Below are 288,358 nucleotides of genomic sequence, written 5' to 3'. Positions count from 1 at the left end.
TGTATTTTTGAAGCTGCTTCAATTGCCTGGGGGTCCTCCTCATAAAATACTCGCCCAGCCCGATTTCTTCAAGGGTTTTCCCTGCACTCTCCTCTAGTATTTTTATAGTTTCATGTCTTAAGTTTAAATCTTTGATCCAGTGAGAGTCTATCTTAGTTAATAGTGAAAGGTGTGGGTCCACTTTCAGTCTTCTACAGGTTGCCAGCCAGTTCACCCAGCACCATTTGTTAAATAGGGAATCTTTTCCCCACTGAATGTTTTTAATTGGCTTGTCAAAGATAAATAATGGTAAGTAGCTCGATTCATCTCTTGGTTCTCTATTCTGTTCCAGACATCTACTTCTCTGTTTTTGTGCCAGTACCATGCTGTTTTGATCACTATTGATTTATAGTATAGTCTCAGGTCTGGTAGCGTAATTCCTCCTGCTTTGTTTTTATTTCTGAGTAATGTCTTGGCTATTCAAAGTTTTTTCTGATTCCATATAAAACGAAGTATTGTTTTTTCAAGATCTTTAAAGTATGACAGTGGAGCTTTAATAGGGATTGCATTGAAATTATATATTGCTTTGGGTAGTATAGACATTTTAACAATGTTGATTCTTCCCAGCCATGAGCATGGTATGTTTTTCCATTTGTTAATATTTTCAGCTATTTCTTTTCTTAGAGTTTCATAGTTCTCTTTATAGAGATCTTTCACGTCCTTTGTTAGATAAATTCCCAAATATTTCATCTTCTTTGGCACTACTGTGAATGGGTTAGAGTCCTTAACTGTTTTTTCAACTTGACTATTGTTGGTATATATAACGGCTACCGATTTATGAATGTTGATTTTGTAACCTGAGACGCTGCTGTATTCCTTGATCACTTCTAAAAGTTTTGTAGTAGAGTCCCTAGTGTTTTCCAGATATACTATCATATCATCTGTGAAGAGCGAAAGTTTGATCTCTTCTGACCCTATATGGATACCCTTGATTGCCTTTTCTTCCCTAATTGCAGTGGCTAAAACTTCCATTACAATGTTAAAAAGCAATGGAGACAGTGGGCAGCCTTGTCTGGTTCCTGATCTGAGTGGAAATGATTCCAATTTAACTCCATTCAATATGATATTGGCTGTGGGTTTGCTGTAGATGGCCTCTATCAGTTTAAAAAATGTCCCTTCTATACCGATTTTCTTAAGTGTTCTGATCATGAAGGGATGCTGGATATTATCAAAAGCTTTTTCTCATCGATTGAGAGAATCATATGGTCTTTGTTTTTTAATTTGTTTATGTGCTGGATTACATTTATAGATTTACATATATTGAACAAGCCTTGAGATCCTGGGATAAAACCGACTTGGTCATAATGTATAATTTGTTTGATGTGTTGCTGGATTTTGTTTGTTAGGATGTTGTTGAATATTTTTGCATCTATATTCATTAGTGATACCAGTCTATAATTTTCTTTTCTTGTTGGGTCTTTTCCTGGTTTGGGGATCAGGGTGATGTTTGCTTCATAGAACGTGTTGGGTAGTCTTCCTTCTTTTTCTACCTTTTGGAACAGGTTGAGTAATATAGGTACTAATTCCTCTTTAAAGGTTTGGTAGAATTCAGACGTGAAACCATCTGGTCCCGGGCTTTTCTTTTTAGGGAGGTTTTGTATGGTTGATGGTATTTCTGAACTTGATATGGGCCTGTTCAACATTTCCATTTGATTCTGGCTAAGTCTTGGAAGGTGACGTGCTTCCAAGTATTGGTCAATTTCCTTCAGATTTTCATATTTCTGAGAATAAAGTTTCTTGTAATATTCATTAAGGATTTTTTGGATTTCTGAGGAGTCTGTTGTTGTATTATCTTTGTTGTTTCTGATTAATGAGATTAGAGATTTTACTCTTTTTTTCCTGATTACGTTGGCCAAAGGTTTATCTATTTTATTGAGCTTTTTGAAAAACCAGCTTTTTGATTTATTGATCTGTTGTATTATTCTTTTGTTTTCAATTTCATTTAATTCTGCTCTAATTTTGGTTATTTCTTTTCTTCTACTAGGTTTGGGGTTGGAATGTTCTTCCTTTTCCAGTTGCTTGAGATGTCCCATTAAGTTGTTAACTTCCTCTCTTTCTGTTCTCTTGAGGAAGGCTTGCAGTGCTATAAATTTCCCTCTTAGAACTGCCTTTGCGGTGTCCCAGAGGTTCTGATAGTTCGTGTCTTCATTGTTGTTTTGTTCAAAAAATTGGCGATTTCTTTCTTAATCTCATCTCTGACCCAGCTATCATTCAGCATAAGGTTATTTAACTTCCATGTTTTTGTATGAGTATGCAGATTCCTGTTGTTACTCAGCTCAAGTTTTATTCCATGGTGGTCCGAGAAGATGCATGGAATAACTTCTATTCCTTTAAATTTACTGAGGTTAGACTTGTGACCTAAGATGTGATCGATTTTGGAGTAAGTTCCATGGGCTGATGAGAAGTATGTGTATTCAGTTTTGTTGGGATGAAATGTTCTGTAGATGTCTGCTAAATCCAAATGTTGGATGGTTAGGTTTAAATCTAAGATTTCTTTGCTCAGCTTCTTGTTGGAGGATCGATCCAACACTGCCAAAGGAGTGTTGAAATCTCCGATGATTATGGAGCTGGAGGAAATCAAGTTGCTCATGTCTGTTAGAGTTTCTCTTATAAATTGAGGAGCATTCTCGTTGGGTGTGTAGATATTAATAATTGAGATCTCATCATATTGAGTATTACCCTTAACAAATATGAAGTGACCATTCTTATCCTTCCTTACTTTTGTTGGTTTAAAGCCTATTGTATCTGCAAATAAAATTGCAACACCTGCTTTTTCCTGATTACTATTTGCCTGAAATATGGACAACCATCCTTTCACCCTGAGTCTGTATTTGTCTTTTAAGTTAAGATGTGACTCTTGTATGCAACAAATATCTGGCCTGAGTTTTTGTATCCAATCAGCTAACCTTGCCTCTTTAGAGGACAGTTTAAGCCATTCACATTAATGGAGAATATTGATAAGTCTGGTGAAGTTTTGGGTATCGAATTTTTCAAAAGTCCAGTGGGCATTTTTAATCCTTTCGCCAGTGTGGAAATTGGAGTTTGATCCGAAGTTTCTGAGTGAGTTTACTTTTGTGGTATAGGATTGGGTTGGTCGTTATGGAGGATAGGTCTGAGAATATCCTGAAGACCTGATTTTGTTATGGCAAATTTCTTCAACATATGAATGTCATTAAAGTATTTAATTTCTCCATCATAAATGAAACTCAGTTTAGCTGGATACAAGATCTGGGTTTGAAAGTTATTTTGCTTTAGGAGATTAAAAGTTGGTGACCACCCTCTTCTGGCTTGAAAAGTTTCAGCAGAGAGATCTGCAGTCATTCTAATAGTCTTGCCTTTGAAGGTAATGGTTTTCTTTCTCCTGGCAGCTTTGAGGATTTTCTCCTTCATATTAACTTTAGTGAAGTTAACTATGATATGCCTGGGGGATATCTTATTGGGGTTGAGTCGTGCTGGGGTTCTGAAGCTGTCCGCTATCTGAATTTCAGAATCTCTAGGCATGTCTGGAAAATTCTCTTTCATAATTTCATGCAGAAGGGCCTCTGTGCCCAGTGAGGCCACTTCATCTGTTTCTGGAACCCCTATTATTCGGATATTTGCCTTCTTCGAATTATCCCAGAGCTCTTGGAGAGAATGATCCATTTTTGCTCTCCATTTCTCTTCCTCTTTTAGAGTTTGGGAGCGTTCAAAGGCTTTATCTTCGATGTCAGAAATCCTTTCTTCTACTTGCTCCATTCTGTTGCTGAGGGATTCTACTGTATTTTTCATATCTTTGAGGGCTGCAAATTCTTGCTTCAGTGTGTCTAAGTCTTTGGTGGTTTTGTCTTTAAATTCGTTAAATTCTTGAGACAGCTTTTGAATTTCTCCTCGAATTCCTAATTCCACTTTGTTAATCTTGTCTGCAATCCAAATTCTGAATTCGATTTCTGACATCTTAGCCAGTTGTTTATGAATGGGATCGTCAATTCCCATCTGCCATATGCATCTGCCATATCTTTCCTTGGGGGGGTTGATCTATTCTGGTTATTCATGTTACCAGAGTTTTTCCACTGATTCCGCCCCATGGTTGTTTTACTCCCTCTGATTTTTATCCCCTGGGGCTTTGTCAAGGGCCTGTACAGTGTTGTGGCCTGAGAAACTGGGGCCCTGTCTGGTGTGGTGGGGCTAAGTGGTTCTGTCTTGTTTTCAGCTGGTTTCTGTTCCACCCTAGTGAAACAGATACTTTGGATTGAAGTCTTAGCTGTGGAGAAATATCAGCAATTAAATCACCCCGCCCCCCACCGGCAAACAATTGGAAAAGAAAAATCAAACCTTCCTACCACCATGCACTCAGGGCACCACCTGATTTGTCCTCAGGCGATTGGTTCAGTTCAAAAAGGTCCAAATCAATTGTCTCAGTCTGCACCCGTCTCAGGTGAGAGAGTTTAAGAGGTCTCTGGGAATCACAGGGGTCTGGTGACTACCCTGGTGTGGCTTGCTCCAGTGCTGCGTGGAGTCAGGAGAAGCCACCCAGCCAATAAATCAGTCTGGGAAGGTTGCTGCCTCCTTCCCCACCTTGCACCACTTCACATCCAGTCACTGATAGCCCTGCAGTTGGCTGACCCAGTTGCCTGTAGTGAATCGTTACTCCAAGAGTTTGTACCTGCCTGAATCACAAGGAAGTCTGCCAGGCTGCTGGGCTCTGCCTCTCTCCAGCAGGAGGAGGTGAGGCCTGACAACCTCGGGTACTAGATGAAGGTTGAGGGGTTTTCACTCAGGTCCAGTCTCGCCCCTGATTAATGTTACTGACAGAACAGAACAGAACAACTCTGCAGTTCCCCTGCAGAAGAGAAGCTGAATTGAGCTCCAAATCAGCTTGTCTTTGCTCTTGTATTGTCTATAGGCTGACAATCCCCTGAGGGCCAGGTGCGTCTTAGGTTTAGTAAAGCGGACCTCTGGGTCAGCCCCACCCTGGGAGTTTCCCTGGTTTGCAAGTTGGAATTGCCTCAGGCAAACTCAGAGTCTTTGGTTGCCCAGGGAGACAGGGGTGTGACTTCAGAATATTCGGTAGTGAGCTGTATTGCTAGCAAAAGAGGGCCACCGCCTCATGGCTAAGGCAACGGCCGCTCCGGTGTAGCTCCCCTCCTCCGCTCCCGTACCCCAGAGTCTGCACCGACAGGCTGCAGCCCAGCACTGTCCACACCCCTCGAGCCATCACTCAAGAGTCTGGACCCCTGGGGGACAGGCCTCCAGACCCTGGAGCGACAGCAGAAGGGAGTGTGGGGAGTGCTGAGAGCCTGGGGTTGCGGGCAGAGAACACACAGAGCTCTACACAGTTTTATGCCTGGCCGTATTGTCACCAAAAGACATCTGTCGCACTGTTCCTCAGGGAACTGCCACTCCGGTGCAGTCCCCTCTCTGCCCACTGACTGGGACTGGCCTCCAGACCCCAGTGTGAGCGAAGGGGAGCGCTGGGAGCTCAGAATTCCAGGTAGAGACTATATACAGTTTATACAGTTTTATGCCTGGCAGGAGGACGCCGTGGCACCCTAGTAGGGGAGGTAGGTCCAGTTTTTAGAGGGTCTCTCCCGTGGAGTGTAGTGGGAGGACCTTTGAACTCTGACCGGTTGTTTGTGGGGCACTCTGAGCCATTCTCAAGGGGGAGGGGACTCTTGTCCGCTTGGCGATGGATTTTGTACCTTTTGTTTGTATCCTTGTGGTCGCAGCTCGCCTCAGTGGGGTTTACGTGCGTTCTACAACCTTCTCTCTTAGTGCAGCTCAAATCCACCAGGTTACTTGCTGAATTTTTGTCCTTTCACTCTCCTTCTGGATGGGAGCCTCTGTGGAAAGCTGGCTTCGGTCAGCCGTCTTGTCTCTTCCCCCCTCCACAAATATCACTGTTATCGTAACAGTCTATGATTGTAAGAAAAGGAAAGAGAAAATGAAAGTTTATCTCTCCCATCTTTTCCCATTCTCCTGTCCTCTTGCCCTGCAGATTGTAGCCTTGCTTGACATCTTCCAGTTCCTCAAATGAGTCATATTCTCTTGCTCCACTTTCCCTTCCCAAGTGCCCTTTCTCTTGGACTAGTTGATTCCCTTCTTTTTTTTTTATTTCAAATTAATAAGAGGGTACAAATGTTTAGATTACATTGTTTTTGTTTCTGAGGCAAAATTCAAGCTGCAGTTAATCCCTAACTTTTGAATAGCTGATGGAATTTTAAGAAATAAAAGCAAATCTGGAGGCATCCTGCTACCAGACTTCAGGTTATACTACAAGTCTCCAGTGATCAAAACAGCATGGTACTAGCACAAAAACAAAGATACTGATCTATGGAATAGAATAGAGAACGTAGAGATGCACCCAGCCATGTATCGCCAACTGATCTTTTATAAACCAAACAAAAGCACACACTGGGGAAAAGAATCCTTATTTAATAAATGGTGCTGGGAGAACTGATTAGCCACATGTAGAGGTTGTAATTGGACCTGCATCTCTCACCACTGACAAAAATCAACCCTTGCTAGATAAAAGATTTAAATTTAAGACATGAAGCAATAAAAACTTCTAGAGGAAAGTGTGGGGAAATCTCTTGACAAAATTGGCCCAGGAAAAGATTTTATGAAGAAGACTCCCTTGGCAATTGCAGCAACACCAAAAATAAATAAATGGTACATGAGCAAGCTAAAAAGCTTCTGCACAGTTAAGGGTACAACTAAAGCAAACAGACAGCCTTCAGAATGGGAGAAGATATTTGCATGCTATGGATCTGACAAAGGCCTGATTGATTTCTCTGAATCCTGTGGGTGTCAGGTCATGTGGCACTCTCTCCCAGAAACTTCCCTTGACCACTTGGCTTCAGCTGGTGTCCGTGCTAGGTACTCTGGTAACCTCATGCACTTCTGTCAAAGTGCACTTCTCACCTGACACATCTGTTCATGTGATTGTCCACATCCCCCATTCACACTGCACCCAACTGTAAGCTCAGAGAGAGCAGGCTCATATGGTAGGGACTAAAAAATCGACACTTGGGTTGATTAATTGATTAATGAACAAATGTGACATACAAACCAATGAAGAAACAGTGCATGACTGATGATCATTTACTTCTGGTCCTAATTGAACTCAGATATTCACTCTTTTTCCCACTGTGGGACAGATGTTCATATCCAGCCCATGAATCGTCAGTGAAAAAGGTTATTAACTACACCATGGGGAAATGATGCTGACTGCAGTTCTAACCTCCTTTGACTTTCCAAGAATTGCTCTAAGTACATTCTGTTTTCGAAGATCAGCCCCTCTTCTGCTTCCAAAATCCTGTCCCAGACTGTTCAGCTCATCCCTGGCCCTGGTTGCAAGGGGGATATTGAGTCCTGCAGTTTCTGAGCCAGTTCTAGCAGAAAAGCTGAGATTAGAGAGGTTGAAGGAAGCAGCATTTGATATTCTTGGCCTCTGAATGCTCCCTGATTATTATTTTTTAATATCCTGAGAACAGATTAGGATGAAGCAGATTAGGAAAACGTCATGAGATATATAACCCATAACTGAGCTTCTCTCTGTGGTAGGCATTCCCATGGGGAAGGAAGCTGAACACATCCTTCAATAAATCAGGGTAGGACTCGGGCCGGTTGGGTGTGCAAGCAACCAAATCAGATGCAACCCATGAATCAGCTCTTCCTGCTTGTCTTTCTGCCCCACTTATTAATTACAACTGGGCTGGATGACACATGTCAGGAAAATCTAATCACTGAAAGTAATGGTGGAGATTACAGGTGACCTTGCCATCTCCCCGCCAAGGCACATGTTAGTTCTTCTTAAGTGTATATTGCAAGGATGCACACAGAGGTTAAGGAGCTGGGCACTGCCCTGATGCAGAGACACAGGGTGGGTTCTCAGGGAAGGCCCATCCATGCAGTTATTTACGCAGCTGATCAGGGACAGGGCTGACCAGGGACAGTCCCAGTTTATACCTGTTACCCAGTGTAATTGTTAATAGTGTCCATTTTCCTCTATTTTGTGACAAATTCTATGATCTTATTTTGATGATAAATTCTATGGTCACCCTAGTTAAGACTCAGAATCCAACGGAGTCCACTTTTGAATTGTTCACCACATGGTCCTTCTAAAATAATGGCATCTATCACAAACATACTTCCCTGAGGCCACTCAGTTGCTCTTCATCTTTCTGTCTTCCTTCGCTCCCCCTTTTCTTAAGCTAAGGCAGTATTACACATTTTCCCCTCATTTGTATTGGGAGGAAGACCTTTGAGATCAGAAAGATGTGATTCAGAAACTATCCCATACTGGGTCTATTATCATGGTTCGGATAACTTTGATGTTGCTTCACGTTTCTTTCTAAGGAAGTCTATTCAGATCCTTTAAAACAAAGCCCAGAACATTCCAGAGTGCTCTGGGTAACCAAACAAATGTGTGGCCCAAGCAGGAAAGGCGTGACAAAGGGCAGGTCTGTGGAGAGTCCAACATGGCGTATTATACAGCCTGATCCAGGCACGAATGGTTAACTAGCAACTGCTAAAGAGAGAAATCTCCAAATCAGGGAAACCTATGCCAGTCCAATGGTCAGGAAAACCTGGAAAATGTCCCCCGTGCAGTCATGCATCATATAACGTCATTTTGATCAAACAACTGACAGCATTTATGACCATGGTTCCACAAGATTAGAACAGAGCTCAAAAGTTCCTATTGCATAATGACATCATAGACCTTGTAATGTCCTAGCACAATCATTACTCATGTTTCCAGGGATGCTGGGGTAAATGAACTTACTGCACTGCCAGTCATATGAAAGTACCTGGGTGGCGCCTGTGGCTCAAAGGAGTAGGGCGCTGGCCCCATATGCCAGAGGTGGCAGGTTCAAACCCAGCGCTGGCCAAAAAAGAAAGAAAGAAAGTATATTACCTTCAATTACATGATACCTGATAATGATAATAAACACTTATGTTACTGGTTTCTGTATTCTTTACACATTACCTTTTGTCATTATTTTAGAGTATATACTTCTTATTAAGAAAAAATTGTCAAATAACCTCAGGCAGGTACCTCAGGAAGATTCCAAAAGGCTTTGCTACCATAGGCGATGACAGCTCCATGCATGTTACAGCTCCTGGCAACCTTTCAGTGGGACAAGATGTACAAGTGGAAGACAGTGATGTCTATGATCCTGGCCCTGTGTAAGCCTGGGCTTATGGGTGTGTTTGTATCATAGTGTTTTGGGTTTTGGCTTTATTTTGGGGGGACACAATCTCACTCTGTCACCCTGGGTAGCGGTCTATGGTGTCATAGCTCACAGCAACCTTAAACTCCTGGGTTCAAGCAATCTTTCAGGCTCAGCCTCCCTAGTAGCTGAAACTACAGGTGCCACCACAACACCCAGCTAGTTTTTTTCTATTTTTAGTGGAGACGGGGTCTTGCTCTTACTCAGGCTGGTCTCAACTCCTGACTCAAGCAATCCACCCACTTCAGGCTACCAAAGTGCTAGAATTACAAGCATGAGCCACCACACCCAGCCCATCTCATAACAAAAAAGTTTAAAAAGTTAAAAAAAAATCTTTTAAATATAAAAAAGTATTTTAAATATAGAAAAAAGCTTATAGAATAAGGATATAAAGAAAAATGATTTTTTATTCTGTTCCATGTGTTTGTGTTTTAAGCTAAGTGTTATTACAAAGAGTCATAAACTTAAAAAACATTAAAAGTTTATAAAATAAAAATGTTATAGTAAGCTAATGCTAATTTATTATTGAAGAAAGAAAAATATTTTTGTAGAGTAGCTAAGAGCACAGTGGTTATACAGCCTGCAGTAGTGTCCCTAGGCCTTTACACTCACTCACCACTTGCTCACTGACTCACCCAGAGCAACTTCCAGCCTTGGGAACTCTACTCACAGTATACAGGTTTACCATTATTGATCTTTTACATGGTATTTTTATCATACCCTTTCTATATTTAGACAGATATGTTTAGGTACACAAACACCAGTTGTTACAGTTGCCTGCAGTATTCAGCATAGTAACAGGCTGTGCACAGTTGTAGCCCAACAAGCAACAGGCCACACCTCCTAGTTCAGGTGTGGAACAGGCTGTACCATCTAGGTTTGTGTAAGTGCACTCTGCGATGTTCATACGATGACAACGTTGCCTAATGACACGTTTCTCAGGACTACACCTCTGTTGTTAAGTGATGCATGTATCTGCTAGTTGATTCCAGTCTGCTCAAGAGGAACTTTGGTAGCAGACTTGTTTTTACTATGTGAATAAAGCCATTGGATTTAATGAGGAAGTGGGGGGTATAACCACTATCAAGCCATTCTAGTGTATATAGCTAGATAAACAAAATGGTGATATTTTAACCTTCGATATTAGTTGTCCACACTATGCTTAATACAGAAACTCTGATACCCCATGCTGCGTGTGTATGAGCTTTCATCAGAGTGTGGCATCTCTTCATCGTCTTCGATTTTAGTTTAGTTGCAAGTGCATCCTAATCTGGCTTATTGACTGTCACTTTTAGTTTCTTTTTCAAGTGGGTCTGCATAAAATTGGGTCAGTAAACTTTGAGCACTTGGCCCTGGACCATCTACAGATCAGAGCATGGCAGGTGGAATTCAGAGTGTCCTACATGGCTTGAGTTCCTCTACCTCTGACACTTCCAGGAGGTGGGGCCAATCTGCCGGCCTGTCATCCAACTAGCAAAAGATATCAGAGCCAACTGCCAGCTGAGATTAAAAATATTAATAATAATAAGGATAAGAACCCTAAAGGAGTAGCTTCAAAGAGCAGCTACCATGATGTGATATGTTTTCTAAGCGAATGTGGGAGGAAAAGAGGAACAGGAATGGATCAGAAACTATGGCTGACGTCTGATTTGGCACTGCTAGCCCATTCCAGGTCTTGGGAAACAAGAGGGTGCATTCAGACTAGTTTCTGGGAAAGAAAGTGGATCTGTGTGTGGTTATAGGTACAGTAGGAAGCTTCTGCCTGCCAGGGAAGTGGAGAGAACCATGTTGCTGTGGGATCAATTGGTTTAAATATGCAGTTGTGCTCACCCCAAGTAGGGAGCTAATACTGTAGAAAAACATGCATTATAAATCAGGTGACTTCACCTGGAAACTATAACTTTCTGTGAAAGGACAAGAACTCTTGGAGATGAGATGCACAGCTGAAAAAAGCAGGCAAAAGGGAATTGAGGCTCCTTCCAAAGATGTGCAGGTTGAACCTTTCCTGTGTGCAAGTGGCTTCAGAATTGCATACATAGCCAGGAAATGACTAAATGGAAAGAAAAAAGAAAACATTTTAATGTGCACAATACAAAAATCCAATACCTGTGGTCTCACAGGGAATATCAGGAAACCGTCCAGCAAAGATTTTCTGTATTATGCACTCAGCTAATTCAAGGATTCAACATGCAGATGGGTTAACTGACCCTATAAAAGTTATCTTTTCCCACTAAACAGGAATGAAATTACCCTCTCTTTGTCAGGTGACTATTGTCAACATTCAATTTTACCAATACGAAAGGTAGTTTCTGTAACTTTGATAAGCCATTGTTAGATTTTCTAATTTCCACGAGTTAGAAGTTCTGATATGTGATCTACTCACTCAACTAATGAAAAAAAATAAATGAAATGAGAATATATTATCATACAGTGACTTATAATTCAGGGAAATGCAGTTTAAAATTATGATATATCACTTTAGGCCATGCTTTGCCACTAAAATATATGAATTAGAATAAGTCAGTTAATGTCTCTGGAGCTCAATTTCTCCATTTACAAGGATAATAAAACTCTATCTACCTACCTTACATGGCTATTTTGAGAATCAAATATAAATAATATAAAATTATTTAAAAATTATACAATATGCTTGCAAATTCAGACTAGATTTATAATTCAAGGATAGCAAAGACTGGCTCACTATTGATTTAATCATTATTAAAAGATTCACTTTTCAGAAATTTTAAAAGTAGTAAAAGAAACTGTAATTTTTTCTTTACTACAAAAAAACAAAAAAATAATGCTTCCAAGGCATTTCCTTTAACTCACATTCCACTTTTCGGATTACAAAAAGAAGTTAAATTTCAGTTGTGGGATGAACATTTTGTCTTCATCTGGAAGGGTGAATGTTTCCATTAAGCGATCCCAATTTTGAGGGCTTCATCTGAGCCACAAGTCATCATCATTCTGTACTTGGAAGGCAAAGGAATACACAGGATGGAAACTCAAGAGGTTGGCAAATGATAGAGATTCTTTATTTTCAAAAACTATGGCAAGTATGATACTGGCAAACAGCAATTGCATGTGCATGTGTACTTGTGTGTTTTTCTATTTTAGGATAAAAAGTAAATAATAATGATACAAAGCAGTAATTATTTTTTAAAATTTTCCAACATAGTTTGAGAAAAGCACAGCTGACTTTAGAGAAGGGGACACCAAAAAAAAATTGAAAGGATAAGAAAGAAGGATGCACAAACACACACACACGCGTGCGCGCGCACACACACACACACTTTGGCGTAATTACTGGCATCGATGATGGTAGATTTTTTTGGCCTCCTTTTCAGCATTTCACTCCTTTCTTCCTTTCTAAAAGAGCCTGTGGTGGTTGAAGAATGATTCCCTTTTCCACAAAGCCATATGTTTCGCATCACAAGCATGGTGATCCTATCGACTTGCCAGAAATGAGTTTTGAGTGGGCATGTGCCCCCAATTCTGGTTAGACACTGATAAATGAAGGGAAGTCTTCTGGCAGGTCAGTGAACAAGATCTTTTCTTTTATTTCATGACGCAGCTTCTTGTTCAGCTGGAAAGTACTATGGCTGAAATAAGGAAGCCTATTTGGGACCCTGAGAGGACCTCAGCAGAGGATAGCAGATCAGAAAAGTAAAAAACCCTTTATAATAAAGTTAAAGAGGTCCTCATGATATTCTTTAGTGACTAAAGGGCTGACCTGGAGTGGCCTCCCTCTGGATTTCTTTTTGTATGACCTATAAACATCCCTATAACTTAAATCACTTTGAGTTGAGGGTTTCTGTAGTTGGCAGCCAATGTTATTCTGACTGAATCATTATCCATCTATGCTTAAAACTTGGTGCTGACACTGCCACAGCATTGAATTGAGTGAAATGGGCTGAGGGAAATGGGCTGAGGTGGTGCCACATAAAGAAACATCAACAAATCACAGCTGAATGAATTCCCAAACACATTAAATACATTCTTCGTCTTAGGCATCATGCTAGGTTCTTGAGTTAAAGACCCAATTTAATTTCTGTCCTGAGGGAGCACAAGACCTAGTATTGTCATAATTTTAAATATATGACATTGTATGCTCATAAGGAATGAAGCTGACACATACTGCTCTGAGTCATAACATTTTTCCAGAAAAGAACCTAAACTCAGTTGTGTCTCAAATTGCTTGTTTGCAATGATGTACTTGCTTGCACATACATTTTTCTCAATCTGTTTTAAGTAAACATGAATGTTTTAGAGTATTATGTCTAGGCTCAAGTAGGACTTGCTGAATGGATTATTGTTTTCCATAAAGCACCTGTTATGTACTAGGCGGGATGCCAGTGGCATGAGGGGATATAGTACAAAAATTTAAAAAGACAATCCTTGTCTTCAAAAGGCCTACAATTTAAAGAGAAAAGATACACAAACAGACAGTTTCCTTGAAATTCAATTTGTACTATTTCAAGGGCATAAATGTGAAACTCTATGGAGCAGAGGAGGAACTAATCACTTCTGGTTAGAGTTATCAGGCGAGACTCCATGAAAGACATGGAATTTGAGCTGCACTTTTAAAAACATATAGGCTTTCAACTAGCAGCCGGAGTTCAATGCAGGAGTGCTGGAGATGGAGAGAGCAGCATTACCTCAGGACGGCAGAAGAAACACACAGGGCATATTCATAGATGGGTCTGGTCGAAAGTTGAAATGACCCAGAACTGAGAGGGGATGGCTGAGATATTTATATGACAGAAACCAGACTCCAAAATATCTTGACAGGCTGGAACAAGGCTTAATCTAACATGATGAAGTTGAATCAGGCAAATTGTGCCATGTTGCATTTTATTATTAAAGGGAAAGAAGTCCCCAAATCACAGCTGCTTATGTAAAAAGAAAAAAAAAAAAGACTTTGTATTTTTGTTGAATGCAAGCTCTGTGTGAATCAACAGAATCATTGCCAACAAAGCTGAGACATGCCCAGGTTATATTTCTGTACAAAAATATAGGATGTTTTACCTTCCTGTTCAAAGTGATCATAATGTACGTAATGTTTTAGTTTTCTGTTGCTGCCATAACAAAGTACCACAAACTTGGGGGTTTAAAACAACACGCAATTATTTTCTTACAGTTTTCTGAAGGCCAAAAGGCCAGTACAGAGCTCACTGCTCTGAAATTCAGGTGTTGGGCCTGCGTTGATTTCTGGACAGTCTGTAGGAAAATCCATGTCCTGTTAGTTCTTCTTGTTGGTGGGATTGCATTCCTTAAGTTTAAAAAACCAAAGCCCCCATTTTCTTGCTGGCTACAAGCTGAGGGTCATTCTCATCTTCTCTAGGCTACCACATTCCTTGGCTCAGGGTTTTCTTCCTTCAATTTCAAAGCCACATCCTATCTCTCTGACCCATCTTCCATCATCACATCTCTATCTTTGCCACTAGGAAAAATGTTCCACTTTTGAGGACTTGTGATCAGATTGTACCTGCCTAGATAATATGGGAAAATCACCTCCTCTTGAGGACTGAAACCTTCATCCCTTCTGCAATGGTCTTTTGCCATATAAGGCAACATGTTTACAGATTCTAGAGATTAGGGCATGGACAACTTTGGGGGACCATTATTCTGCCTGCTATATACTGTCCTCTCATCTGAACTGTTATGCTTAGTACAAGAAGCTGTATGGATTAGGGACACTGCCAATAGCCCCAGAATGGTTTGCTCTCCATTGATTGTGGGCTGTCTTCTTTTATGCTGTCTTAACTGTAGCTTAGACCCCTGCTACTTAACATATACAGAGTAGACTAGTAGCTCCTTATCACTTGAGAGCTTGTTGAAAATGCAAAAGTTCAGGCACCACCAGATCTACTAAATCATAATCTACAGGTGATCCCTATGCACCTTAACATTCGCGAAACACATGCTTAGACCATGCTTCTCCAAGTCTTTTTCCTGCATTTTGTGGTGGGATGCAGAACATGTTTCAAACTGGGATTCTAGACAAACTCTCTTTCCATTACATTCCACTGCTAATCTATATATCATCTTGATTCAAGTGATGGCTCTGTTTTTACATTGATCACCAACTCATCTTCTTTGTAAGCAGCAGGGACAGCTGTGGGTCTACAGTGCAGCTCTGTACTAGGCATGTGGGCTTAGATGCATTACTTTTAAGCTCTCCAAGCTTCATTTTTAGAACTGAAAAAAGCAACAGTAACTTGAAAAATGAGGTACTTAATTAAATTTTGCCAGTCTTCCACCCTCAAGACAAAACTCCAATAAGGGGCTGTCATTATTTCATAATTTATAGTACAGTTTGGGTGAGGACTCAATTACCAGCACATCTTAATCCTTCTAATAAGGGTTACTATGGACACCAGCCCCTTGGTACCCTTTAGCTGTTTACCTTCATATTCCAAGTGTCTCAGTAGGTGAATTTCCACAGCATCAACGATGTCCTCAGCAACTGTTGACCCCTAAAATTCACCAAATAAAGATTTAAAAATACCTAGTGGGTGCCACCATAAAGGCTGGACTTCATTTCCCTCTTTTTAATTATTTTCTGCTTTGGCTCTGCCTTGCTCATCACAAGGACATTAGCATAAAGTGCTGCCTCCTTTTACATAACTAGAGATTCTGAACCTTCAAAGCTTGATCCAGGAACCCATTTTTCTCTTCCAGTGACCACTAACACTGGGTGGAAGGAGGAGTGAGGACGAACATAAATGGTGGACTTCTCTGAGATCACTACTCTGAGCATCTCTGAACAAGAGGGAGGAAGGATAACATCCAGTCCTGCTGCCCAAGGGTTGAACTTCAGTTTCATCCTCTGTTCTGCATCCTTTGCCTTTATTAAGTTTTTAATTCACTAAGTGTACAAGACTTTACGTTTATACTTAATCACCTCACCCATCTAACTCTCTGACAGAAGCTGAACATGGCCATAATCCTGATTTAGTGAAAGCCAAACATGTTACAACTAAAGAGAAAAAAAGAAATGTTCTTTTGTAGAGCAAATTTAAGACAGGCAGATGAGAAATACACATGTGTACAGTTACCTGTGCTCAGTCACATGCAGACCACACACATCTATCTGCTAACAGGCAGCTTTCACTCTTATTAGGGGGTATTTACTTCCACTGCCATGGCTCTCTTTTCTCTGCCTTTATAGCCTACTTCCTCCCTCCGTCCACTAACCTCCTTATAAGAAATACTTTAGAAACTCCTGAGGAGTAGAAATAATACCAGAGATAATGAAATTCCTGGAATAATTCATTGAAGTTCAGGCCTCCTAAGATAATTTATTTGGATTCCTCCAGTAAAGGAAAGTATCCCGAAAAACTAAGCTTAGATGACTCTTGAAAAAAAAAAAAAAAGATATCATTTTGAGCTGTTATTCTGTACTAATGGTTTTACATGTCACATTTCCTTTGATCACAACAACCTTAAGCTGTAGATACTCTAATCCTTATTTTATGAGTAAATCTGGGCTCAGAGTTTCACATAATGCAGAATACATTCAAATCAAGGGTTTTGATAATGAATAGCCTCAGGCTGTCTTCTGTGTATAGACACTGTCTTTAAAGCATGTCCAAACATGGCAGACTCTGATCCCCAAGGCACACGCTCAGACTAGTCTTTAGGGACACCTGATAGAGAACTTTGGAAAGTTGTTTCTTGTTTCTTTAAGAAGACCAGAGCTATGAAGGCTGGGTATCTATACTTTTCAACTCATTTTGTGTTTCGAGCATGACCTTGGAGGGATATAATTTTTTCATTCATAATGGAACACAAAGGAGCTAAGGGTAGATCGCCCAACTTGAAAATGTGTTCTTTTCTTTGGAAGTCAAAAGATGTAGCTTCTGTGTGTCATTTGATGAAGAATCCAGGGCCAGGACATAGGTCTCTGCTATGGATGCTGAAATATTTCCATTTGTCCAATATTCTAGCTTTATAGTGACAAATAAAGAGGGTGGCTTCTAATAAAACAATGGAGATATTAACACAAGTTTTATCACTGAAGTAAAGATAGTAAAAAAAAATTGTAACCCATCATCCTTTGACTTACTGGCAATGGACAAGAAGAATTTCTGAAATGGAAACAGCAGAAAAGGCACTGTAAGGGGAGTACCAGGAGAAAGAAAGGGTGGAAAAAACCAAAAACCTGTGATGTATGAGAACAGGAACATGATTAAGAGTGAAAAGACCTGGATATGAGTCCTATAGGCCATGATGCAGCTGAGTGGTCTTGAACAAGTTATTTTTCCTGTTAAAGCCTCCATTGAAAATGAAGTAGAGAAGAGTGGACAGTTCCTGATGGCTAAGACACTTTTTGTTCTAAAATTTTGTTTTCCATAGCCATGGAGAAAGAAGCAATAAAACACTGGACAGACTCTTTCCCCAGAAGAGCCTTTGGGTATTTTTCTCATTAAAGAGATAGCTGTCCACTTACAGGGATGTCTCTCCTGTGAGATAGGGATGGTCTTAGTTTCGATTCACTTTCTGAAGTGCATATCCAATTCCCCAGCAAGTTAAGCCAAGCACGTCTTCTCATGTGTTTTAGGAATCAAGGCATTTGACTGAGACAGAGAGCAAATGCCTCGTATTAATGTGTGACAAATCCATATGGAGAAAAACACTGTTTCTTCTTTCCCATGTGGCACAGCTGAGTAAGGCTGGCTTTTCTAGCCTTGAAATGGTTCCACCGACCAGGTGGGTGGTTGATTTCACAAGCTGGTGACAATCCAGTGTGTCTCTCCTGCAGAGATGGGAAAGGGTGAGAATTCTTCTGTTCTAGCCCAGGGCTGTCAGCAAGGCTGTGACATGGGCCATTGGTCCTTCTGCCAGGAAGAAGGGAAAAGAACCTCTGTGATGGAGAAGGATTGGGAAATCTCAAAGCAACTTGGTTCATGAACCTAAACTTTTGTGGAACCCCAAGAAGTTTCTCCTAAGAAGGGATCAGCCTTTTCCCCTGGAAAACCTGCAAGTCACTCCCTACCCTAATTTCCATGTAGTAAGTGCAGGGAGGCCTCTGGGGGACATGGAGGAAAGGGAGACAGTTCTCCATCTGTTTGCCTTGGTTTTAGCCCTTTGAAAGATATAGTGGATTAGCCATTTCCCCTCCAAGGCTTATGGTACAGATGAAGAGATGGGTACACTGACTAAATATGAGAAACTAGCCAAAACAATAGCACCTCCAAAATCATTCTATCTCTTTAAAAGAGTAATAAAGTATTATGGAATGAAACATAAGTTATCTCTTCTGTCCTCCACTTTAAGTTGATATAAATTAGAGAGAGACTGGCCAGGCACAGTGGCTCGCACCTGTAATCCTAGCACTCTGGGAGGCTGAGGTGGGTAGATTTCCTGAGCTCACAAGTTCAAGACCAGCCTGAGCAAGAGCGAGACCCCATCTCTACAAAAATAGCTAGGTGTCGTGGCAGATGCCTGTAGTCCCAGCTACTCCAGCTACTCAAGAGATTGAGTAAGAGAATCACTTGAGGCCAAGAGTTTGAGGTCACTGTGAGCTATGACACCATAGCACTCTACCATGGATGACAAGGTGAAACTCTGTCTCTAAATAAATAAATAAATAAATAAATAAAAGAATTAAAGAGAAACAGTGACTTTTATTGTCTCTGCAACTTTGGATAAAAAAACTAAGCTCTTATTTTTCATTAATAATCTTCTCAGGGCGGCGCCTGTGGCTCAGTGAGCAGGGCATTGGCCCCATATACCCATGGTGGTGGGTTCAAACCCAGCCCCAGCCAAACTGCAACAACAACAAAATAATCTTCTCAAATTAAATTTTTAACTCTTCTATTTTTTGCTGTGCTAGGAAAAGGTAATTGCTTTAATAAACATGTATTAACATATCTTATCTCATATAACCAGAATTAAGCAAATATGCATACTTTCTGTCAATGTGTAATTTGCCATCACACATAATTAAGCATAAATGTAAAAGGTTTGCTGTAAATGAAAAACAGTTACATGATATATAAAACACATTTGGAAGAAAATGCTGAAGATCTTATTATAATTTAGAAAGTTAGAGCCAGGTAAATTAGGAAAATGGGTTTGCATACATACACATATATGTATACTTTTTGCAGGAGGCAGAGAGAGTCTTGCTCTGTTGCCCTGGCTAGAGTGCACCAGCATGGCACTACAACTTCAAACTCCTGGGGTCAAGCAGTCCTCCTAAATCATCCTTCCACGTAGCTGTAACTACAGGTGTGACCCACCATGCCCTGCTAATTTTTCCATTTTTGACAGAGACAGGGGTTTCACTCTTGCTCAGGCTGATCTCAAACTCCTGAACTAGAGCAATTCTCCTGCCTCAGCCTCCCAGAGTGCTAGGATTTTACAGCTATGCACACATTTTAATTGCCTAGAAATGGTGATGGCAGGTATGAACTTGTAATGTGTTGGCAAGTCCTCCCATATTAAACATTAGGGAGGACTTCTTAACTATGGAAATTATTTAGTTGACTATCAATGGAAGCTACGTTCTTCCTGGAATATATATGTAGGCTCTATAAATTCCAAAAATCTATAATTTTTATAAAAAATCATTTAGTCCATTGGATTAACTCTCCTGTAAAATTTATCAAAAATTAGTACATTGCTCCTTGACTGTTTTGGGAGATGGAAAGCTTATTCCCAGACAGGCTCCAGTGTCACACAATTGCAATAATTATATCAAACTAACATCTATAATACCCTCATTTGTATCCCTCTGGAGCCACATGGGCTACTTGATTTGTTCACATGGCGAATCTTCAAATTTTTGAGATCAGTTGTTATATCCCTCACAATTGCCTTGCTCTCAGATTAAGCATACCAAATTCTTTGAAACTATGTCTTGGAAGAAATGGTTGAATGAATAAGTGTAATAGTGATTGAACAAATTGGAAAGTATCACCACATTGGTGAGGGGATTTTAATCAAAATTTGTTAGTCACACACTATGTATCCACAGTAAAATAACTTCTGAAGGTCTCTCTGTCAAACACCAACACCCAGATCTCCATATTCCACAGGATTCTTCTTAGCTCAGAGTAGAACTAGTCTACCATCACATATTTCTTTGCAGGAGGAGGGTGGTATAATTGAGGGAAAGAAGGCAGAACATATGAGTTTACTTCACAAGAGCCTTCTCAAACCTGTGACTACCAGCAACTCCAAGTCTATGAATGATTTCAAGACTCTTAGTGTGAAGGCCACAAGAGGGCACTAGACTACTACATGGACCTAGCTCTACTTAACACCCAAAGCACAAAGTGAGGGTGAGTATTGACATTAGAATGACTCTGATGATAGTAGTTGGTCACATTGGTTGTATGCCCTCAATATGTGTCTGACACACGGTATGTAATCATAGATGAGGTACAAAGTTATTGGTTGTGAAACACATGTTCAGATGCTAAACTTGGATTGTAGGAAATACAGTAGAATCCTCATGCAACTTGAAAAAAATGAAAAGGTATAATGCCTACCCTCGAAATTCTAAGAAAGAGTAAGGTAATTCTTTACGCTGTTAATTCTGAAAATTAAATGAACAACATGGGGATAGTCAGAGAAACAACAGGAGTTAGACAGATGGGAGCCTGCCACATCTCCTTCTGGAAACCCTGACATCTAATGAGGCTCAGGTTGACCACAAGATTCTCTCCAGACTAGGAGATTTACACAGGGCATTGGGGCATGGGGGCATTACCCAAGGCATTCATTCTCTCTGCCCTTAAAGTACAGTACTCTGTACTTCACCTGGCTTCAGGAAGACGAGTCTCAAGCTAATAAACACACACTTAAAAGCCTTTCAAAAATATATATTGAGTCTACATGATCACCACACTATTTGAAAAAGATAAAAATTCAGTCAGTTAAAGTATAGATTTGTCTGAGAAAAATCAACAAACTGATTATTTGGGTCAACAAAACCAATCAAGTTAATTCAGACAAATGTGGGAATCAACATAGGGAATAATAACCCAGTCAGGAAGGTTTCTTGGGATCATGAAAGTTAAATTATAAACTGAAGGCCTGGGCTTTCACTTTTCATAATTCTCTATACAATATGTTTAATATTATATAGGAAGTAATTCTTTTGGTATCATAACTATGCATAGGATATACTTTTCCCTATAGATAGAGTTCTGACCACCAATTTCTCCATATTCTCTAGTTCTTGACCCTTTTGTTAGCTTAATAGTATACTTTAACTTCTACATGATTCCCCCAGTTTCTATCTTTAATGACTAAACCCTGCCCAAACTGGGTCATCCTCTTTGCAAGTCTCAAGCTCCCCTCTTCTATGCACAGCACAGACCATATCTTCTGGGACAGTCCCTCGCACTACTGAAGAGGTGAGTTCCAGAGAAAGAGAAAAATGCAGTGTCTTCTCTGAATTTTTTTCCCCCTATGGCAGGACTTTGAAGCTGCCTCTCTGGCCTGTCTTTCCTTGGTTACCAAACACACACTTTTTAAAATTAGGAAATGAAAATGATAGTTCTACTCCTAGCCAGGACTGAGGCCAGTACGCTCCAGGAAAAGGATGATTAATGGTGCTACTGCTTTATGCCTAAGCCAGGAGATGGCAATTTGTGGGGAATAAATGAGCCACACCAGCCTGCCACAGCCTCAGATCAGGTGAACTGCACATGGCCTTGGGCCCACCAGAGGCCTTAACATTAACCAATGGTTCTAGTGGAAAGGATGCACCCAGTAAGTGCCTGGTGGGCACACATGGCCCAAAGAAATATAACAGTTTTCCAATTCTTTGGTTTATATGGCTAACCCACCTACACAACCTAGGCCTACACAGGACTCGTCAGCAGCAGGAATATTCAGACTGGTTGTCCAGACCACCTAAGTGATATGGATCATGGCAAATGTTTCTCTTCACTGAAATGTTGTGTGGACTTGTTCCAAAGTCCTTTTTGGTTTTGAGACCTGGTAATAGTCCTTCACTAGCTAGATGGGGGAAAACAGAAGAGAGAAAAATGCAGGGAATATGAGTACTATTTCGCCAAAGCCTCAAAACTGAGAATAGGAAAATACTGTATGATCTTGTCATACGAAGTGGTTTTCTCTCCATGCTGAAATTAACCTGATTGAATGAAATATTCAAAAAGCTCATTCATGTAAGTTTTGTTTCCTCTGAGGTTTGAAGTGCCAAAGACTTACAGCACAAAGCCTCAGACCACTCTGGCTTAATGCCAGGTGGTAACGAGGGTTTTGTGGATGTGGCCGTCATGACCACCATCCTGAACCGGCATCTGCCGGCCACACTCTATGCCCCACACCCAGCCACATGCGGCTGCTTCCATGACGTCTTCCCAGAGTCCCTCCTACTCCACAGTGGTTCTCTAGCCCTCAATGGGGCTTCTTTTGCTCAATTTGACAAATCTTACCAATTAAGCTTATTTTTATTTTTCTTTATTAAAAAAATTTGTAGTGACCAACCTCTGCAAAAACAAATAAGTAAAATAGAAAGGAATTTTGTAAAAATAAAATCTACCCTTTCCTCTCTCCTCTCAGGAGAGAGAACTGCAGTTTTCAGTCATCCTGAGGAAAGTGGGAACACAAAAAGCATGACCCTAAGGTGTGAATAACACCCCCAAAATGAAACCAGTGTATTTAACATACATGATCTCATGGGATGCCTGGATGAGTTTCTTTCCTCCTTGGTAAAATGGAGATTCTAATGATTTTACTTAAGGAGGTAAAAGTCACTCAGCCTATGAACGGGGAGATTGGAATTAAAGAGCTGAATTTCCGTGTTGCCTCCCAGCACACCCTGAGGGACAAAGGGCTGAAGAAGCACAAAGGGACGTCTATTTTCGTCTTTTGGTCCTGACAAGATGAGGATCGCAGGCAGGCAGACACACCAGGGAATAATGGTTGCTCTCTCTTCACTGGGTCCCCACCCCCAGTGCCTTCATTCCCACTTTAGGGTGATCTCAGCAGAACAAGCTCGCTCTGTAATGACCACTTCATCAGCGGGCTCTGTGTATTTACTAGCAGGAAATATAAGCTTTTGTGGTCAGTGTGACGTCATCCCACCCACTAAACAGGCCTTTATAATTTGACCACAAAAAGGCCTGAAAGGCGTAGACACACACACACAGGGAAGAGGCCGTAGGACTGTCAACAGTGGTCTGCGCAGTGAAAGGCGCATTGTATCTTCCAAAGGTTTCCCAACGGCCTGATGTTTGGTCTGCTGTAGACAAAACATCTGGATGATACATGGCGCTTTCTTTTTGTAGCCGAACAGACTCATCCTCTCTCCTGCCCCCTTCTTTCTTCTTCCCTCTTGCCTTTTCTCCTTTCCTCGCTTCTTTTATCCTCAGGCTTTCTTTTTTTAAAAAAAAAAAGTCTTCCTTTTTTTTAAAAAAAAAAAGTCTTCCTTTTTTTTAAAAAAAAAAAAGTCTTCCTTTTTTTTTCATTCTGCCTTCATCTAAAATATCCAGATATATATATTTGTAAATCTTTTGCTGGGTTTCTAACATTTGAACACAGGATGCCCATGTGAGCACCCCCAGCCTAGCACAGACATGGGCACACATCACTTTTACTGTTCTTCTTCTGGATATTTCACTGTTCGAGACAGAAGAAAAAGAGAGGTGGCAGATATAAAGAGAGACAGTGAGCATGTGAGCACAGAGATGACATTCACAAAGACGTAGCTGACATATTAATGTGACACTAAAATTTGCTTTCCATGAATGTCTTGACTTTTTAGTCAATTCTGTAGAGGAACAGAGCTAAATGACCCAGGGCCTTTCAATGTCATGTTACGCAAATCCAAGGTAATATTCCACTTGTCGACATCACTTTACCTTTTGTTTTCATTTTTATTTTAGGTGAAGAAAGGCACATGTTAGACACTGATAACAACACTCCCATTAAGTAGAAAGAGAGAAAGTGGGGTAATGACTTACATTGTCAGGCACGGTGAGCACTGTCCTGGTGATAGGCACACTGAAAGCCTGCACTTAAGCATTACATAGTGTATCCAGGTGACAAAAACATGTATACTCCCTTAATATTTTGAAGTAAAAAAATTAAATGTTAGAAAATTTTGCAGAAATGAAGGGGAGATTGATATGGAACAATCAAAATTGCAGATAACCTTAAAAAGGAGAGTATGGAGAAACCAAAATAAATTCTCCATAAGCTACAACTATATAAACTTTTTACTAGTTTTTCAGATCTTTGAAGTGAAGGAGACTGTCAGAGAGACAGAGATGGGAACCTGGGAGCTGATGTGACCGACCTTTGAATTAGACTGATGGAAAGTATGTTTTCTCCTAATTCATGCTTCTACAAACCCCCCTTCCAGGTTTCTGAGGTTTCCTCTGAGGCCGAGGCAGCAGGAAACACCTGCTTTGCTTCTCCCCTGATTTCTCCCCCTCCTTAGGGCATCTGGGCTCCCCTTCCTCCCTTGCTGCAGTGCACAAATGGACAAGCAGATTTCCACATGTCCCAATCTTTCTAGAGAGAGGAAGTCTGGAATCACCTATTAGCAACTAGTACAATTTGATGGCTTCCTTCCCCCCACATTCTATTATTTTTTATTTTCCTTCCAATTGACCTTTATTATTGCTTCTTCAAACCAGCTCCCTGCCTAATCGTTGTACTACTAATATTTTTCTCCCAGAATAAAGGAGGCATAACAAGTCTATCCAAAAATATTGGGGGGCAAGTGTACGTTCTTTTCATTTGGATCCCTGATATGAGTTTTGCCATCTCCCTCTCTGTAACAAACAGGAAAGCTAATGCAATTCTAGTTGAATGGGCATGGAAAACATGCACTAGATCAAGATAGTAGTCCCCAAATAGCCTCCCAGTGGATGGCTATTGAGCCATTAGCAACTTCTTATAGGAGCCCTCAGCTACTGCAGAAAAGAACAGCCAAGAAACCATGCACACGACCATGTAATAAATGTTAACATTATTTTAGAAAATAAAAAAATAGTGGCATTTAAGAAATTTTCATCAGGTTTTCAAAGACCACTTGAACCTATAGTTAAGCTTCGCAGCACACTTAAATTATCTCAATCAAAAAGAAAGGTGGAACAGCCTCCACTAATGCTAAAACTTTGTTCATAATGTACACAATATAATGTCACAGTTTGTTAACTCATTCATGGGGTGATGGACACTTGGGTTGCTTCCACATCTTGGCAAATGTGAATTGAGCTGCAATAAACATTCTGGTGCAAATGTCAAAAAAAAAAAAAAAAAAAGAACATACTTAACTGTGCTGTGAACTTCTTTTGAAAATAACTTAATTAATAATCTTTAAAACACTTTGGCAGCACACCTAAGATCCTTGTACAGCTCACAAGTGTGCTGTGGCACCCCAGTTGAAAATCACTGATCAGTAGCAGTGTTTATAAAGCTGTCTCCTCCCAGGTGCTCCTTTCTTCTGTTCTCTACTGGAGAGAAAGGGACAAATCACAAAAAAAGACCAAACTAAAGTGCTAATTTTTGTTATTTTTCTCAAGGAAGTCTTATATGATATCAATTCCTGGTTAACTAGAAGTATATTTTGCTTTATGAGAAGAGCAGCATGGTGAACTGGATATGTAAATGATCAATAAATCTTAATGAGGAATACACTACCTGTCCATGACACCTTGATGAGTCAACTCCTTTCTCTAGCAGACAGCCCAATAACCTGTGCAAAGGGGAGGTTGAACAAGAGGATCTTTGAGGTCACTTCTATTTGTTTTGCAGCAGACATGATAGAGCAGAACTAGCTACCTTATTTAAGTTGTTTTTAGAAACCAAAGGAAAATAGGAGATGTTCAAAGAAAATAATCAAAGAAATAAAAAGAGGCAATTCATGAAAGACACATTAGATTAGGTTGGTGAATTTGTAAACAGATGTTCATCCTTGCTAATGATCAAAGAAGTGTAAATTAAAATGTAGGTTTTCACAACCTGGACAAAGTGGAAAAGATGAATATTTACAATTTTTTATAAGAGAATTGTTTATAATAGCAACGAATTGGAAATAACATATATACCTCATTATGGTATATCCATTTATTGGAATAATATCGTTCCTTAAACATTCCTGTATTACTATATGCCTTAACAGTGGAAATAGGGCTATAGGACAGTGAGAAAAATAGAGAAGTTTACAAAACATATACACTCTTACTCCATGTAAGGAAACTATGTGTATATGCCCAGAAAAACATCTGAATGTTCACCCACCACAGTATTAACAGTGATTATTATCTTAATGTATAGAAATCATTAGACAGCAGTCCTCTTTATGATGCTTCATATTGTTGGAATGTTTCACAGTGAACATGGGCTACTTTTATAATCAGTATATTTCATCTGTGTTTGAAAATAACACATAATTAAACCAAGGGCTATAAGCTTGCAGCACAGAGAAGCACATCGCATTGAAAAGAGAAACCAGCAGTACTTGGACAACAGATGGGAAGGGGACCTAGTAGCCTCATCTGCTCACTCAGAGCCTTGAAATCTTAGATACAACCAAGAGTTGGCTCTTTGTAGTTCAGACAGGTCTCTTTTAAAAGTTGCTTATATTTTCTCAGCCTCAGTTTCTTTTCTTTGTCTATAAAATAATGACAATAATTTTCACCTTGCAAGGTGGTTGCAAAAATTCAATGATATAATACCCACAAATTGCTTAGAATAAGCCCCAAAATATTAGTTATTGTTATATAGAATAAACATATTTACAATATTTGAAACAGATATTATTAAATTTCTTAATTGATAGAAGCCATGTTGGACAATATGCCTTTATGTCATTTGTAGTTGTTTTGTGTTAACAACTAAAGTTAGTGGTTAATAATCTTAACAGGATAGTGGTGAAGTCTTCCTTATGAGTGACTTTACTTCCTTCAAAGGATGGTCCCCTGAATTCTGGGAAGTGCAGTTTCTCTGCCCTTCCCAGGCAGCTGGTCAGGTACCATCATGTATGGAGGTCCTAACGTTAGCATAACTTTGACCTAGACACAATAGGGGAATATAAAAGAAGGAAAAAAAGAAGAATGCAAATCCTACCTTTAAGGTGGGAAAAATAAAGCAAGGCTTCCCAAACTGCAATGTAGTGAAACGTTATATGTGTAATGAAAACTATAACCTAAAAATGAGAGAGTTTATCTGATCCACTCTGTAGGAGGAGGTTTCAGGAAAGCTATGATGCCAGATGAATTTTTAAACAGGAATTTTCCTTGAGGAAGATAGGAAAAGGACATTTCATGGCAGAGGAGGAAATGCACAAAGGCATTGGGTATCATACCCAGGCAACCCTAGTGTCTTCACAAGGAGTTTGGGAACAAAAAGCATGTGCTTGGAACTGGGCACAGATGAGATTATGGTTAAAGGGTTCTCTGCTAGATCTACCTTTGAGTGGCCATTAGAGCATGGGCAAAATTCCCTTAGTCTCCTTGAGTCTCTGATGCCTTGGCTGCAGAAGGGAGGTGGGTGCAAGGTATGGACTCAATCAACCTACAAACTCATTTGGTAACAGAAGTGGAATCTCACAGTCTGGTGAATTTCAATGAGAGCCGGTATGTAAGCAGGGGGGCAAGAGAGAGTGTCAGGAAGGATGATGGAGGGACTGAATTGAGTCTCTTCTGTAGGGCAGGGGTAGACACTCTCAGGAAGAGAACCTTCCTTCTCCAGAGAGACACACAGGCAAGCTTCCATCAGAGACCTCAGTGAACTCACTTTCCATGACCTGAGAAAGGGTCATTGAGTACTGGGAAGGTCAGTAAGATGAGTTTAAGAACAAGCTGAGAAAATATGATACCCCAGGAGAGTGCTGGGAAAGAGCAGTCACCAGCAGAAAATTCTGGCACCTGGTTCCCACCAGCCAACGGCCAACTTGGAAGCAGGTGGTGGCCTTCTGTGCCGAGCTCAAAGCAAGCAAGCCAGCTGTGACAAAGAGGTGCTGGGGCATTGGGGAGAGGGAAGGAGAATGCCCACAGCAGCTCTCCTACTGCAGGGTCATCCCACATGCCTTCCCTGACCTGCCCTCCAGCCTGCAACCCCACCTGCCCTTCTGTCCCTTCCTGACAAGGGGGGGAATCTGGGCAGAGGTTCTGCTGTGTCTGCTTTGTGGTTGGGGCTCTTGGAGATTTATCTGCACAGTGGAGATAACCCATGCCCTACCTAGGGTTTTGGAAAAGAAGAAACCACAAAGTAATGTAAAGATGCCATCTACTCAAAATGTTCGAAGTGTGAAGTCATCACGGCAGATCCTAATGAGTCTTGCCTTTCAGGTTCTCTCCCAGGCCAAGGTACATTGGAACTTAAAATCAAAACAGTCAGGGGATCTGGTTTTACTGGGCTTCCTCACTTCCAGACATCTTTTTTTTTTTTTCTTTGTAGAGACAGAGTCTCACTTTATGGCCCTCGGTAGAGTGCCGTGGCCTCACACAGCTCACAGCAACCTCCAACTCCTGGGCTTACGGCTCCCGAGTAGCTGGGACTACAGGTGCCCGCCACAACGCCCGGCTATTTTTTGGTTGCAGTTTGGCCGGGGCCGGGTTTGAACCCGCCACCCTCAGTATATGGGGCCAGCACCTTACCGACTGAGACATAGGTGCCGCCCCACTTCCAGACATCTTAACCACTACTATTTGATAAGGTACTATAAACATATTAGAAAAAAGTTACAAAAATCTATACAATGAAAGATCCAACTGGCCCAGAGTAAGAAAGTAGCCCTCACCTGAAATTAGCTGCAATCCCAACAAACCGTGGCTTTTGTTGTCTGCAATCTCTCCACAAACAAATGTGATTGTGCACAGAGTTCTGTGCTGTGAAACGGCAGCCAAGCACTCTGATACCAGCCTTGTGGCTCTGTGCCCCTCTGAACTCTGCTTTCCATGGAGAAGGGTTGGTCTCACCTCCTCCATACCACCAGACTGGGAGCATGCTACACCTCCAATTTCTCGAGCACTTACTGTATTCCTCAAGCTGCATAGGCCTCAGAGGAGTGAGGGGAGCAGTGGTTATGGAAAGTGCAAACATTCCGTAAGAATTTTAGTGTAGTTGAGTGAATAAGCTGTAAGTGTGTAGATACACAGACAAAATTAGCAGTCATTTTTCTCCTGTCTTGTTCTCAAATGCATTTGTAAGTTATTGCACACATAGTTCCAAAAGTAACCCATGAAGTAGGAAGGCAGTAGGGGTCCAGCAGGGTTTGCATGTACATTGTGTAGAGGGAGACACTGAGGACCCCTAGGGTGAGAGGTGTGCTGAGCTGGAATAAAGAAACCAGCTGTCTCGGCTCCTGGTTTTACAGACATTAGAATTTTCCTTCCAGTCCAGGGGACTTTGGGTGAGAGGCTATCTAATATTCCTATTTCTCAGCTCAGTCAGTGGACTCAGCTGGGTTTTGATGAAGATTTTGAAAAGACGTGGTGGGTGTGAAGTGCTTGCAGGCTTCCTGATAGATGGAGAAATGGAGCTAACAGATGCCCCACTGCAGGACATGGGGCTCAAGCCTGCTGGAAAGCAGAAGCTCTGGCATGTTCTGGCATGTTCTGCCCTGCTCTCCTTTCAGTCAGATGTGTGTCTTGGGTCTCCCATCCCAGAGTCCAGAGTGTGGCACTGGTGCCTTCAGCAAGCCAGGGCCTGGAAAGCACTCACCCTGAGATGGCAGCAGTGCAGCTGCGTGGCTGCTGGGGATGGCAAGGGAAGAGCAAGGGCCGGGCCTGGAGAACACACCCCCTCCTTGAGGCCTGAAACTGCCTTGACTCCATTGTTCTGCACTCATCAGCTCCTCTGTGCAGAGGAAAGGGGGAGGAGAGGGCTGGGCAGGTCTTTATCCCCTTCCCCATTGTTCTCATCATTCCTGCAAGGCCGAGCTGCATCAGAGCACATGTGAATCAAGCTGCATCCTCTGTACTGTTCCATCAACCGACCAGTAGTAATTAAGTGGCTACTAAAATGCACATACTATGCTGAATCTCCAGGGAGTTTACCACCTATGTGAGGGAGAAAAAAAATCAACATACTCTTGGTTCTATTATTTACTATATGATTTGAGACAAGCTACTTAACCTCTATAGGCTTTCGTTGTTTTAATCTGCAAAAAGGAGGTTAGGATTTCTACCCTGTAACATTAATGTGGGGGATAAAATAGAAACATATATATCTGGAATGTAATAGTTAGACAAACAGTTGTAGCTGGAGTTATTAATGTTATTATGTGATACAATTAAGACTAACTACAGGCTAAACCGTGGGGTAACTTCTGGTCTAGGAGTTGTAAAGAGGGAGAAGATGTTGGTACAGTGTGTATTCATTGGTAGGCAGACTCTCCTTAGATGACGTGTGATTTGGGTTGAGCCTTGACAGTTAGGGTGGATTTGGATTGGCAGAAGGGAGGGAAGGGGCATTCTGGAAGAACAGCAGAACAGAGTGAGGGAGGTAAGGATAAACAGAGCTCATGATAAAGGCAAGACTAGGACTGGATGCAGGCAGAGTATGTTGCATGAGAGAGAGGGACAAGATCCAGGAGGGTCATGAGCACAGCAGGAAGTCTTGACTGAAGTTACAAGCAACAGGGATGAGGAATGATGATGAAAACCATCTGAGAACTGCACGCAGGTTGGAGTGCCGCAGGACACATGGTGTATGGAGAACAACCAAGAGTCTGATATAGTAAACTGACAAATGATAATAAAGTCCCCGGTGGCATTGTCTAGGTGACAGCTGTGAGACACAGAGACCTGGCTGCCAGACCAGGTGTGCGTGGCTCCTCCTTCTTTCTCTTGGGCTTCTAGTGACTGCAAATGTTGGGCAATGGTGGCAGGAAGGGACCATCAACCCAGTAAGTCAGATATGAGTCTATCAAAGCTTTGAGGTAAGGATGGGCCACACTTCTGCTAAAAGAATTACCCATTACTTCTTTCAAAAATTATATATGCAATGCCTAGAATATATTAGGCTTGTTCAATGCACTTAAATATTGCAGTGAATAAAGGATCTTCCCTTACAGAGTTCCTTTCAAGTTGAGGGGATACCAGAGACCAGGTGGTTAAGAGATGTTAGATGATGGTGGAAAGTAATGTAAGAGGTAAAGCATGCCAGAATGCCTAGGTCTTCTTGTTTCATATGGGTTGTTGAATGTCCTCACTGATAAGGAAACTTCTCAGTTGATTTCCGAGAGCCCCGGGGAAACTGGCTATTGAGAGATCTGGGGAAAGTGTTACAGCAGAGGCAGAAGGACCTGAGGCAAGGAGGTCAAGGTGGCTGGCATGCAGGGACCCCAAGGGGATGTGCTGGGAGGTGTCATCAGAAGAGTGAGATAGGATGAAGGACCTTGGTGATTACTAAGATGGAGAGTCACTGGGGAGGTCTGAGCCAAGGGCTCAAGATTCTGATAAGATCTGAATCGCATCTTAAAAGATTGTTTTAATGAGAATGGACAGAGGGGAGCATGTGAAATAATATACCATCTATTTGAAAATCAATTAAATACTGGCATAATAATAACCATTTTTTTTAACATTTACAATGTGCCAGGTTTCATGTGAAGCACTTTGCAAGAAGACCTCAGTTAAAACATATACCAGATCTTTGAAGAAGAATCATGATCCCAGGTTATGTTTGAGAAAACAAGCTTAGTAGGTATAAAAATTAACTTATGGTAGTGCAGCTAGTAAGTGATAAAAGGAAGGTCTGATACCACAGCCTATCCCCTGACCAGTAGCCTGTCTGACCTCTGCTTTTGCTTGGCCCTCCAAACTTGAAATCATCCCAAAATGCGAATGGACCCTATAGTGGCCTCTGATAGAGGGTGTCCAATCATCAGCTAGGCCTTTTCTCAATATGCTTTGAGAGTTTTGTTAGTAATTAGGCAAAGAAAAGCACTTACCCATGTAAATTGTTTTGCCAAATTATTCAGGAGGCTGACGATTGGGTATGGCCCAGAAGCCAGATCTGTGTTTGCTCCAGGCATTAAGTCTCAGAAAAGGATTAGGATGTGTGTACATGAACACTGGCTGGTGTTGCTCATCAGGCAAAAGGATCAGTATTGTCCAGTACAAATCAGAAAACCGGTCAGCATTGACATATTTTGTTATGTAGCCCTTTGAATATACTTGGTGAATAAGAGATTCTTTATGTTTTTTGTTTGTTTGTTTTTTATTTCAGATTAATATGAAGGTACAAACAATTAGGTTACATTGTCTGTGTTTGAAAGTCTGAATTGTAGTTGAATCCTTCAACTCTGCATTATACCCATTAGGTAGGAATTTACCAACCCCCCTCCCCTTGTTCCCCATTCTCTTCCTTCACCTCTCCCCACTTCTTGAATTTAATTGTGTTTTCCTCCCACATGGTCCTGGAGTTATGAATCTACTAGTTTCAACTTAGTATTGAGTATATGGGATGCTTGTTTTTCCATCCTTGAGATACTTAAGAAGAATATTCTCCAAATCCATCCAGTTAAATACAAAAGATGCAGAGTCTTCATCTTTTTGAGATTCTTTATCTGGACATTGGCTGTTTGGCAATCAGTCCAGGTAGAAAAATTGCTATTAGAGTAGAATTACATCTTGCACAGGGTTTAAGAAGTTTAGTTTAAAATGTTTGCTGTTTTAAAGCAAACCAAAAAAACTCAAAGTAAAATGAGCATAGAAAATTCTCTGAAAAATTTTAGTGTGTCTTCTCTCAACAAATCCAACACAGTTACTTTTCCACTCAGCATTGAGATTAAATGTGCATATAGTGTAATTTAACTATGTAAATACCTACAAGTTTATGAACTTGGCCAGTTCCCAAAAGAACACAGATCCTGGGGCATGTATTGACCAGAGAGATGACGCCTGTCAGTAGCAAGTGGCATACGGTTCAGTTGCTCCCATCACTCCTTCTCAATCCCCCTTGCATTTTTTTCTTATTCCCAGTTTTTGCAAGTTGCTTCCAGCCACTGTAATCATTTCTCCCTTTTATTCCTTGAAAGGCAATGTTTTAGCTTTCCTCCTAGGATCCCAAAACTTCTTCACTACCCTTCCTGCCCTGTTTTGTTTTTAATGCCTTCCTACTACTCTAGGACTGTTCTTGTGACCCTCCGTTTATTCTGCCTCTCCGTGACTCGGTTTCTTCACCCACCAGGTGATTTTCAAGATGCTTTGAAGTTATGATTCTGAATTAAATCTCTTTAAATTCATCTTCTTAGGTTATTATTAAAATGTGTCAAGAGAAAAATCAAAGGTGCCCATGTAATACAAATTTTGTGAGGGGAAAAAAACACGACTGTGGTTCCTTTCCAGTGAAAATGTTTATGCCTTTAAACATGGTGTTCATGTAGATAACTGAAGTGTGAGCCACATGCCATTTTCTGTATAAAAAAAAGTAACACTTTCTTCTCTGAGAAATTTCTTCACTATTCTCGCTTTTCTTTTTTTTTTTTGGAAGAGTTAAGTGAAAAGAAAAAGACATCTTCAAAATCTTGTAGACCTCCTCCTCGGGACAGGAATGGGATTTAAAATAAATATCACTGAGCCAGAATGTAGAAACTCAGTCATCAATTCGTCCATTCTTTTCCCTCTGGGTAGCACCACATTTATATTCTGCCAGACAGATGTGTCTGACGGCCTCCAGAGAAGGGCATGTCACCCCACTCACAGAGCACTTGGTCAATGGTTCCAGTGTCCGGGGGAACTTGTCAGTTGTGCAATTCATTGTGTGCCCTGAATCTCCTTTGCCACATTATTAACCAATGTTCCCTTACTCATTTCTCAGCAGACTTGGAGAACAGATAGCTATTATCTTTTGCAGAGAGGAGCATTCGGAAGCCTACAGATCTTTAAGTGAAGCTAGTCAGTTACTTCCTTCAATCCATCATCACTCTTCTTAATGACCACTCCACCCTCATCCCATAGCCACACCACATAAATTCTCATTAAAATACTAGATAAAACACATTATGAGAAGAAAACACAGAGCCTGCTACAACTCTTTAAGGCCTTCTGCTGCCTAACATTTTTCTTGAGGCAAATGGGCCTTGGTGATCATCATTTCTGATAATAAGTCTGATTGTCCTCTGAGACAATAGGTGACATGCAGTAGAGACCAGCAGAGTGACACAGAGAAGGCAAAAGCAACTGTGTGTAGGAAATCATAGAGTTTACATGAGGACTAGAAATGATCTCATAGCCTATGGTAGCCCCAAAGCCATCCAGGATAGTCATCTAGATAAGTGTTTTTCAACCTTTTGTTATCTCATGGCACACTTGAACCTATAGTTAAACTTCCATGGCACATTTAAATTATGTTGACCAAAAAAGGAGCTAAAAATAGAATATACTTAATAGCTGGGCATTGTGGCGGATGCCTGTAGGACCAGCTACTTGGGAGGCTGAGGCAAGAGCATCGCTTAAGCCCAACCCAAGAGTTTGAGGTTGCTGTGAGCTGTGATGTCATGGCACTCTACCGAGGGCAACATAAAGAGACTCTGTCTCAAAAAAAAAAAAAAAGAATATACTTACTGTGCTTTTAACTTCTTTTGAAAATAATTTCATGTTTACATGGATGGAGCTGGAACATATTCTTCTTAGTAAAGTATCTCAAGAATGGAAGAAAAAGTATCCAATGTACTTAGCCCTACTATGAAACTAATTTTTGGCTTTCATATGAAAGCTATAACCCAGTTATAACCTAAGAATATGGGGAAGGGGGAGAGGGAGGGGAGGGCTCTTTCTAGGATCTGCTAGAAAAATGGAAGAGGTCAGACCCTTGAAGTTAAAAGTAGGATAGATATTTCTTAGAAATAGAAATTCACTAGGAAAAGTTCAGGGAGGAGAAAGGACTGGCAATATAGTTGGAAAACCTAGCAGAGAAGATAAATGAAAACAGAAGAAGAAGGACTAGGAGAAGAAAGAGGAGGGAGGTTATGCAGGGTTGTAGGAGTATGATGTTGCTAGTTCTAGTTGAGGTTTTCAAAGCAGAGACTGAGCATGGGGAACCAGATCCCTCAGAGAACACTTTCCCATCCAGCTCATTTATTCTTGGAACCTAAATTAGAATGTAAGAACCTTGAGGTAAATTAGTGTTAGAAGCCTATTTTATAGTCTCTGGATAAATGTTTTCATTACCAACATGGTAGTGCTGCCATGAAGATGGCCTAGTCAACTCAAACACTCTCATTTTTAGAAGCTCATTAGCTTTCAACCTACTACTTCATGTAAAGATGGACCTAGAATTTGAAAGAATTTCCTTCTTCCAAATTTGAGTTATTCTGGATTTGGACTTTCTTTACATGGCTGCCCTCAATTTCAGAAATGATAACCTGGTAAGAAAATATCCCTTAGTTTTCTTAGTGCTCAGGCAGCCAAAGTCACAGCTACCCACTTCCTGCTCCATTCTGATGAAGTCAGCATGCTGACAACATAAGGAAGGCTCTCTAAGGGTCTTCCTCATTGACTAAAGCAGGAGTCCTCAAACTTTTTAAACAGGGGGCCAGTTCACTATCCCTCCGATCATTAGAGGGCCAGACTATAGTTTTTTAAAAAAACTATGAACAAATTCTTATGCACACTGCACGTGTCTTATTTTGAAGTAAAAAACAAAACGGGAACAAATGCAATCACACTGCCTTATGTGGCCCGCGGGCTGCAGTTTGAGGACCCCTGCAAGTCCTTAGTAACTATAATTGCTATTTCTTTTTTTACCATTGAATGATATCTTTGCTTAATATAGAATTCAAAGTTTATGGCTATTTTCCTTTGGCATTTTAAAATAAACTATTTCATCTGCTTTTAAGTATTCCCCAATGCCTATGGTGCAAGAAAATGAATAAGATACATGTGGACTTTCAGCAAATTCTTAAAATTCATCTATTTCTAAAATGAAGATAATTAAAGATAATGCTTTCCAAAGGAAATAGTTTCTGAAAGTAATAGGACAACTCTTTTCATGCTTGAAAGAGAGTGTGATTGCTTGCAAAACCTTGCATTCCTATCTCACCTTGGTACCTGGACTCTCAAAGCACTCCTTCCCCTTTGGCTGTGATTCACACCTGCTTCACAACACTAAAATACCCTCTGTATTTCTCCACAGGCAAGCTGAGGGTTGTGAGCATCTCAGCTCTTTCACAGTTGGCATGAGGGCTGGGCAGAGACGCTTCTCTGTGATCTGGAAGAGTAAGGGCATCACTCCAGGGCTATCTCAGAGCCTGGGAAAGGATAAAAGCAATGCCTGGTGAGCAAAATGCAGTGGGAGGTGGAAGCCAATAGGGGTAGAAAGAGATGAATTTCAGCATACACAATTCAGAATGCTTGAGCAGAGCTTCACCACCCCTTGTACTAAGCTCAACCTAGACAGATGACTACAACTCTAGATCCCAAAACCATCCAAAGAAAGGCTTCCAACATTCCATAGCACTTATTACTGTTTTTTTTTTTAAACCACAAGATCATTTTGATTATCTAATTAAATTATATCATGGTTATCTCTTTTAGCCAGCAGTAAGTTGGAGAAATAGCTAAGAAGGTTGATTTTGGCCATAACATTATTCTATACATTCAGAACAGTATTGTATATATAGGAGAATGTTTACCACTCTCCCATACCACGCCCCACATGCATATACCTCAAGTTACCTCTGACAGTCAATTCTTTCTATTACCACATAATGAAACTTGGGGAAGAAGAGTTGAATACTAAGCTGCCTGCATAAATCCATGAGTAAAAAGTCTCAGTTCTACTGCACAAAAGTAAGAGCCTTTCTTCAATAAGTCTTCAGGGTTGAAATCAGGCATGAGGTCAAAGGGGAGAGGACAGAGGGCTAACACCAAATCAGGACCCATATACCCACAAAGACTACAAAAAACAGGTCATTGCACTTCCCCCATCTTCCTAGGCCTCCAGACAAACCCAGGATAACTTGAGTCTCAGAAAGACACATTGATATAAAGGATTGGAAATCACCCTCAGGAATGAATTATAACATCAAAGGTAAGGATTAGATTATGGAACATTCAATAATGTAACAAGCAATTATATAAGTTATTTTTTAAATCCCCATAATGTTGCACAACTAGGATGGTAAATTAATTGGACAGATGTCTCCAGTTTTTACTACAATCCTTTTGGGTAAGATGTTCTGACTGATCTTTTCTCTCTGAGCTCAGCTGTGTAACTTGCTTTGGCCAACTAGAGTTAGTAAACTAGGCACAGAGTCTTACAAAACTTGTGAATTACTATTTATTTTCTTGCCACTCTTGTACCTCTGCCATAAACAGGGAATATCCCTGGACTAACCTGCTGTAGAAACATGAGAGATACATAGAGAAAGGCCAAGTTTCCCCAGGCAAGGCTATTATAGGCTAGTTAACCTAACTCTGTTTTCTAGCTGATAACAAATCCATGAGCTTAGCTGAGGCTGTAGCAGATAAACAGAAATGCCCTCACAACCTGTAGACGTATAATGAACAGTACATATTTTTGTTGTTGCTGTTGTTGTTTTAAGCCACTGGGTTTAGGGGTGGTTTGTTACACAGCAATAGCTAACTGATACAACTTATTTTGGTGAGGTGATAATGAAAATAAATATTGGGAGAGTAAGCACATAATCTAACAAGAGACTGTCACTGGGTCTCTAGGATATGCTATGGTACTAGAGAAAACATCTTCTCCCTTTACTTCCCTCCTATTTCTCCTACCACACTATATGGCATATTGGCTGAAATCAATCTCAATATCTGTATTTTTCATTTACAGTATTAGAGATGACCATTGGCAGAGCTGTGCTGAGCATTCAGGTATGTGCACTTCCACATATGCTGTAGACTCTAACTGAAAAAATCTAAAATTGGATGTTATAATTTAACTAGAACTAATAGTTCTCTTTGATCTTATTTTTGGGCTTATGAGCCTTACACCCCATTTCAGATAAATCAGTAGGTATTTGGCACTTTTCCTAATCGTTCACAGGGATGAAAGCCAGGCCAGTCAGTGGCAGGCTTTTGTAAAACACATCAAATGGATTAGGAAGTAGGGTGGTCAGAGGAAAGAGGAAAAGAACAGGGTAAAGATAACAAAGAAAAGTTTATATTTTTGCTATCTGGAGAATCAAATATTTTTCTAGCAGTCTCTAAACAGAATGTATTTGTTGATTTGCCAAGAAAGCTCTTCACAGATTAAAGCATTAGCTGGATGGTGACACAGGAGTTGTCTCATCCATCCTTCTGATGTAGAACTTGCCTTTGTTAGCTTCCTGGACATACTGATGAGAAACAACCCTTTCTCAGCCTCATTTCCTTCTACTGCATCCAAACCCCAGAGCTAATGTGGTGTGGGACAAAAGTGTTCATAATTCTTTGTAGCTGATCCCATCAAATGATGGAGTCTCTTTTCCACCCCTCTTTAATCAGAATTGTCTGAGTGACACACTTTAACAAATAGGTCATTAGCAAATGTGATACAAGTGGAGGCTTGGAAATAACTTCCATGTTGGAACTTATCCTCTTGCTCTTCCTAGAATCTGGAGCCATGATATGAACAAGCAAGCCTGAGTTATTCTGCTAGAATGTGAGAGAGCTGGAAGGTCTCCTTCATTTTTTCAATCATTCATCCAAAATCCTTAGCTTACCAATAGCTGGCTGAAAACCACGAGTGACCCCAGCTTGGATCAACAGAATACTTTTCTGAAATCAACCTAAAGTGCTGAACCACAGTTGAGTTAAATAAGTAGTCATCATTTTCACAGAACAAAGTTGGAGGTGAAAATCTTACTAATGCAGCCAGCTTACAGCAAGCAGAGTTTTCCTTAGTCTAGAGATTCTCACATACACACATGTGTGCACACAACACAATAAAAATTAAAATAAGACAAAATTTAATTTTGAATTGTAGGATGATGCTTATTAAACTCTCAGTCTGGTTTTCATTAGCATCCTTCAGATGACATTTATAGAAAGATAAGAACTAGTGAATATTTATAAATACCTTTTGGGAAGCTTTCACTTTCTGGAATTATTTATATCCCACCTAAGACATACCTGATGTATATATGATCAGGCTGTCCATTAAATAATAGCTATTGGTCAATAGGCTGCATAGACAATGTGGAATTTTTGTGGCTCCTTATGTTAACCATCACAGAATGACTGCTATATTCTAGACACATCATATAAGTTAAATGTAATCATTATTGTCACCATTTTACATAAAAGAAAGTTGAAAATAAAGGGGTTAAGTGACAGTTTGGAATGTTAAATTCAAGATCAGAGGACTTTCTGCCATACCACATGGCTTGCCATGTTCTGAACCAAAGAAAATATATTAAAAAAAAATTCAGGAGAATTCAGTATGGCAAACTGAGGTATAATTGTATGGATAAAACAACAGTATTCAAGGATTTCATCAAGGATATCATACACAATGAACCATCTGGAATCCTCCATTCAGTAGTACAGCAAAAATAAATAAATGAGATAAATAATGAACAAACAATAGCAAATTGTTTTTGAATATTAATTAAATTGGTGAGAATCTGGCAAAACTGATTAAGAAAAAAAGAGAAAATACAAATTAATAATGTTAGGAATGAAAGAAAAGACATCCTACAGATGGTTCGGGTCTTAAAAGGACAATAAAAATACTATAAACAAATTCATGCCAATCATTCTGCAACTACATACAACTACAACTATATATATACAGGAAGAGAGGAGTGACTTGTTGTGCACAAATGATCCTCAACATATTAACAACTGGTTTCTAATCATAAAGACCAGAAAGCAATAAGATGACATATTAGGATGACATATTCAGGCGGCGCCTGTGGCTTAGTCGGTAAGGCGCCGGCCCCATATACCGAGGGTGGTGGGTTCAAACCTGGCCCTGGCTGAATTGCAACCAAAAAAAAAAAAAAATAGCCGGGCATTGTGGCAGGCGCCTGTAGTCCCAGCTACTCGGGAGATTGAGGCAAGAGAATCACTTAAGCCCAGGAGTTGGAGGTTGCTGTGAGCTGTGTGATGCCAGGGCATTCTACCCAGGGTCATAAAGTGAGACTCTGTCTCTACAAAAAAAAAAAAAAAAAAAGAAAGAGTCACAGACAGGATGACATATTCAAAGTAGTGAAAGTTAAAAAAAAAAAAAAGAAAACAACACTTTTAACCAAGAATTCTATATCCAAAAAGGCTATCTTTCAAAAATGAAAGAAATATTAATGAGAGATCCAAAATAAACAAAACTGAGAAAACTCACTGCCAGATTTGCTTTATGATATATATCAAAATGAATCCTTCAGGCTGAAAATAAAGATTATTAGAGAGTAACTTTAATCTACATGAAGAAATGAAGAGCACATGCAAGGGTAACTACATAGGTAAATACAAAAGGCAGTAAAAATATATTTTTGCATGTGTAAATCTTTTGTCCTATCTAATTTAAACTGCTATAAACCTGGCATACAATGAATAAAGATGTAATTTTTATATACTAATAATAGCACAAAGGAAGGTGGAGAGAATAGGCTATATAGAAGTGAAGTTTTTGTATACCATTAAAATTAAGACAGTATTGACTTGAACTGTATTGTTACTAATTAATAAAATTAATTAATAAATTTTTATTGTAATCCTCAAAGCAACTGTAGAAAAAACCCTCCAAAATATGTAAGAAAAGTAATGACAAGGAGAAAATTAAGTTGTTACACTATAAAATATATGTTTAACACACACAAACACACACACATGCACACAAACCAGTAGTGGAGGAAAGAGGGGAGATAGAAAACAAGTGGCAAAATGCAGGCATAAATTCTACTTTTCAGTAATTACATTAAATGTAAATGGGTTAAATGCTTCAAGTAAAAGGCAAAAATCAGCCAAAACATTTTTTTTGAAAAGATTAAACTATATGATTTTTACAAGAGAGAGACTTTAGATTTAAATATGCAAATTTATGAGAGAAAGGAAAAAGATATAATTTGCAGATAGTGCCTAACAGAGAACTTGAGTGGTTCAAAATAGATATGAAAATAAAATTGTTGCCAGAGACAAAGAAGAACATTTTATAATGATAAAATAATCATCCATCAAGAAGATATAACAATTATAAACATGGGTGAACCTAAAAACAGAGTCCTAAAATACAGGAAGCAAAAACTTTTAAAATTTAAGGGAGGAATAAGTACTTCAACAATTATAATTGGAGATTTCAATACCCAGCTTTCATTAATGAATAGACAAATAGAAGAACAAATGAAAATTGAAGACTTAAACAAAATTATAAACCAATGAGAACTAAGAAAGCTATAGATATTTCACCAAATAACAACAGAATGCACATTCTTCCCAAGTATATATGAAGCATATTTCAAGATATACCATATGTTAGGCCATAACAAATTTTCACTTTAAATATTAAATTTAAGAGGATCAAGATCATTCAAAATATGTTCTACAACTACAATGGAGTGAAATTAGAAGTCAATAACAGAAATTTTGAAAATGTAGCCAGGCATTGTAGCAGGCACTTATAGTCCCAGCTACTTGGGAGGCTGAGGCAAGAGAATTGCCTAAGCAACGGCAGTCTACTGAGGGTGACAAAGTGATACTCTGTCTCTTAAAAAAAAAAAAAAAGAAAGAAAAGAAATTTCAAAAATGTATAAATATGTGGAAATTAAACAATATAACCCACATAATAAAATGAGTAAAACAAGAGATTATAAGAAAAATTAAACAATATTTTGAGGTGAATGAAATTGCAACATAATATATCAAAACTTAAGAAATGTAAGAAAAATAGTGTTTGAGGAAAATTTATAGCTACATATGTTTACATTTTTAAAAGATCTTAAATCAATAATCTAATCTTTCACTTTATAAAACTAGAAAAATAAGAACAGAAGAATAAGAAGAAAAATAAAACAGAAGGAAGAAAATAATGAATGTCTACATGGAAATAAATGAAATAGAGAATGGAAAATTGCATAGTAACACAATAAAACTAAAAGTTGTTTAAAAAAAAATTAACAAAATTGACAAACCCAAAGATGGACTAACAAAAAATAAGTTAAAAAAGAGAGGAGATTCAAATTGCTGAAATCAAGAGTGAAAAGAGGTCATGTTACTACAGACCTTGCAGAAATAAAAACAACCATCAGGGAATACTTTTATGCTAACAAATTAGATAACTTAGGTGAAATGAACATATTGAAAACAGACAAACTACCAAACTAACTCAGGAAAAAATATAAAACCTGAATAGTGTTACAACAAATAAAGAGATCTACCCGAAGGCGGAGCAAGATGGCGAACGAGTAACAGCTTCCTTGCATCTGGGCACCGTGAGTCCAGGGAGACAGGACTCCAGGCATCTCTGGCTGGTGGGATCTGCCTATCATCACCCCTGTGAGGATACAGGGAGTCAGCGAGAGACTTCTGGACCCCAAGAGGAGGACTAAAACAGTGGAAAAACGTCCACAGGCATGAGAACTTAAAGAGCAAGAGGAAGTGAAAGGAAAATTAGGGCAAGGAAACAGATAAAAGAAATCATTCATGAGGAAGAATCAGCAGAAAACTCCAGGCAACATGAAGAACCAGTACAGAACAACCCCGCCAAGGGACCATGAGGTAGCTACTGCAGATGATTCCACCTATAAAAAAATGTTAGGAATGACAGAAAGGGAATTTAGAATACACATGTTGAAAACAATGAAAGAAATGATGGAAACAATGAAGGAACTGCTAATAAAGTGGAAAATAACCAAAAGGAAATAGAAAAACAGAATCAAATAAGAGATGAATGATATGAAGAATATAAAAAGGATATAGCAGAGCTGAAGGAACTGAAACAGTCAATTAGGGAACTTAAAGATGCAATAGAAAGTATCAGCAACAGGTTAGACCATGCAGAAGAAAGAATTTCAGAGGTAGAAGACAAAGTTCTTGAGATAACAGAGATAGTAAAAGAGGCAGAAAAGAAGAGAGAGAAAGCAGAAAGTTCACTGTCAGAATTATGGGACTTTATAAAGCGTTCCAACATACGAGTTATAGGAATCCCAGAAGGGGAAGAAGAATGCTCCAGAGGAATGGAAGCCATCCCAGAGAATATTATAAAAGAAAATTTCCCAAATATCACCAAAGATTCTGACACACTGCTTTCAGAGGGCTATCGGGCCCCAGGTCACCTCAACTCTAACCAAGCGTCTCCAAGACACATTGTGATGAACCTGTCCAAAGTCACGACAAAAGAAAAGATTCTGCAAGCTGCCAGCAGTAAGTGCCAGTTGACCTACAGGGGCAAATCCATCAGAGTGACCACAGACTTCTCTAATGAAACTTTCCAAGCAAGAAGACAATGGTCATCTACCTGTAATCTACTTAAACAGAACAATTTCCAGCCCAGAATTCTGTACCCTGCTAAGCTAAACTTAAAAATTGACAGAGAAATCAAATCATTTACAGATATACAAACATTGAGGAAATTCGTCACAACAAGACCAGCTCTACAGGAAATACTTCAACCTGTTCTGCACACTGACCACCACAATGGATCAGCAGCAAAGTAAGAACTCAGAAATTAAAGGACAGAACCTAACCTCCACACTGATGCAAAAGATAAAATTAAGCAATGGACTCTCACAAAATAAGACGAATAGAATATTAACACACTTATCAATTATCTCGATAAATGTTAATGGCTTGAATTCCCCACTGAAGAGACATAGATTGGCTGACTGGATTAAAAAACACAAGCCATCCATTTGCTGTCTGCAAGAAACACAAATGGCTTCAAAAGACAAATTAAAGCTCCGAGTCAAGGGTTGGAAGACAATTTTTCAGGCAAATGGAATTCAGAAGGAAAGAGGAGTTGCAATCTAATTTTCAGATACATGTGGATTTAAAGCAACTAACGTCAAAAAAGACAAAGATGGTCACTTTATATTGGTCAAGGGAAAAATACAACAAGAAGACATTTCAATTCTAAATATTTATGCACCCAATTTAAATGCTCCCAGATTCTTGAAACAGACCTTACTCAGTCTGAGCAATATGATATCTGATAATACCATAATAACAGGGGACTTTAACACTCCTCTTACAGAGCTGGACAGATCCTCTAAACAGAAATTAAACAAAGATATAAGAGATTTAAATGAGACCCTAGAACAACTGTGCTTGATAGACGCATATAGAACACTCCACCCCAAAGATAAAGAATATACATTCTTCTCATCACCCCATGGAACATTCTCCAAAATTGATCATATCCTGGGACACAAAACAAATATCAACAGAATCAAAAGGATTGAAATTTTACCTTGTATCTTCTCAGACCACAAGGCACTAAAGGTGGAACTCTAACAAAAATGCTCGACCCCACCCAAAGGCATGGAAATTAAACAATCTTCTGTTGAATAACAGATGGGTGCAGGAAGAAATAAAACAGGAAATCACTAACTTCCTTGAGCATAACAACAATGAAGACACAAGCTACCAAAACCTGTGGGATGCTGCAAAAGCAGTGTTGGGAGGAAAATTCATCACTTTAGATGCCTACATTCGAAAAACAGAAAGAGAGCACATCAACAATCTCACAAGAGATCTTATGGAACTGGAAAAAGAAGAACAATTTAAGCCTAAACTCAGTAGAAGAAAAGAAATATCCAAAATCAAATCAGAGATCAATGAAGTTGAAAACAAAAGAATCATTCAGAAAATTAATGAAACAAGGAGTTGGTTTTTTGAAAAAATAAATAAAATAGATAAACCATTGGCCAGACTAACGAGGAATAGAAAAGTAAAATCTCTAGTAACCTCAATCAGAAATGATAAAGGGGAAATAACAACTGATCCCACAGAGATACAAGAGATCATCTCTGAATACTACCAGAAACTCTATGCCCAGAAATTTGACAATGTGAAGGAAATGGATCAATATTTGGAATCACACCCTCTCCCTAGACTCAGCCAGGAAGAAATAGAGCTCCTGAACAGACCAATTTCAAGCACTGAGATCAAAGAAACAATAAAAAAGCTTCCAACCAAAAAATGCCCTGGTCCAGATGGCTTCACCCCAGAATTCTATCAAACCTTCAAGGAAGAGCTTATTCCTGTACTGCAGAAATTATTCCAAAAAATTGAGGAAGAAGGAATCTTCCCCAACACATTCTATGAAGCAAACATCAACCTGATACCAAAACCAGGAAAAGACCCAAACAAAAAGGAGAATTTCAGACCAATGTCACTCATGAATATAGATGCAAAAATTCTCAACAAAATCCTAACCAATAGATTACAGCTTATCATCAAAAAAGTCATTCATCATGATCAAGTAGGCTTCATCCCAGGGATGCAAGGCTGGTTTAACATACACAAGCCCATAAACATTATCCACCATATTAACAGAGGCAAAAATAAAGATCACATGATCCTCTCAATCGATGCAAAAAAGCATTTGATAAAATCCAGCATCCTTTTCTAACTAGAACGCTGAAGAGTATAGGCATAGGTGGCACATTTCTAAAACTGATTGAAGCTATCTATGACAAACCCACAGCCAATATTTTACTGAATGGAGTAAAACTGAAAGCTTTTCCTCTTAGAACTGGAACCAGACAAAGTTGTCCTCTGTCACCTTTACTATTCAACATAGTGCTGGAAGTTCTAGCCAATACAATTCGGCAAGATAAGGAAATAAAGGGAATTCAAATGGGAGCAGAGGAGGTCAAACTCTCCCTCTTTGCTGACGACATGATCTTATACTTATAGAACCCCAAAGACTCAACCACAAGTCATCAAAAAATACAGTAAAGTTTCAGGATATAAAATCAATGTCCACAAGTCAGTAGCCTTTGTATACACCAATAACAGTCAAGATGAGAAGCTAATTAAGGACACAACTCCCTTCACCATAGTTTCAAAGAAAATGAAATACCTAGAAATATACATAATGAAGGAGGTGAAGGACCTCTATAAAGAAAACTATGAAATCCTCAGAAAGGAAATAGCAGAGGATATTAGCAAATGGAAGAACATACCATGCTCATGGATGGGAAGAATCAACATTGTTAAAATGTCTATACTTCCCAAAGCAATCTACCTATTCAATGCCATTCCTATCAAAATACCAACATCGTACTTTCAAGATTTGGAAAAAATGATTCTGCTTTTGGTATGGAACCGGAAAAACCCCATATAGCTAAGGCAGTTCTTAGTAATAAAAATAAAGCTGGGGGCATCAGCATACCAGATTTTAGTCTGTACTACAAAGCCATAGTGGTCAAGACAGCATGGTACTGGCACAAAAACAGAGACATAGACACTTGGAATCGAATTGAAAACCAAGATATGAAACTAGCATCTTACAACCACCTAATCTTCGATAAACCAAACAAGAACATACCTTGGGGGAAAGACTCCCTATTCAATAAATGGTGTTGGGAGAACTGGATGTCTACATGTAAAAGACTGAAACTGGACCCACACCTTTCCCCACTCACAAAAATTGATTCAAGATGGATAAAGGACTTAAACTTAAGGTATGAAACAATAAAAATCCTCTAAGAAAGCATAGGAAAAGCACTGGAAGATATTGGCCTGGGGAAAGAGTTCATGAAGAAGACTGCCATGGCAATTGCAACAACAACAAAAATAAACAAATGAGACTTCATTAAACTGAAAAGCTTCTGTACAGCTAAGGAGACAATAACCAAAGCAAAGAGACAACCTACACAATGGGAAAGGATATTTGCATATTTTCAATCAGACAAAAGCTTGATAACTAGGATCTATAGAGAACTCAAATTAATCCACATGAAAAAAGCCAACAATCCCATATATCAATGGGCAAGAGACAGGAATAGAACTTTCTCTAAAGATGACAGACGAATGGCTAACAAACACATGAAAAAATGCTCATCATCCCTAATTATTAGAGAAATGCAAATCAAAACAACCCTGAGATATCATCTAACCCCAGTGAGAATGGTCCACATCACAAAATCTCAAAACTGCAGATGCTGGCGTGGATGTGGAGAGAAGGGAACACTTTTACACTGCTGGTGGGACTGCAAACTAGTACAACCTTTCTGGAAGGAAGTATGGAGAAACCTCAAAGCACTCAAGCTAGACCTCCCATTTGATCCTGCAATCCCATTACTGGGCATCTACCCAGAAGGAAAGAAATCCTTTTATCATAAGGACACTTGTACTAGACTGTTTATTGCAGCTCAATTTACAATCGCCAAAATGTGGAAACAGCCTAAATGCCCACCAACCCAGGAATGGATTAACAAGCTGTGGTATATGTATACCATGGAATACTATTCAGCCATTTAAAGAAATGGAGATTTTACATCCTTCGTATTAACCTGGATGGGCGTGGCAGACATTATTCTTAGTAAAGCATCACAAGAATGGAGAAGCATGAATCCTATGTACTCAATTTTGATGTGAGGACAATTAATGACAGTTAAGGTTATGGGGGGGGGAAGCAGAAAGAGGGACGGAGGGAGCGGGGTGGGGCCTTGGTGTGTGTCACACTTTATGGGGGCAAGACATGACTGCAAGAGGGACTTTACCTAACAATTGCAATCAGTGTAACCTGGCTTATTGTACCCTCAATGAATCCCCAACAATAAAAAAAGAAAAAGAGATCTACCCTAAGCACTCAAGCTTGACTGTACATATGAAAATTAATCAGTGTAAATATAGTAGTAATAGAATTAAAACCAAAGCCACACATCTTAATAGATGCAAACTAATAAGAATTTGACAAAACCTCAAACTCTTTCATGATAAAAACAAACTAAGAATAAAAGGAAAGTTAACCTGATCAAGGGTAGGGGGAAGGGGGAAAAGGGAGGAGAGGGAGGGGGAAGGTGGGTAGAGGGAAGGGGATTGGTGGGATTACACCAGCGGTGCATCTTACAAGGGTGTATGTGAAACTTGGTAAACGGTCTGTGAAGCTGGTGAATGATGCCCCACGATTATATCAATGTACACAGCTATGATTTAATAAAAAAAAAAAAAAGGGTATCTACCAAAATCCAAAGCTGAAATTATGCTAGCAAAAGACCGAGAACTTTCAGTCTTTCCCTTTTCAGATCAGGAACATGACAAAGATGTCCACTTACACTACCTTTGTACTAAATAATTACAAAGATATCTGTGCTCATGGAATGGAACCCAATATTGTTAAGATGGCAATATTCCCTAAATTAATCTATATATTTGATGCAATCCCTATCAAAATTTCAGTTGCTTTTTTTTTTTTTTTTTTGCAGAAGTTGGTGATTTGATGCTAAAATTCACATGGAAATACAAGAGACCCAGAATAGTCAAAACAGTCTTGAAAAAGAACAAAGTTGGAAGACTCGTACTTCCCAAGTTCAAAAATGAGTACAAAGCTACAATAATCAAGACTGTGTCTGACTGGCCAAATTATACTTGGTAGGGAAATAAAATCAAGAATCCAGAAATAAAGTCATACATTATGGTCAACTGAGTTTTGATAAGGGTGCAAACACAATTTGAAGAAGGAAAGGAATCATTATTTCAACAAATAATACTGGGGTGATATCCATATGCAAAAGAATAAAGTTGAACCTCTTCCTTGCAACATAGTCAAAAATTTACTCAAAATGGATCAAAACATAAGTATAAAAGCTAAAACAAAAAAATTGTTAAATGAAATACAGGAACATATCTTCACAACCTTAAATTCGGCAATGTTTCCTTTCATAGAGTATGACACTGAAAGTGCTAGCAATGAAAGAAAAATAGATTTGGACTTAATCTAAATTAAAAACTTATGTGCTTCAGAGAATACTATCAAAAAGTGTGAGTACAATGAAGAGATTGATAGAAAATTTTTGCACATTATCTATCTGATAAAGGTCTAGTATCCTGAGTATACAAAGAACTCTTAGAACAACTCAAAACAATTAAAAGGCAAATAGCCCAATTGAAAATGGGCAAAGTTTCTATTTAAATCCCTTTCCCACAATAGGATGGGATCACTTGTTCTTTCCTTGCTAATACGTTTCAGTTCTCTGTGGATTCTAGTTATCAAAACTTTGTCAGAGACATAACCTGCAATCATCTTCTCTTATTCTGAGGGCTGTCTGTTTGCTTTACGTACTGTGTTCTTGGCTGTGCAGAAGCTTTTTGGTTTGATCAGGTCCCAGTAATATATTTTTGGTGTTACCTCAATTGCCCGGGATGTCTTCCTCATAAAATATTCTCCCCAGCCAATTTCCTCAAGTGTTTTCCCTGCACTCTCTTTTAGTATTTTTATAGTTTCATGTCTTTTATCCAGTGAGAATTTCTTTGTTAATGGTGAAAGGTGTGGGTCCAGTTTCAGTCTTCTACAAGTCGCCAGCCAGTTCACCCAGCACCATTTGCCAGGGACTAAGAGTAGAGGGGAATGGGGAGTGACTGACTGATAATGGGCATGGGACTTCTTTTGGGGGTGGCAATAATGTTCTGGAATTAGGATAATCATTGGACAGATTTTGAAATATAGTAAGGACTATGAAATTGAGCACTTGAAAAGGGTAAATTTTATCTTATGTATGAAATAAGAAATACATATCTGTTGGTCCCTGCCCCTGGTTCCTGGCACAAAAATCTCATGAATTATTGGGTCAGTAGGAGCTCTGTTTTCCTACTACAGTAAAACCTCTATAAATTGATTACCCATGGTCTGCAACAAACTGGTCAAAATACAGAAGTGGTCAATATAAGGAACTTCCATTGAATACATGTGGTGCATGATAGTCTATGAAAATTAGATCAACTTAAGGAGGTTGTCAATGTAGGGAAGTGATCAGCTATGGAGGTTCTACTGTATTTGATCTTTGACTGGGGTTTCTGATGAAGAGCTCCTAAATCCCTTGGAATTTGGGGGGATTCAAGATAAGATCAAACTAGATAGATTTTTGAAAGCTTTATTGAGATATAATTGACATACAATAAACATATTTAAAATATACTATTTGACAAATTTTCCAGAGGAAGAGGACACATGAACAAGGGTACTAAGGGAGATTTCAGAGGAAGGAAAAGAACTTCTGAAGGGAATGAGGAGAAGTTTATTTGGGGTAATTCCTGAATGTTTATGACTATTAAATTACATGAACATAGAGACCCAGTGACTATAGTTTAGACTGTTCTAGAAGAAAGACGAAGGAATGTTAACTGCATGACTATTTTAGCTCTACCAATCTACTTACACATCAGGAGTGCTCAGGCCTCACTGCTTCACTGTATCTATTTTCTTATCTTAGAAACTTAGAGCCCTTAAGCTCCTTGTCCTCCATTTTCAAAGACTTCCTCTTGGTGGCTCTGGTAACAGGAAGAACATCCTCCTGAGGATGTGGTAGGAGAGGAAGAACTCTTTTTCAAAATGAACATTTCAAAATGTTCAACCAATCAGAAAATCACAGTTTTATGAGAAAAAGTCAATGAGGTCTTCATCTACATTTCTTTCTGGACACTCTCCCCACACCTCCTTCACTGTCCAACCCTGGATCCAATATGTTTATTATATGGGACGTGAAATGGTATATAATAACTACTTACAACTTGAAGACCATCCAGAAGCCTGCTTTCCTAGATTTTAAAGCGCACTTACATGAATGATTTTTAGTCTGGACACCACAGTCCTGGGAAGAGAAACTCAGATCCAGAGGTCAGCCTTATCCTAAGTCCACTGATGACTCCACATGGCCCTCACCCAGCATGGAATATTCTTTCAATGGTAACCTTGGCTTCCAAAACTTTAACCTGACAATGACCAACCAGATCATTTAATTCTATGCTTTTTACCTCCTCTAGTCACCCACCCCAGATTAAAACCCCTGCTTTGTGTGTAGCAAAAGGCACTGCAAAGTGAAAGCCAGCAAGAAGCATAAAACAAAGAGGGAAGTGTCACTGCTCTTGAGCTTAGAATTCCACTCTCCCAGCAGCCCCACCCATCACCCCAACCCCAGACCAAGACATTTATTCCAATGCTACCCAAAGAGGCAACAAAAGGACCCTCCCTCTGGAAGCTGCCTGGTTTCTGCTCAGGCACTATTCCTACCCCAAGGGAATATCTCTCTGCTCCAGAAGAAGCCATTATAAAATTAACTGGCGATAAAACCACCCACAGGGGGATTGTGGGGCATTTATCTTTTTCAAACGCCTTGTTGTTTTTGTCCATCTGGTTGCATTTAGTTCAGAGGTATAATTTTCAGTGCTGCTCTTTTCTGGTAGACCATACAATTAAGGTATTTGAAAAACAAACAGCTCTCAACCACTGCAGGGTGAGGAGTTAGTTTAGCAATCTGTGACCTATTTTCCCTGAGCAAACATAGTTCTATATCCAAGATGGTCATAAAGCAATAGTTGAAAGTCTGGAATTACTATTTAATATAATAATAATCTAGCATCTTCTCGCACTCTTCAGATAATAGGAAATGGGATGTAAAGAAGGCAAAAAGAAGAAGCTATTGAAGAAATTCTGCCTGTATATCTCCTCAATCTTCTTGTGAATCCTTCATTATATTTTCTTCAAGGCTTTCCATATATATTTACTATATATCCACGTATATATAGTAAATAGCAAAAGCCACATACATATTCATATATATATATAATGATATATAATAACTTATGGCCTGAAGACAGTCAAATACACACACACACACACACACACACATAGAATTCATGGAAGGGGAAAACTCAAAATGGCTCACACAGCTTTATGGTGGTATCAGGGAAAGAAGAGTGACTAGATAATAATCAAGAGAGATATGGCTGTTAATTTCTGGAAGTGTAAATTATTGTTGTGCACACACACACACACACACAGGCTTTTTCTCAAAAGTGCCACTCATAGCTCAGTCATTAATGACTACTAATTTTGGTTCTTAATGACTTTTTTTTTGAGACAGAGTCTCACTATGTCACCTTGGGTAGAGTGCTATGGCATCACAGCTCACAGCAACCTCAAACTCTTGGGCTTGAGCGATTCTTTTGCCTCAGCCTCCCAAATAGCTAGGACTACAGGCACCTGCCAACAATGCGTGGCTATTATTTTGTTGTAGTTGTCACTGTTTTTTGGCAGGCCCTGGATGGGTTCAAACCCACCAGCCCCCATGTATGTGGCTGGTGCTCTAGCCGTTACAGGTGCCAAGCCAGTTCCAAATGACTTTTTACCCCCTTAAAAAAAAAAACTCACCCCCAAAAGATAAAGATATTCTACCAGTAAAGAAATTCAAAGGAATTTGCTTCAGATTTCAAAGTCTTATTGCAAAATAAGAGCCTCTAGATATATTTTAAGCCTGTTTATGTTCTCTGGGGACAGAGTTTTAAGAATGCTGAACCAGAATTTAGACATGGAAGAAATCACAGTGATCTTGCACCTTTATGTAGGGTATCACTTCCTCAAAAGAATAAAGGAATGCATTGTGTTTCCTCAATTCTTTTTTTTTTAATATTAAATCATAGCTGTGTACATTAATGCGATCATGGGGCACCATACATTGGTTTTATAAACAGTTTGACACATTTTCATCACACTGGTTAACATAAACTTCCTGGCATTTTCTTAGTTATTGTGTTAAGACAATTATATTCTACATTTACTAAGTTTCACGTGTACCCTTGTAAGATGCACCGCAGGTGTAATCCCACTTGTCACTCTCCCTTCTCCCATCCTTCCCCCGCCCTCCCCTCCCTCTCCCCATTCCCCATATTCTTAGGTTATAACTGGGTTATAGCTTTCATATGAAAGCCAAAAATTAGTTTCATAGTAGGGCTGAGTACATTGGATACTTTTTCTTCCATTCTTGAGACACTTTACTAAGAGAATCTTTAATCATCAGAGAAATGCAAATCAAAACTAACCTTGAGATACCATCTAACTCCAGTAAGTTGTTTTTTGTTTTTTGGTTTTGTTTTTTTTTTTTTGAGACGGAGTCTCACTCTTTCACTCTGGATAGAGTGCTATGATGTCATAGCTCACAGGAACCTTAAACTCCTGGTTCTGAGCAATACTCTTGCTTCAGCCTCCGAAATAGTTGAGACTACAGGCTCTGCCACATTTGGCTAGTTTTTCTATTTTTCATAGAGGGAGACAGAGTGCTTTTGCTCAGGCCAGTCTTGAATTCCTGAGCTCAAGTGATCCATCTGCCTTGACGTCCCATGAGCTATGGCTCCAGGCCCCCTTAATCTTGTCTTGACTTGCTCTGAGAAGAAACTAAGAAACATCATTCTGATTCCACCCTCCAGTCAATGAGGACAAATTGGTGTCCCGAGTCCTCTTCGCTGAGAGATATGGGGAGGTACCTCTTGGCAGAGACACATCCTCCATACTACAAGGCATGTGGGAAGACTAGGTATTGGAACTTCTCTTCTAAATGCTAAGCAATGTGCGCCTATGTGCAGGTTCTTAGCCCCGGCTCAGGTGTTCAGGACGGACTGTGTTCTGTTGGCTTTGTTGTTCTCTCCCATTGCATAGATTGCTTCTGGAGAATCCAGAGTGAGAAATATGGGGGAAAGGCATTATAAGCTTAAATATACATAAAGTCTGTGTTCTGCGACTCCAGTTCACTTTTTTTCTCTCTCTCTTTTCACTAATTTATCTTCACATAGCATGAATGCTTTAAGCAAAAATGGGCTGGGTACTAGGTTCTGTGCAAGAAATAGTAAAGCCAAGTATGGAGCCTCCCTGCCCTCAAGGAACTGGGTTTTAGTCTCTTTTTTTGTCTTGCCTTTCATCTCCAGTTCCCAGTTGGACCACATATGTCATGAGCAATCAGATAGGACTGTTTACCCAGAAAATGTATTTGGGGGAACCTAATAATTAAGCTTCTGTTTTCCAAACAGTATTATCTTAAAGAGGAGATCAAAATAGATAACAGCAGGGAGAATCAAATAAGGCTGAAAAGAAAAAAAAAAAAACCACCATGGATTTGTTAAGCATCAAGATTCCTCATAGACATAGAATCAACTATCTCTCTAAGAAAGCCTCAAGACCCAGAGCACCATCCCCTCCCCTTTCATCTCAACGGATATGACTTGAGGAGATGTACTAAAACCAGTGTTATAAGAAGCCCCTGGAGTTTTTCATTTGACAGTTTTCCATGGTTTGCTCACCTTCTTTCCCACTCACCACCAATAGCTGCCCCTCCCCCCAGAGACAGAGACAGTTCCAGGGTCCCTCCCTACTCCATCAGCCACCTGTGCAGCTGAGCTCTTCACATCCTTCCGCCAGCTGCCGAGTGAAGTCACAAGGTATTTTGATCCCAGTGACAGAGGTGCGAATGGCAGCTTCCACCTAACTCAGATGAGATCATGCACATGAATGGTCTCTGCAAATCATAAAACTCTGATTAGACAAATGCAGGAGGGTCCTACCTTACAGCTCAGAAGCTGAGTGCCCACTCTTCACAACAGAGAACCCATAGGGAATGTGGCCCGATTCCTTCCTGCAGTGACAATGTTGCCATCTCCTAGACCTGTCTATTGCAGTCAATTGAGTATAAGAATCAGAATTACAAAGACACCAGGCATGACTATGTATTGATTACTCCATGCCACAAAATGTTTGCCCCCGCTCCCACACAGGCATTAAGTGTCACTAAAAATGAGAGCAGAAAGCCTTCATACAAATTTTCTCTGATGAGTGAGTTCATATACTCTAGGAATTTCTGCAGGGCAGCCCACAAGCTGTGTCTTCAAGGACAATGAGAAGAATGTGTAAAGCAAGTTTTCCTAGTTCATCAGGATTCTGCATGACCTGACCTGCATAGATACTCAGAATGCCCAATTACCAAACAGCCAGCTTTCATCTTTTCCTGAACTAACCACCTCCACCCCTCTCCCGCTCTCCCCCACTTCTTTCTCCCACATCCTGTGTGCTGGCTCCCACCCGTTGTCCACATCTTCTGTGAGTCCTCCAACACACAGTCTCTGGACATTTACTCAGTTGCCATTTCTAGGGTAGGCTATGCATTTCCTCTTTGCTTCCTGTAATAAAACTCCTATTCATTCTTCAAAACCCACTCAAGACACCATCTACTCTATAGCTCTTTCCCTCATCACATTAGACCTCTTATACTTCAGTTTTCTTCATTCCTTATAATAACTCTACCATTAAATTTGACATTTAATTGCAGGATAATAACTTACCAATTAAGTCACAAGCTCTGCAGCCAGACTGCATGGATTTGAATTTTGCCTTAGCTGTATGATTTCAGAATTACCTAATTCTGTCTCTTACTTTATTTACCCATCAAATGGTGATTAAAAAACCATACCTACCTCTGAGGTTATTGTGGGAATTAAATGAGTCAGCACTCAGAATACTGCCTGGTATACACTAAGTGCTCAATAAATGCTATCCATTATCATTTTCACCACCTCTCACTCCTCATGACCAAGCTGGCTCTCCTTGAGGACAGGGCCTGGGACAGTTAATCTGCCCACACATATTTCTGCCGAGAACCTTGATATGGGTAAGTTTTTTCTTTTAGTTTAACTTTGACAAGTTTCAGCCAACAGCTTTGATTATTATTTTATAATTTTGAAACTTCAAACTCACAAATTATGGTACATCCAACATATTTGAGTAAACCCACCCTCCCTATCTCTGCACTTGGGCTGTGGACTCCACAGAAACCACAGGCATAAATCCCTTCACCTGCCCTGGATTTCCAGGCTCATGTGTTACCTCACTTGATTTCTTCCTGTAACTCAATTTGCTTATAATTGACATTGGCAACATGTGAAGATACTTTCCTTCTAAGCAATGAAGACTCTACAGATGAAAAAAAAGTTCTCTGTAGTTCATTCCCTCCATAACTCTCTTCAGATGTACCTGATGTTATTGTCTTATATGAATCTTCTAGAAATATTTTTGTGCATTATATTTATGGAAATGTATACAGAGAATATGGGGTATTAATTTTGTATTTTTTAATAAATTATGCCATACTGTATATATTGCTCTGTAAGATTTTTTCCCCTTGATTTGTCTTTGAAATTTCTCCATGTCTTTATAAAGCTCTACCTAGTTAAAAAGAAAAAGCTGCGATCTATGAACCAAGTGTATGGTGCCCCACGATCATACTAATGTACACAGCTATGGTTTAATAAAAATAAAAAATAATAATAATGGGGCATCATAAAAAAATTATTCACTTTTTCCTACTTTATTCACTACAAAAAGATACCGGTTTCCTTTAAAAAAAAAAAAAAAGGCCATTAAAGAGTTAAAATCACTATGCTTTAAAAAATCTCTTAATCCAATTTTGTTGTTGTATTTTAACTTTTTATTGTGAAAAAATTTAAAAATACATGAAAGTAAGAAGAATAGTATAATAAACCGTCATGTACCTTATTTATAAGTATTAAATATTTATTTAATATTTATTTATTTAGGTTGTTTCTAATTTTGACTCCTGCAAACATGCTGATGTGTACCTCCTCTGTATTCTCACATGTGTACCTCAAGAAAGATGCTGATCCATTGAAGAGGGGGAGAGGGTATCCCTATTTTAAATCTTTATCAATATTGTCAAATGTTTTTCCAAGTGTCTATACTAATTTTAGTGCTCCCTCTCCTGTTAAGAATGCACCCTATCCCCATACCTTATCTGTTGTTTCTTATTGGTTTTATTTTTCCTACATTCTGAGCTGCAGGGGGCCACCAGCTACAACTCCCCTCTCCTATGCTGCCTGAATGACTGGCTGCTGTCTGGACAGCCCAGCAGCGGATAGCCAGTCTACATCAGAAAGCTATGCTGAGACAAAGAGGCTCCATGTCCTCCCACCCGTGTTTCTTTGAGTCTGTCCAATCTGACATTCACTTTCATGAGCATGTTGGGTTGTCCTTAAGCAAGAAAGTAGCCAATCTATTTAAGGTGGATTTATTGCTCATCATCAAGGGCTTGGGGTGATGCTAGGTGCTGTGGATCTTAAATGTAAATAAAAGGTTTATCCCATGCTGCCAGAGAATTTGTGGCTGCGCTAGAAAGGAAGAGTTAATTACAAGCATAAAACAGGTAATGAGGTAAGGCTGTGGGTGATCAAATGCTGGTTATCAGCAAATGCACATATATAGTAAGGAGAAAAGCGTGCTCCCTGAAGACAGACCAATCTGGAAAACTTTTAAGAGCAAAGGAGAATTGGGTTGGGCCTAAATTGGTGTGAGGTCTTTTGGTGGCCAAGTAAAATGGGCATGGAAGATGGGGAGAGTTACTTAAGGACAGAAGTGGATTGAGGGTTGGGGCAGAGGGAGATGCTGGCTGTAGTGTAAATGGAGTGTGGCAGAAGAGCTGGGAGAGGCCTGTTTGGCTGGATGGAGAGAAATTAGATGGGGCAGGCCTGCTATTACCATGATGTGAGTGATTGTCTGGGCTATGTGTTCATTACTTCAAGGAAAATTGAAAGTGATATCAATTCCCGCTCACTAGTAGCTCCTCCTTCTGGGGTCATGATAGAAAGTCTAATTTCCAAGGAAGGGAGGCAGGAGGGATGGGGAGGAGAAAGGAGCAGTTAATTAAACTGGCCCGAGTATGATGTTAACATGGTTAGGAACAGCCGTAGGTGGAAGTAAAGGTACCTCTAGGAGAGAGAGGACTGGAAAATAAGATGGCTTTTAAGTGGAAATGCTAAAAGATGCCCTAAAATGGCATCAGCTTGTAACCCAGATCAGCTCTGGAGACCTGCACTGCATTGATTTCTGGTGTTAATTGTTTTTCCAGGCCTGTTCATTGTCTCAATCTCTCCCTATTTCTCTCTCACTCATTCTCTAGCTCACTCACACTCTCTGACTTGAAGGCAGGGGAAGAATGGAATGGCTTCTCTGGTTTCATAACAAAACAAATACATCAATCTCTGCCAATAGAATGTGCCATGTGCCTACACTGAAATGAGTAGGGAATGCATATCTTTCATAAAATTTAAGTGTATCACATTTGGATTGCATTCCTTGGGCTGTGATGATCAGATATTCCCAGCGAGCATTGAATAGAATACGGCCCCATTAGTGTCTCCCAAAAAATGCCATTAATGGTTATGGAGGTGCTTTTGAACCAAAGAAGGATGCCTGCACCAGTGATGCCCTCACAGCTCTTCAGTGGGGCCCTGCTTGCTGTACACAGGGAAAGCTTGCTGGAAGCAAGTTGTGGTTTGCTTTCTCATACATACTTAAAACTATGGTGTTAGGAAAATCTTATCCAGAAAAGGCCACTTGTGTTCTAATGTAGAATTTATGTAAATATATTATACATATATATTGCATTAGAGCAGCAGTTCTCAACCTGTGGGTTGTGACCCCTTTGTAATAATGAAAATACATCGGGGCATTAGGAAGGTTGAGAACCACTGCATTAGAGGGTGGGGTTATGGTAGCAATGAACTTCATTCAGCTCGTGAGATAACTTGCCAAATGATTATGGTCTGGCCTGTCTTTACTGTGTCTGCCACGGTCCTAGATTCAGATTCCCTATCTTTCCTTGAAGAGCCCAGGTCTCCCTACATGGACTACAGGAAGTGTTTTCCCAAAGTAGCACACGTAAAGCCCAAAGTCTGATTCCTATAAAGCAGCAGTTCTCAACCTGTGGGTCGTGACCCACAGGAACTGTGTTAAAGGGCTGTGGCATTAGGAAGGTTAAGATCACTGCAAAGGAAACTCTATAGCTCCCTACAAGTGAACCTCTGCCCTCCTCAAGCTTGGATGTGAGCATAGAAACAAGGGCCCACAGTCCATTTGTCAAGCCCTGGATTATTCTGTCTCAAATAACACCAGCTCTGGGCTAGGTGGACGGCCTCACTTAACCTTCCTAGTGCTATTTTCACAAGCATGAGATGAAGAGAGAAGACGACATTCCCATCTCTACTACAGTGGTTTAGCCTCCTGTTAGAACCTGCTTGAACCCCACCCCAAAAATGCACAGCAACTTTTTAGATGTTGGACATTAGGAAATGAATATTTGGAGAAAGACATTATTTAACAATAACATCCGAGTTATAATACAGAACAGAATTTTTTAACATCACTCTGAAGCAAAGCTTTGTGACACCTACTGGCTTGGAAGGTAGGTACTCACCTAGTGCCTGACAAATTATGGCTTACAAAATGTGTTCCTGATGGGCAATGCCTGTGGCTCAAAGGGGTAGGGCACCAGCCCCATATGCCAGAGGTGGTAGGTTCAAACCCAGCCCCGGCCAAAAAAAAAATGTGTTCTTGCTAAAGCAAACAAAGGAGGGCACTTTGGACCCACAGTCAAATTCTTTTGTCCACTCAAGAATCAAAATTCTGCCTACAACCTACCTCCAAAATTATAGCTTTCAAATTTAACATTTTTTCACATACAGGCTCCAACTAGCTTCCTTATTCCATAATTTTATCTGGCAGACCTCAAAGTTGAGTACAAGACAATTAAGAGAATAGATGTGATGCTTTAGGTCATTAGAGGAAGACAAACAAGCCACAGCTGGAGGGTTAGGGTGACTGGGGATGGTTTGTAGTCTTGGGGTGAGGATGTTTGAAATGAGGAGTCAGGATACCATGCATCCCGAAAGATGGCACAAGATGCCACCCAGGGTGGATGACTCTTCTCTCCACAAACACAGGCAATCAGTTGGTTTCCAGGCAGAGAAGGAGAAATAAAGACATGGAATAGTAATTCTGTTCATTCAAAAGAGAGAACAAGTCCTGAGTGATGTCAGTGACGAGTGTGGTTGATGCTGTGTGTGTGTGCCTGCATGTGTACAGGCATTCAGACACCACTGAGGGGAGGTTCTCTACTGAAGAACAGGTAAGGGCAGTAGATTCATCCCATCTGGAGAGCCAGAGAGCCAAGCCAGGTGTGGGAGGGGTGTGGCATGGTGTCAGAAGTACCTGGCTTCCCAGTCTCCACATGTCCAAATGGCACTAGAAGAAAAGCAGGAAGCATAATGGGTAGACTTGTCACAGAACTTCCCAGAGCCCATTGATGTGTGACTATGGATGCCAGTCCCAGCTGAATCCATGCTGTCAAGAGCACCAACGGATCACCAACCTACCAGATTAAAATGACCTTCCTCAAAGATATGAGGCATTAAAGAGCTGTAAGAGTTATCGCAGAGAACATAGAGGTCTCTCAGGTTTTGTAAATTCTACTAGTTTCTTCTCTCTATCTTGGTGCTTCCTGTGGTCCCTCTCTCCTGCATACCTCCTGGGGTTTCATGTACCATCTTTTGGTGTGTACTGTATCATAACTTCTAATCTGCCAGAGGGAGAACAAAGAAACCTTTGGGGTGGCTCCCCAGAGTGCAGTTGAAAGTAATATATGTAGCCCCACCCTTTCTTGCCAGTACTATACTGAATCCCCAATCCAGGTACAACAGAGCCTGTCAGAGTTGAGGTAAGAATAAAAATGAGACCTTAATTAAGCTTAAAATGTTCATTGGCAAAGAACAGAGGAAACAGCAGTGGGGAAAAGGGTAGGAGAAGGAGGAAAATACTTCACATTGTCACATTGTAGTTTGCTCATCATATTGAACAAGCCCAATGAAAAGACGTTGGCAGGCTGACATGGAGCATCCTTCTCCACTGTGGGATCACCGGGGAGGCTGCTGGTAATGACAGCAGAGGAAGCAGCTGCCACTCTGGATGAGCTATGCTACAAGGGCTGGTCAACACAAAGGGAAAGAAATGCACTTCTGTCTTGACCCAGATTTTCTAGCACATGCATTTCCTGGGTCATGTATCAGCCCACAGTCCTGCTCAGTCCTACCAAGTAAATGGTGAGAGAAGAAACCCCTTCTTTGGAACTGAGAGATTAATGCCACAACACCCTCATCACAGTGGAAGGTTGTCCATAGCGGTGAGAGAAAAAGGTTAGCTCCTTACCTTATCTAATTGGTTAGGCAAAAAACATTCAGAAGAGGTTATCTGAGGACCATATTCAGTCAATGCCACAAGTTAAGGCTGAGGACAAGCCACCCAGCTCTAAGAGACTGTTGAAAAGGAAAGAGCATTCTAAGCAGGCAGACAGAGTGCTAATGAATAGTTTAAGGGAAATGCTCACATGTACATGTATACACCATTTATGTGTATATGTGAGTGAAGCCAGATAATTCTTATGGCTGCAAAGACAGATATTATGAAAAGAAGAACAAGGTTAAGAAAAAATAAGTCAGAGGAAAGCGAGGCAGAGGAACCTGGTGGACTAGACCTCAAATGTCCTGCTTAATGTCCAATAGGATAAAGCTATAGAAAACAGAAGCCTGGGAAGAAACTATGACTTTGCTAGAGCCAATGCAGTGTTGCCTGCACCACTCAGAAGCCCTAGCATGACAGCTATTTATTGACCAGCCTTCCTGCAACCTCTTGTGGTGAGTTGTCTGTCAGGACCCAGGAATGGAAAGCTCTGGGTAGATTGGAAGCCACTGTGGCTTTGTCAGTTAGACAGTGCTACTTAGTTTTATCATCAGATTTTGAACACCTGACCAGTACTGCACCCAGTGAACATCCACAACCCTGGTGGGTGAAAGAGACCTAAGAGGAGCTAACCTCCTTCCCTCACCCCTGTGGACAACCTCCCATTGTGATGGGGGTGCCCTTGGCATTAATCTCTCAATTCCTGAGAAGGAGTTTCCTCCCTCTCCATCATTTACTTGCTATGGCCTCCAACCCAGAATGACTACAATGAGTCATTAGGATAGGATGATACCCAACTAAATGAGGAAAGGGAGAAAAACTATGCAGATGCAAAGAGAAGAAGTTATAGGCCTAATCTCCATAGTCAAGTGATGCCAGGCAGTGAGCAAAGGAATGAGTCAGACTGAAAAGTAAGTTGGGAGAATCCACCATACCTGGTGACAAGGTGAATGTCCCTAAATCTCCATTGTCTGTTCTATAGGAAAGACACCCCACATTTTATTGTCTCCTTTCTATTGGGCAAATGTGTAGTTGGTATTGGAATAACATACAGCATTATCCCAGTCTAAACAAACTTGCAAGATCTAAATTTTAATTGATCTCCACAAAGGGGTGGAAATGGAAGAAAAATAATAATACTTTTTAGCCAAGGGATGCCAAGGATTGCCAACAACCATCAGTTAATATGAAAAGGCAAAGAAGATCTTCCCCTGGAGCATTCAGAGAGAACTTGACCCTGCCAACACTTTGATCTTTAATTTTAAGCCTTCAGAATTGTGAGGGATACATTGCTGTTCTTTTTAATGACCTAGTTCAAATCTGTGGTGATTTGTTACCACAGTCTTAGGAAAACGATGTAGCCCCCTCTGTTCCCTGCTCCCTGTGGAAATCTTCTCTAAAAAAAAGGGGGCTGAGGGCTGTACCCTCCGTCCTATGAGAGAACCAAGGAGCCTGAAGGTGAATGAGATCAAGAGGGTACTGGGCATGGGCTGAGAGAAAAGATCTGGAATGCCCGTCCCCAGCAAGACGTCCAGGTCATTCAGTATTTTATGAACCCTGAAATCATTCCATAAAATCTTTCCTGCTGATGGGCCAGTCCCTGCTTGGCAAACTCAGAAGGAAAAGGTGAGGGTAGATGAGGGTAGATATAAGTGATATTTACAGCAAGCCTGTTAAATGCCAGCCGCCTGTCTATGTGCTTCACATGCCATGGCTCATCTGCTCCCCTGTCCAATAACTCTCTAAGGTGGCCCTGATTTGTATCCCTACTTTATGGATGAAGAAGTTGTTTCAAAGGAGTTAAGTAACTTGCCAATAAGTTAAAGTCACTCAGCTAATAAGTGATAGAACCAAGGTTTGATCCCAGGCAGTCCCGAATGACTACTACATGTTCAGAGACTGGGGGATTCAGAGTGTTCTCCACCCGGCCTGGTGTCCAATTAGGAATAGAAGGACCCTCCATTAAGCCCTAGGCAGGTGGGTGGGGGTGTCCCATAGTAGAACACTCACTCAAATCTCTACCCACTCCTGGGCCCCTGACAATGCTTTCCTCGGTGGAAAGGTCTCCATGGAAATGAGGAGTCAGGTGAACAATGTCACTGAAGCAGGCAAGCAGGATTGTTGTGTCCTGGGGAGAACAGGCCATCTGGAGGTGTTCGTGATGGATCAAACAATGCACTAAACACTAGAGGAGGCAAAGATTTTAGCCATTGAACTTGCCTTGGTGCTCCAGTCTGATTCAGTCTGGCCAAAGCAGGAGTCCCATTTGGGCCCAGGCCGTGCAGTCAGAGTCTGTGCAGGCTTGGTGCTAGAACCCAGACAACATGGTGGTGGATCTCCCTGTGTCCAGGAAGGCTCAGAAAACTGACACAAAATGGGGAAGAGGGAAAAGAGGGAAGGGAGAGATCACACTGAGGGGTCACAATCCTGTTTATCCTGGCTTGGGGCAGTTCTCAATTTTTAGTTGTTTTCTTTCTTTTTTTTTTTTTCCTCTCCCATGATTTCCTATTTATTCTCCAAACATTCAGGTGTATAGCAGGTATTATATGTGACTGTTGTAGAGGAATTATTTGACAGCATTTCAATACTGTTGTTTCCAGAAGCCGAACTAATTAAAGAGTCTAGGATTTGAGGACAGAGTTGGGGAGGGCACAAGGAGGGATGTGGAGAGAGAGAAAGGGGTTATGTTGCCATCAGTAGGATTCTCTAGGACACGGAGGTAGGCAAGAGTGATGTCTGGGGGTCCCAGGAGCAGAGAGGAGGGGCCGAAGGAACCACTTCTGTCATGAGAGCATGGACAGCCCCACCAAGGCCCACAGGTACTTCTTTAAGAAATCAGCTCTATGGGAGACCCTGAAACTTAGCCCAGTCCTAGAGTGGAGATGCGGAGGCAGGAATAAGATTGAATATCACACCAGCATACAAACCAAGATTGACCTCATTTATGGAAAATAGAGACACAATATCTCTTTCACACTTCAACCTATATAGTTAGATTCAGGTTGCAACCCACACTAGACAGTAATGAAGCCAGATTTGCAGCCAGTGAGAATTGTTCATTTGGGGCCCTGCTTGGTAACCAGGAGCACAGTTTACTTGGCTGTCACAGAAAGACCATGGGGCGAGAGTGTCACATACTACAAAGACTATTCATATAACCAGCCTGCACTGGCCAGCCCACCTATGGTGTCTCACCTCACTGTAGATAGACCCCAGAACCATGGACACAGCCAGATCTTCTACTCTAGGGTCGAGCCCAGGGATGTCTTTGCCAGGGCTGTGTTTAGCTATATGGAGTCAGCAAAATGAACTTTTATTTTGCCTCATTTGGAACCTGCTGATCAGGGCTCTGAGGAAAGACCCTCCAAGGAGGATTGGGAGGCATGCCCCAAAGGGGTAGAAGAATATAGTAATGAGTTCTGTGCTCCATATTGGTGAGTGTTGACACAAGCACTAATGTCACTGAGTACCCAGGTGTGAAATGAACCCTAAGGCATCACACTGATTCATCTACTAACCTCTAATTTATCCTTTGCTTTGTAGCTAAATGAAGAGAAACAGAGTCTCTGCTATCCTCCAGGAAGGGGAGGGAGAGTTTTGAGTATTCTCTCACTGGCAACATCTAATTTTATTGGTTTATAAACTCATCCACTTCCCCTGTAAGGATATCATCACACCATCTTCTATATAGAGATAAATTAATTATGTGCTTATTTTTATGAAGGGCAAAGTGACAGGGGTTTCCCTATATAGAAAATCCAAATTTATCAAGAGATGCAAGGTTGTGGGGGACCATTTGAGTATCTGACTCATTCTATTTTTTCCAGATAGTTGGTTTTACCCCCACTGACCCCTGAAGGAAGTTAAAAAGAACAATGCAAGTCCATCCCAAACTCCTTCCATGAAAGGTAGGATTTCAGATAGGGTAGCTCACCACTGACTTCCAAGAACTAGCTACCAGCATAAATTCATTTGTCAACAGGGAAGATACAATGTAGGTGAAATTTGTCAATCCCTCCTTCATTCCAAAAATCTCAAATTATCTTCCACTCAAGTTGTATTACTATTGTTTTCCTTTAATCTTTTGAAAGCTAAAGCTGATCTGGGTCCAAATGAGAACAAAGTAGAATGTCACCCCATGGTCTGTGGTTGAGTGAAAAGAATGTCAGGGCTATAATAAAAAAATCCTACATTCTCATCTGAGCTGGGGGGAGGAGCAAGATGGCCTCCAAGTAACAGCTTCCTTGAAACTGGGCATGGTGAGACTGGGGAGAAGAAGACTTCAGGCATCTCTGGCTTTGGGATCTGCCCAGAAACATCTCTTTGAGGACACAGGGAGTCAGTAAGGGACTTCTGGACCCCATGAGGAGGACAAAATCAGTGGTGAACTGGCAAGTGGTTGTTGGTGTTTATTCGGTCTAATCCCACCAGCAGCTGTAAGTACAGCAGCAATGAGATTACAAACTGGAAAGGCCTTCCCTATGAGCTGTTTCATTTTTTTGGACTTAAAGACTCACTTGAACTACCTTGGGAGAACTTGGGTGAGAGTGCAGAGGAATTTAAGTGTTGTCTCGGGCTCTGGACTGAGCCACTGAGCCAGGTGAACTAATAGTGTTCGACTGTGGGCTCTGAGGAACCATTATGGGAGAACTACCCCAGCAAGCTCTGCCCTCAGGGTCGCAGAGTGAGGATTGGGCAGGAGACCTTGGGAGAGTAATCTAGTGACTGAGCAGCCTAAAGGTGGGGACTGAGATGCCTTACAGCCTTGGCCCCTAGGGGCATAGAGTGACACTGGTTTTGGCACACTGGGTAAGCAGGCAGCCACTTTAGGAGTGATCCCAGTGACAAGTGCTTTCCTGGGAAAGCTTCTGCTTAGCCAAGGTTGACAGTTTAAAGTGCCTTTTAAGCGGGCTGAGGAGAGATTTAGGCTCTCCACACTGCAGGGTTTGAGAAATCAGCAGAGTCCTCCAGTCTCCATCTCGTATAGCCATATCAGCATTGCGATTAACATCTCATATCCCAGAAGATCACCTGTTGCCCAGATAATATTCAGCAAGATATATATACTGCTTTATTTTTTGTTTTGTTTTTTAAATTTCAACATTTTCCCTCTAGATTTTTTCTTTTTTCTTTCCTTTCCTTCTTCATTTTTCTAGTTTAAATGTAATTTTCCATAGTTGCCTTCTTTACAAATTAGAACTTCATTTTTGCTAGTATTTCTACCCCAATTATTTGTTTTTTTCCCCCGATTTTATCCCACAAAGTTTTCTGTTTGCTTGTTTTGGTTAGATTTATAGCATTTTTGTCTTTCCTCTCTACTTGGTGGAGGTGGGGTACTGTGTCCGAACAGGCTGGGAAAGAACTGCTGACCTCAAGGGAACCACCCAACCCAGACCCCAGAGTTCGTTTTTTTTTTAAGGTTTGGTGAAAGTACCCTACTGTGTACCTATATTGCTCCTGTCTCCCTCTTTCTGTGCCACTCTTCTTTTTGTCAATATTCCCTTTTACTCACCCCCTCTCCTTTCTCTTTTTTCTTTTCTTTTCTTTCTTTTCTTAAAATCTTTTTTCCCTTCTTGCTCTTCAATATTCTCATCCTTCTGGTCCTTTACCAAAAGGACTCCTCAAAATCTTAGGCCAGAGGCATAGCAACTTAAAGAGAAGGGGAAGTGAAAGAAAAATTAGGGCAAGGAAACAGATAAAAGAAAACACTCATGAGGAAGAATCAGCAGAAAAATCCTGGCAACATGAAAAACCAGTGCAGAGCAACCCACACCAAGGGACCATAAGGTAGCTACTACAGAGGAGTCCACCTATAAAGAAAAATTAGAAATCATAGAAAGGGAATTTAGAATACAGATGATAAAAACAAGGCAGGAAATGATGGACACAAAGAAGGAAACTACTGATAAAGTGGAAAATAATGAAAAGGAAATTCAAAAACAGAATCAAATAAGAGATGAATGATATGAAGAATACAGAAATAATACAGAAGAGCTGAAGGAACTGAACAGTCAATAGGGAACTTAAAGACTCAATAGAAAGTATCAACAACAGATTAGACCATGCAGAAGAAAGAATCTCAGAGGTTGAGGACAAAGCTCTTGAGATAACTCAGATAGTTAAAAAGGTAGAAAAAAGAGAGAGAAAGCAGAATGTTCAATGACAGAATTATGGGACTTTATGAAGCATTCAAACATACAAGTTATAGGTATTCCAGAAAGGGAAGAAGAATGCTTCAGAGGAATGGAAGCCATACTAGAGAATATTATAAATGAAAATTTCCCAAATATCACCAAAGATTATGACACACTCTTTGCAGAGGTATATCAGACCCTGGGTCACCTCAACTCTAACAGAGCTTCTCCAAGACACATTGTGATTAACCTGTCCAAAGTCAAGACCAGAGAAAAGATTCTACAAGCTGCCAGGAGTAAACACCAGTTGACCTACAGGGGAAAATCCATCAGGGTGATTGCAGACTTCTCTAATGAAACTTTCCAAGCAAGAAGACAATGGTCATCTACCTTTAATCTACTTAAACAGAACAATTTCCAGCCCAGAACTCTATATCCTGCTAAACTAAGCTTTAAAATGGACAGAGAAATCAAATCATTTACGGATATACAAACATTGAGGAAATTTGCCACAACAAGACCAGCTCTACAGGAAATACGTCAACCTGTTCTACACATGACCATCACAATGGATCAACAGCAAAGTAAGAACTCAAAAATTAAAGGAAAGAACCTAACTTCCACAATGATGCAAAAGATAAAACTAAGCAATGGACTCTAACAAATTAAGATGAATAGAATGCTACCACACTTATCAATTATCTCAATAAATGTTAATGACTTGAATTCCCCACTGAAGAGGCATAGATTGGCTGATTGGATTAAAAAACATAAGCCATCCATTTGCTGTCTGCAGGAAACACACCTGGCTTCAAAAGTCAAATTACAACTCCAAGTTAAGGGTTGAAAGATACTTTTTCAGGCAAATGGAATTCAGAAGAATAGAGGAGTTGCAATCTTATTTTCAGATACATGTGGATTTAAAGCAACTAAAGTCAAAAAAGACAAAGATGGTCACTTTATATTGGTCAAGGGAAAAATACAACAAGAAGACATTTCAATTCTAAATATTTATGCACTCAACTTAAATGCTTCCTCACTCAACTTAAATGACAAGCCGTAACAAGGTGAGAAACAATGTTACTGATAGATGAGCTCAAGGTGATGATTATATGTGAATTACTTTCTTATGCAGGTAGACACTACACAGTTTCTTCTTGTCATAGTGTAATTTTATGCAGTTTCACATGTTCTTGTTGCTACACATAAATGAAATTGGATTTGGTCTGTTCTCACATGACTTCACTGTCTAAATTGGACAAGTTTCTAGACAGTTCTGGGCTTCAGTATCTCCACTTGAAAATTGAAATAACAGTATTTACCTTTTATTTTATGAGGGTAAAACAGACCTTACTCAGTCTGAGCAGTATGATATCCTCTAACACCATAATAATAGGGGACTTTAACACTCTTCTTACAGAGGTGGACAGATCCTCTAAACAGAAATTAAACAAAGATATAAGGGACTTAAATAAGACCCTAGAACAATTGTGCTTGATAGATGTGTATAGAACACTCCATCCCAAAGATAAAGAATATATATTCTTCTCATCATCCCATGGAACATTCTCCTAAATTGGCCATATCCTAGGACACAAAACAAACCTCAACAGAATCAAAAGAATTGAAATTTTGCCTTGTATCTTCTCAGACCACAAGGTACTAAAGGTGCAACTGAACTCCAACAAAAATGTTCAACCCCACACAAAGGCATGGAAATTAAACAGCCTTCTGTTGCATGACAGATGGGTGCAGGAAGAAATAAAACAGGAAATCATTAACTTCCTTCAGCATAACAACAATGAAGACACAAGCTACCAAAACCTGTGGGATACTGCAAAAGCAGTTTTGAGAGGAAAATTCATCGCTTTAGATGCCTACATGAAAAAAACAGAAAGACAGCACATCGACAAACTCACGAACCATCTCATGGAATTGGAAAAAGAAGCACAATTAAACCTAAACTCAATAGAAGTAAAGAAATATCCATAATTAAATTGGAGATCAATGAAAATGAAAACAAAAGAATCATTCAGAAAATTAATGAAACAAGGAGTTAGTTTTTTGAAAAAATAAATAAGATATATAAACCTTTGGCCAGACTAACTAAAAATATAAAAGCAAATCTCTAGTAACCTCAATCAGAAATGATAAAGGGGAAATAACAACTGATGCCACAGAGACACAAAAGATCATCTCTGAATACTACCGGAAACTCTATACCCAGAAATTTGACAATGGGAAGAAATGGATCAATATTTGAAATCACACCCTCTTCCTAGACTTAGCCAGGAAGAAATAGAGCTCCTGAACAGACCAATTTCAAGCACTGAGATCAAAGAAACAATAAAAAATCTTCGAAAAATAAATGCCCTGGTCCAGATGGCTTCACACCAGAATTCTATCAAACCTTCGAGGAAGAGCTTATTCCTATACTGCAGAAATTATTTCAAAAAATTGAGGAGGAAGGAATCTTCCCCAACATGTTCTATGAAGCAAACATCACCCTGATACCAAAACCAGGAAAAGACCCAACTAAAAAGGAGAAATTCAGACCAATTTCACTCATGAATATAGATGCAAAAATTCTCAACAAAATCCTAGCCAATAGATTACAGCTTTTCATCAAAAGAGTCATACATCATGATCAATAAGGTTTCATCACAGGGATGCAAGGCTGGTTTAACATACACAAGTCCACAATTTTTATCCACCGTATCAACAGAAGCAAAAACAAAGACCATATGATCCTCTCAATAGATGCAGAAAAAGCATTCGATAAAATCCAGCATCCTTTTCTAATTAGAACACTGAAGAGTATAGGCATAGGTGGCACATTTCTTAAACTGACCAAAGCTATCTATGACAAACCCACAGCTAATATTTTACTGAATGGAGTAAAACTGAAAGCTTTTCCTCTTAGGACTGGAACCAGACAAGGTTGTCCTCTGTCACCATTACTATTAAACATGGTGCTGTAAGTTCTAGCCAATACAATTAGGCAAGACAAAGAAATAAAGGGCATCCAAATGGAAGAAGAGGAGGTCAAACTCTCCCTGTCTGCGACAATATGATCTTATACTTACGGAACCCCAAAGACTCAACCACAAGACTCCTTGAAGTCATCAAAAAATACGGTAATGTCTCAGGGTATAAAATCAATGTCCACAAGTCAGTAGCCTTTGTATACACCGATAACAGTCAAGATGAGAGGCTAACAAAAGACACAACTCCCTTCACCATAGCTTCAAAGAAAATGAAATACCTAGGAATATACCTAAGAAAAGAGGTGAAGGACCTCTATAAGGAAAATTATGAAACCCTAAGAAAGGAAATAGCAGAGGATATTAACAAATGGAAGAACATACCATGCTTGTGGCTGGAAAGAATCAACTTTGTTAAAATGCCTATATTTCCCATAGCAATCTACCGATTTAATGCCATCCCAATTAAAATACCAACATTGTACTTTCAAGATTTGAAAAAAATGATTCTGCATTTTGTATGGAACCAGAAAAAAAAAGTATAACTAAGGCAGTTCTTTGTAATAAAAACAAAGCCAGAGGCATCAACATACCAGATTTTAGACTGTACTACAAAGCCATAGTGGTCAAGACAGAATGGTACTGGCACAAAAATAGAGACATAGACATTTGGAATCGAATAGGAAACCAGGATATGAAACTAGCATCTCACAACCACCTAACCTTCAATAAACCAAACAAGAACATACACTGTGGGAAAGACTCCCTATTCAATAAATGGTGCTGGGAGAACTGGATATCCACATGTAAAAGACTGAAACTGGACCCACACCTTTCCCCACTCACAAAAATTGATTCAAGATGGATAAAGGACTTAAATTTAAAGCATGAAACGATAAAAAATCCTGAAAGAAAGCATAGGAAAAACACTGGAAGATATCAGCCTGGGGAAAGATTTCATGAAGAAGACTGCCATGGCAATTGCAACAGCAACAAAAATAAACAAATGAGACTTAATTAAACGGAAAAGCTTCTGTACAGCTAAGGAGACAGTAATCAAAGCAAAGAGACAACCTACACAATGGGAAAGGATATTTGCATATTTTCAATCAGACAAAAGCTTGGTAAATAGGATCTATAGAGAACTCAATTTAATCCACACAAACAAAGCAAACAATCCCATATATCAATGAGCAAGAAACATGAATAGAACCTTCTCTAAAGAAGACAAACAAATAGCTAACAAACATATAAAAAAATGCTCATCATCCCTTATTAGAGAAATGCAAATCAAAACCACCCTGAGGTACCATCTAACCCCAGCAAGAATGGCCCACATCACAAAATCTCAAAACTGCAGATGCTGGCGTGGATGTGGAGAGAAGGGAACACTTTTACACTGCTGGTGGGACTGCAAACTAGTACAACCTTTCTGGAAGGAAGTATGGAGAAACCTCAAAGCACTCAACTAGACCTTCCATTTGATCCTGCAATCCCACTACTGGGCATCTACCCAGAAGGAAAAAAAATCCTTTTATCATAGGACACTTGTACTAGATGGTTTATTGCAGCTTAATTTACAATCACCAAAATGTGGAAATGGCCTAAATGCCCACCAACCGGAATGGATTGACAAGCTGTGGTATATGTACACCATGGAATACTATTCAGCCATTAAAAAAAAATGGAGACTTCACAGCCTTTGTATTAACCTGGATGGATGTGGAACACATTATTCTTAATAAAGCATCACAAAAATGGAGAAGCATGAATCCTATATATTCGATTTTGATATGAGGACAATTAATGACAATTAATGACACAGGGGTTAGGGGAAAGGGAGAGCAGAGAGAGAGAGAGAAGGAGGGAGGGGTGGGGAAAAGAAGAGCAAAGAGAGGGAAGGAAGGAGGGGAGTGGGCTCTTGGTATGTGGTACACCTTTTGGGGGCAAGACACAATTGTAGGAGGGACTTTACCTAACAAATGCAGTCAGTGTAACCTGGTTTCTTGTACCTTCAATGAATCTCCAACAATAAAAAAAAAAGCCTTTATTCTGGAGTTTTCTCTGCCACCAAGCTAATCTCTGCATTGGTAAATAGAGGCGTCAGATCTCTGTCCTCCACTGATATTCTGTGATTCCACATTTGCACACAGACAGAGCACTATTCTTGGTGTGACCAAAGCTGGTCTCCTGGCTTAAGGGATCCCACACCTTTCCCAGAGTCCTACTCAAACCCAGAGACAGAAGAGAACCCAATGAAGGGTACCACAGCCAGGCAAAGGTTCACTTTGATACATTGAGAACAGCACCTTTTACATATGACATGGCCAATCACATTTGTGGGACAGATTTTTCTAGACCCAAGTTTTCTGTGAGAAGGGTTTAATTTTCCTAGCAGGGTAAAGAAACAATCCCTAATTCCCAGAGCAAACCCTTAAGGAAACATGATCTGAGCCAAATAGCAAGTCATCTTGAGGCCCAAACCAGAGAGGCCTAGCAATCAACATGAGGGAAAATTATATGAACAAAAATATATAACTTTTACTACTTTTTATTCCTGTCATAAAGATTCAGCAGATTGTCATGACTTATCATATGTGCTCCAGAGGATGAATACCACAAGAGCCCAAATCCATGATTTCTCTCAACCACCAAGCGCCAGCTATAAACCAAGACAGCCTTGTTCAGCATCACTGCTCCCTGTGGTGGACAGCTACTCCCAGGCTTTGGAGTATTTGGGTTTGGACCAAAAATGTGATTCTGGTAAATGTGGAACTGGTGGGTTTGTTAGGCTCTCATACAGATTCAACACCATGGACTCTCCCAAAACTATGTGCACTATTGTGATTGGACTTACAAAGTTTAATTTTCTGTTTTCCATTGTAGTGAGGATTCTGATTTAGACCATGAACCCCGTGGGGTCAAGGACTATATGTTTGGTATACTTTTATCAGCAAGGAGTAGCCCAGTAGCTGCCACTGGAAAGGTGCCTTGTAAGTTAGTCATTGAGTGCATGGGCATCATTGTTTATACACACTGCCCACTCCCCACACATGCTGTCCTCTGTCTAGCTGGAGCCTGACTCAGATATGTATTCAAGGCAAAGGACAAAACGTTAGCATCACACATGTCCACTGTGATGCCACTGTGGTTGTAGTGGCCTGCCCAGCCATCCAGGAAGGGGAGCACTATCCAGTGGTGGAGGGAGAAAAGACTCTGTAAAACCCATCTCATTTTCCTCTGTCTTTTTCCTTGGTAAGACTTAGACTCTGGGACCATTCTTCCTGGGAATTATCCTCTGTTCTAAAAGGTTAAGTGAGGTCCAGGAGGAAGGGATAAAGGTACAACAGCTTAAGACCTATGGCAGATCCTGTCCTAAAGAAAAAGGACCAAAAGAGAAATGAGAAATCTGTAAGATCTCAGTGTTCTCTAGTCCAATTCACATGATTTGGGACAGAATTATGGTCATTGAGGGGTGGCATTTTTATGCAGAGTCCCCAGGTTTCTTCTCTCAGCAGTCCAACATGGTAAGGGTAACTGGACAAGGTACCAGGTGCCAGAGAGTTGAGAGAGAAAGTCTAGCAGAGTGAATGGGAGTACACCAGCCCTGCACGGGGCTTCCCAGTGTTCTGAAGGAGAGTAATGCTGAAGTCTTAGCCAGACATTGGAAGCCACAGAGACTTACGCAGGGGAGACTTTTTATCCTCACATGTCCCAGTCTGCCTGGGACCTTTCCACCTTATGCTTGTTGTCGTGGGATCTTATCCTGTTTAGCATTTGGTTGGGCTTTCTCATTTTCCAGCAAAGTGTCATTCTTAATTGTTACAATGCATTAAGCCAGACAAGTTGGATCTTTGTCGTCAGCAGCCACTGGTTGTGGAGTAGGAGAGACACTTCCTAGAAGGTATACATGATTGCATTTGAACGTATCTTCCTGACTTTCTACATGTAACACAAACAGCTCTCTTTCCATGAGACTATGTGGGGTGCTCTCTGAGCAGGTTGGGGCAGGTACCTTCCTCAGGTCTCAGATGATAGTGGGAGAAAGACTCCCAGTGATATCTATTCTGATTGCTTGGGACACTAACTGATTGTCTGTGGTTTGTGTCATGTGCCATAGAAAGCAGTCGAGCAACCAGTTGGTGGGGTCAATAAAAAATGTGGAGACTTTTAGGCTATGAGACATTTGGAGAAAGTAGAAATTGAACATTCTTGCCGGAAAACACAAATGTTCTTAATACAATAGTTTGTTTTATTTATTTATTATATAATATACACCTGTAACTTTATTTTATAATTTTTTTTTAATAAGAAACACTTTGGTAGCAATAAATTTTTTTAAAAGAGTGTAACTTTAATGAAAACTTAAGTATCGAATTTCCATTTCTCAAGAAAGTCAACAATAACATGTAATTCTGCCAACATGAGCCATCCACATGGGGCTGGAGAAGTGGTACCACTCCCACGAGAAACAGGTAACACAGACGTGCTGGAAAATCACTGGTATCCCCCTCAAAAGTTAGCGTGATTTTTGAGATGCATGTGCACTCAGATGATAATTTAGCATATACAGCTATAACTTGTTTATATGTCATTTGGTGTAGTATGGCTTTTTAGTTAGATTAAATGACTAATTCATTTTAGATTAAATGACTAGATTCATTCTAAATTCATTTTTCTCATTTTTGATTCCAATTTTTCTTGTGTATGTATGAAAAAAAGAAGGTAAGCTGTTATGTGCTGGCTGTATTAGCAGAGGGAGAACTTGCCAAACAGTTAAAGAGGCCAATTTTATATAAATGTCGTTAAGTGCTCAAACAGAAAATCAATTGTAAGTGAATGTGACCACTGTCCTTATTTATTTATGTATTTATTTTTTTAATTTATTTTTTGCATTCAAGGCATGGACTCAAACTATGGCTTTTTAGAGTTCTTTCTGTATAACATGGAACATCTGACACAATTGTAAATGCTGCTGTGAATTCACTTACAAAGTATAATATTGAGGATAAAATTAATGTCGTGATTATACACATATGAATGCAAATTATGTAGGGAGAATACTGTGGTAAAAATAACGTTATTATTCAAAGAAGAAGTCAGTGGAGTAAAATTATATTTGAAATATGTTGTGATGCATAGATAGTTTAATTTTTGTTCAAATAAACTTCAGTGTGGTCTAGAACACTTTGTTGTGCCAGAAAGTAAGGAAGTGCTAAAAAATACAATGATAGGAATGGACCAAGGGGAAACAGGAGCCGACAGAAAGGGCTCCCAGTGTCCCAAGGTGAAACAATTTGATCAGCAAAATAAATAGCATAATGTGGGTTTATAACCAAACATAAAATATTCATGAGTCCATACCAATATAAATAAGTAAATGATTACATAAGTAAATAAGCAGAAGAGAAAAAACAAATACTCCTTACAGAATTCCAAATAATTTATGAGGAGCTTAATTCCTCCTCTCTCTGACCTGACTTGTAGGTTGCACTGAGTGTCCGGACCCTGAAGAATAGTGTATGGGAAGTGGGGGAAAATGGCTTTAGAGAAGAGAATCTTAGCAAACATTAAATTGATCAAGTGATGGAGGTCAATGTCACCAGTGATCAGTTGTGTTGACAGTATATGCTCCCGTTATGACGTGGTTACAAGGGATTTCAGCTCTGTGATTTTCTTCCCTCAAACACATCCCCCTGGTGCAACCAAGAGAAATGTATCAGTCAAACTCAAATTGAGGGACAGTCTACAAAATGCTTGACCAGTATTGTCCAAAACTGTCAGGGTCATAAAAAAACAGAGAAAGACAGAAATCGTCAGAGTCTAGAGGAGATTAAAAAGGCATAAAAACTAAATGTAATGTGGTCTCCTGGAGTAAAAGAAGGACATTAGTAGAAAAAATAATAAAATATGAATAAAGTGCAGAGTTCAGTGCACAGTAATGCTGGTTTCTCAGTTGTGGCAAGCACAGCATAGCAATGTCAGATATTAACAATGGGGAGGACTGAGCAAAGGACATATGGGAACACCTCTCCAGACCACCTTTGAAGTTTTTCCAATAATCTAAAATTATTATAAAATGAATAGGTTATGAAACATAATATCTGTAGTAAAAGAATATTAGAAATATTGTAATAAAACATTTTCATAGATATTTTAGTGAATAGAAACATTCAACTACAAACTTGTGACAAATTTATGTTTAATGTGAAATAATAATTCAGCGTGGCAGAGCACACATTCACCCTTTACTGTTCCTCATGAGTCAAATTTAGAAATAATTTGTTGAAGAATTACTGCTGTTTAAGTCCACCTAAGGGCCTTTAAGTTAAGGGTATTTAACTGTTGTTTGTTTTTTTTAAGACAGTTCTCTAAATTTTATTAGGTTCTCATTGAAAATATATTGGAAATATTTTATAGGACTCAATGAGTGGGAAGTTAAAACATTGGTGTTAAGAGTTTTCACTGAATTTTAATTGTTGACAACAAAGACTGCAAACAGAAAGGCATTAAAAAGTATCTCTTTAAATTAAATATGGCAACTGAACAAATTATAAGAGGGGGCAGAACGATTTTCTCATGAAATACTTGGGACATACTTACTTATACAAAAAAGTATTTCTTATTTATATAAAATTCACAAATTTAGCTGAGTTTCCTGTTTTTTATCTCCTAAATCTGGCAATTCTGGTAGCAGAACAGACACTGGGTTCCAGACCAGCTCATTTATGCACTAAATAGTTGTTAACCTTGCTCTGTTAGATGCTGGGGATAAAAACATTAAAAGACATGAACTTGTCAGTATCTCTGTACTACCTTACTGTGTGGTCTTGGAGAAGTTACTTAACTTCTCTAAAACTATGTCTTCATCTATAACCTAGGGATAATTTCAGTCCTAGGCTGATCTGAGGCACAAATGGGGCTCTGAGTGTGAAGGAATTTTGGTAAACTCTAAATCATTAGACAAAACCTATGTCTTAATCATTCCACTAAGCATCTTTGGAACACTGAAAACGGGGCAGGCTCGTGTATTAAGTCCCTATGTATATTCTAATGGATTTGATATCTTTTTCAAACTGCCCTACTCTAGGGAGCCAGCCTCCTCCTCCCCATCTGCCCAAGTTGCTTCCCCTCTCTAGATTCCAAGCCAGCGGCAGCAGCAGAGGACACAGACCTACAGACACAAGTAAATTTCTGGATGTAAACACGAGTTTTCTGAAGGGAGAATTCTGGGAAGCAAGAGGAATGTCATGACTGAGTCTGTGACTCTCCCTCTCACTACCTCCCTCAGAGAGCCCTGGACTGTTTACTCCACACAGCTCAGGGGTGCTGACATCTTGACTGAGCACCCCAAGGTCAAAATGACCACTCAAAGCCACTGTATCAAGGCTTCAGATGGGCCTGTGACTAGCAGACCTGCCTATGGTGTCCAGGGAGGGATGTGCCCATGCTTCACCTTTCCCCCTCCACCATGCAGCTGATGAAGTCCTATCCCCTCCAGAGGTTAGAAGCTGCAGCATTCTGCTGCAGACACACCCAAGGCTGGCTGGAGAGGCAGGACCCATGCTGTGCTGCCTCCTGTTGCTTCTGGCTTTAACTATTTTTAGGCATTAGTGGCAAGCAGCGGTAAGTCAATCACTGCCTGACTTAGAAACCTAGGATGGTAATTATAGTAGAGGGAAAAACAAAACAACCATTAAGTCCCTGCTGATAAAATGCTTCACAGAGGAAAAGATGCTCTTACATTGATTTTTCTCATTCTGAGTAGAAAATCTTGATTCGAATGGATTCTGCGATTGAACACAGCTGGGGAGGTTGCCCTACTCAAACGTTATTGAAGTTGGCGAAAATATTAAGAATGCATCATGAGCATGGAATGAAAATGACAGATCATTATGTAAGAACAAAATATATATACAGTGATGTGATTTCCAGTCATTGGAGACCTGGGAGCTATTCTGCAGCTCCTCTGTACCCAGGATCTGGTGAAAACCCTTGCCAAGGGAGGCTAAGAGAACTCAGTGCTGGGCAGTGCCTGTGGCTCAAAGCAGTAGGGCGCTGGCCCCATATACCGGAGGTGGTGGGTTCAAACCCAGCCCCGGCCAAAAACTGCAAAAAAAAAAAAAAAGAGAGAACTCAGTGCCACAGCCAGGAGGGGGTTCCTCTCCCAAACCCCACTGCCATGTGACCTCCATGTCACACACACACTCCAGTCCCCGCTGTGTGCTTCTAGAACTTGGCTTTCCTCCCTGTGGGCCCTCAGCCACTTAGTCCTTGCTGATGAGACGCTCAAAGCTCACCAGAGTACCAAGACATTTTTCAGTTGACTTTAATCTAAGGTTTTTTTCACCTGATACACTTGCTAAAATGCTCACTCCATTAAGTTGGGAATAGCGTTTTTCTGGTGCCCGGGCCTCCTGTGCTCCAATCCTTAGATCTCTGCCTTACATACTCTGTATGTAAATGGCAGTACAAGGTGGATGAATTATCTCTGTCCCCTTTTTTTCTTTCCATCTTCATTTATATAAATTAACCCTCCCCCTTCCTCAACCCCTTCACATCCAAAGGAAACAACTGGACTGATTTTCACCAAATTTTGGGTGCATATTTGGGATAGTCTGTTAAAACACAAGCTACATCAGTGAACAATTTGCTTTGGGAGGCCTGGGAGGAAGTGGGAGATACTGGGCAGTCATCTTCAGAAAAGTTTCCAAGGACTGATAATCAATACAGGAATTAAGAGGATATGAAGAGAGAGAGTGTTGTTTTAAAACGTGGGTCACCAAATAAAAGACATAGCACAGATGCTGTTTTATGCCTTAGAGCAAATTTTCACAGCCCTGGGAGAGGCACCTGCGTCCATATGTGTTTGTGTGTGTGTCCACTGTGCACTGTGTGCTGGGCACTATGTAAAGCATGTTATATGAGTTACATAAACAAATATTTAAGGTAGTTATATTATTATCAGGCCTATTTTACAGATAGGGAACAAAAGGTTCACAGAAGGTAACAGGTGTGACCTTAGAGCAAGTTACTTAAGTAGAAAGATAAAACTGAAAACCCAGGCTGTCTGACTACTTTCAAGTCACTCCTTAAAGTGTACATTCCAAGTCACTGCCATGATGCGGTTCCTCCGCAGCCCACCGAGCGCTGCCTCTGTGGCTGCGCTGACCAGTCCTGGCGTACTACACTGGAGTCTGCGCTGCCATCGCACAGACATTTGCTCTCTCTTAACTGTGCTGTCTACTAAGCCAGGAACATGGCCCAGACATCGAGGTGACAGCTTGACATCAGAAGCCTTCCTATATCTGTGATCTGACCTGTAGGAGAAACATTCTAATTGCCAGATAGAAGAAATTTTAGCAGGATGTAAAGAGAAACTTTCCTCCCTGGAGGTTTGAGTGACATCAGAATGAATAAGCAAGGGGAATCATATCATCTACTTTCCAAGGGAACTTTAAAAACACCAGCCTCTGTCAGTGTATCTGGGCCACCTCTGAGTGCAGTTCAGCTCCTGCAACCCCTCAGATCAGGAAGGAAATGAAGTTTTACATGGATGCTGCACAAAGTCACAGCAATCTGAGAACTGTCAGTTTAACTGGTAAATTGTGACAGCAGGGAATGCACACCTTCATCTGAATTGTAGGGCTCTAATTATGCAGTTTAGAGTTGTCTGGAGTAATCAAACTCAATGTTATACAACAGAGTCGCCTTTCCACATTGTCCTAGGCAGTGGAAAGAACAGAGCCAGTGTACTCATGCATTCATTCATTAGGCACCTACTCCTTTCCAGACATGCTGCTAGGCACTGGAGTCACAGAACTAATAAGGCGTGCTCTTTGTTCTATTGGTCTGGGTCCTTGTCCCAGCTGTAATCTGAATAGCTGCAGGGTCTGCACAAATTACTTCAAATGACTTGATCTCTTTTTAGGTCTAACTCCCAATATGGTACATGGGGAAATTAGACTAAGACCTTTGGTGGGGATGGCCCCAATCTACACTGCCATGCACTATTAATGTCATCCATTAGCAAATATTTGCTAGTATCTTCCATGTACCCAGGCACTATGCGTTGCAGAGGTAACATGGCAAGGACACCATGCCTTCCTATATGAAGCTGATGGGAGAAAAGAGCATCGAGCTGCAGGTAAAACATCAGGAAGCCTATGTCGCCAGACAGGGTGGGCACAGGGTGCTGCAAGAGGGTCAGGGAATAGATCCCTTGGAGGAAAGGTGGATTGGGGTTTAGAGGTTTCTGATGAAGGTAGTCAGCAGATTGACGGAATAAGGGGCAAGATTCCAAGCACAGGGAAGATCATGAACAAAGATCAGGAGGCAGAGGGAAGGTGTTTGTTTTAGAGTATTAGGAGCAGACTAATATGACTGAAGTTGGGGTGAGGAAGGAAGGAAGAGTGTGGAGGGAGGGGAGACAGCAAGAGAGAAGATGGTAGGGGAAAGAAAATTGGAATGTGAAAAGGGTTGAAAGGCAAAATAGGAAGAAGACCAGGTTATAAAGAATTTTACCTCCCTTAGTTAGGAATTTGGGCTTGAACTTGGGGCAGCTGGAGGTCACAGAGGGTCTTAAGCAGCAGAATGATGAAGCCGAAAGTGAGCGTTAGAGTACAAAATTTAGAACACTTATTGGAGAGAGTGAGAAAGGGTAGTCCAGAGATGGTGATTTGAAGCTTATTGAAAAAGCCTCCCTCCCTTCCCACCTTCCCTCCCTCCTTCCCTCCTTCCTTCCTTCTTTTCTTTTTTCTCCTCCTTCCCCTCCCCTCCTCTCTCCTGTACCTCCCTCTCCCTCCTCTCCCCTCCCCCCTCTCTTCTGGCCTTCCCTACCACCCTCCCCTTTGACCTCCTCTCCCTTCTCTTCCCTCCCCTCCCCTCTCCCTCACCTCCCTTCCCTCTTCTACCACCCCCTTCCTCCCTTCCTCTCTCCTCCCCCACCCTCCCTTCCTCTCTTCTCTGGCCTCCCCTCTCCCTGTCTCTTCTCTGCGCTTCTCCCCTCTCTCCTCCACTCCTCTTCCCAGGCAGGAAGGAATGCTGTGTGGTGCTTCACAGGGCGCTGAACCCAACAGAGGTGCTTTTGTGACTGTATAAGGAGCTGGTGACACCCATTCCTGCCAAAGTTCCTCATGGTTAAGACTAATCTTCAGCCCATAAGAAGTCAGAGACTGCCTGAAAGTGACTCAGCAAGGGTGGCACAGATGATATCAGATTCTAAGAATCTCAACTATGTGGCCTGACTGAGCACCCCAACAACTAAACTGTTCTCTTTTTCCTTGTGTGGCTTTGGCCCAGAAAGGGTGCCAGGTTTGGTCATATCCATCTTCGAACTCTGTAGAGGAGTTGCCCAGGGCCCTGGTGCTTCCTTCAGCCCAATGACTCCACGCATAAAGGCACGAGATAAATGCACATTTGAGGCGTTTACAATATTAAACAAATGATACCAAGAGGGAGTGAAATACCAGAGGCCTTACTTGAATAAATGAGAGGCTCATTGAATAATTCCCCCATTTAAGTAAGAAAATTTAGTATCCAAATATTAAAGGACAAGACTGCGAGGTGAATATAGGTGACACTGGGCTCCAGTTTGAAGTGACAAGAGTGATGGACTCCGGGGCCAGACTGCCTGGGCCAGAGTCCCTGTGCTGTTCTTCCCACGAAGCTGTTCAACAAGACCAAGTGGTAGCGCCTCTGCCTGCCTCAGTTTCCCCATCTATAAAGTGAAGATAATAATGCTACCTGTCTTGGTGGGTTGCTGAGAGAATTAAATGAATTAAATACTTGGAAAGTACTTTGAAAAAATTCCAGGCACATAACAAATATTATAGGAATGTTCGTTAAATAAAAATAAAGAAAATAATCTTTCTGTTTCTAATAAGTTATGTAGGGCTACCTGGAGGTGAGGCTGAGGGGTCCAATGGCATCTTTTCAGTTCTAGGTGAAGAAGGCAAGGTAGCAGAGAGCTGCTCATGCCCCTGGGTAAATATCAATGGGGATCCAGCAGCTGCGGCTTGAGGATATCTCTTTATTATGTTTTTATAATAAAGTATCTGAACAAAGAAACTAAAAGCAAAGAACAGAGACTTTTCCTTTAAAACTTTAGATCTCAGGCTGAGATTAATCTGTTTAGATTAGCAATTAGAGAATGAGATTTTAAAAGCAAACATGAGGGAGAAAAGTTAAGAAACCCAGCGTTGCATAGTTAGGAGAAGAAAAAGTGGAATAAAAATAACTCTGCACCCTCATGCAACCCCACACAAGCAAATAGCTTTATCCAGACAGGAAATGGAGCCTTTTTAGGCTCTCTCTTAAGCTCGACCTACCCTAGTCCAGTGTCTTTCTGGTGTAGACGTCCATGTTAGCTGCAGGGAGGGGCTCATTACACAATCTCCTTCATCTGCTCTGCTGTTCTTCCTGGGTGAGACCAAATTCACCAGCTGATTTCTTTGCCATCTGGTCTGAGGTTGGGACCAGCAAAAAGTGTTAATTCTTGTTTGAGGTTTCCAGGCTGCTGGAATGCTATTTCTTGCCTGGGCTCCATCCCTACTCACTCCCTCACTCCCTCTTCTCTTTCCCTAAGAATCTTCTCTTTGCTTCAGAATTCTTGGATGCACCTCTGAACTCTTGCTGTGTGGGACTCACAGTCTTTTGATCCTTTCTAGAGGAACCAGAGACACAGTTGCAAGTTTGCAGGCTCATTAGTTCCCCTTTTAACAATGTTCTAGAATTGCCAGTTTCATGGGTCTTTGACATCACAACCCAAAAGTCCATTGCGCACATACACACACACACACCCCCGCGCACACACACATGCACTTCTTTCATTTGTTTAGCAAGTAACCTTAGATAAGTAGGGAAGCATCTAACTAGTTTTTTGTAGGTAAAATGAGAAATTAATTAAGAATTAGTACTTGTATAGCACTTTGTGTTTATGATTGGTGTTCATGCCCAACAACTATTAAATAAGCAGCCAGTCACAAGGATGAGGATGTGAGACAGGTGATTTAGTAAAGAGCTGGGTGAAGGCAGGAAGGTTTAAGGCTTGACAAACCAAGGTTTCCGCCCCATCTACAGAAAAAGAGCCCCCTGGCATTCTTTACTCCAGCTACCTAGATCATGGTTGATGGGTAAGAAATGGTCATTGCAAGTAATTAGCAAGATTATCACCCCAGCCCTGAATAACAATACTGGCTTAAAGAGACCACAGGCTGATAACTTTATTTTGCTTTTGTTTTGATTTATCTCTGAACTGCCAAAGACAGGTATGCACACACATACTACTTTCTATTTCCAACCATACTCTGGGCAGTTCAAGAAAAGTACATGTACTGCAAAAGGGAGGTCTTAGGATAAGTAAATAACGTATTTTAAAATCTCAGTTGGAAAAAAAAATAAAATTCCAGATGAAATTCCAGATAAAATTCCTGACAGAGTCCCATGAATTGTGGGCTGTACATCAAATAAAAAACTTCCTGATTATGGTGATTATTAGACACCAAAATGAGTAACTGAAAGAGGCCGAGGTTTCCTCATTAAGAATCTTTATGAGGGAAGGGAGGGGGAAGGTTTTGTTGGATGGAGGGTAATGGGTGGGGCCACATCTACGGTGCATCTTAGAATGGGTACAGGTGAAACTTACTAAATGCAGAATACAAATGCCTACATACAGTAACTAAGAAAATGCCATGAAATGATGTGGAGAGAAGGGAACACTTTTACACTGCTGGTGGGACTGCAAACTAGTACAACCTTTCTGGAAGGAAGTATGGAGAAACCTCAAAGCACTCAACTAGACCTCCCATTTGATCCTGCAATCCCATTACTGGGCATCTACCCAGAAGGAAAAAAATCCTTTTATCATAAGGACACTTGTACTAGACTGTTTATTGCAGCTCAATTTACAATCGCCAAAATGTGGAAACAGCCTAAATGCCCACCGACCCAGGAATGGATTAACAAGCTGTGGAATATGTATACCATGGAATACTATTCAGACATTAAAAAAAATGGAGACTTTACATCCTTCGCATTAACCTGGATGGAAGTGGAAGACATTATTCTTAGTAAAGCATCACAAGAATGGAGAAGCATGAATCCTATGTACTCAATTTTGATATGAGGACAATTAATGACAATTAAGGTTATGGGGGGGGAAGCAGAAAGAGGGATGGAGGGAGGGGGGTGGGGCCTTAGTGTGTGTCACACTTTATGGGGGCAAGACATGATTGCAAGAGGGACTTTACCTAACAATTGCAATCAGTGTAACTGGCTTATTGTACCCTCAATGAATCCCCAACAATAAAAAAAAAAAAAGGAAAAAAAAAAAAAAGAAAATGCCATGAAGGCTATGTCGAACAGTTTGATGAGAATATTTCAGATTGCATATGAATCCCACACATTGTACCCCTTGATTGCACTAACGTACACAGCTATGATTTAACAATAAAAATAAATAAATTTAAAAAAAAGAATCTTTATAATGATTTCCCAACAGGAGGTTTTACCCACCCTCCTCACAGTTCTGTAATGAGTTGGAGTCCACCCTGCTCAGAGGCTGAGGAATGGGTGGCATCAACTTATACCTCTCTTGAACTTGAGTATAGTTTTCCTATGTTACTGTAAGCATCAAAACTGAAGACACGGTGTTATGAACTAAATGATTATGTCTCCCCAAAATTCATATGTTGAAATTCCAGCCCCCAAGGTGGTGGTATTAAGAGGAAGGGAATTCAGAAATTAATGCTGAAGGTGGAGCCCTTATGAGTGAGATTAGTTCCCCTATAAAAAAAGACCCTGGAGCGCTCTCTCACCCACCTCCTTCTCCCTGTCACCTGAGGACACAGTAAGAACAAGGCTGTCTCCAAGACAGGAAGACAGCCCTCACCAAGCCCTACCATGCTGGCACCCTTACCTTGGAATTTCTAGCTTCCTGAACAGTGATAACTACATTTCAGTTGTTTATAAACCACCCAGTGTATAGTATTTTGTTATAGCAGCTCAAATGGACTAAGCCAAGGGGAATAGCTGTTATTATAAATGGGACTAGTATCAGAGTACATAGTTCACCATTTATTGTGAGGAATAAAGAAGGATAATGTATATAAAATGCTTAGTGTAATATTGGCTACAGAGATGTGTTCAGTAAATATTAGCCTTGAATAATTATGATGCTGATGGCAAAACTATCCTGTGTATCTTTTGCAGAAGGAAATTTTTGTGCAAAAGAAGTGAGAGCAGCAGTCTGGAGGCAGGAATATGTTTAAAATGAGCCCCTGAAAACCTTCCCTACAACCAAGCCCACGTCCCTAAACCTTGGCTAAAAACCTTGAGAAAAATTGAGAGCCCAGACCTTCCCGACACCAGAATTAGCCATGATAGGCCTATGAAAATTAAATTGATTTTATTGATTTAAAACACTGAAAGTTTGGATGTTATCAGAGAATTATGATAAGACTGTGAGGTGACTCATTAGATTTTTTGTGTGTGTGCTTCCCGAGGGACATGATCTTAATCATTCAATACAAGAAAATAAAACCACAAGGGTAGTGGAAAAGGAGGAGGAACACCTAACCTGAAATCTTCATCTGTTAAGGCAAACACCCCAAATGATTATTATTTGTAAAGATCAGAGTGACCAGTTGGCAAGGGCAAAATGATATAAAATGGAGAAAGAAATTGAAGGTTTGGATGCAAAAGAATATTTGTATGAAGGATTAAGCTGGAGTCTCTGAACAGGCAAAAACCTACTAGACCACAGCTTGCTAAGAATGGGCTGAGATACTCAGAGAGTCATAATGGATGTGGCAAACTGGGAGCCCATGGACTGAGCTGAACTGCTGCTATACTTATATCCCCTTTTAAAAAAATAACTTCAGGGCGGCGCCTGTGGCTCAGTGAGCAGGGCGCCGGCCCCATATGCAGAGGGTGGCGGGTTCAAACCCAGCCCTGGCCAAACTGCAACAAAAAAATAGCCGGGCGTTGTGGCGGGCGCCTGTAGTCCCAGCTGCTCGGGAGGCTGAGGCAAGAGAATCGCCTAAGCCCAGGAGTTGGAGGTTGCTGTGAGCTGTGTGATGCCACGGCACTCTACCGAGGGCGATAAAGTGAAACTCTGTCTCTACAAATAAATAAATAACTTGAGTTTTTTTTTTAACAATTAAATATTGGAAGAATTCATAGCAAATTCTGGATCTCTGGCTTCTTGGGAAAAGTCAGAAAATGAAGCAGAACAGAACTTTTTCTCCCCCCGAGCAGACATGGCTGTGGTCTCCCTCTCAGTGTGTGCCCCCAGCTCAGGACAGTACCCATTCTGCTCCTTTCTGAGCTGTATGCAGCTGGCTTCATTCCTTTCATGGTCTACGTGCCCCATGTAGACACTGGAGTTTGCAGCCATCTGTTAAAAGGCAATGAAAGCACAAAGGTTACCTTTTGAAATATGGTAAAGAAAGTTGATTTCCAAGTAATGAGTTAGTCAACAGGGGTGCAAAAACACCCAGTAGCAAACATAAATTGTACCCCACCAGTATGTACAATTACAATGTGTCAATGTAAAAAAATTTAAAATGCATCTAGGCTTAGGGGTCTGAGGGCAGGCAACACATATTTTTACCTTTGTGTCCTAATACCATTATCTTTTGTGGACATCTATTCAAAAAATAAGTGAATGTTCTAAATGTTTAAAAATTAGATCAGGCAGCTTCTTCTCCATCAGCAAGTCCAAATTCAGTATAAATATGGCATATAGGTACTATTAGTATCTTTATCTTCAAGATGGTTCTGGTGAACACATATCTTTCTAGAACAGCATTATCTTATAATGCTCTCTGTGATGATGAAAATATTCTATATCTATACTGTAGACATGAGCCACATGCCCAATGCCTAGTTTGAAATCTAAAACTTAGTATAAAGAACTAAATTTTAAAATTGTATTTCGTTTTAGTTAATTTAAATTTAAATAGCCACACATAGCTATTGGATACTGTATTAAATAGTGTAGTTCTAGAATAAGGAACAAATACATCTACATTTAGAACTATAGAAGTTATCTAATTTCATATGGTTGAGGAAAAGAAAATAATTAAATCAAGTTAGTTTGATACTCTGGGAGGCCAAGGCAGGTGGATTGCCTGAGCTCATGGGTTTGGGACCAGCCTGAGCCAGAGTGAGATCCTGCCTCTAAAAATATCTGGGCATTGTGGCAGTCACCTGTAGTCCCAGCTACTCAGAAGGCTGAGGCAAGAGGATCATGTGAGTCCAAGAGTTAGAGGTTGCTGTGAGCTATGATACTACAGCACTCTAATGAAGGCAACAAGGTGAGACTCTTTCTCAAAAAAAAGAAGTTTGATCCTATTTTTATTTTATTTTAAAATGTGTGTGTTATTAGAATACATCTGAAAAATACTCAAAATATTAGTAATATGTATCTCTGGAATGGAATTAAAACTTGTGTGAGGGTTATTTTTTTGTTTCTTGCTTTTCTATGTTTTCTATTTTCTCTGAAATAAAGTAGATGATTTGGTATAAAATTTTTTAAAGAGATCATTTCTATATTTGGACACAAACTTCACCCTATCCTTAAGCAGTGTTTGCAAAAGGATTTACTGCATTTAATTGAAACATGATCGTGTAATTGAGTTTTTTTCCATGGCTAGAAATATACACAGACTTGCACTGTGGCAGAAAAATGGAGAGACATAAAGAGATTTGGATGTGTCACGTGCAAACGTGGGCACTATGGAGAACCACTGGGGCCCCAATGCCTGAGTACCCAGCCACAGCCGGAGGTTTCCAGAAGACCTGTAACTCAGAGATGAGTCATGGTCCTGGTGGGCTGGGTCCTCATCCTGGGATTCAGCCAGTGGGGAGACCAGACTTAGCATCACCCTCTAATAACAGACACAGACTCAAGTGAAGGCCAAAACAAATGCATTGCATCATCTCGGGTTGTTATCCTCTATCACAGCCTCTACCCCTTGGGAATAAAAATTGGGTGGGGATGGAGAGAGACGGAGGAAAGAGGAAGCAGGATGTAAATATGTCCTGCTGCAGACAGATCAGTCCTCTGGAGTCACAAATTTAGTAAATACTAATGCTGAACAGGACCTAGAGGGGTCATTGCATCCATTCTTCTGCCTCTACTGCTGAAAGCCATATCATCTTAGGTAGCTGCAAAACTATTCTGTGCTTGATGCCCAGCAGAGACAGTGATAGGGACTGGAAATGATTCCTTGTGTCTAGTCTAAGTACCCCCGGTGATAGTTTATGACTCTTGCCTGCTGCTTTGCTAGACAGCCATCATTCTGTGTATGTACAATGCACTCTCACTCACTTCTCTACACCTAGCAAGTGCCTATTCACTTTATGGGTATGAAATTAAGATGTCCCTCTAGACATTGTTTCTTCCATTTGTTTTCAGATGGATAAACCGCAATAAGGGACAAAAGAGAGGCATTCAAACTATCAGTGGTATAAATTATAGTGTAGTAGCAACTCAATTAAGTATGCCTCAGTCATGAAGTTAAAAAATAGAACCCACTTTCTTTTCTTTCTTTTTTTTATTTTGCAGTTTTTGGCCAGGGCTGGGTTTGAACCCACCACCTCCAGCATATGGGGCCAGCACCCTACTCCTTTGAGCCACAGGCACCGCCCAGAACCCACTTTCTTTGTCTCTTTAGTCTTTATACATGTTGGACCAAAGTCATATATGACAAGGGTAGAAGATTGGAATGGCTCTTCAATCTGTGTGTCAACATTTTCTTTCCACATAGAGAACTCCAAATTAAAGAACCTACTGAGATATTTCCTAAGAGTTGGGGACATTTTTCATAGATTTATAGTCCTCTTCTTATTTATTTTTCCCTCCCCTATCCTGATCAAACCAGAAAATCTTCATAGGAAGAGAAAGAACATCCAAATTTTCCATTTCTTATCTCCCACTTGAGATCCAGTGAATTGTTCTCTTGTTGAAATGACTTAAGGTCTGGAATTTCACTAATGCAGATATGAGAAAAGAAACAATTTAAAATAGAATGGAATTAGTCTCCAAGAATAAAATATAGGGGCACACACTCTTCTTCTTAGGATGCCACCTGGTAACATTTGTAAAATCCCATTTTCCTGGTCAGGGCAGTGTCCTATTCCATCTGTACTGTAATATCCCTACTAATTGCTCCTGGAATGCAAAAAGGAATGAGATTTGGGGACCGTAGCTGTGATGGGTCAAGTGGATTCTGGATGAAGAAAGGGAAGAGGCATAGTGAATCTCAGTAGTAAGACAGAATGGGTAGGGGGGAAGTGGCAGCATTAGTTACTTGGCTATGTTGAGGCCAGAGACCTTCTACCACATTGAAGGTCAAGTTCCATGCCAGATTATAATATCAGAAAAGGACAACTTGGAACACTAGTCTGAGGAATATTAACTAATATAATATTAGTTAAGGAATATTAGTTGAGGAATGTTAAATATATTAGGCAATGTGAAATCATTGGAAACTCTTGAGCAAAGAGATAATATGGCAAAATTGTATTGGAGGAATATTAATATGTCAGGGGTATTCAGAACTCATTTGCAGGAGAGCAGAGAGATCTGGTAAGGACAGTGGTGGAAGAAGATTGCAAGGATCCTGGTCTGAGGTGGTAGCAGCTTGGAAAGAAAGCTGGCAATAGGGATAACATGAAAAATAATGAGATAGCTCATATTGAACTGTGCACCTACTTACTATGTGTTAAACATTGTGCTGAGCTTCTTAGTTTCAGTATTGCATTTAACCATCACAACAACCCTCTGAAGTAGGTCTTATTCTTACCTTCAAGTGTGGAAACTGAGGTTTATTGCTACTAAGTAAAAGCAGGAGTCGGAGAGGCATTTTATGAGATGAAACCACAGGCAAGCAGTCCGGGTTAAGGGAGGAAGCAAGAGAATGTTTTAAGAGCCTGCCTAACTGGACGTGAGAATATGGATGTCAGTGATTTTAAAAGCACAGAAGTTTTATAGGAGTTCATTTTGTTATGAGGGAAAGCAATGAGTCTACATGAACTTTCCCTTTCCTTCAATTTTTCAAATTCTTTTATTTGGAGCTCTTATCATACTTCAATAGGATCTTCTATCCCCCAACCACCCTAATCTGGGAAACAGATCGACCACGTGGAAAAAATGGGCCCAGTCGCACTGAACCAACAGTGAGTGGGGCAGTGGAAAAGAACCCTGGGAAGAGGGTCTTTGTCCTTGGCCATGTGGCATGGAGTGCCCTGGGACTAGCCCTTGGACCTACTGCTCTGTCACACACACACTTTCTCAACCACTGGCCCCTGAAGCTGTCTTTGCATCTCTACAGGGCACCATGTCATTATCATCACTGGGATCTCTCAGGGTCTGGGGGAAGGGCAGGCTGCAGGGTGATCAGAGCAGTAAAAACATCTCTGTGAAGGGCCTGGGAGCAGCATCTGCCAAAGGCCAAAGGGAGGTGGAATGAGTGGTTCTGACGTCAAAGAGCCTCCAGGGTCTTGACATGGAATGAGATAATGGCTGTTTTCCTAAGGGAGCAAAGCCCCCCTTGTCCCTAAGGTCTTGTGTAATTTGGGGCACTGGAAGGCCTTTTGATGAAGGTCTGTGCTAACATTGAGAATCTTCTCCCCCATTAGGTTCGCCTTAAACTACGTGTGTGTCCCACACACATGCTCGTGAACGCACGTGCTGTCTGGATAGAGTCCATGTGACTGATCTTTGCTCCTTCTCTCTCCTTTGGTACTTCTTCCCTTCCCCTCTTGTCCTTTTCTTGACCTTCCTCTTCCCTTTCCTCTCTTCACCTCAGCAAGTATGGAGAAACCCTAGTTACATGACTTCCCTGAGAGAAGTTACATTTCTCTTCCCCACCAAATCCATTACAGTGAAGTTAAGCACCCCATAATCTAGTTGAAGAGCTATCTGGAGGGGCACAGAATTAGTCTAATGTATAGAATTATCTCCCAAATAGCCTCAGCCTGAATAACAACATCCTTACCGGACCATACAGGTGCTTAGCATGTCCCCCACCCCCATCTCCAGGTCTCCAGGTAGAACCTCAAAAATCTCTCTTCAAGGAGGAGGGACTTTGAAGGACAGAAGTGAACATGTAGCTTTCTTTCCACACTGGTGTCTTCTGATCAGCAAGAACTCCCCTTTCTTTTCCTATCAGAGGGTAGGACTCTCCCCTGCTTCTGGATCTCTGTGTAACTTCCCTAACATGTCATCTCACTTCGTTCACAGCATTTATGTCCTTGTAGGAAAAATATATTCCTTTGTCACTAGCATGTGAGTAGAGCATCCAATGTCTGACAGTTTGGATGCTGGCTTAAATTCTGTATAGAATATGGCAAGAAATCTACCAATCAACCAATTGGAATTCCTCTGACTAGACTGACTGAATTGGGATTCATATATTGTATCTTCCCCCAACCTTGAGAGGAGCGTAGATAGGTCCCTAATATTTTAGTCATTTAACGTCCTCCCCTTCCCAACAGCCTGCTCATTAGAACTTCTTAGCATATCAGTGTTGAGTCTCTCAACCTGAAAGGAGATGCATAGAATAAACTTTTTCATGTTGCCTGCCTAAGCTGGCAGTTTTCGGTGCACTAACCCTCTGCTTTATTCACTGATCTTCTAACCCAGGCTTTCTCATAGGCAGCAGTTTCTTCCTAAGTCCTGCCTTCATGATCTATTTCTGGAGAACACAGCAGTGACATGCATGTGACTAAGGGTGCTGTATTAGTTTCCTGTGGGTGCTGTGACAAAGTTCCACCGATGGGGTGACTTGAAAAAATGAAAATTTATTCTCTATAGTTCTAGTGCCTTGATGTCTGCAAGAGCCTTAATGTCTGCAATCGAGGTGTCAGCAGGGCCAGGTTTCCTCTGAGCCTCATTTCTTGTGTCCTCCTAATGTCTGATGCTGGCTGGCGAGCCTTGTGAACCAGGGAACTGGAAGGCATTGCTTTGGGTATGACACTGCTTCCAACACTGCTGCAGTATTGCCTTACTGAGTTAGGAAGTCTTGAAACAAAGTTTCTAATTTCCCTGACGGAAACAAGATGAGGGCAGGGCAAGTTCCAACTGGTGGAGAAACACTGCCCTTTCCATGACTATCACCCACCTTGCACACCCCCTTGCTTATATAGGAAGACAACAGGAACTGGGGGCGGTTCTCCTCTGTAGGGAGAGCTAGCCTCTACTCCATCTGTGGAGTAGACTTTCTGTAGTTTCTGAATACACCTCGCTTTCACTTGATTCTCTTGGCCCACTCCTGAATTCTGTCTTGCACTAAGCCAAAGACCCACTTAGACATCAGGAGCCACTTTCCTCTGTCACTTGGAGTTCCTTGGCCTGTAGCTGTGTCACTCCAAACTCTGCTGCTGTCATCACATGGCATTCACCTTGTGTATCTCTGTTTTTCTTTTTAAAATCAAAATTATACATATTTGAGGTATACAGCTGAATACTCCCGTCAAGTATTACCATACTTATCTCTTCACTCAGGTACCATTTGTGAGTGGGTGTGGTGGGAATGAAGGACCTACTCTTACAGCAGATTTCAACTATGCAACACAATATTATTACCCACCCCAACCAGCAAGCGAATGTTAGATCACCAGAACTTATTCATCCCCTGCATAATGGAAGAAGCTTTGTAACCTTTCATCCATCTTTCCCCATTTCTCTAATTCTCCTACCCTTGGTCACCACCGTTCTACTCTCTGCTTGTAAAAATGCATTGTTTTTAGATTCTGCATGTAAGAGCATGCAAAATTTCTCTTTCTGTTGTAGCTTATTTCATTTGGTATAGTGTCCTCCCTTTTTTATAAATGGTAGGATTTTCTTCAATTTTAAACCTGAACAATATTCATACACTATGTATGAATAAAGAAATTGTAGTATGTATAAATGTATAAATATATACCACATTTATATACACACATACACATAGTAGGGTTTCTTTGTTTTCCAGCAGACACAGGTTGCTTTCATATTTTGCCTATTGTGAATGAAGCTGCAATGAACTTAGGAGGGGAGATATCTCTTCAAAAAACTGGTTTCATTTCCTTCAGATATAGACCAAGAAAAGAAATTGCTCGATCATATGGTCATTCTATTCTCATTTTTTGAGGAAACTTCATAGTGTTTTCCATAATGGCTTTACCAATTTACATTCTCATCAGCAGTTTGTAAGAATTCTGTTTTCCTACATCCTCATCAATACTTGTTATCTTTTGTCTTTCTGAAAATGGCCCTCCTAACAAGTTTGCAGTAATAGCTCATAGTGTTTTTGAATTGCACTTCTCTGTTGATTAGAGGCATTGAGCATCTTTCATATACATACCTATTGATTATCTGTCTTTGGAAGATTATCTAAGTCCTTTGCCTATATTTTAATTGAGTTGTTTCTATTTTTGTGCATTGTATTGATTTATGTGTTTACTATGCATTTTGGTTATAAATTCCATCAGATACAATTGGCCTTCCATTTCCTCAGGTCCTGGGTTTACTGATTCAATCAACCTTGGATAAAAATATTTAAAAATAAATAAAGGATGGTTGCATCTGTAATGAACATGTCTGGACGTTTTTCATCTCATTATTCCCCAAACAATACAGTGTAACAAACGTTTACATAGCATTTACATTGTATTAGTTATTATTAGTAATATAGAGATAATTTAAAATATATGGGAGTATGTGCATGGATTATATGCAAATACTACACCATTTTATATAAGGTACTTGAAGTTCTGTAGATTTTTGTATCCACTAGGATCCAGGAAACAATCTCCCATGGTATTGAGAGTGACTGTATTTGATTTTTGATTTCTGAAAAAGACACAAGCTATACTGGATTAAGGCCCACCCTGAGGACTTCATCTTCACTTGATTTTATTTGCAAAAACCCTAATTTAAAATAATGTCATATTTGCAGGTATTGGGGATTAGGACTTGAGCATATGTCATCCCCCAACACTCACCCTGGTTCCTTTGTCACACACAGACTCATGTCTGATCCGGCACACAGCCATACAAGGCCACGCTCAGCCTGCAGCATAGGCGGTGCTGGGAGCCTGGATCTGGCCTCCAGTCTGACTGTGGCTTCTGGCTCTGAGCTGGTTGGCCCTCTGACTATGAGCAAGCCGATATTAATCCCACCTTTGAACAAAGAAAGAAACTGAGGCTTCGAGAGTTTGTCTAGCTGACCAAGTTCACAAGAAAGTTATACAGATGGACTAAAATAAATTCTAAGACCTGGGAAAGTATACAAATATAAGGGGAAATCCTCATTATCCAGGTTACTTTGGCCTTCATCATGAGATGAAATTTTGTATCCCAGAAAGTAGATTCTGGATGGTTGATCTTTTCCCAGTGATAGATTGCTTCCCTCTTTTCCAGTTTCTTCTAGAATCCAGAGCTCTTTCACAAAATCCCAGACATGCTTTTCTGGAAGCACTTCTCTTCATAATCATTATTCCTGCCTGGATTCCTGAGATATCTCACCTTCAGGCCTGATGTTTATACTCCCATACCTAACGGACCCATCCAAGGCAGAATGAGGTTGGATTTTAGCCACAGGAAAGATCAAATCCTAGAACACTAGGACAGTTCAGTAGTCAGTGTTATGAAATAAAGATGCATCCCCTTTGTCCACCCTCACGCATTTGGCACACTGCAACCAGAGTGATTTTTCTAGAATGCAAATCTGATCATACAACTCTCCTGCTCTAAAGTCACTGATGGGTCTCTGTGACTTACCAGGTAAAATGCACGGTCCTCATCATGACCCATAGACTCTCTGGCATGGCCTTTCTCCACTTAAGCCACATCTCCCTCCCTGGATTTTCGGCTTATCTGTGAAGACCTATTTACAGCTTTCTGGATATGCCAAGCTCTCACCACTCCATTCCATTTTATATTCTAGTCTTATAGTTAGCAAGAAAAAAACAACAACATAATAATGTCTGAGTCTTTACCCCTAGGAATGGGCCATGGCCCCATTTAGCCTGCAGAGTCTGTGAATCTAAAGGGAATTTTTTTTCTTATCGGTCACTTTCCCCTTCCCTGTGTTCTGCCTCCACACAATCGCAGACATTAGACCCCGTGAGTTCCCAGGGTTTCTTCTGCTTCCTTGTAGCTGTTATTGTTGTCAGAGCATCAATCAGATTAGAGTCCAGATTATGTGGACCTGGGAGAATGGACAGCATGTACGTCCCTGTGTGTACACCCACACAATGACAATATATCATAACAAGTGACATCAGTAACCCTGGTCTAAATTTTCCACATCTGTAGAAGAGGCTAAAACCTTTGTACCTCCTTCCTTTCACTCTCTCTTCCCTCTATCTCATCCTCTTACTTTCTCTGCACTACTGAGGCTCTCCAGGCCCTCACCTCATCACAGCTGGACCAACAGGTCTTCCTGGACACTCTGAATGGCCTCCCTCCTCCAGAAGTCCTCTCCCCCTTTCTCTTTTTTCCCCTCTTTCTAGGTTCTCTGCTTCCTAGGAAACTTCTGGGTTTTTTAATAACTTTCCCACCAACTCCCCCTCCCCATCACCCAAATTAAAAACAAACAAAAACTGTAACCACTAGAGAGGAGGAAAAGAGCCAAGAGTAAGTCCCCCCAGCCCCCAAATCTCAGCTAGCTACTGATATCACCCACTCTCAAAGCATGACCTGTTTGGGGTTCCCGCTCCAACCTTTGCTTTTTGTCAAACAGTAGCCCAAGCCTCCAAGTCTCTCCACAGCAGTTTGTGCCTGACTACACCGAAACCTGGTTGTTTACTCTCTTAATCAGACAGACAGACACATCTTTGACTTACCTGCAGCACAAACACAGGTGAAGACATCACTACATCTCTCCCTCAGATCAATCTGAATTAACGAAGTGAGGCGTGAGCAAGCAGCCTAACCTCACTCAGAACCTCAGGGCAGACCAGGCAGGAGATTAACTAGTGTGAGTCCTCATCTTAAAGCTTCGATCGGTATACTACCCTGGGGATGTTTGTTTTCTTGCATTTTGATGTGAAGCCTGTGACAGGCCCGGGCGAGGGTGGAGGTGCCCAGAGAGAGACACACCAAGCTAGCATGCCACAAACTCAGTTTCCCAGCGACTTGCACCCTGAGAAATTTAATTATCACTTCTGAGACACACAGCCCAGAGGGACTCACAGGTCTTGGATAAGGTGGCAAAACTAAGGAAGGAAAAAAAAGAAGGAAGGAAATTAAAATAACTCCTGATCCTGCAAAGTTTGATAGATACAAACTGAAAACTTGACAAGCCTCCATGAATTGGGCAGAACACAAAAACTCATCTCCCCTTCCCCCCAAACCCCAAAACACAGAAGAACAAAAAAGCAAACAACAGCAACAACAAATGTATACACTTTTACCTTGTCAGATAAAGTAGAAGGACGAAACATGGAATAGGGGATTAGGCAGTAGTTAGGTTCTACTAACTAGGTCATAGATTTGAAGTAAATCTCTTAACCTCTCGGAGCCTTTGTCTCATAATCTCCATGCAACTCTAAGAAACACAGAGACCCTTGGGATACTGTCTCAGAGCAGTGTTGGATTTAAGCAGCAATGTTCTAAAACCAAAAGTAATAAAGATGGCATATTCATGCCTCTCTGAAGACATTTTAGAAGATGGAAATACAGAGTTTTCGGACATACTTACTCAAATTCTCTTTCCACACTATTTTCTTGTCCTAGTTACTCTGACTCTGATCTCCAGGGAGAAATTAAAAGTCTTCCTCTTTTACTCTTTACTCCTACAGATTTCAGTCATTTTCATCCTCCCTTCCTACCCTCCACGTGATGTAGATCAACTTGTCTCTTTTCAGTAAAAAGAATCCTTACTCTTAGAACAGGAGGTGAAAATTGAACAAGTACTTACAGGATTCTTTCTGGTGAGGTTTAGGAAGGAACAAGGCTGTAAACAATTCAAAATTACTGATTTTTGTTCCTATATTATTAATTTTTGTCCCATAGCATTAAATATAAGACCTCTAATCTTTCCTCATTTATCTCTCCTCACTTTATTGTGTAAATCAAACATTGCACATTTCTTTGGGAAATCATGAATTTACAATTATGTACAGTATTTTTATGCATCTTTGGTAAAAAGGATTAGTACAATTTCCCTTTCTTGGGTGCCAAGGCAAAAATACAGGGAGAGGAAGGGAAAATTTCTCTGTAAAATAACCAGGCTAATAATTATACCTCTGAAACGGTTAAGCATATTCCTTTGTTTTTTAAATCTGTCCTTATCTTACTTTTCCAGATTTGGCACTCCTAAGAACCAAGTTTTGTTTTTGTAACATTATGTCTTTGGGTGTTACATTAATTAATTAACTAATTAATTCAACTAATAAATATTTGTCAATAAGTGAGAAATCGTCTCTCAGATTTTTAAATAAGATATCTTCCATGAGTCAGGGTCTGGGTGTTAAATAAATCAGAGCTCTCTCCTAAGGGAACTCAGAGTCCGGTGGAGGAGGTGAGGATGTAAGCAGATATTTTAAGTCATTAATTCCTGATGGAGCAAGGATGGGATAAAGAACCAGGATGACTGATGAAACAGGAGCTACTGCTGCTGCCTGAGCAGATTCCAGTTCACCTGTAGACTACCCAGAGGGAGAGCAGCACCGTGGCAGACCAAGTTGTTTGGCTATATGTTTGGTATTTACATCACCTCCTCTCTTGTCCATTTCAGATGATAGAGCAGTGATTTTCAACCAGTGTGCCATGGCACACTTGTGTGTGGTGAGAGGATCTTAGGTATGCCAGGAAAAAATTTTAAAGATCATTAATTAAATTATTTTGGAAAGAAGTTCAAGGTACAGTAAGTATATTCTTTTTTTCTTAACTCATTTTTTGGCTCAACATAATTTAAGTGTGCCATGGAAATTTAACTATAGATTCAAGTGTGCCATGAGATAAAAAAAGGTTGAAAAACACTGCACTAGAGGCTAAAATATACAGGTCACTGTTTTCCGGCTTCTTTTAAAGTAGGGGTATCCATGGAACATAGTTCTGGGCAGTGGGGAAGTCTATTGAGGAGCTTTGGGAAAATTTTTCTTCCCTGATAAAAGAGAAGCAGAAGAAGAAAAATCTCCTGCTCCGTACCCCTTTCTGTCATTTCTTACCTTTTAAGACTTGATGTTCTATTAAGCAATATACATCTTGCAAATACAAGGTGGCAAATTGGAGAATTTAAAAGCAATGAGCCTGGGATCTTGGTGGCATAGTTGAGCCAAGAAATTAACTAGGAGACCATCTATCTCAGAAGTAAACAAGAAATATCCCTGCTTTAGGGTAATGCATTGGATGGATGCAGCATTTGGGAGCAATTTCAGGCATCTGACCTGAGGGCCTGAGGAAAAGGGATGGACAAAAAACATGAAAACATTGATTCAAGAGAACGTGAGTCTGATACAGCCAGCAGGTGATGAGCTATGTAACCTCAAATGTGTCTCTTCATTCCAGTTTCCTCATCTACCCTTGAGAAGATGGAAGCAGATGAGCTCTGAGGCCCCTCCTGCCACAAACTTGGACACTCTGAGGCCTTCTGTGGCCAAGATCATCTTGACAGTTACCTCACCTGTTTTATACATCTGGAAAAGATCCCAGGATGAATAGGGAGAAATCACCCTAAGCATCTCTTGCAGAATCCTGGCCAAACCCCAAGCATGATAAAGTCTACATCTGTAATTATCTACAAAACTAATGGTGAAAAAGAGCCACTACCTTGAATAGCTAATGCAGACACAGGAGCCCAGCAGCTTGGCATGATGTCTCAGCCTGGAAGAGATTGGCATCATCTATTTTGTCCATTGACATAGCCCCTCCCAGATGACTTGCAGGTTCACATGTAAGGAGCCCCCAAATGGGGTACCAGATTGACAACTGTCTGAGAAGGACAAAACCACGGAAACCATTTTGCAGAAACTAAGGCCCAGAGAGGTCGCATAACTTTCCAAGCTCATGCAGCAGGGTAAAGACAATGGGTTAAACAGCAAAAGACTAGTGAGGAGAAGATATTCAGCTTGTAATAGAAATGAGAAGTGAGGAATACATACCAGTGATGAGAAAAGCTTCAGTGAAATATGAACATGGCCTTCTGGCATGAGTCTCCATTGAAGAAAATACTCCTTTATCTGTCAGTCATATTACTTGTTTAAAATTAATTTGCAAAGTCATTGTTAAAATGTAGATGAAAATATTTAATCTCTGAATCTATTTCTGGCCAATAAAAAATGCATTACATTAAAAATTTACCCTATAGCACCTTGCATTTCCCCTATCATTACTCTCATCACATTTAAAACATCCATTTTCAATGTCTGGCTGCCTTCCTGGACTAGTGACCTCTTGAGGACAAGAAACTGTGTTTGTCTTATTCACTGTTCTACCTCACTGCTCTGCCTAGCACCTAGCGCATGGCGGGTGCTTTGTAATTGTGATGAATGAATGGATGAACGAATGAACTCCCTATACAGAGCTCTATGCTATTAGTTAAACTTAACTTTCTTAAGGAGATAAACAATTAGAGATTCAAAGAGCATTTTTTTCTGTTGTGTCTCAACTATGTAACATTAGACTATCTTAAAAAGCCGTGCTCTGCACTTTCACATAATATCCTGACTTGCCAACCAGTTCTAAAATGGGGAGGGATTTAAGGTCCTCTTCCCCCCATGCAGACCTTCCTTTAGTTGAAACACCATTTAGTCATATTCTTCAATTCAGTAGTTAGCAAATGTCTACTAAGTGCAAGGCAAGACAACTTTTCTTCCATACCCAAATTAGAGTTAAGGATAGGTTTGGTGACTTTTTTTAGCCCCCAAATGCCTTTCATATATGTGGATATTAAATGAATACTTATTACTCTTTCCCCCATTTGCCTTTTGCCAGCTGGCCTGTCCAGAAAGTCCAGACTGTGCCTCACTGCTGCTACTTGGCAGTTTTATTCCTTTTCCTGATCCAAATAAGTGCAGACAGAGATGGGGCAGTAAGGATTCATGTAGTACATGGCTCTGTTAACGAGCTTAAATCGTCTCCAAATCACTGACCCTTGTGAGATGAGGAGACCAGGCTTTTATACATTTCACTGTTTTCTTTTTGAGGTTGTGACTCTGCACAGCTTCAAAGTGGCCACAGCTCCTGGTTCTGGACTCCTTTTTCTGAGTCTGCTCTCTATGGCCCTGTTGGCTGTGCAGGACCCTGGAAGTAAGTGGTTAAGAGAGGCTCACTTACTGCATCAGCACTAGGTGAGTTCATGTAATGTGGCATCCACTGGCCAGAAGGACCTGGGGAATATGATGGCCAAGCCCCCTCTTCCAGTCAGTCCCCTTTACAGGTGACACCTGCCCTGGGCCACCCACAATGCTGCCCTGCGGTATATTCAGACGGTCCTATTTCTAGCACAGGCAGATTACTCATTTTAGTGGTTAAATGGGGTGTGTGTTTGACAGCCCTCAAAGCAGAACCACACATCTTCCCCAATTTCCTAGTTCCTGTTCAACGTGACCGCTCCTTCCTTCTAGAGTCAGAAATCTTTGCAATTATGGGGCTGGGTCTCACCCTCAAATCAGGGATACACAGAGTAGCCTCAGTGCCATCTTGGCATAGTGGGTAGTGTCAGCAATCAACTGTGTTCCCACCCTCAGCAAGAGTGACAGGGCAAGGAAAATTAGAAGAGGAAGAGGCCAGCCCAGATGGTGAGTTCCTATGTCTAGACAGGCTAATGAGTAAAAAGTGTTTCTCTCAGAGGTCCATGAAGCAGGAAAATAACATCAAAGAGTAGTTCTTTTGTTCCGGTCGGCACATGCCATTTTCTCTGAGCTCCCTGACCCAGGTTAAGGAGCAGACTGCCTTCTCTTGGCAATGGGGCCTCTACTTGGACACAGGTCAAGCCCAGGATTTATCCCACCCCCAGTCCCAGGAGGCCCATTCAGGACAGTGAAAGCAGGCTCACTTCCTGGGGGTCTCCTCCCCAAGACTACCCTTTCAAAGAAACACAGTATGTGGTCCCACCGGACCAAGGTCCAGGGACGGCCAGATGCTCCATTCCTCAGGATTACTCATTATGTATTTTGGTGGTCCCTTCTACTTCCTAAAATTCAGAGTCCCTTCAGCTCTAAGCTGGCAGGTGCCTTAAAATCTAGTCACACTTTCCTTCTTCTGCATCCATCTGCAGAAAGTCACGCAGCCTCTGCTTGAAAACTTCTAGATATGAGAAACTCAGAATTTCTCATTCCATATTTGCTCAGTTCTGTTTGAATGCTCGTCTTTATAATTGAGATCAAATATCTGTACTTTGCAATAAGTTGACTGGAGTTTTAGAAACATGGCATACACAGAAGATGTGGGACAGAACTCAGCGGGAGTCTAATTTAGCCCCCTTGTATTGAGGGAGCCCTGTGCAACCTACACCACTTATCACTAGCAGCGCAGTTAATAGCTCAGTGACACAAGAGGACAGGACTTGGTGACCAGATCACCACACCAGAAGTTCTTCTTTCTCTGGGGACCAAATTCTATCATAAAAATTGTATTCCTTTGAGACTTAAAATTCCAATATGTGGACACAACTTTAAGTTGGTTTCTAAATGTCAGATATTTGCCAAAGAAGAGCAAAAAAAGCCTCAATAAATGACCCAACGTGGGCACCAGGAGGTGGAATGAATAAACAGGAGATGGAAGTTTTGAAGGATAAACCTCAGTGTGCTGCTGTGCTGGGTCCCCCTGGGAACAAACAGCAGTCTGGGAGGCTCTCCTCTGCTCTGGCAGCTCCAATGCACCTGAGAGCAGAGGGGTAGCTTGAGGTAACAAGAGAGTCCAGCCAAGGCCCCGATGGCAAGTCAGCAAGTATGGCTTCCCTGCATCTGTGTAGGATTCTCTCATTAACAAGGTGCTCTTGTCCAATTTCACAAATAATCATCACATTTGCCTGACAGACTAGACTTAGATTATACTCATTTTATAGATGAAGACACTGAGGCTTGTGGAAGTTAAACATAACTTCATGAGTTCAGAGCACTAGTCATTGGCAGAACAAAGACTACAAGATAGGTTTCCAGACTCCCATCCAGTGAAGTTTCACTACGACATACTACTTCAGGAATGATGAATGAGCTGTCCCTAAACTTTAAGATCATAGTAACAGCTAATATTTATCAAGTGTTTACTGTGCATCACGCATGCTTCTGCACAGTTTTATTTCAGTGAATTTTGTCTATCACAGCAAGCCTGTGATGTGGGTACCATTTTCATTTCCCTTGTACAAGTGATGAAACTTATGGATGTTAAGGATACACAGCTAAAAAGTCAGATTTTAAACCCCACAAGCAGCTGGGCATGGCGGCTCACACCTGTAATCCTAGCACTGTGAATCTGAGGCAGACGGATTGCTTGAGCTCAGGAGTTTGAGATCAGCCTGAGCAAGAGTGAGACCCCCACCTCTACGAAAAATAGAAAAACTAGCTGGTGTTATGGCAGACACCTGTAGTTCCAGCTATTTGGGAGGCTGAAGTAAGAGGATTGGTTGAGCCCAAGAGTTTGAAGTTGCTGTGAACTATGACACTACAGCACTGTATAGCCTGGGCAACAGAGTGAAACTGTTTCTAAACACACAAATCAATCAATCAGTCGATAAAAAGCAATCCCAAGAAGCCTGAACCACTGCAATTTACTACCTGTCTGTAGATGTCCCCCAAACTAGCAGCCATGAGGTTTGATGGTTAAGGTCAGATTTGGGCCCATGAAGTCGCTTGTTTTTATGTCTTGATAAAACTGGCAATGAGCCAGTTTAGAAAGTGCTTTGGTCTCCATTTTACCTATAGCTGAATATTCATGAATTTGTAAAATTCCCTCTCCTTTATTTCCTTCCTCTCTCTTTTTTACCCCCTTACCATGAGAGTGGAAGGAGTCAGGCTGCCCAACCAATCCAAGGAAGGGTAGACTAAGGAATTAGCCTAAATGCTTTGGTTTAGTCTTCCCCACTGCCCTTTAAATTTATCCATATCCATACTGGGGGCTTCAAGGTTAAGCTTGGAGTCCCTGGAAAACTCTAGAGACCAGATTGCTTGTTGGTTCCTGCTCCACCTGTCAGCCTTTGGGCCAATAGTCAACCATTTCTGTGTACATTGACCTCCACTGGGATGGAGCTCCAGGGAGAGAGTCTGAGGCTCACATCTGTGGCCAAGTCCATCATCTCTCTCCTTGCTAGGTCTTCCTCTTGTTCTCTGAACTTCCATTGAGACCAACGTAGTGTTTGGGCCAATTTTTTTTAATTTATTTTATTTATTTATTTTGTGTGTGTGGTTTTTGGCCGGGGCTGGGTTTGAACCCACCACCTCCGGCATATGGGACTGGCGCCCTATCCCTTTGAGCCACAGGAGCTGCCTGTTTGGACCAATTTTGTACTTTTTGATGTCAAGTCTTAAAAACTCAACTCTGGGTCATGAGTCAGTTGGTTCAATGGAGGAGAGGTTGAAGGCACTCTCCAGCACTCTGCGTCTGTCTTTCTCTTGCCTGTCACCCTTCAGAATTGCTTGCTTCTCCTTCCTTGGCTTTCCATCCTAACTTGTTTTTCTGCCACCAGTCTTGTCTTTTTTCCCTCTCAGCCACCACTTCAGAGAAGATGTCCTAAATTCAGCTCCAGATGAGCCACTCTGCTGCTCTGAGGTCCTCATATTAATCCTTAATATGGATCACGAGGATCTCCTTAATCTGACCACAGATTGCCTTTTCAGAAAGTGTATCAGTCTGATTGTTATTTTTCCCACAGTGAGGCATTTTAGGCTCCTCAAATCAGAGTGGAAGTGGTCTCGAGCCCTATCCCACCACACCTAACAACTTGACATTCTCTCTTGACTCCCAAGGTTTCCAAGCATGCCTATAATAAAGACCTAGGCTCACATGGACTCAGGTTCCTTCAGCTCAGAAATTCTGAAGGAGCCAAATGAGCACAGACCTACACTCGGAGTGGAATGGGAAGACTAATGGGGGGATGTAAATTATTCAAAGATCATCTTAGATAATGGGAACTTAGCTGTGGGGGATGTAGGGCAGGTAGACAAGACCTGGAAAACTTCTAGGTTGGAGGTCCATGATCAGGATACATCAGAATCATCAGGGCCCACTCCCAGAGATTCTGATTTAGTGAAAAAGTATGACCTAAACATTGGACCTTTTGATAGCTTCCTGGATGATGTTTAACATGCTATATGGAGTCTAAGTAAAGAGCAGGAATACAAGCAAAATGATATGACTTTTATCAAAGTAAGATGCTGTCTATATCAGAGTTCATAGAGATGGTCTAGAGGAAGTAATTCATGCAGGAAAACACCATAGGACCTGAAAGTCTCCCAGAAACTGGCAAATGTTTTCCTAGAATACCCACCTCCTAGGGCCAACTGCATTAAGCTTACTCAGAGAAGCCGCTCTGTGAGAGAACTGGCTCTACTATTATTACTATTAGTAATTTGCTAATACGGCTGGGCACAGTGGCTCATGCCTGCAATCCTAGCACTCAGAGAGACAGAGGCTGGTAGTTTGCTTGAGCTCAGGAATTTGAGACCAGCTGGAGCAAGAGCAAGACCCTGTCTCTACTAAAACTAGAAAAACTAGCAGAGCCTTGTGGTGGACACCTATAGTCCCAGCTACTCAGGAGGCTGAGGCAAGAGAATTGCTTGAGCCCAAGAGTTTGAGGTTGCTGTGAGCTATGATGACAACACAGCACTGTAGCCTGGGCAACAGAATGAGAGTCTGCCTCAAAAGAGGAAAGAAAGAAAGAAAGAGAGAGAGAGAGAGAGAGAGAGAGAAAGAAAGAGAGAGAGAAAGAAAGAGTTATCCCTCTTTTCTAAGAAAGAAAGAAAAGAAAAAGAAAGAAAAAAGAGGAAAGAAAATAAGTCATGAATACCTGGTCTCTGCAGCTCCACTGTGCCCAGGTCTGAATGGAGCACTAGGTCCCACTTGTGGTGTTACGGCTGATGTCAACTCTGGTGTAGGCTCATGCCTCAGCAAGTTGTGTCCTCCCACCTCACCTTGAAAGCCTGTTTATTTTTAGCTTTACTGCCATCCCATGTGGGTGAAAAAGCTGAGATACCTATCAAGGCAGGTGACTTTTCCCTCCTACACCTTCCCCAGTGAACTGCTGAGCAATGCTAGAGAGACTGGGTGTTTGACTCTAGAAATGATCTAGGGAGAGCTGTTGATCAGGGACTCTCTTTTTAAACACACAGAGCCGGGTAAGAACAGCTACCTCTGCTCTGGGACTAGAAGAGAGTGTTGGTGTCAATCAGCTGTCACTGGCTGGGGGATGGGAGCGTCAGTCTAGACAGTAAGGTCAACCCAAAGTGAGGGTCAACCCAGAGAGAGAGTAGCAGTCAACTCAAAAATGGGTCAACCAGAGAAAAGGGGTCAAGACAAAGAGGAGAGGGGCAGCCAAGAAAGTGGTGCCAATTCTGTACATTTTCACCTTCTTGCAAGAATTTCATATTAATGTCTTTGGATAGAGGTTACCAAAAACTCAGGTTAAACATTTGAAAACGTCAAGTAGAGATAACAGCAACCTGAATGAGTTCTTGTGCTTTGCTTCTTCTTGTGCCTTCTGGGCATGCTCTCTGAAATTGTACCACTCTGCTGTGGGTGTGTGAGCTCTGTTTGCCATTTGCCCTGCATATGCTCTGCCTGTTCTTTATACAACCTCAAGTGTAAGAACTGCTGACTTTGGTTGGATGTAAACAATGGGGAACATCAACAGGAGGTGGGAAGGGGAAATAAGAGTGGTGCTGGAGCATGTAATGTTATAGAGGGCCATGTTCCTCCATTAAAGACCAGAGCTCCTGTAATACTGTTTTTCTTGTTTTCCAATAACCGCACCCCTCCTTTGCTCCTTCATGATGTAGGATGTGACTAGCTTGGAGGACACTACAGCATTCCTTATAACTTCTCTTCAGTTGTGCCACTATCTTTGTTAATAACTTCTTTCTTAAGTTCTCCCTTTCATATACCTCTGGCTTGGACCATGACTTGTACAAGGTAGGGGTGTGTGTGTGTGTGTGTGTGTGTGTGTGTGTGTGTGTGTGTGTGTGTGTGTGTGTGTGTGTGTGTGTTATGATTAGGGACACACAGACTCACTTAGCTTGGAGTAGAAATGAGCTCTCTAAGAAAACTCCCTGTGTGAGGAAGCTGCTAGTGCCAACACTGTTGTCCCCTGTGCTCTCCCCTAAGAACCTGCTCGTGATCTGCACTGCCACTGTCAGGCTAGGTGGAGAGGGAGGCAGAAGTTGGCCAGCCTGATAGGGATCTCAGTTTTTTCACCTACATGGGGTAGTAAAGCTAAAAATAAATAGTCTTTCAAGGTGAGGTGGGAGGACGCAACTTGCTGAGGCATGAGCCTACATCAGGGTTGACTTCAGCCTTAACACTACAGGTGGGAGCTACTGTTCCATTCAGGCCTGGGCACAGTGGAGCTGCAGAGACCAAGATTCATAAATTATTTTTCATTCCAGTTATCCCTCTTTTCTAAGTCTCTGTTCCAGGTAAGAACCAAAGCTCCTTTTCTTGTTTCTCTCTGCCAAGGTTAAGCCAGAATGATATGATCTGTCATTGCTAAATGGTAACTCATAGAAAACAGAAATGACTTCCTAGTCTACTGTTTCCTTGGTCTGAGTTCTCCAAGGTCCAGATGCCAAGATGAGATTAAACATGCAAGGATTTTATGGGAAGAAATGCCTCTGTGAGGGAAAATCATGATGGAGCTGGGAAAGACTAGAGGAAACTTTGGGCTATAAAGCAACTCTAATCCTGAATGGAAAGAAAGAGAGAGTGTTGGGGGGAGTATCCTAGACTTCAGAAGTCTAGGGAGGTTTGGTGAAGCCATCTGGAAGAGAAAGAACCAAAATGAGCTGACAGAAAAATCCTGTGACTCCTAGAAATAGATCTGCCTTGCTAACTTTAACCCCATCCCTAACCCTAACCCTAACTCTACCGAGGGTTCTTAATCAGCAGTGCAGAGCAGCCTGTGGAGGCAAACACAGGGATGGGTTTTGGAGTGCAGCATCTGGGGCCCTCTAACTCATGAGCTTCTTGTAGTAAGAGATTCGTGAGGCATATCTTCATGGCCACCAAACTGCATTCTGTTATCATGAAGAAGGCTATGGCTACACTGTTCTAGGCCTGCCACTTGGCCTGCTAAACCATGTCATATAATTGTGAAGTCTAAGTCAGATTTCCTGCCATTTTGATTTCCCTTGAGCTAGAGAAACAACAAAAGCTAGAGTTTATGGCAGACATGGTCCTGATGTTAGTTCTGAATAATAGATGATATCTCCTTCATTAAGAAAGTTGATATTCTGGGAATTGAAGCTTTTATTCACTTCTTGTTTCCTTCCTTTGTCCAAAAGGTAGGAATGGTAGTTAATGTAGTTAATGTCCATAGGTAGTTAATGTCCAAAAGCATTAACTACCTATCTATTAACTAACTCAACACTGTGCTACTTACTGTGGCTACCAGAATAAATAAGAAATCGTTTTTTTCTTCCAAACGTCTTGATATCCATGGAAAAGATGGAAAACATGGGAAGAATGATTTGTATATGGGCAGTAAAGTGTTGTAAGATTATAATGTCTATCCAGTTCATATGAGACTGGGGCAACAACCTTTGTTGCCCCAGTGGAGGGTAGGGAAGTCCTTACAGAGAATTCCTCAAAGGCTTTGCCAATGGAAAGTACTGAAGTACAAGTACTAATCTGTTTGAAGCACAGCAAGGGTCTGGACCGATTAGAACATTACGAACAGCAAATTTATGAGGAGTAGGGCATACAGGAGGGATGGAGGAGGGAGAAGTTAGAGACAAGACAGGGGCTAGGTTGGATAACATGCGAAGAATAAGTTGATCTTCAACTCCAAAAGAAACTTCTCTTAAACATAACAACACAAAACACCAAAGGATGCCTAGATTTACAAATAAAAAATATTTAGATTACAAATACACATTTGTTGTCTAAATTTTCTATTCTTGAAACTAAGAAAGAAATGCATTATCCCAAACAATCTTAGGGGAGGAGGACAGTCCTTCTTAGATGTTGGTCATATGGGAGGTCTGGAGCTGGCGATGTCTAGAGCACTTTTTCACAATCTCCCCTGGCAAAAAGAAATCTTTTTATTATTGTTTTATCAGTCCAATTTCTTGGGGCCCATATGTTAGAAAAGGGAGTTTTCACACTGTACATGTCCTGATTTTGAGTCATGCTACTACCTAATTCTTCCATTTAGAAGAAATGGAGGAAAGTCTGCAACCCCAGTCCTGGAATGGAGAATGAAGCTTGGACCAGGGATGTGATCCTCTGACTACTCTGCTTCTACTCGTCCCTGGCAAGAAGTTTCTTTCCCAAACTGTACCAGCAACCAGTTCTGAGGCTCAGGAAGAAGAAAGGGGCCAAAGAGCTGCAAAGTAGAAGGGTTACCTGAAAGAGACTCAGTCTGCAAGAGCGCATGGGGCTAAGTTGCTCTGAGTTTCCTCTGGGAGGAGCTGGCCATGCAGGGGAGGTCTGTATAGACTATTGGCAGACTTGCTAGTGGGCCAGTCTCGTGGTTTAATCCTCTGCCAACCGCTCAGCCTCACTCTGAGAAATGTTTCCCTCCCCCAGCCCACTCCTTTCTTTTTTCCATGTGATCTTGTCCAAGTTGGTACAGACACCTTGGGTGGCAAAATCCACTTGCTCTCTGACACACACCCTCAGCCTCTCCCACTGGAAAATACTTCACACTTGCCAGGAGCCAAGTGAGCTTTGAGTAACCCCAGGGATGTGACTCTTCCTCAGAAAATGATCTCTGGTCTTAAAGTATGTGTGCTCTCAGCCTTGCTGTCTCGTTTTTGTCTCTGTCTCTCTCCCTTTCCCTCCTTCTTCACCTTTTTGTATCTTTGTAATCTTCTCGCCTTTATTTCAGTCTCTTTCATCCCTTTCTCTCATCTCTCTTCTTTACCCCCCCCATCTTTTTCCTGCTCTTCTACATTAATGAATTTAGGGATTGGGAGTACACATATTTTTAAATTTCATTTTTGCAAGGGGGGGGATACAGAAGGAAGTGAACATGTGTTAGTGGCAATAAAAAATAGTTAAACCTGTGCTTTTACCATGTGCTGGGCACTCAGCCTGCATTGCCATTTGATCTTCCAAATGGTCTTGATTAGTTGATTGATATGATATTATTCCCATTTTCCTTATGAGAAGGCTTGGGGATGCTGAGTCATCTCCCAAAGTTAGCAAACATGGTTTGATCACATGTCTCAGGAGAGCCTACTCTAGGACCCACACTCTGAACCATGTTTCCTACTTCATGCTCCATTTGGCAAAGGAGCATCAATATTATTTTCCCAAGGTCCTTGCCCTTTGTATCCAGGGCTAAGTAAGTGCCCTTACTTCTGCCTCACCCTACCCTCATGAACCAACCATAGAGACCAATGGAAAATCTAAAAATTATTTTATTTTGAGAAAGGGAGAGTTTATTAAATTCACCCTCAAAGGCCAGAGCTTCTTTTCACTCATGCTTGCTGATATGTTTTAAGAACTAAGTAAGCTCCTCTAGTTCAGAGTAGATAAAAGTCACCTAGAATGTGGGCAGATGAGGTGGAAGGGGATCTTCATCCCAGGATGAGATAAAAGGAGTCTTCCTAGCTGGGTAGGGAGGTCTATGATCCACACAGCCATAGCCTTGTCCCAAAGGAATATTTGCTAATCATCTGTGTATCCTGAGTCAGGTGTACACCCCCAGTGAATTCTACACCTGGTGCAGTCCCTCTCACACTGACTCTGGGCTGGCCAAATATCACTAGCTTTAGTCATGAGACATCGACACCATCACATGTGGCTCAAGCGGAGGCATAGTAAACATGTATGCTTTCCCTTCTATACTCAGCCAACAGGCAAAGAAGCCTGAGCTCTCCTGCTGGAGAAAGAGGCCACATGGAGAGCTGAGGCAGCTCAGCCAACAGCCAGCACCAGGGCCCCAAATGTGGAATTGATCCATTTTGGATTCCCCAGCCGCAGGGAACACCATGTAGAACAGAGATAAGCCATCCCTCTGAGCCCTGCCCAAACCCTGGCCCACTGAGCATTAAAGTCCTTGTTTTAAGTCACTAGGCACTGGAATGATTTGCCATGCAATAATAGATGACGGATGCTTATCCTCCACAAACACATGCCAAATGACTGATCCTCAGGTGTTTTCCTTCTAATTCCTCTCCCTCTGTAAGGACAGCTGTGCTCAGCCTCTCCACACCCCTACTGTGCACTCCTTCCTTGGCCATGAGGGCTCCCAAAATGAAAAACATGATGGGAAGAGCCTTCCCCTGTAACTCATGGTACCCCTTGGCTCACCCAAGCAGTCTTTGAAAATAGAGTACTTACTCATTATGAAAAGAAGCAAATTGTTTTGGAGAGAAAAGGTCCCTTTTCACTTCCAGAAGCCCTGAGCTGACCAAGCCTGTGGTGAAAGAGCCTTCGGTCCTGGATGAGAACAGGGAAAAGGTGTCTTCTCCGGCTACACTGCCCTCCACCTAGACATTCTCACAAACCTCAAAGAGAGGTGGGGAAGGGGGAAGGAGCCCCTGGAGGTAGGAAGGACAAGGTTTGGAGATACCCCTCACAACACTGTGAGATCTTCCTAGGGTTGATTAGAAGTTAGGCCTCTAGGGAGATGGTGGATTGCTTTGGAAGGGAGGGGGATTTAATTAAAAGGAAACTGTGGGAAAGGCCTGATCAAGTAACAGGTGGCAATGGCTAGCCAGTCAATAGGTCAATACAGTAAATGTTTCCTGTTCCCCTGACTGTGAACAGCTCAGAAAAGGAGCCACATCTCAGTCCTCTTTGATAGCCAGCACCTAGCACAGACCTGGCACCATGGGAAGCCTCAGCCAAAGTTACAGTGACCTTGGTCAAGTGCTCTCACTTCTTTTTTTTTTACTTCCTCAATGGGAGAATGAGGGTACTATAATTAGTGTTCCCTAAATCCCCTCAGAGAAAGGCATAGCCTGCAGTTTTATTCTATCTGTTCTGTCGCCAAAGGCCTGGTTTCTCTCCTGGCACACTGAAAAGGTTCAACTGGAAAGATGAAGGGAACCCACAGATTGGCCCTTTCCTTCCTGGTGGTGCGCCCAGGATCCAGACCCAGGGAGGAAAAGGCAGGATGCTGCTTCAGAGAGAGGCCCACCACCTCGGCCTGCTGAGACTCAGCAGGGACCTGTCACCAGCTGCATGAAATGTGGGCTCTCTTCAGCGTGGGAGAGGAAAGGAGGCATGTGGAGCCAGGATGGGGACAGGGAAGTAACACAGATATCCTAGGCAGCTGACATAACAACAACCTATTAGGAGAAGAGGTATGTGAGAGGAAATGAAGCCAGCTAGCCCAGCAATGAAAAAAGTTGTGGAGGGTAGCAGAGTCCAGGTTCACAGGCAAAGCCCTTCTGAAATGTGGGGGAGGGCAAGGAACAAGAAGCCAAAATCAGGAGGCTCAAGTTCCCAGATCAAATGGAAATACTTGGAAACACATGGCCAAGAATGTGGGGAGAAATAAATAATTTCACCCAGTGGTGGCAAGTCATGAACCTGTGTCAGCAATGTCCTTCTGTGTCACAGATCAGACAGGAGCCATGCAGGTGTGCAGATCCAAGGGCTGAAGAGAGTGCTGGAAGTGGTGTCTCAGATTTCCACTGCAAAGTGGTCCTACAAGGTGAAGTCATGACATTCTAGACACATCAATTTAAAGACACAATTGTGATTTACATTCTGTCTGGTGCTTTATGCTTTACAGCCTATTTCGTTTTATTTTTATAGTTGCTTTGGGAAATCAGGAGGGCAGGTGTCATCGACCTCATTTACTGATGAGCGAATGATGTCCTAAAGTGATTAAGAGACTTCTCAAGGGCACCACACAGCCTGGCATGCTGGGGAGAAGAACACGTAACTGGCCATCAGGGACCTGCAACCTCTGCTCCGAGGTCCACTCATCAATTCACTGCTTTGAAAAATTATTATATTTTTGATCTATTAAAATAAAAATAATCATAAAACCTTCCATTCCTTACTACTGTAATTTCTCACATAATTATATGTGCAATAAATGTGTAAATGGCAAAACAAACTATGAGGTTAGATCATTAAGTTTGTGAACTCATCCTACAAAAAGTGCTACGTACCTCCTTGCTGAATATCACTCTGGTCACCTTCAAGGTACTCCTGTTGGGAAGCTATACACTGACACCAGGGCCTAGTACACCCTTCAGAGAAATTTTGGAGCTTTTTCTCTGGAATGGATATCAGAACTGTCATTGTATGAGGTCTGACAATGAAGTCACCTTTGAAGTACTCCCCTGGGCCATCTATTGGTGACTGTAGTAATATTCAGCAATAAGGGTATGTAGAACTTTTTCCTAAGATAAATTTGCAAACTTAATAGTTGGGTCTTATATGTGCTGCAAACTGTTGCCAGAGAAGGCATGATAGAAATATAATTATAAGAAAGAGAAGAGTTTGAAAACTGTCTTGTTCAATTGAAAAAGAGAAATTAAAATGGAAATTCGGTTCTTTTCTCCCCAACCTACTTCCTCGAGTCAACATAATTATGTCCTGCGGAAATTATTTTAATTCCAACCCTATCTTAAATGGTTTTTCTTAGAAGGGCTTGTGAGAACTGAGCTGTCTTGGAATCACAGAGATCCCTAGCTTGTCCTTAACTGAGGTTGAGTTCCCATCTGGGCATTCCATTCAGCCGCTTGGTGGAATTTTCATCAGGAAGTGTGGTCTCCATGTGAACACACCCAAGGCAGTGAGCTGGGGTGGTGTTCAGTGTGAGAAAGGGAGCAGAGAAGTGGGCTCCACCACTACACAGAGTGCTTTGCAGCAGAGGAAGGGAGAATTGGGACAGGTGTCTGAGCCCTTTGGTTGATAGGAGGTAAGCCCAAAATGAGATTGTGCCCCAGGAGGCCTTTGACAACGGACACTAGGTGACATCTACCATGCAAAGATGACTCACACTACAAGGTCAGATATGACAATGTCCAAGGCATAGACAATGAGGACAAAGGAGAGTTTTAGAGAGGGCTGTCCATTGAGGAGTCTGGGAAATGCCCATGAGAAGTCTGGGAAATGCTCACAGAGGAAGGCTGGCTTGGATGCATTCCCTGGATGTGGTAGAGAAAAGCAGGAAGGAAATCCCAGGGTAGGGATGAGGAGGCATAATGCTAGGCGTGTGTGGGAAACAACAGAAGGCCAGTCCTGCTGACAGTGGTTAGAGCTGAAATAAGAAAATATGAACTTAAGAAAGCACCTTTGGAGTGTGTCCTGTGAAGCCCAAGGAGATAGCAACATGCTCAACCCCAGCGCTGAGTCAGGAAAACTAAGTGGTTTCCAACTTCGCCACCCCAGCCACGTGCTCAGGGTCAAGCCATTTTCTCTCTCTCTCTCTCTTTCTCTTTTTGCACCTCAGTTCTATTATTTGTATAAGAAACAGGTTAAGAAGATCACCAAAATAGTTAATATGTCTTAAGTTCTCACAGTGAGCCAAACTTGGGTCTAACATGCATTAACTCACTCAAGCCTTAAAATAACCCTGTGGAGTAGTACCTGGAATTATCCCCAGTTTGAAGATGAAAAACTGAGGCACAGAGAAATGAACGACTTCTCCATGTATGCACAGCTCCTGAAGTGCAGGAACGGGGACATAAAAGCCTACACTCTGCCTCCAACACCTGTGTTCTTCTTAACCACTACCCTACTCTGCCTCTCCAAAGTCCCCCCCAAATTATCATGTAAGTGCAAAGTTAAAAGGAGCTGTTATCTCCCTTGAGCAAATGTAGAACACGTGATTCTTTTTCCCAAAAATGGAAAAAATCATGTCTCCCTCCTCCTATAGCCTGAGCTCATTCCATACTTAAGGACCCAGGAGAAAAAGTCATCTGGCTGAGCCCTGAGGCTAGACCTGCTGGGAGCAGGGAGTAGGAGCATTTAGTGACTGCTGATCCAGCCCCCATAGATTTTTCTTTCAACAGTGACTGCTTATAACATCCCTAGCAGCTGTCCTGACCATAACGATGTGCTCCAACCAGACTAATATAAGGAATAATAAAATGCTGTTATTAATATGAACAAAGGCAATAAATATAAAGAAGATAATGAATGAAGAGCCCTCCAAGGAAGACAGGGGTTACAGAACACAGAATTATAAAATATTGTGGCCAGAAGGTTGCCTGGAGGCCATCCATCCCAGCCTCTGTATGTTCCTGATGAAGCTGGACTTGAAGCAGCCAAGTGCCCTGCCTAGGGTCATTCAGCTCATGGCACCAGCTCTGACGAGGACCAGCATTTCCTGAATCTCCTTATCTCTTTTCTAGATCTACAGGGTGATTCTTGCAATCTGAGACATCTGCTGTGATTTGTAGGGTGGGCAGGGGTGCTGGTTTGGAAATCAGAAGAAGTCGAGGATCTTTGGCTCCATGAGCAGAGAGAGCTTCATACTCCCCTCTTATCTAGACTTCAGCCTACAGGAAGTTGAAAGTCAAAAGCTTCTACCTTGAGCTCTTGACTTCCAAATGTTCCTGTCTAGAGTCCAGAGCAGTTTTCAAGTTCTGACTTTCCTGTTCTGGAAGAGGCTGAACCACCCCAAGTCTTAGGGCCTTTCCAGCTCATTACCTACCAGAGACCCCAAATATTACAAGGACAGTTTTCAGTGCATTTCTCAGGACTGAAGATCCATTGCCTTTTGATAGGCTCAGGAAAGACCTCTATGAACAAAAACCCAGCATTTGCCCTGCCAAATTAGTATCTATGTGGCTTAGACATATCAGTAGAGATTTGTGGGCCCCTCTTTCAGTGACTGCATAATAAATGGACTTTGAAGTGAATGCCACTTTCCCTGAGCTCAGGAAGTATGTAGGGCCTCACCTGCTCACCTGCTCTGGCTGTGTAGTCCCAACTTGCTGAGGAGCCTCATTCACTTGCCTCTGCCAACCCAGAAAAAAATAGCACAGCCCCAGATCAACCCCTAGAAAGGTCTCAAACCTGGAAAGCACATAGCATGTGTTGAAATCTAAGTCACTTCTTTCTAGGCTCCCTCAACCTCTCCCCAATTGTGTTTGGAGGCCTAGTGTTGTCCCCAGTACCCTTAGCAACAGCTTATTCTGCTTATTAGTTTATCTGCTTCACTCAGTGATTTGTTTAGCTAAGAATGAAAAAAAAAGAATCATAAGAAAAGTGTATATAGGGCTAGATTAAAGATGGTGGCTGAGTAACAGCTTTCCTGCAACTGGGAACAGCCAGTCTGGGAAGACAAGACTCCAAGCATCTCTGGCCGGTGGGATCTGCCTATAATCATCCCTTTGAGAATACAGGGAGCCAGCAAGGGACTTCTGGACCCCAAGAGGAGGACAAAAACAGTGGAAAACTGGCAAGTGGTTGCGTGTGTTCGATCAACCTAATCACGCCAGCAACAGTTAAGTACAAGCAGCAGTGAGACTACAAACCGGAAAGGCCTTACCTGTGAACTGTTTTGGTGTTCTTGGACTTGGCACTCAGTTGAGCTGCCTTGGGGAGAGCTTGAGCAGGAGGGTGGAGAACTTTGGGCATTGTCTGGGGCCCCAGACTGAGCCACTGAGCTGGGCGCAGGAAGCCATTGTGAAAGAACTGCCCCGGCAAGCTCCGCCCTCAGGGTCTCAGAGCAAGGATTGGGCGGGTCAAAGTAACCTACTGACTGAGCAGCCTAAAGGCGGGAACTGAGCTGCCTTACAACCTTAATCCTTAGGGGCACAGTGAGACGGTTTTGGCACACTGGAACCTTGGGCTGTTGCCCTGAGTAGAGTGCCGTGACGTCACAGCTCATAGCAACCTCAAACTCCTGGGCTTGGCGCTGCCCAGACCTCCATAAGAGCTGTGCAGTGACCCTGGACCAGTCACCCGCACCCACCGGGCCTCCACATTCCCTGACCAGGAACTGCAGGAGCCATGCAACCCTGCATCCTCCCTCCTGTGTCCTCCCAGCTTCCACACTAGCCCGTTCATCTGGACAGGGACTCTGGTAGCTGCGTGCCCTTTGGAGCCCTCCCTGCCTCTGCACAGAGCTCTTCTCCTGGCCAGAAACTTCTGGAGGCTTGGGCTCTCTATGCCAAAGTCACTGGGCACCTGGCACTCCCAGAAACGTGTGCACCACCCCCAGCCCTGTTGCTGGATCTGGGTGTATCACAAACCAGAGCTGCTTCCACAACCAGAACTCCCTAGCTAGAGCAGCCCCAAAGAAACTACACAGGGTCACTCCCTACAAAGATCCAGCAACAATAGAGTGATCTACTTACAACCTAAGAATAGGGAGAAGGGGGAAAGGGAGGGGAGGGAGGGGGGAGCTAGGTGAAGGGAGACGGATTTATGGGATTACACCTGCGGTGCATCTTACAAGGGTATATGTGAATCTTAGTAAATGTGGAATGTAAAAGTCTTAGCAAAAAAATTAAGAAAATGCCAGGAAAGCTATGTTAACTAGTGTGAGGAAAATGTGTCAAACGGTCTATGAACCAAGTATATGGTGCCCCATGATCATACTAATGTACACAGCTATGATTTAATAAAAAAATAAATAAATAAAAAGAGTGATCCCGCTGGGGTCTAATCTTGGAAAGACACCTCCCCAACTCTGAGGACAGCCAGAGACAACGGTGAAAAACAATCATGAGGCGAAATCAACAGAAAAACTCTGGCAAAATGAATAATCAGAGTAGATAAACTCCCCCAAGGATCAATGGGGCAGAAACAGCACAAGACCCCATGCACAAACAAATAGCTGAGATGTCAGAAATTGAATTCAGGATCTGGATAGCAAATAAGATCGAATTAGAATTCCAAAAGTTATCTCAAGAATTCAACGGATTCAAAGACCAAATGACCAAAGAGTTCGACACATTGAGACAAGAAGTTGCATCCCTCAAAGATCTGAGAAACACAGTAGAATCCCTTAGTAACAGAATGGAGCAAGCAGAAGAAAGGATTTCTGACATTGAAGACAAAGCTTTCGAATGCTCCCAAACCCTCAAAGAAGAAGAGAAATGGAGAGCAAAAACAGATCACTCTCTCAGAGAGCTCTCGGATAATTTGAAGAAAACCAATATTCGTCTTATAGGGATCCCCGAAAGTGATGAAGTGGCTTCACAAGGCACAGAGTCTCTTCTCCATGAGATTATGAAGGAGAACTTTCCAGACATGCCAAGAGATTCCAAAATTCAGATAGCAGTTTCAGAACTCCAGCATGACTCAACCCAAATAAGACATCACCCAGACACATCATAATCAATTTCACTAAAGTTAATATAAAGGAGAAAATTCTGAAAGCTGCCAGACGAAAGAAACCCATTAGCTACAAGGGAAAGAATATCAGAATAACTGCAGATCTCTCTGCTGAAACCTTTCAAGCTAGAAGAGCATGGTGATTGATTTTTAATCTCCTAAAACAAAATAACTTTCAACCCAGGATCCTGTACCCAGCTAAACTGAGCTTCATTTCTGACGGAGAAATTAAATACTTCAACGACATTCATATGTTGAAGAAATTTGCCACAACTAAACCAGCTCTCCAGAACATTCTTAGACCTATCCTCCATAAAGACCAGCATAATTCTCCACCACAAAAGTAAACCCACCCAAAAAATTTTTGATCAAATTCCAACTTCCACAGTCGCAAAAGGATTAAAAATGTCCAATGGTCTCTCGAAAGGCTTATCAATACTCTCAATTAATGTGAATGGTTTAAATTGTCCTCTAAAGAGGCATAGGTTGGCGGACTGGATAAAAAAACTCAAGCCAGATATCTGCTGCATCCAAGAATCGCATCTTACATTAAAAGACAGATATAGACTCAAGGTGAAGGGATGGTCATCTATATTCCAGGCAAACGGAAAGCAGAAAAAAGCAGGCATTGCAATCCTGTTCGCAGACGCAATAGGTTTTAAACCAACCAAAATAATTAAGGATAAGGATGGACACTTCATATTTGTTAAAGGTAATACTCAATATGATGAGATCTCAATTATTAATATTTATGCTCCCAACTACAACGCACCTCAACTTATAAGAGAAACTCTAATAGACATGAGCAACTCAATTTCCTCCACTTCCATAGTAGTTGGAGATTTTAACACCCCTTTAGCAGTCCTGGATAGATCCTCCAAAAAGAAGCTAAGCAAAGAAATTCTAGATTTAAACTCAACCATTCAACATATGGACTTAACAGACATCTACAGAACATTTCATCCCCCAAAAACTGAATACACATTCTCCTCATCAGCCCACGGAACATACTCCAAAATCAACCACATCCTAGGCCACAAATCTAACCTCAGCAAATTTAAAAAATAGAAATTATTCCTTGCATCTTCTCAGACCATCATGGAACAAAAGTTGAACTAAATAACAACAGGAACTGGCATACCCATACAAAAACATGGAAGCTAAACAACCTTATGCTGAAGGATACATGAATTATAGACAAGATTAAGAAGGAAATCACCATATTTTTGGAACAAAACAACAATCAAGACACAAATTACCAGAACCTCTGGAATACTGCAAAGGCAGTCATAAGAGGGAAATTTATAGCACTGCAAGCCTTCCTCAAGAAAACGGAAAGAGAGGAAGTCAATAACTTACTGGAACATCTCAAGCAACTGGAGAAAGAAGAACGCTTCAAGCCCAAAAGCAGCAGAAGAAAAGAAATAACCAAAATCAAAGCAGAATTAAATGAAATTGAAAACAAAAGAATTATACAAGAGATCAATAAATCCAAAAGTTGGTTTTTTGAAAAGATCAATAAAATAGATAAACCTTTGGCCAACCTAACCAGGAAAAAAAGAGTAAAATCTCTAATTTCATCAATCAGAAATGGTAATGATGCAATAACAACAGACCCCTCAGAAATTCAAAAAATCCTTAACAAATACTACAAGAAACTGTACTCTCACAAATATGAAAATCTGAAAGAAATCGACCAATACCTGGAAGCACACCACCTACCAAGACTTAGCCAAAACTAAGTGAAAATGTTGAACAGGCCTATATCAAGTTCTGAAATAGCATCAACTACCTAAAATCTCCCTAAAAAGAAAAGCCTGGGACCAGATGGCTTTACGTCAGAATTCTACCAAACATTTAAAGAAGAACTAGTACCTATACTACTAAACCTCTTCCAAAATATAGAAAAAGAAGGAATATTACCCAGCACATTCTATGAAGCAAACATCACCTTGATCCCCAAACCAGGGAAAGACCCAACAAGAAAAGAAAATTATAGACCAATATCACTAATGAACATAGATGCTAAAATACTCAATAATATCCTAACAAACAGAATCCAACAACACATCAAAAAAATTATACACCAGGACCAAGTCGGATTTATCCCAGGGTCTCAAGGCTGGTTCAATATACATAAATCTAAAATGTAACTCAACACATAAACAAACTTAAGAATATAGACCATATGATTCTTTCAATTGATGCAGAAAAAGCTTTTGATAATATCTAGCATCGCTTCATGATCAGAGCACTTAAGAAAATTGGTATAGAAGGGACATTTTCTTAAACTAATATAGGCCATCTATAGCAAACTCACAGCCAATATCATATTGAACAGAGTTAAATTGAAATCATTTCCACTTAGATCAGGAACCAGGCAAGGTTGCCCATTGTCTCCATTGCTCTTTAATATTGTAATGGAAGTTTTAGCCATTTCAATTAGGGAAGAAAAGGTGATCAAGGGTATCCACATAGGGTCAGAAGAGATCAAACGTTCACTCTTCACAGATGATATGATCGTATATCTAGAAAACACTAGGGATTCTACTACAAAACTTTTAGAAGTGATCAAGGAATACAGCAATGTCTCAGGCTACAAAATCAACACCCATAAATCTGTAGCCTTTATATATACCAACAATAACCAAGCCAAATAAACAGTCAAGGACTCTATTCCTTTCACAGTAGTGCCAAAGAAGATGAAATATTTGGGAGTATACCTAACAAAGGATGTGAAAGATCTCTACAAAGAGAACTATGAAACTCTAAGAAAAGAAATAGCCAAAGATGTTAACAGATGGAAAAACATACCATGCTCATGGCTGGGAAGAATCAACTGCCCAAAGCAATATATAATTTTAATGCAATTCCTATTAAAGCTCCATTGTCATACTTTAAAGATCTTGAAAAAATAATACTTCGTTTTATATGGAATCAGAAAAAACCTCGAATAGCCAAAACATTATTGAGCAATAAAAACAAAGCAGGAGGAATCACGCTACCAGACCTCAGACTGTACTATAAATCCATAGTGATCAAAACAGCATGGTACTGGCACAAAAGCAGAGAAGTAGATGTCTGGAACAGAATAGAGAACCAAGAGATGGATCCAACTACTTACCATTATTTGATCTTTGACAAGCCAATTAAAAACGTTCAGTGGGGAAAAGATTCCCTATTTAACAAACAGTGCTGCATAAACTGGCTGGTAACCTGTAGAAGATTGAAACTGGACCCACACCTTTCACTATTAACTAAGATAGACTCTCACTGGATAAAAGATTTAAACTTAAGACATGAAACTATAAAAATACTTGAAGAAAGTGCAGGGAAAACTCTTGAAGGAATCAGCCTGGGTGAATATTTTATGAGGAGGACTCCCCAGGCAATTGAAGCAGTATCAAAAATACATTACTGGGACCTGATCAAACTAAAAAGCTTCTGCACAGCCAAGAACATAGTGAGTAAAGCAAGCAGACAGCCCTCAGAATGGGAGAAAATATTTGCAGGTTATACCTCCGATAAAGGTCTAATAACCAGAATCCACAGAGAACTCAAACGTATTAACAAGAAAAGAACACGTGACCCCAGCTTAGGGTGGGCAAGGGACTTGACGAGAAACTTCTCTAAAGAAGACCAACGCAAGATCTACAAACACATGAAAAAAAGCTCATCATCCCTAATCATCAGAGAAATGCAAATCAAAACTGCTCTGAGATATCACCTAACCCCAGTAAGAGTAGCCCACATAACAAAATCCCAAAACCAGAAATGTTGGCGTGGACGTGGTGGAAAGGGCACACTTCTACACTGCTGGTGGGAATGCCCACTAATACATTCCTTCTGGAAGGATGTTTGGAGAACACTTAGAGACCTAAAACTAGACCTGCCATTTGATCTTATAATTCCTTTACTAGGTCTATACCCAGAAGACCAAAAGTCACAATATAACAAAGACATCTGTACCAGAATGTTTATTGCAGCCCTATTCACAATTGCTAAGTCATGGAAGAAGCCCAAGTGCCCATCGACCCACGAATGGACTAGCAGATTGTGGTACATGTATACCATGGAATACTATGCAGCCTTAAAGAAAGATGGAGACTTTACCTCTTTCATGTTTACATGGATGGAGCTGGAACATATTCTTCTTAGCAAAGTATCTCAGGAATGGAAGAAAAAGTATCCAATGTACTCAGCCCTACTATGAAGCTAAATTATAGCTTTCACATGAAGACTATAACCCAACTATAGCACAAGACTATGGGGAAAGGGCCAAGGAAGGGGAAGGGAGGGGGGAGGTTTTAGTGGAGGGAGGGTAATGGGTGGGGCCACATCTATGGTGCATCTTAGAATGGGTACAGACAATTGCACTAATGTACACAACTATGATTTAACAATAAAAAAAATAAATTAATAAAAAAAAAAAAGAAAAGTGTATGTGGACCAAAGTATCTGGCTGTAGCCACTCAAGCTCATTATAAACATCTCGGTGAGTAAAGAGTGTAGAGACAGTTGGCCTAGAACTAATGTGCCTTATTCGTGTCCTGCCCCACCCGTGCACACATTCTCATTCTCTGCTTCCTCTGTTTTATTTTTTTCCCCTGTGGTTGTTTTTTCTTTTCTTCCTATATAGTCAAACTCCAGTCTTATCCCAAAAGAGACTGAAGTCTTTGCACTGACATCGGTCTTCTATTTGGTGTCTTGGGAAGCTGCGCCAAGGTGTCCCTTATTTTATTACACAGGTCATGGAGCTCACCCCTCTATTCAGCCCTCAAGCTTCATCAACACCTTCCCTTGTCACTCTGACCCTCCCTCTTCCAACCAGATGCTGACAAGCTCATACATGGAACATATTACAGTCATATCTTGAAGGACTTGGCTGCCAGGTCAGCCTATATCACTTCCCTTAATTAATAAAGTTATTTTTTCAACACATAAGCTGAGTACTGTCATGAAAACGCAACTTGCTTTCAGAAAGAGAGAGACCAAGAGAGATTTCTCTATGATGATGCTTAATTCTGTTGCTGCTCAGTATCTATTGGTGAGGGCATTTGGTCACAGCCTCGTCCCCTATTCCATCTTGTTCCCCTAGAGCTCCCTTCCTCCACACAGCACAGCATTGTTCTTAATAGAAACAAAACCTTTCTAGCATTTTCTTAGCTGGACACAAAGAAAAAGAATATGTAAGGAGCCAGGGAGGAAGGGTAATTTAGCCATGTGGTTTTGAAAGAAATCCATGCAAACACTCATCCTCATGGCTCAACATTTCTCATAGAGTAAGATCCCTATGAATGAAAGGAACTGGGAGGAATGCTGCTTGCCTCAGGGCAAGACTTCAGTGTCATCAGTCAGACAGCTGCCTCCCCTTCCTGAAGATTCTTTAGGCTTTAGGCAAGAAGGCTTCAGTAATTTTCCTTTGGTTCTGCGTCATATGCTTTCACAATTGTGGCTGCAGGAAATGTCTAACTTTAATCCTCTTACACCAACAAAGTTAGATAGCCAATCTGTCTCTGATTTTTACAATTTCCCATTATTTTCTAATTCTGGGAGAATGTCCCCATCCACTTTATCTGGAGTGCCAAGGACCTCAGACTCCAAGAGGGGTTAGGCAGGTCCCCCACGGGAGAGAAGGTGGCCGGGTCTGAGACAGTCAGGAGAATGAAGCAGAGACAGACCCAAGAGGCCAAGCCAGGCTGAAGGTGGGGGGGACATTACTCAACAGGGGGTGAGTGGAAGGATGACCCCAGTGGGACTAGGTCTTGGGACTTTTTTTATTTTTTGGCAGTTTTTGGCCAGAGTTGGGTTTGAACCCGCCACCTCCAGTATATGGGGCCAGTGCCACAGGCACTGGCCAAGGTCTTGGGAATTTTTAGAAAAAGCTGGAGGTCCAAAATTGTGTATGAAATTTGCTCATAGAGGTTTCGGGCTGAAGGCAGCCAGGTAGTCTCTCTTTTCCCACTTGTCCTATAGACGATGAGCTCCACGCCCACATGCCCAAGGGTAGTGAAATTCTTCCCCATCATGCCATTTAATGAATTAATGGGCGAAGAAGTCTCTGGATGCTGACAGAGAGAGGGCTGCCCTCCTGAGCTCCTTGCCATTTCATCTTCCTCTCCCATGGGCATCCCTGAGCATCTCTATGGTCCCAAGCCAGAGTCCCCAAACTTGTAAGTCACAAAGTCTATAAGAAGGGTCTTCAAACTATTGCCAGCAGGGAGCTCATTGGTATTTTTGCACTGAGCATTTTTCAGCTTTTACTTTTTCAGAAACACACATGAAGTCCAGGAGTTGTGTCAATTATTTGTTCTTACTGAGGTAAATATAAAAAAACATGCTTAATCAACCTTAAGTGATTGGCTTCTGAGGGAATCTGGATGACGAATCAAGATTCCAATGAGAGAAGGCTTCCTTGCTGGCACCCACACTCCTATGTGCATTGCATGGGGAAAGTACACATGGTATAGTTAATGGATACAAGCAGGGCTTTAAAAAAAAAAAAAACACAAAATCATAGAGCTTAGAGATTTAAAAAAAATGATAAAAGGAGGCCTGACTTGGAGTAGGTTTGGAAGGAAACCTAAGGTTGGCTAGCATCCGTGATCATGGTGATCTAGGGTCCCTTAACCCCTAGTAAGAACCCCGGCACACTGCTCCCCACTCCCACCTCTGAGGATACCCTACTTGTGGCAGCCTCTGGCCTTGTACTGGGGTTAAAGAACTACCAGGAGCTGTTACTGGATAAGCAGCACCCCTTCCAACTCTCCCCTTGAGATTAAAGGATTCTGGTTCCCAGGAACAACAGAACAAAGTGAAATCCTGACACACTGCCCAGCGGCTGAGTGCCTGCAGGAGAGGAAGAACAAGAGGACAAGAGTCAAGGGGCTGGAGGCTGCTGACACTGCCAGCTGGTGACAGAGGATCTGGGCTTAGGGCTGAGAGCAGGAAGCTGAGGACTCCTGAAAAAGCCTGGGATGACCCAGAGAGCAGGAGGAGGAGCCAACTAAGGGCTGCCAGTGCCCACAGCCCCTGCAGGGGCCAAGGCCACATCTCCAGGGACTCTGCCCCCAGAGGGCAGCCTGCTGGTTTCTACTTTCACCTCCCCACACTAGGCACTGACTCACTCCCACTTCCCGTTGCATTTATGGCGTCAGACTGAAGATGGGGGGTGGTCTCTGTATTCTCACAGAGGTTGGTCTCACAGAGGTAAAGTGATCAGAAGGATGCTGGATCCCAAGTCAGAAGAAGTAAATTCTGACCGGAAATTTACCTTTAGTTAGCTTTAGGCCCATGGGCCAACTCCCACATCTGCAAGAGAGGGGCCCACCGGGTGATCTGGCAGCTCCCAGTTTTAACAATCTTCCCTATAGGCTGTTTCTGCAGCCCCTGCTCTTGGTTAGTACCCTCACTCCCAAAACACACAAGCTCCAGTCCACACACCACTCACTGCACACACCACACACATACATACATATACATATCATATACCATGTGCTTCAGTTTACACACCACAAACCACACACCACACAACCACCAGGTTACATATCACATATCATATACATTCACCAGTTCACACACCACACATCATACCATACATAGCACACAGATAAACCACACACTATAGACACACCAGTTCACACCTTACATACACCACATATCACACATACATACACACTGCACATAACACACATGTACATGCATATACATACCACATACCACACACACATCACAAACATACATTCCACATACACAGACCACACACCATACACACACTGCACATACCACACATGTACATAGATGTAGACAGCACACAAGCATACCACAGAAATCATACAGCTTGCACACACACACACACACACTAGTTTACACATGTACATACCTGCACACACACCACACATGTATTATACATGCATGGGAATCTGACAACTAAGTTCATGAACTCATCTTAGAAGGACAGCTACACACGTCATTGCTAAATATCACTACCATCACCTGTGAAGTACTTCCCTTGGCCATCTGGTGACAGTAGTAATATTCAGCAAAGATGTGTATAGCAATTGGTTTAGGATGAATTCGCCATTAATTTGTCTGACTTACTTGTCTTACCTCATATATACATGTATATTACATACCCACCCACACACCTGCTACGCACTATACACATACAAACCACACACCATACATGCAACACACACCACACACACACACATCAGTCCATATACCATTCACACTACACACACACCCACATGCACACTGACCAGGCCACACCTCACATACCCATCACATGCACCTATGACACTCACACATATGCTACACACAGACACACACACACCATATCCCCTCTCGTGGTACACATATGCACAGCACACAACATATGTACCAAGGGTACACGTACAACACAGACTGAGGGGAGAGTACATAGGAAGGAAGCAGGCCTCGGTAAAGACGGAGAAGAGGAAGGTGCACACAGAAGACTCCAGGTTTCACCTTCCTAGATTTCAAAGCACAGCTGAAGCCAAAGTATTGTGGAGGGTGGGAGGTGGGAGGCTGGTCTGCAGTCTCTGCTCTGGACTCCTGTGCACCTGCCACCCCCAGCTCCAAAAATGCACTACTCCACTGCAGGGAGCCCTGTGCTCCTCTTGGCTGAAGTTGAATAGGAGGAATAGCCAGGGCTTAGGCCTAGTCCTTGAGTGGTGCTAGGTGATGGCAGACTTGTGCTGCACCTGCGGGGACTCCGCTCATCCTCTCACCAGCCTGAGAGACCAGTATGATATTTGACCACGGAGAAAGCCCGCACTGAGAGGCAGGGGACTCTTCCCAAGCTAGAAATGGGTGGATTCACCTGACCCCGTTGTGCAGCTACGAGTTTGTGGAGGGAGCAGAGACAGCCATGATCCACACTTGAGCATCACGTTGTCTGAGAAGAATGTACATATGTTGCTATATACACATGGTATTGTGTACAACAATCACATGTATAACATATAATTTTGTAGGTACTTAAAAAAATAAGAATAGGCATAACGAATATAGTTGCTTTAAAGCTGTTTCAAAACAAATCTTAGATAAATAAAAATATTAAGTAAATAACAGCACAGGTGGTACAGAAGTATGACAAGAAGAAAGAGGTTGGCATGAAAACAACTGAGGCTAGAAAACCCTCCCTGTCCTACCGAGAGAGCTCTGAACTTGCCCCCCGGTTCCTTCTACCCTTTAGACTGGTGGGTTTCTTGGGAGGCAGGCCCAGGTCTAATCGTCCAGAGGCTGCTTCCTCCATTGGAAGCCAGGAAAGAGCCACGAGAAGCTTCCCTTTTCCACAGTCTACCTTTCCAGCTCCTCTGGCAACACACAGCACATGCAAGATCCAAATGCTTGCATTGCCCTGCCTGCGTCCTTCAGTCACATGTGACCAGAATCCCCTCTTGTTCCACGTTCGGGTTCCACAGTCAAATTTTGAGAAAGGAGGCAGACACCTTAGTATTTGGGCCGCAGCAGAGTTCAAGGAGCTTATGGTCAAGGTCAGTCACACTTTGGGCACTGCTAGCAGAAGCCCAAGCTTGTGAAAACAGAATAAAAGAATTTTCAGGGGGAGAGCTGGGTCCTGAATTACACAGGAGGCAGAGAGTCTGGACACTGTTCATCAGGAACCATGTCTTGGAGGTAATAAGCCATAAACAGTGGTTTAAAGCAAAGGAGGAATGTGTTAGGGTGGGTCCAGAAGCACGTCAGGCCAAAACGGGCATGTGATGGAATAAGTGCAGCCATCGGTGCAGGAGCAGAAACTGGAGGCAACCAGAGGACACGGTGGGTGGCATGCACAGAGCTGCACATCATCACACCAGGGGCCAGCGGCTCAACTCCATCAAGAGTCACTCGCAGGGATTTTATGGTTACCATTGTCCCACAGCCATGGACCAGTTGGGCATTCGTATATTTTTGTTTGTTTGTTTGCTTGTTTTTGATTCCCTTAGATGACTTAATGTGCAGCCAGAATTGAGTCTAAGCAGTTAGGAACATAGGATGCCGGAAATATAATTAAAGCTGGGTGAACTAAACAGATGTGATCCCTGTCCTCACAGAGCCTTAGAGCCTGGGCAAAAAGATAAACATTAAACACAAAATAAACACACAATTACACATTGTGGTTTGGGCTACAAAGGAAGGAGAAAAAAACAGGGTGGAGGTTGTGGGTGTCACAGCAAATGGTGCATCTCTTCAATTTCTGGGAGAAGGTACTCAATGGCTGTAAACACTGTAGAATTCAGTTCCATGAAATCAGCTACAGAAATTGTGACTCATGCTTCCATTTGTTTTGCAACAGTATAAACATTGCAAAATATAATCAAGATAAAAAAATAAAATACCATATCTTGATTGCCCTGAGTTTCAGACATGTGGTTCTGAAAAGGTCTTAGCCCCATGCAAGAGAGGACATTTCGATCCTAAATATCAGACGAGCACGAAGGACTGGGGCAAGAAACCACAAAAAGGATGCAGTAGAGTCTCAGGGAAAGATGGAGAGAGGCAGCTGACCCATCACAGAGAAGAGGAGGATAAGAAGAAAGAGGGGATGGGAAATCCGAACATGTCCTGAGTTTTCTTACACCCAGTGAGAAGGCTAAGTTTCGGCCTCTTCAAGAACTTACAGCAACTGGGAGAATAGGTTATCATTTAACCTGTATAACGTTGGAGATTTGGAAAACAGTGCTTAGGGGAAGAAATCAGAGGGACAGAATGGAAATTGCATCAGCTGTCTCGCTGCTGGTGATGCTGCAGGTGGAATTCATTTGGTTAAAAAAAAAAAGAAAAGAAAAAATTACCTCTCCAACCAAGGTGCTTGGCTTCTTTGAGCCACAGTTTTCTCATCTGTAAAAGGGGGACAATGCTCCTAGCTCCCTTGTGGGGATTTTGTGAAGCTGTATTGTACCCTTACTGGGTGCCAGACACTGTGTTAAGACTCCCTTGAATCTCGTTAGGAAAGGAAGCAATAGCTAGCTAAGCATCTACTGTAGACCAGGCTCTGGGCTCCCAATTTTATAAATGTTATTTATCTGTTCAATTCTGCCCAACAAGCTCAATACCTCGAACTAGGTATTAATTTTTTCATTCTCAGATCAGGAAACTGAAACCCAGGAAGCTTTTCCAAGACCAAGTGCTAAGGACAGGATGTGGTGAAGCTGAAATTTAAATTCAATTTGTTAGCACCCCGTCTGAAGGATAATGTAGAGAGAGTTGGGGCGGGGAAGGGAAGCCAAGAAAGATGGAAAGGGAGAGAGAGTGAAGAAGAGAGAGAAACGCATGGACAGAGGACGAGTTTGAGGGAGAGGATGAATGAAAACAAAGGCGAGAAGGAGGAAGAGGAAAACTGGAGGGGGGACTGGGAGTGGAGGTAGGGAGAGCCTGCCTGTAGGTGGTAGGCAAAGCCTGAGATGGCTCCTGCTCGCTGTGGCTTTCATGAAATGACCCTCTTTGTCTGCTGACAGATTGGCTTTACAGTTCAGGGTGTTCCACTCTGTTTCCTGAAGCCATGGCCCTCCCTAGAGGCACCCAGCTTGCTCTTCTTTTCCCAGCCTCTCCCAGGTCCCAAGGTTGGAGCGAAGCTTGCCCTCCGGACACCCCTGGTTTGCTCAGACAATAGCTTAATTGCCATTTAAGAGAACTGATGCAACTGACCTTTTAACATGGGCTGGTTACATGACATCCAAAAAGAGAAAATAGAGACTTCCTGTTGTGAATGGGAAAATCTTCTCACAGCAATTACTCCATGAAGGAAGTGTGGGCAGGTAGGCCTCGGCCACAGGCAGGAGGGACAACCAGCCCTGTCTTCCTCTAGGGGCAGGGCGGAGTTTTCAGGAACTCCAGGATGTCCTTTGTGCTCACTGATCTTGAGGCGATCTTCTCCAGAATAGAAATGGGATAGAGATTACTATGTGATTTGCCTTTTCAAAGGTTTTAGAGCAGTCCCCCAGGTACCAGCCCCTGCTCCCTGGCACTGAGGGTAGGTGGCACTCCTCCCTGGGGTGGGTCATGGGAACGGTCCATCTCTAGGGAGGAGTATCTTATCCACCTCAGATGAAGGAGTATCTTATCACTGGCATCACATTGTTAGACTTGATTATTATTTTTAAATCCTTACAGGCACCCCCACCCTGTCACTGCCCATGCTCAGGAGCATCTATCACCATGCCCCAACACAGGTCACTGCCCATGTTAATCTGCCCAACAATAGATTCCCATTTCTGAGAAAGGTCTCTGTGTGCAGCATCACATGTCCAGTGACTCAAGTCTCAACTCAAATGTCACTTCTCCAGGAAGGTCCCTCCCAATGGCATCCCCTGAGGTAGCCCTGTTCATTCCCTTTCCCAGGCTCTCTGTGGCTGTCATCCTGTTCCATTATCTTCACAGTGCTCATCCTGACCTGAGGTTCTCTCCTGTCTGTAATTCAGGCTTCTGTACTGACCAGCTCCTCCCCACATGGCTTTCTCCATCTCCACCCACATCTAGACCAGTCTGATTCCCAGTAGACTTCCGGTCGATGTGCACACAGTGGATAAGGGAATGGCACAGAAGTCAGATCAGAATCCAGGAGGCCCCAAACCCAGTTCCCACACTTTGTTCCTACCACCAAGGGATTCTTTTCCTCTTTCTACTCTTTTTTTTTTATTAGTATTAGATCATAGCTGTGTACATCAATGCGATCATGGGACAACATGCACTGGTTTTATAAACAGTTCAACACATTTTCATCACACTTGTTAACATAGCATTCCTGGCATTGCTTTAAAGAAAGATGAGTCTTTCTACTCTTGATAGAGGGGAAAGCACTGGGCACTTGAAGCCATCATCCCTGGATGTAATTCCTTCTCTGAAACTCTGTGGCTCTGTGCTATTTTTCTTAGATCAAGCAACTGCAACTGTAAACGCATGGATGACAACAGGATTATTTTGAGGATTAAATGAAATAACTAGTATGCCTGCACCTGGCATATACTAAGCATTCAATTAGCATTAATTGCTTTGCATTCTTCTCTTTGTTTCTCTCCTCTCCTCTTTTTCCTTCCCTATAATTAACCCCCTGCCTTTCTTTCCATCTTTACCTCCCACTCATGAAGTTTCTGCCAGAGTTACCAGCAGGATTTATGCATTTGAATTTTACTGAACTGGGTAGGCATGACTGCAAGGCAAGTTATCTTTTTCTAGGTGAAGGAGAAGTTAAGGCAGAGCATGTGAGAAGTGTGACGACAAGACCCAGGAAAGGGCCGAGGCAAAGGACTTGGGCATCTGCCCTATTGGCAACAACCGTGATGTTTGGGGTGCATGTCCAGACCAGCAGTCCCTGAGATCCTATCCTACTTTAGAGACCCCTGTTTTGTGAGCCCAGCTGGGCAGGCAGATTTGGAAATACTGATTGCATCAGATATGGAATGGAAGAAACCTGAATTGGAGATGAAGAGACTTTTCCAGCTTCCCTTAGCTCTGCTGGGAGCCAGCCACGGGGTAGAGGAAAAGTCTATTCACCTCCAGGGACCACTTGCCTTCTGACAATTAAAGGGAGACCAGAGGTCTTGAAAGCATCTTCCAGCATGGGCATGCCATTGCTAGACCAGACCAAAGAGTTTTCTGCAGCCATTTTCACAAACAGAGTGAGAGCACAGAACAGTAGAAGCTTAGAGAAGCACCATTAGCAAAGTATTTCATTTTGTTTCCAGTAATCTTACTTATCCACAGCACCGATTCTATTAGGCTTAGACTTGTGTTTTGGCCATGCTAGGCTGTTAGACTTGTATAATTGGCATGGTTGTCTGAATTTTCTCCATCCAACTTCTCTGAGGCTTCACTTTCTCTCTAGTGGAAGCTCTTCTCAGGCCCACAAGAGCTGACCTTCCCAGAGGCGCCTGTGGACAGACTGTCCTCTTTTATGCTGTATCCATCTGAAGCCATGGCAACCCTCTCTGGGCCAAACCGCTCACTAATTAACACATTTCACAGGGTGAAGGAAGCACTGGCACCACCACCAACTTGGGGCAGCTCACAAGCCATGAGCCTTGCCCCATGCCCAGAAAGTCCTGCCTAGAGCCGGTCGGCAAGAGTTCCCTCCACGCCAGCATCCCACTCTTCTCATTTGAACCTGGAAACTTGTCACCTGCCAGCATCCCTATTGCCCCAGCTGTGTCATTCTCTGTTTTACCTGTCTGTATTTCCAGGGAATCACAAGACACAGTGATAGGGTTCCTGATCTATTTTTTTATTCTACCCTTTTCTGGGCAGAATGATGGATCAACTCTGCAAAACCTATTAGGGAAGGGCTGGGCCAGCCTGCACTTCCATCAGGCCTGTCCAGGTGACTTTGAGTCAAGCTGCTGAGAGCTATTTGGCTGGGGGGCTGTTTCTGTGGGGCACCATGTTTATCTGGGCTGCTCACCCTGGCCTTGGAGGAAGATGAAGGATTAAGTGACACTCAGTGCCTGAGTCCCTTGTTCCTGACCATCCCCACCTGGTTTTTTTTGGGAGTCTCTTTAGTTTCTAGTCTATTGAGAGGCACCCAAACCCCAACTGACCAGCCCACCTTTACTAGGCAGGGCTCTCCATTCTAGGCAGGACCCTTTCTCACCCATCTGCCCCAGGCCAGCCTGCAGGCTTAGGGCTCTGGATTTCCCAGTGGGATTCTAAAAGAGCTAGGAAGCTGAGGAAGGGGTTGGAAAGATGAGAGCCCCAATGATGGCTGTTTGTGTCATCACTGGGGGAAAGCTTGTTGTTTTAACCTCACCCTGGCTGGTTCCCATGCCTGTTGGCTGGTACCCAGGCCTGCAAACTGGTGTGGTTCCTGCTGGAGTCCTCAGATAAGGCTCCAGCTGTGCAGGGCTGTAAGGCAAAACCATCTGCTCCCTCAATAAGGATCAGATCATTGCACTCACCTAGCCCAGACTTACTTGGCAGATGGCTGCCTGTCCCTCCACCTCTCTGTCCTAACCCCCTACAACTCTGGTCACTTGTGGTTTACTTATTCTTAAAGACTCATCCAGACCCTAACTTTTTCTATGAGCCAGCTAGCCCCCTATGGTTCTCTGCAATGTCTCCCTTATTTTCTATTTTCTTGTGACATTCTTCAGATGAATATGTTACCACAAATACTATTCCACCTTTGTGCTTTTAATCTCTTCATCTGCTGCAAAGAATGTCCAGCTCCTTCCACAAGATGCCATGCCTTGTACTTCTTTGTGTACTCCATGGTGCCTAAAACAAGGCTGGCCATGTCATACATTATTTGTAAAGATTTCCCGGTTATGCCAAGACGGAAATACTGGCCTTCTTTGTAGTTATGTTGTTGTTTTTTGTTTTTTTTTTCAGGTACAATAATAAATTGACTTTCTGCTTTCAATCAGGCACATTCGTTCACCTCAAACAGGAGGCCACATCACTTCTGAGTGACCCACAGCTAAGGAGATGCCCAGATGCCAAGCTAATCAGATGTGACCAGGACCTTCTTTGGGATAGCAACACCAGCCCCACGACTAACACTGTCCTTCCAGAGCAAGGATGACATTTCAAAGAAACTTACACTCCTGTCTCAGCTGACTCATTTGCTGGGAGCAATGCATTCATATGGCAACTCTTACATTGGCCCACACCACAGTGCCACCAAAATAAACAAATACATAAAGAATATTTTCAAACTATAGAGTATTAAGAGTTATCACTTTTCTTTCCTTTTATATCATCTATTGACTTACACCTTGTTTTCACTGTAATATGTTTATGATCATAAAAAAATACAACTATACAGTATGATATCAGAGAAAATGGGAGAGACATTTTGAAATTTATTAAAACATAAAATCTAACCTTCTCATGTAGCCAGCACCTTCTCATCTCAGCCAGGGCTAGAAATGAATAGCCTCTTTTACCTCCAAAATACTTCTTTCTGTGCTCAAAGTGACTTAGAATTTGAATCTGAGATCTCAAGATCTTACCTTCTCCCATCAATAGAATACAGAGTTGGATTAAGTGTTATTTAAGATAGTTTCCAATATTACCACGTTTTCTTTAATATTACCATGCCTTCTGAAACTGGTTAATCTCTCTTTTTTGCTTTGGCAAGGTATAGAAAAGGGAAGACTAGTGAAGCATTTCCTTGAGGATTGGATCCAGGTTACAGGGAGAAAACAAAAATAGATGAGGTGTCATCAAATCAACTTCATAGGCATGAACACAGGCAGGGAGGGAAGGAAGGAAAGTGGAAATTAAAGTTCTGTTTAGTGAATGAAAAACAGGCAAAATTGACCTGGAGCCCTGCCTGCATGGCTCCAAAGCCCGTACCACCAAGATTCACCTTCCTGCAGCCTAGAGGACAGGAGGACAGCAGAAAGAGCTGAGGAGATGATTCCAAACCTGGGCCCAACACTGTGGACCTGCAGGCAACTAAGCAGTGCATGTTGGGGAAACACCCCAGGGTGATCGCTGTTATCCAAGAGTCAACAGCTGGAAAAAGTCTTGCGGGAGCTGCTCTGGGCCTCAACCCCCTCTCCTTTGGGAGCCTGTGGAGTAAAGGGTGGCACAGTCTATTAGAATCTCACACCCAAGTTGAACCTGATCCCTAAGCTCATCTCCCTGGCACGCACTTTTTGGGAAGGTTACTTCCCCTTTCTGGCCTTCAGAGCCATATCAGCCCAATGAGAAGGTGGATTTTATCTTCAAGATTCCCCCAAATCTTAAACTTTGCTGTGCCAGGGACAAATTATCTATTCAGCCCAGAACTTTAGGGTGGAGCACAAACAGAAGCAATGCTGACTGCTTTCTATCACATCACTGCCAATTCCTGCCCCTCTGCTGAGTCAGGCAGTCTATCAGACCTACTTCCTGGCAGCCTTTTTCCTTATTTTAACACTTACGGTGGAAAAGTCAGGGGTGGTGTGAACCCTTCCATTCATAGAGACTCCTGTGACTTGTCTCTATCTGAGGCAGAAAATGACCAGAAAGTGTCTGCTGTCCATGCTGTCCCCCACTGGCAGGCCGGGTGGATATTGACAAGAGAGAGTGAGTGCCACCTGCAGCAAGCAGCAGCCACAGTGAACTAAGTCCCCTCCCTGTAAGCTGGGATTGTCTAGAAAAGAAATTTTCATGCATGGCTCTGTTTCTTTATAAGAAGTGCCTAAGAAAATCAAAACAATCCTGAGATATCATCTAACCCCAGTGAGAATGGCCCACATCACAAAATCTCAAAACTGCAGATGCTGGCGTGGATGTGGAGAGAAGGGAACACTTTTACACTGCTGGTGGGACTGCAAACTAGTACAACCTTTTTGGAAGGAAGTATGGAGAAACCTCAAAGCACTCAAGCTAGACCTCCCATTTGATCCTGCAATCCCATTACTGGGCATCTACCCAGAAGGAAAGAAATCCTTTTATCATAAGGACACTTGCACTAGACTGTTTATTGCAGCTCAATTTACAATCGCCAAAATGTGGAAACAGCCTAAATGCCCACCGACCCAGGAATGGATTAACAAGCTGTGGTATATGTATACCATGGAATACTATTCAGCCATTAAAAAAAATGGAGACTTTACATCCTTCGTATTAACCTGGATGGACGTGGAAGACATTATTCTTAGTAAAGCATCACAAGAATGGAGAAGCATGAATCCTATGTACTCAATCTTGATATGAGGACAATTAATGACAATTAAGGTTATGGGGGGGAAGCAGAAAGAGGGATGGAGGGAGGGGGTGGGGCCTTAGTGTGTGTCACACTTTATGGGGGCAAGACATGATTGCAAGAGGGACTTTACCTAACAATTGCAATCAGTGTAACTGGCTTATTGTACCCTCAACGAATCCCCAACAATTAAAAAAAAAAAAAAAAGAGTGCCTAAGAAACATAACAAATTGTGTTATGGGGTATTTGAGGAACAAACTCACAACTGAATCTGTGAGTATGAAAACCCTGGCTTACAAACCAGAGAAAACTGTAGTTCCAGACCTCAGAACTTTTGTAAAAAGCATAGTTAATGGTTCCTTCATCTTAGGAGAGATTAGATAATGAAGGTATGACCTGACTCCAAAGCAAAACAAGGTTATGATCTGCTCTACACCATTCTTTGATTTAGATGCCAGCCTCATGTGGGCTAGGGCACATTTTCAGAAGAAAAGCCAACTCCTGCCTTTGTACATTAAGAGGTATCATGTTCTTACTGGTGTTGGACAGTGGCACGTGATGACTTCTACTCTGCTATTGTCTGAAGGAGAGAATTCCCAGGGAGAACCATTCTGTCTCACTTTCCTCCAGACTTGCTCAGCAACAGCAGAGTGGAAGGAGGATCCCTCCAACCTGGGACAATTGATGATATATCCATGACGAGGTTACGACAGTCATAATGATTGCTTCACTTTAATGAGTATCAGTTGAAGAGAAAAGTGGAATGGAAATCAAGGATAAAAAAGACACCTTGTTAAACTACAGTGTTCAAAGCCACTGTGTGGAAAGAACTGACTTGCCTGTGTAGGTGTCCAGTTTTCCCATCAATGATTCCCACCTCTTCCAAGAGAACTGCCTTCTGGAGTCTGACTTTTACTAACGGCCAGAATGGGGGTAACTGTGCAAAAAGAGCAAATAAGTGCATTTTCTAAAAGCTGGAAACCTGAATTCAGGCTGAAGTACCCTGAGGTCTTCCTTCGTCAGGAACAGCAGGTCTCTCTGTGCCTTGTTTATGCCTCTAAAAGGGAAGGCGGGAGTGGAGCACGAGGCCGAGTGAGGGCTGAAGGAGTGAATGCTGAGCTTGTGGCGGCTTCTCATTGGGAGCTATCCCAGGGAAGACCATGTCCCTGGCACTTTCCCAGAGTTGGAATGACCCCTCTGCACTGAAACAGATTGTCACCATGACACCCGTATCCACTGTGTGGGGATGAGTTTCGTTCTGCATGGGTCCTGCAAGTCTTAGAGCTGGAGAGGGGTTCAGAGATTGATTAGTGCCCTTTATTTTTTCAAGTGAAGGATTTGAAGATTGGAGAAGTCACCTGATTTACCTGGTATCAGAGAGGTTCTAGGTGACAGAAGTTGACCATGAACTCAGGTATCTTGATTCCTAGTTCGGACCGCAACCAGCCACAAGTACATCAGTGGAATAGTAATTTTGTCTCTCTGCCCTCTCTTCTAGGGAATCTTTGCCCACAGCTCCTGTTCTCTAACGGCCTGTGTTTTGTGCTTTTTGAGCCCAACCCCAAATAACCGCTGACTGGGCCAGAATGGACCCCGGGAGCAGAAGAAAGACCTGTGCCTGGACTGAAAGTAGCTGGTGGACCAATCAGAATCTGTACTCGGGCACCAGGCTCCAGACTTAAGTAAGCCAAACAGACTGGTGAGACATGGGGTAGGGGCCTCCTGCAAGGTGAATTAGCAAAGAAGCCTCCCAGGAGAACACAGAAATGAAGCAGAACAGCCAGAGGAAGAGAGTATCTTTCTTCCCTGTGCTACCTGAGACCCGGCTTTATTTCTTATACTAAAATTGTATCTGGGTGTTCCTTTGTTTTCACTTTTCTGGCTTCCTATGTAGGATTGGGGAAGGTCCCTCTTGCACAGTGTGCCTAGCTTCTAGGGTGTTGGCAGTTTCAGTTGTTACCAGAGCCAGTAGGCTTTGCCTTAAAAGATGGCATTCTCAACGAGCATGGAAAGAGGCGACCATAATGGCACATGTCCACCATCATGACCCCAAGTACATGGGGCACTTCTTTTGCACTATTCCAAAATCCTGCTCGGCCCCACTTTTTCTGCAGCCACTACTCTGCCAGTTAGTGACATAAGGACTTTGGTGTGTAGGGGTACAATTGGGCCTCTCCCTTCCTGCCCTGGTGCTGGGATGGGACCATGGCAAGAGCTGCACTGTCCTGTAGCAGGTGCACACTGGCAATATGAAAAAATGATGCATGAGGGGCCATCTTTGACCAATGTGAAACAGGAAGTGATGGACACTTTCTTCCCCATTTTGTCCCCTGTGCAAATACTTTTGAGACACATTTCATGAGATTCTTCAGAATGTTCCAGCAGCATCAAGCCCCAGGGACCTTTCATGGTGGCCACCACATCCTTGAACGTCTTCCCATCCATCCACATTTCACTCTCCCTTGTCTATTCTCCTGTTCCCTGGGATCATGTTCCCAAAGAAACTCCAGGTACTCAAATCCTTGTTTCACACTTGCTTCCAGGAACCCAGGCTAAGGCACGAAGAAAAGTTACATTTTTTACTTTTGCAGCCAACTCACTCCTAAATAAGTAATGACATGCTCTTGAGGATGGCTCCCAGAGTCAACATGCATCTGATCTTGTCTGCACACATTGCCATGGGCACACAGGTCCAAATCCAAATAATCTGTCCTAAAATTAACTAGATTTAGGCTGTATCCTAAGAGTCCTAATGGACTGATATCCCAATATCTCTTCAGAAGGTGAATCGTCCCATAACACTCTGCTCTTTCTCCTTCCTAAGTCCCAGATATTGCAGACATTGAGTGGTAGGTGAAGACAATCAGCTAGAAGCTTAATGCCTCTATTTTCCAGTTTTCACCATCCATTCCTCCTGTGCTGGATTTTTTTTTTTTTTTGGAGATCTGTGGTTGACTGTTATATCTGTTTCCTATGACTGCTGTAACCAATTAGCACAAACTAAGTAGTTTAAAACAAAAGGAATTTATTGTATCATAACACTAGAAGCTAGAAGTTCAAAATCAAGGTGTTGGCAGGATCACACTCTCTCTGAAGACTCTAGTAGAGGATCCTTCCTTGCTTTTAGATAGATTCAGAGAGTTGTTGACAATCTTGGTACTGCTTTGCACATGGCAACCTAAGTCTAGTTTCAGCCTCTGTCTTCACCTTGGCTTTCTTACCTCTGTGTGCTGCTTCTTATAAGAATAGTGGTCGGTGGAGTAGAGCCCAGTCTAATCCAGTATGACTTCATCTTAACTATGTCTGCCACAGCGCTCTTTCCAAATAAGTTCACATTCACAGGTAACAGATGACATGAATTTTGGGAAAACATTATTCAACCTGGAAGAGTTGGTAAGTAAACCCAGGAAACAATTAGCTATTGTTTGAGCCTGATGAGATGAGGGGAGCACTGGGGTAAAAGGAGAGAAAAAGGGCTCAGGGAAATGTATCTGGGACCCAGGCCCATTTGACAATGACAGTGGTGCTAATTCACTCCAGAAGGCCAGCTTTATTCTTGGCCTTTAAAGAAACACCCTATCCAGGATATAGAGGTGCTGAAATCCTGACTACCACGTTTTGATTCTCCCCCTGGAAGATATGTGCTGTGTTAGCTTCTCATGCGTTAAGATCCACAATGATTTTCTGTTGAGAAAGAACCTATCTCCAAATAAATGGGAAAATAGGCATATCAGAAACATAGGTTTGTGGAGTGAGTCTTGGCTAGGGCCTAGAGGAACCTCTGAGCAATATTGGAAAAGCTTAGCTGAGAGTTAATGAAGACATTACGGGCAGAGCTTTGGGAGCAACAGGAAAGGGCTCCTCTCACTCACTGCAAGGTCTAGGCAAGTGCCTTTACCTCTGGGGATCGGTTTAATTGAAATTAACAAGAACTTGGTCTTCTCAAGACCTGTTATCCACTGTTCCATGATTTGAAACTGTGATCTCCTTGAAAGCAAGGACTGAATCTCTCTTGTTTGCTTTTGAACCTCCACATCCCAGAGCAGTACGTGACACTTAGAAAGATGCCCAGTAATTATTCACTGAATGACTATTGAGCACGGACAGAAAATGTGCTGTTCATTTTTCAAACAGAAATTGGAACCCAGGGGTCATGTTTTCCACAGAGAAAAGAAGACACATTGTAGAATACTGAGTGTGCACTGAAGGGATATTCATCAAGCACTGAATCTGTGGGAGACACACACACACAACATGGAGAGAGAACAATGTACAAATTATGGCCTCTGCTTCACTTTGTTGACTTCACTCATGAGAAGAATAAGCCAAACAGTACGAATGCTCTAAAGCTGTTTTCAAAAGTGACTCCTACATATAATATTTGTGTGAGGTGTAAGAGGAAAGAGAATTACTCCTATTAGGGTAACAAGAGAAGGTTTCACTGAGAAGCAATGGATTATCTTAGCAAGCTAAGAACCATTTACAATCTCAGACCTCAGAATATCTTGGAATTCATCATCTTGTGGAAACTCTCAGACTTAGAAACGACTTTTGGAATATGATCCAGCTCCTTAAGTTGGGGAGCCTCTTGCACTGCTATTCCTCAGAGTTCAAGGCAATGTTTTTTAGGTGCATTCCAACAGGTTAATTTAAAACAATGCTATAATCTTAAAATGTGTAGCACACGCACAAATCACAGCCAAAGCCACCCATCTCTCCCGGCTCAGGGATCACTGGCTGTAGTGTCAACATAGCCTCTGAGAGATAATAGTAAGAAAATGTTTTGGCATAAATTGCTTTCATCTGGTGTTTTCAGTAGCATTTAGAGAAAACTGTTGGCCCTCCCTGATACAACTGCCCATTTAGCTGTACATTCTGAAACTGATAGTCAAAGAGAATTCCCACAGAGAGCTTGTAGGGGCCACCCACCCTCCCCTAAATTCACTGGGTGTCACCGAAGACCTGGAACTCTCCTTCAGGGCCACAATTAATTTAAGGTTCTGAGGACCTAGATTTCACTTCTTAGACCACAGCCAAAATAAAATCAGTAGAATTAAAAGAATTACAGTCTAACCACTAGCAAGCACAGTTCCTCCTTCTGGTTCATTTGTTCTCTATGAATCCTGTAGTGATGATCTGAGCACCAGTTCAGTCCTATGTGAGAGGAGGACATCTAGCCTGGAGGAGCAAATAAGCTTTATCAGTGACCTGCATTTAACATAACACATGTCATCCTTTCAGTTACAAGCGTTTGAAAACTCAACTCAAGCTGATTTAAGTGAACAAGGAAATCCACTAGGTCATGTACTGGAAAAATTCAGCAATGGCCAGAACCAGGGCTAGAGAAGGTATTATCACGAGCCCTTCCGTCCTCCCCACCCCCCCACATTGTCAAAGCTCCAAGGCTAAATTTTCAATGGAAAACTTTGGCTACTATCCTCAAATCAATTAGTATGGCCAGCAACACGTGTTAATTGGCCAGATACAGATTAGGCAACCTTGCCTGGCCCTCACAAGCCAAGAGTGTCATAATTTCTCAAAGGACAATAAGGGTGCAGTTTCAGTAAAAGTAGGGAGATGCTTGCTGAGAGTCAAGAATGACAGATGTCCACCATGGAATGAAACAGAGCGTTTTAGCCATGGCAAGACCTGAATCTCTAAACAGGGCCACATGTCCAGCTGACCTTGGGGTTTCCATCATTGTTATGGGTCAAGCTCCCACTGAATCACTCCCTTACTTCTCTCTGCATCCTCCTGCTTATATAAAGTCATTGTGATTGGGAATATATATCAACCTAAGAAGGACTGGAAGCCAGGTTCATCCACAAAGTCAGTTTCCTGAGTCTTGGTCTGCCTCCAGGATAGCAGGGAAGAGCAACTGCCGAGAGTAGCTGTCACCACTTCAAGGATCCAAAGTCCAGAGAGAAGAACCCAACCAGTCTGGGTGTTTGAGATTCCACACTAAAGACCTCTCCTGGTCTTGGCCTCACAGCCTCACTTTTCCAACAAATGCACTGGGCTACTCTCCCATATACCTTGCGTCAGATGCTAAATGAGCCCATCTGTACTCATGTCCTCATTCCAACTTCTTTCTCCAAATATGAGCAGTTTTTTCCTTACTTCTCAGTACAATCACATATTTCCACCCAGAGGAGCAAAGTGGTTTGTTGTTGTTGCGCTTGCTTTTACCCCATGCAGTCCCTTCAACTGTAATTGGATGTCTTCAAGCACTGGAGGTGGGAAAGACATGTATAATTAGAAGAGTAAATCATGATATGAAGGCCCTATGACCGCGGTTTTCTGGATGACTGTTCAAGTCAGAAAAACAATAGTGCTCAGAGGACGGAAATGAGCCCACACACTAGAAAATGGAGACGAAGAACTAAAGTCACAGAGCAGGGCAAAGCCAACTCAAACAGTACGACCTCTTGTCTTGGTCACACAGAAGGAGCTTCTTAGGTGGGACAGAAGTCAGGCATGGCATTACTGGGACTGAAGGCTCTGTCTCAGCAGCTGTGAGCTGCTCCCATGTGCGTTCCAAGATAGCAAGACCTCCCAGGCACACCCCCACGATCAGAGCGGCAGCCTCAGCCCTTGTCGGGTCTTGGGAAAGGGTCTGCGGGCCTGTGTGATGGTGCTCTTGCCTTCCTGGGAACATGGCCCTGGTGACTTCAGCCTTCTTCAGTCATTTCAGCTCATTGGAGGGAAAAAAATCAGTCAATTTGTAAGAGGCAAAATTCAAAAGGTCAATTTCATAACTCAACTTTGTACTTAACTAGAGTCAGAGTGTTCCCCAATTTTCCCCTCCCTCCGGGAAGATCAGAGCAAACTGCATAACGTAAGCAGTAGTCTGCCCACACACGACTGCCCAAACCCAACTTCAGAGATGTTTAAACTCCATTTTAAAGGTCATGATGTCCTGAAAGGTTGTTGCTACATGACCCCAACACAGTCAGTTAAATAGTGGAAAATTCAGCCAAATCTCCTGATTGTTTTATCAGGAAAGTCCAGTTCTAAAGATAGACATGAAGCCTTCACTTGAGGAAAATTCCACTTGGGTCAGCAAGGACTTCTTTCACACTGAGGGAGGTGCCGGCTCTGTGCTGGTCTCTGTGAGCAATGCAGAAAATGTACGTGTTCTGACCCCTGGCCTCCTGTTACTCCTAATTTCGTTGCTTCAATAAAGCACATGTGTTGGGAGGGGCCAGCAGAGCAGAAGTTCCTGAACCTGGCCTTTAGCAAAAAGCAAGCACAGCAAAGAGACCCTGAAAGACCATTTCATTTCCCCTCCCTTCAGACAGGGTCCCCATACTTCTCCTTATGGAGAAGTTGCTGTTAGCTGAGTTTTAGGCACCATGGATTCCATTCAAGGAAAAACTATGACCCTGTCCAGGAGGGTTTCCTACCCATCTAGGGTAGGAAGAAAAAGGCAAGTTAGGAAAATTGGGAAGTAAATAAATAAATTTGCATGATTAGAACTGGAGCAAAAGCAGGATGTGAGGGTATGGGAGAGGAATGGAGGGTGCTTTGGAAGGGGTCAGGGGAGGAGGGAAGGAGAGGCTCTGAGAAGATGCCCTTAGGAGCTGGGGTAGAGCTAAATGTTTGAGTCCTGTAGAAAATGTGGCTTGGCAGAAAGCAGAGAGAGGAGCTGGTGAAGAGACAGGGGAGCCGAAGGGATCACACCAGGCTCAGCCTACGACCCAGGGAATCACACCAGACTCAGCCCACCAGCTCTCTCGCTCCTCCTCCCTAGGCCATCTGGAAGCAGAGGGCTGCTCTGTCCCACTGTGTCCTTTGTCTCACCCTTCCCTTCACAGGGGGAAGCAGAACACAGGCTTGGAAGCCAAGCCCCCAATTTTATGCTGATGTATGGACAGGGAGGAAATCATGAAAACTAATTGCCTCTCAGAACAGCGTTTGTCTAATTTTCCCATGAGGTATCCAGAGGGTATTGAGTGCAGTTGGCCACAGGGCAGCCAGGGTTCAGTGTCCATCCTGGCTCTGGGTCCCTGGATTACTCTACCCCTGGCAAGTGAGACTGCTTGATCTCAACCAGTAGTCTCAGCCCCATGCCAGACTCAGAGACCAGTCGTGGTTTTTGGCTGTGGTCGATTTTTTGTCTCTTCTTGATGTCTTGCTACTGGTCCAGCCTGATTATGATTCTCTTGCTTCCCAATAATCAAGCTCTTGCCTATTTCTCACCCAAGCAGGTCTTAAGCCCTGGTTTTCTCCCATGTTGTGTCTTGGTCCTAAGTGATTGAGATCCAGGCTGCTGTCCCAGTCTCTCCAGGAGGCTTCCTTGGAGCCCAGTCTCATCAGCAGCTGGGATGCCCTGCTCCTGACCTCCAATCCAGTCTCTGCCAGATGATCCCTGATGCCAGCTTTCTGCCTGTTTGGAATTACTGATTGCCTGTTCCTTGAATCTCTGGTAATTAAGGTGTCATTTCTCCCTGAGACAACCCTCTAGATCTTGGCATTGGGGTCCACGTCAGCTGGTGGCACTTCTGTCCTCTTTTCTTTTGAAATAACCTCAGATTTATAAACTCCTATCTCTCGATGCTGATTTCTGGCCTTACTCCTTATCCAGATCTCTGGGGTTTATACAAGAAAGGACCTAATTAGGGTACAAATGTCACTTAGTTGTGCCCATTCCACCTGCTGATGCCTGCATTACAACAGAGAAACTACAGTATCAACATAGTGTTCCTCACTCCACAGAGGCTCCACTACAGGACCAAGTTCATCTGCTCTAGACACCAGAAGAAACACTTGTTGTTGAATCTAAAGTTCCTAATCATAAACATGATCCTTCTCATACGTCCCCAGAAACCTACCAGAATTGCAGTTCTAAAATCCATTCACCTCTCTGATCTTTTTTTGTATTGAAATGAAATGAATGAAAGGAAAAAGAACCCTTTCAATTTCTGGCATTCTCTGAGAATGGGTGGGATGAGAACCCCCAGGGCTTCAGGATTCATCTAAGTGTGAAAGAAACTGTGAGAAACCTGCAGCAGGAAGTCTCAAGGCTTCACCTCCAATGGTCCTGCTCCTACGGCTTGCATATTTCACTCCCCTTGGGTAAGGGAGTCTCCTTTAGTGACTTACTGGGGTGTCCACCAGTGGCCTGTGTGCCATATGCAGATTATTTGACAACAGTTTTGCTTATCTGTGGTGTTGGATATCAGAAAATATATGTATGCATTTTCTTCTCATCAGCTTTCATTAGTATTTGTATATTTACTGTGTTGCCCAAAACGAGTTATTCTTCCAATGCGCAGCATAGTTCTTCCTGTCCTTAGTGGTCACTGTGGCCCCAGAAAGGTAGGAGTGATTCTCTGCCTCTGTGAAAGCCCTGGGGATAAAATCATAAGAGTCAGTGCCTAACATGTGTTCAATAAATATTCCCTTATTTTCCACCATTTCCTGGAAGGAGAAAATACATCTTTTTTCTGGGCTCTGTGAACCAGGCACTTTTTTACACTTGCTTGTTGTGTTGTTGGAGTCCTGGGAAGGCCCTCGACCTCCCCTTCTATGTCCCAGGCATTGATCTCAGCCAGGGACACAACAGTGAACAGAGAAGCGGAGCCCCAATCTTTCAAGGTTAGTCATGCAGTCATCCAGAGAAGATGATCACTGAGGAGAAAGTGGGGAGAGGAGTGACAGGTGCGATATGACCCTTTCCTGCAGGTAAACTAGTGTGTAGGCCCCCCTGCAAGACCTGCCTGCTCCCTGCCTTTCCTTGCTCTTTGTTGTGTGGGTCCAACATAAAGGGTCTTGGCCTTTTCAGGAAGCACAACATCCTGGATTCTGCATGAATCCCACTGGAGTGTTAAGTGAGCAGAAGGAGGTAGAAGATGGCCTGAGAAACAGTCTGTCTTGTCTCTGCTTCCCTGAAGAGCTTCCTCACAACTTGTCCCAGAGGAACTTACTGCCTAAACTCCCAGAGACCATAACAGAAGGAAGAAGGCAGACAGATATTTAACTTCTCCAAGAAGAAAGACGATGTCTGGGTGAGCAGGGCCCTTTGGTCTCCAAGGACAATTCGTGCTGTCCTTACGCATGTTTCACTTGCTCATAATCTGGCTCTGGCCTCTGAAGGATGGCTCTTGACCAACGGACTCTAGAGGAAGCAGAGGCTGCAGCCTGGGAAGATCTTGGCCAGAGCCACAGCCATGACCTCAGACCCTTTAGCTGCACCTGAGTACACATTTTCAGGGGAAATGTGCTCTCCATGGAGGAGTAGCAACTCTGGTCCATGGGGTCCCTCTGAGATCACCCCACCTGGTATAAATTAGTGTGTGACACACACACACACACACACATACACAGTTTTATTTTTTAAAACCCAAAACACAGAATCTTTTTATTTTTTTAATTCCTGATTATATGCTCTGAATTTCTGTTAAATCAACTATTTTTATATACTTTTCTCCTGTGCTTACATTAAAATGTCCTCATGCTAAATTTGCTGAGCAGCTAACACATTTGTAAAAGTGCACAAGCAAGCTAAATTCACCCCCTAAGCCGACTTCACACTTGAGCATAAACAAGGCATGGAGGTCTCACAATTAAACTGATTTCCTCATAGAGGGGTGACCCCCTTCTGTGAAAGAGAATGTGCCCAGTCTGGTCTCCCACTCGCCTCTGCTTTGCCCCATTCCTTTCCTTGTCCTTTCTCTCTCCTGAATTTCAGCTTTTAGTAAGGTCAGGTCCAAAACCCAAATGAGGGGAAGAAGTTTCATGTCTTCTCAGCTGGGTAATTCTAGTTCCCCAAGCACACAAGGCTCACAGGTAATATTTGCACATTGGGTTTGCTGCCTGTGGAGCTGATCTTTTCCCCCAGCAAGCCCTACAAGCCAAAGGTTGGAGGTGAAAGATAAAGCTTGAACCATATTCAAATCACAGAGTGAAACAAATGGCTTTCGGAGAGAAGGCGAGAAGAGACCTAGCTATCTTTACTTCTTTTTTGCTTTGTAAATTTCTTGACCCATAATTGCCCTTTACTTTTTTTTTGTAGAGACAGAGAGTCTCACTTTATGGCCCTCAGTAGAGTGCCGTGGCCTCACACAGCTCACAGCAACCTCCAACTCCTGGGCTTAAGCGATGCTCTTGCCTCAGCCTCCCGAGTAGCTGGGACTACAGGCGCCCGCCACAACGCCCGGCTATTTTTTTTTTTTGGTTGCAGTTCGGCCGGGGCCGGGTTTGAACCCGCCACCCTCGGCATATGGGGCCAGCGCCCTACCAACTGAGCCACAGATGCCGCCCAATTGCCCTTTACTTTTAAAAAACTTTTTAGTACTTTGCTTCAGCAAACTCTGGTATCAAATATATTTTTAAAAAGCACACACCTTTATACAGCCATGTGGCCTTATTCTGATGGGTTTGTATTTATTATGGATGTTTCTTAATGATTAAGGGATCATTAACCATTAAGGGAGGCTGGCCCCACAAGAAAAGGTGCCAGAGAGTACAGCTCAAGAACCTACCCAAAGAAATGCTCACCCACCTTTATTTCTAAAGACAAATCCCTCTGCATCAGTCAATGTCCAACCAAGAAGACTGAAAAACCACACTTGTGTATCTAAAACAGAAAAATTTTAGCACAGCGAATCAGTTACCCAGGCGATGAAAGAACTGAGAAGCCAGGTAGGAGAAAATCAGAGGGGACCAATGACCAGGCTGCTGGGAGGAAGGAGAAACTGCAGTTATCATAACTGGGGTCCATGATTATCAGAACTGGGGCCATGATCACCAGACAGAAGCTGGAGCCACAACACACCTGTGTAGTGGGATTTGGAATCTGGGAAGAGAGGCAGCTGCTACTGGAGAAACCTCCCAAGGCTGGGGAAAAAAGGGGAAATAGCACAGTTTCTCTACTCCTCTCTCCCTCCCCACTTCCATTTCCATCCAGTGCCTCCCCTGGTTGAACCCTGCTGAAGTCAGTGCATCCAGGGACCTGGGAAATGCAACTTGAAGTGGTCAGTCCCTGAGGTGCAGAGCTGAGCAGCACAAGAGATGCTTCTGAAGACAGATGGGCCCAGGACCCAGACACACCCCTCTCACCTCTCCCTCTGCCTCACCTCACTGCTGACATCCCTGTCCAACCGTGGAACAAGTAGAACATAAATTCCAAGGAGAGTGGAGGCTGGCACTGCAAGGAAAGTCGCCAGGGAGTACAGCTCAAGTTGACCCTGTTCAGTTTGCATGTCCAGTGGCAGGACATGGGAAATGCCATGAGCCCCAGGCAGAGCACGGGAAGTGACTCAAGACTCTCATTGGGGATCGTCAAAAGTGAAGCTGGGCTCCGAGTGTGTTCTGATGTGGCGGCAGAGGGTGTTAAGTCCCATATACACCCAGAGCAATGACGAACGGTGTAGGAGGATGCAGAATCAGAGAAGAGACATCGGGAGACCTTCAGAATAGCTGCTGAAGCCTTCTTTCAAGCTTTTTCAGCCACCAGACCTTGCTAAACATGTACCCCTCATGCCCAGCCCTGACCGTGTAGGCGGCGCAAAACCTGTGGAACCAGAGGCTTCAGAGGACTGCTCTGTTCAGGAAGGCTCATGGAAGACCCATAAATTCGCTCTTAAATAATCCTCTCAGGATGGAATTCAACAAATCACAGTTAAATCCTCTTCCTGGCAAAATGTTTCCATGTCAATTATGACTATATCATTGCTGGTGTTACAGAATGTGTCTCTCTCTCTGCTCTTAAAAATGGGAGGGGGGCGCCTGAAGGAGAAGCAAAAATCCCATCTAAACAGAGGGACAGAAAGTTACTGCTGCGAAGTATAATGGCTAAACAGTGACTACGGGGGGCTGTGATACACATCAACACGGACCCACGAACATAAACAGTGAGGTGGGAGCAGACATGATTCAGATGCACTAGACCAGCAGTTCTCAACCTGTGGGTCGTGACCCACAGGAACTGTATTAAAGGGTCGCAGCATTAAGAAGGTTGAGGACCACTCCACTAGAGGGGAATTTAAGCAGAGACAGAGATTCCTCTCCCTGGGGGTGGCAAAAGCACCAGTGGGAGAATGGCAGACAGGACCAAGCCTTTTCACCTGGATCTGGGAGGCCCTGACTGGGCAGGGGATGGCTGAGGACACTGCCCAGGCAACCCACACATCTTCTGACTCACTGGATGGGACCAAGAGGGAGCAGTCAAGCCGGATCTAAGTCTGCCCTGGCTGGTGAGTCTGACCTGCCTCTTGCTCGTTTTGTCACCTGAAGCTAATGATTTACTCCCTTAGAACCTCAGGCTCCTCTTCTGTAAGGTGAGATAATTCAGGAGGCAATCATATGCTGAGCAGTTACTACATGCTAGGCACTCTTCCAGGTGCTGGGAATACAATAAGGAAGGAGTTTATGTCCTGGTGGGAGGGGGAAGGTGATCCACACAATAACAAATAATGGGGGTTTAGAGACAAACAGAGCCAAGTAAGAAGGGGCAGGATGACAGAGGGCTGTGAGCTATTTTACAGAGAGCAGGGTTCTCAACCTGTGGGTCGAGACCCCTTTGTTCCGTTTGTAACAACACGGCAATTAGGAAGGTTGTGGACCACTGATATGCAGGGTCAGGAAAGAACATACTAAAAGGTGGCATTAAAAAAAATTAAAAAATTAAATTAAAAGGTGGCATTTGAATGAAGAAGGAAAAAGAGAAGGGAAGAGAGCCCCGAGGTTATGGGGTTGGGGGGCTGTTCTGTTCTGATGGAACAGCAAGGGCAAACGCATGCGGCTTCAGAAGTGCGTTTCACGAGCATAACATCAACTATTAGCACAGCTCCCGGCGCATGGTGAACGTTTACTCAGTGTACGTTGTTATTCTGAAATGATAAATGAAGTATCCAGAAAGCGTTTCTACTCAAGGTAGAATAGTAATAACGGTGAAGGGATAAGCAAGTCTCCTCAGCTGTGACTCCTTGCTCTTCCCCTACTTCTGCTTATAAAGACAGACAATGTTCTTGGCTTTCAGTTGTCTACAAAATAAGAAGAGGCATAACACATAACCTGAACCATCAGATAACCCAAAATGCCTCACCACATTTTTAATAGATGACTTTGTTCAAAATATTTACTTGCATGGTTATGTTTTATTTACTCTAGTATCACCAGGAGGTCATGTGCTCCATAAGTTGGCATCAGATGCCAGGCATTCAATTCCTGGGTATGTGATACTGGACAAGTTCCTCAGTCTCTCTGAGCTCACAGGGCTGTTAGGAGGATCAAATGAAACGAGGACTTTGTGGGCCCTTTGTGAACCATAAAACCGTATTTGATTGTTGTTGCATGATGAAAGTTGAGTGACTCTTCTGAACTCACCACCATGGTTGTGGTGCGATGTGGCCACCCACATTTTGGATGGTTGGGGAAAAAGCCTCAGATCAACACTTGCCCCAAGGAAGTCACAAAGCCAATCAGAGTCACAGGAGGATTCTTCTGTTTTTAATACTCCCTGGATGAGCGTCCATGGCATTTGTTTAGATTGGCATTGAACGGAGATCATTCTGTTGTGAATCTAAGTTACTTAGAAAAGAGTTGATGACTCTGCCAACAATCTTATGGGAACAGGCACACAGCACAGCAGGGAGGATGGGGAGAGGCACTTTTCTCGCTTTTCTACAGAGATACAGACTGCAACCTAACAGCCCTAGGCAGGACATGGTTTCATGGAACACTCAGTCCAGTGCTAAGAGTAACAAGGCTTCCAGGGCTGCAAATCAGATTGTTCACACCGCAGAGTATGTTCATCTCAGTCATTTGTTAGTATTTTAGGATCACTAAAGTTTGGTTCATCTCAGTCATTTGTTAGTATTTTAGGATCACTAAAGTTTGGAGCTGAAAGAAAGGAATAGGTGAATCCTTCCAAGAAAGTGAATCCTTCTAAGTGCTGGAGCTGAAGAGATCAAACAGAAATTAAAGAAAGGATCATTGTGGCTTCACCTTTAAGGAAAATAACAGCCCAGTAATATTCCAGTTTATTTCTGGACATATAATATCAGGTGAAGTAGAGACTGCTCCTGAAATTCAAATTGGTAATGATAACTGGAAGAAGGGGAAGACGAAGAAGGATAAAGAGGACTCTGAAAACTCTTGAGACCTCTCTCCCATTTTTTAAAACAGCAAAACTCTTACTGGGTTCTTTGGGTCAGTTTGGATTGGGTTGGCCACCCACATATTTATCTGTTCATTGTCAGAAGTTCAAGAGTCGATCTATTGCTGACAAAGTTGCAAGGGAGCTCTTCACTCAACTTTGACATTATGCCAGTGAGATTGGGAGAGAACGCAGGAGCATGGAGAAGATACGTTCAAGTCTTCCAAGAATAGTGTTTCAGGAATTTTAAAGTCTCCTCAATGCTTCTGAAGACATATGTTTTCACCTTTAATACCAGTGTTTATAACTCTTAGTCAGGTACCTAGCCTTCTATCTAGACCGAGGGTGATACTCATGTTACAAAGCTCAATCTTTAATTGAACTTGGAGTGAGCACTGATCTCCAGTTCAGGAAATAGGATGAGGAATGTTATGCCTGTGAACACGCTGCCACATTCTCCAAAGACCAGGTACAATCAAGGCTTGTTGAGCTGGACAGGCAATGTGGCCGTAGTGCGTCCACCCTGAACATGCCCACCACCTCGCCTTCACACCATCTTGGGAGCTATGAGAAGGGCAGTGGCAGCTTTGCTAAGTGTGAGGGTCTGAATTATTTACTGATAAGAAGAAAGAATAAGAAAAGGAAACAAGATAAAAAAAATAAAGGAGGAGATAAAAAAAAGAAGGGAGAGAAAGAGAGATAGGGTGAAAGTGGGTACAGAATGGTGAAGAGGCTATGTGGTGTTGCAGGAAAATGTGAGCTGAGAAATCTGCACTGGGTTCAAAATCTATTGCAGTTACTAAATCTTTTTTATTTCACTGTAGTCATGAATTAAAAGCAGAAGGAAGGAGGGAGGGAGGGAAGGAGGAAGGAAGGAAGGAAGGAAGGAAGGAAGGAAGGAAGGAAGGAAGGAAGGAAGGAAGGAAGGAAGGGAGGGAGGGAGGGAGGGAGGGAGGGAGGGAGGGAGGGAGGGAGGGAGGGAGGGAGGGAGGGAGGGAGGGAGGGAGGGAGGGAGGGAGGGAGGGAGGGAGGGAGGAAGGAAGGAAGGAAGGAAGGGAGGGGGGAGGAGAGGGAAGAGGAGAGGAAAGGTTCCCAAAGTCAAGTCAATGCTCCAGTAAGGGTAAAATGTCTGGCTTCCTTATCAACCTTCCTCAGGGATTGTTACTTTCTCTGCTTTCATCATGGTCCACTCATTTCTTTTCCATTTTATCTCAAGTCTAGGAAGGACCTGCACATCGGTACTGAGCCAGTTGTCCAAAGAATCCAGACACCTCTTGGACCTTTGTGCTCTGAGAACTTTGAGGTCTTGAAGACTAGGAGCTTTTGACTTTTAAGTAAAATGATGAGATACCTGATATCAGGAGATTCAGGAACCTCATCACTTTACTTGATTCTTGTGGAATATTAAACCATACAGAAAAGAGGATTGGAAGAAAATGTGTTTGCCAACCTGAAACTTGCTCCCCCGGGAGCTCAGTCACTCCAAGTGCCCACATTTGGTGGTGGGCAGGGGGATCCTTGAAGAATTAACAGTAAGAACAGTGGAAGGAGTCCAGAAGCCCAGGGCAGAGAGTTGGAGCTCTGCACTTCCTGAAAAGCCCTCCATTGACAATCAATGTTTTAAAATGTGCTAGAGAAACAGAGAAAAATAAACTTCTATAAAAGCCTCTACTACATAAAACTGTTTGCTCTAAGAACTATATCTAGAGTTACTGTTTGAGGGATAAAGGTAGAACTTTGGAAAGGAAAGGATGGCCGATTTACTCCAAGTACCTTGTCCTGCAGGCCCCATTTTTAGGACTACCAGGGTTTCTCTCTGTATTTTTATCCTCATATCAACATTCAAAGCCTCTCACTGAGGGCTTCCTGGCATCTGGCCCAGCACCCAGGCACCATTCTGAGAGACACACGGGACAAGGCCAGGTCCTTGTGTATCTAAGGCAGCAAAGAATATTTGGAAGGGTCAGGTCTCAGAAAGAAAACTATTGAGTGAATTAATATTGGAGTGCCTCCTAGCTTAAAGGCGTGAAAGAGTTAGTGCCTATTGTTTATAAGTAAATTGCAATGAGCTTATTTGACAATCAAAATCACTTTGTTTTGGTTTAAAAATAATCCATTACCTTGGAAACTAAAGAATAAGCATGGACAAATATATAATTTGAAATTCTTCACCAGTCCATGGATTTTCAGGAAAAAAAACAAAAGAAACTTGGATTGGAATTCCTGTTTCACTGCTTTCTTGCCATACAACTTTGGACAAAGAATCAAACTCTTTATCTGAAAAATAGGCTAATAAGATATTTTTTACAGGATTGTTATAAAAATGAAAACTTTTGGGGGCGGCGCCTGTGGCTCAGTGAGTAGGGCGCCAGCCCCATATGCCGAGGGTGGCGGGTTCAAACCCAAACCCGGCCAAACTGCAACCAAAAAATAGCCGGGCATTGTGGCGGGCGCCTGTAGTCCCAGCTGCTCCGGAGGCTGAGGCAAGAGAATCGCGTAAGCCCAAGAGTTAAGAGGTTGCTGTGAGCCGTGTGATGCCACGGCACTCTACCCGAGGGCGGTACAGTGAGACTCTGTCTCTACAAAAAAAAAAGAAAAAAAAAAAATGAAAACTTTTGGTGCAGGTGTATGCTTCTGGCCTGGGGTAAGTGGAAACTGTAACTACTGCTGCTATGACTCAGGTGGGCTAAGAGATCATTGTCACACAAACAAATGGCCCATTCAGTTCACAGGGCCATTAGCATGAGCACATTCTACTAGTTGAGCAAGTCCTCATGGAGTCAGCTCCAACATATAGCAGTGGTAGAATGACTAAAAGCACAACTTGAGATCAAACAACAAGGCCTGGATGATAATGTTGGTCACAGTACTTACAGCAGAAACTGGTAAACTCCTTACTCTTACTGTGCCTCAGTTTTCTCAGCTTCAAAATGGAGACAATCATAGTATCTACTTCATAGGCTTAGTGTGAGGATTAAATGAGGTGATTCATGCAAAATGCCTAGTAGGACCTGAATTAAGGTTAGCTATCTAGTATTACATGGTCCGATTTTTAGCTTGGACAAAGCTAAAAGAATGGAACTTCTTTTTTAAAATATAAGGTTAATATAGACTATTTCATCTGATTTGTTCTTCCCCAGATGAATTAAGCATTTAATGGATTAGATTTGGTCAACTACCTGTGTCTTACAACTGGTTAAGAAAACATTGGTGATCCAGGGAGAAGAGCCTGGTACTGATCACACTGGGGATTTGAGGTCCAGTCACTTGATGCTGTGAACTACTTACTGCACATGATATTAAGTTTCTTGACTTGTGAAAAGAGAGTATTAATATCCACTTTTAGGAGCTATTGGACAATGATGAGAAAGCCACATGAAAGTTTTTGGCACATAGCTGGTACACATGTGCTTGTTGAATTGGTTTTATTGGGGAGACTGGGACAATTGGGAGCAGTAGAATTCTAGGAAGATGTCCAGTTTGAAATGTTCATGAGGGTAAGAGCGGCAACTGTCTTCATTCTATCCACCAGTTGGTCTGCCAAGGAGAGAGAGTTGTGTGTTAGGTTTATCTTCACACTTACTGGAAAAGTTGCATAAAGTGACCAGGCCTTTCTAGCATAAAATGCCTATTATAATCCCTACCAAATATGACATATTTTGCTATTGATTAAAAAGGCACAGCGCACCCTCCATGTGCTCCTCCCCAACAGGGAGCTCTCCTAGTGTGGGAAGAAAGATTAGATTCTACAGGGAAATCTTTGGTTTCTTATTTTCTCTGGCCCCCATTTCTCCTTTCTGTTCTGGTTTGCCCACCCTTTCTATATCTCTCCATTGCAACAAGATGATGAGTTAAATATGCTTCTCATTCTCATATTGTGGGTGTGGGAACCAAAGTTCAGAGAGATTGAGAAATGAAGCCAAACCTCAAAGCCAGTGAGCATGAGGGCTGGGGGTTGAGCCCACACCTTCTGATGCCACATCTTTGTCTGCTGTCTCTAAAGTCCTCCAGCCCAGCCTGTGAATACAGAGACTATGTCAGGAAAGATGGGCCTTGGGCTGGAGTGGGCCCCTCCTGTAACTTTTGTTTTATTCCCAAAATTATTCCAAAGGGAGCATTTGGAATCGCAAAATGGGTGTTTCCTGGCCATGTCTGAATTCTGTAAGTTAGGGCTGTTTTTGTTTGTTTGTTTGTTTTTTGTTTTTTGTTTTTATTTCTGAAGCAAATAAAAGAGGACAAAGGGAAAAGGAAAATGAAAAGGCAGCTCCCAAGGGGCTTAGCACCCTTTGTTGGTGTTTTCCTCAGAAGCTTATCATGAGCTCATAAATGCTAATGAGAAACGCTCTGTGGCTCCCCAGCAGTGCTGTGTCAAAACAGCCACATTAGAGGACAGAATTACACCAGGGCTTGGAATATTCCAGTTGGCCAGCTGCTCAGGACAAGCAGTGTCTGCTTAGTCAGCTCTCACACTTGCCACTTGCACCCTCTCCCCAGCAGTCTCTCTGACCTAGATTATTTCCCCTGGGACCATGGTTTCAAAGGCCTCTGTTAAAAGTCAGCCCCAGGAGGCGGTGCCTGTGGCTCAAGCAGTAAGGTGCCGGTCCCATATGCCAGAGGTGGCGGGTTCAAACCCTGCCCTGGCCAAAAGAAAAAAAAAAAAGTCAGCCCCAGGAGGCGATGCCTGTGGTTCAAAGGAGAGGGGGGTGGCCCCATATACCGGAGATGGCTGGTTCAAACCCAGCCCCCACCAAAAACTGCAAAAAACAAAAATAAAAAAAAAAGTCAGCCCCAGGAGTTCTCAGCTCTCCAAAGGCTTGGTCCCTAGGTATGTGCTGAGTCCCCATTCCTGCACCTAGAACCCAGCCAGGCACTGTGAGAAATGACTTAACACATGCCACCTTCAGTCTCATCACCTGGTCTTTTAGGAGTCTCCACAGTGTAACCTTAAAGCATCTGCATCAACTGCAGTCTCAGTGGGAACAATGGGCACATAAGGTGGGACAAGGTAGAGTTGGGGGAGGGGGTTATTTATAAGGCAGTGTAGGATTACGGGATGATAGGATCCCCTGCTCTGGCAATATCCAAGGTAAGGAGACATCGTCACTCTTGGGTGTACGGCACAGGAGAAGGGAGCAGTTCTGAGCACCTTGGCTGTAAGTCAGGGCTGATGTCAGGAGCCTTCAGCAAAGAAGTAGCCACTGCACTTGTAGCCCAGCATTTCCCTGGCTTGCTTTTCTCCCTTCAATCCTGAATAAGAGCCAATAGGCAAGGGAGTCTATCAGTGTACCCAGAGGCAGCCCCTTAGGCACAGAGCAGGGCAGAGGGCATAGCACCAGTCTGGAGGAGCCAAGGGACATTGTACAGCAAAGCCACTTCCTTGCTGAAGGAACCTGAGGATTCAGGCAAGTGTGAGTCACCATTCCTGCCACCAGCTGTTTCCTCTGCCAGGTGCATCCTCAGACATATCTATCCACACCTTATCAACATGTTACTCACTTCCCAACCTCTATAATAAATGCCAAGTTCCGCTTGAAATGTTCTCCAAGTACTCCCTGCCCTGGATTGCGGGATCTTTTGTATTTCCCTAAGGCTGCCATTCTCTGGAAGCTAGCTTCCTGTGTCTTGGACAGAGCAGATCTTTCTCCAGTGTGCGTGAGAAGGATGGATCAGGACTGGTCGCATGGGAGAGTAGAGGTCATCGCCTGCCCTTAAGGCCCTCAGACTGCGTAGTTAATGGATATGGAAGTAAATAACTAACCAGGACCAAGATGGACTCTTGACAAATTTGTGGCCAAGTTTAATGAGAATTATCTGCTGACCTCTGCCTGATAGTTTGAGAGACGGAGGGAATATGAAAGTTGGGAATCCAGAAGTTGATCTAAGTTCTTGCACATTTGGAAAAACATAGCACATTGGCCAACATAATTTTTTACTTTGTGGAGCAGATGAAAATACCCAAGTATTCATCCAAGACCATCACTTAGAAATTACTAAGGTCTTAGACTGCTGCATTCTGACTCCACAGTTAGTCACAGAAAGAGAGGGCAAGGAAAAGGGAAGAGATATGGGTGGACTAAGGCACCTTGCAGTGTGGCCCCATGGTACACAGTACATTCTCCAAACAATAACTTGTTGAAATGTCCTCATCACAGTCCTGTGCAGTAGTGTTCTCAGTGCTCTTGAGATCAAGAAAGGTAACTGGTCATCCAGCCAAACCAAAAGGAGTGTAGACTCTGATATCCACATGTGTACAGCATATGGAGAGCAGCTTCAGCTCTCCCAGAGATGAGGCCTCTGTTCCCCTCACCTGCCCTGTAGATCTTGAGCACTTCCTGATGGTCACTAGACCAGGTGAGCCCTCTGTGCTCCTGTAGATCACAGCCTTCCCCTAAAGGACTGGAGGTATTGTTGGTGAACGGCCAGCCATGCAGAGGCCAGGAACACCATGCAGAAGACATCTAGCATTTCTAGGATCTGTATTGTCACTGGCACAAGGGTCCCATCACCACTGAGGTCTCTTGAGTTTCTGTCCCCTAGGACTCCTGGAAATGCCCTGACTTGCTTTAGAAGCAGAGTGCTGGGCTTTTGGAGGTGTGCTTGCTGGGAAGGGCCTCAAGATGGCACATGGGCTTCTGAGGAATCCTCACATTTTCCTCACTTTTCTCTTTAGCATCTTTGCTTCTAGCCAGCCTCTATGCCATGGTGGAGTCTAGTAAAGTGAGACTGGGTAACAGAGAAGGATAGAAGAATAAAAGGGGGCTATATATACAGAGGGCACCAAAAAATATAGACCCATTTTAAGAGATGTTCTCCATGTATTACTTGTCAAAGTTGAATTGAAGGTACCGCTACTGGTCAAGTGAACCTAGACATGCTATTCACATCCATTTTACCTGCAATTCATATGCTTTGGTGGAATAATTGATTTTACTACCAAGAAGATCTCTTCAGGTGTGTATACGTTTTTTAGCACCCTCTGTATTTAACATACTGAGCAGGAAATCTAGGCAAGACATAATACAAAAGTCTCCTCCACAGGTGGTGGCTTCTTCTAGCCACCTTCTCACCTTTGGGAATTTTGACTTGGAAATGGCTTACCCACATACAAACAAGTCTGTCTTGGTCTGTCCAAACTGAATATCAAGGCCAAAAGTTTCACAGTTATCAACGATTAAAGGGATGTCTATACCATCTGACCAGAAAGAGTTAATGAGCTTCTTTGTCTAAAATAAGAAAAAATAGCCAAGAAGATAAAGTGGGTGGATGCATTTCCAGAAAGAGAGCAAGATGTGTGAGATGGTGCTTGAAGTGTGTGCCTCTCATGGGGATGGGCGTGTGCGTGTGCAGATATGTGTGGGCCTACATGCACGTGCACACATGTGAACACATGTATTTGTGCACATCAGCACAAGGGTTGCTAGGGGAGAAGGGTCTGAGAGCAGTAGGAAGAGCTGACAAATTCGATCAAAAAACTGCTAATGCCGAGGAAAAGGGCATCCTCCAAACTCCCTCTGGCCTGCTTCCACTTAACTTTCTCCTAAGTCATCTTCATTTCTGTCTTAGGTTTCCATAAACACTGCATTTATTTATTTTATTTTTGTTTGAAATGTTAAACAAGCCCCAAAAGGAAAAACTGTTGGAGCAACGAGTGGCGTCTCCAGAGTGGAGTTGCCTAGCAAGCATTTTCTGCAAGAGCTTGGCGAGGCTGCCCCTCCCCTGCACGCCCAGCCCTGAGTTTTGCAGAAGCTCTTATGTATCTCTGCCCTGGCGTCAGGGCCCTGAGAGACCCAGGCTCCCTAACCTGACCCTTTTAAGGTGCCAGAGTGCAGCTCATGTTCCTCTCTCCCTCCACAGAGAACATCTCATCCGCAAGAGTCTCTCCCCAGGCACAGAGAGTGACCAACACTAACACTAGCAACAGTGCTGAGAGTAATGGCGGACATTTACTGAGCGCTCACCAGCCCTGCCACGTGGCACCTGTATTAACACATGTCACTCTCAGCTGGAGCCTGTAGGTAGCTTGTAGGGTAGACTTCCCACTTTGCAGGTGAGGGATTTGGGATTTGATTGTAAGAGATGAGGCCAACAGTCTTGGATCTCAAACAACATCAGTGAGGTGCCTTGGACACAAAATTTAAGTGACCACCAAAAAACTCAGTGCGATATTTTTTAAGAAGTCAGAAGATTTTCCATGAAGATGGAACTGGTAGACTCGGTTACAGTGGGTCTGGCTGCCTCCCTCAGTATTTCTTCAGGGCTGAACATATGCCAGGCCAGGTCTTTGCCATTGCATGAGTGCTTTCTTTTGTTCTTGTAGCCTTGTAATACTCATTAAAGAAGTGTAAAAACACACCGAGGGAAAGCTTTTTTGTTTGAGTTTGCTTGTGCCTTCCATGAGCAACAAACCCAAATAGGACCCTAAGCAGACTTGATCCCAAGCTTCCTCTGAGTCCAATGCTTTTGTTATGAGCTCACAGCTACCCTTGGTCACCAGATTTCCTGTCCCTGTCCCCAGCTAGGAAAGGATTCTAACCAGCTAATAGGCACAGGGCTGTGCCCTAGAGTGTGGTGTGGAGACAGCAGGGGAGGTTATGATTCTGGGCAAGCCAGTTCCCGACAAGCATTCTTCCATTGCCTCAGCCAAACCCTCCCCTGAGACATCTTGCATCTCAGCCAATGCATCCCCGTCTGCCTCCCCCAGCCCCCTGCATAGAGCCAGCGCGAACATCCAATAGCTCTTCTCTTTTCAAGTTTACCACCTGACTGCCCAGGGATGTCCAGGCTTCCCCCCCTGACCATTTTTGACTCAACAATACCCAGGCACCAGGCACTCAGAATTTCACATCCCTCCTCTAGCCTGTCATTAGGTGGAGACAAAGCTAAGCGTGGGACTGTTTTCAGAATCTTCACTCCACCTCACTTTGCCTTGACACTCCATCGTCTTCCCCTGATGTGGGTGAGGGGTGGAATGGGTGTGTCTTCTTTCATACTCCCAAAGAAAAGGAAAACCAAGCTCATGAGAAGAGAAATAGTTTTGAAAGACTCAGGGAGGCGTCATATAGCACATGTCCCCTGACACAGCTGGGCTGGTGAGGATGAAGGACCCATGAAGGGCCAGATAGAAGTGGGAGAGTCCCTCACCAATGCACCCCTTTCCCACCAGAATTCTGAAACAAGAAAAAAAAAAAAGGTTAGGCAAATGGGAACAAAATGTCACCTCCTGATGACACCAGAATTCTGAAACAAGAAAAAAAAAAAAAGGTTAGGCAAATGGGAACAAAATGTCACCTCTGTCCCTGTTAAAGCTGGTAACTGTGGCTTAAGCATGGGGCAAGTGGGTTTTCTAATTCTGAGGCCTAGAACTGTACAAAATGATTCACCCAGGTGCAGGCCTTCCCAGATGGGGCAGCATTCCTGCATAAGAGATGCTGCCCCTGAGAAACCTGAAACCTCCAGGAGCAGGACAGACCGCGTGTTTCTCAGAGGAAAGTTCATTCCAAGAGAAAAAGGCCTAAGAAGGGACTGGCTGCACTTCCCCTTCCAAATCCACCAGATGAAGCTTCGTTCTCCTACCCAGGCACATCTGAGCAGATGAAGAGAGCCCCAAAGCATTACTCTCAGGGAAGGAAATAACAGGAATCAGCAAGACTCTCTCAACAGCCCCCACCCCATGCAACCATTTTATTTCCTTTAATCTGCCAACAACTATAAGAACAACAATGTAAACATGTTATCTAAAAAATTACAAAACAATAGAAACTAATTTTTCAAATTTTTGTGAACAATAAATGGAATAATGGCACTTTGCACACAGGAACCCCTTATCAACATTGACCATGATCATAACTAGAACGTCAGCTAAACACCACACTAAAAGGGGTTTATTTGGTCACAGATTCAGAACTTTTGCTAGGCAGTGGGGATTAAGACCAGGACACAGATAAATTTAATTTGAGGCTGAGTAAGAGGAGTCCTCAAGTAGAAGATTTCAGTGGAGAGAGAATAGACATTCACCACAGGTGATCAGGAAAGTTCCCAAGGTCAAGGTGACACGTGAGTTGGGCCTTCGAAGATGTTTTAAGGAAAAGAACTGGGAACACGGAGAGCAGTCCAGTGTGAAAGAGTTGTTCTATTCTGAAGAAAGTACTGAGAGGCAAAGTTTTATGTTTCTATCCACATCCCGACAGTCTGTCTTTGGTTGGGTGCCATCTTTACCTATAAGAAAAGCAGCAAATGGGATGAGTTCAGCAAACCCTTCAGATTAGGGAATGGAGTGTAAATGGCCTTCTAAGCCACCTGTGTTCTTCCTCTTACATGGGACACTATTCAGTGCTGAGAACTCATCTCCCTCTAGTTCTAGCACCTCCCTGATTTTTCCATCCCTTCTCAGGCAAGGCTGTCTCCATCGGGCAGTTTCCCCTGGTGTATGTTTTCCTCTGCTCCTCCTGGCCCAACTCCTCCTCCTGGCCTAACCCCTCCTCCTGGCCTAACTCCTCCCAATCCCTCTTCCTGGCCCAACCCCTCTGGCCACAGTGATAATCCACTCCTTCCCACAGAACCCATGCATCTCATGGCTGGCACCTATTTATCAGGCCACCTCTCTGGCCATTGGCAGTGCCGAGCACACTCAGGTCTCTCCAGCCCCATAACCACACGCCATGACTTCTGACTTCCACCCATCTGCCAGCACATTCCCAGTCTTATGCTAACCTCTGGTACACTACACTCCCAGGATACACAGGAGAGCATCTCCCAAGCCCGGATGCATCCATTTCCTGGTCTCCACAGAAATTATGGCAACAGAGTTATAGATGGTGACAAGCCTGTCGGAGACATCAAAACAAATGCATTACCTGCATCAGTAAGGATTATGCAGCCCTTCTAGGCGCCAGGATACCCTAGTGTTCAAATTAGTTGAAGGTTTGCTACTCAAATCCAATTCCTTTTTTATTCTAGTTGTGACCTTACAGTAATGTTAGCAGCTGCCTTTGACTCTTCCTTGAGTTCAGTTGCCAACACTCTCAACTGAGTTCCCTTCATCAGATATAACAGGGAACCAGTCTCAGCTCACTGACATTTTTTTAATATTGGGGAAGAGCCAGAAACAACCTGGACTTTGCGATCTTTTCCAGAGAAGACAGACAGGTGAATACCAAAGTCATTGGAATGTGAGAAAGCACTACATGGTCTCTAGTTATGTAAATACCATTTCTCCTCAGAGGAAATGATTCTCCATCTAGAGAGAACTTGACAAGACAAAAGCACCAGAAATTCAGTCCTTTTAGTGGAAATATATTTTACTGAACATATTCATGAAAGATGATTCTATTTCTTCTCACAAACAGAAGTGATGATATAGCCATACTGCTCACTGCCAGTCCCCTGGGCTAGAAACAGCAGAAGTATTTGATTCTGTTTCTTCCCTGGATTTCCCCGGTCAACTGGATGCACAAGTTCAGCTTGGCTGCAGTTGTCCAGCTGCAGTCCATTGACACCCAGCTCAGCCCCTCTCCGCTTGCTTTTCCTTTGGATTATTAGAATATCTCCTTCATCTGCCTCTTCATTTCTTCTATCTCAACCCACTCAACATTCTGAAGACAGATTCTTTCTTTCCTGGCTTTAATCCATTGCCAAGTGATTCTAATTTTTCCCCACATTTCATCAAAGAGCAAGCTCTTTAGCTGCATCCAAGGCTCCTCACCTCCCCCCAGCCAAATGTGCCTCAAATTCATGCAGGTAGCACCTGTCCCACCATGGCCAATGCAGTACAGTAGAAACTATGTAAGTTGACCACCCAAGGGACTGTGACAAAGTAGTCAACATATGGAAGAAGTCACCATAATGAACCAGATTTGGTGATGAAAGCCACACAGAGCAACCAGGGTCTTCTCAAAGGTTTGCTGGATGGGTCCGGTAGTGAAGGAGGTCCTCTGGGGAAGGACGTGGCAGCTGGGGAGAGTCCATCTATCTCTCAGGTCCCAGCCCTGCCCTATATGTTGGCTTCATCTCAGGCAGAGTCCTGATACCTTCAGAAGTCTTTGGCTCTAACTGTACCTGAAGCCAGGGTTTGCCTTTCGTCTCACCACTTGCAAGAAGCAATGGGCAATTCCATGCTTGCTTTCAATAAATCATTCCTTTTAGTTTGAATAAATTCATACCCCTTTTTGCTTAGGTTGGAGTTAGGTCTCTATCACTGATAAGATAAGAGGGCTATGACTTGGACGTTTTCCACACTTTGTGTACACATTCTGCCTCATGTCAGTTACTGCAGTGCAAGCCTATGCAATACACTGTAAACTGGTAGGGGGGCAGTTTATCGTCTGCCCATCTGGGTCTTCAGTGGTAGCTAGAACATAACATGGCTTCAAACTTATTGTTTGCTTGGCAGAGTGAATGAAAAAATAACTAGTAGGCAAAACACCCTATTCCCCAACAACATGACTCTCACTGACACCCTCATTCATCCATAAACTTTGGAAACATAGACAAATATACATTATGTTGCCAAGGACATTTTTCAATCTGTACAAATAAAATCAAATAACATTATGTTTCCAGACTTTGTGGACACCTGTAGAAATCTAAATTGGCAGACATGACTTGAGGGTTCGTTCAGTGTTCCTCCAGTGTGGACTCAGCCTTTCCAGCATATTGGGTCTGAGCTAGTTTTCTGAGGGATATGGCCACATGCCCTGGTAGTACCAAGTCTAGAGCTGGGAATCCCACTAACTGCCCAACGGGGTTTCAGAAATGAGAGAGCAGAGTTCAGATCTCTTGAGGAGCAGGTACAGCAGAAACCTTGAAAAGGGAGCTGGAGTGAAAACACCCATGCCAGAAAAGCACTGGCCAGAGTGTCCAGGCATAGGCTGCCATATTTCTTAACAGCCAAGGCAAGCTCAGACTGGCTTCCCATCTCATTCTGAAGAAGACGATCTGTTTGTCTAAGGGAGTGTCTCAGGAGTACTTCAGTTTTTTTTAGTGGCTGTGTCTTTTTTTAATTTCCTGTTTCTTCTATCTGCATTTTAGGATGGGTTTTCTTATTCTTCTGGATGTGGACTTCTTGAGTATTGGAACTACTGGGCCATGGGGCTTGCATCAGCTTCTGACATTCTTACCCAGCCAGCCCTCGCCCCCACCTACCCGCAACCACTGTTCACTGTTCTTCAGAAAGAATCCAGTGGCCTGGTGAGTAGCTGATTCCAGACTGCTGGCCAAGTGGAAACTGGATCAGAGCCCCAGCCCCATGGGCCTCTTCGGTGCCTTGTAAGGACAGGGGGCAGACAGCACTTCTGTTACATTTCTTTTCTCTGTACTGATTGGCAGGAGCCACTGATTCCCTCCAGCTGAGAGAATGCCTGCTCCATTCATTGCATGCCGTTACAGCGGTTCTCAACCTGTGGGCCACGACCCCTTTGGGGGTCTCCTGCATATCAGATATTTACATTATTATTTATAACAGTAACAAAATTACAGTTATGAAGTAGCCACAAAAAATAACTTTATGGTTGGGGGTCACTACAACATGAGGAACTGTATTAAAGGGTCGCAGAATTAAGAAGGTTGAGACAACTGCTTTAGAAGATTAGGAAGCCAATGACACACCTGACCAAATCTATCTTCTTGCTTCCCAACAGGAGAGAGATATTCCCTGTTGGGAGCAGACACCATACGTTGAGAGGCAGGGCTACATCTTTCTCCCTGAAGTCAGACTCCTTTCTACAAGAATGTCTTGTCTGTCCCTCAGCCAGTGTTATGACCTGGAAATGGGAACATGATTTGAATGAAGCTCTTGGAGGATTTCCAGGTTTTTGCAGATGTGCATCTGTGGCCACATGCACATACTCATGCACAAGCAGACATGCGCACATGCTGGTCCTTATTTGACACTAGCTGATGCAGAAATGTGGAGGCAGAAACAAAGTGGAAGGAAAGAAAAGAAGGAACACAGAATAGCCAAAGGGAAATGAGGATGAGGAGCAAGAGGCACCCTGCTCCTGCCTCCTCCTGACGCCCTGCCCCTCGAGTTCTCACACTGGACTAGGTTCTTCCCCTTTGACCTCTATTTCTACTTTTTCCTTTTTTCCACCTAAACTTTCTTAGTTTCTTTCACAAAAGAAGGCAAAAAAAAGGAAAAGGAAAAGAAAGGAAGGTCCCAACAGAGAAAGAGAAAGGAAGGGAATAGGAGAGGAGGAAGGAAGGGAGGATGGACCATGTTCCCACCCACAGCTCTCCTCCCAAGACAAATATCTCCTGAACATCACCACTTGATGATTCAAGGTCAAACCTAACACGCCATGCACCACACTTGTCACACCTCCTTGTTACCCCTAGTGTTATCCCCCAACCCATTGCTACAGCCAATAGACTTGTAATTGCCAAAAATGAGAATCCTACTGTTGTCCTAATCTTCCTTCTTAATTCCCCATATTCAGCTGGTCACCAAATCTTATGTCATCTACCTTTCACATGTCTCTTGAACTATTTTGTCACCCAGATCCCTATTTTTTGTACACTTAGACTCCACATCTCTTTTACCTGGGTTTGACCAGTTTGTAAATTTGTCCTAATCCTTTACTCTTACCTCTTTCATTCCATCCCGGCTCTTGGGCCAAATAAATAAACTTTCTAAAACATAAGGCTAATCTGAACAGTAGGCTGCTCAAAGTCTTTCAGTGGCTCTGCAGAGCCTCCAGAATAAAAGATAGCCCTTCAACATGACAGGCAAAGCCTCCACAAGCTGACCCCTGCCTACCTGTCCAGCTAAACCCCCAGGATCTCCCGGTGCTGTGTCCCCTCTCCTAACTCCTCCAAATGCCTGAATCTGCCATGTTCCTTCATGTACTATCTCCAATTCTGGGCTTCATCCCTCTCTCTGGAGTATTCTACCCCCATGTCTGTCTAGAAAATTCTGTGTCCTTCATCAGATCTTAGTCCCCAAAAGTCCCCTCTCTGAAGACTTACCTAGCATCCCTGGGACAAATGAAAGGGATGCCCTTTCACTGCATGTGACCTTGACACATTTCTTCATTAACACTAATTGCTATTGTACTCTAATTGTTTGCATGTCTAGCTTCTGAACAAGACTGTGATCTCCTTGGAAGAAGGAATGATGTCTTTCCCTCTTTGTATACCCATTCTGAGACAGTATTTACTATCCAGTAGGCTTGCAATTCATAGCGAATATTTGTTAAACAATCAAAGACACCACCAGATAAACATGACTGGAACCAAAGGGGAAAGGGCCACAAACCCATCTGAAGCAGTATGGCTTTAGGGTAAATGAGTCAGAAAATAAAATTCAAGAGGTTGATGTACCATCAATACTTGCAACCTGGTGATTTTTATGGGGAATGGAATTCAGTGGGGCCCAAAGATTGTGACAATAATGGAAGCAAACTAAACTATAATTGTAAAAGAAAACTGCTGACTATTAAACTAACTTGATAGAATTCAACTCATTAATTAGGTTTTCAAGTAATGAAGGGATTTAGTTTAATGGAAAGTAGGAAGAGGTAGATTTCAGAGCAACATCAAGATCTTTCCATCAATAAATCTGGTTATATGTGAACTGGGCAGAATTGTGGGACTCTTTTTTCTGCCACTTACTAGCTCTGTGACCTTGAGCAAGTTCTTTAATCTCTCTGAGCTTCAATTTCCTTGTTGTAAAATAGGCACAATAATGGGATACATACATGAAATAAATATTATAATGATGTATTTAGTATCCATTAAACACAATTCATATTGACTTTTATTAGTTGTGGAAATTAGTTCCCTATAAGTGAAACTTCTGGAACAATGGTAGAATAATAACTAAGTGCAAAATTTTTTCTTCTCTTTTATTTTTGCTCCAGTATTATAGTTATGTGTATATCTTTTCCCTTAGTAAATTATGAATTTTGAGGTCGTGGTCCAAATCCATCTCATTTTAATAAGTTCCTGAGTCCTTGCTCCTAGGAAGCATTTGATAAATACCTGTTGGATTGGAAGATGAAGACCATTTAAGCATCAAAGGAAAGACTGGACTAAGTCATTTCCAAAGTTTGTTTAAATAATATAAGTCTTTAATTCATCCATTCATTAATGCACTCAACTAAATGGCATTGGGTGGCAACACTGTGCCATGCAATGGGAGCGGCTGGGGGTGGGTTACAGAAACAGACAGTCTTTGACCATGTGGGGTTTATAGTCTAATGGTTCTATGATCCTGTTAAGATGTCCTATGTTACTTAACCTACCCTGGAGGTATTTTAACACCAGTGATGCAGTCCTTTGTTTTGTTCCTCCAAAAGGTTTGCTTCTTTTGTGCTATACTGAAAAGTCCTTTAGGAGGAGAGACACCGGAGAGGAACAAAGAGGGAGTGACTGTTGTTCAAAACCCACAGCCACTTTTGAAAATACAAACCAGGCCTCTTGGATAATGAGGGACAAAATCTTTATCAGTTACAAAAGGCAAAGCAAGTTCTATAATCAGTGTCACCTTTTCCTGCCTCTTCCATTATACTAGGATAGTCACCCTCTAAGTCCCAGTGCAAGACAGTTTGGAAAGGGGACATATGACCTTAGTAGGGGTGTCCTTCTGGCCTTTGAGCCTTTGATTTATGTGAAACCTCCAAATCCCATACAGAATTGAATATATATGTTTTTTTACGGAGAAGTTTTATAGTTTACATAAAATCCCCAAAGAGGTCTGCAGCATCCCCCAAATCTATCATGTTAATAGGAGACATACTGCTGACTGAATACTTATTCTGAGTTGAAGGCAAAGGGAAGGTTCAGGAAAACATTCCCATTGGGTTCACAAGAGCCACTTAATCAAATTATCCTCAGAGTACCCTGAATATTTTATACCATTCAGCATACATGTACGTGAAGAGTGTGTGGGTAAGAGTACGTGTGGCGTGTGTGAGTTTGTGTGTGCATGCGCGTACATCAGTAGGAGTCCAAGCAGAAAACAGTACACGGAAACTGGGTTATTTGGAAAAAATGTTGAATAAAGGTTCTATTTACAGGGTGTAGTGAAATCATAAGGGATTGTGCAGTACTCTGGTGCTAATAACAGCCAGAGCCATAACCACCCTAGGCATTAAGGGGTAAGTAGAGGGAGTGGTGTTGAAACCCAGAGACAGAGAGAGCTGTGTGAAAAGTGTTGCCTGACAAGAGGGTGACCTCCTGCCAAGGGACACAGACAGCCCAAGGTGACCCACAGCAAGGGAATGTCGCAGAAGCAAATACTACAACCTCTGTCCTCTCTTCAGTGACCTGCCAGGGCTTCCCATTTGCCAAATCTAAGAGACGCCAAAGGACAAGGGAGACTATTGATGTAGGACATAGATCTGCTTCCAGGAAGTGCAGGATAGACGTAGGGGAACACACTGAAGAAATTCCAACATTCTGTATGTGTGCGCATGAGTGTGTGTGTGTGTTAGCCACGTATGAGAGGGAAAATAGTCTAAATCCAGATCCACTGATCTGTACTGCCTACAAGTTAAGCCAGAGGGGCTGGGGACAAAATAAGGGACTCATATTTCTTTCTCACCTCTCTGTACCAGTCACTGTGATTGGGATCACCTCGTGTTCCTCCACCTAAGACTAGCAACAACTCCAAATGGAAATAAAGCGTAGAACCATAACTGGGACTCAAATATCACTCCAAACCTATGCATTTTTCACTATACTTTGCAATCCCCAAATGGGAAAGAGATCTTCCAATACTTGGAGGGCTCGTACAGAAGGCATCTTGGAACTAGGTTCTTTAGGCTGGGGTAATGTAGAGAAGTGAGTAAAGGGAAACACAGACTTCAAGGCCAGTTTTTGCAGGATTGAGCTAAGATTAATATGCAGCATAAGTTCCTGTTTCAGCAGAAACCATTCTCCTATCCACTAGGTGTAGGGAAACGCCCGCCCCCCCCCCCCCCGCTCATGCACACACATACACGACACAAGTACACACACAAATTCTGCTGCAAGAAACTAATGATGAGAGAGGATAGAGCTGAGAAAAGGAGTATGGTAGGCTACTAGAAAAAACTGCAGAGGAAACTCCAAAATGACTTAAACAATATCCAACAAAGACAAATGCAAGAATAATAGAATATTTAGTCATTGTACAAATGTATAGTGATATAGGTTCTGGGAATGTGAAGACCAACATGGACAACATCTAGCATGGTGTTGAGCACTTAAGAAAAGCTCAGCAACTGCATTTTGATGTTGAGAGGTGCACAATGATGGTCTATTTTCTTCTAGGTTGGATTCTTTCATCAAGTGCAAAATAGCAACTTGGTGGCAGAATACATCTTTCAAGGCTTTGCTAGACGAAGTGTCTACAGCAACAACAGCTATAACTTTTCCATATCTTCTCCCGCTCTCTCTCTACAGCAATTTCTCCTCAGTCCTTGGTGGTAAAAATAGGGATCAGTACACCTATGAGTGAAACGTCACTACCCAAGCAAGGTTTCTCTTTGTTTTGCCATGAACTGGGTATATAATATTGGATCAGGACAGTCTCATTGTGGACACCAGTTTCCTCATCTGTAAATGAAAGAGTGGGACCAAAGGCTTTTTGTTCCATGTTTACCCCCACTTTATTCCCCTATTACTTCAACAGTTTGAATCACTAATTTCTAGTGCAGTGACCTACATAGTGGATACTTTAAAAACATTGGGAATTCAGCTCAGTTTAACAAGTATCTCTCAAGTCTAATTCTAATGTGCTTGAAGTCTTATTCTACTCAATTCAGATTTATCTCACCAAAGTTTATTTCCAGTAACAATCTTCAATTAAATTATTGCAATGAGAGAGTTAAGACTTTCTAATTCTTTCCAGTACTTCTAGCCTCTTGACCACTGCATGCATTTTCTATCCCACATCAACCTTCTAGCCTAAGCCAGAATCTAGGTAATTCCTTATACAATGACACAATTATTTTCAAGTATTGCATGTTCTGCCTTTATGATGATTAATTTTACATGACTGGAGTAAGGGATGACCAGTTAGCTGGTAAAACATTATTTCTGGGTGTGTCTATAAAGATGTTGGAGAACAAAATTGTGGAGGAAGGAAAATTTGCTCTCTGCTTGAGCTGGACGTCTGTCTTCGTAAGCCCTTGAACATCTATGCTTCTCATTCTTGTGCCTTCACACTATTAAAAGAACACACTCCTGATCTTTACTTTGACATTCATGACCATGACATTGTTTAAAGATAACAAACCTATTATTTAGGTAACTGACCTTCAACTGTGTTTCTCCTTTCTTGTCTTGTAATTAGATACATGCTACAAATTTTTGGCAGAAATCTAGCAGGAGTGACATTATGATCTCTGTGCATGATATCGAGAAGCATTTGATGTTGGATAACCCCATTGTTAATCATGCCAACTTGGTGAAGCTGGTGTCCACCAGGCTCTGAATTGTAAAGTTATTATATTTTCCTTTATAATTAGGAAGTAATCTGTGAGGAAATACTGTGAGGCTACATATATCATTTTTCTCTTAAAATCCTCACCACAAGTCTATCAACCTTTCATAATTCTCACCTAAACCAATTATCATTTATGGTTGCATAATGGTAGTTTTCTAATTTCATTATTCCTTTTGAATTTATCCACTAGCATTCTTTTTTTTTTTTTTGTAGAGACAGTCTCACTTTGTCACCCACAGTAGAGTGCTGTGGCATCACACAGCGCACAGTAACTTCCAACTCCTGGGCTTAGGCAATTTTCTTGCCTCAGCCTCCCGAGTAGCTGGGACTACAGGTGCCCACCACAATGCCCAGCTGTTTTATTTGTTGCAGTTTGCCTGAGGCCGGGTTTGAACCCACTACCCTAGGTATAAGGGGCCAGTGCCCTACCCACTGAGCCACAGGCGCTGCCCTCAACTAGCATTCTATTGCAAAGAAAATCTTTCCTTTCTTCTTACTTAATCATTTATTCACTTATTAATTTATATTAGCATAGACTCATGGATTTTTGTCTTATTAAATAGGTTAAAATGTATAATTAACATTATTTATTTTGATTTTCAAATTTCTAAGACTTGGCCAGAGGGAGCGTCTCACACTGGTGCCTGAATCTTTTTTGACATATTTCTATCCTTTTTTCCTACACAGTAACAAAATACAGGTTTGTATTATATCTTTCTTGCCCCAACCATGGGGCAACTTCCATCATCCATCTGTTTAAGGATTGAAGGAATGATATTTAGAAACCAATTACTGAGAAATAGTAAATAGTAAATAATGGTATTTAGAAACCAATTACTGAGAAATAGTATTTATAAACCAAAGTCTTGGCACTAGACATTCTCATTCTTACTGGAATGTCACTGTTTCAAATCCTTCCGATCCTTTCTATAAACAGAGCTGTTCACGGGACAGGAGAAGAGTGAGGTGGGGGAAGAGAAAGGGACAGAGAGAAAGAACGTGTGAGAGAGATATATAACAAATGAACGTATGCATTATACAGGGTGGCCATAAAGTTCATGTGCAATTTTAAATTGCACACTATTTTAAATTACGCACAAACTTTATGCCCAGTCTGTATATTAATAAATATTATTTATTAAATGTTAATATATATTTTATAAAATTAACAGTTTGTACAAACACCTAAAATTTTGATCCAACATCATTGGCGCATTGAAGATTTTCCTCTTTACATATTTTTAATAGCCTTCTTTAGCAGTGAGAAGCCTGGCTTCATTTATCCCTAACATATTTATACATTTGCTCATTGCTTATTTCTACATTTTACAGAAAGTGGTTTCTGAATTGCTACTGTATTTCTGCAGAAAACAAAACTACTATCTGGAGTTGAATATTTGTTTATAGTTCTTTTTGTCTTTTAGCCTAGCAATATATAGTTGAAGAATTAATTTTGAAAGTTACTTGTGTTAGTTTTTAATTTTTTTCTCTATTTTGGTGTGGTAATGTATTAATTTATGACATAGTTATTAGGAGTCTTTTGTATGTAAAATGTTAACATGGTTTCAAAAGTAAAAAATCCAGGCTCGGCATCCATAGCTCAGTGGTTAGGGCACCAGCCATATGCACCTGGCCTGGTGGGTTTGAACCCAGCCAGGGCTTGCTAAACAACAGTGATAGGTGTTGTGGCAGACACCTGCAGTCCCAGCTACTAGGGAGACTGAGGCAAGAGAATTGCTGAAGCCCAAGAGTTGAGGTTGCTGTGAGCTGTGATGCCCAAGAGTTGAGGTTGCTGTGAGCTGTGATGCCATGGTACTCTACCCAGGGCAACATAGACTCTTGTCTCAAAAAGGAAAAACAAGTAAAAACTACACAAAGGATGTACTCAGAGAAGTGCCATCTTCTATGCTGGCCACTCATCCTTTCCACTCCATTTCCCTATATCCTCTGTAAGTAAAAAGCTTAATTCATTTCTGGTTCATTCTTCTTGTGTTTCTTCTGGAAAAATTAAACAGATATGGATATTTTTTTCCTTCTCCTTCTTACCCAAAGGGTAGCATAGTAGACATTGTATAAATACTTTTTTGCTCTTTGCTTTTTCCATTTAATAAAATATCCTAAAAATCACTCCGTATCAGGCATAGAAATCTTTCTCATTTATTTTACAGCTCCATACTACTCCATCGAGTGAATATATCATAGTATATTTAGTCTACTAAGTATGGAAATTTAGGTTTTTTCCAGTATTTTGCAATTATAAACAATGTTTCAGTGAAGAACTTTGGAAATGTATTTTGTTTTTCTTTGCTGGAGGTATAGCTCAGAGTAAATTTCAGGAAGAAGCAATCTGCATCAAGAGATAAACACATCAGTATTTTTCTTAGACATTGTAACTTCCCCTCCAGATTGTTTTATCATTTTTAATTTCTACTAGCAATAAGAGTATGTATTTTCTCACAGCTTTGTCAACAGAGTATATCAAGCATTTTAAATTATTTTTTACCATTTTGATAGATAAAACCTGGTATCTTATTTTAGATTTAATTTTCATCTTTCCTTTTATGACACACATCTTTTAAGCTTATATATTTAAGGACATTTGAAAGTCGAGATTATTTTTATGTATTTATGAACTGCTTAAAACTTACATAGATGTATCTTTTGTCCATTTTTTTCTACCAGATTTTAGTTTTTCTTTTATCCTTTTTAAAAATTTATAAATAATTTATTTATTAAGTCATTTCCTTAATTTAATTTAATTTAATTTAATTTTTTTATTGTTGGGGATTCATTGAGGGTACAATAAGCCAGGTTACACTGATTGCAATTATTAGGTAAAGTCCCTCTTGCAATCATGTCTTGCCCCCATAAAGTGTGACACACACCAAGGCCCCAACCCCCTCCCTCCATCCCTCTCTCTGCTTCCCCCCCACAACCTTAATTGTCATTAATTGTCCTCATATCAAAATTGAGTACATAGGAGTCATGCTTCTCCATTCTTGTGATGCTTTACTAAGAATAATGTCTTCCACTTCCATCCAGGTTAATACGAAGGATGTAAAGTCTCCATTTTTTTTAATGGCTGAATAGTATTCCATGGTATACATATACCACAGCTTGTTAATCCATACCTGGGTCGGTGGGCATTTAGGCTGTTTCCACATTTTGGTGATTGTAAATTGAGCTGCAATAAACAGTCTAGTACAAGTGTCCTTATGATAAAAGGATTTCTTTCCTTCTGGGTATATGCCCAGTAATGCGATTGCAGGATCAAACGGGAGGTCTAGCTTGAGTGCTTTGAGGTTTCTCCATACTTCCTTCCAGAAAGGTTGTACTAGTTTGCAGTCCCACCAGCAGTGTCAAAGTGTTCCCTTCTCTCCACATCCACGCCAGCATCTGCAGTTTTGAGATTTTGTGATATGGGCCATTCTCACTGGGGTTAGATGATATGTCAGGGTTGTTTTGATTTGCATTTCTCTAATATATAGAGATGATGAACATTTTTTCATGTGTTAGCCATTCGTCTGTCATCTTTAGAGAAAGTTCTATTCATTCTCTTCCCATTGATATATGAGATTGTTGGCTTTTTTCATGTGGATTAATTTGAGTTCTCTATAGATCCTAGTTATCAAGCTTTTGTCTGATTGAAAATATGCAAATATCCTTTCCCATTGTGTAGGTTGTCTCTTTGCTTTGGTTATTGTCTCCTTAGCTGTACAGAAGCTTTTCAGTTTAATGAAGTCCCATTTGTTTATTTTTGTTGTTGTTGCAATTGCCATGGCAGTCTTCTTCATGAAGTCTTTCCCCACGCCAATATCTTCCAGTGTTTTTCCTATGCTTTCTTGGAGGATTTTTATTGTTTCATGCCTTAAATTTAAGTCCTTTATCCATCTTGAATCAATTTTTGTGAGTGGGGAAAGGTGTGGGTCCAGTTTCAGTCTTTTACATGTAGACATCCAGTTCTCCCAACACCATTTATTGAATAGGGAGTCTTTCCCCCAAGGTATGTTCTTGTTTGGTTTATCAAAGATTAGGTGGTTGTAAGATGTTAGTTTCATTTCTTGGTTTTCAATTCGATTCCAAGTGTCTATGTCTCTGTTTTTGTGCCAGTACCATCCTGTCTTGACCACTATGGCTTTGTAGTACAGACTAAAATCTGGTATGCTGATGCCCCCAGCTTTATTTTTATTACTAAGAACTGCCTTAGCTATATGGGGTTCTTTCCGGTTCCATACAAAACGCAGAATCATTTTTTCCAAATCTTGAAAGTACGATGTTGGTATTTTGATAGGAATGGCATTGAATAGGTAGATTGCTTTGGGAAGTATAGACACTTTAATAATGTTGATTCTTCTCATCCATGAGCATGGTATGTTCTTCCATTTGTTAATATCCTCTGCTATTTCCTTTCTGAGGATTTCATAGTTTTCTTTGTAGAGGTCCTTCACCTCCTTCGTTAGGTATATTCCTAGGTATTTCATTTTCTTTGAAACTATGGTGAAGGGAGTTGTGTATTTAATTAGCTTCTCATCTTGACTATTATTGGTGTATACAAAGGCTACTGACTTGTGGACATTGATTTTATATCCTGAAACATTACTGTATTTTTTGATGACTTCTAGGAGTCTTGTGGTTGAGTCTTTGGGGTTCTCTAAGTATAAGATCATGTCGTCAGCAAAGAGGGAGAGTTTGACCTCCTCTGCTCCCATTTGGATTCCCTTTATTTCCCTGTCTTGCCTAATTGTATTGGCTAGAACTTCCAGCACTACATTGAATAGTAAAGGTGACAGAGGACAACCTTGTCTGGTTCCAGTTCTAAGAGGAAAAGCTTTCAGTTTTACTCCATTCAGTAAAATATTGGCTGTGGGTTTGTCATAGATAGCTTCAATCAGTTTTACAAATGTGCCACCTATGCCTATACTCTTCAGTGTTCTAATTAGAAAAGGATGCTGGATTTTATCAAATGCTTTTTCTGCATCTATTGAGAGGATCATGTGGTCTTTATTTTTGCCTCTGTTAATATGGTGGATAATGTTTATGGACTTGCGTATGTTTAACCAGCCTTGCATCCCTGGGATGAAGCCTACTTGATCATGATGAATGACTTTTTTGATGATAAGCTATAATCTATTGGCTAGGATTTTGTTGAGAATTTTTGCATCTATACTCATGAGTGAGATTGGTCTGAAATTCTCCTTTTTGTTTGGGTCTTTTCCTGGTTTTGGTATCAGGTTGATGTTTGCTTCATAGAATGTGTTGGGGAAGATTCCTTCTTCCTCAAGTTTTTGGAATAATTTCTGCAGTACAGGAATAAGCTCTTCCTTGAAGGTTTGATAAATTCTGGAGTGAAGCCATCTGGACCAGGGCATTTTTTGGTTGGAAGATTTTTTAGTGTTTCTTTGATCTCAGTGCTTGAAATTGGTCTGTTCAGGAGCTCTATTTCTTCCTGGCTGAGTCTAGGGAGAGGGTGTGATTCCAAATATTTATCCATTTCCTTCACATTGTCAAATTTCTGGGCATAGAGTTTCTGGTAGTATTCAGAGATGATCTCTGTGGGATCAGTTGTTATTTCCCCTTTATCATTTCTGATTGAGGTTACTAGAGATTTTACTTTTCTATTCCTCGTTAGTCTGGCCAATGGTTTATCTATTTCATTTATTTTTTCAAAAAACCAACTCCTTGTTTCATTAATTTTCTGAATGATTCTTTTGTTTTCAATTTCATTGATCTCTGATTTGATTTTGGATATTTCTTTTCTTCTACTGAGTTTAGGCTTAGATTGTTCTTCTTTTTCCAATTCCATAAGATCTCTTGTGAGATTGTTGATACGCTGTCTTTCTGTTTTTCCAATGTAGGCATCTAAAGTGATGAATTTTCCTCCCAAAACTGCTTTTGCAGTATCCCACAGGTTTTGGTAGCTTGTGTCTTCCATTGTTGTGATGCTCAAGGAAGTTAATGATTTCCTGTTTTATTTCTTCCTGCACCCATCTGTTATTCAACAGAAGATTGTTCAATTTCCATGCCTTTGGGTGGGGTTGAGCATTTTTGTTAGAGTTGAGTTCCACCTTTAGTGCCTTATGGTCTGAGAAGATACAAGGTAAAATTTCAATTCTTTTGATTCTGTTGATATTTGTTTTGTGTCCCAGGATATGATCAATTTTGGAGAATGTTCCATGGGGTGATGAGAAGAATGTATATTCTTTATCTTTGGGGTGGAGTGTTCTATATGCGTCTATCAAGCACAGTTGTTCTAGGGTCTCATTTAAATCTCTTATATCCTTGTTTAATTTCTGTTTAGAGGATCTGTCCAGCTCTGTAAGAGGAGTGTTAAAGTCCCCTATTATTATGGTATTATCAGATATCATATTGCTCAGACTGAGTAAGGTCTGTTTCAAGAATCTGGGAGCATTTAAATTGGGTGCATAAATATTTAGAATTGAAATGTCTTCTTGTTGTATTTTTCCCTTGACCAACATAAAGTGACCATCTTTGTCTTTTTTGACTGTAGTTGCTTTAAGTCCACATGTATCTGAAAATAAGATTGCAACTCCTCTTTTCTTCTGAATTCCATTTGCCTGAAAAATTGTCTTCCAACCCTTGACTCGGAGCTTTAATTTGTCTTTTGAAGCCAGGTGTGTTTCTTGAAGGCAGCAAATGGATGGCTTTTTTTTTTTAATCCAGTCAACCAATCTGTGTCTCTTCAGTGGGGAATTCAAGCCATTAACATTTATTAAGATAATTGATAAGTGTGGTAGTATTCTATTCGTCTTATTTGGTGAGAGTCCATTGCTTAGTTTTATCTTTTGCATCAGTGGTAAGGTTCTGTCCTTTAATTTCTGAGTTTTTACTTTGCTGCTGATCCATTGTGGTGGTCAGTGTGCAGAACAGGTTGAAGTATTTCCTGTAGAGCTGGTCTTGTTGTGGCGAATTTCCTCAATGTTTGTATATCCATAAATGATTTGATTTCTCCGTCAATTTTGAAGCTTAGCTTAGCAGGGTACAGAATTCTGGGCTGGAAATTGTTCTGTTTAAGTAGATTAAAGGTAGATGACCATTGTCTTCTTGCTTGGAAAGTTTCATTAGAGAAGTCTGCGGTCAATCTGATGGATTTGCCCCTGTAGGTCAACTGGCGCTTACTCCTGGCAGCTTGCAGAATCTTTTCTTTTGTCTTGACTTTGGACAGGTTCATCACAATGTGTCTTGGAGAAGCTCGGTTAGAGTTGAGGCGACCTGGGGTCCGATAGCCCTCTGAAAGCAGTGTGCCAGAATCTTTGGTGATATTTGGGAAATTTTCTTTTATAATATTCTCTAGTATGGCTTCCATTCCTCTGGGGCATTCTTCTTCCCCTTCTGGAATTCCTATAACTCGTATGTTGGAACGCTTCATAAAGTCCGATAATTCTGACGGTGAACGTTCTGCTTTCTCTCTCTTCTTTTCTGCCTCTTTTACTATCTGAGTTATCTCAAGAACTTTGTCTTCTACCTCTGAAATTCTTTCTTCTGCATTGTCTAACCTGTTGCTGATACTTTCCATTGCATCTTTAAGTTCCCTAATTGACTGTTTCAGTTCCTTCAGCTCTGCTATATCCTTTTTGTATTCTTCATATCGTTCATCTCTTATTTGATTCTGTTTTTGGATTTCCTTTTGGTTATTTTCCACTTTATTAGCAGTTTCCTTCATTGTTTCCATCATTTCTTTTATTGTTTTCAACATGTGTATTCTAAATTCCCTTTCTGTCATTCCTAACATTTCTTTATAGGTGGAATCATCTGCAGTAGCTACCTTATGGTCCCTTGGCGGTGTTGTTCTGGACTGGTTCTTCATGTTGCCTGGAGTGTTCTGCTGATTCTTCCTCTTGAGTGATTTCTTTTATCTGTTTCCTTGCCCTAATTTTCCTTTCACTTCCTCTTGCTCTTTAATTTCTCATGCCTGTGGACGCTGGGAGACAGCAGCACCCTTGTTCAGAGTGGATGCGCGTGCACGATTGCCTGGACCCAGATGCGCGCATTCCATTTCCTTAATTTTAAAAATTTGTCATACTTTGGAAGACATTAGCTCTTTATCTATGATATATATTGAAATTTTTCTGCCAGTTTGTTGCTTGGCTTTTGAATTTATTGCTTATGGTATTTTTGACCTTGTAAAGCTATTGCTTTTAAATTTTCCACAGTCAAATATTATTATCATTATTATTATTGTTATCACCATCATCATTATTATTACATGATTTCAGCCATGGTTAGACCCAGATGCAAGTCAGAAATTAATTTATTCATGTTTTCTTCTAACTAGAATGGCAGACTGTATTTTAATAATTATTACTTTTGATACATTTAAGGTTTATTCTTGTATATGTCTTAAGGTATACCTCATTGTATCTTCTCTTCAAATGGCTACCATATGACTGGAGCTTCTACTTTTATTATATACTAAATGCTCATATATCTGTGGGTCTGTTTTGGATTATATCTTATTTCACTGGTTAATCTGTGTAGTTGTGCACAAATTTAATTACAGAAACTTTAGAGTACATTTTAAATTCAGGCAGAAATAATCTTCCATTAGAGGTCATTTTCATTTCCTAATGTTTTCCTAGTTATTCTTGCATGCTTATTTTCTCCATATAAACTTTAGTATCAATTTCTCCACAAAAATTTTAAGTGAGAAGTTTTTATAAGGATTGTGTTCAATTTATAAATTAACAAAGAGAATGATGACCTCTGTGTAATTAATTAAAGTATCCTAAGCAAAAACAAAAATTATCTTTCCATTTGTTCAAGTCTACTTTTGTTTCTTTAAGGGAGGCTTAAAGCACTCTCCTTTGGATTTTGTACATTCTTATTAAATGTTAAAAGTTTGTTACTCTTTTAAAGGTTTCCCCTATCATTATATCTTCTGTTTTTTGTTTGTGTATATAAGAACTATTTCTGAATGTTATTTTTAAATTCTGCTACCTCATCAAAATTTAGCAAAATCTTTTATTGTTCAAGTTTGTCTTTATTATTGATTGAGTTTTCTCATGTATACAATCATATCTACAAACAGGGATAATTTTACTTCTTCATTTCCAATTCTTATGCCTTTAATTGATTTATTTTATCTAATTGCATTGGCTAATATCTCCAATACAATGTTAAATAAAGGGAAGAATGGACATTCTTGCTTTATTCCTGTTCTTACTGTTTTGTCATTAAAATATTATTCTGTCTTTAAGACTAAATCATATATTTGTTATCTCATTAAGGAAGTATCCATCAGTTTCTACACTCTTGAGTGCTTTCATGAGGAATAGGAATTTTTTTAAAGGCTTTTTCATCATCTGTGGAGATAGCCATGATTTTTCTCCTTAAGTCTACTAATTTAGTATTATTCTACTATATTTTCTAAAACTGAACAAAATTTCATTCTTGCAATAAATCCCACCAGGTCGTAGTATATTACTTTCTTAACGTGGTGTTGGATTTTCTTTGTTACATTTTGTGGTAAATCATCTTTACCATCCTCTCATCTTCATCAAAGTCTACTTCTCATTTATTTTATTCAGATTCATGTTTTTGTTTATTGTTGAGACAGAGTCTTACTGTCATCCTGGGTAGAGTGCCATGGAGTCACCATAGGTCAGAGCAACATCAAACTCCTGGGTTCAAGTGATCCTCATGCCTCAGCCTCCCAAGTAGCTGGGACTAAAGGCACCTGCAACAATGCCCAGCTAGTTTTTTCTTTTTGTTCAGTTTTTAGAAGAGACAGGGTCTTGCTCTTGCTCAAGCTGGTCTTCAACTCCTGAGCTCAAGCAATCCTCTTGCTTCAGCCTCCCAGAGTGCTAGGATTACAGGCATGACTCACTTTTATCTTACATATAGAAAGACTTCGTGTCAGACATGGTTTGGAGGTTTTTATGGTGTCTAACAATGCCCTCTCTAGGTGGATCCAACCCACTTCTGTTTTCAACAAGGAAGATGGAAAACAACTATGCCCATGGACCCAAGCTGATTCAGTTGACCCTGCCATCAGAGCCAGAATTTGTTGTGGACACTTCATGAAGTGTATGTATTAAAGTATTTTAAGGCCCTATACCCACCAACTTCCAGCACAGCTGAGAGAGGTAAACAAAACTCTTAAGACCTTTATTAAATCATTTACAGCCTGCTTTACTGTAGGCCAAGATCTCCTTTGTTTCTGAGGGAGAAGTAAGAAATTCTGAGACCTTCAGATTTAGAGTTAAGGTCTCTGCATATGTAGTTTAAATGTCACCTTCATGGGGAAACTGTCCCTGACCACTCTATGAGTTCCTGCTATTCTCTATCCCTAAATCTTGTTCATATTATTCATGACACTTATAATTTAATTAAGCATAGTTATTTAATTAATTGTGCTCCCCCACATCCACCCCACTAAACTATACATTTCAAGAGGACAAAGACCATGTCTGTTTTGTTTACTTCTGAACACCATATCCCAATACATTACATAGTGCCTAGCAGGTAGTATATTTTCACTAAATATTTATTGAATGAGTGAATAATTCTGGGTAGGAAATAAAGTGCTGAACCATCTAACTTCTCCAGATGTAGAATGCTTTGTCCCAAATCGAGGGTAGAATTGGCAAAGCTGTTCCTCTGATCTTGAAACTCCTGGGAAAGCCAAGAGCTGGCCTAAGAGTTGAACACCCTTCCACGCACTTCAGAGCCACCCTAACAGGAGCTTGTTTTCTTATGTCTTGGGATCTTGCAACACATTTCTGATTCTTCCTGGGAATTTTAAGTCCAGTGCAAGTCAGAAGCTGCCTTGTTATATTTTTTTTCTTTTTTACTCTCTTTGAAAAAGTAATTATTTGAGTTTTAAAAGAAAACAATAAGATAACAGAAACGGCAGAACTATAGACCCTGAAATTCATTTCTGAGGGGAAAAAGAAAAACATTTGACAACACCCATGCCGAGCTCTTTGCTTATGCGTGTGTGTATATGTTTGTGTGTGTGTATTTATGGACTTATGTGCAAGCTTCCCTACTCCTCAAAACCACTTTTAATGAATTCATGCAGACATAATCTAAGAAGCTGCAGACCATTTTCTGTCCTTCTCACTTACTGTGTAACTTGGGCTCAGATAATTTGGGAGAGTCTTTTAGAAGGAACATCTGGAACCCTGGAGGCTGGCCCATTAAAATCTCTCTCCCTCTATCTCCCTCTTTTTCTCCTCCCTCCCTCCTTCATCTCACTTTGAAGAGGCTGTTTAGTTTGAAAATTACTAACCCCAAATTTTTCACTCTGAAATATTTCACTCAGCACTTTGGAGTTATTTACAAATAAATCTGCCAGGCAAAATCTCATTGCTAGAAACCCACAGTGATTCAAGTCATATGTGTAGGGGGATCTGGCATCCTGCAGAACATAACTGGCTCTAAGGAAATCCTTTGTGGGGGGTGAATGTGGCTGGAAATGGCACATGGTGTCAGACAAGAGTCCCATAGTCATACATTGTATGTATTTCTCTTCCAGCTTTTCCCAAAAGCATAGGAATCTAAAGGAACCCTTGGAAGGAAGGAGAAAAGAAAATCATGCTTATTTTCCCAGTGTTGTAAAATAATAACTTGGGGACAGGGAGAATTTGTCTATCTTTATACTAAAAAAGGACTGAGAAAGACTAAAAGCAGGGACCAAATTTCATGATGGTCACTCTGTCTTCTTCACTATCTACAATTTTATACAGTAAAGAGTTTTGCCCTTGTGTTCTAGGACCAACCAGCCATGGTAGACATGATTAATTCTGTGTCTCCCCCTGAGCCAAGCATCTTTCTTTCCAAAATCATTAGGCTTCCTGAGAGACCCTGTCTTAGCACTGAGCAAGAAACACAGTGTGGCAAATTTGCTTTAATGACCCAGTTATCACCCTTCCATGTATACATGCCTTATTGAACTTAGAAAAACCCTCCTACACAAAGTGATGCACAAACCTTACCCCTGATTTCAGCCATGTGAATTGCTTGGCCAATAGAAGCAACAGTGTACCAATTCCAAGCCTGGGTTTCAAGAAGCCACACATGTTTTCACTTACTTTTGTATGCTTTCACCATCATTCTGAAGATAGGCACATTTGGGATGTCCACTGATCCTGGGTCAGAGGATCCTGGGAGGAGGATGAGAAATATGTGCAGTTGCACTGACCCACTGAGGCCTAGCACGTTCATCCAGACTCCAGCCACACCCCAGATGTAGAAGTGAGCCCAGCCTGAATCAGCTCAATCCACAGCTGTGTGAGAGTCAGTGTTTACTGTTGCATGCCACTGAGAATTTGTGGTTGCTTGCTCCACATCAAAAGTTAACTGATCACAGAGCTAAAAGTTAAAGCTCTTCAGAAGCTCTGGATATGAATAACAATGCCTTATATTCATATAGCCTTCTGAGGTTTTCTAAATATTTTACATAGTATATCTTATTGAGTTTTTATAATGACTCTGTGGCCATTGGATTGGAGTGGTCTTAATATTTCCATTTTCTAGCTGAGAATACTAAGGTGCAAAAAGTGAAATTGTCCTTAGCAAAAAAAGCTAAAGGAGAACAGAAGCCTCAATCTTCTCATTACTAGCTCAGTGTTCTTTTCCCCACTGGTAGTTTTCAGTAAGGCAAAAAGAATGTTTATGAACATAGTTAGCATCGCACCATCGTAAGAGTATGCATAAAGGAAATCTGGGTGGGAAAAAAAGCATTGGCTGCTTGTTTAATGCACTGGACTCCTCCAGAGGAATACATTCTGGAAAAAAAATGGATATAAGTCTTTTTTCTTTTCAAAAAAGTAGAATAGTAGTCTCTGAGATCAAGAAGATTACATAGACAGTGTGTGTGCAATTTATTGGTGGTTGCAGTATGTCAAGAAAACTGCTAGAAATCTTCCCTGCATTATTTCATCAATCTGCATACTAACACCATGAAGAAATCTGTAATATAACATAATATAATGTAACATAAATATAATGTAACATAGCAGACACAATCTCCAGAAATCAAACAGTGGAACAACTTGCCAGTGCTCACACAGCAAGTAAGCAGCATTGGGTAGAAGCCCAAATCTATCTAATTTCTACATTGGAGATTCTGTCTTTGGTTGAGGGAAGGATAGGTAGGAAAAGAAGTCAACCAAAAGAAGAAAAGAAAAGAAGTAAGAAAGCTGGAGAGGAGGAGTGGCTGGACATAATGACTTCCAAGGGCAACTACTTTCTGCCCAAGGGTCTCTCTTGATCACACTGTTAGAAAGCCTGTGGCCACAGACCTTCCTTCCCGGGCACTCAGGTGGCTTTTCTTTTGTAGAGATGTCACAATGTGACACTCCACAGTGTGATGTGAAGGGCCTAGTCCTCAAATTAACATCAAAAAGATCAAAACCCAGCCTGACTTAATAGCTGTGTTTCCTGGGTCACTGTCTTAACTTCTTTGTGCCTCAGGGGATAACAACAGTGTCTACCTCAGAGGATGTGAGGGGAACTCAAGGAGATTCCTGTGCAAACCCTTGGGTGGGTACCCAGGACATTCAAGTGTTTAACAGAAGTTATTCACCTTCCAGGTTGCTTCCCAGAAGGCCCCCCTTCCTATCTAGGAGGTCATGACAGGGAAAGCACAGGTGTCCAGAAGGTGTGCTGGGTGGGAGCCAGACCCACCCTATCTAAATCCAGCCACACTGGCTGCTGCATTTCCTGACCATCCCCCTACTCCAGCAGAGACTCTCAACTTCTTGCCTGTGCCTCAGAGCCTAAAGTATCACCATCCCTCTACCCAGGGGTGGGTACTGGGTTCCATGATCTGTGCTAACTGAGGGCTCAGTTTCCAAAAAGCGGTCTGCATCTCTGCAGCCTCCATACGTGGACACTGTGGGGGATAGAGAGCACTGCTCTGGTCCCCAAAGGATATCTACAAAATGGTCTTTAGTTTATAAAGAAATCACCTGCCCCTGTTGGTCCCTCATGTCCAAAATGGACTCTTCTAATGACTTCATCCTGTGGCTGGTAAAGGCAGATGAGGCCTCTTATATATCTCCCAACTGGTACCCGAAGACACCAGCTGGCTCCTGGTGGCATTCATAGTCTTAGCATCTCTGTCACTTGTTTGAGAAAGGAAGAGGAGAGTGATATGGGGGAACAGAGAAGAGGAGAAAAGAACAGATGGGAGCTCCCCTCCCTGCCCCCACCTCTGAAATGACCCCCATTGCTCTTTTGAGGCTGTGAGGAGACAAAACAGGAGGCTCAGTGACTATGATGACAATAGTGAGTGAGAAATGGGGTGAGGCTCCTGTGGGCAGATGGTGCAGTCAGAGATCCCCTGAGTCTGCTGCTGCCTGCACTGAGGTCCAGGATCTGGTTCCTGCTCTCTGCAGAATCTCCCCATCCCCTGGCCTGTGCAGAGCTGACTGGAAACCAGCTGGGTGTCCCTCCCCTCTGTGTCTGGAGCTCACTGCTCCTTTTCTCAAGAGGTTTGGAAAATAAGTCTTATCTTTCTGCCTGGGTAGAAGTTTCCTTCGACCTGCACACATGAGCCAAAAATGGACTTCAAAACATTTTATTAAAGAACAACAGCAATGTCATAACAATAATAATGATAATGGCTGTTCCACTGTCTGAGCCCTCTGTGAAGCATCTTCCTCACACCATCCACCAACTTATGTGATTCTTAGCCCCGTAGTGCGGCTCACACACTCTGAACCCAGCTTTGCTCTCCTGCCACCTCCCACTCTGTTCTTCCCCACTCTCCAGCCTGCACACTCTTCCTGGTGCTCTGCCTGGAGGGTCTACCCCTCCCACACCTCTGATAGAGCTTAGATGTTTGTCCGCTCTAGATCTCAGGATGAAATCTGATCCCTAATTTGGAGGTGGAACCAAATAAGAGGTGACTAGGTCAGAGGCAGATCCCTCAAAAAGAGCCTGTGTTGTCCCCCCTCCTTGGTGATGAGTGGATTCTCAGTCTATTAGCTCAATCCTGGCACCCCGACCACCCTCTCTCTTACTACCTCTCTCGCCATGGGACTTGCCTGTTTTCACTTGCCTTTCCAATGAAATAAAGCTTCTTGAGGCCCTCATCAGAAGTTGGAAGGTGGTGACTTGTACACTCTGCATAACCACAGACCAAATAAGCCTCTTTTGTTTATAAATTACCCAGCCTCAGGAATTCCTTCATAACAATGCAGCATAGCCTGGGACAGTCATCCTCTTCTTATACTTAAGATCTAGCACATATGCTCCCCAATCTGTGAAGTAATTAACACTCCCCTGGGCAGAGCCGGCTCATTGCTACTTCACACATGCTTCTCAGAGAGGACTAATGCATTACACACAGCTGCTTCTTTCTAGACCGTGAGCTCTTTGTGTGTGTGTGTACGTGTGCATGTGCATGTCAGGGGTGGGGTCTGGGTTCTTGGGCATCTTTGATTCCCCAGTACCTCAAAGAGTGCCAGCCTGTGAAGGTGCTCCATGAACATTTGTGATGGAATGAATGACGTCAGCCACTCTCTCCCAATACCTCCCAATACCATGTGAGTTCAGAGAAATGAGAACCCAGCAGCACAAGGCATGGATGAGGAAGGATGGGACTCATACGCATGAAAAGAAGAAGGGAGACAGTCAAGAAGAACAATGTGAAACACATACCAAGTTATAGAAATCACATGTTGTAGTGTCAGGAGGTCTAACTCCACCCAGACACATCAACTCTCTAAATGTCTTAAATCAGGAATTCCTTTCTTCTTAAGATGACCTCGTTTTTAAATTTCAAATCAACTTGAACAGGTGTAAATTAATTAAATGCATCCTTTAAGTGTACAAATTGATAAGTTTTGATTGATAAATATGTATGTGTATTACACCACCACAACTTGGAGATTATTTATGCTTTCTTAGAATTTCATATCAATAAAATCATTACAACATGGTCACTTTCATGTCTGGCTTCTTCCTACTTACACAATAATTTTGAATGTCCTCCTAGTTGCTTATATCAACGTTTTGTCCCTCTTCATTGCTGAGTAGTACCCCAGTCTATGGGTGCACAATAGACCAATTTATTGGTCTTTTCAGATTGTTAGACATCTGGGTTTTCTCCAGTTTGGGGTTATTACGAGTAAGATTTCTATAAACATTCGTGTAAAAGTTTTCATCTGAACATGTTTTAGTTCTCTTAGGTAAATACCTGAGTGGAATTACAGAGGCATGAACTATGTTTAACTTTATAAGAAACCTTAAAACTATTTTCTATAGTGGTTGTACTATTTTATGTTATCACCAGCGATGTATGAGTTCCCATTGCTCCACATCTTCACCAGCTGGTCCAGGTCTTCACCAGCACTTGATGTTAACAGGTTGTTTTTATTTTTAATGTGAGCAACTCTGACAAGCATGTAGTGGTAGTTCATTGTGGATCTAATTTGCACTTCCCTGGTACTTAGTGAAGCTGAGCATTTTCATGTGGCCATTCCTATATCTTCCTTTCTGCGGTGTCTTTTCAAATCTTTTGTCCATTTTCATAAGCTTCTTAATTTTAAAGTTAAAATAATTTTAAAATACTATTAGGTTTATTTAAAAAGTTTCCAATATATCCCACACCCAGTTTCTCCTATTGTTACATGATATGGTAAATTTGTCGGAACCAGGATAACAATATTGCCGCATTATTATTACCTAAATGTCATACCTTATTCAGATTTCTTTAATTTTACCTGATGTCTTTTTATTGTTGTCTGTTTCACCAATTTATACACCTGTTTTCAGGCCAATGCCATACTAACTTGAACACAGTAAGTCTTAAAACAAGGTACCACAAATTTCCCAATGTTATTCTACTTTCTCAATATTATTTTCATTATGTAAGTACTTTGCCTTTTCTTATAAATTTTAGAATCAGAATCAGCTTGTTGATGTCTACAAATGTACTACTGGAATGTTGATTGGAATTAAAATGAGTCTATAGATAAGTATTTTTAAGAATTGACATCTTAAAAAATACTAAGTATCTCAATCCATAAATATAACATTTTTTCATTAGTTTCATTTTTTTATTTCTCTCAGCTATGTCCTTTAATTTCATCATATAAATTTTTATAAAGTTTGCTTTTAGATATTATATATTTGTGGATGTTATTGTAAATAGACTATTTCAATCTCATTATTCAAACATTTACAGTTAATAAATAGAAATACAATAATTTTTTATATTCATCTGAGACACCAGAAAACTTAATTAGTTCTAGTAGATAATTTGAAGACTCTTTGAGTTTTTCTACATACATAATCATGTTGTTTGCAAAAAAATATATTTTTTTACCTTAGCAAAATGAATATCTTTTTCTTTTGCATTTTTATTATTTTATTAAAATAAATTATTTTTTAATAATTTAACTAGAAAAAAGAATATGAACAAGTTTTGTTATAATTGGTGACTCAGCAGACAAAAATATGGCGTGTTAAATGCCATATCTGGAATCCAGATGGCATTGAAGTCTCAGGAGCACTGCCTAGTAGTTACAGGTTTGGAGATTCATTTATGTGCCAGCTTTATCAACAGACACTTATAGTGCAGTGGCAAGCATTGCAAGACTCCAAAGTGAAGCATCTTCATTCTCATTCTCATCTCCTTTGCTTTATTCCTCACTGTTCTCTTGCCAGCCCTTTCTCTCAATTTGTTGTCTCCTTTTCTGCCTCCCTTTCTCTCACTATTTCTCCCCCTATTTCTATTCTTCCTTTCTTCCCTTTCTTCTTTTTTTCCTTTCTGTTCTTCTTTATGCTTCTCTCTTTGGTTTTCCCAGACAACCATTCTCTAATTCTCCCCATCCTCAACTCTTGTTCGTACCCTAATGTGCAGAATATCATCATCATCATTTCTCTCTCCACAGCTGATTTCTTTCTATTTTACTGCCACACCCAGGAACTGTCCAATCTTTGCTGTCATAAGTGTTTCTCCGTTGCTCTCTCCCAACCACCTTTGGCAGTGTTTTAACTGCTGGATAAGCTGGAGAAATTGTTCTTATTCTTCCACAAACCTTTCATAGGTTTATGTCCCACTGATGTGAACCTAATGAATCTAAAATTCCTTTCTCTAACTCTTTAAAATCAGATCATTTTAAGCACACCAAAAAAGTGGTTCTCAATATTCAGAGACCATAAGAAATGCATTATGCCTTGGAATAGAGCCCATAAATCCACTTATTTAATAAGTACCACCCAATCCAGGTGATTTTGATGCAGACTGAGGATGTAACAAGTGATACGGGAAATTCTGGGGGAGGGAGGTGAGATGGGTGCTCTTTTCAATCTGCTACACAACAAGCTCTGAGACCCAGTATCTGGCACCAGATGCATTCTACCTAGCAGAAGGCCCAGATTACTTAATCAAGTCTCAGATCTTCATATGAAAAATGGAGCTCATAATAGCTACCTTATATATTTCATGGACTTATAATGAGACTCCAGTGAGTTATGAAAGGTGCTTGAAAAATATGAACTATTGTATAAGTGTAATAATAGCATACAAATTTCAAAGCACGTAATAACTTTGAAATTTCCTCTATTAGTTGGAAAAAAGCTTTTGAGGCTACTATACATTCTGAAGAAAGTAAAACTGGCCTTGCATGCCTCTTAATATTGCCCATAGGCCATATTGATTCTTCTTAAACAAATGTACATATACATATTAATTACTGGGGGTCTTGCAAATGATAGATTTGAAGATGTGGGCTATGTCCTAAGATTCTGAATTTCTAATAAGTTCCTGGGTGATGCTGATAATATAGATTAATGAAAAGAACAGAGCTCAGGTTGTCCCTAAAATCCCAGTCTTGAGGGAGGCACAGCATTGGTGTCAGGACAGTAGAGCCTGAGTATTAACTCCCTCATTGTGAAAAGTTGATAATTCTGTCACCCTATTTCAAAGGGTCATGGTGAAAACTAAATAATAATTCATGTGCAGTATTTAACACAATATTGGCACTCAGAAAACACTCCATCGACACCAGATAGTATTCATGTTATTCTACACTGTCATCTTCCTCATCATCACATCATCATCATCATTGAAATGACTTTGATGATTGTAAGGATGAGAATAGACAGCTTTCTGCACATGCCACAAGCCCGTCTAACCATTTTGTCAAAATTGGATGTTTCTTCATTTTATCCTGCCCCTGGGTCCCCAAGACAATATGGTCATAAGCAGAGTGTGGAAAGAGAAAAGCCTCGGACCTTTCATTGTCTGAAAATGTTTTCCCAGGGTCACAATGAAGGCAGTAGAGGAAGAAGAAGCAAACAGGCATAAAAGGAAGGATAGAGGGAAAAACATTTTAAGAGAATGGATGACAGGCACTTGCCCTCTTCTTTCCATATATTTTCTCTTGTTAAGATTTTCCATGTGCACCTCCAATAGCTCCCTGACCTTATGAGTTGGATCCAGGCTTTGGACTCTTTGAGTTATACTTCCCACCCCAATGTCAACACAGCAAGTTGAGAAAGTGCAGTATATTTCTGTTAAAGACCTTTTCTTGGGGTGGAGCATGTATCCCACCAGCCGGGGGACAACTGACTGCTCAGCCCTGAGTGCATCTTGGCTTATCCACCTGGCCAGGCATCTGCACATCTGTGCATCTGGGGAGCTCTGGGAGGAACTGAAGTGAGACAAGATGCCAGGAGACTCCAGAAGAATCTAGACATCCGTGACCTTTTCCTCCCTCTCCCAGTGTGATGTAAATGCTTGTCTCCATCATTATGTATAGACTTCTCTGCACATGAGGCAAGGAAGCCCTATCTCCCTGAGGAGTCTCCTCTAAGAACGCCAGGTCCCAACATAGTGCTAAGGGAAGTTAACTTTGTGCAATGCTTCACACTCAACAGAACTGCCAAGAGGATTAATCAAGATAATGTATTTGAAAAGTGCCTTGTAAAGTGCACACTGCAGTACAATTTTACACATCTGAAAACTGAGCCTTAATAGGGGGAAGGGGGAAAGAGAGGGGAGGGAGGGGGGCAGAGGGAGGGGGATGGGTGTGATTACACCTGCAGTGCATCTTACAAGGGTATATGTGAAACTTAGTAAATGTGGAATGTAAATGTCTTAGCACAATAACTAAGAAAATGCCAGGAAGGCTATGTTAACCAGTGTCATGAAAATGTGTCAAACCGTCTATGAAACTAGTGTATAGTGCCCCATGATCACATTAATGTACACAGCTATGATTTAATAAAAAAATAAAAATAAAAATAAAAATAAAAACAAAAACAAAACTGAGCCTTCAGAGGGTAAAATAACCTGGCCAACATCACACAATGGACAAGTGTCTGGACCATGATTTGAACCTGTGTGTTCTGACCCCAAACTCCACTCTCTCATCTCCCATTGCCTACTTGAGAGGTCCCACTATGAGCCCTTCTCATCTGCATGGCTGCACTTTCATCTTCACGGTCACCTCTGGGCACTCACTGTCACAGCCTGAAGGTTCTGTTTATCTATTTCCATAGGTTTTATCTCTTCCTCTAGTTAATAAGCTCATGAGGAAAAAGACCCCACTGACATTCTTTCTACTTAGAGTTAAATGCATATCTGTAGATCAATTAATACTTTGGCACATTCAGCCGGGGATACACAGATACATGCATAGAATGATATAGGGCACAGGGACACACGGGATATGGGGTACAGGGACACCAAGATACAGGAGTGTAGGAATATAGGCATGAAGACATTTCTTTCTATGAAATCCCAGCAGGTCAGGAAGAAGCTCAGCGGTTCTGAGAAACCTGCCTTATTTTACCCTATAAAATGAAAGAATAAAAGTCAGAGAAAAATCAAGCCGGGACTCCAAAGAAATGAGAAAAAAGAAGAAGGATCCTGTGCCTCTAGATTAGATTTCTTTTTACTAGTGTGTTCCTTAGAATAGAAAATTATAACCACTTATTTTTCTTCTCTTCTCCATAGTAATCTTATTTCAAACCCTTTCTTTCTCTTCTTCCTTTCTCTTTCCCCTCGCCCTTTGCTTATCACACTCTTCTCTCACATTCCTTCTGCATTTTTCTCTCCAGAGAAATGTCATCCTCCAAAACCAGGTCTTAGGAAACGGATACCAGAAGTCATTGCCCACCACCTCTGAATCCACAACACACCGGAGACTTCAGAGGGAGCCTAAAGTACACTGGTTCCTGCTGTTTTACTCAGTTTATTAGAACGGATCTGGTTTTGGTTGTCATTTTTGTTGCTTCTGTTTTCTATTTATGGTTTCAATCACTGTTTGGGGGAACATCAGCTAGTTATTTTAGGGAACATAAAAAAACTACTAAATACCAAAGAGTTTATGTCTGTATGAGTATTTCTAAAATCAGATCCAAAAATAATGATCAGTGTAAGCTTTCATTGAATAAAGTCCAGGTAGTTAGAAAGAAACATGCTTCTTCTCTGGGCTGGAGTGTGAGGGTCTGTGCCTTGGCCATAGTGGTCAGCAGCTCCTGGGTCCTGGCCAATATGCACTCAGGTGGAGCCACCATGTAGTGGTGATGCTGGATGGAGGTGCGGGGCTGACTGAGGATATTTCTGTGGGCAAGATTCAGAGGCACTGGACCCACAGCATTCCCACTTTGTCTTCTCTCTTACCACAATGATTACAGTGCAGAGGAGGGGAGGAGAGGCAAGGCAGGTGACAGGTGATATATTCCCCCAAGGGACCCAAGAAGAGGTCTGGACTAAGGCTTCAAGAGGAGAGAGACCTGGAGTGCTGGAATGTCTGCAAGCCTTTGTGAAAGGGTGGGCGGTCCAGAGGCAGAAGCCTCCTACTGAGCTTGGCTTTGAGAGGCAGGAACCACAAAACGGATTCAGCAAACTCAATGTTTAAAGACCCAGGAACAAAAACAGACCTACTGAGGAGTCCTCAGAGCCGAGAATGATAGCATTACCTGCAAGAAAGGGGGGTGAGAACCAAAAGAAAGCTTTTCAGATCCCTGGCTAAGGATCTTTGAATAATTGTAGAGAATGGAAGAAATGCCCAGAGAAATGGTCTTCTCAATTTTTAATATAAAATTTGATTATAGATATCAAAATCTGTACATTTGAAATTATAGTGTGTTTTTAATTTATTTTCCAGAAACCAAACAAGTAATTGATGAGCCTTTATAAATGTAATTGATCATCACTGGGGCCAGAATGCACTCACCAAGAAAACCCAAGCCAGACCAATGTGTGTGTTTTAATAAATTCCAGGTAGATTCCAAGAATACCATCAACATAGGGTAATGTGATTTTATCATAATTTAATGTAGATAATACATGCTATATATTTAGATACTCATAAGTATAGGTAATTTATGTATCTATATGTGAGCGTATAGACATGTATGTAGGTATACATACAGTGTGTATATGTATCTTTCATTATGTCATACTGGGTACAATGGGGAAAATAAGCTGAATGACAAAAATTCTTAGGTATGGTTTTGTATGTATTAATACATAAAGAACACTGAGTATTAGACTACATACTTAAGTTCCCTTACGAGTGGAGGTATATCTGAATTCAGATATAACTTCCTTTTTCTTAAATAATAGAAACTCAATTCTGGCAATTAATGTAGGGATACTGTATTTGCCAGAATTCTACCAAACTCCAATTGCACATGTATGTCTCAGATAAAAAAGCAAAACTTCCAAGCATATTTTGGGGATTGGGAGGGAGATATAAAGATTATTCAATCCATGAATGGATTAATAAATTGTGGTATATGTACACCATGGAATACTATGCAGCCTTGAAGAAAGATGGAGACTTTACCTCTTTCATGTTTACATGGATGGAGCTGGAACATATTCTTCTCAGTAAAGTATCCCGAGAATGGAAGAAAAAGTATCCAATGTACTCAGCTCTACTATGAAACTAATTTATGGCTTTCACATGAAAGCTATAACCCAGTTACAACCTAAGAATAGGGGGAAGGGGGAAAGGGTGGGGAGGGGGGAGGTGAGTAGAGGGAGGGGCATTGAAAGGATCACACCTGTGGTGCATCTTACAAGGGTATATGTGAGGCTTGGTAAATGTGGAATGTAAATGTCTTAGCAAAGTAACTAAGAAAATGCCAGGAGGGCTATGTCAACTAATGTGATGAAAATGTGTCAAATGGTCTATGAACCAATGTATGGTGCCCCATGATCATATTGATGTACACAGCTATGATTTAATAAAAAAAAAAAAAGACCAAAAGAAAAAAAAAAAAAGATTATTCAATGGTAGTTTTGATTTCCCACAAACACAACAACAACAACAAAAAATAAAAACCTCATGACATCTTGTGCACGGGCATAAACAAACTTTCAACACTCCTGAATCGAAGCCACTGGCTTCGCTTCTTCACCAGATGGGAGCCTGGTTGGCGCTGAGTTACGACTCCCTACGTCCTGCAGATGGGACAGAATCTCGGCTCTCAACACAACAGCTCTGTCCCGCCTGAGGCCCCAAAGTCTCACTGTGCCTTCTCACTTCCATTTTAAAATATAAATCAAGAAAACATGGTGTGGTGTCTTTAATTGACATCAAATGCCCAGTGTTAGGATGTTCTCATTCTACACTTGAAAGATTTTCAATATTTATACCATAAAGCAGTGATTATCAACTGGTGTGCCAAGGCACACTTGTATCCCATGAGAGGTCCTTAGGTATGCCATGAAAATTTGTAAATATTATTAATTAAATTATTTTTGAAAGACATTCAAAGCATAGTGAGTATACTCTTTTTTTTTACTTTTTATTGATCAACATAATTTAAGTGTGCCATGAAAGTTTAATTATAGATTCAAGTGTGCCATGAGAAATAAAAAAAAAAAAGGTTGAAAAATGCTGCCATAAAGGTAGCATTGATTCAAAAAGATGGAGCACTTTAGGGTTGTAAGTTGAATTCCAAAAATAATTTCCAATAGTTTATAGGAAAACAACTCAGGGCTTTCTTAGCTACAAGCTAAGTACGAGCCCAAAACATGACTTGGCTGCTAAAAAGGAGATTCAGTCCCAACCAGCACTAATGAAAATATAATTATACATGAAGGGAAGTGATAACTTCAGCACTGCTTGGATGATCTCATCTGGTGTTAAGTTATGGGTGGCTCATTTCAGGAGGGGTGTTGTCAAGCCTGAAGACATTTACAGAGGGTGGCCAGTCTTATAGTGATAACAAGAGAAAGGAGTTAAAGGAGCTAAAACACAGGAGTGTTTAAGAGGGAGTCTGATTATAACTTCAAATATTTTCAAGGGCAATAATAATTAGATATTAATAATAGTTAGAAGTACAAAAAAGGAGACCAGCTGCCTCATGAGACATGAGTTCTTGTCACTGGCAAGTACTGAACTGATGCCGAGCCCCAAACAATAACCCATTTCCTTTATGCATCCCATTATGTGTCACACTCATATTCTATGACAATAATGGCTTTAGCTGATGCTTATGTCCTAGGCAGTCCCATTGTAAAGAAGAAAAAAGTGAGTCACAGAGAAATTAGCCACATGCTGTACTTCACGTACCTGCTTGATGGAGGAATCAGGCTTCAAGGCCTTCTTCTCCCTACTGACATCTGTTCTCAGGAAATCATTCTAGAAAATAAACTTCATTCTCCATACTTTTCACAGGAAAACCATCACGCTCTGGTAGTGTATTCTTGGACTGGATGAACACTGAAGTTGAAGGGACTTTGTAGGCAGTTGATTTGTAGAAGATTCAATCAAAGCTAGAGGAAGAAATTGGCCTAGCCCTAGAGATATTGCTAAAATCACCCAGCTAGTCTTTGAGCCAGAATTAGAACCCAAAGTTTTAAATTTCTAGTGCAACACTCTTTCTACAGGTTCAAGATGATTCCCTTGGGAGAGAACATGAACAGCACTGGAGGGAAGCAGCCAGCGTGGCCAACGTGTTCCTCCCATCTGGGGCACCCAGCATGAGGAGCTGCATTAGAAACCAGGGCACCTTCCTGGAACACAACACGTGCTGCTGCCCGGGGAAGGAGAAAGGCCCCTCAGATACTTTCCTTGTACCCCACTGTGCTTCAGTGGGTGCTGCATGAGCAGCAAGGGGCTGCCAAGGTGAAGCAGGGAGGGAGACAAGGGGTGAACACTGAGTAGATACAGACAGAGGGGAACAGAAGCCATGGAGGGAGAACTGGATTCAGCCAAGTTATTAAAACATGTGGCATTCACTTCTAGAGCCCAACGTCTTTCTGGCACCTTGAAGGGCATCATTTATATGTTCCAGAGACCTAATTTTTTTCCCAGGTAAAGTATGATCACAGCTCATCCAGAGCTGAGTGGAAACTCTTCTCACATAGCCCACCTGCCATCTGTGGGCGTGGACAAGGATTACTTCACCTACACAGCATCCCATCCCCTGGGACAGCAGCCTTGTTTCCCTTTAGTGAGCCACCCATGTGGTTTGGGAAAGGCTGCACTTAACCCCTGGTTCTAGGGTTGGGCCCCCAATGATGCTGGGCTAGTAAAAATGTCATATTCCTCCAGCCGTGTGATTATTTCAGAGGAGAAACATGAGCCAGGTTGGGCCACAGGAGCCCTCCCCATGCCTGTGGCAGGACTACTTGGGAAAAACACAGTCTTTTTTCTGCTTGGGTTTGGCTAAGTGAGAGGATGAACATGCTAGAAGGCACCCTCCTCTTCCCTTGAACAAAGTGTGCCTGAGAATGGAGCCAACACAGAGAAAAGCCAAACAGAGATGGAGAACCTTGGAAAACTACAGCCAGCTGTGCCAGAAACCAGTTGCACTCCTGGACTGTTTAGCTTCAGTGGCCTTTAAATACCCTGTTTGCTTAATCCAGTGTGAGTTGGGTAGGTATCACTTGCAATTCTATGAATCCTGATATTTCACTTTTCCGCTATTAAATCCTGATGGGACAGGAATGGGGCAGAAAATGAAGGCTCCTGGGAATAGCTTTCAGGCCTCCAATCCACCCTGATCCTCACATTCAAATATCTCAAAGCCTCCCTTGTTCCAACAATATTAGGACTTGAGGAAGACTTCCGAAGCAGTCTTCTGACTACACATGCATTTGTGATTAAACTATCTCAGATCAATCTCTTTGCTATTTGTTTTTTTCAATTAAATTAGAAATGTCCAAAGAGGACTGTCTCTAAGATCATTAGAGACAGTCTATGTGAACTGTGTTTGAATACAGAGATTACATGGTAGCCAAGGTGCTTATGCAGAGAAAAATCATAACAGATGAAGCCAGTATGAAGAATAGGCACAATTCCTATAAATTTTCATTCACATAAGGTGTTGAGTTAGGCAGGGTGTGTGCCTAAGAAAAACAGATGAAATGTTCTCTTGTTTGGTGTTTTGAACTGTGTCTTAAAGGAGGGGAGGAACTGTGTGACAAATGCCCTCCAAAAAGGTGCAGCCATTCTCAGGGAAGGAGCCAGCAGGGTGGCAAATTGACACTAACCAAATCATCCAAAAAGTCTCTGCTGACTCTTTATCCTAACAGCACCAAAGGTTTCCTGGAGTCCCTCAGAACATGTGGTGGGTGAGCAGGGTGTGTTCCATTTTATTTTGTTTTCTTAATTAAAGCAAATTCTAACCTCAGAAGAACACGGAGTACACCCTCCATGGCTCAGACACAATGGACTTGGAGGACTCAAACATTTTCCCACAGCTCACATGTCATTCTGAAACCTACCTCCTTGAGAAGGACGTGTCCAGTCAGGAGGATCTGTAGTGTCCTATAGTGAGCATGTGGCCTCAAAAAGGACTTTGACTTTGGCCAGAGCAACAACTGGCATCCTGTTTTGTAAGGATGGGGTGATGAGGTGAACCTGCAGAGGCTCTTTCCTCTTCTTTCAAGACCTTCTGTGCCCAGTGAAACTCCTTGGTACCCATACTACCCACCTAGGAAAAAAGCCACTGTGTCTGCACCAGGAAGAAATAGCCCAAACCACATCCAGACTCCCTGGGCCATTCACCCATACAATGAGAAATATGTACTTAACACTGGAACCCTCCCTTCATTCCAGAAACAAACTCTTACTCACCTACTACCCGTACCCTGCTCTACATCATGAAGATTTTAAGCCAAATTTTGTAAATGAAGTCCAGTTAACTGATCAGCTAGTCTTAACCACACTTCCAATTCCATATATGAAATATTTCATTAATTAACTGAAATTCTTCAGTTATATCCAGAGTTTTGACATTATGTGTAATGATGACAATTCATTTTACCTTCACCCCATTTTGTTAGACTTTCTACCTATTCTAACAACTGTATGTTAATTTAAGCTGGCTTGAAACAGTCTAATTGTGCTTGCTGTTTAGACTTTCTGATGAAAAATTTTCTCTGATTTTGCCAACAATGAGCTACATTAAATGGGTGTAGAAGGCAGAGGAATAGTATAGTTTATTTAATAAACACTGTAGGAGACAATTGGTTACATGGCAAAAAGATTTGGCTTCTTATTCTATACCATATGCCAAAATAAGTTCCCATAGGTACAAGAGGAAAATTATCATATGTGAAATTAACTAGTTGGGAGTCGGGGAAGGTGCTTTGAAAGTATAAAAACTTTACAATAAAAAATTGATAAATGTGACCAATTAAAATGTTAATGTCCATAAATTGGAAGTAATTTATGCTCAAAATTAAGAGGTAAATCACGAACTGGAAAAAATATTTGTAAGAAAGAATTACAAACATGACAAGAAAAAGTGAACATATGTACATGTAAAAACCTTTTACAAATCATTAAGGCAAAAAACATTCAAGATAATGAGGTAAAAGAGGCAAACAGCCAATGCAAAGAGTTGAAATAAAAGTTGCCAATAAATATATGAGAGAAGAGGTTCAACATCGTTTATAATTACAAAGCAGCAAATGGAACCAACAATGAGATGCTCTTATGCTGTAAAACAGGCCCTTTCATATATGGTGGTGAGCATTATAATTAGTATATGTTTTCTAGATGTTAATTTGACAAATGTTGCAAACGGCCTTACAATGTGAATGCACCTGACCCAGCAGTACAATGGAAATTGAAATTGAACACCTACTTACTAAGGACATCACTGAGCAGGGATGAGGTGAAGCAGTCACAGGGCCTCCTGGCCAGGTAAGCACTATACCTCGCACACTTCAGGTCAAAACTGCTGTACCAACACAAGCATTCTCAAACCCAGTTGGAATTAGGCTGTTTGAGATCTGGCTTATAGAAGTCTGGAGGAGCTCTAGGGACTTTCTGCCCTGCCCCTCTCATTTGATACAAGAACAAGGCACGTGGGGTGTGACAAAGGACCTGCCTGGTAACTTGTAGTGGCTTTGTAACAGAGGCCTCCTGTTCCAGCCTCCTAAACCCTTACCTAGGCTTCTACCACTATTTCACCTTGTATGTTCTATTCCACCTGTTCGGCCTTTTGAATGATGTACTTTGTGGTTTCATCATCTGATTTTCATTAATAGCCATCTATGGCCAAGCTTAGTGGCTTAAGTCTGTAATCCTATCACTTCGGGGAGGCCAAGGTGGAAGGATCACATCAGGCCAGAGGTTCAAGACCAGCCTGGGCAACATGGCAAGACCCCTAAAAAAAATAAGAAAATTAGCCAGGCATGGTGATATGTACCTATACTCAGGAGTCTGAGGCAAGAGATTTATGTGAGCCCAGGAGTTTGAGGCTATAATGACATATGAGCATATCATTGTACAACTATCTGGGTGACAGGGTGAGACCTTATCTCAAAAAAAAAAAAAAAAAGAAAGAAAGAAAAGAAAAGAAGCCAATCAGTTAGATGCATTGTAATGGCCCATCATATTGTCCATGGCTGGGTTTTGGCCCCACTCATTTCTGGTGCAACATAACAGGTGGAGTCCTGACCAGCAGTGGCCTGGAGGTGCCACTACAGAGCAGTGTGCACTTGGGGAGTTTTCCTCACTCTAGTAATTGGTTTCTACCTGGATGAAATAAGAAGTTAAAAGTGACAAAGTAGCTATTTTTAATATTCCTTGCAAATATTTTTTAAGTATTTTCTGAAAGTCTTATTATTAAAAACAGCCTATAAACTATGCATATAAGTTTCATAGAACAAAAAGATCTCAAAGTTTGTTAACCAAAAGTAAATTCAGAAGCTAACTCAGACTAAAATTGGAGGTTGCTACATCTTCTTCAGATGAACTCCTTCATTTGAACTTCAACTTCAACTTAAAACTCCTGACCTCAGTTATAGAGATAGCTGACTTATTTGGTTAATGAGAGTAGAGATACACCTTAGACCAGCTTTGTTCAAGTTGCATTTATGATTTTCAGTGTTCTTGTAGCCACACAAAAAGTAAAAAGAAACAGGTGAAGTTAATTTTAATAATATATTTTATTTCAGCCATTATATTCAAAATAATATCATTTCATCACATAACCAATATAAAAATTACTAAGGAAATATTTTACATTCTTTTTCTTTTACTGATCTTCAAAATCTGGAGTGTGTCTTATACTTAGAGCACATCTCCATTCAAACGCTAAAATCCTTTTAGAAATCCATAATTTATGTTTAGATCTCATAAAACTTAAAATTAAAACATCATCAAGTTATTTCAAACAGGCTTACAAGTTCTCCAAAAACTGAAATGCACGTCAGTTTATAAATTAAATTGAAAGTTCAGTTCTCAGTTGCACTCATCACATTTCCAGTGCTCCATAGCCAGATGTTGCTGATGGTATCATAGAGGACAGACTTAGACAGAGTCCTCTGATGATCTCTGAGTCATTTGCTGGCCACCCACCTTCATCTCTAGAATATTCAGTTCTTCAGCCCTTTCTGTGTCTAACCCATAAACCTCTATATCCTTTTTCAGTATGCACTAACATGCTATGTCTCTACCTCTAACAAATCTTAGTGTAAGAAAACTTGATCTTTAACAAAAAAATTATCTCTACCCCTCTTAAAGGACTTTGCAATGAGATCAGTTACAGGGCTTCTTTAAATATTCAGTCCTCCTGTTATATTTAGACTGTGATTAGATTAATGGGAAAAAAAAAATATTGACACCCAACCTTTCAAGAACACACCTTCTGCTGAAAGTAAAGGGCACCTGTTGTTGATCTTATCTTTTGAATCTTAATTTCAAAAGTTGTTTTCATAGTCAAGGCTCTGCTTATAGAATGGGTCCACCCAGTGCTCTTGGGCTTTAGACTAGGGAGATGCTGAGCGAAGGCGTGATTACTTAAAAGTATTGTGCCTCGGGCCTCAGTATCCGGACAATTGCCTTAATTCTCTGCTCTCTAGACCCATGACAACATTCACAAGTATATAGTCTGCCAAAGAAATAATTTCATTTACCAAATGTTGACATTGTGTTATTTTGGCATAAGCCTCCTATGTATACTGAAACTTTCTAACCCTATAGAATTTTGTGTTTGAATTCTTAGTCAATTATTTGTCTGCACATTTCCTTTACATTTGTCCACATCACGACCATCTGTTGAGATAAGCCTGAGAAGATCAAGGATTAGATTGAATTGGTTCACATCGAACCCCTGGCACTGTACTTCAAGCTAGAAGTGCCTTAAGAAAGACTTCTTTATGGATAGCAGAGTGAGAGGGAATGCACCTAAAACAAAGTATGGCAAAAGGGAACATCAATTATTAAGTAAAAGAAGTTGAGGGAGGAAACCAAGAGAAAGGCTAAAAAGTCCAGGACAATGTTTGGGAAAGAAAATGGGAAGGGTTTCCTTATTTACCCTACATCTTCAAATGTTCTCAAGTCAAAGCCTACTGTCCCAGGTCAGCCAAAGAGCAGCAGCCAAGCCAGGAGTGGGGGGTAAAGTACAGGTGCCAGGTAGGAAGTAAGACCAGAGAGGAAATTAAGTCACCCACCACCATCCCATAGGAGAATATTCAGTCCCTTAGCCCAAAGTACAAGATAATTTATACATAATATTGTTTGAGATAAGTTGTAAGACACAAGTGATTGGAGAAGAGAGACATCCAATGACTTCCAGACATGGATACATCTTTTCACAGTCCCCACAACACAACCTAGGAAAGCTTTACTTATTATACAGGGGACTGGGGACTCTTTCTACTAAACTCACAGAAGGAGGGTCATTATGATGCAGAGGATGCCAAGAGCAGGGTACTCATAGCTTCAAATCCTACTGCTGTACCTCACCCCATAAGCCTTTGCCACGTCCCCCTGCAGAGATAGCAGAGAAAGAATAAAACAGTCAGGGAGGGGCTGGGTTGCAGAAACCGCAGATGCCTGCTAATCAGGGTAGAGGGGGAGGACGAATGAAAAGTGGTTTAATGGTTGTCCCCCAATCAAGGTAGGGTTTCCACGAGGAAAAGTTTGCATTGTCTATTAATGTAGGCAACTACACAATAAGAAATAGCAGCCTTAAAGAAAGATGGAGACTTTACCTCTTTCATGTTTACATGGATGGAGCTGGAACATATTCTTCTTAGTAAAATATCTCAAGAATGGAAGAAAAAGTACCCAATGTACTCAGCCCTACTATGAAACTAATTTAGGGTTTTCACATGAAAGCTATAACACAGTTACAACCTGAGAATAGGGGGAAGGGGGAAAGGGAGGGGAGGGAGGAGGGAGGTGGGTAGAGGGAAGGGGATTGGTGGGATTACACCAGCGGTGCATCTTACAAGGGTATATGTGAAACTTGGTAAACAGTCTGTGAAGCTAGTGAATGAGGCCTCATGAATATATCAATGTACACAGCTATGATTTAATAAAAAAAAAAAAGGAAAAAAAAAAAACAACAAGAAAGAGAGGGTTAGACAGGAAGTTGGGGAAAAGAAATACAATTTGCCTGAGGGTGAAAAGAGCCATTTTCAGCCTTGGCCACACTAAAGAACAGTTCCATGGCCTTCACCAAGTCATTTTCCCTCTTGTCATTAATAGCCTTACCTTTATACAATGTAGCTATAATGGCATAATGGCTATATTGCAGATTTTCTACTTAGAATCATAGGATTTTAGAGATTCTTATTTGTCTGTCAGACCTTAATATAATAATTAAAATGGAAAGGATTTATTCTAGGCATTCTAAAAATACTAACTCATTAATCATCGTAAAAACTTTGTGGAGCAGGTAGCGTTATTCTCATTGCATAGATGAAGAAGCTGAAGCACACAGAGGTTTGGAAACGTGCCTGAGGTCACTTACCTACTAAGTGGCAGAGCCAGAATTCCAACTGAGTGTGGCTGTGGGGCCCATACTCTTGCTAGTGCGCCACTGGTTCTGTTTCTCAGGAGAAAAGATGGATTTCTCAAGGGATGTTCACTTTGCTGAGGTTCCAAGAAGGCCCAACTTAGGGGCTACTGCAGAGAGCCAAATGCTCAAGGCACAGAAGGGCCATCTTGGAGTGTTTCCAGAAGCAGAGCACAAGAGACTTTATCCAGATGTCCTTCAAGGACTACCTCCACCAGAAGCACCTGCAGAGTGTTGTAAAATCTGTAAAACTGCGGATCCCTGGCTAAAAGGGAGACCTACTGAATCACTCTCACCAAGGAGAAGCTCAGCCCTCTTCATTTAGACATACCCCTGGGGACCTGGGTATTTATGTGAGTATACAATTCACTGATGTGGCATCTGAGAGGAAAGGAGCGCTCACCTGAACCCAAAGAGCAAACCCAAAGCCTTGCTTCTGCCACAAAAGCACCCTGTGGACATAGCTGAGTACTGAACTTGCAACAATTAGAGAAAGTCCAAGGAATAGAAAGGACTGTGCACAACCAGGTGGGTCTGCAGAGGAGCACAGTGTCCAGATGGGCATCAGAGTCATCTAGTGAGGTCCCTGGTATGGATGAAAGCACTCTTAGAGGACCAGGCATGTAACTCATGTCTGCGCCATCGCAAATGAAAACTCGGGTGATAAAGTCATCGTGCACTTCACTGCAGTTGGCTGGTTGTGCTGGTTAAATATCCTGCCCAAGGAGTGAAAGCAGAGTCCTGATCAAAAGAGTCCCAATCAAAGAAGTTCAGGAGAGAATATATCCTTCCCTAGACTTTACTTTCTCCAGCAGTTACTGGTTGACTCTTAAGTCAAAAAACATCAGTGGAAGACTTCATTTGAAGTCTGATCTGAGTGGGGTCATTTCCCAACAGCCTGGCTCTTCTTCTCATGCCATAAGAACCAGGAGGCTTCACACCGTGGGACAGTGAACAGAGGCTCCCATTTTAACTCCGAACAAGAGTCCCTATATGCTGTCCTAAGTTCTGGAAATGACTGTAGGAACCCAGCAAGTCACTCCACCATTCCAGGCCATTGGTTCTCCATATGTAAAATGTGGTTCTTTTCTACATTTTTTTCCTCTGCTAATACCACATGAGTCTTAGTGGGGTGAGCCTCCAGAAGGAATAAAATAACTGTCCCATGTGGCAGAAATGCAATTCCATGGGTATTTCTGGAGTTCCAACTGTGGCAAAGCAGTGCCTGTGCCAGGCTTACCCAGAGACCCTGGGGGATGTCAGCCCCCAAATCAGCATGGACCTTCAGCTATGCTCCTTTCTTCATGTTTCAGAACAATTTCCTCCAGGACTTTGGGAGGAGGGGGTGGTGCTAATGGTGCTAATGGCAAAGACTTTCATTCTTACTAGGGCAGAAGTGAAGTCAGGCCCCATAGAACTATGAGGACTGGAGTCTCAAAGAGAGGTTCCCTGGGCTTCCTCCACACATAACTGCAGAGGACAGATCAGGAACCACGGCAGTTTCCCACGCACCTGGGAGTGATGGGCCAGGCCTGAGAAACAGAAGGAAGGTAAAACTTTGTGGAATCTCACATTGTTTAGTCTAAAGCTAAGCTTCCCAGCCTCCTACAGCAGAGATGACAGAAAACAAGTTGTGCAAATAAGGAAAATCAAGATGCATTTCACATGGGAAAATGGCAGCCCCAGGAAGACATACATTCTTTATTCCAGGCCCCCTTGTCCAAAATGCCAGGGTGAGGAATCAGACACATTTATCCTACCAGCTGTCCACGGGCCACACCTGCCTGAACTTCCTCCAAAGCTTTGGCTTTGGGGCTTAAGGGGAATCAGGAAAGGGGTACCTATTTTGAACCCTCGCACCACAGGATGCTTTCTCTGAGTAACTGTCTCAATCATTGAGTCTTAGAGATATTTCTCCATTGGCAGATTGAGAGAACACCAGAAAAACCATTTCATTTGCCAAATATTTATGTTGTCAAATTTTTGTCTGAGCCTTTCCTTTACACACTAGACTTTCTCTGCTTTGGAGGTAATGTCCAAAATGAAAACAAGATAGTTTGGAATCTTGAGAGCCTCTGAATATCTCCTAACACCCCCTACGATATCTTTACATTTCCCCCACCCACTTCACTCCCCTCTCTCACACAAAAGGCCAGGATCTCTCTCTATCAGGCGCCTTTTTGCCCCTTCTTTCTTTCACAGGGTATGGTGACTCTAACCTCCCAGCCCTTCTTCTTGAAGCAGTGAAGGCTCTATGGGCACTCCAGTGAACCCATTTCAGTCTCCATCCAAACCTGGGCTAACTCTTGAGGATCTGAGAGTGGTCTGCATTGCAGGACAGCCCTGACCTCTCAGCAGCTGATGTGGGAGATGGAAGCTGTGTTCTTGTAGAACTCTGTTAGGGCCCTTGAGAGGTCCCCAGCCCTTTAGAGGATCAGGAGATACTTTCTAAAAAGCAGAGTAAGAATAGCCAGGAGGACAGGTCTAGAGCTCCAAAGGAAGAGGAAAAGGTTGATGGAAAGGATAAAAATGTAAATGAAAGGGAAAAAGAGGCATTTTCAAAAATACACCTTATTTAAGGAAAAGAGAGAGGCTGGACATTTTGTCCACTTCAGTCTCTGGAAAAAGTAAACTGTGGAGTTTTACAAGTCTAAGTTCTGGGAAATCTTTCCTCCAAAGAGCTGAGCAACTGCCTAAGGCATGCAGCTGATCTTTGTGCTTTAAGCCAAAGTCAACCACCTCATCAATTAGTCAATAGCAAACACTTTGTTCCACAGTAGCTGGATTTAGAACTGAATTGCCAAGGTAATGATTACAAGCATCTAAATCAGTGGTTCTCAACCTTCCTGATGCCGCGGCCCCTTAAAACAATTCCTGTAATAAACCATAGGTTAAGAATTGCTGATCTAAATCTTTCTCTGCATCTGGGTAGTTACCATGACAGACTGCACCATCTCTCACGTCATCTCCACTCTTGGCATCTGAATATAGCTGGACTCCTCCAGGTCGTCAACTACACAGCTGGATCACCACTGACAGCCTCTAGATCAGGCGTCCTCAAACTTTTTCAACAGGGGGCCAATTCACTGTCCCTCAGACTGTTGGAGGGCCAGACTATAGTTAAAAAAAAAACAAAAAAACAAAAAAAACTATGAACAAATTCCTATGCACACTGCACATATCTTATTTTGAAGTAAAAAACAAAATGAGAACAAATACAATTCACACCACTTCATGTGGCCCGTGGGCTTCAGTTTGAGGAAGCCTGCTCTAGATTTTACCTATGGAACCCAATAATCAAATATGACTCCCCCCACCTGGATGGCCCAGGAAAAGGGTTTGTTGACATGCCTGTGCTTGAAGAAAGCTCAACATTTTCACCAAGTCATGACATGGAGCAGTGGGTCTGTGTCAAGTGCCCAGTGTAAGTCCCTAAGAAGTTACCCTGAATGGAAGACAGGAAACGGTTTTAAAAATGAAATTAGTAAATAAGACAATAAGAAGCAAAACCCAGAAATGCTGAAATAAGAAGATCTGGATGCTGGTGATTGTCTAAAGACAGAGAAGAGAGTCCTTTACCCAGACAGCTGCGGCTGCTGCTGGAAGCAAGTGCCGGAGTTAAACGCTCTCCAAAGTTCCTTCCTGTCTTAGGGTTTCAGCATTCTGATTAATTTTCCAGAAGAGAGGTGATAGGGAGAGAATAACTGGAAGGGTGCATGAAGGGTGGTAAAGAAAGTGAGAAGAGAAAATGGCAGTAAAACATTTTCTAATCAGACGAGAAGCACACGTGTCAGGGTGTGGTGGGGGAGGAGAGAACCTGTCATCTGAGTGTTGACCAAAGATTCGAGGCCATTTCTGGATTTGTCCAAGCAATGTCTCCTGGCAGTTGTTGGCCCATGGCAGATCCGGGTCTTTGGGTTTTGGCAAAGACAAGGAAATCAGGAATTTAGCTCAGAACCTTTCCAGCTTCTGGGAGTGAGAGAAGATAAAGAAGGCTGAATTTCTGGGGGTGACTGCCAAGGGTGAGGCTGATGAAGAAAAAAGAAAGGAGAAGACCCTGGAGAAGCTGCCTGTGGACAGCAGGGATGACAACACAGGAGGCCTGCCAGCAGGGCTGTGCAGAGCTCTGCGCGCACACTGGGGGAAGCACAGTCTGGTCCACGACAGCTGTCACAATAGACACTGGACACTGCGACACCAGCAGCTTTCAGTTTCACTGGTGACCCCAGGATCTGGCCAGACAATAGGCCTGCTCGCTGAAGGAGCAAAAGTCTGGAATCACAATGGAATAGTAGCCCCACTGCACTGCCCAGGAGCCTGGACAGCCTCAGCACTGATGGTTATCATCCCAAACATTCCAGGACATTTGTCTCTGAGAAAATGAGACAAATTCTTATTTCAAAGACAGCAGAAGGTGATTTTCAAAATCACTTGAAAAGCACAGCTATATTTTGGTTCTGTCTTCTCTTTTGCTTCTTTAAGCAGAACTCCAATTTATAAAATAGTCCAAAGGAAAACTCAGGGAAGCAAACTCTGGGTTACTGACACCCAGTCCACTTTCCTTCTCCTTCCTTCAACCCGTACACACACACACACACACACACTCACATGGGCCACTCTGGACACATTTTGAGAGCCACAGAATGGAGTTAGACATGCCCAGGTTTAAACGACAACTATCACATAATTACTTCTGTGACTGTATCTTAACTGCTCACATACCTCACTTTCCCCATTTGTGAAGTATAGCAGGTAAGGCTTACGCCTATCTCATGGGCTTCTTGGGGATATTAAGTATTTACAAATATACCTGATACTTTACAAACATAGATCAATGTAGGTGCTTTGAGAACAGCTCAAGTTCCCCTTTGTATAAAAAAAAAATGTGATTATCAGGGAAGCCCCACTAACCCCGCCTCCAGTTGTCTTATATTCAATGTAAATATATATTCTTATTAGTTGCAATTCAGCATAAAAATGAATTGCCCAGAATATCTTCATATTTGTGCTGTGGGTTCTGAAGTTCCATCCCAGAACACTCTTAATCCATGCCAAAATAATCAAAAATCTCAGAGAAACAAGTCAGTCTCAAATTGATCCATGGATTCAATGCAATTCCAATCAAAACCCAAGCAGAACTTTTTGTTAGAAATTGACAAATTGATTCTACATTTCATTTATAAACACAAAGGATGTAGAATAGCCAAAACAACTTAGCAAACGAAAAGACAAAATTGGAGGACTTAAAAACTATCTGAATTCAAGATTAATTATAAAGCTATTGTATTCAAGAGAGCAATATGTTGACACAACGATAGACACATGAGTAATTGAACAGAATATTGAGTCTGAAAACAGACCCCATAATGCATCTGTTGATTTTTAACAAAGGTACAAATACAACTGGGCATAAAAAAGACATCTTTCTATAAATTTGTCCTGCATAGATGAAGATCTGCCTAAGTGCAAGAAATCAAAAGGTCCTTATATTTATTGCACAGCTTATTCTTCTAATCTACATGGACCTCAGCTTCACTGTCTTTGCAATGACAAGAATCAACTTGTTCTTCAAGAGACAGGCCCCAGAACTAAAGTAGCCTTCAAGACAATGATGCTGCTGTGACTCAATCCAGAACAGATTCCACTGCACTCTGGATATGTGTTCAGAGCTGCTCCTCTGGTCTTGGAGTGAACTAATTCATCCACACCTTATTCCTCCATCCCCAGAGAGACCATAACTGTGTGCCATATGCATTACAAGACATCTGGCCAGGACTTAGAGCGTGGGCTGTGGCCGCAGAACAGAGCAAAGCTGAATGACCACACACAGGGTCTGAGGCTCTGACCGCATCCCCTTTGCTCTGCCTACAAACCAACTGAGCTAAGTGAAAGCTTCCTTCCTGCCTTGTATACATCCAATGTGCTCTAAAGAAGGTTCTCACCACTTACTCCCAAGAGGCTGCTGCTACGGAAAGAATTCTTCACTTCTTGCACAGCCCCTTCCTTGCCTAAAGAGGGTGGCCTAATTAACCACAGCCTGATGCACTGCTGATGGTAATACTGTGCTTCACGGTGGAAGGCAGAGCCACGGTGGTGAGACCAACTCCATCAAGCATCAGGGACAAGCAGAAGCCAAGTGACCCCAGACAGAAAATGATTCCAATTGTTAGGCTAAGTCATTTGGTGTTTCCTGCTACCTCACTTTCTACATCCTGGGTCTCCTTGACTCATCTTTGAAAAAGTAATGAGTGATCCATGAACATTCTCCAACATTAGCTGCCCCTGGTGGTGCATTATATCCCTGACTGGCTGCCCCATGACCTGGTGTGAGAGGACTATTGCCCTCTGGAAGGCTATTCTTTGTGGTAAAGGACACAGGCTAAGAAAGACTGCCTAGGTTCACACCCAGGCTCTTCCACTTGGTGAGCAACTCTAAACATTTCATCTCTACTAGCCTCAGTTTCCCTTTCTGTAATAGTATCTTCTTCATAGGGTTACTGTGAGAGATAAAAGATTGTAAGAGAGAGTCCCCACCACAGTGTTTTATACATAGTTAACACTGAAATATCAGTTAGTATCATTTTTAATATTATTATCACTATTAATTTTTTTGTTATTATTATTACTATGAGCTTTTAGAGTGATAAAATAGCCCCCTCTCCTTAAAATATAATTGCCAATAGAGGAGAGACAGCAGGGAAAGGCTCCTAACAAGGGGCCAGACTGGCCTGAATCCAAAGCAAAATATGAGGCACTGAAAAGCTCTTCAATGTGATAAAGGCCAGAGGGAGTTGATCTGGATAAACAACTGCACTTTGCATCTTCATGAAGGAGATACAGTAAGGAAATGCGATGATTTCCAGGGTGCTTAAATCCAGGAGGTGAAGTTCCACAGCTGGGCAAGATTGTGGGAGGGTGCAGAGATGTAGTGTGTGTGGGTCACAGAGAGTGGGGTTAGGGGGGATAGGGAGACAGTGAGAAGCCTCAGAATAGAAGCAGATTGAAGTTCAAGGCTGGGAAAGCCTATGCTCTGAGTTTCCAAAGTGGTTGGTCCAGAGCAGGGGTCCTCAAACTACGGCCTGCGGGAAATGCGATGATTTCCAGGGTGCTTAAATCCAGGAGGTGAAGTTCCACAGCTGGGCAAGAGTGTGGGAGGGTGCAGAGATGTAGTGTGTGTGGGTCACAGAGAGTGGGGTTAGGGGGATAGGGAGACAGTGAGAAGCCTCAGAATAGAAGCAGATTGAAGTTCAAGGCTGGGAAAGCCTATGCTCTGAGTTTCCAAAGTGGTTGGTCCAGAGCAGGGGTCCTCAAACTACGGCCTGCGGGAAATGCGATGATTTCCAGGGTGCTTAAATCCAGGAGGTGAAGTCCAGGAGGAGCAGGGGTCCTCAAACTACGGCCCGTGGGAAATGCAATGATTTCCAGGGTGCTTAAATCCAGGAGGTGAAGTTCCACAGCTGGGCAAGAGTGTGGGAGGGTGCAGAGATGTAGTGTGTGTGGGTCACAGAGAGTGGGGTTAGGGGGATAGGGAGACAGTGAGAAGCCTCAGAATAGAAGCAGATTGAAGTTCAAGGCTGGGAAAGCCTATGCTCTGAGTTTCCAAAGTGGTTGGTCCAGAGCAGGGGTCCTCAAACGACGGCCCGCGGGCCACATGAGGTGGTGTGATTGTATTTGTTCCTGTTTTGTTTTTTTACTTCAAAATAAGATATGTGCAGTGTGCATAGGAGTTTGTTCATAGTTTTGTTTTGTTTTGTTTTGTTTTTTAACTATAGTCTGGCCCTCCGACTGTCTGAGAGACAGTGAACTGGCCCCCTGTTTAAAAAGTTTGAGGACCCCTGGTCCATAGCATGAGGGCTGGGGAAGATCCTGATGGGAGAGTCAGGGTGGGCAAAAAGTAGAGGGCACAGGCAGCCCATGTTACTCTTCGTAATACACCCTTGCTGTTTAGGACCAAAAGGGGAGAGTTAATGGATGCAAGTTTTTGCAGCACTGAAACCCGAAAGACACAGGTGTACAGTGGGTGACTCCCCAAAATAGAACCAGCTCAATCAAAAGCTAAAAGAGTGAATTCTGAGGCAACTTGAGAGCAAAACCAAAATAGGTGAATGTGGAAGGTGTTAGAGAAGATGGGTCAGAATAGGGCTGACAAAGGAAGAAGACTGAAGAAGATGCAGGGAAACCGGGCAGTCTCGGGAGTGCTTTATACTTCAGACTCTCAGCAGGTCTTCACTGTCACCAGTCAATAAGAAAACAAGGATTTTGAAGCTACAATAATCTCCCTGGTAACTGGCACCCATGGGAACCGGCAGATTCCAGATAAAGGTAGCTTCTGGTTGCTCAAGAGTTACTAATAAAAATAGGCCTCACTAATTCTACACCTCATGCTATACCATAAGCTCTGTATTGACTTGACATTAATAATGTAAAACACTGAGAAAAAGACAAACTTCAATTTCTGGAGCACAGTTTTACTGTATTATAGAACAGCTTTGTAAATGTACTACTATTTAGTACAATTCTGGTTAAATGCAATCAATGCACTTTTCAACTTCACTACCATTTTTTTTAACTTAAATAACACACATTAACACTTAAAACTGTTACAGAAAACACATGGGTGCCACAGGAGTGGTGCATAAAGGTCAACTTACTGATGGCAGGGTGAACCAAAATTAAACTCTGATTTTGTTTTTTCAGGGGAGCCAGGTCATATGCAAGTAGCCTGAGTCCCAGATAACAGGAAATTTATTCTATTTCTCAACTGTATACATTCTAGGCCCCAAATTTTCTAAACTTCAATAATCAATATTGGTTTTAGCTGGACATAGTGAGAAAGAGACAGAGAGACTGTATCAAAGAAGACCGGGGATAGGAATGGATGGCACCATAGAAGTAAGAAAGTGTCAGAGGAAAGATCATTTCAAGACCATTTCCCTGATTATGCCCATGGTTATGCCTGGAGACTCTTACTGCTGGGCTGGGTGATGTAACGCCTCTGTTTTGTTATGGTTTATACAGTTTTGTCCAGATAGTTTTTCAGGGAAACCAAAATTTGACTTCAGAACCTATCATCATCTTCTTTAGAGATTATAGCAGTGGGTATTCTAGCCTTACATTTGCACAATACTTCCTGAAAATAGGAAAATAACCTTGGTAGGGCTCCCTCGGCAGTCTCTCTGATGGCCATGAAAAATGCCATCTGCCTTGGAGATTCCTCAACCCTCGGGCCAATATAGTCTTACTTAAGTTTCAATTAAACATGATGAGTAAAGTATATTTGTGGGCTACCTAACAGAGATTTTATTACAAATCCAAAAGACGAAGCTTTTTAAATTACCCATGCATCACATCCTACCTTCCTCCCCAGCCCAACCCTCATTAACATGAATAGACAAGGGTGGGTTGTGGCTTATGACTGTAGACAATGAATCTGGAACGCATGGAGGCTTTCCCTTGTTGTGTCCCTGGGCACCAGACTGACTCTCTCCTTCTGATCTCTCCAACAATGTACAATAGGACATCTCACCCAACTTCCTCCTCTTCCCACTCAGTTACTCATCTATCTTCAGGTTGCCAAACAAGTGTTTGTTTGGCAGATGGAGACTTGACTACTAGAAAAGAGTTAAGTAATGAACTTGGTGGCCATTCCTATTACTCCTCTCATGGGCCACATGGCCTCAAGTTGATGTGTCCATTCTTCTCTTTTTGTGGATCTGTTCCCTCACCATATACTCTACCCTCTATCATGTGAGCATCACACACAAGAATTAACATGGAGGTCATCAGAGCAGTCCCTACCGACCTGTCCTGTGCAGAGCAGCACAGCCTCCTCCTGGCCTGTTGGTGATGACATTTCCCGTACAGGTGGACTAGATTTAAGTACCCCAGATGGCCCTCATGGCTTAATGCTTAGAGATCCTGAGCAATAGAAGAGGAAGTTAAAGATAGGCAAAGAGATTCTTTGATGCAGGGAGAACAATCTTGGGGACTTAGAATACAGAGAAGAGAAAAAAAGAAAATAGCAGATGGGGGAAAAGGTAAGGGAATAGAAAGGAAAAAAATGAGAGAAAAGAAAGGAAATGGAGAGAAATTAAGTAGGGACTAACACAATCCTCAGTGGAAAGTCTACTGTTCCTTCTTCCCCTCATTCACCAGCAAGCATGCCGAGAGCTGCTGTGGATGGGGTGCCCTCTCTGAGACTCCAAAACACATAATTCTATTTCATATTCATAACAATCCCATGAGCTATACATGAGTCTTCCTTTTCACAGATGATTAAAATAAGTTCAGAGAATTTAAGAAGTGGGCCTTGTTTATACAGCTAAAGGCAATAGGGCACCTACTGGGACACAGACCTGCCCAGCTCCACTCCCTTGGCTCTCACCCCACAGAACTTCCATGTCAATTATTCTAGCTCACCAAACATTTTTAATATCCCAGGATGATAGGCAATGACAAACCCAGATCTCAGAGTCATTAGTTCTTTGGACAAATCTTGTCTCTTCCTAATACAAATAAGGGAGTCTGGGTCTCCCATGACTAAAATAGCTTTTGATTCCAATGATTATACTAAGAAACTTTTCCTCAAGGCCTGAACACATTGTACCTGAGACATTCTGTTATTAGGAGGAGGTAGGAGGAATACCTGGCCCAGGAATCAACCCAAGAGTTATTATCATGAGCATGGTCTAATCCGGCCCTCCCAGATTACCCAGAGTCTCTGGATGATCTCTATCCTCTTTAAACACCTTCCTCTCTCCTCCCACTTCTCCATAGTTCTCAGTCCAGAATCCATTCCCATTTTCTCAAACCATATCCCCAAGCATGTGAGACAGAAGGCTCTACCCCCTAGGCCCCGCCCTCTCACCAAAGTATTTCCAGCACATCAGAATCAATAAGAGGAAACAAGAGCCAAGTGTCTACTCTGTGCCGCACACTGTCTGCAGCCATTGACAGGAACCATGTCCTTTAACCTGATGTGGTAGGTGCATTTCAGTAATCTCATTCTGTATATAGGAAAATTGAGAAATTAAATACTATTTCCTAAGGCCATATAACTAATAACGAATGGAGATAGGACAGGAAACCAGGTGGTATGATTCTAACTTGTTTCCTTTACCACCAAACCATTTCTAGAAGATGGGTAAGTGGGGAGACGACAGAGACTCAAGGAAGTCCAGCTCTCACTGTTAGGAGAGGAAGGGGAGAGGTAGCCAGCCCTTTTCCAGGCTTTGAGAAGACTCTGAGAAGCCTCTAAGTGGCCTCTTTATGAAAAACTGTAGTGACCTCACATCTGGTAGTCTGTCTCATCTTCCTCCACGATTTGACAAGTCTGAGAGCTGATACCACCCAGCTTTTCTGCATTCTCAGGCCAATTTCCATCAAAGGCTAAAAGAAAACCTGCGTGAAAAGAAAAACTGTGAGGGCCTTTTAGAGAGCAGAGACTGGAGAGAGAGCAAATGAGAACAAAAGGGAGAAAGAAAGGGAAAGGAAGGGTGTGTGTGTGTTTTCCTTAAGGCTGGGAAGGGACCCAAGGAGCCTGGAGATGTAACTGGATACGGCACAGATTACAAAAGTTTTGTTACAGCTGTAATAGCTTTTCACAGAGCCCTGGCCCTCCAGAGAGCCATATTTCATCTCCGCTTTCCCCACCACGTAAGACACAGGGTGAGGAGCTGGAAGGCAAGATTGGAAACTCATGCCGGAGCTGAGTGAGCTCTCACATCCCCATGACACTCCCATCAAACCCAAATGAACCGGACCCAAATGCTCTTGTCATAACAGGCTTTGGAGCTCATCCTTGTCATCTGTTTATTTATTATTTTTTTTCTTCACACTCTCCTTTTTGGAACTACATTGCCTAGCAACCTGCATCTCATTCTAAACAGCCATGCACGCAATTGTACACACACACTTGGAGACACGGGGATAATATTTGAGTGTCTCCAATGGCCTTGAGAAGACCCACAGGTCATTTACTTGGAAGAGTCAGTTCCTAGAATCTAGATTAGTCAGAGTTGCTGGTTGGGCAGTCCCCGGACTGTCATTAGCCCCTCAGGAGACAGAGGAGGGGCACAGCCCTAATGGTAGGTGGGTAGAGATAGCCCCAGATGGGTTGACAAAGGGAAAGCAAACCAGCCCCACTCCAGCGGGGGAGACTACCATGAACTCTCTCAGCACATGGGTCTTCTAGGTCAGCCAGCCACCTGTCTGCTACCTGAGGATGTTCTGACTCTGAAGGTTCCAATTCATGTCAGACAGAGCTGAAGAAACCTCATTAGTTTCATTTTTATGTTGGAAGGGACAGTGGGCAACCTTGACTTCCTGTCTGTTCTCCCAGGCCACTTATAGCCTTTCCTCAAAGGGCTACTCTCTGAATTTACAGAGGCTGGTGCCCCCGTAAGAGGTTGCTGCTCTGACATGCTTCTGCCAACGGGGAGGATCCATCTGCCTGAACTCCAGGAAACTGACCCATTATTTAAACACTTTTGATGCAAAATAAAACACACATTCTAGTACAGAAAAATCACACAAATCAAGCATGTAGCTTAATGTAGTATTACAAACTGCACTGTCATTGACATTGGTGTAAAGAAATAGACCCTCCAAGTGCCCCATCTTATCCTCAACACTCTCTCCCCTGAAAGTGACTACTCTCCTGACTCTTATAATAATTGCTTCTTTGAATCTCTTTACGGTTTCAGGAACAGGTGGGCAATTCCGGATGCATAATTTAGACCTGATCATTCTTTACAACCGGATACATCTTTGTAATCTCTTTGCATCTAGGTCTCCCATTCACCCCTTTTGTTACTTGTGACTTTCCTGTTGAAGAATCTGGGGCATTTGAGCCCAGGGTTTGAAAGGGGGCAATTGAACCAACAGACAGAAATAAATGAACGGGTTGGGTTTCTACCTTGGCTTCCCTCGGAGTTTGTTTCTAAGGAGACATTGGGGCAGGGGAGAAGACAACTGCATGAATGGAGTGAAGAGGGTGCTGGGAGGGAGGAGGAGACATCTTACAAAGCGATCGTGGTCTCCAGAGCACCCTTATCCCTGCTCACAGGTGTGGCTAGGGATCACCAGCCACCCCCCAAACCCGAGCAGTCTCAGAGCTTGGGCCTCAGCCCAGAATGGTGGATGGGAAAGCCACCACAATCTCCCGGAGTACAAAGCCCAAAGATTTTATCCCTGTCAAGAGCAGTTCTAACAAGACAAAAGCAGCCTAGTAACCAGAGATCCAGTGGGGAGTTGCACACCTGCTTGCCCTTCCGGCTTCTGAAAGCTCCCTTCCGCATTCTGGGCCTCAGTTTCTCCCCTTGGCAGTGTGCAGATGTGAGCATCCATCTTATGGAAGCATATGGTCATGCATGTTTGCAAAGCCCAGGCTCCCCTGGGGAGGGAAGGCACCTGTGTAAACAGCAGCCAGGCTCCATGTAGATGTGCCTATGCTCTGCAGAAGGCGCCAGGCCGGGCTGCAGACCTGGAGCTGCGGGAACAATGCAGCTCTGTTTGCCCAGCTGCAGTGCCCCCTCCCCCTTGGCTGCACTATTCTCTGGTCCCACCCAGGTTTCTCTGCCTGGGGGTGGGGGAGGCCAGAGGATGAATGGGCTGAATAGGACCACAGCAGAAAGCCGTGACTCACTTTGTAAGTTCCAGTTTGAATAAAATTCAGTTTGCTTATGAAAAACTCAAAAAAAAAAAAAAAAAAGTAAGATTTTTTTGACTCTCCAGGATCACTCCTCCACCTTGGCCTTGTGTGCTTCTCTGAAGGAGGAGAGAGGTCAGGGCAGATGTCCACCCATGGAATCCAAAGGCAATCCCAACTTTCTTTTTTTTTTTTTTTTTAATTTTTTTATTAAATCATAACTGTATACAATGATATGATTATGGGGCATCATACACTCACTTCATAAACCATTTGACACATTTTTATCACAGTGGTTAACATAGCCTTTCCGGCGTTATCTCAGTTACTGTGCCAAAACATTTACATTCTACATTTACCAAGTTTCGCAAATACCCCTGTAATATGCACCACAGGTGTGATCCCACCGATTCCCCTCCCTCTACCCACCCCCCCCTTTCCCACTTCCCCCTGTTGTTAAGTTGTAGCTGGGTTATAGCTTTCATGTGAGAGTCCCAAATTAGTTTCATAGTAGGGCTGTGTACATTGGGTATTTTTTCTTCCATTCTTGGGATACTTTACTAAGAAGAATATGTTCCAGCTCCATCCATGTAAACATGAAAGAGGTAAAGTCTCCATCTTTCTTTAAGGCTGCATAGTATTCCATGGTATACATATACCACAATTTATTAATCCATTCGTGGATCGATGGGCACTTGGGCTTTTTCCATGACTTAGCAATTATGAATTGGGCTGCAATAAACATTCTGGTACAAATATCTTTGTTATGTTGTGATTTTTGGTCTTCTGGGTATATGCCCAGCAGAGGAATTACAGGATTGAATGGCAGATCTATTTTTAGATCTCTGAGTGTTCTCCATATATCTTTCCAAAAGGAATGTATTAATTTGCATTCCCACCAGCAGTGCAGAAGTGTTCCCTTTTCTCCGCATCCACGCCAACATCTCTGGTCTAGAGATTTTGTGATATAGGCTAGTCTCATTGGAGTTAGATGATATCTCAAAGTAGTTTTGATTTGCATTTCTCTGATGATTAAAGATGATGAGCATTTTTTCATATGTCTGAAGGCCGTGCGCCTGTCTTCTTCAGAGAAGTTTCTCTTCAAATCCCTTGCCCAGCCTGCGATGGGATCCCTTGTTTTTTTCTTGCTGATGCGTTTGAGTTCTCTGTGGATTCTGGTTATTAAACCTTTGTCAGAGATATACCCTGCAAATATCTTCTCCCATTCTGAGGGCTGTCTGCTTGCTCTGCTTACTGTGTTCTTAGCTGTGCAGAAGCTTTTTAGTTTGATCAAGTCCCAGTAGTGTATTTTTGAAGCTGCTTCAATTGCCCGGGGGGTTCTCCTCATGAAATACTCACCCAGACCAATTTCTTCAAGGGTTTTCCCTGCATTCTCCTCTAGTATTTTTATAGTTTCATGTCTTAAGTTTAAATCTTTAATCCAATGAGAGTCTATCTTAGTTAATGGTGAAAGGTGTGGGTCCAATTTCAGTCTTCTGCAGGTTGCCAGCCAGTTCACCCAGCACCATTTGTTAAATAGGGAATCTTTTCCCCACTGAATGTTTTTAATTGGCTTGTCAGAAATCAGATAGCGGTAAGTAGCTGGATTCATCTCTTGGTTCTCTATTCTATTCCAGATATCTACTTCTCTGTTTTTGTGCCAATACCATGCTGTTTTGATCACTATCGATTTGTAGTAAAGTCTGAGGTCTGGTAGTGTGATTCCTCCTGTTTTGTTTTTATTTCTGAGTAATGTCTTGGCTATTCGAGGTTTTTTCTGATTCCATATAAAACGAAGTAATGTTTTTTCAAGATCTTTAAAATATGACAGTGGAGCTTTAATAGGGAGTGCGTTGAAATTATATATTGCTTTGGGTAGTATGGACATTTTGATAATGTTGATTCTTCCTAGCCATGAGCATGGTATGTTTTTCCATTTGTTAACATTTTCAGCTATTTCTTTTCTTAGAGTTTCATAGTTCTCTTTATAGAGATCTTTCACGTCTTTTGTTAGGTAAATTCCCAAATATTTCATCTTCTTTGGCACTACTGTGAATGGGATAGAGTCCTTAACTGCTTTTTCAGTTTGACTGTTGTTGGTGTATATAAAGGCTACCGATTTATGAATGTTGATTTTGTAACCTGAGACGCTGCTGTATTCCTTGATCACTTCTAGGAGTTTTGTAGTAGAGTCCCTAGTGTTTTCCAGATACACAATCATATCATCTGCGAAGAGCGAGAGTTTGATCTCTTCTGACCCTATATGGATACCCTTGATCGCCTTTTCTTCCCTAATTGCGGTGGCTAAAACTTCCATTACAATGTTGAAAAGCAATGGAGACAATGGGCAGCCTTGTCTGGTTCCTGATCTGAGTGGAAATGATTCCAATTTAACTCCATTCAATATGATATTGGCTGTGGGTTTGCTGTAGATAGCCTCTATCAGTTTAAGAAAAGTCCCTTCTAGACCAATTTTCTTGAGTGTTCTGATCATGAAGGGATGCTGGATATTATCAAAAGCTTTTTCTGCATCAATTGAGAGAATCATATGGTCTTTGTTTTTTAATTTGTTTATGTGCTGAATTACATTTATAGATTTACGTATATTGAACCAGCCTTGAGACCCTGGGATAAAACCAACTTGGTCATGATGTATAATTTGTTTGATGTGTTGTTGGATTCTGTTTGTTAGGATCTTGTTGAATATTTTTGCATCTATATTCATTAGTGATATTGGTCTATAATTTTCTTTTCTTGTTGGGTCTTTTCCTGGTTTGGGGATCAGGGTGATATTTGCTTCATAGAACGTGTTGGGTAGTCTTCCTTCTTTTTCTACATTTTGGAACAGGTTGAGTAATATAGGTACTAATTCCTCTTTAAAGGTTTGGTAGAATTCTGACTTGAAACCATCTGGTCCCGGGCTTTTCTTTTTAGGGAGGTTTTGTATAGTTGATGCTATTTCTGAACTTGATATGGGTCTGTTCAACATTTCCACTTGATTCTGGTTAAGTCTTGGAAGGTGGCGTGCTTCCAAGTATCGGTCTATTTCCTTCAGATTTTCATATTTCTGAGAATAAAGTTTCTTGTAATATTCATTAAGGATTTTTTGGATTTCTGATGAGTCTGTGGTTATTTTGTCTTTGTTGTTTCTGATTGATGATATTAGAGATTTTACTCTTTTTTTCCTGATTAGGTTGGCCAGAGGTTTATCTATTTTATTGACCTTTTCAAAAAACCAGCTTTTTGATTTATTGATCTGTTGTATTATTCTTTTGTTTTCAATTTCATTTAATTCTGCTCTAATTTTGGTTATTTCTTTTCTTCTACTGGGTTTGGGGTTGGAATGTTCTTCCTTTTCCAGTTGCGTGAGATGTCCCATTAAGTTGTTAACTTCCTCTCTTTCCGTTCTCTTGAGGAAGGCTTGCAGTGCTATAAATTTCCCTCTTAGAACTGCCTTTGCAGTGTCCCAGAGGTTCTGATAGCTTGTGTCTTCATTGTCATTTTGTTCCAAAAAATTGGTGATTTCTTTCTTAATCTCATCTCTGACCCAGCTATCATTCAGCATAAGGTTATTTAACTTCCATGTTTTTGTATGGGTATGCAGATTCCTGTTGTTACTCAATTCAAGTTTTATTCCATGATGGTCCGAGAAGATGCATGGAATAATTTCTATTCCTTTAAATTTACTGAGGTTAGACTTGTGACCTAAAATGTGATCAATTTTGGAGTAAGTTCCGTGGGCTGATGAGAAGTATGTGTATTCAGTTTTGTTGGGATGAAATGTTCTGTAGATGTCTGCTAAATCTAAATATTGGATGGTTAGGTTTAAATCTAAGATTTCTTTGCTCAGCTTCTTTCTGGAGGATCGATCCAACACTGCCAAGGGAGTGTTGAAATCGCCAACGATTATGGAGCTGGAGGAAATCAAGTTACTCATGTCTGTTAGAGTTTCTCTTATAAATTGAGGTGCATTCTGGTTGGGTGCATAGATATTAATAATTGAGATCTCGTCATATTGAGTATTACCCTTAACAAATATGAAGTGACCATTCTTGTCCTTCCTTACTTTTGATGGTTTAAAGCCTACTGTATCTGCAAATAAAATTGCAACACCTGCTTTTTTCTGATTACCATTTGCCTGAAATATGGATGACCATCCTTTCACCCTGAGTCTGTATTTGTCTTTTAAGTTGAGATGTGACTCTTGTATGCAACAAATATCTGGCTTAAGTTTTTGTATCCAGTCAGCTAACCTATGCCTCTTTAGAGGACAGTTTAAGCCATTCACATTGATGGAGAGTAAGGATAAGTCTGGTGGAATTTTGGGTATCGAGTTTTTCAAAAGTCCAGTGGACATTTTTAATCCTTTCGCCAGTGTGGAAGTTGGAGTTTGATCCGAAGTTTCTGAGTGAGTTTACTTTTGTGGTATAGGATTGGGTTGGTCATTGTGGAGGATAGGTCTGAGAACATCCTGAAGAGCTGGTTTACTTATGGCAAATTTTTTCAACATATGAATGTCATTGAAGTATTTAATTTCTCCATCATAGATGAAACTCAGTTTAGCTGGATACAAGATCCTGGGTTGAAAGTTTTTTTGCTTTAGGAGATTAAAAGTTGATGACCAGCCTCTTCTTGCTTGAAAAGTTTCAGCAGAGAGATCTGCAGTTATTCTAATATTCTTACCTTTGTACGTTATAGTTTTCTTTCGCCGGGCTGCTTTGAGAATCTTCTCTTTCATGTTAACTTTAGTGAAGCTAATTATGATATGTCTGGGAGATGGCTTATTGGGGTTGAATCGTGCTGGGGTTCTGAAGCTGTCTGCTATCTGAATTTCAGATTCTCTAGGCATGTCTGGAAAATTTTCTTTCATAATTTCATGTAGAAGGGCCTCTGTGCCCTTGGCTGCCACGTCATCAGTCTCCGAAATTCCTATAACTCTTATGTTATTTTTTTTCGAATTATCTGAGAGCTCTCTGAGTGAGTGATCCGTTTTTGCTCTCCATTTCTCTTCCTCTTTGAGAGATTGGGAGCGTTCGAAGACTTTATCTTCAATGTCAGAAATCCTTTCTTCTGCTTGCTCCATTCTGTTACTGAGGGATTCTACTGTATTTTTCATATCTTTGAGGGCTGTAAGTTCTTGTTTCAGTGTGTCTAAGTCTTTGGTGGTTTTGTCTTTAAATTCGTTAAATTCTTGAGACAGTTTTTGAATTTCTCCTCGAATTCCTAATTCCATTTTATTAATCTTGTCTGCAAACCAAATTCTGAATTCGACTTCTGACATCTCAGCCAGTTGTTTATGAATGGGATCTTCAATCACATCTGCCGTATCTTTTCTTGGGGGGGTTGATCTATTCTGGTTATTCATGTTACCAGAGTTTTTCCGCTGATTCCGCCCCATGGTTTACTCCCTTTGGTTTTTCCCCTGGGGTTTTATCGAGGGCCCGTACAGTGTTGTGGCCTGAGAAACTGGGGCCCTGTCTGGTGTGGTGGAGCAAAGTGGTTCTGTCTTGTTTTCAGCTGGTTTCTGTTCGATCCTATTGCAACTTCTACTCTGGCTTGAAGTCTCAGCTGTGTGGAAAAATCAGCAATTAAGTCACCCCGCCTGCCCACCTCTGGCCCCAGTTGGAAAAGGAGAATCAAACCTTCCTACAATCGCACACCCAGGGCACCACCTGAAAAGTCCTCAGTCTATTAGCCCAGTTCAAAAGGTCCGAATCAACTGTCTCAATCGGCACTTGTCTCGGGTGGAAGGGTTCAAGAGGTCTCTGGGTACTGGATCACAGGGGCCTGGTGACTCCTCTGAGACAGCTCACCCCAATGCAGCGTGGAGTCAGGAGGAGCCACCCTGCAAACAGAGCAGTCTGGGAAGGTAGACGTCTCCTTCCCCACTTTGCCCCTCCGTCGGACCCAGTCACTGGTATCTCTGCAGATGGCTAACCCAGTTGCCTGCAGTGAACAGACACTCCAGGGGTTTGCACCTGCCTGAATCGCGAGGAAGTCTGCCAGGCCCCCGCAGACTGCCGCTATCTAGCAGGAGGAGATGGGGCCTGACATCTTTGAGTGTTTGATGCAGGTGATGGGAAGGAGGTGTTCACTCAGGCTTAGCCCCGTCCCTGATGGATGCTGCTAACAGAACAGAACAGAACAGACAACTTTGTGAGGTTCTGTCTCTGTTCCTGTCGTCGCCTACAGGAGACGGGCTGTTTTGAGTTCAAACGTCTTTGCTGCTGGAGAATTGCGTCTGAACACCTCTCTGGGTCGGCCCCGCCCTGGAGGCTTCCGGGTTTGTGAGCCGTGTCACCGGTGGCCTCCTCTGGTTGCCCAGGGAGACAGGGGGTGTGGCCTCAGAATATCCAGAAGTGAGCGTTCTGCCGTTAAAGAAAAAACGGCTGTTGATCTACCTCCAGGGAACTGCTGCTCTGGTGTGGGCACTCAGGCGACCCTTTTCTCCTCTGTCCCGCGCCCCAGAGTCAGCATTGAGCGGCCGCAGTTTGTGCTGGGTCCACACCCCTTAAGAGATCCCCGAAGAATCAGAACTCTTGGGGGATGGGCCCCCAGACCCGGATTGGGAGTGGGGCGGGGGGAAGCTAGAGTTTCATTCAGTTTCACGCAATACTACGGTCCGGGGAGGGCTCCTGCACTGCACCGCAGGGAAGTGCCGCCAAGGCTTGATTTCCCCTCAGCAGAGTGCCCTCTCCTCGCTCACGTGTCCCAGAGTCAGCGCTGACCTGACGCAGCTCAGGCACTGTGCACTCCCCTCGAGAAATCACCCAAGGAGCCGAACTCCTGGGGGATAGGCCCTCAGACCCCGAGTGAGAGTAGGGGCTCTCAGCTCTCAGCGGGGAGGCCCCGTATGCCCGGGGAGGGTTGCTGCACTGCACCGCAGGGAAGTGCCGCCAAGGCTTGATTTCCCCTCAGCAGAGTGCCCTCTCCTCGCTCACGTATCCCAGAGTCAGCGCTGACCTGACGCAGCTCAGGCACTGTGCACTCCCCTCGAGAAATCACCCAAGGAGCAGAACTCCTGGGGGATAGGCCCTCAGACCCCGAGTGAGAGTAGGGGTTCTCAGCTCTCAGCGGGGAGGCCAGAGTCTGATTCAGTCTTGGGCCCCGTATGCCCGGGGAGGGTCGGTGCACTGCACCGCAGGGAAGTGCCGCGAGGCGTGACTCCCCCTCAGCCCGGTGCCCTCTCCTCACTCGCGCGCCTCAGAGTCAATGCTGACCAGTCGCAACTCGGGGACTGTCCACTCCCCTTGAGAAATCACCCAAGGATCCGAAGTCCTGGGGGACAGGCCTCCAGACCTCAGTGGGTGGGAGGGGAGCACCGGGGATTCAGGGTTGCCGGCAAAGGATTCCCAAAGTTTTATTCAGCCCTATGTCCGGCAGGAGAACGCCACGGCACCCCAGTAGGGGAGGTAGGTCCAGTTTTTAGAAGGTCTCTCCCGTGGAGTGTAGTGGGAGGGGCTTTAATTTCTGCCCGCTTGTTCAATTGTGGGGCTCCAGAGCCGGTCTCATGGGGGAGGGGGACTCCCGTCCGCTTGGTGGTGGATTTTGTACCTTTTGTTTGCGTCCTTGTGATCACAACTTGCCTCAGCAGTGTTGATGTGCGTTCTTCAGCCTTCTCTCTTGGTGAGGCTCAAGTCCACCAGGATACTTACTAAATTCCTGTCCCTTAACTCTCCTTCTGGACGGGAGCCTTTGTTGAAAGCTGGCTTCAGTCCGCCATCTTGTCTCCCCTCCCAATCCCAACTTTCATAGTGGTGCTTGGGAAAGAGAGATCTTAATGCCTTCTTCCAGTGGCACACCCTCCAAGGAGCTCATGTCAATATAGAGGAGTTACTCTGGCTCACTCTTAACTCACATAAATTTTACCTCCTGTCCTTGGCAAGGAGGAAAAAAAGACATAATTGCCCCTGAGTTGACTCTATTGGCTGCAGTTGGAAAGCATGCAGTGGGAATCTGCATTTTCTTCAGCCCAGCTCAGAACCACGTGCCTTTCAAACTGTTGAGAATTTTTGGCCAAGATTTTGTTTTTCTCCCACGTTATCCCAAACTCAAACTGACATGATATATTTCAATAAGTTCAAAGGACCAGATTTTCTCTAAAACTGGAGCAGCTCACTGTTTCTTTAGTTGAAGTAACAATCTGCAAAATGCTCATCTTTCTAAGGAATTTTCAAGAATAATTTTGATGACATACTGTCAAGCGTGAGTGGCTTGGCCTAAATACTTCTCCCCCATATTTTCATTTGCACTTTCCCAGTATATCCATATACTTGGTTAAAGCTCTGGGTGTCCAGGACTCCCAGGTAAATAACCATTACCTGTGGACTCCCTGGGGGTGGAGACCACTGATGTCAAGCCTGTGGAGTGTTGGTATTAGCTAGCAAATGGTTTCTGCTTAGAATTAGTGGAGATATACTTGACCAGAGAGAAGAGGAATAGGGAGGTCCTGAGTTTTTGGAGTAATGAAGGAGGGTGGGTCTGTTGATGTCTGGAAAGGAGTAGACAGGGTGCTGAAAAAAGAAGGGGGAATTACAACAGAAAGATGTGGTCTTCATGGCTGACCTGGAGTCAGCCATGCCTCCTAGGGAGCCAGGTCAGCCATGCTCCAGGGAACCCCTCCAGGCCAGCCATTCCTCCTAGGGAAGCCCACCAGCTATAATCTAGACACCATGGGAAGTCTACCATGAGGACCTAAGGGAAACAGGAGGACCCTCTTTGGGAAACTTAAAAGATGCAGTGAATCAGTGTTCCGCATTCCAACAACATGTATCTAAAGCCTAGGGCTTGGTAGACCAGATGATGAGAATATTGCAGGATGTTCTCAGTAAGACATACCCAAATACCAAACTCTAAAGCCCTAAAAAGTTTCCTGAGTAAATATGATAGATAAAGAGCTTCACCAAACTCCACAATATTCAGCTAGCTCTCCAGCACCTTCATTCCTTGCTCCTGCTCACTGGCCCCTTTTTTTCCCAATTTTTTCTCTACATTTTTCTAGATTGTTATCTCTATGCATTCATTACATGAAATCCTGGGCTGCCTGCTTGGGTTTCAAGGTTTTTCATATTTTCATTTGTACTTTCCCTGCTTTTGGTCTTGGCTGGGCTCAGTGATTGAGTTTCAGTAATTTCCTGGCATTTTCTGATGTTTTTCTTCAAGGTGTCATTTCTCCAGCATGTCCTCCCCCTTTTCAAATCTCCTTTTCCTCATCTCTAGTCCATCCATGTGAACTGAGAGCAGAATGGAGGCAGAAGTGAGTGACTGGTACAAGGGCATGTGTTAGCACCTGTCGGGGAGCAGACTTCTTCTCAGCTGGAGATGTAGCAAATTGGCCCAAAATGAATAGAAAGATTTTTTTTTTTTTTAGAAACTAAAAATCAGAGAACACAGAAAAGGTAAAAAGAAGTGGGGAAAGATGAAGTGAGAATAGGAAGTGAAGAAAACAGAAGGACTTAAGACTGAACAGATCCAGCTAGTCCAAAAGTACTTTTTTTTTTTTTTTTGAGAAAGTATCTTACTTTGTCCCCCTGGGTAGAGTACTATGGCATCATAACTCACAGCAACCTCCAACTCTTGGGCTTGAGCTACCAATCCTCTCACCTCAGACTCTCAAATAGCTGGGATTACAGGTGCCTGCTACAACGCCCAGCTAGCTTTTCTATTTTTTGCAGAGATGGGAAAGTCCATCTTACTCAGGCTTGTCTTGAACTCCTGAGCACAAGCAAGCCACCCACCTCAGTCTCCTAGAGTACTAGGATTATAGGTGTGAGCCACTGCACCCAGCCCCAAAAATTCTCTTTAAAAATCCAAAATCGATGTTCCTACATACTTCTCAGCTAACACAGCTCAGACAGGGCTTTGATTTGATAACTCTTATTCAAAATTTGGACCTTCTCCTGTCCACCAAGGATGTGATTTGTATAGCCACGTTCCTGCATTCCTGGAGACCTTTGGAAAGTGGTGAGCCCTCCAGAAGCCTGGTTATATTGAGAGAGGGCACAAGCACTGGGGCTTCTAATGGACCTGCGAGCATGAAGACCCTAAAAGGAGACTGCAAGACCCCCACTTTTCCTGTTTGTCTGAGTTATTTGCTAAACTGGTATACAAGTGTGATATTCTGAGTTTAAAAAAGCAAAGCAAACTTTTTCTCTCTGTATCCAATTCTTCTTTGGCAAAAGGTGCATTTGGTTGTCTATACCAGATTAAATAATTTCCCCCCAAATTTATATCCTCCCAGAACCTGTAATGGTGACCTTATTTTAAAACAGAGTCTTTCCAGACATAATTAAGTTAAGGTAAGATCTTAGTTGATGGGGTTGGGACTAAATCCAATAATGCCTGGTATCCTTTTAAAAAGAAAGAACTTTAAGATAAAAAGATGTAAACACACAAGAGAGAAGGCCATGTGAAGACAAAAGCAGAGACTGGAGTGATGCAGCCACAAGCCAACAAATACCAAGAATGCTGGCCACCAAGAAAGCTAGAGACAGGATCCATTCTTTGAGCCTTCCAAGAGAGCACAGGCCTACCAACACCTCTGGATTTTAGACTTCAAATGTCCAGAACTGTGAGAGAGTCAATTCTGGTGTTTTAAGCCGCTCAGTTTGTGGCACTTTGTTATAGCAGCTATAAGAAACAAATACAGTGTCCAAGGTCTCAGCTGGCCATACTGTGAGAGAGGGGCATTCAACCTGGTCAGCCTTTGTCTGTGGACAGACTTCTGGCTGCACCTGGGTCAGAGCACCTGAGGACCACCAAGCCATTACTGTGCTCTGTCCTGCCGTTCACTAAACAGGAACTTGTGAGCAATTGTCTGACTGTGTATGTGTGGCATTTAATGCTGTGTTTTATTTCAGTTCCACATAAATATAGAAGCCCATTTGGAAAGAAGCCTGCTTTGGCAAGGAGGCTTTTGGCAGTTCTGACGGCTTTGTATATCTCTCAAGTGAGTTATGAGTGGTTGGGGACTAGGGCCTGGGCCTCAGCCTCTGCTCCCCTGCGCCCTGCGGTCCTCCCAAAGAAAGTGACCCAGTGATTTCCTCTGACTCTCTTTCTTTCCCAGGGACAGAGCAACCACTTGGCCAGAGCATGGGGAGAGAGGAGATGTCACGTGCATCCCCTGAGCTCCTTGCTCCTCACAAAATGCTCTTTAAACAATGCCGTAGAGAGTGACAGCTGCTGTTCCTTGTTCATGAGATTTCTGAGAAAATTTCCAGTCACAGGCTGGTTCAAGGCTACTGGTTCATAGCTAGGGAGAGGCACATGCCAGACATGTTCTGAGAAGTTTCCCCAGAAGACTGGAGAAACTCCACAGGTGAGAGCAGGAGAGAGACCCAGACAGACACCTGAGCTGGCGTCATGGACCCAAGCAGCTGTCATAGACTTAAGTTTTCAGTAAAGGATTTTTTCTCCCCCCACAAGGATTGCTATGCTTTCACTGCCCCCCAGAACCCGAAACATGGCTTCTTCTATGAGCAGTAAACAAGGTTGGGGAACACTAGCACTGTTCATAGACCCCTAGGACAGCAGGGCTGGAAAGAACCCATGGACCCCTGCGGTCTCCAAGCCAGGGTGTGTAGCACCTCAGGAACTTGACAAGACAAGCTGCTGGGATGTGGGAAGAAAATGCGGAACCTTCCAGCTATATTGATTTCATTCTTAAAAAATAAAAAGAAATGTTGTCAATAGTTACCACACGTGTTGATTGTAGAAAATCTATATAATTTATCAAAATGTGTATTTTGGGTAGGAGTCTGTTTAAATTAATTTCAATTTGGCACCCTAATAAGTCAGAGTCCACATTCTAGTGCAGAGGATTCAAAGTGTTTTCTGCACAGGGGTCTTGAGTGAGTGAGGGGTCACCAGTTCCCTTTTGGGCCTCTCAGACAACCCCACGCCACCTCTGTGTCCTCTGCACCCTTCCCTTCAGCTGAATGGTGTGCTGGATGAAGGGGTTCTACTAAGAAAAAGGTTGAGCAAAATGACTATTTCAGTTCCCTTATTTTACAGATGAGGAAAATAAGACCCAGGGGAGAGGGTAGTGCCTCAAGTCACACAAGTCAATTAGAATCAAGGCCAAGGCTGTAATCCCATTTCTTGACTCCTCACCACTTATGATATTTTCTGACTGAGCTGTGTGTTCAGGTGACCTCATATAACCCACATGAATGAGAAGGAGAGGGAATGGCCCAGACAAACTTTCTCTTCTGGTAACAACTCAGAAGCCCAGAATGGGCCCGTGGCCAATACGCTTGTTCAAATAGAATCTTACTACCTGCCCAGCACACCTCCGAGAGGGGAGGCAGCTATGGTGCCCTCTGCCCTTGGTGGGGTATTTTATACCCACCAATTCCAATGATACCATGCACTGTTTCTCAGAGGAAGGGCTGTCTCATGTTTACACAACCCTGGAACATAACAAGAGGTTGAAAATTAAGAACACTTCAGAGGGCTTCCTCATTGATAGGTTAATTATAAATGGGGGAAATATCCGTCTTTCTCTGATTTTGGTTCCACTCATCACAGTCATTTCTTTCCTTTTATAGCCATTAGATCTCCCCTGCCGATCTCTCTGCCCACTCTCTACACTGTTGTGCAGCTGTTTTCACCAGCCCTCTGTTCTCAGGTGTTTCCAAGCTCTTCATGTTTCTAGGGAGTTTAATATAGGCATGGCCCTTAGGAAGACAAAAAGAATCTGAAGACAGGTTCTCTGCCTTTAAGTGAAGTATTTTATAGATTAAAAAATCAACAGAAAGAGAACATGAAGAATGCAAGCTGCACTGTAGAGCAATATGATATTGCTACTGAGTGAGTTCCACAGGAGCTGGGAATTCTTCCTTTCACAGTTCAACTTTCTGAGAGTAGAGAATGTATCTTACATCTATGTGCCTAGGGCCTGGAAAATAGTAGATGCTTGACAAATATGTTCATCAAATGAATTTTAATTCAGCAAATAAATAAATGAACAAATAAATAAATGAATTCTTAAATAACTTTGTAAAGGAGAACAGAGGGAGCTCATTTTGAGAGACCCAGGAAACTTCATTGTACAGGAAGACTCTGAGGAATGTTCAGAATTAGAAGAAAGGGTGAGAATATGTTTCAGGTAGTGAAAAAGTATCAAGGCAGAGGGTATGAACCTAGAGAACCATTCTGGTACTGCTGGGTATTAGCAGATTTGAAAGTTAAATAGCAGGGCTAGCTTGGTAGTCTAAAATGCAAAATTTAGAAGGATATTTTCCTCTGCAAACCTAAATTACTATAGGTCATTAAGCAAGAGAAAGGTGTAAGGAAAGCAATGTTTTAAGAAGGTGAGTTGGAGGCAAGACATACAATAGATTAGAGAAAGGAGAAAGAAAGGATGCATCTTCTTCCTTAGAAATTCTTTCCCTGCACTAGAGCATTAGATTTCTTATCTTCAGTCTGCCTCCAGCCAAGGGTCCAAGGCAAGCCAAGAAGAGCAGTGCTTAAGGCAACATCCTGACTCTCAACCTCCTGCCCAAGGACCATTTTCCTTTTCCCTGTAAGTTTTCTGTGTGGTTCAGTATGGTATAGTGGCTAGCTCTTCCTACTAAAACTGATCTATTCAATTTTTAAAACTGCCAAATTAGCCAAAAATGACAGGTTGTTTTTTTTTTTAAGCTGACTTGTCTTCCAATCAAATCAGCTCTTAACATTTGGCCTTGGCCAATCCAAGTGTGGTTAAACTCTCCCACCCCTTCTTCCTTTCTTCTGCCTCCTATGGGATTGTCCAACTCTATTTCCATCTTTGAGGGCTTCTCTCTGCTACTCCCTACCTCCCTATTACTCCTGTTTTACTCAGAACTGTGCCTTGTTTTTAGAATACGGCTCTGATATAGACATTGCACAATAGCAATGCTGTGTCCCTTAATCCAGCAATCTCACATCCTTGTGGGAGTCCTTTTGGATATGTCAAAAAGTCTTGGTCCAGAAACATGAATTACAACCACTGTTTCCTCAAGGCCCCTGAGCAATTTCAGCTGAACCAAAGAGTCTTGAACATTTGCTTCCAAAATAATGTTCTTTGAAGGCACTTATACCCACCAGAAAGAACCTCTCCAGAGAAATCTATTTAACTTGGCCACTCTATCCCATATTTTTCATCTATTTTTGTTAATAATGATTAATACTTCTTTCCTTTTTTGCCTGATACCATGCTAAATTTGGAGATTTGCGCCAACGACATAATTATATCTTTGCAGCATTGTTTCCATGTAGTTTTTGGAAATAAACTATAACACTTTATGCTGAACATAGACTATGTATAACTACTTTTTTGATTTTGGAGATTATCTTATGCATGGACTATCTAACTTTGAGTATCTAGAAGTGAAGTCATGTCATATTTACCTTTGTAATATGAGTGTTTGACCTCAATAAATATCTGTTAAATGAATTAACTACTGAATTATTCTAAGATGTAGCTTATTTAACTCAGTTGTTTTAACTATTCTAGGATTTTTCAACTTTAACTGTACCACTCTAGCCCAATTCGTAGGTCTCAATGTTTATTCAAATGCCCACTTTTGTTTATTTTTGTGTTGAAGCTCTCTGAATTCTTTTCATTTGACTCCCCTTTACTGCATGACAGATTAAAAAGTTTCACTATTTTTGTCATTTCCATTAAAAGGTAGTGTCTATTTTCTCTCTCAAATCTGGGATGGGCAATACTGCTTTGACCCACAGAGTATAGCAGAGGTAACCCTATGCCAATTTAGGTCACACCTTTAAAAGGCTTGTTAGTGTCTATCTTGGTATCTTGGAGCCCTGAACTGCCATTCTGACCACTATACTGGAGAGAACAGGTGAGCAGGTGATGAGGCTACAAAGAAAGGAAGAGAAGCCCAGATGAGCTCAGTCCTCTCGCTGTCCCGTCAAGGGGCCAAGCATGTAAACAAAGCCAACCTTGACCCTCCAGACAAAATGACTACTGTGCTGTGAAAATCCCAAGCAACACAGAGAAGCTATATGACAATAGTCCATTTCACATTTGACTGCCCCAACCAAGCTCCCAGCCAACAGCCACATCAGCTGCCAGCCAGCCATAGGAATGAAGAATCTTCAGATGACCGCAGTGCTAGTCAACATCTAGAACAATCTCACAAGATAACCCAAACAGGAACTGTCCAATTGAGCCCAGTCAACACACAGAACTGTGAGCTAAAATGATAAACTATTGTTTTGAGTCGCTGAGTTTTGCAGTAGTTTATTACACAGCAGCAGATAATCAAAACACTGATAGGCAAATAAAAGCTGACTTTAAGGGCAAGAGTTGTGTTGGCCTTTTCTCCAGATTTTCAACAATGCTTCCCCGCTGATGGGGGAGCATACAACTTCTCACTTTACAGACAGAAAGACCAAAAATAAATAAGACTTTCTCTGTCCGGGGGCTATGAATAACTTCATGTAAGCGTGATGGCATCCCTCCGCCACCTGCCTTCCTGGCATCCTAGTGCTGTGGAGAGCCACCTAATCCATCCGCAGCCTCCCAATACAACTGCTCCTTAAAATAAATCCTGCCAGAGAACTCTCTGCTGTGTTTTGCTTTCTTTTTAATCCCAAGAAAGGGAGATCTTGCAGCTACCTTTGGCAGTGCACTTCGGCAGTTCATAAATCTTCATTAGAGGGTCATAACAGGTGCTCCATCTCAGTTCCCCCAAATGCAGCTTCAGCTCTTTCTTCTTGCTTCTTCATTTTGATTTTTGCCGTTGTTTTCCTAAAATGAGGGGAATATTACTCACCAATTCCTCTTTATTTATTTCATAGCTGTGAAGAGCCACATCACTCCATTCTTGCATGGAAATTGGAATGTTGTCATTCAGAGACACCCCCATTTACTTATCTGAAAAATCCAAGATAAAACCACCTCCCCTGCTTACTTGAAGGAGTTGATGAAGATACAGAAATTAGAGTGAATGTAGGAAAGTGCTTTCATAGGCTCTTAAAGAATACTATAAATGCACATCACGGGGTGAATTGGCTGTCAGATGAAGAAATCTCACAGAGAAAAAGAAAAAAAGAAATCTCACAGAAGAAAGTACATTAGTCTTTACCTAGAGCTGGGGGTAATGGCAGGATTTAGCGGGTATATGACTAAGAGACCTAGGGTTTCTTTGGAGAGAATGAAATTTTCCTAAAATTATGGTGACACACAATCTATTAATAAGATGAAAACTGTTGAATTGCACACTTTAAATAGGAGAATTGGGTGCTGTATGAATTGTGTATTATGAGGCTCTTAAAAGACAGAAATAGAAAAAGGGACAGAGAGAAAAAGTGAAATAAGGAGGGAGGAAGAAAGGTAGGAAGAAAGGAGGGAAGAAAGGGAGGGAGGGAGGAAAGAAGGAAAGAGAAGGAAGGGAAAGAAAGGAATCTCAAAGACTCCATCTCTTTTCCAGATTTATGTAAGTCTTTCTTCTTGGGACCTTCTGCCGTTTGTCATTCCCTGAGCCCCCTGAACCTATCTCTCTGGGAAGTTGTGCCTCAGCATTATCTCTGGGGAGCCCAGGGCCTTGCTGCCATCTCTAACAGTTTTAGACAATTTAAGATTTAGGTTCTCTCCATGTAAAAAGCTCGTCCTCTACCAAGAACAGAGACTAAGAGAAGGAATGGCTAATGCTACGTGAACAACAAACTTAGATAAGACAAAAATGGGGTCTCAGAGGGCAGCACCTGTGGCTCAAAGGAGTTGGGCGCTGGCCCCATATGCCAGAGGTGGTGGATTCAAATCCAGCCCCAGACAAAAACTGCAAAAAAATAAAATAACATGCTGGTTGTGATTTTTTTTTTTTTAAAAAATGGGGTCTTAGATAAGAGCTTGGGATATAGCAGTGTGGGGCAGATTATGGTCCCTAGAGCAAGTGGCTGAAAGGGGACCTAAAAAAATTTAGTTGATGAAGGATTGCAGCTCTTACAACTGGGTTACAGGACTTGAAGATGACAAACAGGAAGCCCATATTTGTCTTTATAGGTAGGTTCTCCTTCTCACCTGCCTTTGTTTCATCTCCTGAAAATGCTGAAGGAGAACAAGAGGAGAGAGTTTTGAGAACAGCCTCACAGCTTGACCAGATCTCTTGTGCCTGCTTCCCTGTGTCAGCCTTGTTCTCTAGAGAACCTTCTGTGAGGCCTTCCCATCCACATGGCCACCGACAAATGGACCAGAAAGACAAGACCAGGAGGGCAGTGAGATTTCCAGGAATCAAAAGAGCCCTCAGGTCACCCCTGACTCTGGCTGCAAATCCCCCCTCTCCCCTAGTCATTGCTGGCATTTTCCAAGGCCGTAACAAAGATGGAGCACCTCGAGGACACCCTCCAGAAGGACCCAAGCTGACATGCTCTTTCAGGGTGTACAGGCCTTTCTCAGAATACAATCAGCACCCCTCGAACTAGAAAAATAAAAAAGAATCCCAGTCTTAGGGAGAACATGGCACCCCAAACCCTGACCCTGGCCCCAGGCCCTCTACAGCACCCTCTGCTCTGCCTGTTCAGCTCCCCTCTGGGCCCTCCTCCTGCTAGCATGAAATCAGCAGACCAGATTCAGGACAGCTGGAATCATCATCATCATCTCACACTCCATGTCTCCGATTCCTGCAAGGACTGCTCTGTGCCCTCTAATCCCACCCTCCCTGGCCTCTCACTCAATTCATTCTTCTTTTGGCACCCACAGCCGTTTTCCACCACTCTGCTGGCCTCCATCCAGCAGAGGGTTTTCACTGCCCACCTCATCTGTCTCTTCCATGCTGCTCCAGCTGGAACTGGATCTTCTAGCTCTATTTCTAGAGTCTTTCCACTGCCCTCTCTGCAGATAGGTGACTTGCCCATCAGCCTGCCTTGCATCTCTCTGGCCTCTAATGAGTGTCTTTTCCAAACTTCCCCTGTGGAAGGTAGGGAGCTACCCTTTATAATTATGTTCTCCATTCCTAAGGGACTCCACCCCCACCCCATCCTACCCATATCCTGCCACATAGATACACAGCCTTGGTGAAATAAGGGCTTTGTCACTACCTCTTGTACCTAGAAAAGGTCCCCAAGCCTTCTCTGTGATACCTCATCTCTGTGGGAAAGCAGGGGCAATCTCTCTCTTTTCTGGACAGAGCTCTGGTTCCACAGCCTCCTCATTTACTCACCAAATTTCCATTTCCCATTCTTTTCCCTTCCCTGTACCCAGGTAGGACCAGCACACCCTTAACTTTTAGTATTGCACTTAACGTTCATACATATTATTCAGCTCTAAAGCTTTCTGTAGTTGCTGGCCCTTGCTGGCTACTGACTTGTTTCTATTTGTGTGTGTGTGTTGGGGGGGATGACTCTTTAATTCGGGGCAGAGCACTCTTTTTCCAAACCTAAGGATGTCAGGTCTTTCATCTTGAGCCCTCTATATTCTTTTGGGATCTCTCTTCTCCTGCTATATTCTGTTTGAGTGGGCTGTGTTCCATTCTGCACAGAAACAGGAAAATCTTAACTGAAAATGTTGGCCAAAATCGCATGGCTCTTGCCTCATGACAATGCACCAACTCACACAGCACTGTCTGTGAGACAGTTTTTAGCCAGTAAATACATAACTGTATTGCAACACCCTCCCTACTCACCTGATCTGGCCTGCAATGACTCTTTTCTTTATCTGAAGATAGAGGAAATGTTGAAAGGAAGACATTTTGATGACATTCAGGACATCAGAGGTAAACACAACAGCTCTGGTGACCATTCCAGAAAAAGAATTCCAAAATTGCTTTGAAGGATGGATTAAGCACGTGTGTTGGTGCATAGCTTCCCAAGGGAAGCACTTCAAAGGTGACCATAGTAATATTCAGCAATGAGGTATGTAGCACTTTTTATAGATGTATTCACAAACTTAATTGTCAGGTCTCATACATAATCCCTAATTATCTAAAAATCTTATAATTCAAATATAAGCTGTACTTGTAAAACTTCATACATATTTTATTTATACATGTTAACAACTATAAACTGTGTTGGAGCTTATGTTAAACACAAAACATAAATAAATAATTATAGCATAGCAATAAACATTTTCTTGTTTTGGTGTCATCAGGAAGATTTTAGGAATGCTTGAAACTATGGAAAACTACATAGCAAATTAACCTAAATGTCCTAAAATTATAGTGAATATTTTTGTAAGTAAGCTTTCTAAATTTTAATTTTATTTTGTTAAAAATCAGTTGAAGTAATTAATAAAAATATTCAACAAATAAAGTGCTAACAAACTTCAACTTTTGATGATTTAAACAAATTTCAATCATGGAAAACAAAGCTTGAGAACAAGAAGTCATTGATCTTACAAAAGCAAAAGGAAAAGTGAGCAAATCAGATGATGAATATTAAAAGAGTATAAAATTTTAATTTTGAAAACATATAATTGAGCTTGGAATATCTTAACTTGTGGAATTTGTGAACTTTAGATGGAGTTCTATTTTTAATTGGATAAATTTATAAGAATGGAAGAGCCTATAGATAAGCTTTTATAGATAAGGCCTGCTTATACAGACCTTATTGATAAGGATTGTAACTTTACATCATGTACTATTTGGCTAAACATTCAAAAGAGTGGTTAAAGATCCGGCTCAGTGGCTTACTCCTGTAATCTCAGCCCTTGGGAGGCCAAGGTGGGTGGATTGCCTGAGCTCACAGGTTTGAGATCAGCCTGAACCAGAGTGAACCTCGGCTCTAAAAATAGCTGGGTGTTATGGAGGGTGACAAAGTGAGACTCTTTTCAAAAAAAAAAAAAATGGTTAAAGATAACTTATTTGACAAGTTTTCTCCAATAAAAACATTTATTGAAGACAGGACATCTGATTAAGGGTGAAGGGTTATAAGACAGTAACTAGAAAAATACTTGGTCTAAAATACTTACACATTATAAATCAACTACAGTTGGTAGTATCCTTCTAGCATAATTTAACCATGTGGTTCAGATAGTATTTTCACACAACTAAAAATATTATGGTATAGAAGAATCATTGAAGGTATTAATGTTAAATGTACTAATTATAAAACATAACTTAAAAGAAAACTGCAGAAAACTTTGTCTAAAAATTAAAAATAATAAGAGGACATTGTAAAAAAATTCTTCAGAAAAAATACTAGTGACACAGTAAGAGAGAAACTAGAGTATATAATTATGTACCAAGAATAATCATTGTTCTGCTTATGTAATATTTAATGAATGATTTAATGAATATGCATATGCTATTTTAGTTTATTAGAAACAGCTTTATTTTTGAAAGCAGTTTTGAATAGAACTGTTCTGTAAGTCTGCCAGTATAATAAAACCGATTATCAGTCAATAAAAAATTAATTATTTGATAATCCTCCTTGATTCCTAAGAGTGACAATAAGTTCTTTAGCTACCCTAGGTAGAGGACCACAAGCGAAAGTACAGTAATCTGAGCTGTTGCTTGCCACCTTTCAGCCTGAAAGAGTGAAGGGAAGAAGTAGCTAAGGAAACCTGGAGGAAGAATCATGGAGCATTCATTTCTGGGAAAGGACTTTTTGCTTGAAGGACATCAGCTTCTGGTGATCTCCCAGGGAAGGAGGCAGAACAATCAATATCCTTCTTTCTATCTCTCTGTCCTTGCTCTCTCTGATACTAGTTGGAGATCCCCATTGATTAAATCCAAGTGGAAGCAGAGGACAAGGAATCCATTGATATGATCCATATATGTCAGCTGCCCAAGGCAGAGGGAAGCAGAATAAAGTGGGACCAAGGATCTGGAGGGGTAAATGGAAGATATTTGGCAATTTGCTTAATGTTCTCCTCCAAGAATTGCTTTTTAACTATTACCTGGGTTCAAGTCAAACATCACAGAGAAGCCAAGTACATAAATTAGGGATGAGAGACCTAGAACCCAAAATTCACCCCAGGGGACACCGTTGAGAAAAGTTTAAAAATGCTTGAAAACTGCTATCCTACAATGTGAGTTTAAATGGCTACATAATATCCAAATGATTAATGTATCATAATTCATTAAAACAATTGTTAAGAATAAATTTCATGTTTTTTCCTCAATATAAAGCGTTGTTGATAAAAGCCAGAGGCCTAAGTTGTGACTGGAAAACACAGCAGGAGAAAAAGGAAGTGAGAGGATTCCCTTAGGGTGACGGGTGCAGCCATTGGCTGTTGTGGGCAGAGTGTGCCAGGGGGTGGGGGCTTAGGCAAAGAAAGTGCACCTGCTGGAATAGCGGACCAGTCCACAGAAGCCAGTCAGATATGGTTTAGAGAAACCAGACAATGTAAGCCAGCTAGGTTGAAAGGACCCAATCAGCGTTTGCCAGCAAAGTTTGGCAGACAAGGCATGAAAGCCCCCAAAGAGCCAAGCTGCAGCAGCAACCTATTTGTGACCCCTTCCATTCTATCAGAAGCTTTTCTAGAACTATCGTTCTAGTGCTTCTGCTTGGCTGTGGTCCGTGAATTCATTCTTCAATTCCTAAGACCAAGAATGCAGTGAGGAGAAGAGCAATCTGGTGCCATTATGATGAACATCCTCAGAGCAAATCTCAGCATATCATAAAACATTCACTACTTTCTTAGAAAGATTTCTAGAAGCAGAATAACTAGTTTGAAGGGTAGGGACATTTTTGCTTCTTGATTTGGGTTGCCTCGGTATCTTTCCACAATACTGAACATTTTAACAGTACAGTTGACAGTGCTTGAAAGGTCCAAGTTTCTCTATATTCTTGCCAATACTTGGTATTATCTTTTAAAAAAATATTTCTGTCATTTTTCAGACACACAAAAATAATAGTTCATTGCTACTTTATGTTGAACTTCTTTGGTAATGGTAATGGTAGCTTTTTGTTACCATTCAGGTTGAAATTTTTATATAAATATATGTATTTATTGGTCATTTAAATTCTTTGGTATGTTATGTACACTTCTCTAACAAAGAGAAGATGATTTGTAAGAGCTCTTCATCTAAACAAGATACCGGGGCCGCGCCTGTGGCTCAGTGAGTAGGGCGCCGGCCCCATTTGCTGAAGGTGGTGGGTTCAAACCCAGCCCCGGCCAAACTGCAACAAAAAAATAGCCGGGCATTGTGGCGGGCGCCTGTAGTCCCAGCTGCTCGGGAGGCTGAGGCAAGAGAATCGCGTAAGCCCAAGAGTTAGAGGTTGCTGTGAGCCGTGTGACGCCACGGCACTCTACCGAGGGCGGTACAGTGAGACTCTTTCTCTACAAAACAAACAAAAAAAAAGATACCAATATAAAACACAAATGTGATTTTTGTTTTTTTATAATATTTTGAGTCACACAAAAGTCTTTAATGTTTATACAAACTCATCTATCAACACAAGTATACCTCAAAGATGTTGTGTCTTTGGTTCCAAACCACTGCAAATTAAGGTGAATGTCTCATGCAACAAAGTGAATCACACAAATATTCTGGTGCACATAAAAGTTATGTTTATATTATACCGTAGTCTGTTAACTGTGTGATAGCATTATGTCTGGAAAACATAGCTTAATATAAAAACACATTATTGCTAAAAAGTGCTTACGTTCATCTGAGCTTTTGATAAGAGTGAGCTGTAATATTTTTGCTAGTGGAGGGCCTTCCCTCAGTGCTGATAGCTGATGACTGATCAGGGTAGTGATTGCTAAAGATTAGGGTGGTTGTGACAATTTCTTAAGACAACAATAAAGTTTATCACATTCATTCACTCTTCCTTTAACAAGGTATTTCTGTAATATGTAATACTGTTTGATAGCATTTTACTCAAGGTAGAACTTCTTTCAAAATTATAGTCAAACCTCTAAACTCTGCCACTGCTTTATCAACTAAATTTATGTAATACTTCAAATCTTGTTGTCATTTCAACAATGTTCACAGCATCTTCATCAGAAGTATACTCCATCTCAAGAAACTACTTTCTTTGTTTATCCATAAGAAGAGCATCCTCATCTGTTCAAATTTCGTCACAATATTGTAGAAATTCAGTCCCATCTTCAGGCTCCATTTTCTAATTCTAGTTCTTTTGCTGTTTCAAACACAAATGACAACAGAATTGATCATTTGTTTCATCCACTGAAATCTTGAACCCCTCAAAGCCATCAATGAGAGTTGGAATTGACTTCCTCTAAACTCCTGTTTATGTTGCTATTGTGATCCTCCCATGAATAATGAATGTTATTAATGGGATATAGAATGGTAAATTCTTTCCAAAAAATTTTCAATTTACTTTGCCCAGATCCATCAGAAGAATCACTATCTATGGCAGTTATAACCTTAAAGATTTATTTATTAAATCATAAAACTTGAAAGTGAAAATTACTCCTTGATCCATGAACTACAGAATGAATGTTGTGTTGACAGGTAAAAAACAAGACAAAACAAAACAGTAGTCTTTTTGTACATCTCCATCAGAGCTCTTCAGTGACCAGGTGCATTGTCAATGAGCAGCAATATTTTGAAAGGGATCTTAGCAGTAGGTCTCAACAGCAGGCTTAAAATATTCAGTAAATCATGCTATAAATAGATGAATTGTCATCCAGGCTTTGCTCTTCCATTTATAGAGCATAGGCAGAGTAGATTTAGCAATGTCTAAAGGCCCTAGAATTTTCAGAATGCCAGGGAGCATTGGTTTTGACTTCAAATCACAGCTGCATTATCCCCTAACAAAGAAAGTCAGCCTGTCCTTTGCAGCTTTGAAACTAGGCATTGACTTTTTTCCTCTGGCTACAAAATTCCTGGATGGCATCCTCTTCCAATAGAAGGCTGTTTCATATACATTAAAGATCTGTTGTCTATATTCTTAATTAGACAACAGATCTTAATTACACTTAATTAATTAGTGTAGCCAAATTCATCAAAGATCTTAGATCTGGCTAACTCCCTTCTGCTGCTGCTGCTATGTCAACACTTGCTGCATCACCCTGCACTTCTGTGTTGTAGAGAAAAATTCTTTCCTTAAACTTCATAAACTAATCCCTACTAGCTCCAAACTTTTCTTTTGCAGCTTCCTCACCTCTTTTACTCATTGCAGAATTGAAGAGAAGACCTGGCTCTGGATTAGGCTTTGGTTTAAGGCTTAAGGGAATATTGTGTGCTCTCTTCGTCTTTCTGTCATGTTTCGGTGATTCAATAGTGCAAGAATCACCGAAACATGACACAGATAGACAAAGTGAGCACACACTTTTTGGTTTGATCTTCTATCCAGACCACTAAAGCTTTCTCCATGTCAGCAAATAGACTGTTTGGCTTTCTTATCATTCTTCACTGGAAAAGCTCTTTTAATTTCCTTCAAGAACTTTTTGTTTTGCATTCATAACTTGGCTGTTTGGTGCAAGAGGCCTAGCTTATCTCAGCCAGCTTCCTACATGCCTTCCTCTCTAAACTTAATCACTTCTAGCTTTTCATTTTAAGTTAAAGACATGCAACTCTTCCTGACATCTCAACCCGTAGAGGCCATTGTAGTGTTATTAATTGGGCACGACTTCAATATTGTTCTTTCTCAGGGAATAGGGAGTTCTGAGGAGCAGGAGAGAGATGGGGGGAATGGTTAGTTGGTGGAGCAGTCATAACTCACTCATTTATCAATTAAGTTTGTCTGTCATCTTATATAGAGGCAGTTCACGCTACTCCTAAGCAGTTGCAATAGTAACAGCAAAACTGATTGCAGATACCCAATATAGATATAAAAATAATGGAACAATTTGAAATAGTGCAAGAATCACCAAAACATGACACAGAAAGACAAAGTGAGCATATACTATTGGAAAAATGGATCTGACAAACTTGCCCTACCCAGGGATGCCACAAACCTTCAATTGGCAAATGTGTTACAGGCAGTCCCCAAGTTACAACCATACAACTTACATACAACTCACACTTACAGATGGAGGTTATTACAAGTAACAGATAAATGTACCTCTTCTGATTTACATACAAATTTAACTTAAGGACAAACCTTACAGAACCCTCTGTACCTGTGACGTGCAATAAAGTGAAATGCGACAGAAGCAGGTGTGCCTGTACTTTCCTGGTGGATTTCTCCCCTAGATATCATGCTTAGAAAGTCCATCTGTACCTCAAGAGAGGCTATTATTAAATGAGCCACTTTGCCTATTTTGTCCTTTTCTTATAAGTGGACATGAGAAGCAGAAAGGAAATAGAAAACACCTGCGAGAACATGAACCACAACAGAGATAAGAGAGGAGACTCCAGGTGCAGCCAGAAGATGTGGGTAAACTTTAGAACGTTGATGTTAGTGTTGGGAGGTGGGTGACATTGTATTCTTGAGAAATAAAATATTCTCTTCCACTCTTCTGCACAAATTTGTTTAGAGCAAGCCTGGGGTGCAGACAGGGGATGGGATAAGATATTTCCCAAGGAGTAGAGCTAGCTCCCCAATGCAGCAGGGTTCCATTCCCAGGGCTGTGAACTCGTCTACCCCAGGGGTCTTCAGCTCCTTTCAGACACAAATCCTCAGAGAAATATAAGAGTTCCACAATGTCAGTATTCTGGCTAAAAAAGCCCTTGTTACCTGATGCTTGAAAAGTAATAGTGGGACCAAAAAATAAAACAAAACTGGGTGTGCACAGTGCTTTGGGAAAGGAGGGAGGGGAGCCCTAAAGCCACCACCACATGCACATGCACCTGGTCTCCAGCCTCAAGGGACTCCTCCCTCTCTGGACAGCTGGCTGATGTGCCCCTCTCCCCCGTCCTGGCCCCAGGCCATAGATATGATGCTCCTAGCAATGCCTATCCTAGAAGGATTTTTGCAGATGCTATTTTGATAAAACTCTAATCCTTTCCCTAGTCCTTCTCTCCCTTAACCTCTCCACCTCTGTGTTAAACCCTTGTGTTTGTGTGCCTGTGTATTTGGGGAAGGATGGGGGTGGAGAACAGGGTAGCTTCATAACCAGCAAACACAGGCTCCAGTTTCATGGGGTGGATTAATGCCAGGAAATGTCTGCCTGACCTGAGCTCTTGGAGACAGGTAGAGGCTGTAGAGAGGCTGTAGAGAGCTCCTCAACCTTCTTGAAACACAACACGAGAAGGATGGCTGGAGGGAAGACTGCTGTTAATATATCTACATTCCTCCTCTAGATGTATAGAGATTTCGTTTTTCTTCCCTCCTAACCCCATAGAATTGGCAACTAAGATACAACATTAGTTAAATTATGTTGCAGATAATAACAAAGAATGCATATGTGTGTGTGTGTGTAGGTGTATGTGTGTGTGTTTTACCTGAAATTCAAATTTACCTCAAAGTCCTATGTACTTCTTTTTGTTCTGCTCCTAAATCTGGCAAACCCAGGGCCCCTTGACCAGATGCATTCCACCTCTCCAGCACACACCATGGAGGAGACATGCTTTTTTCAACTCCATTTTTTCCTAAAATGCCCTACAATAGTGTTACTAACAATAGCTCACATTTATATTTTATGTTTTATGTGCTTTATATTAACGTATGTGTGTGTGTATATATGCTTATATTCATTAACATATTCAAATGATACCAATGCACTTATACTCGGCACACTATAAGGTAAGAGTACTATGTCGCACTCTTAAACCACATTTTAGTGGTGAGGAAAGTGAGGCAAAAACAACAACAATCATGATGATGATAATGATGATGCCAAGTTTAATTGCGTCTCCTGAGTGATGGACTCAGCCTAGGCATCCTGGAAGCCCACACTCCTGACTGCTAATGAACCTCAGCTCCCTAAACTCTCTGGGAAACCCAATCCCTTTCCCCTACCCTCCTGGCTCATCAAAGCCTCTGGCTCCAGTCTCAGTCTTCTCCACCCATTTCTTGCTCTGAAGGAGCCCATCTGTGCAGGAGGAACATTTTCACAGCTGGCTACAGCTGCCAGCAAGAGACTCTTGCTGCCTACCCCTAATCCTATCCCCTTGTAAATTCCGGTCATTCACTCACTCTTGGAGCTTTAAAAAGCCCAGATGTAGGGTCTTAGTTGGAGGAGAATCAAAAGATCGATAAAGCAAATTCTCTTTGGCATCACTCTTGATTCCAGCTTTTCATGGTACCTTCTAGGCCCTGCTGCTCACTTCACAGAGATACTGGCCCTTTCTTACTCCTGGCCTCAAAACTAGGGAGAAGTTGAGGTAGGTAGTACAGGGGGCTCCCATTCTCTGCATCAATAGAAACACCAGGCTGAAGGCAGAAAGTCTGAAGCTGACAATATAGAGAGAAGTAGGTACAGACCTAGTCTGGTCAACTCCACGAGGACTCAGTATTGTCCCAGGTTAACAGCTTCTAAGAGACAATTACAAAATGTCTTTAATCTTCACTCTTTCACTTATGACATGGTATAAATTACTATACTAAGCTCAGAGGATTGTGGTGAAAATTAAAGAAACAATCTTAAACTCAGCATAGCACCTGGTACATAGGAACTAAGCTCTCACTTTCCTTCCCAGATTCCCAAGCTCTTTGTCTATTAACCTCCTTCATATTTCACTGCTCCTGGTTCCTCAGACTGCCTTGTATTGGCGCTATCTGTGCCTGCATATACCCACCCTGCTAACCTTAGCTTCTTGAGGATAGGAACCATATCTGATTGAATTTTGAGTCCTCAGATGTTTGCTAAACTTGTAATGCACAAAACTGTTTCTTCCCTTACAGAATACTTGTGTGCATGCGGGTGTGGTATATACATATACATATAAACACACAAACAGGAAATTTACTAGTTATATGTCATGGGGCAGTAACTTCTCTGAGCTTTAGATTCTAAGAGAAAATGCTATTATGTTACTTCTCCATAGGATTATTGGAGAAAATTAAAAGATGCCTATCAACTTCTGAGAACAACTCTCAACAAACACATCTAACTGTAATAAAACAGATTTAATATAGTAATGATAATAGTAGTGCTATTATTTCACTTCCTGCCAATATGCTATATTCTTTTAACCCTAAGTTCTTTATTAAAAGATAAAAACAGCCAGATCCTTTCTAAGAAGAAACGTAGAGTCTAGTTCCGTGCGTTTGCATGTACAGGCACACTACAGACAAAATAGGAGGACAGGATATGGTCTGGGTTTCGTTGTGTCAGCAAGGCAGGCAAATGGGTGACAGAGGAAGGGTAAAGGGACACCACTGATCACTGGAGGCCAAGACTAAAGCTGTGAAAACTCTGTCTGTGGTCATGGGGTTGCTGAGAACTGGGTATAGAGCTAGTGGTCTTTATTTTAGAGAGAAAAGTCGGTTGAGATCTTATTTGTTAGTTTCCTGTGACAACTTGTCCTGCCTTTCCATTTTTCCTGGCCAAAACTGTGGTAGACCTGACTCTAAAAACCCAACCGTGATCCTACCCTAAGCCTGCTTGTATGATTATAGGAGCCTCAAGGCCTGGGAAGCTCTAGGTGAAGCTGCCTGGAGCCACATGGCACTAACAGGCTAGGCCCTCGGAGCTGGGCTCCTGCCCGCTTCCCTCTTTCTCTCCTGCACCTGTTGCTGTTGTCAGCACTTGGCCCTGTGGGCCTGTCCCACTAATCCTTCTGGGCCTGGCTGCCCCATGACCCTGAAAGCCATGCCTCTATCAGGGTGCAGAGTGTCTGCGGCTGGTGCAGATGAAGTCAGGGGAAGCAGCCCAGGACAGGCAGAAAGAAATGAGTACAAGTGAGGCCAGGGTAGGAGAGGCAAAAAGACACTGACAGATGGTGCCAGGGGGTGCCTCTAAGAGAAATCTCCCCCATCAGCCCTGTTCCCTGGAGACTTTCCATTTAGTCAAAACAAAAATTTGGCTCCAAGGAAGCATAGGAAACTTGGGGCTGTCAAAGAGTAAAGAAATGGAAATGAAGTAACTTTCCCATATCCCTCTCTCCTCTCTCTCTTCTCCCTCCCTCACCCTTCTCCCCCACCACTACCAGATAAAATTTCCTTCCAAGCGCTTCTCAGTATGAACTAGGCTGATGCTCAAAGTGAATATCTGCTGTTTCCAAAGGCAACTCTCTGCCTCTGTGAAGTCATTAACACCCAAAGTCAGGATCACTCTGCCTGGCTGCAAGGAAGGTGCTGTTGCTTCCATGCACCTGGCTGCAAGCACAGCTTTGCAGGCCTCAGGGTCCCACTGCAGGCTTACCTGACACCCAGAGAGCTGCTGTGGGAACTTGCAGCAGGAGGGCTCTGGGTTAGACAACAGGGCACAGCTCAAGACAGAGGGTTACAAGACCCGGGAGCCTTCGTGCAGGGAAAGGGGCACTGCAGGAGGAAAGACTGCATCAGAATTGTTCACACCTGCCATCTCTGTCTCTGGTGTGCTCTCAGTTTTTTCAACTGTAAAATGAGAATTATTATCCTACACCCACAGGGCTACTGAGGGCAGATCAACAAATTGAATATGTGCGTTGATCTTCAAAACTTCACTAAAATTAAAGCCAAGAAGAAAAAGATTGAAAAAAGCAGCCATAGATTGTGTAGAATTGCACACTCACCCGCCCAGCCCCACCCTTAATAAGCCCGTGTTCCCTGGAGACTGGGACTCTACCTCTAGGCAAAAGGCTGGAGGATTCTCTGGGAAACAGAATGGACCCAGAGAAGAGACTAGTGTCTTGGGGCAGGGGAGAAATCTCCCAGGGAAAACTCCAGCTCATAGCCAGATCATCTTGAATTTCATGGCCCTGTTTAAGTAAAGCCCAACAGTCTAAAGCCTTGCTATGAAGCACCAATTCCCGTCAGTTTCTCCACTATTGTAAAGTATATTATACATAAAAGCACATATATAATGTGCATATACAGTTAGGATAATTGTATTAAAAACACCTATACCCTGACTTAGGAAGCGAAACCTCACCAGTAACTTTGAACTCCGTATGTGTTCCTGCCCTGTACATTCTTCCCCATCGCAAAGTAACCGCTATGCTGAATTTTGTTTTGATCATTTTTTTTTGCTTTTCTTTGTAAATTTACCACACACATATATATCCGTAAACAATATCTTGTTTAGTTTTGCTTGCTTTTGAACTTCACATAAATGGTGTCACATTTATATTTATTCTATGACTTATTTTGTTTGCCAGTGCTATGCTTTTGAAGCTTATCCACATTGAAATGCATATGAAAATCTATTCTTTTCAGTGATGTATAGAATTACACTATATAAAAATCTTATACTTTATCCATTCTCTTTTGGGCCAACGTGTCACTGTTACCAACAGTGACACGTTGGCCAATTATATATGTGTCTCCTCCTAAATCTGTGCCAAGGACTCTTTAGAACATATACATAGAACTAGACTTACTGGACATACCTTGTGCTCATGGTTAACTTTACTGGATAATATTAAATAATTCCCATGGTGAGCTGTATCAGTTCCATACCAACTGTATGAAAATTTCCTAAGCTTCATGTTCTCACCAACACTTGAGACTGTAAGTAGGTTAATTTTTTCCAGGACAGAGGATGTAAAAAGATATGTAATTGTGGTTTAATTTGTATTTCTCTGATGACTAATGAGTTTTCAGATTATTTGAAATGTTTATAGGCCATTCATCCATATTGTTTAGTAAACTGGTTGTTGTTTTTTTTTATTTGTCAATTTTTTTTTAACTAGATTGCTGGTCATTCTCTTGTACTTATTTATATATTCTAAATATTAACCTTTTTGGGGGTATAAGAGTTGAAAACATTTCCCATTTATTGACTAATAGTTTAGGTGTATTTTGAGAAATTCAAGTTGTAGAGTCAAGTTTGTCATTCTTTTCCTTTATGGGTGGTATTTGTAGGGGAAAAAATGATACAGAAGAATAATTCTGTGACCTGCTAGAAAAAAAATAATTTGTTAAAGTTTTAAAGCTTTGCATTTCACATTTAAATTCTAGATTTGACTAGAACTAGTTTTAGGATATATGGTGAGGTTTTGTCCACTTTTCATTACTCCCACATGAAAAATGATGTTCAGAACCAGTTTGTTCTTTTTCAGTGACCTCCTTTTATCATATATCAGCTAAAACTTATGCATTAAAGCCATTAGAAGAGTGCTTGGTACATGTGAGGTGCATCATAAAACACATTTACTAATTCATTTAAACCTTATTGCAACCCATTCCCCTCTCTCTTTCTCTCTCCTGTCATCTGGATCAGGGGCTGTGCTGCAGGTGGCAGGAGACACATCTGCCTTTGTCCTCTACTCCAGCGTCCACCAGAGGATGGCATGAGAACTATATAGCAAAAGCTGTATGCTGGGAACATGGAGGAGGTGATGGTGACCTAGACTGGGGTGCACTAATCTGTAGGCTCATCCAATCTGATCTGCACTAATGGTCTTTTGATACTGTTTCACCCATCCCGATGTATATGTATAAACAGGCCTCTCTCTGTATCATCATTTTCACCATTCAACCCTGAGAAGGTCTCTGGAGGGAGGAGACTTACCATTATCTGTTGGTCTCAATTTTCTAGACTCTCCCTGTCCCAGAACCATAAGTAGGATATTTGGCCCTTCAGAGTGATTTGTAGCAACAAAGCTCTTGCACAGTGAGGAGGTTCCCAGGGATCCATAGTTGGGAAGACTGTGGCAGCCTTTCCCTCTCTGTCTTGCAATCATTTGTACATGAAAGGTACCAAATAAATATTTGATTACAAACTGAGAGGATGAAGTCATCAATCTCCTTTCCTCCCATAGGAAAAACACTATGCAGATTATAAACTTTACAGAGACAAGAAGGATTAATAGCACTTTAGAGATGGAAGATTTGAAAAAATGCCTAATCCAGGGGTCCTCAATGTGTAGTGCTTGGCCAGCAGCATCAGCATCATGTGGAAATGTCCATAAATGGTGAATCTTGGGCCCCAGGCCAAATTTACTGAATCAGAAATTCTGGGTATAGAACCTAGTAATCTGAGTTTTAATGATCCCTCCAAGAAATTCTAATGTACATTGAAGTTTGAAAACCACTGATGTAAAGTTATTAAGTCTACTTTCTTATTTTGCAGGTGAGGACCCTGGAGGCAGGAAAAAGGAGCAGCGTAGTCTAGGATGTACATCTAGGAGACAGTGGGTTCCTGATCCACCGCATAGCTCCATGAGTCCCAAGTTAGTGAAAGCCAGGGCACTTCCACCTTCTGCCAAGTTGCTGCTCTTCTGAGAACATTCAACCAGCTTACATGTAATGGGTTAGATCAGTTCACTAGTGATGGTAGCTAACAAAACAAGGTCATGGATTTTATCCCCAATGGGAACTGTTTTCATTTTCCATTCCATCCCACAAATGCACTCCTTTGGTCAACAGGAAGAAGAAGTTTAAGTGTATGAAGCTTTAGTAAAAATTCTATCACTTCTACTGTGAAAATAATACAAAACAGGTTCTACATATTGGTTCTGTGACAGCACCCTTGTGCAGAAGGGCCATGTTGCACATTGTACACCCTGCTTGTAGAACAGTGAGCTTACTAAGCCAGGGGATCATCACCCCAGTGATCCAGTTCTGGTGTCCTCAGCCAGAAATGCTCTATCCTTTGCTGGCCTGCCTCCTACCCCATTCTAAGCCAATGATTCCTAAACTTGGAGGTTTCATGAGTCATTAACATTTCTTTTTTTTTTTTTTATTGTTGGGGATTCATTGAGGGTACAATAAGCCAGGTTACACTGATTGCAATTGTTAGGTAAAGTCCCTCTTGCAATCATGTCTTGCCCCCATAAAGTGTGACACACACCAAGGCCCCACCCACCTCCCTCCTTCCCTCTTTCTGGAGTCATTAACATTTCTAAAAATTTTGGAGCACTGGTACATGATTGCCCTCTTTTATCTTATGAAATAAAGACACAGACACAAAAACAACTACTGCCATTACTGTTCACTGGCTAAAATCATCATCATTGTATAGATCATCATGTGTACCAAAATGATATAAAATCTCAGTTTAAAAATAATATTTTCCAAAAAGTGTGAATTCAAACACACATACTGCTTATACTAATTGTTCTCATTTCTCTTCTGACCAAGTGGTCTGAAAAAATTAGCCTAGGATGCCATAGACCTACTGCTCGGGATTGGAGCCACACTTATCCTGTCTGCCTTCTGCACAGCCTGGCCTCAAGGCCTCCTCTGGGCCCTTGAAATTCCTATGGCTATTTCAATAATTGCACTTCCATATTTATTTATAGCTATCCGCTCATAAGTATGGTTTCCCCAATCTATCATAAGTTCTAGAGAACAGGAATTGAGACTAATTGAATATTTTGTTTCTTTAGCATCTATCTGGCCTATGAGAGCTAGATAATAAATAATTGTGGAAGAAGGAAAAGAAGGAAAGAATAAAAAGGAATGAAAGAAGAAGGAAGGAAAGAAGGAAGGAAGGGAAGAACCAAGGGAGGGAAGAAAAACTAGATTTTCCCACAGACAAGATCTCCCCAATATCTAGGTATTTCTGACTTGAATTTATAAGTGAAAGTGGACAACCTGAGCCAGACAACCCCACCTGGGCAAAGAAGCAGCATCAGAAGCCAAGTCAAGCCCACACCATCAACATCCATCTCTCTAGGTATTGAGTGTGGTTTCCCTCTGGCTGCTTAATCTCCAGAGATGAACTGATGTCAGCCTTTTGGCTTCCAGGGGAAAAACAGGGACAAGTAGAAGGCTGGGGGAAGGGAAGTAGGTAGGGAGGGACTGTGGGGAGGTGGTCTGGAGGAAGTTGCAATTCAATAGATTCGTGTTTCTGGAGCCACCAGGCAAGCGAGATGATGGTTAGGACATTGATCCCCAAGGGCTGGGAGTTGATGGGATTCCTCATATTCCTCATTCGTGCTACATCTGAAAGCTAGTCAGTTCTAAATGTGTCTATCTCTGGAGATTTAAGAATTAGCAGCAGTTTCTCTGCTCCTGGCTTGAACAAGCTGTTGGTTGGTACATCATCATGCAATGGGGTTTGATATTTCAGAAAGGGCTAAAGACAGGACAAAACCACCTCTCTGCCAAGGGAGGAGATGAGAGAATGGGGAGGCAGCCACATGATAAAAACAGAATCACAGCCAGGATGGCAGGAAGGCACACCCCTAACCCCTCAGAGAGAGGCCACTGACACCATCTCCTCTCACCCCACCCACTTCCTTGTCCCAGTGCCCAGGAAATGGCATCACGGAAGACAGACCAATGCCCTCATGTCTGCAGCCTCGGGACTTTCCTGAAGGGAGAGAGAATTCCTGTTTGGGGAATTTTAAAAAATCTTTGTGTTGGATGTCTTCCCCAGGCCCAGCTTCCAAGCTGGAGCAGACGATGCACAAATGTCAGAACTGGCTGAAAATAGGGGGATGGGTTGAATGACCACTAGATGACGTCATCAGCAGAGGGCCTCAGGAAAGGGAGAGCAAACAGAGACCACAGGAACAATGGATACAAGAGGCAAGGAGGGGAAGAAGCCAGGAATCTAGGGCTGCAGCTGATCTGAAAGTTCATAGAGGGGCATTTGAAAAAAGTAGGACATGACCATCTAACCCTGGTGATTCACTCACGTGTTCATTAGGCAAATATTTATGGAAGTCTTCCTACCTGCCAGCCATTGTGCTGAGCTCCTGCCCTCAAAGAGCCTGCCATCTACTGAGGAAAAGAAACGAGAATAGACAACTGCAGTGACAATTTGTCTGTTTGCATAAGCACTTGCTGATGCCGGGCACACTTGTAAGCACCATGTGTTTAATTCTCCCAACAACCGAGGGGACAGGTCCTGTTATTAGTATCACCCTCATTTTACAAATAAGGAAAGTAAGGCACAAGGAGCTTGACTTGTCCTATGTCATCCAGATAAGAGTGGAGTTGTACATTGTACTGAGAGGGAGTATTACTGCAGAGGTCAAGTTCACAATGGAAGCAAGGATGGGCTTTGACATGGCAGAGGAGGAAGCTTAGAAATCCTGTGCTTGTGTCAAAGCTGAGATCTGAAAGATAGTAGACAGTTAAGAGAGAGAGAAAAGAAACAAAGAGTAGGAGTTAGGATTTGGCATTTAAAAACCAGGAAGATACAAAATTCAACACAACTAGACAAAACATATTAGCTTTGTTGTTCTCCTCCAAAGCCACCTCCCACTGACGCCAGCATCCTTGTCCTCTGGCTCCTGCCCCAAACAGAAGGGGCTGACTGCCACATGCCTCTTCAGGCCCCACCTCAAGCCTAGCCCTAGTTAGTACTCAAACTTAAAAGAGGCTTTAAAAATAAATAATGAAATGAAATAAGAGATGGCCAAAATAAAATTGGGTATTGGGGTTACAAAAAAAAGGGGGGGGAAGCAGTTATTTATGTCAAGCCTTGAAAATTTAGACTGGTAGGAGCAGAAAAGGCAAAAAGAGACAAAAATAAATTGGGCATTTATTTCAGTTGGCACAGTTCAATAGAATTCTCTGCAATAATCAGAATGCTCCATATCTCTGCTATCCAATACGACGGCATGTGGCTATTTAAATTTAATTTTTCTTAATTAAACAACATTTAAAATTCGATTCCTCAGCTAGCTACATTTCACATACTCAGTACCACAAGAGGCTAGTAGCTACCACATTGCACATCAGTTTTATTAATAGATCATAAAATTTTGTTGAGGTGTGGTACAATGAAAATACATAGAAGGAAAATTTGGAAGGTCTAAATTTAGGGCATGGTTTAATAGTTCCAGGATATGTGGGCTTCTTTTAGGAGATATAAGCCTTTTATAATAAAATAAATAACCTCTAGAGGAAATGAGAAGATTATTTGGATGACTAGTTACTTAGCACATGTTTAATAGACATCTCTCATCTGATAGGAAAACTTTGCACCATGAATTAGGGGACCCGACTTCTAGTTTCCTATCCTCAGCCTGGCATTTACTTGTCATGGGAGCTTGCTCCAAATGATATTTCCTCTCTAATTTTCTCTCTCTTCTCGAATAAAACCTTGGTGGTGGGTGGCATATACGCAGCACATACACCACCCTGTCCACGTCTATGTCACAGACAGGGTGCTCCTCTGTGACACTGAGCTGAGGGCAGCCTTTTAGAAAGCCAAAAGGCCCCTCACGATTGATCAGAACTGTTACAGAAAATGAAACGTCTTTGCTACCTGGGTTTGAGCTAATCACTAAACTAATTTATGATTACTTGATAACTGAGATCACACACACAAAAAAAATAATAAGAGAATGAATTTGTAGTGGAAAGAACATTTTATGATGGATATGGGCTGCATCTATCCAAAAACCTTTTGCAGGCATTAAGTTAGAACATGCGAGAGAATGTAATCTAAGAAGGTAAGACTCTGTGATGCTTAATTTGGGGGCCCAACATGGCTGGACTATGGTGCCCAGCTGTGTGTGCTGTAGGTTAGTGATTTTCAACCAGTGTGCCATGAGAGGATCTTAGGGTATACGGCAAAAATTTTTAAAGATCTTTAGATTATTTTCAAAAGAAGTTCAAAGCACAGTTAAGTATATTCTTTTTTTTACTCTTTTTTTATCAATCAACATAATTTAAATGTGCCACAGAAGTTTAACTGTAGACTCAAGTTTGCTGTGAAATAAAAAAAAAGGTTTAAAAACATTGAAATAGAGTTATTTAATAGATGTAACATTTAAATCAGTTGACTTTAAGTAAAGCAAAGTATTGGACTTATAGGTAGGCCTTATCCGGTTAGTTAAGGGCTGAGAGAGAAAAGCCTTTGATTTCTGTACAGGAAGGAATTCCATCTCTAAAGTGCATTTGGACTCAAGGCTGCAACATCAACTCTTTCCTTGGGCCCTCTGGGTCTCTATCCTGCTAGCCTTTCCTGCAGATTTTGGACTTGCCCGTTCCCACAATCATATGAACTAATTCCTTAAAATAAAGCTCTCTTTTTCTCTCTGTGTGTGTCTCACACACGTCCCGTTGGTTCTGTTTCTCTAAAAAACCCTGACTAATACACATCCATTAGGAACACAACACATGTGTCTACAATCCCTTGGGGACACGAAATGCACCAATAGTGTAAAATAGTGCATTTCGTATGAAGTAAATGCTAGTGTATTGGGGAGGTGGAGGGCTGTGCGGGAGCCCAAGCCCTCTTCTCCACTTCGCCTTCACCCAGAAACTTCAGGCTTTGTGATCTAAGGACACTCTTTGCCAGTATCCTTTTCTGACCTTGGGCACAATGAAGAGAGAGGGCAGAAGGACTCCACCCTCTCAAAAACCCAGCACAGCAAATGCAACTCGTGCCCTTGCTCTCATGTTGACTTGGTCTTTGTGATTAATATTCTCAGGGGGTAATTATCTGGTTAATTGCTCTGGTGCAAACAAGGCCTCTGTCTACATGGAGGCAGGAAATCAGTGTCAACGTGCATGCAAACAAGGAGGAGTAACTTCCAGAGGTCAGCTCATCTCCCTCTCTCCTTTCTTCATCCGTTCAACTAACACATCTTCAGAAATTCTACTAAAAAGAAAGAAATAGGAATGTTTTTTTACTTAGAGTTTCATTTGGCCAGCACTTAAGTTTTCAAAACTGGGAAATTGCACATTAAAATCCAGATTCCAGTTTCTCTTTGCAAAAAGGGGCATCAAGCATATTCTGCCCACATTTTTGTGTGGTATCTCTCAGCAGCCCACTTGATCACTGCCTGTATGTCTAGATACTTGAGGTGGGACACTGTGAGCTACTCACCTGGACCATGAGCTCCTGGAAGGAAGACCTTGCTTATTCATCTGCTGTGTGACTGGCATGCACAAAGCTCTCAAGGGTCTTGCCTTCTATGTGGGTGAAGCACAGGCTTTAGCCAGAGTCACAACTTGACCTCTATAGTGGCAGACAGCGTTGGCATCTGCCAGCAAGACGGGGGTGGAGGCGGCTCTAAGGGAACAAATAATACAGCCTGGGAGAGAGAGCTGGGTGGGTGCTTTGGGGCTGAGAATGCAGGCTTGGCGATTTCAGACAACTGCTGGGGCGCCTGGGGCAGGACAGGGTGGATGCATCCTGCCCTAGGATGTGTTTAAAGTCACATAAACTGAGCATCAACCTCTGGTTAACACACACCCTGGCTGGTGGAAGGAGGGAGCTGGAACTGCTACAGCCAGCTAAGAAGAGAGGCACAGCGTAACACTTGGTGGAAGCAAAAAAATTTTATACCCCCTTCCTAAGTCTTTTGTTAATTTTGGGGTTTCAGGCTGTCGCCTTGTTCTTGGAGGAGTGTTTCTTAAGTGGGTTTCTAAACCAAGTTTCCAAAGAGTCATTTAACACAGGGGCCCCTCCCACAAGCAGCCAGGCCTCCTGTCTGCCTGCCATCTTTCTTTTGCCCTGGCTGCCTCTGCACTCCTGCCCATCTGAATCCTGCCCCTTCTCCCAGACCCACCTCAAATGTCGCTGACCCTGGAGCCCTCCACTGTGCCCCCAGATAAAAGCCAGCCTTCTTTTCATGATCTTGTCCTCACAGAAGGGGGCAGTGTCCAAGTTACAGAATGGCCTTCTCAGAGCGTGTTTAAGGTACAGCCCCAAGGCCCATTTGGGCCTAGACAAGCAGAGCCATCAACTCTCAGAACCTGAGAGGACACAGGATGCATCACTTCTGCCTCCTCCTTTCACACATGAGCTTTGGAATCACAGGATCTTGTGCAAATCCTGTCCCAGCACCAATTAGCTGAGTGACTTTGGGTAAATGACATAATCTCCCTTTATCTCTCCTTCCTTGTCTGTCAAATGTGGATGATAACAGCAAAGCCATTCAAGTGTCATTTTGTGGATAAAAAGAAAGAATCCAATTATATAGCTCTTTACCTGTGCCAGGTGCTGAGCTGTGTGTTGGAGATCTAAGTAAATTGAGATGTGTAAAAATACTTTGTAAAATGTTACATTCACTCAAAAGGTTCCTACTGTTCTTCAGGTCCCCCCTAATGTTTTATAATTTTCTAATACAGCAGCCACCTGTGGCTATTTAAAATTAAATGACTGGGAATTTTTAAAAATCAACAATTTAGCTCTTCAGTTGCCCTAGCTACATTGCAAGTGCCCAGTCGCTACCTGCAGCTAGTGGCCACCACACAGGACAATGCAGGGGCGGGACATCTCCACCACTGCAGACCCTCTGTGGTCAGCACAGTTTTACAACCTCGAATGGAACCTGGCAGTCTAGGAGCAGCTTAACCTCGGACTCCTTTCAACATCCCATTTCTTTCCCTTCCTCCGGGGACATCTCTGGGCCTCTTGATTTGGGTTAGGAACAAGTATGCTGCTGGGGAAAAGTCTGAGAACTGTTCTGGATGTAGCTGGCTCCTGGAAGAGACAGCCAAAGTCAGAGAGTCCCAGACCACCCTTATCACAGCCGTTTTCCTGGCCGGTCTCCCAGAGGATAAAGGCACCTAATGGGAGGGCAGGTGTGCCACCTGCCAGGTCCAGGTGCTGTCTCCAGCCAGGGTCCTGACAGAGTTTCTAGAAGAGGAAAGAAATGGGTGCAGAAACAAGCTTGCCATATCCCCTTTCATACAGGAAGAGGGATGGAGTGTGCAGGGGCCCCCTGTGACCTGGAAAGGGGCCTTGTAGTACTGGGGCTCTCACCTTGGCCTTCTCTGAGGCCTTGCTGGTCTTGTTCCCTGCACTAAGCTGGCACACCAAGGCCAATGGACTTTGAACACATGAGGCGAAGAAGCTGAACCTTCCTCTAGCTCATAGTAAACCATGGCTACATCAAGAGTTCTCCCTCTCACTTTCTCTCTCCTTCTTCTGGGGGTAACCAGGAGGCCTCTTCCCGTGACAAACACTGCAGTGGCTCAGAGAAAATAAGGAAAAGGGAGTGGCAATAGAAGACAGAAGCTGAGAGGAAAGAAGTCATCTGGGAAGTGGGTTGGATGATGGAGGGAAGTAGGGGACTTCAGGAACAGAATGTCCCCAATTACAGAGGGTGGCATGTCTGTGCTGCTGGTGGACATACCCCTCCTAACCCAGCCTCATACCATATGCTTGGCTAACTCGCCCAGTGGCAGCTGGTCAGTGGGACCCAGCATTCGCCAGGCAAGAAGCTGGGAGACAGGCAGGGAGGGGCTTTCTTCCTCCCCAGGCCCTTGGAATGTTCATCCCCACCCCTTCCTGCTAGATACTGAGGTGCTGGGATCACTCATGAGCAGTGGTCACTCATGCTGGGAAGAGCGGACACTGGGGTATCTAGCCCTCTGCTCAGACAGCCCTCCACACAGTCAGAGTTGTTCCTATCCTCCTGCTAAAACCTCTGAGTCAACATCAGACAAGCAGGGAAAGAGGAGAATGCTGATGCAGGGGGCAGGACAGGGAGCAGATCAATGTCCTCTGGGGCCCCAGCCCTTCTAGGGATGAAAAGATGGCCTCAAAGCCCATATGTGAGCTACACAACTCATTCCACACTGCCCACGTTCACTGATATTCCAGGGGTCTTTCCCCAACAAAATGCCTCACTGGTGTCACATCCTTCTTTGCTGCCAGGATCTTTCTATACTCAGCAGACCTTCAGCTATGTATAGGAATGATTGCTTTCCCACACCCCCTCAGCTATAGAATTCATTTTTGTCTTACATAAATAAAGAAAACTAGACCCAGCAAAGGAAGGTGAGCAGGTGATGACCATAGGGTGTAGTGGAACTAAGCCAAGGAGCTTGGGACACTGCATTTGCAGTCCAGTCAACCTCCTCTGTGCCACCCACTCTCCACTAAATGGAGAAGAGATGAAGTTAAAAGTCAATTCTACAGGCATTGACCTCCAGCACCTCTTCCTAGAGGCTGTGGTCTTTTCCACTGGAGTTGCATATTTTCTCTTTTTCTCTAAACAACCAAAGTTGGTCTTGTAGGCTGATCTATGCCTCCAGGGACTCTTATGAGGCTTGGAGGAAGTTAGGAGTATAGGTTTTACAAGCTGCCTATCATGGCCCCTGGGACATGCAGTCCTTGGAATACAAGGTGGCAAGGTCTGCCCCTTGATCCCACCCTGTCACTGCCCCCGGCTCCACCCTTTCACTGTCCCCAGCAGAGACCTCTAATGTTGAATGTGGCTATGGCTGCAGGCATGTTTAATGGAAGACACAATTTCCAAACAAACAAATCCACAGCTCATGGTTGCAAACTCCCCCTGCTGAGCCTGATTTCCCTCCTACTTTTTTTAATTATTAAAAATACCGGCCATCTGCCATCCACAGAAGAGGAAGGAGATGGCTGGAGGGCCAAAAACAGATCCTACGTGATGCCAGGCTCATAATGCTTGCTTCTGCCAACAGCCCCAGCCACCCAATCCTACAAATGCCTGGAAGAATACAGCTATTTCTTTCCAAGGGGCTTTCTGTTTCTTCTCAGAGGAAAATGAGGTTAGAAGGGCAGATGCAAAGTGCACACTAGGAGCAAAGGCTCAGGATGTGGGATTAGGAGGGATGAGAGGCCTGGATGGGAATCCCCCAGCAACTTATTCTTGTGAAAGCATGGATTTTGCACAGCTTCTAGAACCTGGTGACTCAGAGAAGAAATTCAGACGTCATATTTCCACATTAAGGTACATAGCACTGCCTCACACGCCCGCTGTATTCTGAGCAACACTAATTTGACTTTATGTCAAAAACTCACATTTGCAATAACATAGCTAGAGTGTAAACCACACTCATTTCAGCTGATTTACATGTGAACTCTGGAGGACCATGGGAGATGAATAGGATTGCCCAGTCACCCTGACTTAAAGATGTAGCTGAAGGTAAGGATTGTTAGTACAAAACTCTTAAAACTCACAAAGAGAAAACCTGATTTCCTATGGAAGGCAAATCAACTTAGTAATACTGATGATAGACTTGAGAATCAATCTTTGTTGCAGTAAACCCAGGAGTGTAACAAGGGCAATTACTACTTAACAGCAGCTTACCTGGGTCCCATGGCCTCTGGACCCAAGCTGTCTGGATTTGAATACTGTTTCTTCATTTTACATCAGTATGAACTCAGACAAGTTACTTAACCTCTTTGTGCCTCAGTTTCTTCTTTTATAAAGTAGGTGCAATTGCAATATTTATAGAATTGCTAAAAAATATTTAGCAAGTTAGTACATGTAACATTCTAGAACGAGGGATTGTATGTAAGGATCAGCTGTAATATTTGCTGCTGATTGTAACTACCACTTCTGAGAATGGGTTCCCTCCTTTTATCATGCCCAAACACTCCTTGGCCCTTGAAACCCTGTCCTGTGTCTCTAAGCCAGAATACCTATCTCACTCTCCAGAGTCTGAAGCCCTGTCTCTGGAGGCACAGGTCAAGATAAAAGCTAACCTGCCACAGCATCTGGCAGTAGTTGGAGCAGTAGAGGCACATATTTTATAGCCTCTCACAGAAAAGACTCCAAATTGGACAAGCTGGCTGACTGAAGCCAGCTTTCCACAGAGGCTCCCATCCAGAAGGAGAGTTAAAGGACAGAAATTTAGCAAGTAACCTGGCAGATTAGAACTGTGCCAAGAGAGAAGGTTGAAGAACGCAAATCAACCCTGCTGAGGCGAGCTGTGACACCAAGGATACAAAAAAAAGGTACAAAATCCATCACCAAGCAGACGGAAGTCCCCTCCCCCATAAGAATGGCTCAGAGTACTACATAAACAAATGAGCAGAGTTCAAAAGTCCTCCCATTATACTCTATAGGAGAGACCTTCTAAAAACTGGACCTACTTCCCCTACTAGGATGCCATGGCGCTCTCCTGCCAGGCATAAAACTGTGTAAAACTGTATATATTCTCTACCTGCAATTCTGAGCTCCCAACACTCACCTCCACTCTCACTCTGAGGTCTGGAAGCCTGAACCCCGGGAGTCCAGATTCTTGGGTGTTTTCTTAAGAGGTGTGGACAGGGCATGGGCTGCTGCTGGCAGAGCTGATTCTGCTGCAAGGGGATGAGGAGAGGACGGTTAGCTGAGAGGGAACCATACCAGAGCAGCGGTGCCCCGAGGCACAGAACAGCAGCCGTTTTTGGCAACAATAGAGCTCACCCCTGGATATTCCAGAGTCACACCCCCTGTCTCTCTGGGCAACCAGAGGAGGCCAGGCATCTTCTCAGGTGGCAACCACTGGTGCAACATCTGGGACAGAAACATAGGCCCCATGAGTAAAGGGTTTGCCTGCGGTGGTACCGGTCTGGGTGGAGCGCGGGGCTAGAAAAAACACGCACAGTGCTGGCTGACTCCCAGGGTGGGGCTGACCCAGAGGACCACTTTACTGAGCCCAAGATGCACCCAGCCCCCAGGGGATCATCAGCCTAGACAAAGGAGGGCAGGAGGCTAGAACTGACAGCTAACCATGCTGCAAATACAAACCTGCAGGAGCAAAGACAGGGCCTGAGGCACAGGTTCTGTGAACTCAAAACAGCTTCTCTTCTGCAGGGGAATTTAGCCGGACAGAAACAAATTCCAAAAAGTTGTTCTGTTCTGTCAGTAACATCCATCAGGGGCGGGGCTGGAACTGAGTCAACACCCCCAGCCTCCATCAAGTCCCACCTCCCCCCGCTGGATAGTGACAGAGAGCAGCGGCCTGGATGAGGAGACAGAGATTTCCTTGTGATTCAGGCAGGTGCAAACCCCTGGAGTATCTGCTCATTGGAGGCAACTGGGTCACAGCCCTGTGGGGTTATCCATGACTGGGTGTGACAGAGGTGCAAGGCGGGGAAGGAGGCATCAACCTTCCCAGACTAATCTATTTGCTGGGTGGGTCCTCCTGACCTCATGGAGCACCAGAACAAGTCATATTTGAGTTGTCAGCAGATCCCTGCGATCTAGTTACAAAAGACCTTTTTAAACTCTCCCACCTGAGGTAGGTGCTGACTGAGACAATTGATTTGGACCTTTTCAACGGAGCCAATCACCTGAGGACTATCCAAGTGGTGCTCTGGGTGTGTGGTTGTAGGAAGGGTTGATTTTCCTTTTCCAATTGTTGCCTGGGGGGGGGCAGTGACGTAATTGCTGGTATTTCTCCACAGCTGAGACTTCAACACAGAGTAACGGTTTCACTAGGGTTGGAAAAAGACCAGCTGAAAACAAGACAGAGCCACTTAGCCCCACCACACCAAGCAGGTCCCCAGTTTCGCAGGCTGTAGCACTGTACGGGTCCTCAGCAAAGCTCCAGGGGAAAAGGTACAGACACCAGTCCCAGATTTTGGGCAAAGAGGTGGTTAATCACTACTCCTAGAGCCCCAAACCCAACTTTTCATTATCCACTCATTTAGTAAAGTGATGTAAAATAATCATGGGGTGAAATCAGCGGAAAAACTCTAGTAACATGAATAACCAGAGTGAATCAACCCCCCAAGGAAAGATATGGCAGATGTAACTGAAGATCCCATTCATAAACAGATGGCTGAGATGTCAGAAATTGAATTCAGAATTTGGATTGCAAACAAGATTAATAGAATGGAGGAAAATTTGAAATTAGAAATTCGAGTAGCAATTCAAAAGTTGGAATTAGAAACTCAAGGAGAAATTCAAAAGTTGTCTCAAGAATTCAATGAATGTAAAGACAAAACCACCAAATATTTTGACATATTGAAACAAGAATTTGCAGCCCTCAAAGATCTGAAAAATACAGTAGAATCCCTCAGTAACAGAGTGGAGCAAGCAGAAGAAAGGATTGCTGATACTGAATACAAAGCTCTTGAAAGCTCCCAAATGCTCAAAGAAGAAAAGAAACGGAGAGCAAAAATGGAGCATTCTCTCAGAGAACTCTGGGATAATTCAAAGAAGGCTAATATCCACCTCATTGGAATTTCTGAAAGGGATGAAGTGGCTTCACAAGGCACAGAGGCCCTTCTCCATGAAATTATGAAAGAGAATTTTCCAGACATGCCAAGAGATTCTGAAATGCAGATAGCAGACAGTTTTAGAACCCCAGCATGACTCAACCTGAATAAGACATCCCCCAGGAACATCATAATTAACTTCACTAAAGTTAATATAAAGGAGAAAATTCTGAGAGCAGTGAGACGTAAGAAAACCATAACCTACAAAGGAAAGAATATAAGAATGACTGCAGACCTCTCTGCTGAAACCTTTCAAGCCAGAAGAGGGTGGTCATCGACTTTTAATCTCCTAAAACAAAATGACTTTCAACCCTGGATTCTGTATCCAGCTAAACTGAGTTTCATTTATGATAGAGAAATTAAATATACTAATGACATTCACATGTTGAAGAAATTTGCCATAACCAAACAAGCTTTTCAGGATATTCTCAGACTTATCTTCTATAATGACCAGCCCAATCCTCTACCACAAAAGTAAACTCACCCAGAAACTTTTGATCAAACTCAAACTTCCACAGTGGCAAAAGGATTAAAAATGTCCAATGGACTTTTGAAAAACTCGATACCCCAAATTTTACCAGACTTATCAATATTCTCCATTAATGTGAATGGCTTAAACTGTCCTCTAAAGAGGCACAGGTTGGCTGACTGGATACAAAAACCAGGATCAGATATTTGCTGCATACAAGAATCTCATCTTACATAAAGATAAATATAGACTCAGGGTGAAAGGATGGTTGTCCATATTTCAGGCAAATGGGAATCAGAAAAAAGCAGGTGTTGCAATTCTATTTGCAGATACAATAGGCTTTGAATCAACAAAAGTAAGGAAAGATAAGAATGGTCACTTCATATTTGTTAAGGGTAATACTCAAATGAGATTTTAATTATTAATATTTATGCACCCAACCAGAATGTGCTTCAATTTATAAGAGAAACTCTAACAAACATGAGCAACTTGATTTCCTCCAGCTCCATAATAGTTGAAGACTTCAATACTCTTTTGGCAGTGTTGGATAGATCCTCCAATAAGAAGCTGAGCAAAGAAATTTAGGTTTAAACCTACCCATCCAACATTTGGATTTAGCAGACATCTACAGAACATTTCATCCCAAAACAAAACTGAATACACATACTTCTCCTCAGCCCATGGAACATACTCTAAAATCAATCACATCTTAGATCATAAGTCTAACCTCAGTAAATTTAAAGGAATAGAAATTATTCCTTGCATCTTCTTGGACCACCGTGGAATAAAATTCAAACTCAGTAACAACAGGAATCTGCATGCTCATACAAAAACATGAAAGTTAAGTAACCTTATGCTGAATAATAGCTGGATCATAGACGAGATTAAGAAGAAAATTTCCAAATTTTTGGAAGAAAACGACAATGGAGACACAAATTATCAGAACTTCTGAGATACCACAAAGGCAGTCCTAAGAGGAAATTTTATAGCCTGGCAAGCCTTCCTCAAGAGAACGGAAAGAGAGGAAGTTAACAACTTAATGGAACATCTCAAGAAATTGGAAAAGGAAGAACATTCCAACCCCAAACCCAGTAGAAGAAAAGAAATAACCAAAATTAGAGCAGAATTAAATGAAATTAAAAATAGAAGAATTATTCAACACATCAATAAATCAAAAAGTTGGTTTTTTTAAAAGGTCAATAAAATAGATAAACCTTTGGCTAACCTAACCAGGAAAAACAGAGTAAAATCTCTAATTTCATCAATCAGAAATTACAAAGACGAAATAACAACAGCCTCCTCAGAAATTCAAAAAATCCTTAATGAATATTACAAGAAAATTTATTCTCAGAAATATGAAAATCTAAAGGAAACTGACCAATACTTGGAAGCATGTCACCTTCTAAGACTTAGCCAGAATCAAGTGGAAATGTTGAACAGGCCAATATCAAGTTCTGAAATAGCATCAACCATACAAAATCTCCCTAAAAAGAAAAGCCCGGGACCAGATGGCTTCACGTCAGAATTCTACCAAACCTTTAAAGAGGAACTAGTACCTATATTACTCAGCCTATTCGAAATATAAAAAAAGAAGGAATACTACCCAACATGTTCTATGAAGCGAACGTCACCCTGATCCCCAAACCAGGAAAAGACACAATAAGAAAAGAAAATTATAGACCAATATCACTAATGAATATAGATGCAAAAATATTCAACAAGATACTAACAAACAGAATCCAGCAACACATCAAACAAATTATACATCATGACCAACTTGGTTTTATCCCAGGGTCTCAAGGCTGCTTCAATATACATAAATCTGTCAATATAATTCAGCACATAAACAAATTAAAAACAAAGACCATATGATTCTCTCAATTGATGCAGAAAAAGCTTTTGATGATATCCAGCATCCCTTCGTGATCAGAACACTTAAGAAAATCAGTATAGAAGGGACATTTATTCAACTGATAGAGACCATCTACAGCAAACCCGCAGCCCATATCTATTGAATAGAGTTAAATTGAAATCATTTCCACTCAGAACAGGAACCAGACAAGGTTGCCCATTGTCTCCACTGCTCTTCAACATTGTTATGGAAGTTTTTGCCATTGCAATTAGAGAAGAAAAGGCGATCAAGGGTATCCATATAGGGTCAGAATAGATCAAATTTTCGCTCTTCGCAAATGATATGATCGTATATCTGGAGAACACCAGGGAATCTACTAGTAAACTCTTAGAAGTGATCAAGGAATGCAGCAGCATCTCAGGTTACAAAATCAACATTCATAAATCGAAAGCCTTTATATATACCAATAATAGTCAAGCTGAAAAAACAGTTAAGGACCCTATTCCATTCACAGTAGTGCCAAAAAAGATGAAATATTTGGGAGTTTATCTAACAAAGGACGTGAAAGATCTCTATAAAGAGAACTATGAAACTCCAAGAAAAGAAACAGCTGAAGATGTTAACAAATGGAAAAACATACCATGCTCACGGCTGGGAAGAATCAACATTGTTAAAATGTCCATACTACCCAAAGCAATATACAATTTTAATGTAATCCGTATTAAAGCTCCACTGTCATACTTTAAAGATCTTGAAAAAATAATACTTCATTTTATGTGAAATCAGAAAAAACCTCAAATAGCCAAGACATTACTCAGAAATAAAAGCAAAGCAGGAAGAATCATGCTACCAGACCTCAGACTATACTATAAATCGATAGTGATCAAAACAGCATCTTACTGGCACAAAAACAGAGAGGTAGATGTATGGAACAGAATAGAGAAACAAGAGATGAACCCAGCTACTGGCCATTACTTGCTCTTGTACAAGCCAATTAAAATCATTCAGTGGGGAAAAGATTCCCTATTTAACAAATGGTGCTGGGTGAACTGGCTGGCAACCTGTAGAAGACTGAAACTGGACCCACACCTTTCACCATTAACTAGGATAGACTCTCACTGGATTAAAGATTTAAACTTAAGACATGAAACTATAAAAATACTAGAAGAAATTGCAGGGAAAACTCGTGAAGAAATTGGTCTGGGCACGAGTATTTTATGAGGAGGACCCCCCGGGGCAATTAAAGCAGTTTCAAAAATACACTACTGGAACCTGATCAAACTGAAAAGCTTCTGCACAGCCAAGAATACAGTAAGTAAAGCAAGCAGACAGCCCACAGAACGGGAGAAAATATTTGCAGGTTATGTCTCTGACACAGGTTTAATAACCAGAATCCACAGAAAACTCAAACGTATAAGCAAGAAAAGAACAAGTGATCCCATCGCAGGCTGGGCAAGGGACTTGAAGAGAAACTTCTCTGAAGAAGACAGGCACACGGCCTACAGACATATGAAAAAATGCTCATCATCCTTAATCATCAGAGAAATACAAATCAAAACTACTTTTAGATATCATCTAACTCCAGTAAGATTAGCCCATATCACAAAATCCCAAGACCAGAGATGTTGGCGTGGATGTGGAGAAAAGGGAACACTTCTACACTGCTGGTGGAAATGCAAATTTGTACATTCCTTTTGGAAAGATGTTTGGAGAACACTTAGAGATCCAAAAATAGATTGCCATTCAATCCTATAATTCCTCTACTAGGTATATACCCAGAAGACCAAAAATCACAATATAACAAAGATATTTGTACCAGAATGTTTATTGCAGCCCAATTCATAATTGCTAACTCATGGAAAAAGCCCAAGCACCCATCAATCCACGAATGGATTAATAAATTGTGGTATATGTACACCATGAAATATTATGCAGCCTTAAAGAAAGATGGAGACTTTACCTCTTTCATGTTTACATGGATGGAGCTGGAACATATTCTTCTTAGTAAAGTATCCCAAGAATGGAAGAAAAAGTATCCAATGTACTCAGCCCTACTATGAAACTAATTTATTGCTTTCACATGAAAGCTATAACCCAGTTATAACCCAAGAATAGGAGGTAGAGGGAAAGTGAGGGGAGGGAGGGGGAGGGGGGCAGAGGGAGAGTGATTGGTGGGATTACACCTGCAGTGCATCTTACAAGGGTATATGTGAAACTTAGTAAATGTAGAATGTAAATGTCTTAACACAATAACTAAGAAAATGCCAGGAAGGCTATGTTAACCCGTGTGATGAAAATGTGTCAAACGCACTTGTACTAGACTGTTTATTGCAGCTCAATTTACAATCGCCAAAATGTGGAAACAGCCTAAATGCCCACCAACCCAGGAATGGATTAACAAGCTGTGGTATATGTATACCATGGAATACTATTCAGCCATTAAAAAAAATGGAGACTTTACATCCTTCGTATTAACCTGGATGGACGTGGCAGACACTATTCTTAGTAAAGCATCACAAGAATGGAGAAGCATGAATCCTATGTACTCAATTTTGATATGAGGACAATTAATGACAATTAAGGTTATGGGGGGGAGCAGAAAGTGGGAAGAGGGAGGAGGGTGGGGCCTTGGTGTGTGTCACACTTTATGGGGGCAAGACATGATTGCAAGAGGGACTTTACCTAACAATTGCAATCAGTGTAACCTGGCTTATTGTACCCTCAATGAATCCCCAACATTAAAAAAAAAAAAAGAAAATGTGTCAAACAGTCTATAAAACCGGTGTATGGTGCCCCATGATCACATTAATGTACACAGGTATGATTTAATAAAAACTAAAAAAAAAGGATGGAAGAAAAAGTATCCAATGTACTCAGCCCTACTATGAAACTAATTTGTGGCTTTCACATGAAAGCTATAACCCAGTTATAACCTAAGAATATGGGGAAGGGGGAGAGGGAGGGAAGGGAGGGGGAAGGATGGGTGGAGGGAAGGTAAATGGTGGGATTACACCTACGGTGCATCTTACAAGGGTACATGTGAAACTTAGTAAATGTAGAATATCGGTGTCTTAACACAATAACTAAGAAAATGCCAGGAAGGCTATGTTAAGCAGTGTGATGAAAATATTTCAAATGGTCTATAAAACCAGTGTATGGTGTCCCCCCCCAAAAAAAGACTCCAAATTCATAGGTCTCATGTGAAAAAGTCATGTGACTAGAAAGGATCTGTGACTGATTGAAGCTGTCCACAATTGAGAGAACAGGTCCAGTTCACCTCCCCTTGAATCTGAATTGACCTTAGAGACTTGTTTGATCAGTAGAAGGTGGCCAAAGTAACACTCTAGTCCAGATCTCTAGAAACCATCCAGCTCCTTCCAGGCTTAGAACACTCTCTCTTAGATCCTTGCACTACTGTATGAGAGGTCTGACTACCCTACTGTGGAGAGCTTATGGCAAGGCCTGAGACCACATGAGGAGGAACAGGAGCCCAGCTGAATCCAGCCTTCCAGCTAGGCCCATCAAAGTACCAGACATGTAAATAGAGCTGTCCTGGACCCTCCAGCCCAGCCCATCAACCAGCTAAATACTGATTCTAGTTGCCACCATGTAAAGCAGAAGAATCATCCATCTGAGCTCTGTCCCAATTCCTAACCCACAAAATCATGACACATAAGAAAATATAACAAAACACTTGCTGTAAACCATTAAGCCTTAGGATAGTTTGTCACATACAATAGATAATACTATCTGTACCAGGTACAATTAGAACTAAGAGCAACAACGTCAGATGCGACCAAACACCCCATAAGTTAGTTTAAAGGGCATTTTAAAAATCTGTTCCAGATCCCTTTCTTTGGGAGCCACTCCTTCCTCATTCTTTAAAAAGGTTGTCCAGCAATGTGACTTGTGGCAGAAATGCCATTTAACACCCTGTTTCTTTTCCTGCTGAGCTCACGGTCAGGCTACATTCCCGGACATTAGAGTCTGCTCATATCACCGAGCAGTGAAATATGGACCTGGTCCATGGAAGGAACTTCTGTATGGTGGTCCAGTTTCTCTTCCCTTGTCAGGTGACTGAATGTTGATGTTTTTCATGACTTTGGAAGTCACATATTAAAGGTGCCAGGGCTTCTCTCAGCCTGTGTGCTTGAGAATATTCTCCTGATTGGACTATATGTAACTAAAAAGGTAAACTGTTATTGTTTTAATTTAGGGGGATAATCAGGGTTTGTTGTTACAGCAGCTATAGCTTCATTACTAGTTCATTGTAGCTAAAGGCACTACCTTGGACAATTAGAAAATTTCTTCTCTCTTGCCACTGAGATTGTGCCAATGATGGATGAGACCCAAGCTGGACTGACAGAGTTACTTCCTGAAATATGCTGAGCACTCTCTTTCTCTGGGACCCATGGGAGCACTTTGCTGCCAGAAAGAATGAAGGAAAGTTTTGTGGCCATCAATGAACTCCTGGATGCAGCTATGGCTGAAGCTGGACCACTCCTTGGGATCCCCAGGAGCATGCATCAGCAGATCCCCTCTGGGCAAAAGATTATTGCCAATGTATTTATAACCCTTGCCATGGAAAGAGTCCTGATAAACATTGGATTTAAGAAGAGCCCTTGGTAGGTGGCACCTGTGGCTCAGTGAGTAAGGCGCCGGCCCCATATACCGAGGGTGGCGGGTTCAAACCCAGCCCCGGCTGAACTGCAACCAAAAAATAGTCCGGCATTGTGGTGGGCGCCGGTAGTCCCAGCTACTCAGGAGGCTGAGGCAGGAGAATCGCTGAAGCCCAAGAGCTAGAGGTTGCTGTGAGTCCTGTGACATCATGGCACTCTACTGAAGGTGGTAAAGTGAAACTCTGTCTCTACAAAAACAAAAAGAAGAGCCCTTGGAGACCACCACATCCTGATCACAGTATTCATGGCAAATGAGATGCTCAGAGCACCTCATCACGCAAGGCTCTGCTGATAAGTCAGTTGGATCTTGTATCTTATATTAAGGCCATTTTATTACATTCCTTACATACCTCCTAGGCAAGTAGCTCTGGTCTAGAAAATTAACCCAGAGTAAGAGATGAAAATCAGCTCAGTCCCCAAAATGGTATCCCTTTGAGCATTTTCAATAATTTTAGACTCCAGCTCCAAAGCCTGGTGATATTCTAACACTTAGGGATGGTATGTGGGAGGGGAAGCAGAGCAAATGTCCACACAAGGTGGGCAAGCAGGGGACACTAAGGATTAGGCAAAAGGGATAAATGTTAGGTTAACTTCCCAGTTTTGAGGGAAATGCCTGAGAATCAATTTGTCACACATTCCTTTGCCATTTGCTTTTGCTCTCATCCTTTTATCACCTGTACATACCAGATATGTCCATGGGGATGAGTTGGATTGTATTCCCCCAAAAGATGTGTTTAACTCTTAACCCCCAGTACCTCTAACTGTGACTTTATTTGGAAATAGGGTTTTTGCAGATGGAATCAAGTTAAAATAAGATCATTCTGGATTATAGTGGGCCCTAAATCCAATGACTGCTGACTTTACAGAGACAGAGAGGAAACACAAGAAGACATCTGCGTGATGACAAAGGCAGGGGTTGGAACGCTACAGCATCAAACCACAGGATGCTGAGGATTATTAGAAGCCACCAAAAGCTATCAAGAGGCAGGAGGAATTCTTCCCCAGAGCACTCAGAGGAGCAAGATCCTGCCAATATTTTGATTTCAGGCTTTTGGCCTACAGAACTGTGAGAGTATAAATTTCTGTCATTTGTTGTTTCAAACTACTAATTTTGTGATAATTTGCTGTGGCAGCCCCAGGAAACTAATGCATCCAATTTTCTCATATATGTATAAATAAATACCCCTTACAATGACTGAGGTAATAAAAAAAAAGAAAGAAAGAAAGAAAGTCACTACATAAGCAGTCATTTCATCCAGAAGCTGGAGGAAACATGTTCATCCACCCAGCTATGTGCAACATCTTTCAAAACAAGTGCTTGGAAGAAAGGGTGTGTTCTTATTTCTCGCTGCATCCTCTCTGCCTGTGCCTATACCCAGACAGATTAATAATTGCTCCATAAGGATGATGTTTGGTTTAGGTTGTGCCAACCAGCTACAGCTGTGGAATGAACCAGGCCTGGAAAGGTTCTTCCTCCAAATTGAAAGGGGAGTAGAGCAGTAAAGGGCACACATGTGAGAACCAGACTACTCCACCCCTGTGCACCCTAGAGCAAGTTCTCTAAGTTCTCTGAGCCTCACTTTCTTTGTCTGTGAAATGGGATAACCACGGGGCCACCTTCTGAGGTTATTACAAAGAGTAGACAAGCTGATATCTATAAAGCTCATGACAGAGAGCATGGCACCTAGGAAGACCTCAAGTGTTGGCTATGGATTTTATTAGCTATTCTGATGGAGACAGACTTGGAGGTAGGCACAATGGAAAACTTTAGGCAAAATAGCCTGTCTTAGCCTTCGGTCCTTGCCTCTCATTTTCAGTTTCCTTTTCTTTCTCTCATCAGTTCCTTTCTCACACATTGGCAGTTGCACAGGCTACCCCCCAACCCACCCTCTCTCAGTCTCTACTACTCCCTCTATATCATCTCCCTTGTCCTCACCTCCAAATGGTCTACTCTGTCAGTCTGTCAGCCTCTCTCATCCTCACACACAGCCTCACTGAGGTCCCCCCCGTCTACATCATGCCATCTCCCATGACCACCTGCTCCATCAAGACATGACATTATTTATTAAGGACCCAGCTGACTTCATTTAAGGGACATTCTCCCAGCCCCTCACACTTCTGCTTCTTCAATTTGAGGTGGAGACATCTGGAAACCAGCTTAATAAGGTGGCTGATAGGCAGCTGGTTCCTAAGCCTCTCAGGGAGGCTCCAGGGAGCCATTCTGCAAAGGAAGCCAGAAGCCAATACATTTGATGGACTGCTGGTCTCAGGGAGAAGCAAGTCAGGTGCTCCAGGAGGGGAAAGGGCTACCTCCCACCTACACTCGAAGGAAGGGTCCACAGCTGCAAAGAGGAAGGGCTGACAGGGTGAAGCAGCTACAGAGGGTAATGCCTTATCCTCCCTGCTTGGCCCCCCACTGGCTGTGTAACCTCAGCTAAGATGCTAGACCCCACTGAGTCTCCCACATTCACAGATGAATTTGACCAGATGCTTTGTCAGACCTTAACATTCTAGAATCCAGGCAGAGCAAAGCCACCTGGTCAGGGATAGAAAGGAAAAAAAGAACATAAAAGGGCCAGCTACCATTTATTGAACTTGACAGAGATACCAAGACAAATAAGGAAATTTTGCGGGTTGGCAAAAGAAATGAAACACGTATTTGAATAATCTTTGATGTCCCACATCAGAACACTTAGGTGTAAGGGCTTTTCCTAATGCTCTAGTGAGTTCAAAATCAGATGGGAGAGACAAAACTGTCCTGTACAGAGAAATAAGAGACCAGCATGAATCGAGTGTAATTCATGTGACTAAGAATTGAGTGGTATTGGACAGGCCATCACTCCCATGGAAGTTGATGAGAGGAGTTTACCCGAACAGCAAGGAGGGGTCAGGTGAAGCTTCCTGGAGGAGATAGGACTTGAGTTGAACCTTGAAATATTTGTAGCCATGGAAAGAAGAGAGACATGATTACCTGGGCCCCGTCCAAATTGAAACTCAACATTCATTGTTCAAAAATGTCAGGACAGCAACAGCAGAGCATTAAACCAAACGTGGGCCCACCACACAGGTCACACACCCATTAGGCAAGCCCTGCCAATGGGGAATGTTTTGGGGTGCTGGGGTGATGCCATTTCTTCATCCAGATGATAGTTACTGAGCTTATACCTATGTAAGCATCACCAAGCTGTACCATTAAGATTAGGGTGCTTCAGACACCCTACTGTATGTGTGTGTGCTCTATCCATGCTGCATGTATGCTTAAGAGAAAAGAGTAAATACATAAAAATTAAAAGCAGGATAAGAAACCAAAGGCTGCTTTCAAACATGGCCTGATTTCCTATTGCTCTTCTGCCAGCTCTGCACACTGCCCTGGCTCTCAGGCAGCATTTGTCCCTAATAAACTCACTAGAAAGGAGCTGTGGTTTAGGCTATTCTCACTGTCACACCACGCTGCTACCCTGGGAATTTACTCACATTGTTCACTCTCCACCCAAGTAACATTCTCCACTTGTTTAAGCTGCTGCTGGGGCTTTACCCTTCCCTGCTGGCAGCCTCTACCTTCTGTCCCAATTTATCTAGTGGGGCAGGAAAGTACCATGCTGGGTTGCATAATGTTCCTTCAAAATTCATGTCCACTGAGAACATCCGAATGTGATCTTATCTGGAAAGAGGATCTTTGCAAATGAGGTTGTACTGAATTAAGTTGCCAAGCCTGAAATCCAATGGCTGTTGTCACTTCACTGGACAACACTGGCCCCACCCTCCCCTAACTAAGTCTGTATTAGATCCTAAAAACTGTGGTGCTGAAGCAACAATCTCACTATAAGAGCTAAAACTATTAGAAGAAAACATAGAAGTAAATCTTCATGACTTTGGACTTGGCAATGGATTCTTTGATTTAACAACGAAAGCACGAGCAAAAAAAAACATAGATAAAAACTTAAAACTTTTGTGCATCAAAATAAGCAAGAAAGTTAAATGACAAATTACAGAAAGGAAGAAAATATTTGCAAATTATATATTTGATAAAAATCTAATTTCCAGAATATGATAAACGAAGAGATAAACAACCCTATGAAAGTATTCAAATAGACATCTCTTTAAAAAAAGATACATGAACAGGCAAAAAGTGAATAAAGACCAATTTAACCTCATTGGTCATTAACGAAATGCAAATCAAAACTGCAATGGGATATCACTTTAAATTCCCTAGAATAGCAACATAAAAAAACAACAACGGTAAAATAAAAATAAAAAAAAAAAAAAGTGTCAGTAAGGATGTGAAGAAATAGGAACACTTGTACTTTGCTGATAGGAATATAAAATGTGGTAGCCACTCCGGAAAACAGTTTGACAGCTCTTCAAAAAGTTAAACATAGAGTTACCCTGTAACCTAGCAATTGTACTCCTGGGTATATATTCTAAAGATTTAAAAATTGGTACTAAAACAAATGTTTGTTCATGAATGTTCATATCAGCAATATTCACAATAGCCAAAAGGTAGAAACAACCCAAATGTCCATCAACAGATGAATGGATGAACTAATGTACTAACAATAGAATATTATTCAGCCATAAAGTACTCATCCACACCAACTTGGATGAATCTTGAAAACATGATTAATAGAGAAGCCAAACATAAAAGGTCACAGATCATACAGTTCCTTTCATATGAAGTGTGCAGCACAGTCAAATTGATAGAGACCAAGCAGATCAGTGGCTGCCAGTGGACAAGGCAAGTGGAGATTCATGAGGGGATGGCACAGGATACTTTCCTGAGTGATTAAAGGCAGCACTGAAACTCAGGTGAGGTGGTGCTCGCCCAACACTGTGAATGCACAAAGTGCTGCTGAATTGTGCACTTTAAGATGGTCAATTGTGTATGGTATGAATTTCACCTCAATTAAAATAATAACAGTAAATAAATAAATGATTTTTTAAGGAAAAAAGCTGTGGAGAAAAAATAATAAATGTGATTCAGGGTCTAAGAAACACCAGCATTGTTATCTCATGGGACATTGCAGCACCATGTTATATCTGTTGATGGGAGCAGCGTGGCTCTGGTGCTGAGACCTGGGTTTGCATCATAACCCTGACCCTTGCTAGCTGGATGACGTTAGGCAACTGACTTAGGCTTTCATGCCTCCATTTTCTCATCTGTGAAATGAGAACAATATTATTATTGTGACATGACTGTGAGGATTGAATCAGCTAGAACTCGTGAAGTGCTATGGTAAGCTCTCAGTAGACCTGAGCCATTCTCCTTCTCAAAGGTTTAGGAATTCCACACTGATTTGGTTACCCTCTGCCACACAATATCTCTAGTGCCTTGCCATATTTATGGTTAAGCTCAGGTATTTATGAGGTTTAGTAAGTGGGTTTTTAACCAACCTGGTGGTATCTAGACCCACAGAAGGATAGTTTACCAAAAAAGAGCATTTTATGATAGCCCATAGTTCTAGGAGCAGAACTGGAGGTAGAAAGAATATTGGACAAAGTACTAGCAGGGGAAGAGAAAGCAAAACTCTTGCCCTGCCAAGCTCCCAGGATATCTAAGTGTGAGCCTCCCATCCTGTTTGGCAACATTAAATTAAAGGGTTTCTCCCTTCCACCCCCCTCACTCCCACAGCTGTGTCCACAGATGTTATATGAAAAATTAGAACTGAGTCCTCTCCAACTTTAGGACTTTGCCTATGGTTTCTGTACAGCTATTTAGTTAATAATTTTATTTAAATAGACTTCCTTTTTTACTTCAATAATTTATTTTACAGGAAATTTTATATTACTACTCTTAAGTAACAGCCTACCAGCCACATCCAACCATCCACCTGTTTTTTCACATAAAGTTTTATTGTAACCCAGCCATGCCTATTCATTATGTTGTCAATGGCTGCCTTTGTGCTACAACCACAGAGTTAAGCAGTGGCAACCAAGATCTTATGACCTGTAAAGCCAAAAATATTTACTAAGTGGCTCTTTGAAGAAAGAAGTTTGTCTATCCCTGTGCTAAGTGGAAGCCAGTACCACTTACCTTAACAGGAAGGAAAAAAGCAAAAATAAACATTTTAGAAATAAAATATTAAATTCCAGCTAGATGCTGTCATTTCCACCCAATAAATACTTGTCCGCTCTAGTCACACATTCATTCTCCCTCTAGTACTTCCTGAAGACACCCTGCAAGGTCCTGGGACACAGAGGTGAGGAGGTAGAAAGGCCCCCCACTTCCATGGGACTTGAGTTCTTCCATGGGGAGAGACAGGCACAAAAAAAGAAAGAGAAGGGAAGGGAAGGAGTATTCAGTGTTATCAATGTTACCTTTTTTTCCCAGGCAACAGAAACTCACAAATAGCACAGTGCAAAATGGAGTGATGACATGTTGAGCAGAAGATCATTGATTAGGGATCAAAGAAGACCTGCTTAAGGCTAAACTCACACATTGAATCAAGTGAAATCAGATACAAACTCACACATTCAACCAGGTGACTCAGGTACAAACTCCAGCATTCCTGAGGGAATAAAAAATGCAAAAGCCCTGAGGCAGAATGGGCTTGACACAGTTTTCCCAGGCAGCTAGACTCCATACATAGATGGTCATCTCTGATATCATATCATCTCATCAATCAGCACACCCTGGTGGCCATCGATTTGATTTTGTCAGGGTGCATTTTGGAGGGCTGCACATTTGCCTTGCTGGTCTTTGTGGCTGGAACTAGGCCTGAAGTAGAACCACCCTTGGAGAGAACCATGAAAGAGTCTGCTCTGGTAGGGTTCTCTGGAAGCAGACACTGAGATGGAGTTTGGGTCCCCATGTTCATTAGAGATCAACCCTCATGAAAGGAAGGGTATAGAATTAAGACTGGGGAGAGGGAGACATCAAATGAGCTGCAGCTCAACCTCAGTCAAGCAGAACCTGTTAGGCCCACATACTCTGTCATGCTCAGTCGCTGGAAGTAGGGCTGCCCTGAGGAGGGTGTGAGGGTATTCTCTGCAGCTGAGGCCGACTCTGGAAATCATCTTCTGATCATACTCCTGCCACTGGACAGCTAGTCCTGCCCTGAACAGAGGTCTGCGTGGCATATCTCACAGTCATCCACATAGTGAGAAGGTCTTGCCAAGGGGCTTGATCCTCCTGTGAGTCTTCTGTCCTGACTCTCTGGCCCCTCTAGGCCTCTCCCATCTTCCTCAGGACTTTCTAGCCAGCTGCCAAGAAGGGTTGGAAAGTGACCTGAAAAGTTAAGCCTCACAAAGGCATCAGCAGAACAACTTACAGCGCAAGACTTTTCTTCCAGAACTCATAGATAAGAAGATATCAGGACACATTAAATAGGTGAAATTTTTCATTCATGCATCTAATAAGACATGGAGTCACATCACTGTACACAGTAGAACGTCAGGGAGGGTCTCGGCACTCTGCAAGACTGGGGCTGTCACTGTTACCAGCACTCTAAATAGGCACCCATCTCCTAATGCAACAAGTGAGTTTAGCCCTGTCCTGAGGCCTTCTATGCCTCCAGCCTCTCAGACCACCAGCGGCTGCTCAGGTCCTGCCAGCATGAGCCACCACAGCAAGGGGAAGAGAGCCATATGGTTCAGATCTCACTGAAAACCACAGGGCTCGGTCAGCTCAGAAGATGGTCTGGGAATTCCCTGGAGACCTCTGGAACACCTGGAAGTGGGAGAGTGTGACCAGTCTCCTCCTGAGGGTGGCTCCTCGGGGGATTGCACAGCCATGGACACCTCTGTGCACAGGACAATTTGAGATCCCCTGATTTAGGCCAAACATCTTTTGTAAAGGACGTGTACCTCCGGAAGGGCTCTGGGCATATGTATGTTAGACCCCAGGCTCTGACATGCCCCAGAGCTATGGAATGGAGGTGACTTGTAGAAAGTCCCATGAGGCCAAGAGAAGAATCCCAGTCCCGGCCCCTTGGGTCCTCTGTCTACCTGGTGTCACGCCCTTCCTGTGGCCAGTCCTCCAAGTCATTTGACTTCCTGTGGGGTCAGAGCTAGCCTTGGCTTCCCTCATCCTGGGCCCAGCCCAATCCCACTTGCTGGTAATGTTGTCACCAGTGTCTTCAGGAGGCCAGCCCTGCAGTGTCACTCCCAGTGCCTGCGTCCATGTGCTGCCCTGAATTTTGAACCCACCTCCCTTAAAAGGGGCAGTTTTTCTGGGTCCACCCATCCCTGGGAGAGCCCTGAGATGGGTGAACCTGGGCCATGCTGTTCCCAGGAAGGCCCACTCTGGACCCCTGCTGACTGCTGGGGGTGTGGACAGCAGGGGCATTTACACAGGCAAGGGAGCAGCCTCATGTCTCCAGAACCTCCTTACTGGTCTGGGTCCTCTCACCTGCCTTGAAAACTCTGACTTCATCCTCCAGAATGCTGCAGAGGCTGCTGTTCAAGGAGCCAATATTGATTACTTCTTCACTATCTGCCCACAGGCCTGAGCCCCAAATGGAAAATGAAGTGAATTTATGAATGTCAGAGTAGGGAGGCTGAGCACAGTGGCTCATGCCTGTAATCCTAGCACTATGGGAGGCCAAGGCAGGTGGAACACTTGAGCTCAGGAGTTCAAAACCAGCCTGAGCAGAAGCAAGATCTCATCTTGAAAAACAGAAAAATTAGCTAGGCACGGTGGAAGGCACCTGTTATCTCAGCCATTTGGGAGGCTGAAGCAAGAGGAAGGATCTCTTGAGCCCAAGAGACTGTGATGGCACTGTACCAGGGAGACTAAGTGAGACTGTCTCAAAAAAAAAAAAAAAAAAAAACAGAGTAGGGAATTAAGTGCGGATGAAGCCCAGGATTCAGACAACATAGAAGCGTGGTTTATTTTTCCTTCCTGCCTCAGAACCTCCTTGGATATGTGTTTAAAATCTAGATTCCTCAGACCCACTGAAGCAGAGAGCATTAGGTAGTCCTGAGAATCTGTACTTTATCCAGCCCCGGGGTCATTCTAAGCATAGTAAGGCGTGATAACCACTGACAAGATGGGGCCTAGCCTTGTATCCTCCATAGGACTGGTGGGTTTCCCAGGACCTCAGTTTTTTCATTCTATAAAAACGGATTGCACAACTCCCTGCACTTCTGGGGATTTTCCAGTATGCAAAGTGCTTTCATGCATCCTGTCTCCTCTGGTTCTCACAAGCACCTGGGACATGAAAAGGAGCCATTATGGTCAGAGGACATGGTGGCCAAGCCAGGGGAGGGACATGGAGCAGGGATAGGTTCAGGAGAGACAGGCAGAGGCTTTAGGCACTAAAGAGGTTGAAGGGACCCCTAAGAGGGTGGACCCCCTCCCCTCAACATAATTATCACAGCAAGAGGAAGACAGAGTGAGGAGATCTCCAGAACATCTGTGAGGGGGGAGCCACACCACAGGGAGGTGGCATGGACTGTCCCAAGTAAGGCATCTGGAAGCTACAAGACTGAAGAGAGAAGGACTAGTAGAAGGTGGGAGAGGTGGTGGGGGAAGGGCAGAGAGGAAGAGAACGGTGTCACAGAGCCACAGGGCCAGGCTTGGTGGTCTGAGGAGGGCCCTAGGAAGTGTTGCTCTTTGTTGTAGGGTCCTGGAAGGGAGTGGCTGCCCAGATATGGGCATGATAAGGTCATGCTTCCTGAAGGAGGCAACTGTCTGTCTGCATCTGTTTTCAGTCAAGTGAAGCAGGAAAGACTCTGGGATGGCTGTGAGCCCAGGTATCAGCCATGGGAAGTGATGATGGAGTGAATCATTTAAGAAGGAGAGAGGGGAGAAGATGAGCAAGGCATAATCCTTTCTTCTCCCATCCCAGCCCAGAGCCTTCCACAGGCCCACTGCCAAACTGCCCACCTAGCTCAACAATCTGCAAGGACAGGGTCAAGGCTTCCTTTGCCCTTGAAAGACTATTGTTTTCTAAGGCTGAGGAGCATGAGACATTAAGAATAAAGAATAGGTCAACATGAAGGCTTTACAGCAGGACTTCAATATTGTGTGGTCTTCCCTCAGGCTCCTGTTAAAAGGAATAGGTTTCAGGCTCCCAGCTTCCACCCCTTTGTCCCCTCTCTCCACTTTCTTGTCTTCTCTGAATGTGAAGAAAACCTAATTAACAGGCCTTGGCAGGATAATTCCTACACTATCAGAGGGAGGAGAGGCACAGTTTGATTTCACTGATCAGTCTTTCTTCCTCCTTCCCAGGCTTCTCAGGGCAACACCCTCACTCTGAAGCTGCCCAGGGTTCCCTGGAAGGGTAAGAAGAAAAATAAAAACAACCCAAACCAAGGTTTTAGAGGCCTTGCCAGCCTGGAAATGCTGGCAAGTCAGGATAGGTGGGGGTGCTCAGGCCCCTGGGCTGTGTGCAGGGACCCTGGGGACTGTGGGCATGCCCCCACTTGGGCCAGACACTCTGTACAACAGCTCGACAGGCATGCAGACACTCACTTACTTCTGCAATCTTTGATCCACACACACAAATGCATTGGTGGCATCTGCTGTACTTCACTCCCTTCTTTCCTCCTGCATCCAAGATGTGAGCCAGAGTGAGTCAGTATCAGGCAGCAGAAAAGAGAAGGGACAAGCCCAGACAGTTTGTAAGAGACAACATCTGTGCCCCATCCATGTCCCCTCAACCCTCCTGAAGGCCATCTGCCTAGCAAAGCTCGCTACCTCAGTCCCCAGCACCTCTCTGCCCCGGGGCTTTCTCTGGCCTTGGGAACAGGAGTTGCCCACACATGGAGCAGGTTGAAAGTACAGAAGCATCAGTGGGGGCAGCACAAGAGGAGCAGGGATTGGGAAATAAGTGTCCAGCTTCTTCCTGGGCTGTGTACCTCTCCAGGGACCTCCATCAGGATTGAGCCCAGGTATCCGCACTGGCAACCTGCTCTTAGCACATCTCCTTCCCTCCCCCATCTCACTTTCTCTCTTCCCTGCCGCGCTTCCTGGAATGACCTCATAAATAAATCCTTGCACCCAAACTCTTGATTCAGGGTATGTTCTGATGAAACCCCAAATTAAAATAGTATGATACTTAAGGAACCAAATATGGATTATCTACAGCCCCTGAATGGAGTGTGTCACTCTAACCACTGTTGGCTCTGCCCAGGCAACAGCAACACCTGAGATTTGGAGATAAGAAGAAAGAAGGAACTGGGCCGTTCGCCCCACAAACATTTCCAGGCTCTAAGACAGTTCACTGGAACTCCCAAGTCCACGGAGGGGTCCTTTCATCTACTCTGGGCCACTGCTACCTGGCACAGGGGCAGTGTGTAGGAGACACATGACAGCTGCTCTGAGAAGCTGAGGCAGCGCCCAGGCATGGTTTATGCCCCTATGTCCCTCATCTTAGGGAGCTCAGTCTTATCTTCCCCAGCCCCTGAGGAGACTTAGGAGTAATGTCCAGAAATCCTGACAACTCAGAATACACAAACCAGTAAGAATGGATAAAAAAAATGTCATGTTGCTGAGAAAGAAAGAAAACATCTTGAACCACTTTCCAAAGAGCCCCAAACCTGAGGCCAGTACGTAGCCACAAACGTGATGCTTCCCTGCACACAGCACATGGCCCATGTCCTGAGCTGTGAGCTGGCCACATCCTGTGCCTCCCTTCCTTTTCTTATTTATCCTTCTCAGCAGTTGACCTTTCAGCTCTCAGCCCACCCCAGCCACTTGGCCACTAAACCACAGGAGGTGAGAAGGAGTTCCAGGGCAAAGCCTCCAGGAGCACCCTGGGTGGCCAGAGAGTGAGTGAGAGCTGAGTGGCTGATGGATGAGCCGAGAGGAAGGGAGCTGCTGATCCTGAGCCAGAGCCAAGAGGGGTGGGTGGGGCTGGGGGCAGGGGTGACCCTGTTTGATTCCCAAGCCCTTGTGTTTGCAGGGAAATTCTATCCATATGTTTCTGATTCATTAACACTTAACTCATCAATACATTATTTGCTAAGACCTATTTGAAGTTCCTGATGCTGTTTAATGAGTCTGAAGAGCTTTTATAATTTTTTGAGAAGAGATGGGATTTTTTTCCTTTTTTCCCTCCAGAAAAGCAAGCAGTGGTAATCCTGTACAGTGATTCAGACCTATGAAACTTAGATAGATCTCTGATGAATCCCCAACAATAAAAAAAAAAAAGAAAGAAACTTAGATCTCTGGAAAGACTATGAGACAAAAAGGCAAAAGTCTGGGTGTGGACTTGGCTCTGCCATAACCAGAGTGATTTCTGGATCACTCATCTTCTCAGACGTTATTCAATCATCCAGATTCCTAAAGATACTGACAGCCAAAAGATGCTCACGCACTGGAGGTCCTGCAGTTCCTAACATCTACTTTGTCATAACCTCCTTGCTTCATATGCCTTGCCCAGACTTCCATTAGATAAATTCTGTTCTTAAATAAAATCTTTGAGATGAAGAGAAGTTTGAAAGAGCATGAGTAAGGTGCAGACCAAAGGCAGTTAGTTAATGGGTACCACAGCTCAGTCTCCAGAATCTGCTCTGACAGAATAAGCAGACTTGGGTGAAAACAGGGAGTTGTTGGGTGAAAACTGGGAGCTGTTGGATGAAAGAAGAAGCTGGGAGAACTGTGAGGGACATGAGTTTCCAGATTATAAACTACAGAAACTGCAGAGTCTTCCTCCTTGTACATCCTAAGAAAGGGAGGCCAGACTCACCTTTCTTCATGCATCTCTGGCCTGCTAACTTGCTAATTAGCTGCCCTTCCCAGAGGCAGAAGAACGGGCAGGATGACCTTCTGGGGCCCCTTGCTCACTGCTCATTCTGTCATTAGCCCAGCTGAGCTCAGCAGAGGCCACTAAGAACAGAGGGCCATTATGTCATTCTTCCCTTAGTCCACAGACTTCCAGGGGTTAAAAGGTCAGATGTGTCCAGTGCCCTCTGGAGCAGCCCATGGTTGTGGCCAGTGGTTTGTCATTCTGGATGAAGACAAAGCCAGAAGAGCAGCCACTGGCTCTCCCAGCAGGTGAATCTGGCTCCCAGCCTTTCTCTATCACTCAGACAGGGCAGTTTGAGGGAGATCAGAGACTGGGCTACATTGATTACTCTGCCTCCTGAGCAGAGAGGTGAAGTGAGATGCTGAAAGATTTTCCTCGCTCAGAGTTGTGTGGGGACACAAAGTTGTCTGTGTGCAGGTGAATGTTGATGTCTGTAGAATCCCAGACATAGAACATTGATGCTAAAGGTTGCAGTCCAGCCATCCCTGCTGCAGGAATGGAATCTAGTCCTGTGATGCATTTTCCTCCTGTACCAAACTTCAGTTATAGATGGAACAGTTCCTGCATTGATTAATGAACCTGTATTAAATACCTGGTATGAGAGGGAGACAGAGAAGGTACCCAGGACAGAAGCCTCGGTCTTTGCAACCTGACCTTAGAAGTGTCTAACTTTTGCTTCTGCTGTTTTCTATTCTCCAGAAGTGAGTTGGTAAGCCCAGCTCATGCTCAATATGAGGGCATTTCCCAAGGGAGTGAGTACTAGGAGGTGGGGGCCACTGGGCTGTCTTGGAGGCCTCCTTCCACACACCACCAGACTGGGAGTCAGGAGATGTAGGATCCTGCTCACTCAGTCTCTGTCACTTTCTGGACACAAGTCCTAGGCTAAGTTTCCTCATGCTCCTGGGATTTCCATTCCATCTACAAAGCTAATAAGTTAAGATGAGTCTCGAGCTGATAAGAGCCACAAACTACTGCCATTGAAGACTAGGTGACAGACCCCTCAGGTGACTGAATGGAAAGTTGGCCACTCCTACCTGCTCACAGAAAACATTCTCCCCAGCCCATACACCAGAGCCCTTCTTATAGTGACCCACCAAAGGAGGACACTGCCTCCTCCATTCAGAGCTGTCCCTGGGCTATTCCCTCTTCCCTGGAGTCTGACCTTCTGTCTGTTCCGCTGAAGCTTCATCCCTTCCTATCTGTGCCTGGTCTTGCAGGCATTAGAGGATGGCTTTTCCAGGTTCCTCTCTCTAAAAACCCTTACATAGGAGTGAGAGAAAGATGGCAGCCAAGTAACAGCTTCCCTGCAACTGGGCACTGTGAGTCTGGGGAGATAAGACTCCAGGAATCTCTGGTTGGTGGGATCTGCCTATAATCATCCCTTTGAGGATACAGGAAGTCAGTGAGAGACTTCTGGACCCCAAGAGGAGGACAAAAACAGTGGAAAACTGGCAAATGGTTGCATGTGTTCGATTGGTCTAATCCTGCCAGCAGCTGTAAGTACAGCAGCAGTGAGACTACAAATCAGAAAGGCCTTATCTCTGAACTGTTTTGGTGTTTTTGGACTTGGCACTCAGTTGAACTGCCTTGGGGAGAGCTTGAGCAGGAGTGCAGAACTTTGGGTGTTGTCTAGGGCCCCAGACTGAGCCGCTGACCTGGACAGAGCTAATAGTGTTCGGTTTTAGGCCGTAGGGAGCCATTGTGAGAGAACTGCCTCGGCAAGCTCTGCCCTCAGGGTCGCAGAGCAAGGATCGGGTGGGAGCTAGTAACCTAATGACTGAGCAGCCTTATAGCCTTAACCCTCAGGGGCAGAGTGAGACCAGTTTTGGCACACTGGGTAAGTGGATAGCTACTTCAGCAGTGATCCCAGCAACAACCACTTTCCTGGGAAAGCTTCTGTTTAGCCAAGTTTAGTAGTTTAAAGTGCCTTTTAAGAGGGCTAAAGAGAGATTTAGGGTCTCCACTCGGTGGGGTTTGAGAAATCAGCAGAGGCCTCCAGTCGTATCAGCATTGTGATTAACATCTCATACCCCAGAAGACCACCTGTTGCCCAGACATATTCAACAAGATAAATATATTGCTTTGTTTTGGTTGTTTTGTTGTTGTTAGTTTGTTTGTTTTTTGTTTATTTTGTCTTTCTGTTTTTAATTTCAACCTTTTCCATACAGATTTTCTCTTTTCTTTTTTTTCTTTCCTTTCTTTCTCCATTTTTCTAGTTTAAATACAATTTCCCATTGCTACCTTTTTCAATTCTACCCCTATTATTTTGTTTTTCACCCAATTTTATCCTATAAAGTTTTCTGTTTGCTTGTTTTGGTTTGATTTATAGCATTTTTGTCTTTCCTCTCTACTTGGTGGAGGTGGGGTACTGAGACCGATCAGGTTAGCAAAGAGCTGCTGACCTCAAGGGAACCACCCAATCAGGCACCACCAGAGGGTGTGTGTCAAAGTACCCTATTGTACACCTACCTATATTGCTCTGTCTCCCACTTTCTGTGCCTCTCTTCTTTTTGTCAATATTCCCTTTTACCCACCCCCCTCTACTTTCCCTATTTTCTTTTCTTTCTTTCTTTCTTTCCTTCTTTCTTTCTTTCTTTCTTTCTTTCTTTTTCTTTCTTTTATCCCTTCTTACTCTTCAACCTTCTCATCCTTCTAGTCCTGTATCAAAAGGACTCATTGAAACCTTAGTCCACAGGCATGGGAACTTAAAGAGCAAGAGGAAATGAAAGGAAAATTAGGGCAAGGAAACAGATAAAAGAAATCACTCATGAAGAAGAATCAGCAGAAAAATCCTGGCAACATGAAGAACCATTCCAGAGCAATCCCTCCAAGGGACCATGAGGTAGCTGCTGCAGAGGATTCCACCTATAAAAAAATGTTAGAAATGACAGAAAGGGAATTTAGAATACACATGATGAAAACAATGAAGGAAATGATGGAAACAATGAAGGAAATGGCTAATAAAGTGTAAAATAACCAAAAGAAAATTCAAAACCAGAATCAAATAAGAGATGAACTATATGAAGAATATAGAAAGGATATAGCGGAGCTGAAGGAACTGAAGCAGTCAATTAGGGAACTTAAAGACGCAATGGAAAGTATGAGCAACAGGTTAGACCATACAGTAGAAATAATTTCAGAGGTAGAGAACAAAGTTCTTGAGATAACTCAGATAGTTAAAGAGGCAGGAATGGAAGCCATACTAGAGCATATCATACCAGAGAATATCATAAAGGAAAATTTCCCAAATATCACCAAAGATTCTGACACACTGCTTTCAGAGAGATATTGGACCACAGGTCACCTCAAATCTAACTGAGCTTCTCCAAGACACACTGTGATGAACCTGTCCAAAGTCAAGACCAAAGAAAAGATTCTTCAAGATGCCAGAAGTAAATGCCAGTTGACCTACAGGGGCAAATGATCAGAATGACTGCAGACTTTTCTAATGAAACTTTCCAAGCAAGAAGACAGTGGTCATCTACCTTTAATCTACTTAAACAGAACAATTTCCAGCTCAGAATTCTATACCCTGCTAAGCTAAGCTTTAAAATTGACAGAGAAATCAAATCATTTATGGATATACAAACATTGAGGAAATTCGCTACAACAAGACCAGCTCTACAAGAAATAATTCAGTTCTACACACTGACTATCACAATGGATCAGCAGCAAAGTAAAAACTCAGAAATTAAAGGACAGAACCTAACCTCCACACTGATGCAAAAGATAAAACTAAGCTATGGACTCTCACAAAATAAGATGAATAGAATACTACCACACTTGTCAATTTATCTCAATAAATGTTAATGGCTTGAATTCCCCACTGAAGAGACATGGATTGGATGACTGGATTAAAAAACACAAGCCATCCATTTGTGGTCTGCAAGAAACACACCTGGCTTCAAAAGACAAATTAAAATTCTGGGTCAAGTATTGGAAGACAACTTTTTAGGCAAATAGAATTCAGAAGAAAAGAGGAGTTGAAATCTTATTTTCAGATACATGTGGATTTAAAGCAACTAAAGTCAAAAAAGACAAAGATAGGCATGGGAAATACAGCTTTATATTGGTCAACGGAAAAATACAAGAAGATGTTTCAATTCTAAATATTTATGCACCCAATTTAAATGCTCCCAGATTCTTGAAACAGACCCTACTCAGTCTGAGCAATACGATATCCATTAATACCACAATAACAGGGGACTTTAAAGCTCCTCTTACAGAGCTGGACAGATCCTCTAAACAGAAACTAAACAAAGATATAAGAGATTTAAATGAGACCCTAGAACTACTGTGCTTGAAGGACGCATATAGAACACTCCATCCCAAAGATAAAGAATATACATTCTTCTCATCACCCCATGAAACATTCTCCAAAATTGATCATATCCTGGGACACAAAACAAATATCAACAGAATCAAAAGAATTGAAATCTTACCTTGTATCTTCTCAGACCATCAGGCACTAAAGGTGGAACTCAACTCTAACAAAAACATTGAACCCCACACAAAGGCATGGAAATTAAATGGCCTTCTGTTGAATAACAGATGGGTGCAGGAAGAAATAAAACAGGAAATCATTAACTTCCTTGAGCATAACAACAATGAAGACACAAGCTACCAAAACCTGTGGGATACTGCAAAAGCAGTTTTGAGAGGAAAATTTATCGCTTTAGATGCCTACATTCGAAAAACAGAAAGAGAGCGCATCAACAAACTTACAAGCCATCTTATGGAATTGGAAAAAGAAGAACAATCTAAGCCTAAACTCAGTAGAAGAAAAAATCAAATCAGAGATCAATGAAATTGAAAACAAAAGAATCATTCACAAACAAGGAGTTGGTTTTTTGAAAAAATAAATAAAATAGATAAACCATTGGCCAGACTAACGAGAAATAGAAAAGTAAAACCTCTAGTAACCTCAATCAGAAATGATAAAGGGGAAAAAAAAATTGATCTCACGGAGATACAAGAAATCGTCTCTAAATACTACCAAAAATTCTATGCCCAGAAATTTGACAATGTGCAAGAAATTCATCAATATTTGGAATTACGCCTTCTCCCTAGACTTAGCCAGGAAGAAATAGAACTTCTGAAGAGACCAATTTCAAGCACTGAGATTAAAGAAACAATAAAAAAGCTTCCAACCAAAAAATGCCCTGGTCCAAATGGCTTCACACCAGAATTCTACCCTGTTTCCCCAAAAATAAGACATCCTCCGAAAACAAGACCTACTTACAGGAAGATAAGACATCCCATGAAAATAAGACCTAGGGCATCTTTGGGAGCACACCTTAAAATAAGACACTGTCTTAATCATATTTTCGGGGAAACAGGGTATCAAACCTTCAAGGAAGAGCTTATGCCTGTACTGCAGAAATTATTCCAAAAAATTGAGGAGGAAGGAATCTTCTCAAACACATTGTATGAAGCAAACATCACCCTGATACCAAAACCAGGAAAAGACCCAAACAAAAAGGAGAATTTCAGACCAATCTCACTCATGAATATAGATGCAAAAATTCTCAAAAAAATCCTAGCCAATAGATTACAGCTTATCATCAAAAAAGTCATGCATCATGATCAAGTAGGTTTCATCCCAGGGATGCAAGGCTGGTTTAACATACACAAGTCCATAAACGTTATCCACCATATTAACAGAGGCAAAAATAAAGATCATATGATCCTTTCAATAGATGCAGAAAAAGCTTTTGATAAAATCCAGCATCCTTTTCTAATTAGAACACTGAAGAGTATAGGCATAGGTGGCACATTTCTAAAACGGATTGAAGCTATCTATGCCCAACCCACAGCTACTATTTTACTGAATGGAGTAAAACTAAAAGCTTTTCCTCTTAGGACTGGAACCAGACAAGGTTGTCCTCTGTCACCTTTACTGTTCAACATAATGCTGGAAGTTCTAGCCAATATAATTAGGCAAGACAAGGAAATAAAGGGAATCCAAATGGGAGCAGAGGAGGTCAAACTCTCCCTCTTTGCTGACGACATGATCTTATACTTAGAATCCCAAAGACTCGACCACAAGACTCCTAGAAGTCATCAAAAAATACAATAATGTTTCGGGATATACAATCAACGTCCACAAGTCAGTAGTCTTTGTATATGCCAATAACAGTCAAGATGAGAAGCTAATTAAGGACACAACTCCCTTCACCATAGTTTCAAAGAAAATGAAATACCTGAAAGACCTAGGAATATACCTAATGAAGGAGGTGAAGGACCTCCATAAAGAAAACTATGAAATCCTCAGAAAGGAAATAGCAGAGGATATTAACAAATGGAAGAACATACCATGCTCATGGATGGGAAGAATCAACATTGTTAAAATGTCTATACTTCCCAAAGCAATCCACCTATTCAATGCCATTCCTATTAAAATACCAACATTGTACTTTTAAGATTTGGAAAAAATGATTCTGCATTTTGTATGGAACCAGAAAAAACCCTCTATAGCTAAGGCAGTTCTTAGTAATAAAAGCAAAGCTGGGGCCATCACCATACCAGATTTTAGGCTGTACTACAAAGCCATAGTGGTCAAGACAGGATGGTACTGGCACAAAAATAGAGAAATAGACACTTGGAATCAAATAGAAAACCAGGAAATGAAACTAACATCTTACAACCACTTAATCTTTCATAAACCAAACAAGAACATACCTTGGGGGAAAGACTCCCTATTCAATAAATGGTGTTGGGAGAACTGCATATCCACGTGTAAAAGACTGAAACTGGACCCACACCTTTCTCCATTCACAAAAATTGATTCAAGATGGATAAAGGACTTAAATTTAAGGCATGAAACAACAAAAATCCTCCAAGAAAGCAGAGGAAAAACGCTGGAAGATATTGGCCTGGGGAAAGACTTCATGAAGAAGACTGCCATGGCAATTGCAACAACAACAAAAATAAACAAATGGGATTTCATTAAACTGAAAAGCTTCTGTACAGCTAAGGAGACAACAACCAAAGCAAAGAGACAACCTACACAATGGGAAAGGATATTTGCATATTTTCAATCAGACAAAAGCTTGATAACTAGGATCTATAGAGAACTCAAATTAATCCACATGAAAAAAGCCAACAATCCCATATATCAATGGGCAAGAGACATGAATAGAACCTTCCCTAAAGAAGACAGACGAATGACTAACAAACATATGACAAAATGTTCATCATCCTTATCTATTAGAGAAATGCAAATCAAAACCACCCTGAGATACCATCTAACCCCAGTGAGATTGGCCCGCATCACAAAATCTTAAAACTGCAGATGCTGGTGTGGATGTGGAGAGAAGGGAACACTTTGACACTGCTGGTGGGACTGCAGACTAGTACAACCTTTTTGGAAGGAAGTATGGAGAAACCTCAAAGCACTCAAGCTAGGCCTCCCATTTGATCCGGCAATCCCATTACTGGGCATCTACCCAGAAGGAAAAAAATCCTTTTATCATAAGGACACTTGTACTAGACTGTTTATTGCAGCTCAATTTACAATCACCAAAATGTGGAAACAGCCTAAATGCCCACCAACCCAGGAATGGATCAACAAGCTGTGGTATATGTATACCATGGAATACTATTCAGCCATTAAAAAAAATGGAGACTTTACATCCTTCGTATTAACCTGGATGGAAGTGGAAGACATTATTCTCAGTAAAGCATCACAAGAATGGAGAAGCATGAATCCTATGTACTCAGTTTTGATATGAGGACAATTAATGACAATTAAGGTCATGGTGGGGTGAGGGGAAAGGGAGAGCAGAGAGAGAAAGAAGGAGGGAGGGGTGGGGAAGAAAAGTGCAGAGAGTGGAAAGGAAGGAGGATGTTGGGGCCTTTTTGTGTGCCACACCTTTGCGGGGAAGACATGATTGCAAGAGGGACTTTACCTAACAAATTCAATCAGTATAACCTGGCTTATTGTACCCTCAATGAATCCCCAACAATAAAAAATAATAATAATAATAAAACCCTTACATAACTTGAACACAGGGCACTTGGTCTCTCTAGGTGCCTGGGTGAAAAACGACTTAAAACCACTACCAATTGCAATCAGTGTAACCTGGCTTATTGTACCCTCAATGAATCCCCAACAATAAAAAAAAAAACCACTACCAAGCCGAACCACCAGGGTCTGATTCAGACACAAGCTGGTTGTATTTAGCTCCCCTTTCCCACAAGGCTCGTTCTGTTTCTCATCTTCTGGCCCGTTCTAGACCAGGTGCCATCAAGTCAGAAAGACACTGAAGAGATGGAGAAAACTATCTCAGGA

Source organism: Nycticebus coucang, chromosome 7, assembly GCF_027406575.1.
Source record: "Nycticebus coucang isolate mNycCou1 chromosome 7, mNycCou1.pri, whole genome shotgun sequence".
In the NCBI taxonomy this organism is placed as follows: Eukaryota; Metazoa; Chordata; class Mammalia; order Primates; family Lorisidae; genus Nycticebus; species Nycticebus coucang.
Note: the sequence above shows the minus strand (reverse complement) of the source record.